This window comes from Bicyclus anynana, chromosome 8, assembly GCF_947172395.1.
Source record: "Bicyclus anynana chromosome 8, ilBicAnyn1.1, whole genome shotgun sequence".
Classification (NCBI taxonomy): Eukaryota; Metazoa; Arthropoda; class Insecta; order Lepidoptera; family Nymphalidae; genus Bicyclus; species Bicyclus anynana.
Genome location: NC_069090.1, coordinates 7,369,275 through 7,657,632, shown reverse-complemented (window position 1 = coordinate 7,657,632; position 288,358 = coordinate 7,369,275). Strand labels below are relative to the sequence as shown.

Sequence of the window (288,358 nt, the reverse complement as noted above, 5' to 3'; positions counted from 1 at the left end):
AAAGTACTAATAATAAAATAATAAATTATAAAATAGTCGGGACCTCATTCTAAGTATCCTATAATGGTCCCGACTGATTTCAAATTGCTTAAAAAAAAGGAGTCCGACAGCATTAAAAAAAAATTATGCAGTCGTGTTTCTAAGCTAACGCATAGCTTTCAGTTTGTATAAAAGGCGCACACGTCTGTTAGTATTAAATAAGCGCGAGGCGTGCTCTTTTGGATTTTCTAAACTATTTAGCTACACCTACGCATCATTGATTTTGTTTTTCATTTTATTTATTTAAACAGGACACCAACAGGTTACAATAAAATCTTATAATAAAATATAAAGAAATATATAAGTTACGGCAATTATTGCAGACCCACTTATTGGTTGTCACATTGGATAATTATTTATTATTATTTACTAACGGACGTGCGCAAATGCATTACAGTAAAAATCAGTTTTTCATAAATCCTGAATAAAAAGTAGCCTATATGTTGCTTACCTCCTCCTAACCTCCTCTATTTAACAGTTAAAATCCCGTTAAAATCTGTTCAGCCATTACAGAGATTAGCCTGGACAAACAGAGAGATATACAGAACATCAAAAATTAAATAAATACTTGATTGTGTTTTGGTATCTTGTAAATTAAGAATTTTGACGGCCATCGTGGTGCAGTTCGTTTGGTTTCCTTAATTGATTCAGGTCTTGCTGGTGCAAGGCTTCGTCCGTGGCTAGTTACCACCCTACCGGCAAAGACGTACCACCAAGTGATTTAGCGTACCGGTACGAAGTCGTGTAGAAACCCAAAGGGAAGTGGACTTTTATCCTACTCCTAACAAATTAGCCCGCCTGAGATTGTAGTCAAGGGCTAATTGTAAATAATAATGAAAAAAACGATATGCACTTGAGAAAATACACTTATCTTAAAATCACTGAAAGACATTTCAATTTTATTTATATGTATTAATTAGATAGAGCTTTGATACTTAATAGTGGATTAAGAGTTATTTAAGGACAAGGCAATTGAAAGAGTAAGGAATAACGGATGTGGTACACCAATTTGTCTTTGAACTTACAATTTATATTACCTACCTATTTCATAATTTTGATCATTACTACAAATAGCTTTAGCGTTTTGTGTTGTGTGATTCATTTTGATAATGGTAATTTGGTAGGTCCATATCGAATACAATTGAAAGAGGAACGAATACTGCTTGATGATTACATGAAAATTTACCATATTTTGACGGATGCTTCCGGGGATGTTATAATGTTGCTATTACTTATTGACATCACCGTTTCTCTGTTGACGACTATGTATCACCTAGCCTGGGTCATAATCAATTTAAGTAAGTAAAATAAAATATGCAGTTCTTTTGTTAATAAAAACTACAGCTGTAACTTGTAATTCTTTTGCAGGTAAATTTAATTCATTGGATTTTACTCTACTACTACTGTCCCAGGTATTATTTCTGATATTTCACACCATTCGGATTATTATTCTAATAGAACCTTGTCACCAATGGCAACAAGAGGTATGTACAACATGAAATAATGTTATTTAGTGTAAGGTCATTATTTTCATCACTAACGAATAGACGCCTATTGTTAGACATACGTCCCCTGTCTCGAGATGTAAGCAAAAGGCGAATAGTTAACTTATATGACAGATAACACCTATCGACATCATCATCGTCAATATCAACATCATAACATTGTGTCTAGGGGGGCATATTGAATTCTGATGGCTTATTAATTATACACAGGGCCGTTTATAATGATATAATTATAAAATTCGTTTGGTCATTATTTCAGATAAAAAGGACTGCAATATTGTTGAGTCGTATTTTGTGCCAGAAGTCTAATTTTAGTCTCAAGAATAAAGAATGGTACAGTTTCATTGAAGATATCTCAACATCATTAACTCCGACGGTTTCACCTTTAGGAGTATTTGTATTTGGAAGACCTCTATTAGGCTCGGTACAGTCACATTCTTAATAAATATATTACAGTTATCCTAATATATAAAATATAAATAAATCTGTACTAATATTACAACAGTAATAACTATAGGACCGATTTGAAAAGTTAGTTCACTAATGGAAACTACATTATCAGGACTAAGGACTACATAGGCTATATGAATATCCCCGAACTCCGACAGGAATGGGAACTACATAGGTGATACAGTGGGGTTTTGCTTATAAACTAATATTCTAAAGAGATAAGATTTCTTGTATGGTAGTTGAAACTACTTAACCAATTTTAAAAATTCTTTAACCAACCTTCGTGTTACCACAGAAAACATATGGTGTTACGGTGGATGACGGATCCATCCTAATACTGTTTTAAAATGTCGCGTCAGTTTTTCAGTATGAACGTCGTCGGGAGTGGTTATCGGAACGTAGGGGGAGTTGGTATTTTGAAGATAATTTCTTCTAAATATTTTGTTAACGTATTCCACACGTCAATAGTCGTAATATCAACGTCCATTCTGATTGAAAGCAGGAAAAAAGTATGAACATTTGTGAGTGTGGATGGACACGTTTGCGATGTGAATTCACGCAGCCTTCACCCTTTTATATGATTGTTGAATTACACTTGTAACGTCGCAGGTCCGACCTGCCTTTTATGGATCCAGTCGAGCTTGCCTTCGCGTTACTTCTACCGGTTCAGGTGGTGGGTTGGAATCGGGCACGGGGATCCTATACTGAGGATTCAACTCTTAATAAACACAACTTAATTTAATGAATACATTCGTGTGCTACTAATATACTATTCGAATGTTGTCGTACGGCGCTACACCTTTCGCGAGGAAGGGGTTTCGAACGCGCCGTGAGCATCCGTGCCTAGACACAGTATGCATTAACGAGGTGAATAGTCTCGCCCCGTCTGTATTGGCCTGCGTCCAGGGCTGAATGACGCCATTCTTCCTCCAGGCTAGGTTTATATACTGTGTGATGATTCATCAGCAATACTTAGTCTGCGCCGGCAGCTGGCTTCGAGAATGTTCTTGGAATATGGGAGTGGTGTGGAATCCTTCCTGAGCTAGTTGTTCCTTAGATTAGAACACTTTGGATTTAGAAGTTTATTATTATGGGTGTTGAAGTATAACACTATATCTACTTTATATTTATTACAGGTATTCGGAGGAGTAGCGACGTTCTTTGTATCATCAATGCAGTTGCGTTCGAAACCAAATTAATAATTGGAGATTAAAGATCGCCGTCCAAGTATCCGCGTCATAAGTATTGGACACATCGCATTAAATTAATTTTTATTTTACGGTAGATTCGTGCTATCCGTACGATGCGGATGGACGCACTTGTATGATTGTGCGCCTTTTAATTACGATTCCTTTGATGCGATGTGTCTGATACTTACGATGTGGATATGTGGAGGCCTACCATAAACGAATTTAAGTGAAGTTATATTTTGATTATACGTCGTTTATCTGAGAAGATTATTGTACAATATGTATTATATATTTTTATATATTTATATTGTGATGAAAGGCGAGTATCTAGATAATGTTAATTATACAAAAATCTCGACGACATAAAATCACGAAATATAATAATTAATTATAGAAAAAAATATTATCTGCCCACTTGAATATACTCGCGTCATATAAAAGAGGGCGGATAATTGTGCCTCTGAGAGGTAGCAGAGTGCCTTTATTAATACACATACTTATTATAGGACTGTTGAAGTATAAATAAAAAAAAACATACATATTTCAAATTAGATGTTTAAATTAAAGTTTATTTATGTTAAATAATTATTTATATTAAAGTTTATGAATAAACACGAGAGTTTTTAGGTATAATAAATAATAAATAAATACGTGATGTCACAATTCTTAAAGTATTTTATTTGACTGACCGATTATGTGTTTCATTCCTAACTCTATAGACACAGAACGGTCTGCTAATCGTAAGGCCGACTAATCAGGAGCAAGTTCGAACAGATGACATTTTAAGATTGCAATTTAACGGTTTCACTTTCATAATATACCGAAAAATTACACGTTAAATTGTAATCAGTATGTTCAGTTCACAATATATCGACAGATTACAATATTATAAAGAATGTATTTTACAATTTATCGGTAACATATACAATGCTAGACGTCATTACTTAGTTGTAATGGTATTTCGCCGTAGATCGATACGTTGCTTCCACATAGTTGCATCTATACAAGCTATCAGATGTTATATCCATGGTATTACTTAGCCCTCTCTCCATTATGATAAGGCTAATGGAATCCTGAATGCTTATATACGTATAATTTAATGTGTTTCATTTATTATTTACAACATTGATTTACATTTGGTTTTAGATTTTATTTAGACCTGCTGTTGAACACAATATTATCAATGGACACTCCGGAGTCAGAGTCAGGCGTGGTGTCGGGTGCGACCGCCATAGTGTTGCGAGCGAGCAAGTTTGTCGGCGTCGCGCCGCTGCGGTTCACGCGCGGTTGCGGCGATGGCTACCATGTTACCATTTGTCGGACTGCGGCGATCATCTCTTCTGTAGCTCTTATTACTTTACGTTAGTTTTTGTGATTATATTATATCTATTTACAACAATACTGTACTCTACGCTTTAGAAGTACAACATCGTAGGGGCGTAATGACATTCATTAGCGATCTCTACGGACTTTTTTTGGTTAATTGCTAATTAATTTTTGGGCTGACTGGTTATGTTTTTTATTATCTACATGTTATCGAAGTAAGTGTTAAAAATATGGCGAAAATCTCATGTAGTTTTTACAAAGATTTAATTAAAAAAAAATAATTTTAACCTTTAAAACTTTGTAAAATAATTGTTACATGTAAGTTAGTAATATGTATAATAAAGTTACTAATATTTTACTATTTTTTAGACTTGACTATGGGAAGTGTAATTTTATACGGTGTTACTGTCAACGCTAGAGCAAAACGGCTTTTATACAAGTCAACTGAAACGATGATAACGTCTTTTATCATATTGGCTTTAATTGTAAGCAAAACAAGTTTGGGAGTATTTACTGGTAAACTTCGGATGCGAAGACTATTGTATATAGTCAATCAGTTACAAAAGGTATCTAGGACTTTCGTTTGTTTATTAGTAACTAGCCGACGCCCGCGACTTCGTCCGCGTGGAATTCTGTTTTTCAGAAATCCCGCAGGAACCATGGAACCGGGAAGAAGATGTAGCCTATGTGTTACTCCAGGGTATTATCTATCTTCATTTTAAATTTCAACCATATTGGTTCAGTAGTTTCGGCGTTAAACAGTAACAATCATCCAAACAAACACACATCCATACAAACTATCGAGTAAAAAAATATTACGAGGAAGTACGAGTTGGATTTATGACGGTCACCCGGATGGTACGTACCTACCTGCTGGCCTATTCACTAATTTGGTCTTTATTAACAACCTATTAAAATAAACATCAAATCAACTGAGAAACGTCATCTATCTACTGAATGATATCCACGCAGGGTCGTCAGTAGGCAACGGATGACATTTTTTACATAGAATCTCAATTTCGTATATGTCAACTAACACACGTCAAAGTTAGTGAATATTGTTTTATTTTTTTTCCTGTACGAGATTGTATCTATACTAATATTATAAAGCTGAAGAGTTTGTTTGTTTGTTTAAACTACTGGTCCGATTTGAAAAATTCCTTCATTGTTAGATAGTCCATTTATCGAGGAAGGCTATATTATCCGTATTCCTACGGGTGCGGGAACCATGCGGGTGAATCCGCGCGGCATCAGCTAGTGTACTTATATGTATTTAATTTTCTTTTTGAGATCAAGGGCCACAACTGCTGTCATTTAGACGAACCTAAACTTTGGATAGTTTGGACCAGCCTGCTGCTTTTTACAATTAGCTTTCTAGTTTTTCGCGAGTTGAACACTTTTATGGTCATTGCATTGATTGGTGATTTACCTTGTGAGTATAATATTGTTACTGAGAATCATTACAGTCTTAGGTCAGGTTTTCTTCAAATTAGAAGATCTTAGTTACTTACTTTTTAGAAGTTATTAGCTTACTACAGAAAGATTTAGAAAATACCTACTATTTTATGAAAATATATATACTACTAGACCGTGGCTTGTGTGATAGTAGATTATGAAACGTTGTATTTTATAAAACGCACTTCATTTCATATTATAGCTTAGTAATTCAGTAGTATTCAGTGAAAATTTTCTCAATTTTTGTCTTACTCCAGAACGACGAAAAACATCGTGAGGAAACTTGCATACCTGAGAATTTTCTCAATTCTCTACGTATCTGAAGTCTGCCAATTCGCATTGGGCCAGCGTGGTGGACCAGTCTTACCCCTTTCATTCTGAGATGAGACTCGAACTCAACAGTGCGCCATATATGGGTTGTTGATGTTGATACCTAAAAAAGCGTACACCTTTGCTTTCAGATGTTGTGTACCTTTGGTCTTCTAAAGTTATTGAGCACAGCATAATTGATTTTCTGCTGTTGCAGCATATGACTCTAATCTATAACTGCTATACTACGACGAAAGCTCTCAACACACGTCTAAATGAACATTTCTTACATCCAAATCGTAAGATAATCGAATAACGTCTATTGGTTACCCGACGAAGAAGAGAAAGGGAAGGAAATTAGAAAATAGTCGGGACCCATTAAATAGTATAATGTAGACTAAAAATATTCTATTCAGTATTAGTCCCGACTGTTTTCAAATGGCTTTTTACACTTTTGCCTACAACTTGTTTTTTTTCTTTTTAGATTATATACATATTTTGTGCAGTCAGATTTTTCATTCCTTTCGTTTATTTATTTTATTAATTTTTATACATTTTCACAAGTAATTCTTTAATCAATACACATATAAATAAAATAGAAGTGCCTGTCTCTTATTTCAAGATAACTGTGTTTTCACAAGTGCTTATATTTATTTATACAATGTATCGAAGTTTGCTTTTTTTTAATTTTTGTCTGTCTGGCTGCCGTTCTGTGTATCGGAGCCAGGGTCTAGCTACCGCTTTATCAGCCGTATCAATGATACGGGGCCCCGGATTACAGGGGTCCCTTATGTATGAAAGCACAAATCAGTAAAATGTAATCCACAATCACACTGAATCTGGTGCTTTCCGGAAACAAAATTGCCTTTTTTTTTTTCTAGAGTTTCACTCCAGAAATGACAAAAGTAAAAAAGCAATCTCTTTTTCCCCAGGTTAAGCGAGAACCCAAAAGTTGGAAACATCCTATATAGGTTAAAAGTCACTGTCACATTTATTTTAAGCAAAGCATTCTTGTTTTGTTTGTGGTATCATTTAGCCTTCATTTGGGCGTTTTCTGTTCTGTGATTTTGATAATATTAACTTGGCAGGTCCATGTCGAATACAATTGAAAGAGGAACAATTACTGCTTGAAGATTACATGAAAATTTACCATATTTTAACAGATGTTATCGGAGATGCTATAATGTTGCTGTTACTTATTGACATCACTGTCTCTCTGTTGATGACAATGTATCACCTCGCCTGGGTTTTGGTCAATTTAAGTAGGTACAATAAAATGTGCAGTTCTTTTGCTATTATTATTTACCAAGTAATGGAATATCTATGCCTTATTATAACCTAACCTAACCTAAGATTATCTCACTTAGGTCATCATCTTAACCATCATTTACCTTAACCCACTTAAAGCAGGTCAGCAAAATATGTCAATCTCATCCATTCGCTTCTATCATTTGTCAACTTATCATCTAAGCCTTTTACACCACAAAGTCCTCCACATCTGGCGGACGGTGGTTTAAATATAAAACTTCTAAACTTTCTACGCTTCTTTTCAATCCTCGCCTTGCTTGATGTATAACAAATTAATTTAATTAGACTTTGTGGTGCAACATACAGCCAACCATCTTTTCTTTAGCCTTCCTCTCCTCTTGTGTCTTTCCATTTGCAATTTTTATATTCGCCTGGTAATATGACTTTCATAACTCCGCAATACATGCCTTTATCAAGTTAACCGTTTACTCCTTAACGTTTCTGTCACTGCCGCCACTTTCAGACCTGTTTTAAATATTAATTCCATAATTTATTCATTCTTGTCACACAACATACGTGCGCGCCGTGGGCATTCGCCCCCTGAACACAAAATACGCTAACGAGGAGGATTGGATTCTCAATATATTTTTTTACTAATCTAATTTACTTCCCAGAAATTTTCTTCACATTTATAGCCCATTATACAACATCACGGAGTACTCCTTCATGTACGTTTTGTAAGTCAACAAAAACCATGTGGCCGATTTTGTGTGCGTCCCTGTATTTCTCAAGTAGTTGTCGCAGTGATCAAATCGCATTCGTTGTACGCTGTCCTGACATGAAGCCAAATTGATTTTGAGTAATCTCTCTCCCCTCCTTCATTCTCCTTTCTATGACTCTATAATTTCTATATCTACTAATATAAAAACAACAGCTATAACTTGTAATTTTTTGGCAGGTGAATTTAATTCATTGTATTTGAATCTATTTAGCCAAGGACTATTTCTGATGTATCACATCATTCGGATTATAATTCTTGTAGAACCTTGTCATCAATGGCAACAAGAGGTATGTTGACAACGACATGAAATAATTTCATTTTGTGTAAGGTCATTATTATCATCACCAACTAATAAACGGCCACTGCTAGACAAAGGCAAACTCGTTGCAGTTTCTTAATTTGTGAAATAATAAATAGACTTTATCGTAAAGGGAGGGACACATTAGAGGGAGCTTCAAGGTCGCAGAAATAGCTGAAAAGGCAAAAGAGTCCAGGCTGAGATGGTACTTTCATGTGATGCGAAGACCAGATGACCATATCGTAAAAAGTGCCTCTCCATGGATACTACGAAGCGTGGGAAAGGGAGACCACCAACAAAGTGGTTAAAGAAGGTCCGTAAGGACCTGAATGTTAAGGGCCTGACAAACGATGACGCAAAGGAGCGTACAAAATGGCGCCGCATGATTGGGAAAGTTGACCCCGTATAAACGGGACAAGGCGAGGCCGAAGAAGAAGAAACTGTCGTAAAGCTAAAGTGGCAATGGCAATGAGCATTGGGTGTGATCCCCGATTAGATGGAACGTCGACGTCAAAGAGGTCGCATAGAGCTGCTCGATTCAGACGTCTCGAGACCGTGGTATATGTTCCCACAGGAGTTACCGACATTTCTTACCATGATGTGAGAATCCAAATACCATGGTCTTCTTGAATCTATCAGATATCTTGAAATCACAGACAGACACTTCAATTTTATTTATATGTATATTGATGATAAAGTTAATTCATTTGGTCGTTATTTCAGATGAAAAGGACTGCAATATTGTTGAGTCGTATTTTGTGCCAGACATCTAACTTCAGTCTCAAGAATAAAGAGTGGTACAGTTTCGTTGAAGATATCTCAACATCTTTAACTCCGACGGTTTCACCTTTAGGAGTATTTGTATTTGGAAGACCTCTATTAGGCTCGGTACAGTCACATTCTTAAAACATTTTACATCTATATGAACAAACTATGAACTTTTGTGAGTGTGGATGGACACGTTCGTTCGCTGTGAATTCAGGCCGCCTTCACCCTTGTAGGTATAAGTATAACACAATGGGTGTTGAAGTGTTTGTTACACTACGGGTGAAAATTATAACACTATGGGTGTTGAAGTACAATACTATGGGTGTTGAAGTATAATACTATAAGTGTATAACAAACACTATATGTACCTTATATTTCTTACAGGTATTTGGAGGAGTTGCGACGTTTTTTGTGTCATCAATGCAGTTACGATTAAAACAAAACTAACAGTTGGAAATTAAAGATAAGCGGCCACATATCCGTGTCATAAGTATTGGACATTTCTCATTATTAATTTCACTGTAGATTCGTACGGTAGAATAATAATTAATTATAGAAAAATTATATGAATATACATATTTAATATTATCAAATTAAAATACTTGTGTAGGTATTTCTTGTTTTTTTTATTATGGCAACTGTAAAAAATTAGAAAAATATAAAATAACACGACTCATTCACGATTTTTGTTATAATAATTACACAAAACAATATTTTTAACCTTTTACGTTTGACCTAGTACGGTTAAAGTAGAAACAACAAAAAGGTGATATTAACAATACAGTTAATTTCTAGATAATTGCACTTCTTATTCTAATAACTGTAACATAATTAATGTCGTATATAGAAATACTCGTAAATACATAATAAAATATTTACAAATGCTTTTATACAAAATAATTTAAACATAATAAATTATATTTATATATTTAATTTATTATTTTAAAATGTAACATTTAATATTTCGTGACTGGAAACATAAAATCCTAAATAGAAAATGTCTGTAATAAACTAAATATTTCAAAGAATTGTATTCGTGTCTTTTACTATATCAATATCACATTTACTGCTACATAATTATATGTTATTCACCATATTTTTACAATCTACTGTTATTGATAACCTTTATAATATTTTGTATTTGCATTATAACTCAGAAACCAAAAAGTTTACTAACAAAAATGGAGATAAAATCAACAAAATAATGTTTTGAAGTTCATAACTAGCATCACCCGACGAAACCGATGTTGTTTATTGATCTCAAATAAATTAAATTCAGATGGAGTGTTACTTGTTACTAAAGGAGACCAACCACTTTTAATACATTACTAGGCCCCCAGTCTAATTCACTAACGAACGCTAAATTACGTTGCTAATACGAAATTGTAGGTATGTAGGTAGGTAGGGATAGGGTAGGGGTAAGGTAGGGGTAGTTGAAAGATTACATCGAGTTTCACACGAACGAAATCGCGGGCATCCGCCCGCTAGTTAAAGTATAATATTACCTAATCAGACTGGTTCAATTTCATTTTGATAGACAGTTGCCTAACCAAGATAACATGAGCAAGTATCTACATTATAAAATGCATAAAACACAGTTTAAGAAATGTTAACAACTGTGTTATTCTAATTTATTTCTGTGATTTTGATTTAATATAAAATCAGGGATTTTTCGTTATTTATTTTTTCCTGTAACGTGCTAGGCCCAAAATGGTCGGTTTCCTTAGTCACTGTTGCTAAAATTAAACGTCCAACATTTATTGTTCTTGTCCAAGTTCCTGTAGATGGAGTTTCTCTTCTTCCTCCTGTTGCAACAACTCTCGTTCAGCGGCGATCCTCGCGTGTTGTTCGGCTATCACCCTGAAGAGTTGTGCGTGCTTCGCTGCAGCCGCTTTAACTGCTTCTGATTGCCTGGGTACTGATGTTTCTGCAATTAAAAATAATTCAGCTCAGTTATAGTTTTTAGAAAATATTCAGACTTCGTCCGCCCTTAGAGCTCCTTAATCCAGCTCTCTCGCAAAATTGGTTCTTAGAGGACGTCTACTAAACTACTTCGTTGCCAAATATCATTGTCTACGTCAAGTGGTTTTCGAGATTTTGTGATCTTTCACATTTATATATTAAGATGTAGTAACGGTAGCGTGAATCTTTTTCCTGTAGGATTAGCTTTGAGATACGTCAGGCTGTATCTCTGTGCTAAACATCGAGTTCGATTTAGTTCTGTTTCAAAACTTGTGAGGCCAGATCGTTGTTAAATTTGCTCTTGCTACAAATATAGTTAAGTACAGTAGACAACTATGACCATGATGGCATTGGGAAATAGCAAGGTTCAAAGGTCCTTACGCTAAGTATAATTGGGAATAAACTGTAAAACTATCAATTTTTCTAATATCACGAAGGTCTCAATCACAGGCTTTCAATATATTCCGGAGATATAAATAAAGTAACTAAAGCGACTTTGTTTAAGATTCAAAAGTGCAAAATTATAGTGAAGGATATAAATAAGGTAAAGCTGAATAATACAGAGTAGGAGACGCTAGGGAATAAGTTAAACATGCAACATGAAATTAAAATGATATTATATGAAATTACAGATGTATCGACATTTCAAATGTGCTATATCTGAAAAATAGTATGAAGATGGTGAATCAACAAACTATCCTAATAAACTATCTTTCAGTTGAAGCACATTTAAAATGTCGAGAGAAAGAGATTATACATAAAACAGAAAGACTTGCAGTTGATCAAATGTACACAATATTTTATACAAAGTATGTATGTAAAGATTTAGAAGAGAGATTTAGAGAATTTCATGACTCTTTTTGTAACAGATCAGTGGCGTAGCGTACCTTGGCAAAATTAGTTAGGTGGGTCAAATGAAGGATAAAGATTTCTTATAAAAGAAACAAAAATGCTTAAAATAAATATTACATTGACTTAACATAATATGTAGGATGTTTCCAACATAAGATTGGGCGCACCCTTAACCCGGCAAAAAACGGTTTTATTTTAACTTTTATCATTCCTGAAGTGAAAACTCTACAGTTTTTTACGGTATTTTTTTCAGGAAGCACCAGATAAAGTGAGGTTATGGATTACATTTTCTAATTTTTGCTTTCAGACATAAGCGACTCCTGAAGTCTTGGGACACCTTATCATTAATACGGCTGATATGGCGGTAGCTAGGCTTCTGTAACAGATTATTGTTGATGGAACTAAGAAACTTTAGATTTATAAATCTTTTGAATATCTCACCGTCTGGGAACGGGTGTTGGGCATGCTCTTCAGCGATCTTGGCGTACAATTGGAAGTGTCTGTCCTTTGCTGCGGCTACTGATTCAGAATCCGCCGGGTGTTCTGGTGGCACGTCACTCAGCACCGGGTGGAATCCTTCCTTATCAGCCACATAGTCTACCGTGCGAACTTTGTGACGAGGATCCACGTAGGAGAAGGTTCCTGAAATTGATTAATTGTTTATGGAGATGTTAAGGAGTTTTTTGATATTAGCAGGGAAATTTGATTGAGACCGAGCAGGGTTTTTAGGATACTTGGGATGAGTAGTGCAAGTGCATAACCTTGTTAACCAAAATATGATACAACTATTTGCTCAGTATCCGATATAATAGTACCATAAAAATGTAACTCAAATAGTGATTAGCACAATATTTTCATTATTCATCATCATCATATCAGCCGATGGACGTCCAATTCATGAAGGACACAGGCCTTTTGTAGGGACTTTTAAACATCACGATCCTGAGCTGCCTGCATCCAGCGAATCCCTGCGACTCGCTTGATGTCGTTGTTTCACCTAGTGAGGCGTCGACAAACACTGTGCTTTCTAGAGTGGAGTCGCCTTTCCAGCAAGCAGAACAGACAAAGTTTTCCTATTACTTATTCTAGTTGAAAGTGGGCACTACACTGGGCTTCTTAAAGGAACCTTCCTTTGTGTCCACATCGATGGATTTCAGTTTTAATTCTGAACGTATTTATAACCAGCTATACCAGCTGAGTTGTTCGTTACTTTTGAAACTCAACTTTCTTGGTTACAATTTTTGGGTAGGTATTTGAGGCAAGACAAACTTGTCCTGTACCTCCTATGGTACCCTTACACGGAACTGGAGACCAGCTGTAACCAAGTGTTTAAGATTATCTTTCTACAAACATTAACTCTCCGACAACCAACAAAATGTATGGGAATGACAGATCCAATCGACAACTTGATCACGTGACCTGTCGATAGTGAATGTCATTGCTATACATTTTTAATTTTCGAAGCGTTAGCGTTTGTAGAAAGAAAATCGTGCCACATGATTACAGGCCCTGGCTTGGGAGTAGTGAGGCTTTGTTTGCAAAAAAAAATCTTGAGGATCTTTTATTGAAAAACTTGACTTTTTACCTTTAGATTAAATCAAAGGCCAATAATGCCAATTTCCATGTTTCCATTTCCCACTCCTCTTCTATAACAGATTTTTCGTGACTTTCATATTCCAATATGAAGCTTAGAAGGTACGTACCTCTAACAACTCCGCTGCCGTCACTGACCTCCGCATGCTGTCGGTCAGCGTGCCCGGGGTACCTGCCAGCAGTGTAGGAGAAGGCGTAGGGTCTCGGTGGCGGAGGCTCCGTGCTGATCTCCTCGAGGTGGGCGACGTCGCAGCTGGAGAGCGCCGCGCTCGATATGATGAGCAGCACCTGGACCAGCATCTGGAAATGAGAAACGGGAGATTTACAGTTTCGTGGTCAAACATAAACTAGCGGACGCCCGCGACTTCGTCCGACCTTAGACCTCTTTAATCCGGCCTTTACGCAAAATCCGTTTTAAGTGAATACGTACTAACTATAAACTACCTCCCTGCCGAATTTCAGCTTTGTACATCAAGCGGTTTTCGAGATTTTATGATGACCTTTCACATTTATATATTAAGATTATTATCTATCTTTATATGTATAGGAATATCTCTGCGTTCAACTACTTCATGGGTCCAGTGATTAGTCCATATGGTTTTGGATCATGAGGGGTTCTATTCCTGGGTAATTTTATAAGATACTGAGTTTATTTCTTCTAAGAAATGTTAAATTCACAGTTCAGAGTTGAGAAGTTGGAAGTGCCTTCCCCCGTGTCTCGGAGAACACTATAAGTCGCCAATCTTGGTCACCATCAATAACTTCAAGTACGCCCCCCTAGTCAAGTAGCGTCAATTCCTTTCTACGATCGCTAACGCTTCGAAAACTAGAAAAATGTATGGGATGACAGATCTTGATCACGTGACCTGTCGATAGCAAATGTGATTCCCATACATCTTTCTAGTTTTCGAAGCGTTAGCGATCGTAGAAAGAGAAACGACGTGCCACTTGGCTATTGGGGCTGGTCGTTAATTAATTTAACATTATCAACCAGGTTCGCCAACCCGCGTTGGAGCTGCTTCCCCCCTTTCTATTAGGAGGGAGGCCTGCCTTGCAGTGGGTCATTAACGTAGGCTGAATAACATATACATAGGCTGAATTATTATTAACTTAGTTCTAAACTAAATATGTGCAGTTTTAAAAATGTTGACTACAATGCTATTTCATAATGTACTTCCTCAAAGTAACGCCTGGTCCTACGCAATCTTCGTTTATTTAAATCGCATCAATTGAATATAGAAATCGGACAGTTTTCCACAATACTAAAACTTGATTACTATAAGATATTTTTAGTAGGTGTCGTCGTATTGAGAAAGACAATTAATTTGTTTGTTTCTTTTTAATTGAGCAACATTAACCGCAAGTCTATAGTAAAGAACAGCCTAATTTAATAATAAAAGATGTTACAAGATGCCTCATTAAGCGAGATCAAAGGAATGTAGATGGAGGTGCTTCAAACTTGTTCGCACGACCTTTGTGGTGTTGCGTCACACGCATTGCCATGGGCACGCGTTTTGACTACGCAGGACATGATATTATTCTAACCCAAAGCGTTATAGCTTGTCTAGATCGATGATGACACTCTCATGATATGCGGGCGACGGGGGAAAGACTGCGCGAGTGTGAAATCGTGCGTGCGGGGAAGTGAGGTGCATCATCATCATTATCATATCAGCCGATGGACGTCCACTGCAGGACATAGGCCTTTTGTAGGGACTTCCAAACATCACAATACTGAGCCACCTGCATCCAGCGAATCCCTGTGACTCGCTTGATGTCGTCAGTCCACCTGGTGGGCATCATTCGTGGGTTTTTCATTCATCGCTACACGCTCCCCGGCTCGCGCGTACCATAAGGAGTGAAGAACGAATTGACCAAGCTATAGCTTTAGCATTCTATGTTCTATGAACAATTTTCATTAAAATTCTCTTTAAGGAGTTGGAAAGTTCTGAAAGATCGGAAAGAACAGCAGCCTATTTTAATAGACCACTACAGGGTCAGACTTCACTCCACTGTCCGTCACTGTCCGAACTGTGATAGTTAGAGAGTTACAATTTACATAGATCTTGCCACTATAACAAAAAATACTAAAAAACAGATTAAAATAAATATTTGAGGGGGCTCCCAGACAACAAACGAGTCTTTTTGTCGTATTTATAGACAATGTTACGGAACCTTTCGTGCACTAGTCAAAGTGTTTTGAGTGTTCACACACAGCCGATTGAGATTTTCTTAATTGGTCCAGTTCTGGCTGGTGGGAGGCTTCGGCCGTGGCTAGTTACCACCTTACCGACAAAGACGTACCGCCAAGCGATTTAGCGTTCCGTTACAATGTCGTGTAGAAACCGAAAGGGGTGTGGATTTTCATTCTACTCCTAACAAGTTAGCCCGATTGCATCTTAGATTGCATCATAACTACCATCAGGTAAGATTGTAATCAAGAGCTAACTTGTAAAGAATAAAAAAAAACTAAGGTTATTGTGTTATTAAATATACAGCTGTTTTGGATTCTCAGTTTCTCAGACTTCATGGTCACACTTATTTCAATGTAATCAATAAGTTCAAACGGATAAGTTCACGACTATAAAGTAATTACTGATTTATCTCCGGATTTGAAATAAGAACCATACTATTATTTATACCTATGGCGTTGTAATAAACTTTAACAGACATTAACAATTATTTAAATTGGTATGTGCGAGTAATCAATATGAAGCCTTGGATTGCTTTGATACCAAAGTACCAAAACAGTTGCTTATTTTTTTTTTATTTGGCATGCAAGCATCGGCGTTGACTACCGTTACCGGTAAAGACGAACCACCTAGTGATTTAGCGTTCTGTTGAATAAAAAAAATAATTCTTACTTTAAGACAATGGTGTAGCTACACAGAAGCCGAGGCTCAAGCTCAGAGGGTCCTCAAATCCTTACCAAAAAGTCGAGATTGAACTGAAAATTTCGAAAACGAAAAAGAGCTGATGATAAAGTAGCTTAGCATGTTATGTATTTGTAATAAGTATATTTAATATTTTTGGTTGATAAAACCTAACCAGTTTAGATAGTAATGAGGCTTCATTTTTACATTTGCACCAGGGCCCTTGGTTACCTAGCTACGCCACTGCTTTTAATATTTTTTTTATTGCAATCACTTTTCGATAGACACAGGTCTCCTCTCTCACTGGAGACAGGTATACCTACTTAAGTTTGTAAGTAAAGTCTATATAATAAACTTATATAACCCCTATTTTTGCGTCGGGGGCTAAGACGGTGATGTTGCGCCAATTTGCAACCATTATTTATCGAAAATCCCTGGGTTTTTGTGAATCCCAAAATCCTGGGTTCAGAAAAAAGATCCGGGGTTGAATTCCTCGTTAATAACAAATAAATCAAGTAAATTTTAACAAACACAGAGTTCAGGGTTTGTAGGAGACCTTTATGATTTATTTGTGTATCACGAACCATTGCAACTCTCCTGGATAGGAGACTGAGGTTGTTATTCAAGTTTGTAAGTAAAGTAGAAGACTTCTTTATTTATTTTGTTGTTTATTCACCATTGTTGACGTAGATATAAAACTGCGCATCCGTGTGTTTATCGGTATTATTTATTGCCCGGTTTTGCCTCGTTCTGACATCATTACATTATTCAGTTTGCTTGCGACGCCACAGAAGATCACGATTTGATTATTTTTTAATAATTATACTTTAAGATGTAAACAAGATTGTCTTAAAACAAATCAAGTTGGTACACGTATCTATATTTAACCGACTTCAAAAAGGAGGAGGTTTGTTGTCACCCTGAACAGTCAATTTCTGTCTGTTTTTTTTTCTTTTTTGTATACATACGTGGACAGAAATTACTCGAAGACGCTTGAACCAATTTGAATAATTCTTTTTTTGTTTGAAAATGGATACTCTGGCAGGTAATCGTGTCAGGATCTAATGATGGGATGGGATCAGGATCTGAAGAAAGGGAACCTTTCAAAAATCGCAAGGGCAACTACAGTGTTTTTTAATTTGTTCATTATGCAGTTTAAAGCAATACAATTTAATAAAGGTCTGTAGTTGATCTGATGATAGAATCGACGCATAGACGAGAGAACTCTTCAACGGTTTACAGTAGCTACCTTGTAATTGGGCTTGATTAATTTGTATTGATGAGATCTTTCCATTTAGTCATTAGAGGTCTGATGATGAATACGAGGGACAGGTGATGGAACTCTTTGACGTTTTACAGTAACTACTTTGTAATTCAGCTTGATTATTTGTATTGATGAGGACTTTGCATCTAGGTAGGTTTTGACTGTTATTAGGAGTCTGGTGATGAAGACCAGAAGGCCTACCATTATTTACTAATAGTGACGTGATAGCCTAATGGACAATTGACAGTTTTCGATTTGGAGGGCGTAGATTCGAATCTGGTCCGGGGCATTCACCTCAAACTTTTCAGTTATGTGCATATTGAGAAATTAAATATCACGTGTCTGACACGTTGAAGAAATAACATCGTAAGGAAACCTGCATACCTGACAATATTCTTAGTTCTCTACGTGTGTGAAGCCACTCACTTTACCCAGCGTGGTGGACTAAGACCTAACTCCTCTCATTCTAAGAGGAGACTCGTGCTCAACAGCTAGCCAAATATGATGAATAGAAAACGAAGTGTTTGTGAGTGTTAAAGGCAATATTTCTTCGTACTCACACGTGAACAGGGCTACGCGGGTGAAGCCATGGGGCGTCTGCTAGTCATAGATCATCATCCTTATCAACCCATATTCAGTTCACTGCTGAGCTCGAGTCTCCTCTCAGAATGAGATTGGTTAGGCCAATAGTCTACCAGGCTGGGCCAGTGTGGATTGGCAGACTTCACACACGTCTCTGGTATACAGGTTTCCTCACGATGTTTTTCCTTCACCGTTTGAAACACGTGATATTTAATTTCTTAAAATGCACACAACTGAAAAGTTGGAGGTGCATGTTCCGGACCGAATTCGAATCGGAGGGTCATATCCACTGGGCTATCACGGCTCATTAGCTCACTCATAGATAAGAACATTTAATTACATCAAACGTTTGAATGAAGCAACGCGAGCGCAATTTTGTCTACCATTTCAATTTCCAAAGTGCGAAAGTACACAATTTGACATAACAATCTGGTTGTGCTCAAACGCTCACCTTGACCGGCCACTGTCACTTTCCTCAGCTACTCTTGACCGACTTCGAGTGTGGATTCGGTTACGAATTGCTCCACTTTTTATGCGACAATGGGCAATGGCGCCAAGAAGGAAGGGCAATAAGGAGATTAAGGTTACACGAGATTATCCATATCTTCATTCCGTAATAAAGGCTGTCCATCTAATTTTTTTTTTTTTAATTCTTTACAAGTTAGCCCTTGACTACAATCTCACCTGATGGTAAGTGATGATGCAGTCTAAGATGGAAACGGGCTAACTTGTTCGGTGGAGGATGAAAATCCACACCCCTTTCGGTTTCTACACGGCATCGTACCGGAACGCTACATCGTTTGACGGTACGTCTTTGCCGGTAGGGTGATAACTAGCCACGGCCGAAGCCTCCCACCAGCCAGACCTGAACCAATTAAGAAAATCTCAAAATGCCCAGCCGGGGATCGAACCCAGGACCTCCGTTTTGTAAATCCACCGCGCGTACCACTGCGCCACGGAGGCCGTCAAAAGTCAATCAATTATTGCTGGACGGAGTAGCAGAGCCATCTATTGGTAAGAACCGTATGGTTCAGTTATTTTCAAGTCTAAATGAAATACATTAAAAAGAATATCAGCTTATAGTCAAACACAACAATTTTGTTAAAACGAAACACATTTTTCGGAAATTCATACCATTGAGACTGCAATTGTTTGAAGAAGATTACAATTAAGACTAACAATATCTTACAAAACATTCGCTAAATGGTTATAAAATATCTTTTATAATGTCGAGCATTGCTTTTACAATCATTACAGCTTTAAGTAGGTATTGAGTAACTTACAAAGATTACAATTGAATTTATGATGCAATAATTATATCAACGGAAGAATCTGGTATAGTCTTGAACAAAACATCTTTCTAGTTAGTAGGTAGGTACCAGTTGTATTGTAGTGTATTCAGTTAACTATTATAAGTCGTTTTAATCAAAGGTCCTATAACGAAAAGCTTCGACTGAACAGTTTTTAATGGGACTTTCACTGGAAGATAGAGGAGGTTATTGTGCAACATAATAGGCTACTTTTTATCTCGTAAAATTTATGGTCCCCGCGAGATTTGTAAACAAATGCCTGTTATTTACCATAGATTAAAAAAATATTACAGAAACGATCAACAATTTGTAGGATCACCTAAAAGGAATGCGACACCTATTATTCTGCCCACGGCTAAGCATCATTCATTATTCTATTTCGAGCCATCTGGCATATTTCGCTGTTTGGGAGTTTAATTACGGGAAATCAACTTGCAATCAAATAAGGTATGAGCCTTATATGGCATTCATGAAAAGGTTGATTCATGAAATTGGCCAATTTGGTCTTCATTATGAACCTATTAAAATAAACATCCAATCAACTGAGAACTATCATCTACTGTATGATATCCACGAAAGGTTATAAGTAGGTACCGGATGACATTTGTTACATCGAATCTCAATTTCATCTCTCTCTCTTCTCTCATTAAGTCAACTAACATACGTCAAAGTTAGTGAATTAGCCTGCAGGCTGAAGTATGTAGCTATGTTAAGTGTCCTAAAATGTCGTGTGTGATAATGTATCTAATGAGATGAGCTAGTCCTATATGTCCATTTGTCCAGGGTCCTACAACGTCCAGTATACCTCTATAGGTGCCTTTTCGTGGGGATACACTCACGTAATGGGCATGATGAGGTTTGAATATATTCATTTTTATTATATAATTGGGTAAATAAGGTCAATGTTAACTAATTTATACATAAAAAGCAAACATTGTTTTTTTTTTTTTTTTTTATTCTTTACAAGTTAGCCCTTGACTACAATCACACCTGATGGTAAGTGATGATGCAGTCTAAGATAAAAGCGGGCTAACTTGTCAAGGAGGAGGATGAAAATCCACACCCCTTTCGGTTTCTACACGGCATCGTACCGGAACGCTAAATCGCTTAGCGACTGACTGACTGACTGAATATTTGCAAAATAAAATTGATTAAAAAAATTTATTACCGTAATTAGATGAATATTCATACAGTTTTAGTTTCCTTACATTAAATCCGACATTTTTTTAATAAACAAACAATAGATATAAACGCACAACTAACAAAGATATTAGCAATTTTGTTTGAACGCCCATACAAATCTAACGATTATTATGTACCTACAACGTCATTAATTCGTACCATTTTGTATCGTTTTTCAGGGATCCGTAGCAGTGCCGCAAATCTGACCCTTTAAATCCCTGTAGCTCCGAAGGTAATGATCGTAGATACCCTGTTATTTTTACACTACTTTTACTACTTTTTAGGTACTCTTAATTTATATACAACTAGCGGACGCCCGCGACTTCGTCCGCGTAAATTTCTATGTCAACTTTACTACTACCCCTACCCTACCCTACCCCTACCCCTACCCTACCACTACCCCAACCCTACCCTACCCAACCCCTACACCTACCCTACCCCTACCCCTACCCTACCCCTACCTTACCTACACCCTACCCCCATCCTACTCCTACCCTCCCCGTACCCTATCCCTTTCGTACCCCTATCTCACGCCTATCCTACCCCTACCCTACCACTTCCCTATCCTACCCGTACCTCTACCCTACCACTACCCTACCTCTACCCCTACCCTACCACTACCCTAAACCCGGCCCTAAACCTACCCTACCCCTACACTACTCCTACGCTTACCTACCCTACCCTACCCTGTAACTTCTCTATCTTACTCCTACCCTTAGCGAAATCGGTCCAGTCCTTCGAGAGTGGTGGTATGACCAAGAGAAGTAGAGACTTCTATGCTAATAATATAAAGAGGTAGAATTCGTGTGGTTGTAGGAGGTAATCTATGGATCTACTGGACCGATTTGGAAAATTGTTTTACCAATAGAAAGCTACGTTATTTGCGAGTGTCATAGGCTATGTTTAATCCCCATATTCACACGGGAACGGGAACTACGTAAATGAAAGCGCCGGGCGTCATATAGCGGAATTTCTGCGTCTTTTAGAAATTTTGTATTATCTCCGAAACTATTTAAGTAATTAACATACTGTAAAGGGCAAATCTTATCTCCATAATATCCTTGTGATTATTAAATAATTTATTTTAATAAGGATTAAAGTTTAGTTGTATAAATAATGACGTAAACCTAAGTATATAAAATTAATAATTTTTAAAACACAAAAGGTACTGTATCTGCTAATATATAGAAGATAGATATATGGTGTCGCGGACTTTTTTGTAGAACTTTTAAAGATACATAAATTCTCTATACATTAATTTCAATTTTACACAATAGTTAAGGCAGCGCATGCGAATAAGTCTGTTTAAGAGGATTTTCAGTCCGACCTGTATGACAAAAACTGTGATAACTCGGCTAATATATACGATGCCAATATAAAATATAGCCTATAGCACTCCCCGATAATGTAGCATTCTACTGGTGAAAGAATTTTTAAAATCGGACCAGTAGTTCCGAAGATTACCCCATTTAAAAAATGTGACAAACTTACAAACTTACAAACTTTACCTCTTTATAATATTAGTATAGATTTATAAAACTGTCATCATCCATAATGTGATAACTGAATTTTAGGCTGACGATAACTTCATTACTTTTGGTTGTATGTTTCTTGGGTCTGGCTGAAACGACGCGACAGTATATTTTTTTTAATTTTACGCAATTTTTTTGATATACTTTTTAAGAAAGCAACATAAGCAGGGTTATGTGATCAACTAATAATTGTCATAGATTATCTACATTATTTATGTAACAATACAATGCTGCCATTGTATCTTTTACATTATAAGAGATTCTAGGAAAAGATTTGGCCTTTTAGGAACTGACGGCAAAAATTCTACACAATTAACAGTTTTGTAAAAGTTTAGCTTGAAGAAATAACAGCTCTTTGTATGAGAAGAACTTTTATAAAGAGCTGTTATTTCTTCGATAAATTCTCATTAAAAAATCTCTCCCTAGAGTTGAAAAGTTGGTGAAGTTACATTACAGAATAGTACTTTTGAATTTAAGGTATGTAATTAGTTCTGGAGGGTGTAGGTTTGAATCCGGTCTGGGGCATGCACATCCGACTTTTTAATTATGTGCATTATAAGAAATTAAATATCACTTGTCTCAAACGGTGAAGGAAACATATCGTTAGGAAACCTGAGATTTTTTTCAATTCTCTACGTGTGTGAAGTCTGCCAATCCGCATTGGGCCAGCTTGGACTAATGGCCTAACACCTCCCATTCTGAGAGGAGACTCGTGCTCAGCAGTGAGCCGAAGTTGATAATTATGAATTAGTTCCTATACTATGTGCGATGTAACATGGTGCGGGTGACAGTTGCCCTATAACTATAATAGTTACTATTATCGTGAATCGCGGCAAACTTTCAAGAGTGAAACGGACTGTCACCCGCACCATGCATGCATGTAAGCGGGTATACAAAGTAGTACTAACGCCTTTTGACAGCTTATTTACGGAAGACGTAACTTATCCGCCTACTGTGTATGTAAGTACAATAATGGGATGAATCATATCGAGGAACTCTTGACTTATCTACATGTCACAATTTAACTATTTGTCCTTCACAGGCAACTATGGTACAACCATATAAAATTAGGAAGTTTATAATCAAGGGCCACGTGGCGCAGTGGGTAGTGACCCTCCTTTCTGCGTCCGCGGCCGTTGGTTCGATTCCCACAACTGGAATATATTGTCTGTGATGAGCACGGGTATTTCTTGTGTCTGGGTGTATTTATACAAATTATATTCATATTTAGGTATAACTAGTATCATCATCATCATCTCCTTACCCTTATCCCACTTAAGTGGGGTCGGAAAAATATGTCAATCTTTTCCATTCGTCTCTATTACTCGTCAACTCATCATCCACTCCTTTTACACACATGTCCTCTTTCACACAATCCAACCATCTCTTCTTTGGCCTTCCTCTCCTCTTATGACCTTCCACTAGCACATTCAACATTTTTCTAGTAATATGACTTTCCTCCCTACGCATTACATGTCTATACCAAGCTAACCTTCTACTCCTCAATATTTCTGTCACTGGCGCCACTTTCAGACTTCCTCATATATACTCATTCCTTATTTTATCTATTCTTGTCACACCACACATCCATCTCAACATACGCATTTCGTTCACATGCATTCGTTTACTATCCGTCTAATATATAAAATATAATTGATAATATAATTGATAATGATAAAATCTAAATACTCATAACACAGGCTATACTTACTTACTTCGGGCACAGAAAACATATTTACAGTAGTGTTTAGTCTACACTGCTCGTAATATTATAAAACTGAAGAGTTTGTTTGTTTGTTTACCCGAAAATGGGTACCCAAATAAAACAACTATAATAATATCAACCTACAAAAAATATTTATTATTTTAGAATTAAGTTTTGTTAATTTAAGTTAGTTTATCCTTTTTAATTGTTTGTATTGTAGGGTCGAGTATATGGACTAAACAAATGATAAGTGTCAGTTATTGTATTGCTAGTTTAATTAAGAATATCCAATTTTTCATCATGACATTATCATACTAATAGCCAAAGCAAAAAAAATTAAAAAAAAAACACAAAAGTCAATACTTCACAGTGCCTAATCTAATATAGATCAATGTAAGAATCAAATGAAAGCAAACATCACAATGTACACAAGTAGTGTTGCGCCACGGCGTTGCCTCACACATTACTCAACGTCACGGCTCACAACACATTTTCACATCACTACCTAACTGCATGCACTATGAAAGATCGCTTTATAGACGTCCTTGAGTTTGGGCTAATTGTGGTGCATCATCTTCAAACACGTGTCATTGTTATGAATTAGGTACTTTAGTCACAGAAAACATATGCCATAGTTTACTCTCGTCATTTATAGTAGTGATTGTCATTATCTATATCTTCTATTTGTATCTGTACATAAAATAAATCTGTAGAAAGGTCAATTCTGTATATGAAATATATTCTGTTGTGTATGTTCGTTTTAGAAACAAAATCTACTCGACGCGATTTTTATGAAACTTGGTACAATTATTCTTTATATACTCCTGGGCAGGTTATAGTATAGTTTTCATCACGCTACGATCAATAGGAGCACAGAAATGAAGGGAAATGTTTGGAAATCGGGAGAAGTTACTCCATTTTTACATCGATACGGACGAAGTCGCGGACGTCCGCTAGTCTATACAAAAAATATAAAGAGGTAAAGTTTGTGATGAGCCGTGATAGCCAAGTGCCTACGATTCCGAAGGGTGTGGGTTCGAATCCGGTCTGGGGCATGCACCTCAAACTTTTCAGTTGTTGCATTTTAAGAAATTAAATATCTCGTGTCTCAAACAGTGAAGGAAAAAACATCGTGAGGAAACCTGCATACTAGAGAATTTTCTTAATTCTCTTCGTGTGTGAAGTGTAAGTCTGCCAATCCGCAGTGGGCCAGCGTGGTGGACTATTGGCCTAACCCCTCTCATTTTGTGAGGAGATTCGAGCTCAGCAGTGAGTTGAATATGTGTTGATAATGAATTAATTAAAGGTCATAAAACCTTTTGTAGTTAATACGCATTGTATCGAATATCGGCTTTGGTTATTTTGACACAATTTCCTGTGACCTCGGCCGGAGTATCTAATGTCTTGGTCAGATTATGAGAATAACCCCCAAGTGGCAGTCATTTTAATTATAATACCGCTTCTCAATGTCAAGTTCTCATGTTTCAGAAGCATTAAAATTTATGTTCAATCATATGAACCGAAAGAGGTATTGATATTCGGTTGGCTGAATATTTACCGTATTTATTAGGTAATACATTCTCCTTTACGTAAAATACGACTTCATAATTATAGTTAACGCGAAGCTAAAAAAATTTAGTATTTAGTCAGAACTTTATACAGATATTGTGACACCTACTTGTTTTTCTCTTATCAGTTTATAAAGCAGTCGGGTTTTTGTTTTTATAATAATTTAAATTATTCTTTTGTAACAACGAAGAATAGCACCAAGGGGGAGGGCACAGGGGAAAATTGCTTGAGGAATTAAGTTATTGTAATCCGGCATTGGTCTTGGGTTCGAACTTCGAACGTAGGCCGGTTGTGGTTTTTGTTTCTTCAGAGAAATTCACAGTAAAGTTTATGGGTGGTTTTTTTTCAGTTGGTATAGGTATATACTAATATTATTAAGCTGAAGAGTTTGTTTGTTTATTTGAACCCGCTAATTTCAGGAACTACTGGTTCGATTAAAAAAAAATCAGTTTTTGAATTTCTAATTTCAGTGTTAGATAGCCCATTTATCGAGGGAGGCTACAGGCTATATATTATCCTCGTATTCCTACGGGAACGGGAACCACACGGGTGAAACCGCGCGGCGTCAGCTAGTAGAAATATATAAATTATCAAGCATTTCGCACGCGTTCAATTAAAGGTATCCGGCAGTTTTTCTATTCAGTTAAAAATTTACCGCAAATTATGTGTATTACACACCTAAACATAATTAAGTAAACAATTCGTCACTAGGTATTTATTTAGTTACGAAAGCGGTATTTCTTGTGGCTTGAACTTTGAATACTTTCTGTCTGTAGCAAGCGATGCATTTAGCTTATTTAAATACGCTTTTTGTGAATCTACAAACGTTGAAATACTTTGTAAACTTCTATCTTCTATAGATTTTCACTAACCCAGGTCCAATTTGGAATCTAATCATTGATAAACCTCATTTTATGAAAGTTGAAAATCTGTCAGCCAATGTTTTTAAGTACTTCACACTTTATTTGTACACCACAAAACAAAAAAACATACATTATGACGAACAAATATGAAGTGGGATATAAAAAGGTAGAAATTTTACAATAATTTAAAACTGCTAATATAAATTAACTACCTACAGCTATTATATTAACTACTAATATTATAAAAATAAAAAAGTAAATATACTAAATTTAAACTATATCTAAAGACTCAGGTCCAATTTTGTTTTCGTTATTACATAATTTACGACGACAATGTTGTTTTCGACTAATGCTTTTCAAAAAATCTATAGTTCTGGGAATTGATTATAACAGTTGTTAATACGAGTATTTTGTTAGATTTGTTTTTTGTGATTTTCACGGATATGTCGTATTTGAAATGGCGTTAAAATAATTTAATTAGAACGTGCAATACCTATTACTGAAACTAGTATTAATTTTTATTTTATTTGTTATTCTACAAAGTACGTACATATTGAAATTAACTTGTGCACTGGCTATTGTAAACTAAATACAGCTACTTGAAAAAAAAACTACACGAATATGTAAAAGCAACATTTGAAAACACTAAATAAAGATTTAATTAAGTCCCAATTGAAATATTTACATTTAATTTACAAGAATTTGTTTATTTAAATTTTACAAAGGCCTTTGTCTCAATATTTTGATATTTTTTTACACGTTTCGTAGTTTGAATTCCCAAATGAATGTAATTCTAGCTCGCATCTATGTATTAGGTATTACGTAATATTATAAAACCTTTTGTGTCTCAGCCAACTCTGATGTAGCCAAAAACGTGTTCTGATTTTTGAAGAGCACGCAAATAGAATATCCTTAATACTATCAGACGACCGCAACTTCATTCGCGTGGACAACATTTTTTCTTATCAAACGATAAGCAGGGTTATTATGCAACTCGGTGTACCATTCAAATAATCAGTCACTACATCGTTTTTCATCATATTTTCGTAATTGTGATCATCTAATTGATTATGAAACACGGCTAAAACTTACGTGATATTAGGTCGGAGTATGCCCGACTAGTTTCGAATCCATACGGGGCCCTTAGTCAAGAGCTGGTTCTTGCAATCAATTATTATGAATAACACTCACGATAGTTTAAATTCTAAAAAAAATGTGATCATCTAACATAGTTATATCGACGAAATGATCTCGACTACGTCATTTTACATCATACAGCAGTGATTTTTTTGTTATACGATCATCTAACATGATTATTCCAACGATATTACGTAAATAACCGTTTTTCGTTGAAATAGTTTGATTACTTGCTACTACCACTTCTACATTACTGCTACTTTACGGAAACTGAAGATAAAGTCATTTCATTTAAAATACGATGTTAGATGATTGCATAAAAGAAAATATGATGAAAAACGTTGTAGTAATATTAAGACAGTTTCACCTGATGTTATGTGACGATGCAGTCATAATATGGTAGGCGTCCACACATCCGCATCGTACGTATCGGACGCATCGCATCAAATGGATTTTTAACTTTACGGTAGATAAAATCCGTTCGATATGGATCAGTGGACGCACTTGTATGACTTTTTATGCAAAGAATACTAAAATCCATTTGATGATATACGTCTGATACGTACGATGGGGACCTGTAGGCGTTACCTACCTGTACCTACGTTAAGGTATAGATAGAATAAGCTCGCTTACTTGAAAGAGGTACAGGTTTATTCTTACCATACCTCTGACGGTTTCTACGCGGCATCGTACCGGTACGGTAATCGCTTAGCAGCACTTTGCCGGTAGTGTGGTGACTAGCCACGGCCGATGTCTATCATCAGACCAGGGCTTGTAGCCATGTGGCACGTCGCTTCTCTTTTTACAAACGCTAACGCTTCGAAACTAACAAAATGTATGGGATTGACAGATCCGATCGATAACATGACCACGTGGCCTGTCGATAATAAATGACAATTCCATATTTTTTTTAATTTATGAAGCGTTAGCGTAGAAAGATCATCGACGTGCCACATGATTTCAGGCCCAGAAGTGAGCCAATTTACAAAATATAAAATTTTATCCGGGCTGGGAATCAAACCCAGTACTTACCTTCCCTATCTGAAAGACCTCGTGTTACATGTTCAGAGCGGACTCAATGTTTGGCGCATACTATACATCAATTGTAGATTATTATTAAACGAAGTTTGCAAAATGACCTTAACGAATGATAGTGAATACTTTACGTTAATATGTATGGAAGGTTATTAGCAGTAAAATTAAATCCTGCTATACATTTTATGTACTCGTATTCATAGCTTCATACTTGTTTTATAAAGACTACACAAAAATTATGAGAGAGACGTAATAGCCCAGTGGAGTGAATGCCTTCTTTTCGTAGGACGTAGGTTCGAATCCGATCAGGGGCATGCACCTCTAACCTTTCAGTTATGTGCATTTCTTAAGAAATTACATATCACGTGTCTTAAACAGTTAATGAAAAACATCGTGAGGAAACCTGCATACCTGAGAATTTTCTTAATTCTCTACAAGTGTGAAGTCTGCCAATTCACTTTAGGCCAGCGTGGTGGACTAAGGTTTGTGACAAACTCAAAACTACCGAACGCAGATTCGGTTTTCATAAAAAAGTAGTCTAATTCATGAGGAAGGCTTATGTAAGTAATAATTTGTAAAGATTTAATAAAAATCAGTTGGAATATGACGATATTTGTTTCTTTGAAGTTAGTAGGGTCCAAAGGTTTATCTCTCAGTATGGTCACAGAATACAAGTATATGGTATAAATATAGATATACTATAGGTATTCTGACGGCCTCCATGGTGCAGTTTTATACGCAGTGGACGTACAAGACGGAGGTCCTGGGTTCGATCCCCAGCTGGACCGATTGAGGTTTTCTTAATTGGTCTAGGTTTGGCTGGTGGAAGGCTTTGGCCGTAGCTAATTACCACCATACCGACAAAGACATACCGCCAAGCGATATAGCGTTCTGGTACGATTTCTTGTAGAAACCGAAAAGGGTTTGCATCCTCCTCCTAAGTTAGCCCGCTTCCATCTTAGATTGCATCATCACTTAACATCAAGTGAGATTGTAGTCAAGGGCTAACTTGTAAAGAAATAAAAAAAAATGGTACTTAGATAACGGTTTAATCGTCGTCATCAACCCATATTCGGCTCACTGCTGAGCTCGAGTCTCCTCTCAGAATGAGAGGGGTTAGGCCAATAGTCCACCACGCTGGCCCAATGCGGATTGGCAGACTTCACACACGCAGAGAATTAAGGTAATTCTCTGGTATGCAGGTTTCCTCACGATGTTTTCCTTCACCGATTGAGACACGTGATATTTAATTTCTTAAACTGACTGACTCTTGACTTTCAGCTGCAAATTGTAACATGAAGGTCATTGCAACAAAGCCTTCAAAATGTAATTGAAAAATGTTTATCAATAAATCGGTATTCTAGTATGATTGCCAACAACATCTATTAGGCACTTCAATTCAAGTATATCTCAGCAACTTTCATCTGGGCCAAATCGGTGCCAGAAGGTTTATTAACCCGTGCCAGGTGCTTGTTAGTTGAGATCTAGACAATTTTGTTGCAGAATCATATCTGCTACTTAAATTATATTTGTCTACGACTTTATAGTGGCTTTTAACTCTTAAGTAGGTTTTTTTTATTCTTTACAAGTTAGTAGGTAGGAAAGAATTAAAGTAAATTCGTAGATTTGTATAACCAAAAAAAATTTAAAAAAAATTTCTTTTATTTCCGCCAGCGTACAATGACTGATCCTGGGCTCCATACAATTTTGGACCATCTTCTTTAGAAAATAAAAAAAAAAATTAAAACTTGATCTCTGCCGTTGTTAGATATTATTTAATGTTTAAAGTAAGATCCCGCCACTAAACGCGGTCGCGTCGTTATCGTCGCGTCCGAAAGCCGCAGGCTCCATTGATAACGTTTTTCGTGTTTTAAAAATTAATTTAAAAATATGAAAGAAATACTGACACTTGAAATAATAACCGTCGGCATATTTTTTTAAGAGTGTCGGCCATCAGACAAAAAGACAATCAAGTAAAAACCAAGTAGATATTTTCTTCCATTTTAAGTACGGAACTCAAAAATGTTGCAAGAAGCTGTTGAATACTAGTGTCCACAGACATAAGAATTTAGAAATGCCTATGCCACTGTGGTATTATGTTAGTCAATAATAACGTGTTTATGACGTTAGGTGGAAGAAATAAAATCGCTGTTCAGTGGATGACCTTCAATGTGAACCGGAATCAAATGTTAAGGAGAGTCTAAAATACAGAGAATTTGTTAGCATAAAAGTTATATCATCATTTTATTAATAAAATTAAAACTAGAAACACTAGAATAGGGGTGATGACATTTTTTTAAATTGTATATAAATTAAGAGTATGCTAATAGTAAAGCAATTTTGTAAAAGTAACAGGGTATCTGCGATCATTACTTTCGGAGCTACAGGGATTTAAAGGGTCAGATTTGCGGCGCTGGCGCGGATCCCTGAAAAACGCCCCATACAAAATGATACGAATTAATGACGTCGTAGGTACATAATGATCGCTAGATTTGTATGGGCGTTAAAAAAAACTACTAATGTCTTTGTTATTTGTGCGTTTATGTTTAAAGTTCATATATTAATAATGTCACATCTAATGTAAGGAAGCTAAAACTCTATGAATTTTCATCAAATTACGATTAAAGATTTTAAATAGTTTTGAAGTTTATTTTGGAAAATTACTCAAATTAGTTTTAGAAAATTAGGTGGAGTATTTACAATTTGCGTTTTATACATTAATTACGGGGCACCCTGTATAAGCGGTAATTTATTTCAGCATAGTATGAAATTATAAATTAAACATAAAAACTAATTATAATTGTATGTAAAGAATTATTAGAATTACTGTGTTTAAGATTATATGATAAGTAACTGCAATTTTTATAAGCAGTACTTTAATTTAACTTATTATGGCAAAACTTAAGTTGTTTGCATCCGAAACTATTAACATAGTAAGTTAGTTGGTAAAGCATAGATTCTAACAGATTAAGATCACGCGCGTTATAAAATATTGAGTAACAGTGTTATGGATTATATTTGCCAACTCTTACGTTTTTAATCAGAATTTATTATACATTTTGATTAACATGAACTAATCGCATATTATAGAAATGAATTTTATATTATTTAACACAATAATAATAGAGAATGTTTAGTTCTCTAAAACTATCAAAGAATATTATTAACGTAGGAAAAATTGGCATGTTTATTTCTGGAATAATTTAGCTTTAGTAAAACATAAGCAGTGAGTAATACTTGTTTAGTAAATAAGAGAGTAAATAAATCAAATTTTAAATTCATCTACAAGGAATACAAAATGAATCCAGTACTCTTGAATTACGGAGCGACATTATAAGTCTGCGACAGTCTCCAGTGAATTAAGATTTTAAAGAATCACATTCACACAATATTATTTAACAAATGGATTAAAAAAAGAAAACTCCCCGAGGGTTAAGCTTAACAAGCGCGGAATTTTGACAGCTATAGTTAGGAAATTAAGATCTCTAGTTTTCGCAATTTTCGATAAAAACAACGCAAACTTTAGCAAAAACAAACCGTGTTTAAGATCTAGCAACTTTATACAAAGTAATTGCCATACTATTATATATATTTTTATTTAATGATAACGATATAAAATAAAACTAAATGTTTCGGTTGTGTTGGTGAAAAATAAAAAAAAACTTACCTTTTAAATCCGAAGACAGTAACCGCGGGTGAGCGTCACTTCTAACTGAAGGTAAACCGGTCATGAACGAGTGAACGTTGTTGAAAAATAATACGAACGAAAGAGTGAATGTATTGACCTATTCGAATGATTTGTTTATATATTTAGATCTTGTTTATCGAGTTATTAGATGATTGTGACGTCACATACGGGTATATTGTGACCGTCTTATAAAATACAATCATCTTTAGTTTTCGAAATAGAGGTACATATGAGCAGCCGGATTCGTGTTCGTGACTAACCTATATTGAAAACTACTAAACGGATTTTGATGCGGTTTTTATCATTAGTTATTAGCGCCTCTTTTCGTCAGTATCTGCTTTCCAAACCAATAGTAGAATTACTACTACTCAACAAACAAATTACTGTACACTAAAATGTATACTAAGATTATAAAGCTGAAGAGTTTGTTTGTTTGTTTTTTTCTTTGTTTGATTGAACACGCTAATCTCAGGAACTATTGGTCCGATTTGAAAAATTCTTTCAGTGTTAGATAGCCCATTTATCGAGGAAAGCTATAGGCTATATATTATTCCCGTGTTCCTACGAGAACGGAAACCACGCGGGTGAAACCGCGCGACGTCAGCTTATTACCTATATTCTGAGTCCCATAAGTGTTGAAATATACGTTTTTGTTGCATAGATGAATGGATATATTTAAAAATTCTTTTACAAAAGACTCAAGCCAATTCAGATTGAAATCCATTGAATTTGTAAAAAATTTTTTTACAAATTCAATGGATTTCAATCTGAATTGGCTTGAGTCGGAATGTATATTGTTTTAATTCAACTCGATACCTCCATTCGTTACCGAGTTAAAGGGTCTTGAGAGATAGACGGACAGACAGACAACAAAGTGAACTAAAGGGTTGTGTTTTTTCCTTTGGAGGATTTTGGACTATTATATTGACATATGGTCCTTATGATCAAATATTGACTCATCCGCAAGAGGTACTTTTTGCTATTATATTTTATCAGTAGTGAATTTCTTTACTTACTGTTGAAACCAAATATCGAATCGTCTCTCTTCTCAAATGTCAGTCCGGCCTGGCTAATTTAAGATCGGTTAACTTAATAAAAATATGTATAAATGAGAACAATAAATCCGGAAAAGTCATACTCACCCATCGAGGGTTCCGTACAAATCATTCTTCATCTATACAAATATTCTAGAGAGATTAACTTTGTGATATTGTTGGGGATAACTTCTGGGTCTATTTAACCGATATAAAAAAATATTTTGCCCCTAGAGAACCAAGTTCTTCAAGAGTGTCATATATTTTATGTTTGTATTCTCACGGGAACGGGAACTACACGGTTGAAACCGCGGGGCGTCGGCTAATCACAAATCAAAATAAATCGATTAATTTTTTGACAGTTGTTTGTTAGGCAGCGTAGACACCGTCACGCTGCCAGTCACGTTAGTGATTTTGTGCAATGATGTTTTGTGTTCAATTCAAAATCAATTATTTAATGGGGCATGGAACACATGTTGGGCAGGGAAGGTGACTGTTGATGCATTCTAAAGAGATCCCTTAAACCTAGTCTCAAGGTCACAAGTCCTGGGACCTGCTCGAGATGTTTCCTCTATCACACTTTGCAGTGTCAAAATAAACATCGGACAGGGAACGTGAGTGTCAATGCAATGAAAGATACTTTTAAACCTACACCCAAAGTCACATTGTCACAGATCCTGCTACCCGTCGCGTTATAAACCTGATCCTTGAGGATAATTTCCGTTTTTACCTTTTGAGGTACGAAACCTTAAGCTCTAACCCTAAGTAAGCGTAACGTGTGTAATATATAGCTAGTTAGATCGATAGCTCGAGCAAATATTAAAAAAAAAGTAAAATTAAAAAAGCCTTTTATCTTCTTTATATCGTGCAAATATTCTTAAAAAAAATATTTTTCCATGATGTAACTGCAAATCACAGTGAGTTTGTTTTGTAACATCTGGCTTTTTTTAATCAATAGGAATCTCAGTAATTATATGCGAACCATTCCTTAATAACAGCTACATAAATAATGGCTGTGATTTTTAATTATTATCATATTTTAGTACCTAAAGTACTCGTTTAATCAATAGATTGTTAATTACTTTAATCAACGTTGGTATCGCTGTGAAGTGTAAGAAAGTGGCTCATCAAATGTTTTAGGGCAAGCGCAGACCTAATCCTAGGAAGAGCCGTGATAGCCCAGTGGATATGACCTCTGCCTCCGATTCTGGAGGATGTGGGTTTGAATTCGGTCTGGGGCATGCACCTCCAACTTTTCAGTTTTGTGCATTTTAAGAAGTTAAATATCACGTGTTTCAATCGGTGAAGAAAAACATCGTGAGAAAACCTGCATACTAGAGAATTTTCTTAATTCTCTGCGTGTGTGAAGTCTGCCAATCCGCATTGGGCCAGCGTGGTGGACTATCGGCCTAACCCCTCTCATTCTGAGAGGAGACTCGAGCTCAGCAGTGAGCCGAATATGAGCTGATGACGACGACAGACCTAATTTATTAATTACGTCACACGTAAGTGAATGGATACTGACTAGTCACAAGGGGTAGGAGAAACTCTAAGTTGCGAAAAAGGTTATATTTAAAATCTTATATTCGCGTTAGAAATGTGAACGAAAATTATTTTGAGATTTCACCGCCAGAATTCATCTTCTAGGACAACTCAGTTCCTCGGACGAATTTTTGTAACAAACGTACCTATTAATCATTATTTTATAGTTGTAAAATTTCAATTATTTTATTTATTGTGATTTCTACTTACATGATATTGGCCATTAACCAAATAATAAACAAAATGTAAAACGAAAATACCATGTTATATGTCTAATAATACAACCTTAATCTTATTTCTATAATATTGAAAGGATTCAGAGCGAGTTTATACAAAAAATGTACATCAGTGGATTAAGTTCGCGTTGGCCCTAACTTTTTTTAATTTTTGAATATTCCGGTTGTGTGTGCCACTTGCAGTTCAGCCTATCGAAACTCATTTTTGTTGTGTTTTCGTGTGTTGACGGACGTGGATACTGTGACTGTTGTGGTAACAATTTTCGGATTAATTAAACATTGTGAGTATATAGTCTTACATTCTATTTAGTATTTATTACATTCTAGGTATACTAGTTTGAAGTGGAATAGTGACCACAAGAACATAAAAGGAAGAATACCCTCACTTAAACATCAAAATTAAAAGTAACTTTATCTTATTTCTTGCAGTTCTTACGTAAGTTTTAAAACAAAAAATACTACCTACTTAGAATCGATGCTAAATGATATATATTTTTACTGTGATGATACTAAACCTACCTACCTATGGCATAGGATGTTTTCTTATTGACTGCCTCCTTGCCTCTATATCACGATCTCCGAGTTTTCTTTCTTCTAAGTGTTTCTCAGTAAAAGTTTTCAGCCCAGTATGATGGGGGACGGGGGAAAAGTCTGCGCGGGTGTGAAATCGTATGTGCGGGGAAATAAGGTGCATCAGTCGTGGGTTTTTCATTCATCGCTACAAGCCCCCCGGCCCGCGCGGCCCATCGGGAGTGTTACGAACAAAGTTGCCAAGCTATAATATTAACATCTGATAGTGATCGTTACACGATTTAAATGTTATTATCCTAAGTTCACCGACCCGCATTAAAGAAGCGTGGTGGGTTCATCGAGTAGTCAAGAAGTAGTAAAGTTGACATCGAAATTTACGCGGACGAAGTCGCGGGCGTCCGTTAGTTATACTAATAATATTGATGTAGAAAAGTATCTGTGTATTTGAATTTCTGTGTTGTCAATTTCATAAATATATTAAAAAGTAGTTAATTGTCAATTAGTAGCCTGTGTTTATTCTTTCAAGTGTTATTTTCTCAAAAAAGCAAAACTACCCACCTAACCTAGTTATGATATATAATATTAGAGGTACAGTTTGTCAGGTTGTGATATTGTAGGGGGTAATCTCTGGAGGTACTAAGCCGATTTTGAAAATTTTTTTGTAAAGAAAGCTACGTTATTTGTAAATATTATAAGCTACATGTTATCTCCGTATTCCCATGGGAATGGGAACTAAACAAGTGATACCGCACGATGTCTGCTATATGTATAACAAAATTGTTTTGATGGTAACGTGTATCTTTTGAACAGTTTTGTAGTAACTTTCACCTCAATTAATCTCGGTTGTTCTTATAGATAACTGGTTTAAAGTAACGGTACATTAGATACAATATATAATATGGAGTTATGGAGATGTGCACATCACAGATGTGCTTAAGCATCATATGAATTTTAACATATATTCCTCATGTCTCGCTGAGTCTTTCGAGTAGTTCCCATTCCTTTGGGCATAGGTACGGGGATAAAATTAGACTATGATACTCACAAATAACGTGGCTTTCTTTTGGTAAAAGAATTTTCAAAATCGATTTAGTAGATCCAGAGATCCTACAACCTTACAAACTCGCAAACTTTACCTCTTTTTATTGTAAGTACATATAGGTTAGGTAGATTTTCTCTAAAGAAAATAACATTTCATCGAAGAAACAGCAGCTGATAGGTAATTGACAATTATAATTAACAACTTTTTAACAATTTACAATTGAAATTATTATTTTTTATTTATGACATTAACAAATCTACACTTCTTCTTCATTCTTTTTATTCTTAGTCTTAATTTATTTTAAATTAATTTATGTGAAAATCGCAATATGTTTTTTGTAGATAGTAAATAAATTACTCTTCGCTCACCTACATACCTGATTTAGAAGAATTTTCAAAAATTCAAAGTTATTCCTTAGAACACCACAAACTTTACCTCTATATGATATTAGTACATATTACATTGTTATTTTTAGTGATAACGCCGCTTTTACACCATTGTTTAATGTCCTTACATTTCTGTTATTGTTATGATCTAAAGAGTTGCCGGAACAAACAAACAAACATACAATAATTTCAATATATATTTTTTAATTTTGAAATATTTAAGTACCGTATGTAAAGATACGTATTATTAGTGTGATAATTGTTAATAATATAAATAGAACAATTATCACACTAATATTATAAAGGCGAAAGTTTGTATGTGTGTGTGTGTATGTTTGTTCCTCATTTGCGCTGCAGCTACTGAAGCGATTTGGCTGAAATTTGGAATAGAAATATATTTTACTCTGAATTAACAAATACTTTTTCCCGACAAAATCCATGGTTGCGGCGGAATTTCGAAACACTCAATTCCACGCGGACAAAGTCGCGGGCATCCGCTAGTCTCTACATAATTATAATGCTTCGAGCACATGATTTATTACCTATTATTGTATATGTTCAAAGGTTTTTACACCTCATAAAAAGTGATATTTCCATACATTGTGATTACCTATAGATAAACTACTCTAATTATAGATAACGTTTATTTTATTTTTGTAATAAATGAAGACAAGACAGCAAAAATGTTGTTGTCCACAAAAAATGGACAAGTGCGATTCGGATTCAATCACCAAGGGTTCAATACAAAGAATATAACGTGAAAACTCGAATAAATACTCGTAATTAAAAATCTGTTTAAGCTGCCACTTGTACATGTTTTCTTTGCTTGAGCCAAAAAAGCCCTTTCATACGATATCCCACATTAAAAATTTAAGCCGCTGTTTCTTCTATAAGAACACTGTTTTTAATGATTTATTCGCAAATCTACTTATAGTTTTTAGGTTATCTCTATATACTTGTGGTATCTATCTACGCATAATATCACTTATTTATTTATTTATTTATTTATTATCATCATAACTTAAAACTAGCCTTACAGGTATCACCTAATTCGCTAGCTTAGTACTATATTATAAATTTAAAACTTAATTCTATTTACCTATATACATTACAATTAATATTACCTACTTAGTATAACAAATACACCACTCAGCAATCCTTGTGAGTTCACTCAGAGTACAAGAGAAGATGTCGATGTTTTCAGCTACGACGTTCAGAGTGCGAAGTGCGCACGTCAGCGGAGCTTTTTTGGCTAAAATAGTACGTCCGCTCGGTACCACCAGCAACTGAGGCTTGCGTCTCCGCGACACGTAACGGTCCGGGACGTTTAGGCTCACCTGTACTAGTACCTCCGCATTATACACCTTTCCTCTTAAAAGTTTAAACTTATATTATTATCTACTTGCCAAATTGAAATATGGTTTCTAGTTGCTGTACGTTTCGTTTACGAGATAAAGAGTATTGACAGACAGACAAAAAGACGGACAACAAATTGATTCCACAAAGGTTTTTTTTATTTTTAGGTACGGAACTCTAATTACCTAAAAACCCGCTAAATCAATTTAGATTGTAGACGTTTTTATGATTTCTTAAATTAACTTACGCTTGTCTGACTTTATACTTCTTATTTTTTTCTGTTGTAAAGTACCACATTGGTAGGTACTTCATAAGATTACGATCTAGCCTATTTATGTGATTACTCTTCGTAATTGAAGTTTTTTTTAGAATTTAAACTATCGTGAGTGTTATTCATATTAATTGATTATGAAACACGGCTAAAACTCACGTGATATTACGTCGGAGTATGCCCGACTAGTTTCGAACCCATCCAAACTCTTGTTGTTTGGATCGTGCCGCGATGCAAGAACCAGCTCATGACTAAGGGCCCCGTATGGGTTCGAAACTAGTCGGGCATACTCCGACGTAATATCACGTGAGTTTTAGCCGTGTTTCATAATCAATTAATATGTAATTGAAGTTGTTTTGAAATTATTTTATTACAATTTTCCAGAGAAATCATAACAACATGGTGGCGTCAATAGAAGAAGAGTATACGAAGACGGGTATCAAACCCTCTGACGTCACCGCACTACGAGAGTGGCTCAAGACTCAGCCTCATCTCCCAGAAAAGTATATCACGGGTATGTTAACCATAACTAGCTACGCTGTCCATAGCTGGTCTTATAGATCTTACCAAATCAAAAAAAAAAAATCAAAATCGGACTATCTACTCAGTAAAAATTTACACGTGTTCATCCATAAAAAAATATATATACGTCAAATTGTTAACCATATTTCCGTTTTTCGTCGGTTGAAAATGCGGTTCTGTGGACCTCTACCTAAAGTTACCATTTGTATTCTTTCTCAATGTAAAAATATGTACATACATAGATAAAGGTTAGGTCTTGGTAGGGACTACCTATTTTTTTGAAACTGAAGGAGTTTCACTTCAGTTTTACATACCAACTCGTCTGTAAAACGCTTGTCTATACGTTATCAACCCATAGTCGGCTCACTGCTGAGCTCGAGTCTCCTCTCAGAATGAGCGGGGTTAGGCCAATAGTCCACCACGCTGGCCCAATGCGGATTGGCAGACTTCACACACGCAGAGAATTAAGAAATTCTCTGGCGTGCAGCTTTTCCTTCACGATGTTTTCCTTCACCGTTTGAGACACGTGTTAATTAATTTTTTAAAATGCACACAATTGAAAGGTTGGAGGTGCACGCCCCGGACCGGATTCGAACCCACACCCTCCGGAATTGGAGGCAGAGGTCATATCCACTGGGCTATCACGTCTCTTGCTTGTCTATACACCTTATAAATTCAAAGCTTTTGACGGCCTCCGTGGCGCAGTGGTATGCGCGGTGGATTTACAAGACGGAGGTTCAGAGTTCGATCCCCGGCTGAGCCGATTGAGATTTCCTTAATTGGTCTAGGTCTGGCTGGTGGGAGGCTTCCGCCGTGGCTAGTTACCACCCTACCGGCAAAGACGTACCGCCAAGCGATTTAGCGTTCCGGTACGATGCCGTGTAGAAACCGAAAGGGGTGTGGATTTTCATCCTCCTCCTAACAAGTTAGCCCGCTTCCATCTTAGATTGCATCATAACTTACCATCAGGTGAGATTGTAGTCAAGGGCTAACTTGTAAAGAATAAAAAAAAAAGCTAAATAGTCTTCCGTCCGTAGTCCGTTTACTGGGTTGTGCCACACATCGCAGGATATTGTTCAAGAACAAATTGTGTTGTGTGGCATAATTCACTAATAAAGCTTTTTTCTTTCTTTCTTTTTCTTCTTTTTCTTTCTTCCGAAAGTTTGTGGACAACAATATTTTCTTGAAGTTTTATACTTATTTGTTTTAATTCCAGACTTAGATTTGCTGCTAGCCTATCACTGTTGCTACAAAAGCTCAGCAGTCACAAAACAGGTGTTAGATTTGAATTTCACCCTTCGCACGCTGTTCGCCAATTTGTTTCACAACCGAGTGGTTGACGACTCTATACTCAAGTCTTTGGATGTTGTGTGAGTAAAGGAAATCATCATTTTAATCAATTAAAGCCTAGGCCGCACGGTTAAACCACTGTGGTTTTTAATCGCGTGAATTTGTGTCCCTAGAAAACTAATAAGAGCGGCCGCATCTGCGGTTTTTTCCCGCGACTGATTTTAACCACTTGACTCCTAAATGGACGACCGGTCGCCCATCGTATCCGTTACGTGACATGTAAAAAAATATAAAGTAAACTAAGGGCAATAGGCGAGCACAGTATCATGTTCCGCGCGATAGAGGAATATAAAGATTTTTTAAATGGCTCATAACGGTAGATTAAAACCGCATTCCCTGACTGTTGGCTTCTTCAACGCAGACGGGCTTTTCGATAAAATACTCGCGGGCAGCGAATGGTTAAAAACGTGATTTGCTACAAAATTCTCGCGAGTAAAAACCGCGGCATTTGTAATCTATAGAACTTAGTTGACGCGCACGCACTGGCGTTAACCGCGGGCGGCTTTTGTCAATATTCGGTAGATCGTCTTGCAGAGCAGAGCGTTGGCGAGCAATTTCAACCATTTCATCCAATGTTTAAAACGAACCAGAATATGAAAGTTTATCTCAAAAAATCATCGTGGAAGTACAGAAAATACCAGCTTTATTGCGTCAATATAGCGATAGAAATATCAAAATTTTGGGACCAAGTGTTTTAATACGTAGTAAATAATTGGATGATACTGTCTACCTACCTAGAAATCTATCTCAAACTGCGGGACATTTCGCGATTTGGACCATGGTGGGTCTAAGCCCTTATAAGGAGAGAACTCTTTAGTGGCTCGGTAAAATTGACTGAAAATAATAATAATAATCATCAAAACGCGGAATTACCTAATACGTTCGCGTCAAAGTTTTGGTTTTTACAAATCCTTTGGGAACCATTTTCTGTGATGGCAAAATATACGAACGGGTTGTATTTATACGGTTTTTTTCCTTACGTCATCAACCCATTTTCGGCTCACTGATGAGCTCGAGTTTCCTCTCAGAATGAGAGGGGTAAGGAAAATAGTCCACCACGCTGGCCCAATGCGGATTGGCAGACTTCACATACGCAGAGAATTGAGATAATTCTCTGGTATGCAGATTTCCTCACGATGTTCCTTCATCGATTGAGACACGTGATATTTAATTTCTTAAAATGCACACAACTAAAAAGTAGGAGGTGCGTGCCCCAGACCGGATTCGAACCCACACCCTCAGGAATCGGAGGCAGAGGTCATATCCACTGCTCTATCACGGCTCCTTTTTTTTCCTTACATGGCGAAAATGCAAAACAATAATGGCGGACTGAAAGCCAAATAAAAATAAATATAATAATAAATAATACATTTTAATATAACATTTCTAAATTAAGGATAAAGAGATACACAAATACAACTTGAATATTATATTGCTGGACCAGAAAAATAAATAAAAGAATAAAAATACTAATCTAAACTAATATTATAAAGCTGAAGAGTTTGTTTGTTTGTTTGATTGATTGAACGCGCTAATCTCAGGAACTACTGGTCCGATTTGAAAAATTCTTTTAGTGTTAGATAGACCATTTATCGAGGAAGGCTATAGGCTATATTTTATCTCCGCATTCCTAAGGGAACGGGAACCACGCGGGTGAAACCGCGCGCGGTTAGCTAGTTATATAATAAAGACGTTCATACAAGAGGGCCTATGGACGTCTGTCGGATGATAATGATGATAACATTATGCAACAAAACAACAGCTTATCAACGTATAAGTGATAAATCGTAAGTATTAAAGAAGTAAATTAATATTTTTGATTACAGATGTGCATTGCCGTTGGAAACGCTATCGGTTGGAAAGAATTATAAAGTTATTTATCACGCGCTGGTTGACAACGACCTTAAAAATTTCATTTTCACCGACATTATCCGGTAAGCCGATCATTTGTTACATTCATAATGATAATAGATACCACTGATAATTGATTTAATCTCGTTATCAATGTTATGAAAGTGTAAATTAAATATAAGTAGGTAAGTATCTATAAATTTAAAAGGTCATTGTAACCTTGTCAGAGGAACACCAAGATAATTTAACAGGAGGTTATTTATTTTCATTTTTAACCATGTTCACGGATGACTAGAAGACGCTTATAATTAACCGACTTCAAAAAAGGAGGAGGTTTCTCAATTCGACCGTATATATTTTTTAGATAAATATATTTCCCGAAGCCTCCCAGCAGTCAAAAATTATTGATGTAAAATAATTAAAAAAAGTCTAATGAACCTATTGTCCGGTTTTGTTGACAAAGCTTGAAGGTATCACAGGTGACTTCGTAATCATCTTTTAGAGGTGTACAGGGTGTCCCGTAAATCTGTACGACATACTCTACAGGATGGTAGCTGACACCAAAGCCTACGAAAATAACGAAATATATGTTTAAAAAAAATACTCAAGCGTTGAATTTATACTTTTTTCAACTAATGAAACTTTGATTTTTTATTACAAAGTATTTTTATTCCTAAAAAATGACCAAATATTAAGCGTTTTTTTGTACTTTTAACTGTCACAGTGAACAAAAAAATTTACTGCGCAAAGTTGTACATATGTGCTTTTAATAAGGATTCCATATATTAGTACATTATTTTTAAAAACTTCGTCACAATGGTTACTTTCACTCCGGAATGGGTTGATTTTGACGCCGTTTTGACGACGCCGCCGTTTTGTCATTAAGGAGCCTATGACACTTAAACAATCAGAAAGAAAAGCAAATTAATTAAAAAATAATGAAAGCTATATATATATATATATATACCTATGTATAATTCCAACGATTTTCTGCAAAAACTTTATAAAGGGGAATGACCATTCCCGGCCCAGACCTTTCGTCTCCGCCCCACACTTTACATAAAACTAAAAAATACTTGATATTTTTTGTTTAATAATGAATAAATTATGTATGGGATGGTGGACATTCCCCTTTAGTATAATTCCTGTGATATTTCAGCACCGTGCTTATGCTGGTAGACGTTGCACAGTACGTAGAAGGGACGGCGCCGGGGTATATCATATTTGTTGACTTGAACCGCGTCACCCTGGGACACATCACTAAGTTGGATTTGCAGACAGTACAACAGATATTATACTTCTTGCAGGTACAATTGAGTATTTGACAATTTTCTTTTTATTGTATACTAGTGGACCCGGTCAAGCTTCGCTTTGATTTATGTGCACTTCTTCTCTATCCCTACCATACCCTACCCCTTGACTCTTAAACGTTTGTATGGGAAATATAAAAGGGTTGTTTTTATGGTTTTCCCGGCAATTATTCTGATTTTTCTCACCTTTTAAACCTTCCCTATACCTCCACGAACATTTGAAGACCAAGATAAGATAAATCCGTTCAGGCGTTCTCGAGTTTTAGCGAGACTAACGAACAGCAATTCATTTTATATATATAGACTAGCGAACGCCCGCGACTTCGACCGCGTGGTATTCAATTTTTCAAAAATCGCACGGAAACCATGGATTTAAAAAAAGAGGCCTATGTGTTAATCCAGAGTGAAATCTATTTCCATTTCAAATTTCAGATAAATCGCTTCCGTAGCCGCAGCGTAAAGGAGGAATAAACATACACACCGACTTACACACATTTATAATATTAGTGTGATATTAAAAGTATGCTAATAGTAGACCAATTTTGTAAAAGTCACAGTGTATCTGCGGTGACTACTTTCGTAGATACTGGGACGTCTTTGCGCATTCAGTTTTTCACAAATCCCGCGGGAACCAAGGATTTTTTGGAGACAAAAAATAGCCTATATAATGCTCAATATTCTCCTCTATCCGCCAATCAAACTACCATGAAATTCGGAAAAAAATATATATAGTTTGGAGTATTCATGATTATTACTAAAGTTTCCCTAAAAAAGTATGCATTTAAATAATGAAAAACCAATTTGGATCCGTATTTTTTCTGAAAGTCACGGATATACTTTTTATTTGATTTCAGGAAGCTATACTAATAAGATTAAAAGGTGTGCATTTTTTGAACGCACCGTCATTCGTTGATCGGCTGATGATGATCATACGGCCCTTCATAAAGAAGGAGTTGATGAACATGGTTTGCATTCACAGCGCCGGGTCTAACACCATAGAAAAAATTATCCCCATCGAAGCATTACCCAAAGAGTGTGGGGGAAAGTATAAGTCCTATGAAACAGCCAAAAGTAAGTGAATATTGTCTATACAAATATTATAAAGAGGCAAAGTGAGGTTGTAGGTCGCCTTTTTGCTTGAGTTATAAAAAATCGTTACAGAATATTGTTAAAGCTCTTGAATTTATTTTTTATTGAGAAAGAATAGAGAACTTAAGCTAACTTATCCTAATAACTATACAAATCATGCCCACGTGGAATGGTGGCAAGAATACTGGCTGCATTTCCGCGCTGGACAGCCAGGCTGATCCTTTGCGCAAAAAATGAGCCAGCCCTTCTGTCACCAGTCGAGGCAACTAGCCGCGGTGAAATGATTCGGTGAAATTTTTTGGCACTGCGACTCCATGGCCCAAGGGTCTCCACGGCAAAAGTCTCCAGAGGCATATTAAATATTTTAAATTATAAATATTTAAAAGAAAATTAAAACCGACTTCCAAACACAAATACCTACTTTTGATCACTTTGAGGAGGAGAATTATCAAAATCGGACTAATCTATAAAAGTTATGCGTGGTTGTATTATTAATGGACATGCAATCAATCATCCCCTGTTTTCTTACCCTTAGTATATATTTATTTAAAATTCTTTAAAAAATTGTCAAAATCGGACCACTCAGTAAAAAGTTACGCGTGTTCATACATGTAAACTTTATATTCACGTCGAATTGATAAAAAAAACATAAGCCGCTTTGTACTTGTGCCTGAATATTACTTTTCATTACAGAAGAGGCGATTGAATTGCTACTAGCAAATAAGGAGTACTTCGAAAACGAAAACAAGAAACGTGTAGTGGAGTCATTGAGGCCTGGAAAACCAAAAACTATAACGGACATCTTCGGAGGCATAGAAGGGTCTTTCAAAAAATTGGATATAGATTAACAATTTAAATAGTTTTTTATTTCATCGATCATAGATCGTTAGATGGGTCTCAAAGCGTCGTGGAATAGAGATGATGACAGTTTTTAAATTGTATATAATTTTGTAAAAGGAACAGGGTATCTGCGATCATTACTTTGGGAGCTACAGGGATTTAGAGAGTCAGATTTACGGCGCTGCCGCGGATCCCTGAAAAACGCCCCATACAAAATGGCACGAACTAATGACGTCGTAGACAATGTAACGATCGTTAGATTTGTATGTGCGTTCAAACAAAATTTCTAATATCTTTGTTATTTGTACGTTTATGTTTATAGTTCACATATTACAAAATGTCACATTTAATGTAAGGAAGCTAAATCTTTATGAATTTTCGCCTAATTACGATAAAATATTTTTAATAGATTTTGAAATTTTATAATCTCATTTATTTTGCAAATATCCAGACAATCTTTGCTTTTTATGTATAAATTAGTTAACCCGAATGTATCATAAAAATCAATATATTCAAACCTAGTCATCATCTCCATTGTCATTATTTTCGCACATTGAGTACGTCATCACTCGTAACACATTTTTATTTATTCATGTTGTGGCTTGTGTATTTACACTTCCAAAATGAACACGAAGGATATGGGATTAAAATAAAAAAAAAAATCAGTAAATATTTTTTAAGTCCATGTCCACTCACAGCATGCGTTTGTTACGTACTAAGATAAGATGTGCGTGCACGTCTTTGGGTAATGACATAAAATTGTGAGTTCTTTAGTATGGAGGGGCCCATCTAACTATTTAATATGAATATTTCTTTAAAATATTAAATTTTGTTAAAAATATTTATGGTATTAAGTTGAGGTACAGATAATCCTTATGTGTCATCCTAAAAATTAGCATACAATGCCAAAATAAGTATTAAGTTCAATGACTGTTAAAATATGATAATATGTTAAATGGATATTAAATTATCTTAATTTATATGTGTAACCCTTTTTTACTTTTACGATTATTTGTAATTTTGTAATCACATTTTTTGTCATGAAATATTTTGGATATATTACATTTTTAACGGACTTCAAAAAAGGAGAAGTTTTCTCAATTTAACTGTATATATTTTTTTACAACTTAATATTGTTATCCTCCTCCTCCGTGAGTCGTAATCCTCATGTGTGAGGGTCGTGACCACCTCCAGCTCTAATCCTTGTCCTTAGGATGTTATGCCATTTTTTCCTATCTCTGGCTACGCAAAGAGCATCGTAAACTGTGTACTGTGTCGGCCCAGCCTGGGATCGAACCCAGGACCTCCGTCTTGAAAATCCACCGCGCACACCACTGCGCCACGGAGGCCGTCAAATAGTCGTCTCATTAGCCTGTAATTAATTAATAATACGGTATTTTTTACAACGAGAGTATAATCACATCATGATTGCTGTGTTACTTAGTAATTATTAAAGTTAATTGTGACAATTTTACAACGATGCATTGTATAATGTATGTTGCATTTATGATACACTAGATGACGCCTGCGACTTCGTCCGCCCTTACCGTGAGCCCGCATTCGCACGAGAGTTTTTTTAACGGACGATAAATAAGCGTTCAAATACAACAAATGCATTTCTTAATATATTCACAACAGCGTTTTGAAATAAGACGCTTTTTTCGAGCATTGTTGCATTTTCAATTTTAGGCGTTGGAAATAAACCTTCATTTAACTTCATGCTATAATTGAACGCTTTCAACACAGAACAGACATCGCTAAAAGCTAACGCTTATTACTTTTTTATATTTGTGGCTTTTAACGTCCGTTAAAGAAACTCTCGTGCGAATGAGAGCTTAGAGATCCTTATACCGAACATATTGCGAAATCAGTCCTTAGCGGACGTCTAATTATATCAATAAACCCCCAATAAATCTGCTAATTTTATCTTTGTACGTCATGCAGTTATTTCGTTTTTATGTACCTACCTACATATGGATTTTTATGCATTTAGGTAAGATTATTTATTTACTTTTTATCATTTTTATTACTCTTTTATGACTTATAAATACAGTGGCGTTGGTAACGTGCACAAAATTTTTAACTTTACTACTACTATTTTAATGTCCTTGAAAAAATACAATGATTTATTTCGATTTGTACTGTACACAAGTTATACAAGTAAGTTACTCGTACGTATAGAATGATTATAATAAAACAATATTTTTATTTATTTATTTTATTACGACACCAACAGATTACAATTAAATACAAATACATATATTATCAAGAACTGAAATAATACAGGTATAATTGTAAATCTACTTAAAGGAAGTCACACCATGCTTATTTTAACTATTATTAATTTAACAAATAAAAGAAAAAACAAAACCAAGGAAAAAAAAAACGAATAAGAAGAATAAAAGTTATTATAAAAAATAGAAATAAAAATAATGTTTCATAAACTAAAAATATGTCTTTGTGGAACTTATTTATTAAAATATCGCTATAAATATTAATAATAATTTGTAGATCTTTACGATAAAGTTCGGTTTCTAGAGACAACGACGCATGGCGACCAAGACGCATGGCGACCACAGACAGAAAACCACCCGCGACTCACTACTTTGTATGAATTAATAAAAGCAGGTTTCATTTGGTGGCTGTCAAGACCGGATTTTAAACGGACGTTCCAGTGGCAGAACATCGATACTTATATATACAATTGAAGTGTCTGCTGTGATTTCAAACCAACTATATGCTCTCAACAGCTTTTGTTAAAATTTTGTCTGTCTGTTTGTCCAAGCTAATCTTTGGAAAGGCTTAACTGTTTTTTTTTGGGAGTTTCACTGCAAGACAAAATAGGGGATCGACCATTATATAGGTTAATTTTTATCCCAAAACAAATTAATGGTTACCGCGGGACGAAAAACATTATTTCACGTGGACGAAGTCGCAGGCGTCCGCTAGTTTTTATAAAGTTATTCACACCTGTCCGATACAAAATCAGTTGAAGAGCGTGCCATGACGCGACTGGCGACTCCATTCTGGTCAAACCCACCTACTGCGCGATTCTGTCGCAGGAGCAGTACTGCATACATCCATAATAATGGCGGCGTATTCAAACAGTGTTTATGATTTAACTTACTATATTACTATTTTTTCTTAAATTCATAAGTCGTTTTATATAAAATACATATTTGAAAGTGACCCTCTTTTTGCAATGTGAAAATTAAGTCGATATCCTAATATTATAAGAGAATAATATAAAAAGAGATATATAAAATTTATAACGTTAATATTAACAATATCATCAACTTCTTAATCCTCCAGTAACTGAATAACTACGAGTACTAATATAATACTAATTACTAGTTGCAGATAAATTGTGCGACCTATAAAAAAATTTAATAGTGTGACGTTGAGCTTGGTCGCGATCGCTGACAACAGAATGCTACTTGTCGCCAAGGGTCTGGCGACTAGCGAGTTCTTCCTGTCGCAGTCGCCATTCGCCCTGATCGAATGGTGCCTTTATCCTTCCACGCAGAAACTGTGCAACGTGTTGTTTACAAAGAGATCGTACCGTATACTTAACTAGTTTGTATAATTGATACCTCAGATATTTCCCGCTAATTTTACCTCGATTTTTTTATAGTCATAATTGATTATTATTAAACAAGCAGATTGTCCGATAAGTAGACAATCGCCTAGTTTGTTTGTTTGTGTGTGTGTGTGTGTGTGTGTGTGTGTGTGTATGTGTCTTGTGGTGCTCCGTCTCTGAGGCATTATCTGTATAGAGATAGCGGTATTTCCGGTAACTTTGTCCGGCACCGCCATTGGTTGAAATTTGTCTATATCTCTTCACGAGATTATCGTCGATATCGGTCACTGACAACAGAATTCTACTTGTTGCCAGGGGACTCGCGACCAGCGCGTTTTCCTGCCGCGGTCGCCATTCGCCCTGATCGAATGGTGCCTTTATCCTTCCACGCAGCAACTGTGCAACGTGTTGTTTACAAAGAGACCTACTTAACAATATACTAAACTAGTTTGCATAATTGATACCTTAGCTATTTCCCGCTAATTTTACCTCGATTTTTTTATAGTTATAATTGATTATTATTAAACAAGCAGATTGTCCGACTAACGATATGTAGACAATCGCCTAGTTTCTTTGTGTATGCGTGCGCGTGTGTGCGAGCGCGCGCGCGCGCGCGTGTGTGTGTGTGTGTGTCTTGTGGTACTCTGTCTCCATCAACCTGAGGCTTTATCTGTAAAGAGATAGCGGTATTTCCGGTAACTTTGTCCGGCACCGCCATTGGTTGAAATTTGTCTATATCTCTTCACGAGATTATCGTCGGTATCGTTCGCTGACAACAGAATGCTACTTGTTGCCAGGGGGCTGGCGACCAGCGCGTTTTCCTGCCGCGGTCGCCAGTCGCCCTGATAGTATGGTGCCTTTATCGTTCCACACAGCACCTACTTAACAGTTTACTTAACTAGTTTGTATAATTGATACCTCAGCTATTTCCCGCTAATTTTCCCACGACATTAATTACCTCGATTTTTTTATAGATAAAATTGATTATTGTTAACCAAGTGGACAATAGCCTATAAACAGATCCACCCTTGTTTGTTTGTGTGTGTGTGTGTGTGTGTGTGTGTGTCATACGTTTGTTAATTACACCGGCAACCCTTCCTTTAACCCTACAGACCGATGATTCTACCAAGCGACCGAGTGAAGAGAAATAGACAAAATATCGTCCAATGGCGGCGGAGTTGTTTTTGTTGTGTGGTAGTACTTTCCCGGTTGAGCACTGTCATAAAAAGGTCTATACTACTACTACTACAATAACAAAATACCTTGCATTTTCTTTTTAATTCTTCTTCTTCTTCGGACCCCAAGTCCGCTTTCCGGCACAATCTCGCCCAATCTGGCCGATGTTGGGCTTCCGACTTCTTAAGTTTATTGGCTCTATTAGTCTAGACGAGAAGTGGTTCATGAACATTTATTTATCTCGGGAACGAATGGAAATATCGAGTTAAAATTAACACCCAGGTCGACTGTACCTGGAAGCTGAAAAAAAAACAAACTTTAAAGTTAACGTTAGAAAAAGATATATATTTTTTTTTAAATTTTATTGTACAAAATACAAAAATTGTTATATAATTACGTACATAAAAAACCATCCTCATAAACTTGACGTTTTTGTGAGGACGGCGAGTTCACAATTATGTTAATTTGTTATATAAAATAAACTTACCTACACATAAGGAACACAATTAGGCACCATCTTTTATAATGCCTAAGTATGTCCCCTAGCGAAGTGCATCTGCGAACCCTCCCCTCCCGTTCAAGATGCACCCTTTACATATTTTACCAATTTTTTTTAGGTTAAATTATTATTGAACAATTTGCTAGTATCCAGTCCTGGCAAATTGTCCAATATATGTGGCACCATATAGTCTTTGGTGCTTACCATAATAATTGTTTTTTCTGGGCATTATAAACTTTTTATTGTTATGGAGCTTGCGGAGTCCGCCAATACGCTCATTTTTATTTGTATGAAGTCAAACTCTTCTTTGAGGATTGCGACGACTACTTTATTCTGCACCGGCAATATTTTACAGTAGTCGAATAGCCTTGAGTAGTCTTCATATCGGCCGTTTATGTCGCAAAAACTCATTTTATTTTGTTTTATTATATTTTATTTATTTAGGATCGAAAACAGTTGTGTACAATAATATATCTTACAAAACTTAAAGTAAATTTAAAAACAAATAGTTTACATACACAACCCACATCTCTATCCACAAGTAATTATACAAAATGTAGATGGGGCTGATAAAAATGATTTTTAAATTAAATTATCTAACAAAGTGCTTTTATACAAAGAAAAAAAAATAATGAAATAAAAAAAAAAACAAAAAAAGAAATGACACAATTACAATAAAAATTAAAATATATCGACTGGCAAAAATATGAATATATTTTCCACGTAATTTCTGTTCTTTTGGGAATAGGGTGATAAAGTAAAGCCTACTTGGTGAACATGTAAAAATTCGTACACTGCTGTAAGAGTTTCGTGTTTTAAGTTTTAACAAGAAAATAAAATTAACTGCACAACAGCGTAAAATGTAATTAAAATCGGTTCATAAGGTAGTTTTTCACGGACAGACAACATGTCACAATATTCCATATAAGGTGTTTAAGGATAATAATAATTGTTATATGTTATCTCTAACTGATGTTGGAATGCAATCCACACTATTTAACATATTTTTTTTATTATAACTCGAGTTGTTTTGTATTATTACTGTATCGCGGTGATTTTTTAATTTATTTAAAAATATTAATTAACCGACTTCAAAAACGACGAAAACTCTTTTCGACGCTTATGTTTTTTTAATGTTCTTTTTTGTTTTTGGTTCCATTTTTATGTTAAAAAGATTTTTTTTCTATCATTTATTTATGTCCTTTTTTAACATTTGAGCGCCCAAGCAACCGGCGGTCAGGGATCCAGAGTGAGGAACCTCCTCACAATACACGCCGTCTCAAGAATCAAGAGTCGGATACAGAAGGCAGTACCTTCTGTATCCGACTCTTGATCCAACAGCTAAGTGAAAGCTTCTTAAGATGTTGGTCGAAGCTTTTCGCTATAAGACCATTGACTAAAACAACTATCGGAACAATAATAGTTGACTCAACATTCCACATGGCGTTAATCTGGTGAGCAAGGTCCAAGTATTTTGATACTCTGTTAAAAATATTATTGTTATTATGATAACATTGGAAAATCAGAAGGTAGTCCCGAGCTTAACAGTTTTTAGGATTCCGTACCTCAAAGAAAAAAGGGAACCCTTTCAGGATCACTTTGTTGTTTGTCTGTTTGTCAAAATCTTGGGAACGTATCTCTTTTAGGTCTGCGGTCTCTTGAAGCTGTAAAAAATCGAACGTAATAAAGTTTTTTTTTCAATTTTTTTTTATATTCTTTAAAAGTGAGCCCTTGACTATAATCTACCTGAAGTGATGATAGAATCAAGATGGAAGTGGGCTAAATTGATAGTAGGAGGATAAAAATCCACACCCCTTTCGGTTCCTACACGACTTCGTGGGAGGCTTTGGCACAAAGACAGTACGTCTTTGTGCCAAAGCCTCCCACCAGCCAAACCTGAACCAATTAAGAAAACCTCAATCGGCCCAGCCGGGGATCAAACCCAGGACCTCCGTCTTGTAAGTCCACTGCGCATACCACTGCGCCATGGAGGCCGTCATGAGTTACGACCGTAGGGCAAGGCAATGTATACTAATATTATAAAGAGATAAAGTTTATGGTGTTCCCCAAAAATTACCCCTACAGGAATCTACTAAACTGATTTTGAAAATTCTTTTACCAATACCACGTTATAGGTGAGCACATTTTTTTGTATTCTCACGGGAACGGAAACTATGCGTGTGAAACCGCGGGATAGCTAGTATTCAATATTTGTATGGCAGATGAACTATAAACTAGAAATGGTTTCATTGGCAGAAGTTTAACAGATTATTATTCATTTGAACACGCTTACATTAGCTTCACTTGTATGTAAGAAAATCAAATCTTGGAATCCTAATTTGACCCACTTCCCGGTCTTCGATTAGAATAAAATTTTGCACACGCTCTGAGTTCTAATGACTATACATGACTAGCTAAGAAACGTCATTACAAATCCAATATGGCAGCCTCCCCAAAATAGCGGACTGGCTGTTTGAAATCCACCCCCTTGATATGGATATCAAATGAAAGAGTTTGCTGTCAGGAATATGAAAAAAATCGCGTGACCTAAATCCAATATTTGTATTTTTTTGTGTGTGCTACAAAACTAAAAAACTTGTTTTGTTAGTTTTTTGAAGTATTGAAATTTATTGTGATTGATTTATGACGTTAAATCGTTTGTAAGGAACCCTAGGTTGACGAGACCGATTTGCACTTTTCCGATGTTTTTGCTTTCTCTTCCGCCACTAAAGAAAAAATTAAACAATCAAGGACTTTAGTTGTAGCCGGAGAAACTTGAAAAAACTGGACGTTTAAATAAACAATAATAACAAATAACACCGTTTTCGATATTTGTAAAACACCTTTCATGAATTGTTAATTACTGTATAAAAATAATGTTGAAAAATTAGTACCATGTATCTTGATATACTTTTGATACTTGCCTTCTACCTGCTATCTAATAGTTTATCATATTCTGCTCTCTGTTGAGCACGAGTCTCCTCTCAGAATGTCCAATTCAAAATGTCAATAGTCCACCTCGCTGGCCCAATGCGGATTGGCAAAATTAAGGAAATTCTCAGGTATGCAGGTTTTCTCACGATGTTTTTCATTCACTGTTTGAGACAAGACAAATGATATTTAATTTCTTATACTGCACTTATCTGAAAAGTTGGAGGTGCATACCCCGGACCGGATTTGAACCTACGCCCTTCGAATCGAACGCAGAGGTCCACTGGGCATATCCACTGAGCTATCACGTCTCTTACCTAATAGTTAGTAATGTTTTTTTTTAAATTTTAATTTATATAAAAATATAAAACATGAAAATTAATCTATACTAATATAATATCTATTATCTATACTAATATAATAAAGCTGAAGAGTTTGTTTGATTGTTTGATTGAACGCGCTAATCTCAGGAACTACTGGTTCGATTTAAAAAATTCACACAGCTATAACTCACGTGATTAAACGTTGGATTATGCCTACTAGTTTCGAACCCCTACGGGGCCCTTAGTCATGAGCTGTTTCTTGCAACGCGGCACGATTAAAACTGGCCCCGTATGGGTTAGCAACTAGTCGGGCATACTCCGACGTTGAATCACGTGAGTTTTAGCCATGTATCATAACCAATTAATATCTGTATGTGACAACAAATTGTCTATATTGTCTCAAGTTGTTATAGCAAAACCACAAACAGGCTTTTTGATTTTTTTTTGTCTGTCTGTATGTTTGTCCGGGCTAATCTTTGGGTAACCGATTTTAATGAAACTTTCAATGGAATAGGGGTGGTTATTTAGCAATACATAGTCTATTTATTTTATGATTGGAAATTCCATAGATTCCGCAAGAATTGTAAAACTGAACTAGACTGAATTTCACGCGGACGAAGTCACGAGCGTCCACTAGTGTGTAATATTTTTTCTTTAAATTTAATAAGTTATATTTAACAGGTTTCATACACGTGTGAACAACATTATGTAATCGAAACAAAAAATGCTGACGCCATTAACATGTTCGCTGTGGTACGAGGTCAATTGACCTTGTACATCTAGTGTATTCAAAAGTTACGAGGTCGATGGACCACGTGCCGCACCATACAAAGTTGTAATATGCGGTCCAAAAACCTCGTACCGCACCAGAGGAAAGTACAGAAAAATAAGTGCCACAGCGAATGTGTTAATCTATACGTTATCAACCCATATACGGTTCACTGCTGAGCTCGAGTCTCCTCTCAGAATGAGAGGGGTTAGGCCAATAGTCCACCACGCTGGCCCAATGCGGATTGGCAGACTTCACACACGCAGAGAATTAAGAAATTCTCTGGTATGCAGGTTTCCTCACGATGTTTTCCTTCACCGTTTGAGACACGTGATATTTAATTTCTTTAAATGCATACAACTGAAAAGTTGGAGGTGCATGCCCCGTACCGGATTCGAACCCACACCCTCCGGAATCGGAGGCAGTGGTCATATCCACTGGGCTATCACGACTCTCAATCTATAGGTACAGTTTTATTATAAAAACTGTAACAGGTCCAATTCTGTACATTGAAATTATTTTGAAAACTTTTGTTGCTGGACATTACATTGATACTGAAGTCAATTTTTTTTTATATTTTTATCTGCCTGTCTGTCCGTGTTTTTGTTGACTGGGCATCAAGCTGAAACTAAGCTTGATGCCCTGTCAACAAACAACACTAAATGAATGCAAATAAAAATTAGGATAATTTGAGACCATAATACGCCGAAGGTTCAAGGATACTTTTTGTAAATTAAATAAGAAGAGGGTGAAATAAATGTTGAAAGTTTATATGGCAAGCCCTTGTTTTTTCTTGTTACATTTGTAATAATTGGTATGTATACTACTAGAATAATACTTAAAATAATGTAATTCAAGATTTTTCAAAATTCTAAAAGGTTTGAAGTTTTTTCAATATAAATCGTTCTTATTGTATATTTTTGTAAAATGATTAATGCACTTTTTGTTATATAGAAAAATGCGATAAAAAATTTAAATACTGATTAAAATTTTAAATCGATTTTCACATGGACGAAGTCGCGGGCTTCCGCTAGTTACCTAATTATAAAATTAATGATAGTACAAAAAAAAATCGATGCTCTTTTGTGAATAAAACTCGTGCTAAATTAATAGTGATGCATGGCTGAACAGATTTGCATGAAATTTAGTACATAATATTATAATTATTGTATATATTATAATATTATGTGCTGTGCTTTTTTGGAATATGTACCACATAACAAAACTTGAGCTTCACTAAAGGACCAGGAGTCTTAGCCATGTGACACGTTAATTCTCTCTCTATTAACGCTAACGCTTCGAAAACTAACAAAATGTATGGAAATGATAGATCCGATCGACAACTTGGTCACATGACCTGTAGATAGTGAATTTTTTTTTTAATCTTTACAAGTTAGCCCTTGATTACAATCTCACCTGATGGTAAGTGATGATGCAATCTAATATGGAAGCGGGCTAACTTGTTATGAGGAGGATGAAAATCCACACCCTTTCGGTTTCTACACGACATCGTACCGGAACGCTAAATCGCTTCTTTGTCGGTAGGGTGGTAACTAGCCACGGCAAAAGCCTCCCATCAGACAAAATGTCTTGAATGTCATTCCCATAATTTTTTTTAATTTTCGAATCGTTAGCGTTTTAAATTGTATATAAACTAATAGTAAAGCAATTTTGTAAAAGAAACAGGGTATCTGCGATCATTACTTTCGGAGCTACAGGGATTTGTAGGGTCAGATTTGTGGCACTGCCGCGGATCCCTGAAAAACGCCCCATACAAAATGGTACGATTTATTTATTTTAGGTCATAATGATCGTTAGATTTGTATGGGCGTTCAAAGAAAACATAACTAATATCTTTGGTCTTTGTGCGTTTCTGTTTATAGTTCATTTATGAAAAAAATTACATTTAATGTAAGAAATCCAAAACTGTATGAATTTTCATCTAAATACAATAAAAGATTTTAAAAAGATTTTAAATTTTTATAATCTTATTTATTTTGCAAATATTGCTTTTTAAGTATAAATTAGTTTGTTAGTTAGTTGACCTTATTTACTCGAATGTATCATAAAAATCAATATATTCAAAATCATCCCCATTGTTATTTTATTTTCTTCAAACGCTCACCGCGATAAGCTACGTCCGCGATCGCGTATATATATGCGCCATGCAAATACAACCTAAAATAGGTATCATACGTACATTCGCGAATCAACAAGGTCTCTGCTACACACGAGTCGACAACAATATTATACTAACGATCGTGGCAGTTGCCAGTCGTCGTCTGAATACTAATTTTGTGATTTCATCTTTAGTGTCTGTTTAAGTAGCGGCAAAGCGGTCATATTAATTAAAGTAAGTTATCAAGTTATCATTATTAACAAAATGTTTATTTTTAATTCAGTGTACCAAAGTACTCAAAAATCAAAACTAATTCTCTGATTAATTATTTAAAAATGATTAGGTACTTACACTAAAAAGTTCAGTTCCTGAAAAAATATAGCAACATAAACCGTATTAACATTTTTTTAATAATTTAAAAATAAAATTATATTTCTGTAATTTTTTGAGAGAGTAAGTACTTTTAAGAACTTTATTTTATAATTTTATTTAAAATTTTTAATTACCTATACTTTTTGTTGAATCATCCTACTAATATTATAAACGCGAAAGTTGGATGTTTGGATGTTTGTTACTCTTTAACGCCGCTACTACTGAAGCGATTTGGCAGAAATTTGGAATGAAAATAGATTTTACTCTGGATTGACACATAGGCTACTTTTTATCCCGAAAAAATCCATGGTTTTCCGAGATTTTCGAAAACACTGCTGAACCGAATTAGCTGAAATTTGGTATTGAGATACATTATAGCCTGGATTAGCACATAGGCTACTTTTTATCCCGGAAAAATCCATGGTACCCGAGGGATTTGTAAAAAACTAAATTCCACGCGGACTAAGTCGCGGGCGACCGACCGACCGTGAGAGTAATTACTTTTATTTTTTGTGAGAGTTTTAAACTTTTTTTTACTTTTTGTTGATTCATGTTACAATATTTAGCGCTAAAGCCAATAAGCCGCTATAGACATTTGACGTAAGGCTACAATTTTAGCAACAGTTAACAAGATATTAAAGAACAAGAGCGACTTCATCCGCTATAAAAATAGTATGTTGCTTAATAACCTCATCTATATATAATATATAACCCGTATAAACCCTGTAAAATTGGTTCAGCCGTTGCAAAGATAAGCCCGAGGGAAAAAACATACAGACAGACCGCAGACGAAATAATAAAAAAACTTTATTGTATTTTAATATCACGTAAATAACTTCATGCCGACTAAATAACAGTAAATGACTTTATAAGAACCGTGATAGCCCTGTGGATATGACCTCTGCCTCCGATTACGGAGGATGTGGGTTCGAATCCGGTCCTAGGCATGCGCCTCCAACTTTTCAGTGGTGTGCATTTTAAGAAATTAAATATCACGCGTCTTAAACGGTGAAGGAAAAACATCATGAAAAACCTGCATACCAGAGAATTTTCTTAATTCTCTGCGTGTGTAAAATCTGCCAAACAGCATTGGGCCAGCTTTGTGGACTATTGACCTAGCCCCTCTCAGGGAGGGGACTCGAGCTCAGCAGTGAGCCGAATATGGGTTGATAATGACTAAAATTAACTTTATGAAACAGCTATTTTGAAAACACAGATAATACTTTTGATTATTATTGTTTAAATAATAATAATAATCAATGAAATATGTATAAAGTCTTCAAATAAAATTAAACCTTAAACTGTTATAATATTATCTTTAAATAAGAAGATATCGAACAAAGATACCTATTATGGAGTAAAATAATCTTAATATTTATATTGCAGATAATAAATACAGTCATATTTTATGATATTTTATAACGTTTTAGCAATGTATTATGTAAGCTCTTGTAGTACCTACAATAATAATAATTAAACAAAAATATCTTATATGCAATTTAGATAAAATAATTAATTTGCAATTTGACCTTTGCCTCTGATTCCGGAGGGTGTGGGTTCTAATCCGATGCATGACGTGCTTTTCAGTTGTGTGCATTTTAAGAAATTAAATATCACGCGTCTCAAACGGCGAAGGAAAATATCGTGTGGAAACCTGCATACCTACTTGAGAATTTTCTTAATTCTCTGCGTGTGTGAAGTCTGCCAATTCGCATTGGGCCAGCGTGGTGGACTATTGGTCTAACTCCTCTCATTCTGAGAGAAGACTCGAGCTCAGCAGTGAGCCAAATATGTCAAAGTCAAAGTAAAAGTCAGGCGCGTTTGGAACCCTCGTAACTTTAATTTTAAGTTTTCGAATAATTATTATCACCATTATCAAGTAATTATCAAGTTAATTAGTTTAATATTATTACCTGACGTTTCGAAAGAGCTTGAAAACTAAGCCTATTTAAAATAAATGAATTTTGACTTTGACTTTGATGTCGTATAGAAACCGAAAGAGGTGTGGATTTTCATCCTCCACTTAACAAGTTAGTCCGCTTCCATCTTAGATTGTATCATCACTTACCATCAGGTGAGATTGTAATAAAGGGCTAATTTGTAAAGAATAAAAAAAAGTTGAGTTCAGTTCAATGTAATACATACCTAACTTACCTTATATATTAACATACCTAGTCAACGGTTTTTTCTGCGTAAACAATCTTGATAAAAAACATAACCCTTCTTGCAGTCGGGTAAAAAGGTAATTTGCCATGTCTTTTATAATATGACCAATATTCCCTTTCCCCTCCAACTAGGTCGGGACCACCACCCCTTGGTGATGAGTCTGACCGTTGAGCTTTTTTTTTTGAGGCTGAACATCTATGTTTATACTATGTAAGAATAAATATTTTACTTGTGGAAGGCATGGTTGCGTTGATGCGATAAATGCGTATAATTGAATTGATGATGATGATTGATGACCCATGACGTCTAGAATCTTAATCAATCTAACTAAGTAATAACTTAGTAGACTTAATTATTAATTATTATTAGACTGAGTTCTCTCATTTACTTATTTAGATAGCTACACTGTTTAATATTTACAATACTTAAAATAATAAAAAATACTTGTCAAACTTCCAAAAAATATCACTCCCGTTGAAGGAATTTTGAGTGTCCAAACAACCGGACCCAAAGTGAGGTAGGTCCATTTTTAAAATACACCTAATTTTTCCAAGACGCTCGGGACCCTACCCTAACTAGCCTAAACCCTACTGGAACCATAGATTAAAAAATCATTCGGGACAAACATACAGACACACAAAAATTTTGATAAAAAGTTTTTTTTTAGTATTGTGTAAATGTTTATATTTTAACCATATTATGTAAGCACTTAATAAAACGGCTGTCATGTTGAAATCACAGACAGACACTTTAATTTTAATTATATGCAATTATTGATCAAATGGCGTTCTATGTTAATAATTATGTAAATGATAATACCTATAGGTAATCTTGTTATAGACAATAACAGCATAGATAGGTCGTTTAGATTTTCAAACCTGTTTTTTATGTCACCTATACTATAACTAGCTGATTCCGCGCGGTTTCACTCGCGTGGTTCCCGTTACCGTTTGAATACGGGGATAATATATAGCCTATAGCCTTCCTCGATCAATGGGCTATCTAACACTAAAAGAATTATTTAAATCGGACCAGTAGTTCCTGAGATTAGCGCGTTCAATCAAACAAACAAACAAATACTCGCTGTGCACTGTTAACCAACAAACAAATCAGAAATTAAGGTAGAAATTGTCATGTCATTTCAAAACTTATTTATTTAAAATTATGTATTGTTTTTTATAAATTGATATTGAAAATATATTAACAATATCTAATCTTTCTAAGCTTATTACTCAAATATATTTTCAAAAAGTTAATTATAATAATTATGAGGTGTGAAATGACTAGTGATTTTAAATTGTTTTTTGTGAACAGTGCACATCGAGTATAGCTTTAGTATATAGTCTAGCAAGTTCGTTGATGACATTCCCATGATATGCGGGTGACGGAGGGGAAAGACTGCGCGGGTGTAAAATCGTGCGTGCGGGGAAGTTAGATACATCAGTTGTGGGTATTCCATTCATCGCTACACGCCCCCCGGCTCGCGCAGACCATCGGGAGTGTTACGAACGAAGTTGCCAAGCGTTGTTAATGTTGCAGTGTATAAGTTTTATATTCACTACACATATGGAATTTCCGCGTTGCTAATACAGATAGTTCTATTAAATATTTGAACGATCAATTATGTCATTTTAGCTACATTTAGCGTTTAAACTATACGTCATCCTTCTATGTAATTGCATGCGATAGCCACACAGCTCATTTTGTAATGGCTGAAAGTTTGTCTATTATGATGAATTTTGTTTTAAAGACTGACAAAGCTGATAGAAATAGTGGTTGAGACGGTACTTAACTTTAAACAGTCAAGATCCGATAAAAAAAATCCAAAGATATCGCGGTTTTTTACACAAAAGTTAGACATTTTAGTTAAAGTGTCGGAAATTTCCAAAATTTAATTTTTTTCTATTTTAACATTACAAAGACTTTGTAATCTCTGGATCTACTTAACCGATTTAAAAAAAATACTTTACCACCTAAAAATCCACGGTTTTAATGAATCTCATATGCTATATCCCCATTCCCCGTATTTGAAACCGCGGAGCGCCGGCCAGTATTGTATATCTTGACGTCTCTTTCAGGAAAATGCCATCACAAGGGATGAAGCCCATTCCATTGGAGGATGAGTACAGTAAAAACACCGGTATCACACCGGAGGACATCGCTAAACTGCGGCAGTGGTTGAAAACACAGCCACATTTACCAGAACAACACATCACAGGTATTCAATAAGGCTCTATCTCAGACATGATTTACATATAATTCACACGAGTAGTAAGTAGCACCGGTGAAGAGTTCATACAAGCCGATTCCCGCCGGGTTACCTTTAAAAATCCATGCATATATGTATAGCCTAGTGGATATGACCTCTGCCCCCGATTCCGGAGGGTGTGGGTTCGGTCTGCGGCATGCACCTTCAACTTTTCAGTTGTGTGCATTTGAATATGGGTTGATAATGATGATTCATTGTTATACTGTATGTGGATATACGAGAAACCGGAGTATGTATCACGTTATATAAATTTATTTTTCTTTAGAACGGCTTACCTTCATCTAAATTTCATCCTTTGCCACTGGTATGCCACAAAATAGCAGTAAAGGACAAAATAGTAGACATACGAGTAAAAGGTACTAGAGGACGGAAGCAAATTTCTTTGAAATGTTTTTCACAAATACCTCAGGAACCATGGATTTTCCCGGTATAAAAAGTTTATGTTTAATTCTATATCGTTTCTAATTATATTAACACATTGCTGTATTAAACCAAATACATTTTGAATTTTGGATTTTTTTAATGTATTATGAATATTAAGTATTTTAAAATCCAAAATTATCAAATAATCTGGCTGGTGGGAGGCTTTTGGCCGTGGCTAGTTACTACTCAACCGACAAAAATCTGATATTTAAAATATTAATTACAGTTACAGCATTACAAAAAACTGATTCAAGATGCATTTTTTTTAATAATTTGAGAAAAAAAAAAGAAAAAGAAATCCCTAGGGTGACCAAACCTGGTTTTTTAGTTTTTTCAAAACTATTCAAATGAGTTTTAAATAATTAGCGTTTTATTCATTAATTACGGGACACCATATATTTACTTTTATATATTTATTTGTTTATATATTAAAAATATTTATTGTATCTATTCTATAGGCACATAAAAAACAATACATCTGCATCCAAGGTTGTACAAATATAAAAACGATTTTCTAGTACATACATCCAGGTACATGTCTCTATATAATTAAATTAAATTACATGGTTAGGCTGTGTAAACCAGTAGCGCTTGTTACCATGAGTTTGTATAACTGAACGAAGCAAGGTCTCAGCATTTACTATGACGACATGACGTTTGGCTGGTGGGAGGCTTCGGCTGTGGCTAGATACCACCCTACCGGCAAAGGACACCTTAGTTATTTATTCTATGGCATATTTCAACACAATCGCTGCCTTATTTTGTTATAAATTAAAATAATGCCCGTTTTTCTTATACAAAAAAGCCTTAAGTCTAAAAAAAACAAGTTATATTTTAAGGAAATCTTACTACAATCCATTTATTTTAAAATACATGGTCAGTGGTCACAGACTAATGAAAATTTACACCGATTTTCTCGCGGACAAACTTGCGGGCGTCCACTAGATTGTAATATATCGCTGTATTATCCAAATGGAATCAAATACATACGGAAATGTACCCTAATCTAAAATTTGTCCATGAGATGTCAGTAACGTTGTGGTTTTTTGCCACGCGTGTAAGAAACAAGGATGTTATAAAACATTTACAGTAATAAACTTTTTTATACAAGTTGTTTCAACTTATATAACAATGATCACATCTAGACGAGTTAGATTTACAAATCAAAATAACATGAAAATATAAGATATAAGATAAACAAAGACAGAAAAAAAATTTGCAGACTGTTGTTAAATTTGATATTTTGAACAAACTTTTAAAATAATCTCCACAGTAATCTATACTAATATTATAAAGCTGGAGAGATTGTTTGTTTGATTGAACGCGCTAATCTCAGGAAATACTGGTCCGATTTGAAAAATTCTTTTAGTGTTAGATAGCATATTTATCGAGGAAGGCTATAGGCTATATTTTATACCCGTATTCCTTTGGAAACGAGAACCACGCGGGTGAAACCGCGCGGCATCTACTAGTCAATTTATAAAGGCCAATTTCCCACATTTTTGGCAACTAAGAAATGTCATCTACCTATTGTATGATATCCACGAAGGGTTGTCAGTACGCACCGGATTACATTTGTTATTCAATTCGTGTATTAATTTTTTTTTTTTATTGAGAAAGAATACAATAGGGAACTTAAGCTAACTTATCCTAATAACTATACAAATCATGCCCACGTGGAATGATGGCAAGAATACTGGCTGCATTTCCGCGTTGGACAGCCAGGCTGATCCTTTGCACAAAAAATGAGCCAGCCCTTCTGTCACCAGTCGAGGCAACTAGCCGCGGTGTATTAATTAACCAACATATAACGAGTACGTCCAATTTTAGTAAATTAGCCTGTAGATATACAATAAATGAACATATTATTTTAATAATCAAATTCCAATAAATAAATAATTTATAGTAGGTAGCTTTAGGTAAATATGTCATCCAAACAAAACTCGGGAAACAATTTGTAAACGTTATTATCCATACAACGGAAAAACGTTAAATTGTCGTATAATTTAGGTTCTAATTGCAACATGTACATTGTACCTACCTCAACTTGACTTGACCGCTATTAGAGGATTGCAATTTTAATGTAGTGTGACTATTACATGACATTGCATTGTGATTGTGATAGGTACCTACACTTTTTTTAAATAGTTACGTAACAAGTCGCATCCAAAACAAACTATAGACTATCATGCATGACTCGACTGACTTCAAAACTGCTTGTAAACTATGCCAACTTTACTGTTTAATTTTAAAAATCTAAAACTTGAGAACGAGACAGGAATTTTTGAAATTAAATTATTTTAAAACTAACAAAAACAACGGCTGATGAGATAAAAATTTTAATAAAAAAAATTCAACCGACTTCCAACTCAAAAATTAACCTAAACTAAAAAGCAAGAAATAACTTCTTACCTATATGCTACCTTCTGATCAGTTTGAAGGCGGTGCCAAGCCAGTGATGTTTTAATTCAAGCCGTTTAAATTACAACGTTTCTGTGCTTCCTTCAGAAACGACTTTAATTAAAACATGACACTGGATTGGCACCGCCTTCAAACTGATCAGAAGGTAGCATATAGGTAAGAAGTTATTTCTTGCTTTTTAGTTTAGGTTAATTTTTGAGTTGGAAGTCGGTTGAATTTTTTTTATTAAAATTTTTATTTTTTCATTTTTAGTGTTAGCATACCTATTGAGTGTGAACAAAAAATAATTAGCTAAAACGTTATTTTCTTATGATAAGTACCTAAGTCAATTTTATAAATACTGCCTTAACTCACATATAAAATTTCACTCCCCCTTTCGTCGTCATCAACCCATATTCGGCTCACTGCTGAGCTCGAGTCTCCTCTCAGAATGAGAGGGGTTAGGCCAATAGTCCACCACGCTGGCCTAATGCGGATTGGCAGACTTCACACACGCAGAGAATTAAGATAATTCTATGGTATGCAGGTTTCCTCACGATGTTTTCCTTCACCGATTGAGACACGTGATATTTAATTTCTTAAAATGCACACAACTGAAAAGTTGGAGGTGCATGCCCCGGACCGGATTCGAACCCACACCCTCCGGAATCGGAGGCAGAGGTCATATCCACTGGGCTATCACGGCTTCCCCCTTTACCCGCACGTAATATGAATATTCAGAAGAACGTGAAAGGTATCATAACTAATGAGAAGAGGTATTAACTGACCTCCGTCTTCATCATCAGACCCCCTATGCAGTCACAATCCTTATGGGTGGAAAGTTCTCAGTAATATAAAATTAATCTAGTCCAAATACAAGGTAGCTACTGTAAACCGTCGAGGAGTTCCCTTAACTCTCCTTTATCTTCATCACCAGACCCCTCTTACAGTCGCAACCTATCCAAGTGGAAAGTTCTCATCAATACAAAATTATCAAGTCAAAACACAAGGTAGCTACTGTGAACCGTCGAGGAGTTTCCTTAACTATCGTTCGTCTCCATCATCAGACCCTTAATACAGTCACAAGCCATCTAGGTGGAAAGTTCTCAGCAATACAAATTAATCAAGTCCAAACACAAGGTATCGACTGTGAACCGCCGAGGAGTTCCCTTATCTCTCGTTCGTCTCCATCATCAGACCCTTAAAACAGTCACAAACCATCTAGGTGGAAAGCTCTCAGCAATACAAATTAATCAAGTCCAAACACAAGGTATCGACTGTGAACCGTCGAGGAGTTCCCTTATCTCTCGTTCGTCTCCATCATCAGACCCTTAATACAATCACAAACCATCTAGGTGGAAAGTTCTCATCAATACAAATTAATCAAGCCCAAACAATAGGTGACTGCTGTAAATCCTTGACGAGTTCCATCGTCTGTGTTTCGGCTCCATCATCAGACCAACTCCAGACCTTCATAAAATTGTAGTGGCTTAAAATACCTTATGTAAACACTAACAAATGCACTAGCCGTCTCTACGATTTTCGAAAGTTCCCCTCGATTTCTCCAGGATGCCATCATCAGATCCTGACATGAAAAAAATGGGACCCTGGAATCAAACCCTTCAAAACGAAAAAAGAATTTTCAAAATCGGTCCACAAATGACGGAATTATCGCTGGACATACATAAAAAAAAAAAAAAAAAAAACATACAGCCGAACGTAGAACCTCCTCCTTTTTGGAAGTCGGTTAAATACTAAAAGACAATTAATTCGCTTTGTTCTTAAGTAATTGCTGTAAAGTTGTAGTATTTAATAAATATAGGTACCTACGAGTATGTACATCTGCTTGAATAGCTTAAATCAGTTGGCATGTTATATAATACATATTATATACCGCGCGGTTTCACCCTTTGGTTCTCGTTTCCGTAGGAATAGGGGGATAAATATCGAGCCTTCCTCGATAAATGGGCTATCTAACACTGAGATTTTTTCAAATCGGAAAATTCTTGAAATTAGCGCATTTAAGCAAACAAACTAACTCTTCAGCTTTATAATATTAATAAAGATTTTTGAACAGTTTTATTTAGCTTGTCCTGTTTGTTGGGTCAAATTTTAATTTCTTCCTAATGACTGATTGATCTGATGCCTATTTGGTACACACCTTTAATTCTGATGACAATACAATTTAACTGGTACATTTTCGTGGTAGGTATTTGTAAAATATGATGACGCCGTAGAAGAAGGTGTGAGAGGATTACCAGCAAAATGTCTCTATAACTTGCTTAACCTTGACCTCTCTAGATCTGCAGTAAGTTCTATAATAGAACGGGTATCCAAAACTGATCTAATAGGATCTTACCAAATTTGGTTTGGCAGAGAGAACAACACGAGCAGAGAACACTCCCCGTTAATCGATTGTCAAGGAATTCTTTAATCCTACGTCCTTTGCTCACAAGTCCAGGACTATGCCCGGAGTTTTTCTCTCTGCTATGCGATGGACCCGGCACCTACACGGTGAATCCACCGTTTTACCAGGTTTTTAAATTATTGATTTTTTTTTATATAAACCTCCTTAGAAACTTCTAACAAACCGTTGCTTGAAGGCTAGTCACAGCCAAATTGTGTGTCGATCTTAAGTATGTCAGCAAGATCTGAAATGACACACACACACTTTCTTCATGGCAAATTGGCAACCCTTTGCCAGAGACCCTCTTTAAGTGTGTTTTTCGAGGGTTGCCGCGAAGCTAAGCGTCTGGCTGTTGAAAATATGATTTCTCAAATCATTTCTACTAATATTACAAAGGACCTTGAATAAGTTCTCGCTGTTCTGTATGTAATGCTATTCTATGCATTACGAGAAATAGGTGCAATGAATTTCGGACCGTAGTGTCTCTCTCTCTCAGTCCTACTGTATGTAACCGTTTTCTTTCTTATGAATTACTGCTTCAATGACAGGTTTCTTGCATCATATTCTAAATAGTATTGAAAAGTGGATACAGTACGACAATTAATTACAGAAAATCACGAAGTCAAGCCCGGATTTGTGTTAATATGGTCAGCAAAACCAAGTATCCATGTTTTGAAGCTTCTACTCTACATTATATGGGATCAGCAGGGTGTTATTTATTACGAGCTGCTCAGCATAACTGAACAGAATATTACGAGAGATCATTAACAACTTTAATTGTCACTTAAGACCATCACTAAAATAAAGACGGTATTGAAGCATAAACATGGCAAAGTGATTTTATCACATGACAACGATAGGCCAAATGTCGCCTTACCAGCAAGAAGCTAACTAAAAACGACAAAATGGGGAAGTTCTACCCCAGCCACAACATTCACCGGACATCTCTCTTTCCAATGAAGTACATATTCCGGTTCATGACATATGACCTGGCGAAACAGTGCCCCGATTCATATGAAGATACCCAAAAATGGGTTTATTCGTAGAAACGCTCATATGATGAATGGGTTTCTGGACCAGAAATTCATATACCGCTCGAGAGATAAGAGACAGTGCATTCTATTAACTTCAGTGTGGTTTAAGGTCCTATTATATAGAATTGTTCGTTTGCATCGACTAGGCTCCGAAACAACTAAACCGATTAGAACAAATCTTTCACTGTTGGGAATCTACACTATCCCCTGTATCCCCCTATCTAATTTTTAATTACACACATAATAGGTAATCCGGGGACCCCATGACATTGATAGGGCTGATAGCACGATCGCTATGCCCCTGTTTGAACCTTTAGCGCTATTCTGCAACGATGTTTTTCTCTATAACTAAAGTATTTCCTTCTCTATAACTTAAGTAGTTCCTTTTCTCTATAACTAAAGTATCACATTTGATAGGCGAAACTTTCGAAACATAAACTGTCGAGTTATAAAAAACTGTATTACGTCATAATAGTTCTACTGAGTTTAAAATACTCACAAGTAGGTATAAGGATAAAAAATAAGTAGAAGACCTTCAAAGTTATCACTTTATCTAACAAGTTATAAAAGAATTTAGTAACGGTTTGTTTACGAGGCGAACTCTGCTAAATTAATTCTCGGCTAGGTATACCAAAAAGGTTGAAATTCATCATTTGATGGTTTTTATGGAGAACGAAATTTGAATAATTGCTCTGCCATGCCTTTTCTGTCAATACGCAGATACTCGTATTCGTATGGTTGTCTGTCTGTTTCATTATAGTTTACAACGTATGCATTTAGACGTAGTTTGTTAAAGAAAACTGTTGCGTGGGATTCTGATTCTGAAACAATTACTTGTTATTGTCGTAGGCAATCATATTAAATACTGTTAGATGTGTTACTAGCGCATGAAAAATGAATCGCTCAAAAGAAGAAATTTATAGTCAACTCAATATTCGTATTCATATTCGTTGTCAACCCATATTCGGCTCACTGCTGAGCTCGAGTCTCCTTTTAGAATGAGAGGGGTTAGGCAAATAGTCCACTACGCTGGCCCAATGCGGATTAGCAGACTTCACATACGCAGAGAACTAAGAAAATTCTCTGGTATGCAGGTTTCCTCACGATGTTATCCTTCACCGTTTGAGACACGTGATATTTAATTTCTTTAATGCACACAACTGAAAAGTTGGAGGTGCATATGCATTGGACCGAATTCGAAAACGGATTCAAACCCAAACCCCCGGAATCGGAGGTAGAAGTCATATCCACTAGTCTATCACGGCTCTGTAAAAACTATATATACATAAATATATAAGGGAATTAAAGATAAAATTGTGCATGTGTGCGTTCAGTATTATAGCCTATTATTCGGATCACTTTTTGTAGGGACGTAACCGATCTATAGTATATAATTATCATTGGTCATAGATATATGATGTCATTAGTTGAATCCACACTTTCATACTAATATTATAAATGCGGAAGTAAGTTATTTAGAAGTAGGTACATTTAATCCCGAAAAAATCCTACCTCGGGTTTTGTAAAAAACAGAATTTCAGACGGAGTCGAGGGCCTCTAGCTTGTTTTTTTTTACGCTAGTTTAGGTTTACGCTAATGAATGCCGAAACCTATGTCCTTCTGTATAATGGTAAAAATTAAACATATCTTGTTTATACTTACAGATTTGGACCTTATATTATCATTCCACTGCTGCAACCGAAGTGCCGAGCTCGCAAAACAAGTGCTGGACCTCAACATTACGCTTCGAACTCTCTTCACTAACTATTTCAAGGATAGAAAATTTGACGCTGATATTGAAAAAACTGTCAATTATGTGTAAGAATGTTTTAAACTGGTTACAAATTTTATTATTGTCTTTCTACAACTATTAACGCTTCAAAATTAAAAAATGTATGGGAATGATATTGAATGGAATGATTTAGGTTGATTGGCTCTTTCGATAACGAATGTCATTTCATTTTATATATACGCGTGAACGGCTGGACCGATTTCATTTTGTTTGATTTTGTTATTGTAAGAAGAAGGTTCTTATGACAGAAAAAAATGAAATAATTGAAGGGGTAGGGTAGGGTAGGGGTAGTTGAAAGTTTACAACGAGTTTCACGCAGACGAAGTCGCGAGCGTCCGCTAGTAATATATATAGTTTTCGAAGCGTTAGCGATTGAAGAATGATATACTATAAGTAACATGGCTATTTTACAGAACTCTGCTTGTACCTAAGTAAAAAATCAAAATAAAAATTCGTTTATTTCAAGGCTTAGTTTACAAGCATTTTTGAGACGTCAAGTTTGGCTATTTGTAAAGGCCTACTACCACCAGTTCGTACTTATAACGCAGATTCTACTGAGAAGAGCCGGCAATAAACTCAACAGTATATGCTTGTTTGTATGTTTATAAATTGAAAGAAAATAGCTTTTTATTATACCTAAATGCGTTTTATATTTCAGCTCCATGTCAATTCTACCTACGCGGACGGCCGAAGGCTACGCGATATTGTATTGCCATCTCTTGAATTACGACACGAAGCCATTTAATTTTGGACAATGTTTGAGGTAGGTTTTTTTTTGCTAATAAGTATTTCTTGGGCCCTGGTACAAAATATTTATTTACCACTGACACGAACTTGCTATATAAATACTAACTGAGAAACTCCAAGCTCGTTCTATCGCCCGTTGAGTTTCTCTGAACTTCCATAGGAGGCCCATAGTTTGCGACCAAATGTAGGACGTGGAAAATTCCCTCTCACCCGCAGGGGTGTGGGGAAACAGGTTCGGGGCTAGACCTCCCCCCCCCCCCCCCCCCCCCCGCCTGTGATTTCTATCGCCTGTCGTAAGGACGACAGGGTCCTTGGAGTGGCCTGAGTGGCTTTGGCACACCGAGAAACTCCAAGCTCAGTCTATCACCCGCTGAGTGACTCTGAGCTTCCATAGGAGGTCCATAGTTAGCGACTAAATCTAGGATATGTAATCGTAACTGGTAGACCCATGTCAAGCTTTGCTTTCATTCATCTTCAAGCAACCAATAAGCTATAAGCTATCAGCGACAAACAGAATCTTTGGCCGATACTTATTTCTTTATTGCAGGACGGTGTTTATGATTTTAGACATTTTTCAAATGGAAGAAGGTACTTGGCCGGGACTACAGCTTGTCATAGATTTTGAGGGAGTCAGCTTGGGACATATAACTAAGCTAGAGTTGCTAAACATACAGCAATTCCTTTATTACCTTCAGGTGAGAACTTAGACCATTAATAACTGGTCTAAGGGTGAGAAACAGCTAAATTAAACAAATTCTACAGGTATTCTAAATGTTACGAAATATCATCGAAATGAGGAAAATCTGAATCGTATGCAGAATTAAAAAAAACATCTTAGTTATTGAATAATTTGTGTTTATAATTCTATTTTCAGTTGCACTCGTAAAATCATTGTCAACATAAAACATGAAAATAATTCGTCAATAAGTAAATTAAAATGACATTCAGCCATACTGTCAAACGTTGTGATCAACGTTTTTTGTCTAGGTAGTAAATTATTATCAATTTCATTACATTCTGCGGTTTTATGAACGGCTCAGCTATCTATTAATTGGCAAATATGACTTTGACATAAATATAGTCTATAAAAATATAGTCGTAATAAAATGTGACAAAAAATCCTAAGAAACTTAATTAAACTTTCAGGAAGCAATCTTGGTTAAGCTAAAGGGGCTACACTTCACAAATGCGCCATCTTTTATTGACAAGCTGCTGCTCATGATGAAGCCATTCATGAAGAAGGCGCTTATGGATAGTTTGTTTATCCACACCACCGGTTCTAAGACGCTAGAAAAGTATATACCTATTGAAGCCCTGCCTAAGGAATCGGGAGGACAATACAAAACCTTCCAAGAAATCAAAGGTACCTACTAGTTTTTATGTTTACTTACTCCTAAGTTTTAAATTTCACCTTAGTCCAGTAGTTATCCTATGGGGATTTGGATCACCAGGTCGGAGAAGACGGTTACCAATCATTATCATTAGCATCTGATAGTGATCATGAACGCATTTAACATTAAAATGTTGTTAAAGAGGGCCGTTAAAATAGACTGTTATTGATAGAAACATTCCTGCAATAAGCTTATTTGCACGGAATTAAATGCTTGTGGTTAGGCCTAGGTGCAGTAGCTTAGTTTGCCTTGGAGAGGGGAGGGGAAGTACCAGATTAAGAGAGATTGTGGACTAAATTTTACTAATTTTTATATCATTGATACGGCTGATACGACGGTAGCTACGCCCCTGCCTAGGCCTCTGATCTTGACTTACCTTTCTTATTTTCTATCCACTAGATGACGTTCTAGAAAAGTTGCGGGATTACAAGGAATACTTCGAGAACGAAAACAAAAGACGTGTGACCGAATCCCTCCGACCCGGGAAGCCGAAGACGATATCAGACATATTCGGTGGTGTCGAAGGCTCGTTCAAGAAATTAGAAATCGATTGATTTATAGCATATATTCCCTACTATGACCCCTTTTGAGGTTTTCAGGGGGCAACAGAGGACCCAGAGAAGTTAATTGAGATGGTACAAGAGGGAATTTTTCAGATTGATGTTTGTAAGGTGTATTGTGTAAAGTATCCAGATGTTATAAAAGATGTCAATGGTTATAGTCACAAAGTTAGATGCAAAATTGAGTGAACATTTTTTTTTAAAGCTTAAGCGTACGTACGTAGTAAATTGCGCGTTTATTAAAGATATATTCTCGGTAACGTGTGGGCAAAATAAGTGAGATTTGGGAACCTATGATTAAAAGTAATTCCCACTTAAGTGTTTCATATAAGATAAGAAAACAATTATACAGGGTACTGGGGAGTATTTCCCATAACTTTTGGTTGACGAGTCCACATAAAGGAGCCGAACTGCATAACTAATATTGTTTTTACTAAAAAAAGATTTTTTTAATGTTTTCATACGAAGTAATTCAAATAATTCCGACTATCCATGTAACACAAGCCTCTATCTATCCTTGCATTTTAAAGTTTGGCTACATCATAATTTTAAGGATGCGTATATGCGACATACTTTAAGATCTATTTACAAAAGAAATCACTCCATAAATATTAATTTTAGAACACATGTTCTTTGAACATTTTAAATTGACTTTCGGTAAAGAAGACCCCCAGAGATGTGGGAAATACTCCCGAGCACCCTGTATAGCACTGTATAAAGCAGTGCCAATTTACATATAGGTATATAAAGGAGATGGTCCAAAATTGTATGCAGCCCAGTATCAGTCATTGTACCTTGGCGGAAATAAAAGAAAATATTTTTTTTAATATTTTTGATTATACAAATCTACGAATTTACTTGAATTCTTTCGAAATAATATTCATTCTCTCCCAAGCAATGCAACAATAATATGGATAATAATGGCGGATTGATGACGTTTTCAATGCAGTAGTCGATTTGACGTTTGCTGTCAATTGTCATGTCATAGTTGCTCTAAAGGGTGCCATCTTGATTTATCTCAAAAACTTGGGTTTTAATAAAATCCTTGTATTTTTTAATTTTAATGATACATTGTAAAAGAGTGGACCTTAAATGGACCATCTCCTTTTGCACAAAAATAATTGGATTGCGCAGCAAAGTTTGCCAATGCCAGGTCAGGTTATAGTTGTAGTCGAAATAAAACAACATTGTTTGATTAATTTTTTATTCACTACAATATGTAAAATGGATAAAAATCAAATACAGTAGAAGCTTCTTATTCACGCTTCCTTTATTCACGTTTTCACTATTCGCGGATTAAAAAATTGTGACCCAATTCCTATATTCGCGGCTAAATATTTCGTTATTCGCGGATCTGACTGTCGAAACTGACGTAAAATCTGAAAAATAAAATTTTAACTTGCAAATACCTATTGCCGAAATTGCGAAAATGTCTTTATATATTTGTTTTTTATTTTGTCAGCTAAGAACGTATCCCATAGAATCCTATATAAAATACCATTCCATATTCACGGTTTCTGTATTCGCGACACATTAAGAGAACGTATCCCCCGCGAATAATGAGCTTTTACTGTACATTACTTTATAGGTAGGTATATTGAGCTAATAGCTTAAGATGCTCTTTCGCAATGGTTAAATGCAAAAGGTGGGTACTGGGTAAGTAGATCATAATAATAATTACTTTAGATATAATTTAAAGTAAACGGGTATGTTAGAAAGATTCTCGGACAAACCAAAGAGTACATTCTGTGTCCAGTATAGTCCGTTATCGCATCCAGCGTCCAACTTTGGACCCATTAAGGGCCTTTTGGACGTTTCCCCTTTAATGTTATTTTTAATTTTCTAATGTTAACATTACAATGTTACGTATAAAATATTCAATATAAAAATAAATAATTATCATAAATATATAAAATTTTATTATTATCATATACATACATATACCCTGTATATATACACATATTACAATATGTATATTAAAATGTGAATAAAACCTGCAATACAACTTTTTGTAAATAAACCAAGTTATATATAACATTCGGTCCATTCCATAATCCTTAGAGGAAAAAATATACAATAATTTACTTAAAATTAAAAAAAAATAAACTTAGATAAATAATACGAGTAAAATAATTCTTCTAATGTTTAATTATTCATATATATTATAGAAGGTATTCACAACACATTTGTATAGAATATCATGTAGGTATACGTACCGACTGTTTGGCGTGCCTCATACCTGCGTAGATGCATTGCCTACCCTGAGGAATCCTTACGAACATTTATAATCGGAGTACGTTTAGTGCCTACTCTAGTTAAAAACATTGTGCACACAATGACATAATGCGTACATAATGTTAGCAATGAAATTAACAAAAAATACCATCAGAAACGAATTCATGTCACTTATCATTCTCACTCTTTGGCACTCTAAACTAAAGTTTGGGAAACACTGTTCCACAAAATATATAAGAATACGAAAACTTAATCCCATGCAATACAGGATTTTTATAAGATTACCTAAACTTACAAAACTTGGGATTTATTGATTTGTGTACGAATTTTTTAAAAGAAACTGATTTTCACGAAATAGTTCTTATAGCTTGGCAAATTCGTTCGTAACACTCCCGATGTCCCACGCGCACGACTTCACACCCGCGCTGTCCTTTCCCCCGTCGCTCGCATATCATGTGAGTGACATCAAAGTACTTGCCAAGCTATAGGTAAGTACGCGAGTATTTGATTTTTTTTTTTGAACATTGAATATATGGATATGAATAGGCCAATCCAAATATATATCAGATTTTTTTAATTATGAAGAGAATCTAATATACAGTCGTCATTCTAAATCCTACTATTAATTACTGACTGTATAAGGGAGTGGGAGGTTCAACTTTTTGTAAAACTTGCTTACTATTGCTACAGCATTGACTACTTGAAGTTGAAGTGTACTTTAAATAGAAGTGAAGACTACTTTACTTTGAAGAAAATTGAGGTTTAAATCTCAATCCATGTTCATAAATATGTAAGTATATAAGTAGGTATATTATCAGAATATCCTTAATATAAAATCAAAACATATTATATTAGACATACAGGTTAAACAGGTATATATCAATAATATTATTATGTTTATTTAGGTACATATACCTAATTACTTATATAACCGGTTACATGATCACGAAATTAGCATATTACCGCTAAATGTAATATATGACCATAAACCATAAAGTCTACATATATGTATATCTATGGTCTACATTTTTTTTTCTTAATACTGGGATTATTATTATATTTCCATGAGCAGATTTGCGCAATTTTCTGTAGTTTGAGCAAGGGACGCGTCCTTATATTTCATTAACCTGCAAAAAAGAATTTGCAATTAATCTAACTAGCGGGTACCCACGACTTCGACCAAGGAGGAGATTTTCTATTCGGTGCGTATGTTTTTTTTTTTGTTTGCTACCTCATAACTTCGTCACCTATAAACCAATTTTGAAAATTCTTTTTTTGTTTGAAAGAAAATTTACTTAGGTACATTTCCAGATTGACTTATTAATTTTGTGTTAAAATCAAAATAACTGAAAGAAGTCTTTGAAGTCGGTTCCATTTTTATGTTAAAAAGATTATGTACTTCAATTTGTACATATAATTCACGCCACTCTGATGATGATGATGATCTTAAAATTAACCTTACCACAAGCTTCTCGACGGGCCGTGTAATGTGAACGTTCCAGCCTCTTTTTGCCGATATTCGCGATCAATCTCTTAGTTTCAGGGAAATTGTCGATAACGTCGTTGTAATCCTTCTTGCTGATAGCATACAGTTCGGTGTCGATCAGAGCGCGCACAGTTGCAGTTCGTCTGAAATGAAATGATAGGTTTTTTTTTTTATTTTTATTCTTTACATGTTAGCCCTTGACTACAATCTCACCTGATGGTAAGTGATGATGCAGTCTAAGATGGAAGCGGGCTAACATGTTAGGAGGAGGATGAAAATCCACACCCCTTTCGGTTTCTACATGGCATCGTACCGGAACGCTAAATCGCTTGGCGGTACGTCTTTGCCGGTAGGGTGGTAACTAGCCACAGCCGAAGCCTCCCACCAGCCAGACCTGGACAAATTAAGAAAATCTTAATCTGCCCAGCCGGGGATCGAACCCAGGACCTCCGTCTTGTAAATCCACCGCGCATACCACAGCGCCACGGAGGCCGTCAAAGTAAGTAATACTAGTGGTCGCCCCCACAGTGGACCCAGAGGAGGTGAAACACATCCCATCCAAGAAACTGCTGCTGTACCTGGCAGCAACCAGTATTGGAGGGGAAATCTAGGCAGTGGCAATCACTATAGATCGGTAACGATCAACGTGATACAGGGACCTCGGGAAGATCTGCAGAGCCGTGACATCGAGAAAGAGAAGAAAAAGTGGTCGCCAAGTTGTCGAAGTTCAACCTATAATTTAAATGGCTTGGGTCTGTAGCCCACTGGCACGTCGATTCTCTTTCTACGATCCGAGCCGAATATGGGTCATATACCTTCATATACCTATGTCATCCTTAACATTGATGACATAGGTAAAAAAATCTGTTAGCTACTACTTGCTCCTGTGACAACTAACACCCTGCTCCCCTAAGTACAGTGACGTGTATTCTGTGCCTTTTTAGAAATGGAAAATATGTGTATAATATGAATACTAAACGACTGTTTCGTTAACGTACTTTCCATCTTTAACTTTGTGTTTTATTGACCCATACCATTTGGTCCTTCGAGCCGGATCGGATCGAATGTGTGAACAACGTGCCGTGTGGATCTAGAACAAAAAGGCAAAAAGACTCACGTAATGAATCCTCCTATGTGCATAACACCAATTTCGCCGAGGATGTCACCAGAAGACATGTTCTCCAAGCGTTCGCCTGTGAAGGTGACTGCCTCCAGCACTCCTTTACCAACCAAATATATCTTGTCCGCCAAAGCACCTTGGACAAAAAAGAGAGAAGAAACCACGATGACCCACGGACCAATGTCTCGCTTAAGACTACAAATAGTAATAATCACATGTTACGTATAGTATGTATTATGATCATCACATCATCATAGTTTTAGTAGTGATGATCACTCTTCTCTGAGTGTAGGTACCATATTTCAGATCAATCGGTCAATCGGTCAATCGGTCACATCGGTCAGTATAGTTACTGCTATATGTCGGTGACGCCAAAGCACGTGATTTCACCAATCTCAAAAATAGTAGATACATAGGTAATGAAATACAAGGAAAATATAAGGTTAAAGAGTTATATGTAGTAATTTTAAGATAACTCAGTCTGTTAAAACTAGGAAGCTGAAATATTTCACGGCTAAACAATTGGGGTACCTACATGTAAAGTAAGGCAATTTTTTGCCGTCTATCGCATAGTGTGTGATAGTGTGTGTATCGCTATCGATATTTTTGCAATAAAACGCTTTAAAGTGATTATTTATAGTGGAATTCATAGACGTTGCAGGAGCATCCTCAGGGGATCATTCACCCGCTGAGTGTCAAATACTGTAACAAATAGAGGTTAAATTCGACACTCAGCGGCTGAATGATCCCCTGGGGGTGCCCCTGCAACGTCCATAAATTCCACTGTAAATCTACACTACGTGTGGCCAGACACGCACTTGGCCGATTTTTTTAGAAGAGTCCCACGCGGTCCAAGTTACGAGCGTTTCAGTGGCGTAGCGTGCCTTGGGGCCTTGGCTTGATAACGGGCCCTGTATCAAAATTAGTTGGGTAATAAAGGATCTCTGTAGTCCGAGGGACCCGTATAATTGATACGGCTGATACAGCTATCGCCACTGGAGCGTTTGTTAGTTTATTAAAAAAATACCTACCTTGCAGACAAACAATATCTCCAGGAGAATAAGTTTCAGTTTGTACTTTTGACGACAAAGATGTGACCAGTAGAAAACACTGCTGATACATTCTGACCTGAAAATACATAATTAGGTATAAGTACCCACCAATATGGTTGGAGGAGGAGAGGATTCCTCGTCTCCTCCTAATATTGGTTGGCACTTCCTCACGCAATGGCGTGAAAAAGTGGTTAGGAGCACTTTTTTTTTATTCTTTACAAGTTAGCCCTTGACTGCAATCTCACCTGATGGTAAGTGATGATGCAATCTAAAATGGAAGCGGGCTAACTTGTTAGGAGGAGGATAAAAATCCACACCCCTTTCGGTTTCTACACGACATCGTACCGGAACGCTATATCGCTTGGCGGTACGTCTTTGTCGGTAACTAGCCGAAACCTCCCACCAGCCAGACCTGAATACGTTACAAAGCCTTTCTATTCACCCTCAACCGTCCAAGTATTAAGTGTGTGTATTTCCTTTTTTAATTTCCTCGGCATCATTTGAGGAATCATGTTCACAGTCACTTAGGTTCACAGCAACCCTTCTCATTATCATCACATCAGCCGATGGACGTCCACTGCAGGACGTAAACCTTTTGCAGGGACTTCACTATCCTGAGCCGCCTGCATCTAGCGAATCTTTGCGACTCACTTAATGTCGTCAGTCACTTGATCACCTCTTGAGGACGCAGAAAAGCTCGAGCTCGCTCCATCGCCCGCTGAGAGTCTTTGAGCCTTCTTATGAGGCCTATAGTTAGCGGCCAAGTCTCGCATCCGTAAGTACCTTTATTTTTGATTTTACCTTATCCAAAATAGTCTTCTTGATACATCCAAGCAATATTTCGCGCAATGATCTTGGCAAAATGTACAGTGCGAGCTTCGAGCTTGGAAAAATGATTTTGTCCTCAAGCCACGCCTGCTTGTAGCATTGAAGAACTTTCTCTCGGACTGGTTTAGGGACCTGTAATCATTACAATTAGTTAGTAATCAGTAGAAGTCGCTTCCGCTAGATATTTGCTTAGATCATGAAACGGATTTTAATGTAATTTTCAGCAATAGATAGAGTGATTCAAGGAAGGGTATGTACCTATAAAATCTACATAAGTATTATATTACAGTAAATATATCAGAGAATTAAAAACCACGGAGGCACAGCCGGACCGTACGTTACGTTACTCTCTTAACTCTTCGGCTCACTGTTAAGCACGAGTCTCCTCTCAGAATGAGAGGGGTTTAGTCCTGCTTAGTCCACCACACTTGCCAAATGCGGATTGGTAGACTTCCCACACGTAAAGAATTAAGAAAATTCTCAGGTATGCAGGTTTCTTCGCGATGTTTATCCTTCACCGTTTGATATTGTAATTAAAATGCACATAACTGAAAGTTGTAGGTGGATGCCCCGGACCGGATTCGAACCAACGCCCTCTGAATTGAAAAAAGAGGTCATATTCTCTGGGCTATCACGTCCCTCTCTTTATTATACTAGCGAACGCGCGCAACTTTGTCCGCCCTTTGACCTCCTTAATCCGGCCCTCTTGCAAAATCTGTTCTTAGCGGACACTTACTAACTACCTCCTTGCCAAATTGCATCTTTTTACGTCAAGCGGTTTTCGAGATTTCGTGATGAGACCTTTCTCATTTATACGAGAGAAAACGGCAAAAAATCACGTTTTTATGGAAAACCCCTTAAATTTTATTTGAATCTATTTTTAAATATTTGTTGTTATAGCGGTTACAGAAGATATACTTGTACTATAACAATCCAAGTCTACTGTCCACAGAGTAATTTAATATATAGGCCTACTGTCACAGTTCATGAAATACCTACTGAGGGCCTGGTGGCAATTTGATACTGTTGCTACCGCGTTAACGTAAACGCGAATTTCTGAGGAATTGAAACAGCGCCATCTAGTGGCACTGCTGCACAACTGTTTCAATTACATATAAATTCGCGTTTACGCCAACGCGATAGTAACAGTATGAACATATTGAAAACTCCCACTAGGCACACAGATCGCACTTTACAGTCTAGTGACACTGACAGACGGACGGACAGCGTAGTCATATTAATAGGATTTTAGGGTACCCTTGAGAGCCGTGATAGCCCAGTGGATATGACCTCTGCCTCCAATTCCGGAGGGTGTGGGTTCGAATCCGGTCCGGGGCATGCACCTCCAACTTTTCAGTTGTGTGTTGTGTGTATTTTAAAAAAATAAATATCACGTGTCTCAAACGGTGAAGGAAAACATCGTGAGGAAACCTGCACACCAGAAAATTTCTGAATTCTCTGCATGTGTGAAGTCTGCCAATCCGCATTGGGCCAGCGTTTTGGACTATTGGCCTAACCCCTCTCATTCTGAGAGGAGACTCGAGCTCAGCAGTGAGCCGTATATGGGTTGATAACGAAGGGTACCCTTAAAAATAGAATATAAAAAAAATAAACTTACTTTGTAATGGTACATAACGCAAGTAACTTTGGTCAGCAGCTTTTGATACTGGCGTCGCAGAGAGTAATGGCAGTTAAAATACCATGGTATATAGATGGTGCAAAGTAGGCCAATAACTCTCCTTGCAATGTATAGTGCACTCCTGTAGACAAATAACTTTAAATAGTTTAAAAAACTAAAAAGCACACTTTAAGCACGCACTAAAAGTTACAAATAGGTATTGGATTTAAGCCACGTGACTATATTTTTTCGCTTTCATTTAATATCCTCATGGAGAGTTTTTTGACGTACGTTAAAAAAGCGTTCAAATATAGTATTAAGTTAAATGAAGGTCTATTTCCAACGACCAAAATTAAATAAGTTTTAAATGCAACACTGCTCGAAAAGCGTCGTATTTAAAAACGCTGTCGTGTGAACATTAACTTGGGAATGCATTTGTTGTATTTGATTAGAGACAATGTAATTCCTGAATTGAATATATTCTTGCTAGAAAATGTTACTTTGATGGTCCGAATATAATTTTCACTACTCTTGCTCAAAAACATTGTCATATTTTACTCGTAACATACAACATATAGTACTCGTAACAGACAAGAATTAAAAAAACAAAATTACTTTAGCCCCTAGAGGCTGAAATGCTTGTTTAGCCCCGCTGTGAAGTGGTAATATGACAGTGTTTTTGAGCAAGAGTAGTGAAAATGACATTGTTAGGGTAAGAAAAAAACAAACCCACCCCTCACATTTACGGGCGCCCCCTTTATTCCATTTACGGGCGCCATCTTGAAAATATATATAGCCCTTGTCACTACCACAATTCTAACGAACTCAAAGACGCCTCATATGCCAAAAACCGTAGAGCCGTTTTGGCTGTAGGGCCAAAGAAATGGACATACATACATACGCTCGAAAAACATTACCCTCCTTTTAACGCAGTCAGGTAATAAATGGATTACTTACCATAATAAAACTGTTATAAATTCTGGCCAGGGTGGTAAAAACATTTGGAAGTTACTTAAGTCCATCGATGTCCAAAGTGGGTCTATGATTGTTATCCAAGCGATGGCAAATGTCAAAAGTCCGCTCGTTCTCCATGGGGAATCAGGGCAATCAATATCTGTCATTTTGAAACCTTACTACCAAAAATGTTGAAACTTGATTTGTCTATCTGCGAGTTACCTGCAAAAATATTATATTTAGCGATATTATATATTTAATAGGAGCAGCCGTTAGTCTTTCAGAAGTTCATCTGTACTAATATTATATAGAGGAAAGATTAGATTGTTTCTGTGTTTGTATGTAATGAATAGGCTCCGAAACTACTGAAACGATTTGAAAAATTCTAAGATAGGGGTAGGGTAGTGTAGTGGTAGAGTACGGATTCTATAGGGGTACGATAGGGTTAGGGCTGGGAAGGAGGATTCTCTAACTTGGGAAGGGGTAGGGAAGGTGTAGGATGGGAGTAGGGTAGGGGTTGAGTTGCGGTAAAGAAGGGGGTAGGGTAGGGTAGTGGTAGAGTACGGGTTGGGTAGGGGTAGGATAGGATAGGGGTAGGGCTAGGAAGAGGAAGCTTGGGTAGGGGTAGGGTATTTGTAGGGTAGGGTATGTGTAGGGTCGGTAGAATAGGGGTACGGAATGATATAATCTATTCTGTTAATAATTCGTTCACGTTTCAAGTTATCTTTTTGTAAAATGATGTGTAGGCTATTTATTATATGTATGTATATATAAAACATGCAAAAATAGTATTAACAGGAGGGGGTGATATAGGGACAAAGTCGCAGGCGTCCGCTAGTTTTATATATTGACTTTTTTTTGTCAGTACAGTCGTCGTTGTGTTGATTTTTTTTTCAACTTCATTAAGACAAATCTAACGATATCTTAATTACGTAAATCCGTTCCGCGGTTTGGAAGATATGAGGTAATAAAAACTTTTATATACCTACATACAAAATACGCGCGAAAAACATAAATAAGCCTACTTGCAGTCGTGTAATAAAAAACATAACCTTTCTTGCAGTCGGGTAATAAATTACTTACTAGTAATACATATAATACATATAATATTTAAAAAATCTTTACTCGGAACTGCAGTGGCGTGACTATACACCAAAGATATATGTATATAAAGTATGCGCCAAACATCGAGTCTACTCTGAAATCTGAACACGAGGCGTATGGTTGCGCAATGCGCGGTAAGCGAAAATATATCCCCGTCCTGTTAAAATTAGGGTTGCCAACTATAGCTAATATTAATAATATTATGTACACTATGAATGATGTCAAGGTTTGAAGATTTTAATTTTTATGAGACATTCACAAATAAGGTCAATATTAACTAATTAATATTAAAAAAACATAGATTGTCTGGACCAACCAATAAGTAAATCCAAGATATCGTAAGATAGTTATCCCTCATCATCATTCTCATCTGAATTGGGCTTTCTTTGTTTATGATATTAGCTAAACGATTTTCACGTGAATATTATTTAAACGGGTATATACAACGATAAAACGACGAAATTTTTAATGTCGATATTTCGACCCAGTTGCATGGATCGTGGTCACGACGGGACTGAAGTTGCGAGATGCGAAGTTGACATCAGCTGATAGGGGCAGAATCGATCTACCCACTTTCTTTTTTTTTGTTTTTCAACAACCTCGCGTTTTAGGCTGTTTAGACAAACCACAGTCACGACATCGCTTTTGTTATTAGGCGTTTCAATTCTAGAATTGTGCAAACCAAGAGGGCGCCGCGATCCATGCAACTGGGTCGAAATATCGACATTAAAAATCTTGTCGTTTTATCGTGGTATGTATGTACCCGTTTAAATAATAGTCATAATGAACAACCACGAGATAAGTTTAAAATCATTGATTTTCACGTGGACGAAGTCGTGGGCGTCCGCAAGTTTATAAATAGAATGTGACAAACGCGTCACGGCACGCGTCTTGACTTTACGCATGACCTGCGCGTAGCGACAGCCGCAGCTGATTTCAGAGACGTCATAAAGTTTGCATCCGACTATACGCTTTTTGACTAATAAGTGTTAAAACAGTAATACAAATCACAAACGTAATAGTATGATTCATATACTCGTACCTATTTTTGAAACGGTATTTTAAATCTATACTAATATTATAAAGAGGTAAAGTTTGTAAGTTTGTAAGTTTGTAAGTTTGTAACAATTTTTTGAAATGGGGTAATCTTCGGAACTACTGGACCGATTTTAAAAATTCTTTCACCAATAGAATGCTACGTTATCGGGGAGTGCTATAGGCTATATTTTATATTTATATCATATATAACTACTGAGATATCGCGGGTTTTCTCTTACAGGTCAGACCGAAAAACTTACTTATTCGCATGCGCTGCCTCAACCATTGCGTATAACTGAAATAAATGTATGGAGGCTTTTGGAACCTTTAAAAGTTCTACAAAAAAGTCCGCGACACCATATATCTATCTTTTATATTTTAGCAGATATAGTACCTTTAGTACTTTAATAAATTATTTAAATTTTAAACTAAGGTTTACGTCATTATTTACACAACTAAACTTAAATCCTTATCAAAATAAATTATTTAATAATAACAAAGAAATTATAGAGATAAGATTTGCCCTTTACAGTATGTTAATTAGTTATATAGTTTCGGAGATAATACAAAATTTCTGAAAGTCGCAGAAATGCCGCTATTTGACGCCCCGCGGTTTCAATTACGTGGTTCCCGTTCCCGTATGAATATGAGGACCAAACATAGCCTATGACACTCGCAAATAATGTAGCTTTCTATTGGTAAAAGAATTTTCCAAATCGGTCCAGTAGATCCAGAGATTACCCCCGACAACCACACAAACTTTACCTCTTTATAGTATTAGCATAGAAGTCGCTTGGGAAATTATAGTCTTTTTTGTCATTGCACCACGCACAAAAGGCTGGACCAATTTTGCTGAGGGTAGGGATAGGATAGAGGTAGGGAAGGGGTAGAATAGAGGTAGGGTAGGGGTAATTTAGGGAAAGTGTAGGGTAGGGTAGGGTAGGGTACGGATAAGGTAGGGGTAGTGTAGGGTAGGGGAAAGGTAGAGGTAGGGGAAGGATATGTAAGGTATAGGGTAGGGGAGGAGTAGGATAGGGGTAGGATAGGGTAAGGTAGGGTAGGGGTAGGGTACGGGTAGGGTAGGGTTATGGTAGGGGTAAGGTAGGGGTAGGGAGGGGTTAGGGTTAGCGGTAGGGTAGGAGTAAGGTAGGGGTAGGGTAGGGATAGATTAGGGGTAGGGTAGGATAGGGTATGGATAGGGTACGGGTAGGGTTAGCGGTAGGGTATTAGTAAGGTAGGGGTAGGGTAGGGTAGGGTTGGGTAGGTTTACGAGCAGGGTAAGGTAGAGGTAGAGAAGTTTACATAAATTTTTACGCGGACGAAGTCGCGGGCGTCCGCTAGTATTGTATAAAAATAAAATAAAACAAATCGGTTGTCTGTAAAGTCGGTTTACTGACGATAGTTGAACGTGACAACGTCATAAGAAAATACTACCTAATGAATTGGTTGCATTTATCAAATAAAATGTTCGTTTTTCTAAAATATAATATACTTTATTTTTTGTAAAAAAAAGTTGCCAACCCTAGAGAGAGATATATTTTATTCCTTGTAAAAAAAGTTGGCAACCCTAGAGCGAGGGAAAACGCATGACGTCATCTTTTTTCGAGTTTGCATCTGGCTTCATCAAATTATAAGACGTTGACACGAAAATTTTTGAAAATTTGTAAGGCCTATGTCATTACTCATTACCACAATATTGATGAATACAACGACACCCTATAAAATGTCAAAAATCGTCCAGCCGTTTACTAGGCTGCAGGGCGTGACAGAGAAATGAATATACATTAGGTAAAAACAATACTCTCTTTCTGACGCAGTCTGGTAAAACGCATAGTTTAACAAAGTTTGTATTTCAAATATTTTTAATTTTTTTCTTTTTAAAAATGTGAAAAAAGTGAAAATAAAGTATTGTATATAGTAATATGTTCTTATATTTTCTTTATCATCATCGTCATCATATATTCTTTAAGTGTAACCTACCTACTAAATCTTTTAGGGGTTATTTCGAAGAATACAAATTTCGCTGAAAAAATGTTGGCAACCCTATACTAGCTGCGCAGTTTGTCCTATTCATTGGGATTTCTATTTAAATTTTTAATAAGAAGCATTCTATACCTACCTATATAAGACACGAACCTAGGTGGGTGGGTTGTGGGTAATTAAGCATAGATAAATTAGTTATATACATATTTCAAAGGTCCATGAAAAAATATTTTTTCTTTATACCTACCTATTAATTACAATAAGTTACATAGACATAATAAACGCAGCCACAAAACACACACACAATCGTAATAAGTATGTACCTACCGGGTACATATTACACATAGGTAGGTATAGTAGGTAAGTACACACACAGTCGCATTGCACTTTTGCACAGTTGCAAAGAAATTGAGTAAAAAAAAAACAATTTACATTTATCAGTAATTTCATCGCATTATAGTTACACAGATAAAGATTAAATTATGCACAGTAAATCTTAAATATAAAATAATTGTTACCTTATCGAACAGCCCCTGTGTTTACAAGTTCAACAGGCAGACTAGTCTGGATCGTTACCTGCCCGGTGGACGCCGATATTTGATACGGCACGTATCACGCATGCCCAATTCCTAGATATATTGATTAAAGTGCATTCTATTTATAGCTTCGAGCAGTAATGGAAGGAATTATTGTGTAAGTACATGTACATCCTAGCTTTCATCGTTATTCGACATGATAATAAACATTGATATGTTTTTAAGATCCTACGCGTGGATGGAAAACACAAAAAAAAATATCAAGTAAACAGTTATAATATATAAAAAAATACATATTGAAAAAAATAGGCTAGATTATTTTTTTTTTTGGTTTTATAGCGTCGAATTAAAACAGGGTTCTCAACTTAGGGGTTTTCCCCTCAGATTTAGGAGGTAAATAAGTATGAAATTTTTAGGGGTATTTTCAGGGATTTTTTGACCCTTTAATATTTTTAAATTGATGATAATTTTAATATTTATTTTTTGACCTAGTGACTTAAAACGACGTATAATATGTTATTCTACAACCACTCTGTGGCAACTGGCGGCAATTTTCATCCAATAAAAAAAATAGTTAATTTTATTCAATCTCAACATGTATGATTTCAAAATATCTGAAACTTCAGATGAAGATGTAATATTTTGTCTGTATTAAATATAGACTTTTAAAACATATTACAGCCATTTCTTAATTATTATTAATTTATATTTTCTAGGGTGACAACTTAATAATTAAGGCGATTTTAGGGGTTTTTGACACAAACTTTAGGGATAAATATTTTCGAGAGTTGGTTACACTGAATTAAAATAACCGGCCAAGTGTGTGTCGGGCCACGCACGGAGTAGGATTTCTTCCCTGTACGCCGTACTTGACTCGAAACTTAGCACTTTAACCACTAAACACCTCATAGGTATTATGAGCTAATTATCTACACTTTACATGTACCTACGTACCACAAAATAGGTAAATATTTCAAGGTTTTTACGACTTCGTCGGCGTTCCGTATTTTACATAGGCACACTAAATTACATACATCTTTTTAGAATTAAAAGAATCTGGGCCTTTGAACCTTGTACTTAAGTTTTCTGTGACTAAACTATAGACGAACAGACGTACAATTTGACATGGTGAAACTACACGAGTTCCTTGTTGACTACGGAACACTAAAAATATTCGGTCCCAAAAACGTACTTTTTGACACTGTCACGGGAATTAAAAAAGGGTATTTACTTTTCGTTTTGAAAGGCATCATCATCATCAATTCAAATCAATTTCAATCTAGAAACTCATCATCATCTTTAAAGCATAAAACAAAACATTAATCTTAATGTATATCTATACAAATAATCTATATCTATACTAATAATATAAAAAGGTAAAGTTTGTAAGTTTGTAACATTCTTTGAAAGGGGTAATCTTCGGAACTACTGGTCCGATTTCAAAAATTCTTTCACCAATAGAATGCTACGTTATCGAGGAGTGCTATAGGCTATATTGTGATTGGAGTGCTATATTTTATATTGGTATCATATATATTAGCAGAGTTATCACAGTTTTTGTCATACAGGTCGGTCCGAATTTCCTCTTAAAGAGACTTAATCGCATGCGCTGCCTTAACCATTGTGTAAAATAGAAATCAATGTATGAAGGCTTTATGTACCTTTAAAAGTTTTACAAAAACCATATATTTATCTTCTATATATTAGCAGATATAGTACCTTTTATGTTTTAAAAATTATTAATTTTATATACTTAGGTTTACGTCATATAACTAAACTTAAATCTTTATCAAAATAAATTATTTAATAATCACAAGGGTAATAAAGAGATAAGATTTGCCCTTTACAGTACGTTAATTAGTTACATAGTTTCGGAGTAAATTCAAAATTTATAAAAGACGCAGAATTGCCGCTATCGTATAGCGGCATTTCCCCCGCGGTTTCAATTACGTAGTTTCCGTTCACGTGTGAATATGGGGATCAAACATAGCTTGTGACACTCGCAAATAACGTAGCTTACTATTGGTGAAAGTATTTCTAAATCGTTCTAGTAGATCCAGAGATTACCACCTACAACGACAAACAAACTTTAACTCTTTATAATATTAGCATAGAAGTCTCTTGGGAAATAGTCCTTTGGTCATCGCACCACGCTCAAAGGGCACCGACCGATTTTGTGCAAACTTCACATAAACCATCTAAAGTAAACTAAACTAAATAGACCGAACAAAGCCTAAGTATTTGGTTTTTTCTAAGTGAGCCCGTTCTTGAGTTATAAAATTAGATATTGGATAGAAGCAGGCGTTACTTTGCGGAAGTTCATCATGATTATATAATAATTTATTTATTTTGCAATCATCCGCGAAAAGTCGACGAACCCATGCGACAACGTCACCCAGGTCCGACAAAATACTCTCTACGTACGTTTCACCCCGAAACCGGAGCATCCTCAGGAGATGTTGACTCTACAACGTGCAATTGCAAAGTCAAAAGACTTTGCAATTGCACGTTTCGGGGTGAAACGTACGTAGAGAGTATTTTGTCGGACCTGGGTGACGTTGTCGCATGGGTTCGTCGACTTTTCGCGGATGATTGCAAAATAAATAAATCACTATATAATTATAAAATTAGCACAAAAAGTGGCACTGATTTTTATATTATATCCTCTCTAATCCAGCCTCTTTAATCCAGCCCTTACAGTAGTATCGCTGTAAAATGGAGTAACTTCTCCCGTTTTACCCTACTCCTACCCTACCGTACCCTATCCCTATCCTACCCCTACCCGTCATAAATGATTACTTGAAATAGAGTAACTTCTCCCATTTTCCCAACATTTCTCTTCACTGCTCTGCTCCTATTGATCGTAGCGTGATGAAAAGTATACTATAACCTGCCCAGGAGTTTGAAGAATAATTGTACCAAGTTTCGTTAAAATCCGTCGAGTAGTTTTTGTTTCTATAAAGAACATACAGACAGACAGACAAACAGACAGACAGGCAGACGAAAATTTTACTGATTGCATTTTTGGCATTTGCATTTGGTAAATGAATTTTCAAAATTGGTTCAGGATATCCAGAGGTTACCCCCTACAGTACCTACCACTTTACTTCTATAGAATAATAAATATAGATGTTAAAAAATAGGCATAACTAAATGTTTCAATTCCTGATAATGTATGTGAGTAGAAATATATTAGAGTTAGAGTTAGTTAAACTCTAGTTAGTTATAGAACTCGTCGGTATTCTTCTAACGTTGCTCTCAGTACAACACGAACGCAAGTCAGTAAAGTCAATTATAAAAAAATACATCTATGTATTTTTAAGGTATTTTCCATAGATTTATTTTCGATACAAATACTTATTTTCTGCTCTGATAATTCATCTGAGGTTTTCTATGGTAAAAAAAATTCTTTGGTCAGGTCCACAGATTAATAGATCCATGTCAGGTCCATGTCAGTTGGTTGTCACCTTCATTTGTGGTCTGTGGTTGTCACTGTCATATCATGTCATTTTCAATTTTGTTTTAGATTAGCGGTTCGTAAAATCGTAAATACTTGAATGGTTGTAAAACAAAATTGTAGTTTACTTTTATATTACAGTAATTACAATGGATTGTCGATTATATGAGTCGAAATTAGCAAACCATAAGATATTCAAAGATATTAAAGAAAGTTTAAATGATGTTGATGCTAAATTGCGCAATTTATTCGTCTACAAAGATGATGTTTTGTACGTCTGGAATTCTGTTGAAAACTGCTTGTTTTGTGTAAATTTGAATCGGCTTGAAGAACTTGATGAAAATACTTCATATCAGGTAAAATTTACAATATTCAAGATCATTTAGCTGTATTCTTCATGTACTAAGTATCTGAGGCTTAGATCTGAGGTTATGTTGTTCAGTTCAAAATAAATTCTGTAACGTAAACACATAAAAAGAAATGCCAGTATTAATTACACAATTTTTTTATTATTTATTTTTTTTACCACTACAAAGCTATGTAAGGGATTTTTTTTAATTTTTTGTGTAGTTTACTTAGTTGCTAAAAGTCAGACATGACTTCTGTTCCTTTCCATGGTATCTGTGAGGATACCAAAAAAAGAGTTAATTGTTTTCTATGATTATTGTATGATTTTATTACAGACTAGCAGATGCCACACATTCTGTTCCCATAAGAATATGGAGATAAAATTACCATCCCATTAGTGAAAGAATTTTTCAAACCAGTTCAGTAGTTTTAGTACTATTCAATGCAAACAAATAGACTAACAAATTTAACAGACAAACTACAAACAAACAATGAAATCTTTTATATTACTAATATGATTTGTATGATTTTATTACAGAAACTTCAACTGGTATGTCCACCTGCGTTTGCTGTGGAGCATGTGATCAGTAGTGAATGTGGAGGTAAACTCTGTCTGTGGGGAGGCAGAGGTGTGATGGTGGTGGAGCTGCCATCAAGATGGGGATGTGGGGGACTATTTGACTCAGGCCGACAGACAGTTTTTTGCAAGTAAGTATGAAACGACTGATTAACAGCCATAAATTTGTATGCTCTTACACCTTAATATGGCTCTGTTGCAAAATCCATTCTTAGCAGACTTCTACTAAATATAAACTACTTCTCTGCCAAATTTCATCTTGGTACACTTAGTACTACTACATATAATGGTATGGTAACTTATCTATCAGCTGGAATTGAAAATGCCTTGCATCAGAATGGAAAATGTTTTTCCCTTTTTATAATTCATTGATGATTATTATTGGATGTGTCAATCTATTAAAGTGCCCAATCAGTGAGTGAGATTCTACTGTATGAGTATTTGCATATTATTATTATAAAAAAATTGGAATGTCCTAATTATGTATAATAAAAGCCTTTATTCAGAGTTCATCTGGTTGTCCCCGAGATCAAAGGCCAAGCTTTTCCACAATTCTCAATCCCTTGCAGATTTTGCTCAGTTGCCCCCTGCCACCCGTCTTATTTCATCCACTTATCTCTGTTTGGGCCTTCTTCTTATCTTCTGCTTTGCATATTATGACTTTTATTTATTGCATGACTGTTTTGCTCTATTTTTCTTTGCCTCTGATTGTGTGGTCTGCCCACTTACATTTAAAAATTTCTTGATGGCAACAGCTACTTCCTTTGTTTTTGTATGTATTTTATTTTTTTTAATGTCCTAATTGGATTTTTTATATTATTTATTTTATTCTTACAGGAGCTACTCATTAGATGAAAAATTCCTCTATCTACAAGGGGAAATACATAGAGTGCACTGGCATCCTAAGTCTGTGACACATCTGTTGGTACTAGTCTCTGATAACACTATGAGGTAATGTACTTTTTTTAAGAATATTTGCCATATCATTTAGAATATACCGACGATATTCTATACTAACATTTTGTTTGTTCACATTGAATAAACTTTGAAATTACTGGACTAATTTGATTGAAATTAAAATCCTTTAATGGTAATGAACATGATTGATGCTGCTCCAAAAATATGGGGCCAATTCTTTGACCAATAGAAAGCTATATTTTATCTTGTATTCCTACGGGAACTAGATCTTTGCTGGTTAACCCACATGGGGTCATTGAACTTTCAGGCTTTACAATATTGGCTTAAAGACTGGTCCTAAGCTAGTGAAAGTGTTCAGTATTGGCCCAAAACCAGCCGGTGCACTGGGTCAAACAGTTCTCGAGAGTTACGGAGATGCTGCCGTGGACTTCACACCAACCCCTGACTCTGAACATCTGTTGATACTTAGTGGCAATGGAGATGTGTATATGATGCACTGTGACATTGACAATAAGAGGTATGTTTATTGTTTCATTGTTAATACCACAGATATAAGAGGTTACCAGATTTATAAAGTGCCAATTCTTTGCATTGAACCCAGCGTACCCAGGGGTGTGGCCTAAATGGTTGTTTGATATTTAGTGAAAAATGAAATATGTCAACGTTATTTTAGAATTTACATGCACGGACACGCTTGCGTTGTTCCGCACACCCGGGTGTACGCGAGCCACGCCCCATTGCTACTTCTATTGTTAAAAGCGTTAGCTTTTTGCGTTGTCTGTTCTGTGGTTAATACTGCTATGTGTGACTACCACTAACTCTGAGCATGTAATAGTAATTTTTTTTTTGTTATTTACAAGTAAGTCACTGATTACACTCTGATGGTTAGTGATGATGCAATCTAAGATGAAAGCGTGCTACTTTGCTAGGAGTTGGATGAAAATACACACCCCTTTTGGTTTCTACACAACATTGTATGGGAACACTAAAATGCTTGTCAGTATGACTTTGCAGATAGGGTGGTAACTAGCCACGTCTGAAGCCGCCCTCTAGCTGTACAGTACAGGAAGTCACACTAACTTTGAAAATAAGAGGTGAGATAGGTTTCCTCTTCTGTGGATCAAATTCAAAATTCAAAACTCATGAAATTTTAACAATGCATAACTTAATGAGATTGCTATTCTGAATTTTAAAGCATACATTTAAAAAAAATTACTTGCCTTCAGATGTTGCATCAAAAATGGTCCGCACTGGAGGAGGCCTTCACCCTCACCAAGAAATCCTCTTTTCGTTTGTTCTTGTTCCACTAGATTTTTTTTTAAATGTATTTTTAGTACATAAGTATAATTAGTATAAATTGTATTAGTATAAATATTATTTGTACACCTTACTTGTAAACTAAAAGGCTTTTTTGTTTTATTTTATTTTATTTAGACGTTGCATAAAAAGATAACTGGAATATTTAAATAAAATATTTTTAGCCTACATAAACCGAAGCTAAAGGGACCATTGGCTATGTATCCACCAGCGGATGACAACTATGGGTCCGAGTCGTGTGCTATAACTGCGCTGGGTGGAGTCGACACCCCCACGCTTGTGGTGATCGCGAGCGCCTCGGCTGTACTGTACCATTGCTTGCTACTGTCCAATGTGAGTACATTATTATTTTTACCAGACTGCAACAAGGGTTATGTATGTCAATCAATCAATCAATCAATCAATATTCATTTATTTCAAATAGACTTAGTTTACAAGCTCTTTCGAAACATCAGGTAATAATATTATACTTAAGATAATGGTTATAATAATTAGTCGAAAACTTAAAATTAAAGTTATAAGGGTTCCAAACGCGTCTTGGTCTGAGAAGAGCCCACAACAAACTCAGCCAGGTTTTACCTTTTTTAGTTTATCACCATTTAACAATAGGTGTATATGTAGCCTGTCATGTAATACATTTCATTTCCAAGCAATTTTGTCGTTTACAAGCTTATGTTTAATAAAAACTTTGAACTTATTGATAGACACGCCCGTGGTTTAATGTGGCATTTTATTATAAAAACGTAATTACCCTTAAAATAATTACTAATTTTTTGTAACCTAGTGTGGTGTGCAACAATTTTATTTTTATTTCTGACTGTCGTACGGTCAGCTTTAGCATGCTCTTGGCGTTCGAACCGTCCACATTTATTGTTGTGTAACTATTTATGAGTTATTCGGGATAGGCGGGGAGAGTGACTTGAGTAGAAAAGGGGGGTGTTAGTTAACTGTCAAAGATTTTAACTTAATTAACAAATCAAACTGTAATCAAAATAAGACCGTAGAATGGCAGAGAATGACCTTGAGTAGAGTCACGAACTTATGATTGTTGTATGTAGGGTTAATGAGCCCCTCCTTGTTCGGCATTGGTTTGAGTTGGTGGGGAGTCTGCTAAAAATAGCTAATTATCTCGTAGCGCGGCATCCTAAAGATAGGCGTCCAATGCAAAATAGGCGATGCAATGCGTCCGATACTTATGCGGCTATGTGGATGCGTACCATAAGTACTATTGTAGTGTAGTGTATTGTACTAGTAGTGAAATGTATTGTACTATTGTGAAATTGTCAGGCTACAGAGATGGATGACGACAGCCACGCCCTGTACGTTGTGGAGTCAGTGGAGCTGAACATCGTGATGGAGGAGGAGCCAACAGTGTTGCAATATGTGTGCCCCGTGCATCTGTATCTGGTAAATTACTTTATTTATATATCCGTTTTTTTTTTAATTTTAACAATGTTATAAATATGAAAATTAATACTCCACTATTAAAAATTTATAATAAAAAATCAAACCTCCCGCTCCGGGACATTTGAGTTCCCAAGCAATCAGCGGTCAGGGCTCCAGAGTGAGGAACCTCTTCACAATTGTTACGTCACATAATGGACGACAGCGTTTTTGACGTTTGGAAATTTGAAAAAAATGCAAGATTTTTAAATTAAGTTTTATGAGAAATCCTTAACTTTTATTAATATTGATATATTTCGGACCCTTATTTAATGTACTATACGAAATCAATATTGTTTATATTAGGCATACATTTGATATGAGTCAACTACTCTAATCTAGCGTAATGATAAACTTGCTACGAGGAGCTGTTGCCTCAACAATTTCAGCTTTTTCCTATCCTTGTCAAAAAGTGCTTTTTTACTGCTGATCAAAACGTCCAGAAATAAATAGTGTTCCTAAGGGAATCGCGAGTTAAAACAGTATTGATTACGATAGCATGTTCTTTTTGGTGCAGGTGAATCGCAATACGTACGCGTGCGCGCACGCGGGCGGCGTGCACACCGTCACGCTGCCCGTGCTCGAGCGGCTTAGCGAGTACGCCGCAGCTGACGAAGGTAAACATTGTCATCATCATCATTATCAACATCAGACTAACTAGATATGGATCTGCCTCGGTAAACATTACTTTTCTGTCAAATTATATGATCAACGAACTAATGCGATTTATAAAAACTGTCTCTTGTGAAAAATCGTGTTTGTCGGTCAAAGAGCTCCGTAAAAATATCTATATATAATACTAGCGGACGCCCGCGACTTCGTCCGCGTAAATTTCGATGTCAACTTTACTACTACCCCTACCCTACCCTACCCCTACCCTACCACTACCCCAACCCTACCCTACCCAACCCCTACATCTACCCTACCCCCATCCTACCCCTACCCTCCCCGTACCCTATCCCTTTCCTACCCCTATCCCACCCGTACCCCTATCTCACGCCTATCCTACCCCTACCCTACCACTTCCCTATCCTACCCGTACCTCTACCCTACCACTACCCTACCTCTACCCCTACCCTACCACGACCCTAAACCCGGCCCTAAACCTACCCTACCCCTACACTACCCCTACGCTTCCCTACCCGTACCCTACCCTATCCTATAACTTCTCTATCTTACTCCTACCCTTAGCAAAATCGGTCCAGTCCTTCGAGAGTGGTGGTATGACCAAGAGAAATAGAGACTTCTATGCTAATAATATAAAGAGGTAAAGTTCGTGTGGTTGTAGGAGGTAATCTCTGGATCTACTGGACCGATTTGGAAAATAGTTTTACCAATAGAAAGCTACGTTATTTGCGAGTGTCATAAGCTATGTTTGATCCCCATATTCACACGGGAACGGGAACTACGTAAATGAAAGCGCCGGGCGTCATATAGCGGAATTTCTGCGTCTTTTAGAAATTTTGTATTATCTCCGAAACTATTTAAGTAATTAACATACTGTAAAGGGCAAATCTTATCTCCATAATATCCTTGTGATTATTAAATAATTTATTTTAATAAGGATTAAAGTTTAGTAGTATAAATATTGACGTAAACCTAAGTATATAAAATTAATTATTTTTAAAACACAAAAGGTACTATATCTGCTAATATATAGAAGATAGATATATGGTGTCGCGGACTTTTTTGTAGAACTTTTAAAGATACATAAAGTCTCCATACATTAATTTAAATTTTACACAATAGTTAAGGCAGCGCATGCGAATAAGTCTGTTTAAGAGGATTTTCAGTCCGACCTGTATGACAAAAACTGTGATAACTCGGCTAATATATATGATACCAATATAAAATATAGCCTATAGCACTCCCCGATAATGTAGCATTCTACTGGTGAAAGAATTTTTAAAATCGGACCAGTAGTTCCGAAGATTACCCCATTTAAAAAATGTGACAAACTTACAAACTTTACCTCTTTATAATATTAGTATAGATAATATAGTCTTAAATAAAACTCAAAGGTGACTGACTGACATAGTGATCTATCAACGCTCAGCCCAAACCACTAAACGGATCGGGCTGAAATTTGGCATGCAGGTAGATGTTATGACGTAGGCATCCGCTAAGAAAGGATTTTGATCAATTCTACCCCCAAGGGGATAAAATAGGGGATGAAAGTTTGCATGAAACTTTGTCAGTTTTACGACGATTTGGCTGAAAGGAGATGGTCCATTTCAGGTCCATCTCTTGTACCCCGTATCATTAGAATTTTAAAAATAGAAGGATTTTATTAAAATCTAAATAAGTGAATAAATCTAATTAAATAAAAAGAAATAAATGAAGTTAAAACCCAAATATTTGAGTTATAACAAGATGGCGCCCGTAAAGCAACTATGACATGACAATTGACAGCAAACGTCAAATCTACTACTGCATTAAAAACGTCATCTATCCGCCATTATTATCCTTATTAGTGTTGCATTTCTTAGGAGATAATGAATATTATTTCGAAAGAAGTAAAAGGACCATCCTTTGGAATGAAAATATATTTTACTCTGGATTATCACATAGGCTACTTTTCATCTCGGAAAAATCCATGGTTCCCGCGGGATTTCTGAAAAACTGAATTCCACGCAGATGAAGTTTAGTATAAGACCAAATGTACTCCAGGTGACACCGAGTCGATCCTCCAAGCGATATGCTCCAAGCCCAGCACGGCGCGGTATCTGCTCCGCACGAGCGGCAAGGCCAGCCCAACAGTGGGCCTCGCGGTCACTCCGCCGCCGCTGCGGACCCTCCTCATACTGTGCGCCTCAGGGGAATTCATCACGAGGTACGGCATGGTTATTTGTCTTCATCATCATCATCATCATCATCATCATCATCAGCCATCATGTATCCACTGCTGGACATAGGCCTCTTTTTTTATTTCTTTATTTGTCTTAAGGAAATAATATTAATATCATTTCACATTTTTTTTTTATTCTTTACAAGTTAGCCCTTGATTACAATCTCACCTGATGGTAAGTGATGATACAATCTAAGATGGAAGCGGGCTAACTTGTTAGGAGGAGGATGAACATCCACACCCCAATCGGTTTCTACACGACATTTCACCGGAACGCTAAATCGCTTGGCGGTACGTCTTTGTCGGTAGGGTGGTAACTAGCCACAGCCGAAGCCTCCCACCAGCCAGACCTGGGCCAATTAAGAAAACCTCAATCGGCCCAGCCGGAGATCGAACCCAGGATTTCCGTCTTGTAAATCCACCGCGCATACCACTGCGCCACGGAGGCCGTCGAAAACTACATGGCAGTAATTTTTCCTTTTTAAGATTATCGAATGGTTATTTCAGCAGTGACTTTTCGTTTTTACGAACACTTTAACATGGTTATTTCAACGTTAAATATAAAGAACATCGTCAATCCAAAGCTTGCTTTTATTTATCAAATTCTACCTTCCCAGGACACTGGAGCCCTGCAACTTGGAAGACCAGCTATACAAGGAGCTCCAACTCAAAAACCCTGCGCTCGAGCAAGACGACATCAATGCTATACTAAAAGAGGTATTCCTTCATTATATCCTTAATAGCTCAATGGTAAAAAGACTCATCACTGAGTGATTGTGGGTTTGGGCCACTGTCGCCAGATTATTGTATTACCTAATTCTAATAATCTTTTTGTAGGTAAAAATATTCTTTATAAAGCTCATGGATTCACTGCTGCGGAAAATATATCAGACTTGCTGAATAAAACCCAATTAAAATTAAATAATTCAATTTAATTAAATAAAATAGTTCCATTAAGTTTATTAAACGTAATGGTTTTTATTCCAGAGACAAAAACTACCGTTCACGTCTATTATACAAGAAGTATTGGAAAGGCAAGCTTCACAGCCAATACTTAAATTAGAGAAAAAGGAGGAACCCGACCCTAAGGAATGTCTAGAGGTAATATACAAATTATTTGGGTTTTTTTTAGTTATAGTTAAAGAACCAATTGGTGCTTTAATAATCGATTTGACGTTTGCTGCCAATTGTCATGTCATAGTTCATGCTCTATGTGCGCCATCTTGTTGTAACTCAAAAACTTTGGTTTTTATTTTATTTATTTCATTATAATTAGTTAGATTTATGCACTTTAATAAATTTTAATAAAAACTTTGTATTTTTTAAATTTTAATGTTAAGGGGCACAAGAGTGGACCTGAAATGGACTTATCTTTTAGGTTAAATTTCCCACGGTTTGGGGAATTCCCCACAAATTGGCAACATTATGGTCATGTTCCAGTTACTGACACCAGCGACAGTCAGGCTGCGCAGCGAGTACATAGTGCGCCAGCAGCGAGCCGCCGACGTGTGCGCGCGGAAGATAGCCTCGCTGAAGGCCCTCAGCGGACAGTACCGGGACTGGCTCGCTGATTTGCAGGTAAAGTCCGGCCGCTCAGAAATTGCGTTTCTGACTGGTCGTGTTTTTTTTTACAAGTTAGCCTTTGACTACAATCTCACCTGATGGTAAGTGATGATGCAATCTAAGATGAAAGCAGGCTAACTTGTTAGGAGGAAGATGAAAATCCACGGTATCGGTCGTGATCGAATGGGCGATGTAACGACGGCCTCCGTGATGCAGTGGTATGCGCGGTGAATTTACAAGACGAAGTTCTTGGATTTGATCCCCGGCTGGACCGATTTTCTTAATTGGTCCAGTCTGGCTGGTGGGAGGCTTCGGCCGGTACAGCCAAGCGATTTAGCGTTCCGGTACGATGTCGTGTAGAAACCGAAAGGGGTGTGGATTTTCATTCTCCTCCTAACAAGCTAGCCCGCTTCCATCTTAGATTGCATCATCACTTACCATCAGGTGAGATTGTATTCAAGGGCTAACTTGTAAAGAATAAAAAAAACTGGCGTATAAAAGTCCGTTTATATCTACAGACACAGTGCGTCACAGACAAGTAGCGTGGCAGACACCCACAGACACCGTCTACACACTGCCGAGCAGGTAGCTAGAGACACTAAAAGTCATTTTCATGAAAGAAGTCCCCCAGACGCGGCGCTAATGCCTTAATGGCGCTCATAGGCATTTGGTAATGGCGGTATTATTGTCATTTGTTCAGATTTCATGAAAAGGACTCTACAGACATGAACCGCACAGACAAAATATTCTTTCCGCGAATACTAGCCGGGCGCGGCCCGTGTCTGTCAACGTCTGCGCGGCCGCGTTACGATAGATATAAATCACTAGCGGACGCCCGCGACTTCGTCCGCGTAAATTTCGATGTCAACTTTACTACTGCCCCTACCCTACTCTACCCCTAACCTACCACTACCCCAACCCTACCCTACCCCACCCCTACATCTACCCTACCCCTACCCTACCCTACCTTACCCCTACCTCCACCCTACCCCTACCCTACCCCAAACCTACCCCTACCTTACCTACACCCTACCCCCTTCCTACCCCTAAACTCCCCGTACCCTATCCCTTTCTTACCCCTATCCCACCCGTACCCCTATCTCACGCCTATACTACCCCTACCCTACCACTTCCCTATCCTACCCGTACCTCTACCCTACCACTACCCTACCTCTACCCCTACCCTACCACTACCCTAAACCCGGCCCTAAACCTACCCTACCCCTACACTACCCCTACGCTTCCCTACCCGTACCCTACCCTACCCTGTAACTTCTCTATCTGACTCCTACCCTTAGCAAAATCGGTCCAGTCCTTCGAGAGTGGTGGTATGACCAAGAGAAATAGAGACTTCTATGCTAATAATATAAAGAGGTAAAGTTCGTGTGGTTGTAGGAGGTAATCTCTGGATCTACTGGACCGATTTGGAAAATTGTTTTACCAATAGAAAGCTACGTTATTTGCGAGTGTCATAGGCTATGTTTGATCCCCATATTCACACGGAAACGGGAACTACGTAAATGAAAGCGCCGGGCGTCATATAGCGGAATTTCTGCGTCTTTTAGATATTTTGTATTATCTCCGAAACTATTTAAGTAATTAACATACTGTAAAGGGCAAATCTTATCTCCATAATATCCTTGTGATTATTAAATAATTTATTTTAATAAGGATTAAAGTTTAGTTGTATAAATAATGACGTAAACCTAAGTATATAAAATTAATAATTTTTAAAACACAAAAGGTACTATATCTGCTAATATATAGAAGATAGATATATGGTGTCGCGGACTTTTTAGTAGAACTTTTAAAGATGCATAAAGTTTCCATACATTAATTTCAATTTTACACAATAGTTAAGGCAGCGCATGCGAATAAGTCTGTTTAAGAGGATTTTCGGTCCGACCTGTATGACAAAAACTGTGATAACTCGGCTAATATATATGATACCTATATAAAATATAGCCTATAGCACTCCCTGATAATGTAGCATTCTACTGGTGAAAGAATTTTTAAAATCGGACCAGTAGTTCCGAAGATTACCCCATTTAAAAAATGTGACAAACTTACAAACTTACAAACTTTACCTCTTTATAATATTAGTATAGATTAACCTCTTCTAATAAAAGTATGTACAATCATGTAGAAAATTTCACTTAAAACAGGCCAATTTTGCTTTGGCAGTTTTAGAATTATTGGTAAAGCAAAATGAACCTAAAGTCCTTTAAACATAGTCCAATATTCAATAAAATCCTAAATTCAGAGCAAATTCAACCTTAAGGATTGATTTTAAGGTAAAATTTAAAATGCGACTACTTGAATTGAGTGCCAAGAACTTGTGCTTGGCACTCATTGAGTGGGACTTTTTTGGTCGCTGATTGTGCATTTAATAGGAGAACGATGATATAAATACGTTAATAAACACTGTGTAGGAAAATATTATTTTGTCTGCCACGGCACGTGTCTGGCACGATAAATGTCTGTAGATATATACGGACCTTATTAAGTTACGAAGAAGCGCCCCACTTTTTGTCAAACTTTGTCAAGCATACTTCTAGTCAAATGTGAAATTAATTTTGATTTAATAATGTGTGTGTGTGCACACATTGCTACTCTTTGCGTAGTAATAGAAAACTCACATTCTTGCAGTTTTTTTTACACACATTGAATTTTTCAATTCGGTTCAGTAGTTAGTAGTAGTAGTCGGAACCTATTCAATGCAAACAAACAAACAATCAAATCTTTCCTCTATATAATATTAGTATACATCAACGATACAGAAGCACCAAAAGAAAATTGTTTATTTTTTTACATACATTGTTTATTGTTAATTTTTGTGGTCCGTGAAAAGTACAGACTGACACAAACAAACTTACTTTATAATATTGGAATAGATTAAAATATAGATAACATTATCTGCATTTAAATTGAACGAAATTTAATTTAAATGAAAATTGGCTGTAGAAAAAGTTGTATCTTTATTTTTGTGTTTTAGAAAGAAATCGAGAATGTGCATCTCCAATCGACTTTACTTAACAATAAGCGCGCCTTGGTCGAGATATCCCAAGAAGACATGAAATACAGGTAATTAACTTACACTATTATAGAAATAAAGTAGTGGAATATTATTTAATTAAGAATTGCTATTCTATTCGTTAGGTCTTTTAAAGTATCTGCCCCTGTAGCCAATTGGCACGTCGATTCTCTTTCTACGATCGCAAATGCTTGGTCGAAATATTCGGCCGGAAGCATTATCATTACGACATCATCATCATCATCACCATCATCATCATCATCATCAGCCAATAGTCGTCCACTGCTGGACATAGGCCTCTTGCGTGGACCTCCAAGCGCAACTTTCAAACCGCCAGCATCCAGCAGCTTCCTGCTACCCGCTTGATATCCTCGGTCCACCTAGTGGGGAGTCGAGCATCACTGCGCTTTCCGCATATTATATTTACTTAATTTCATTATAAGTCTATTTTAACGGCACTATAGGTAGGTACCTGAAAAATAGCTCAATATTTCACATCCCGTACTTAGTTTGCGAACCTAGGGCCAGTGAACAAATTAACGAGTTAACCAGTGTGAGCAGACAAACATCCAAAACTAAATAAACAGTTCGTATATTATAGGATCTAACTGGCACTAGTTTTAATGGACAAACACTCGGTTTTTATACATGTAATGTATATGTATGTACATGTAATGGATACAGTTAAATTATTTAACATTCGTCTAATATACGTAAATTAGTGATGTCATAAAGGTGTTTAAAAAACTGATTATGTTGAAATTTGCATATTTTGTTTACCTACTTAATACATTGTCTTGTTGGTCGACGTTATTTTCGATAGAACCGATTCATGCGTCACTCGCCCCTTTCTATATTTTCGCATGTTTTATCTATATCTATAGCTACTTATAATAGGTCAATCTGTACATGAAATATTTCTAAAATAACTATCAGGGGGTGATTACTTAGTGATCGATGCCAAAAATGCGAGCACGGGTGGCTTGTCGCTACTGTTATATCGTTTATGTAAGCTAGGAAAAGAAATGGTCCTAGGATACTGCCTTGCGGTATTCAATTTTTATTGCATTTGTATGTCGAATTATGTAATGTCTTAATATTAGTTTCTAGTTTACTAATTTGTGTACATACAGTCCTATCATTTAGGTATGATTTTGTCCAATGAGATATTGTGATTAACCTAGTCAAACGTCTTTGTCATATCTAGAAAATAGCAGTTATTGGTACCTGTCATTTAGACTATCATTAATTTTTGATCTACTTCTGAGTTTTTTTGCTAACTCAATATTAATGGAATAAGGGTGCAAAATATGTATATCGATAATAATTAATAAAAGTTAAGAATTTTTAGATTAAAATATATAAAATAGAAAACTTAATTTTTCACGCTGTCATCTATTTTGTGACGTCAAGAAGTTACTTGATATCACTAAAAGAATAAACGTCAAACTAATAAATAACTAATAATTTTGTCAAACACTAAACTGTTCGGTTAAGGTTTAGTGTTTACGTGACATCAAGAAACTTTTAATTGTTAAAAGTAAAACGTAAAAAGATTTAATAGGCTTGTTGACGCTTTTTTTTTTAATTGGTCTTAAATAGTACATTATCGTTCTACTAGCTAGACTAAAAAAACATTTTTGCATATTTTTGTGAGACGTGATTACATGAAAATATTAGTTTTTAAATATGTTTATGACAATACGAAAACGCCTGTCGGCCATGACAGTATATATTTCAACTGTTTCATAACGTCACTATAATAAAACCCATACAAATGGAGCGTTTGACAAAAATATTAGTTAACATTTAGTTCGACGTTTAGTAAATCAGGTGTGTTAGTGACGTGACAAAATGGACGACAGCGTTTTTGACGTTTGGAAAAATTTAAAAAATACGTGATATTTAAATTAACTTTTAAAAGAAATCCTTAACTTTTATTAATTGGTATCGATATATTTCGGACCCTCATTCCATGTACTTCACGATATTAATATTGATATTAGTCAACTACCCTATTGTTATTCTATTCGATAAGTCTTTTAAAGTATCAGGTATTTTAAGTTAAGTTTTTAGTTGAGTATTTTTTTACCATTAACATCAATCTAAAATGAATAAAATGTAATATAAACAATGGAGAATATTCACTATTTTAAAATTTTCAACGTGTACTTTTTAAACGTTACTTGTTTACACTTGTAAGAATTATTTCGATACGTTAATTAGTTCTCAAGATATGGAATTTTAAAATGAGCGCGCGGCGACTAACCGCGTTCAATGTCCGTGACGTCATAGTACGACATTTGCTCGGCCGGTTTAGGCAATTTCGTGTTTCTGCCTTACCTACTGACTTACCGGCCGAGCAAATGTCAAAAACTTTTAATTGAAGTAAAACGTAAAAAGACTTAACTGTCATGTAGATGTTCAGCGGTGGTGAGGAACCTCCGCGCTGGCTGCGGCAGCTCGGGCGAGGAGCGGCGGCTGCTGGCCGAGCTGCTGCAGCATCAGAAGCGGGCCGCCGCGCTCGCCGACCACGTGCGCACGCTCAAGCTGCACAAGGAGCACAAGCAGCACGAGGTCAGAACATCTTCTTGAAAGAATATTTATCGGAGACAAGCTCAGACTAATTAGATAAAGACCTGCCTCGCAAGACATTATTTTTCTGTCAAAGTCTGATATGATCAACGATCTTATGCGATTATAAACACTGTCTCTATAGAATCGATGTTTCATAGTTTACAATCGTGTGCGTCGGTTAAAAACCTTCGTAAAAATACCTTTTTGTGTAGTTAAATGGTGTAAAAAACGAACAAAAACTGCTAGTTTAGTATAAGATATGTATGAAATCTAAGATCGTTTTCCTTAGAAAATGGCGGAAAATTTTGTTCGTGAATTTGGGTGCGATACTGGTCCTTATGTATTTAGTCTGAGGAGACAAGGTACATGTTGGGAGGAGAGGAGTTCACCAGGAAGTTGTTACTAACCAGCTGTTTTTTTTTTTTACTGTTGCTTAATTAATAGTTATACAACTTAACAGCTACATTGACCTGCAAATTACATGGTACATTATCTCGCTTTAAATATCCGAGAAACTCCCAAAAAATCCATGTTATTAGTTATAGCATACAGTTATTGCAAGTTATATTATTTTTGACAGCCTCCGTGGCGCAGTGGTATGCGCGGTGGATTTACAAGACGGAGGTCCTGGGTTCGATCCCCGGCTGGGCAGATTGAGATTTTCTTGATTTGTCCAGGTCTGGCTGGTGGGAAGCTTCGGCCGCGGCTAGTTACCACCCTACCGGCAAAGACGTACCACCAAGCGATTTAGCGTTCCGGTACGATGCCGTGTAGAAACCGAAAGCGGTGTGGATTTTCATCCTCCTCCTAACAAGTTAGCCCGCTTCCATCTTAGACTGCATCATCACTTACCATCAGGTGAGATTGTAGTCAAGGGCTAACTTGTAAAGAATAAAAAAAAGGGAGGGATTGGGAGGAGAGGAGTTCACCAGGAAGTTGTTACTAACCAGCTGTTTTTTTTTTACTGTTGCTTAATTAATAGTTGTACAATTAACCAGCTACATTGACCTGCAAATTACATGGTACATTATCTCGTTCAAAATATCCGAGAAACTCCCAAAAAATCCATGTTATTAGTTATAACATACAGTTATTACAAGATAAAATTACAAAGATATTAGTAATTTTGTTTGACCGCCCATACAAATCTAACGATCATTATGTACCTACGACGTCATTAAATCGTTAACATTTTGTATGGGGCATTTTTCAGGGATCCGTGACTGTGCCGCAAATCTGACCCTTTAAATCCATGTAGCTCCGAAAGTAATGATCGCAGATATCCTGTTACTTTTACAAAATTGCTTTACTATTAGCATACTCCTAATTAATATACAATTAAAAAAAACTGTCATCATCCTTATTGATGTGGACGGCTCGAACGCCACAAGAATACTGAAGCCGACCGCACGGCGAGCGTCTTATATCACAAACGACTTTTCATAGAAACAACTCGCGCCATCTAGCGTCGGCACGAGCGAACACGAGATAATCGAGAGTCGTCATAACCGCCTCAGACACAGCGCTTTTAGTAATGGAAGTAGCAAGGGGGACCTGCGTACACCCGGGTGTGCGGAACATCGCAAGCGTGTCCGCGCATGTACTAGCAGTCTTGTTTTGTTCTGTGAGAAAAGGAATAAATAATATTCAACTCTAAAGTAAGGGTGACATATTAAAAGGAATAAATAATATTCAACTCTAAAGTAAGGGTGACATATTTAATTTTTCACTAAATATTAAACAGTCATTTAGGCCACGCCCCTGGGTACGCTGGGTTCAATACAAAGAATTGGCACTTTATAAATCTAGTTACCTCTTATATCTGTGGTCTTAGACTATTTCTTAAAATACATTGTGTCAGAAGTATTTACATAGAAGTTTCATATGAATTACAGATGAAGAAGTGGCAAGAAGAGTACAAGAAGAAGGATACAGTGCTCGGCAAGTCACACAGCGACACCATTTGGTCCGTCCTACAACAACAGTAAGATAAACATTAAGCAATTACTATTATTCTATGTACATATTACTATCGCACTACTACTACACACTAATATTTACTATCGCAATAATATCTGCCTCATCGGTCCAGTGGTCTTCTTCTTCTTCTTTATTCTGGGCCGTTTCCGCACTTAGCCATTTGATTGGCCGTTGTGCGTGGGTCCCTCCGGTGTAGGTTCCCGCTGGATTTATTCCATCCAGCCGAGCTCGCTCCAGAAGCTTAGCAGGCCGCCCAGGTCGCCGATAGCCTCATGGAGTGTCGCTGAGGAGCCAATGTAGGTTGCTCGTTGTTCCGTTACGCCTCTGCAACTGAGCATAACGTGTAGCGGTGTCTCGTCCTCCTCCATGCAGGCTCTGCACAGAGGACTGTCTGTCATACCTAGAACGGTCCAGTGGTTTATGGCATTTATGTATATTTTGGTCACGTGAACTTGATTTCGAGATCTGGTCAGTCTATGAAATGTGAATATAGGTATTAAATATATTGTATAAATTAAATTTGATTCATATCAAATATAATTTATACAATATTAATTTCGTACTGTACATTAAATAAAGGTCCGAAATATATATATATATTATATATATAATAAAAATTAAGGATTTCTTATAAAACTTATATATTTATATAAATCAAGTATTTTTCAAATTTTCCAAACGTCAAAAACGCTGTCGTCCATTTTGTGACGTCACAATGTTACTTGATGCACTGTACACCAAACTAATTGTTAATTAATATTTTTGTCAAACACTACGTTTGTAAGGGATTTGTTATAGTGACGTCATAAAACAGTTGAAATATAGACCATCATGGCCGACAGATATTTAAAAACTAATATTTTCAAAAAAATAGCTTGGCAGCTTCGTTCGTAACACTCCTGATGGTCCGCGCGGGCCGGGGGGCGTGTTGCGATGAATTAAAAACCCACGACTGATGCACCTCTCTTCCCCGCACGCACACACCCACGCAGTCTTCCCCCCGTCGCCCGCATATCATGGGAGTGTCATCAACGAACTTGCCAGACTATAGTGGTAAATGAATTTTCAAAATTGGTTCAGTAGATCCAGAGATTACCCTCTACAATAACACGAACTTTACCTCTTTATAGTGTTAGTATACATTTTGTTTTTTTTTTCAGGACCACACAGATATCTTCATTGATAGAAGAGACAAAGTTATTGAAGGACCAACTGGGTGTAGTGTAGAAGAATATTGACTAATAATTAATTAAATAATTATCGTACTGATTGTTGATTTAGACGTAAGGAAGTAGTCACATCTAATTATTATTATTTTTCTTTTCTCAATTAATATGTAAATTGTAATTATCATTTTGTTCAAAGAGTGCCAATGATTCGAACACTTATAAGTTTATTTGATTAAAGCTACGGAAGCGAAGGAAATCATTTTGTTGAAATTAGTGTCATTAAATAGGTACACTTTCATATAAATAATAATAATAAATTAATTAAAACTGAAATGTTTTTTATTTATGTTCCTCTATTTTTTAAACATCCACTATGTTTAAAAATAAATATAATAAATTGTGTGAAAAATAATTTACTTCTGATATTAGTGCATATTATGCATATTGTAAGGCTCATAACGCAAGGGTATTATATGTAGGGACCACGTGGAATAAACGGTATAATCGATATTGTATTGTAAATAAATAATTTTTTTTTATTTTTGGTCTGCCTGTCTTTTTATTAACCGGGCATCACGCTGAAACTACTGAATGAATTCAAATGAAACTTGGCCCGATTTGAGACCATAATACGAAGAAGGCACTTTTGACGTGACAAAGTCTTATAATTCGAGGGAGCCGGCTGCACACTCGAAAAAAGATGACGTCATACGTCGTGCCCTCGCTCTAGGGTTGCCAACTTTTTTTTACAAAAAAAAAGTATATTCTGGTCTATGAAGATTATTAAACAGTATTTTAGAAAAACGAACATTTTTTTTGAAAAATGCAACCATCCCATCAGTATTTTCTTATGACGTTGTCACGTTCAACTATCGTCAGTAAACCGACCTTACAGACAACCAATTTTTTATTTTAGTTCTATGTTTGAACACACAATTCACATCACACTTCACATTACTCTAACATTATAAAGGCGAAAGTTTGTGTACACACACAAACTTTCGCCTTTATAATGTATGTTTGTATGTAAAGTATGTTTTGTTACTCTTTTATACCGCAACTACTGGATCGATTTGGCTGAAATTTGAAAATGGAGATAGATTTCACCCTAGATTAACATATAAGCTACTTTATTATCCAGAAAAATTCACAGTTCCCGTGGAATTTGTAAAATACAGAATTTCAGATGAACGAAGTCAGTCCATGAATTTTCCGAGACAAAAAGTATTGTAATAAAATCTATTTTTAACCGACTTCAAAAAGGAGGAGGTTCTCAATTCGGTCGGTATTTTTTTTTTTTTTTTATGTATGTACACCGATTACTCAAAGACGCCTGGACCGATTTCAAAAATTCTTTTTTTGTTTGAAACGGTATAGTCCCCATTTGGTCCCATTGCCATCATGACAAGATCTGATGATGGAATCCTGGAGAAATTGAGGGGAACTTTCGAAAATTATATGGGTGTCTAGTGTGTTCGTAAACTTTTCCATTTAGTACCTTTAAGAAATACAAAATTATGAAAGTTTAAAATCGATCTGATGATGGAGTCATAAAATAGACGAGGGAACTCCTCGGCGATTTACAGCAGTTACCTTGTGTTTGGGCTTGATTAATTTGTATTAATGAGAACTTTCCACATAGATAGGTTGTGACTGTCATTTAGGGGTTTGGTGATGAAGACCAAGGACAATTAAGGGAACTCCTTAACAGTTTACAGTAACTACCTTGTGTTTGGCCTTGATTAATTCGTATTGCTGAGAACTTTCTACCTAGATGAGTTGTGTCTGTTATTAGGGGTCTGATGATGAAGACCAAGGTCAATGAAGGGAACCCCTTGACGGATTACGGTAGCTACCTTGTGCTTGGGCTTGATTAATTTGTATTGCTGAGAATTTAGTACCAAGATGGGTTATGACTGTCATTAGGGGTCTGATGTATTCGTTTGAGATGAAATTTTATACTAAAAATTGAAAAATAATAAAAATTTTAATAAAAAAAATACAACCGACTTCAAAACCTAAAAACGTACCCACTAAACTAAAAAGCGAAAAATAACATCATAATATGTTCTACCTGCTGATCAGTATGAAGTCGGTGCTTAGCCGGTGTTGTCTCAATTTAAGCCATTTCTGACAGGACCACATGAAACAACACTGTCTGCAAAATCTAAATCTATAACATATGCTCACATGGCTTGAATTAATACATCACCGGCTTAGCACCGCCTTCATACTGATCAGCAGGTAGAACATATTATGATGTTATTTTTCGCTTTTTAGTTTAGTGGGTACGTTTTTAGGTTTTGAAGTCGGTTGTATTTTTTTTATTAAAATTTTTATTATCATTCCAAATTTCAGCCAAATAGGCTCGCACGCCGCAGCGTAAAGGAGGAGCAAACATACTTACACACATACACACAAACTTTCGTCTTTATTCTATTAGTGTGATAAACGTAATGTACCTATGAAATAAATAAATACATAGTCTTATATAGATATAGAATTCTCAAGTCACTATGTCATTTGTCGTATCCTTATATGTATATATAAAGGATAGGTCTGAGAATAGATCGTTTTCTATTTTTTATACCCCAGTCAACTCTTTTTTTGTGGCATTGGAAAATACAAACAGCCAAATCGTTTGCCGGGTCAGCTAATTAAATAATAGAGTTCACCTTGTAACCTTGCTCTGCTGGAATAAAATTTAAATGTATTACTAGTAGGTATATACTATTTTACGTCTATGCAAATAACGTCTCCGCTGTCACTGTTGTTGGGCTCAGACATGGCCCTAGGCAGAAGCGGTAGCGGTACATCAAAAACCGCTACCGCTTGTAGCGGTTTTTGTTGTAGGTACCAACAGGAGTTGTTGAACAGTACTGTCCTCAGTGCTTCTAAACTTCGACTGCCTGACCACCAGAGCGTAGCGACGGAGTGCAGCGGAGAAACGGACTAATGCAGACAGCATTGCAGCAGACGGTTAAATAAATACATGTTAGCAGACTGTTAAATAAATAAATATTAAATTTAATTTTTTCAAACCAGCTCCGTTTCCCCGCTCCGCTTACCGGTTTTTTATGATTTTTTAAACTAGCTCGCAAGTCCCTGTCCACTTAGGAAGAGCGGAGATTTTGTGCTATCCTATTGGTTAATATTTCTCCGTTTCTCAGCTCCGCTGCCTCGCTCCACTTCGGTGGACTGGCAGCTTTAAGGTGGTCAATGGAGTTGCACAGTACGAGTTCAGCATTATTTTTGTCTGAAAATGGGTTAACTCACTCTTCGAAGCCGTCATCTATATATCTATCTATATCTACCTACTTATAATAAAACAGTAACAGGTCCAATTTTGTACATTGAAGATATTTTTTGTTGGTTATCTATACTAGTATTATAAAACTGAAGAGTTTGTTTGTTTGAATGAATGCGCTAATCTCAGGTACTACTGGTCCGATTTGAAAATTTCAGTCTTTCAGTGATAGATAGCCCATTTCCTACGGGAACGGGAACCACGTCGTCAGCTAGTATTATTATAATCGATACTGAAGCCGCAAATATTTATTTTTGTGTCTATCTGGTCTGTCTATCCGTGATTTTGTGGATCACGCTGGAACGGCGTTTGAATGACTGAATGAATTTAAATGAGACTTGGCACGATTAAATAAAATCAGAAGGGGGTGAAATAGGGGTTGACATTTTGTACCGGAAGTCCTTAATTTTTTTTCAAGTTACATTTATATTTTACAAAATATTACTCATGATTATTATTTTACAAAATAAACATAGTAACTCAAATTTATTATGTACTAGCGGACGCCCACGACTTCGTCCGCCCTTAGACCTCTTTAACCCATTTGAGGCCAAAGAAAAATGGTCAATTATAAAAAGCAATTTTTTTTATTTACTTAATATTAGGAATACAAACAAACATAAAAAGAAGAAAAAATAAATTGAAAGTACATTTTTCAGGAATTACGGGGGTGTACCCAAATTGGCACAGTGGCCACTTACGTATAAAATTTGGCAAAGCAAGATTTTTCTATGGAGAGGTTTTTTCCCTTTTTACAACCCTTCTTCGTTTTCTATAATACATAATACAACACACTCGTTTCGTAAGGTTTTCAGGAACATATATTTAGCACCATCTAGTTGTAAACACTCGATGTTCAATGAAGAAGGGCGGGCAGTTGCTCTTTCTGAAGCCGGTTTTAGTTAAAATCTTGTAATGTTTCGTCGAAGTAGCAACTGGTCCATGAGCTCATCTTCTCTTGGATGTACATTCAAGCGCCACGCGCTAGCCACGGCTATACCAATCATGTAGCTGAACAAAAGCCACTACCATTTTTTGCCATGAATGATAATCCTGTACTATTGATATCGACTGTTCCATTTCATCCACTTTCCTTTTCGTTGATAAGTTTGAAACAAGTAAAGTATTTTTATTTTTCTAAACCTATCAACGTCAAGGGCATGGAGGAATTGGAGTTTTCTATCTGAACACCACCTCTTCAAACTGGTTACTCGGATTCTGCATAACTTTTAAAATTGTTCGGAGAAGACTTACGTCAAGCCGGATTATTTGTTTCCGATCGATGTGTACACCACTTGGTTCAACGATCTCTGTAATTCACCGTTCATTGCCGTACATCAACACCGCCTCAACGCAGGATAGAGACCACAACGCAATCCTCCCAGGGCAACCAACTGCAATATAAAACAATCCTGCGCGGCATGGCGAGCAATCGAATCTCGCGCGGGGCTGTATTGACATCCATGACTCCCCATAGGCTACAAGGTTTCAGCCCCGAAAGATGGAAGAACGTGATCGGGGGACCAAGATACCCCAGCAACCAGGGCAAGGAGGCTAAACCTCTAAGCCTCTACCATTCATCTGGGAGGAGATGACCCACTGTGTGGTTAATCGAATCCTTGTTTGTTCAACAGTTCCTTTTTGCAGCCAATGGTTTACTTTCGCTATCATCCTCAGAATTCAAAAGAACGCCAACATTTTGAACGAACATCTCGATGTCTCCTATAATGTCATTTGACAAGCTAGATGCAATAGCGTCGTCATCAAAATCGTCCTCTTTGTCGGTAACACCAGTTGGTTTTGGTGGGATTGTGGTCAAATCATACTCCAAACCATCGTCACTATCTTCGTGTATGGCATTTCGAGCCTTCTCTAAGCCACGGCGTTAGTTACTGGCGCTATAATATCGTTTGGGGTTCATCTTGATAATCTGCAAAAACTAATACTTTTAGCCGTTGTACCCAAATTGGCACACCAATATTTTACATGTAATAACACCTTATGTATATCGTTTTAGGAATTGAAAATCTGTTTATACACTTGGTTATTTATTATTTAAATGGAAATATAACTATTCACATGGAAATTTACAATGCATATAATAATAAAAATAACAAACAGGTACTTACCTCCACGAGTCGTTAGATAACAATTTTTTATCGAGTTTTATGCAAAAACACTGCACTTACATGAAATAGATCAATTTTGTATTTATTCAAAATACTTTTGACTACTCATTAAGATAAAAATATATTGTCCAACTTCAATATGTTGTCTACATACCCTCATTAACTAAGTGTACCCAAATTGGCACAGTGGTCAAGAATGGGTTAATCCAGTCCTTACAGTAGTATCGCTGTAAAAATGGAGTAACTTCTCCCGATTTCCCAACATTTCTCTTCACTGCTCTGCTCCTATTGATCGTAGCGTGATAAAAGGTATGCTATAACCTGCCCAGGAGTATGAAAAATAATTGTACCAATTTTCGTTAAAATCGGTCGAGTAGTTTTTGTTTCTATAACGAACATATAGACAGACAAAAAATTTACTGATTGCATTTTTGGCATCAATCACTTAAATAATCACCCCCTGATAGTTAGGTATTTTAGAAATAGGTATTTCATGTGCATAATTGACCTCTTTACAGATTTATCTATTATATTTTAGCCGCGTGGTTCCCGTCCCTGTAGGAAAACGGGGATAATATATAGCCTATCTAACATTGAAAGAATTTTTCAAATTGGAACAGTAGGTAGTTTCTGAGATTAGCGCGTTCAATCAAACAAACGAAACTCTTCAGCTTTATATATTAGTATAGATAAGTATAGATATAGATAAAACATGCGAAAATATTAATGAAAGGGGGTGAGTGACGCATGAATCGGTTCTGTCGATAATAACGTCGACCAACAAAACAGTGTAGGTATTAAGTAGGTATACAGAATGTGCAAATTTCAACAAAATCAGTTTTTTAAATACCTTTATGACATCACTAATTTACGTATATTAGACGAATGTTAAATAATTTAACTGTATCTATTACACATTAATAGAAATGTATAAAAACCGAGTGTTTGTCCATTGTAAATAATACTAACTGTTTTTTAGTTTCGGATGTTTGTCTACTCACACTGCTTATCTCGTTAATTTGTTCACGCTGGCCCTAGGTTCGCAAACTAAGTAACCACTGCAGGACATAGGCCTTTTGTAGGGACTTCCAAACATCACGATACTGAGCCACCTGCATCCAGCGAATCCCTGCGACTCGCTTGATGTCGTCAGTCCACCTGGTGGGGGGTCGGCCTACACTGCGCCTACTAGTGCGGAGTCGCCATTCCAGCACTTTGGGACCCCAACGTCCATCGGCTCTTCGAACTATGTGCCCCGCCCATTGCCACTTCAGCTTCGCAACTCGTTGAGCTATGTCGGTGACTTTGGTTCTTCTGCGGATTTCCTCATTTCTGATTCGATCACGCAGAGATACTCCTAACATAGCTCGTTCCATCGCCCGCTGTGTGACTCTAAGCCTTCTTATGAGGCCCATAGTTAGCGACCAAGTCTTGGAACCATAGGTCATCACTGGCAACACGCACTGTTCGAAGACTTTTGTCTTCAGGCACTGAGGAATTCCGGAAGAAAAGTAAGTACAAACGCAAACTAAGCACTGGATGTGAAATGAGCTATTTTTCAAAAAAATCTCAAGTAGGTACCTATAGTTTCGTGAAAATAGGCTTATAATGAAAATTCTACGAAATTACGTAATGAATAGTATACGGAAAGCGCAGTGTTGGTCGGCCCCCCACTAGGAGGAGGATATCAAACGGTTTGCAGGGAGCCGCTGGATGCTGGCGGCTCGAGATTGCTCTGCTTGGAAGTCAATGCAAGAGGCCTATATCCAGCAGTGGACGTCTATCGGCTGATGATGATGACGTAGTGATAATGCTTCCGACCGAATTTTTCGACCACGGCGGTCAATCTCATTTTGAGAATAACCATAAACGCAGGAGATATTTTAGTGCACAATTATTGTGCGAGGTGGTGTTCCGATACGATGTCTGTAGAAACCGAAAGGGTGTGGATTATCATCCTCCTAACAAGTTAGTCCGCTTCCATCTTAGATTGCAACATCACTTACCATTAGGTAGGAATGTAGTCAAGTGCTAACTTGTAAAGAATAAAAAACAGACGCAATGAAACTTTTCATGGCGAATAAAAAACAAATGTCAAACGTACGAAGTCACGGGTGTTAATTAGTTTGAACAAATAAATTTGATTATATTATACAGAGTTTATATATAAAGCAAACTGTTCTGCATACCTGTGCGAATGTCAATTTTCAAAGCACACCAATTTAGTTGGGCAAAGTTTAATTGACAGGTAAGATTATTTTATAGTTTCATTATTTTTATGTTTAGGTACAAACAAAACGAGCTGTGATAGCCCAGTGGATATGACCTCTGCCTCCGATTCCGGAGTGCGTAGGTTCGAATCCGGTCTGGGACATGCGACTCCAAGTTTTCAATTGTGTGCATTTTAAGAAATTAAATATCACGCGTCCCAAACGGTGAAGGAAAACATCGTGAGGTAGGTATATATATTTTCTCCTTTATCTAAAGTCTAAACCTAAAGTGTAGTGTAGGGCTTATAAAGAACTTTACATCAGGTAGGATAAGAATCGACAAGAGATAAAATGTGCAATCAAGAGTGGAGAAATAATACAAACTAGGAAGGTACTAGTGAAACTTGTATTAAGTTTTGTTCTAGAAGATATGGTGCCGACACCCAATACATCCGTCACATGTGACGGCAGAAGCGCAGTGGACGACATGAGTGGAGAGAAGATCATCATATCTGGCATGTCGGGACTCTACCCAGAGTCTCACAACGTGAAGGACTTGTCAGACATTCTGTATAATAAGGTATGTATGTTACATAGGCATTAATCCTTATTCCTAACTCATACATAGGTATTCCGTATATATTCGAACTAGCTGACGCCGCGCGGTTTTACCCGCGTGGTCCCCGCTCCCGCGAAAAGAATTTTTCAAATCGGACCAGTAGTTCCTGAGATTAGCGCGTTTAAACGCGCAAACAAACAAACAAACTCTTCAACTTTATAATATTAAGTATGGTTATAAGTTTTTTGATTGATATACTTTTACGCCTAAACCACTAAACCGATTTTATAAACTCTTTCACTAATACAAAGCTACATTATGAACAAGTAATAAAAGCCAAGTATATTTTATTAATGTCTTTCCATTGTAACGAAAAATACGCACGTGAAACCACGGAGCATATAATCTGAATCTCGGAAACTGCTACAACGATTTTCGTGAAATTGAGTATGCGGGAGTCTTAGGATAAGCGAAAACTACTCGACATATTTTCATGAAAGTTAACACAGAGTTAGATTATAATATGGAAAAACATAGACTACCTAGTATTTATCGCAGAAAACTAAAGAGGAAACATATGAGATACTATCTGCCTTCCTCATGCTAATGAGCTATCTAACACTGAGAGTTTTTCAAATCGGATTAGTAGTTCCTGAGATTAGCGCGTAGCAAACAAACAAACTCTTTATAATATTAGTATAGATGAGATATTTTACATTCATATATGAAAGTAAAGTTTAGTCGAACGCATGGTTCCTAACAATCTGATAGGAATCGGCTCGTGAGGAGCCATCGCCTCTGGTACCTACAAATTTTAGATAACTGTCAAATATTTGTCCTTAGATCAATCCAATCAACAACGAAAACCTCCGGTGGAACTTTGACCATCCCGACGTAGTGCACTACACCGGCAAAGTGCCAGGGCTGAAACTATTCGACGCTCAATTTTTCAAAGTACACTTCCGTTTGGGCAACACTATGGACGCAATGGCACGCAAGATATTAGAACAGTCATATCAAGCTATTTATGACGCCGGTGAGATTAATGTTAACCTGTTAAATAATTAAAAAAATAATCTCCAATCACAGCCCAATTTGAAGTTTGTTATAGTATATAGCACTACTAGTACTACTACTAGATAAGCGCACAATATGGGTATCAAATTCAAACGAAATTTTAATTTGATACCCATATTGTGGGGATAAAAAATTAATTCGCCATTTTGTGGTGACAGGCATCCTGGACCGATTTTCATCAATCACAAACTAGGTATATAAGTTAGGAACAATCCTGACTCATTCAACTTTCATTTAAAAAAAAAACTATTCAAATCGGTTCAACCTTGATTCGTCTGTTCGTTAGCGAGTGACACAGATTGACACCCATAAACAGACTCGTCAAACTTAAAACAACCCGTCGTTTTTATAACCGGGGCTAATAAGCCTAAATCATTTTGCATATCTATGGAAAGATATTATAAAAATAATTTCCTCTCTGCACAGGTTTATCCCCAGAAGAACTTTCTGGAAAAAAAGTCGGTGTCTACATTGGAACTTGTTTTTCTGAAAGTGAAAAGGCTTGGTTTTATTCTACAACTACTAAGACAGGTTCTGGTGTTGCAGGGTATGTACAAAAGTTTTCATGTAATCTATACATGGTCGAATTCTATACATTTATATACATTTATATGAACATGTATAACTGGTCGAATTCTATACATTTATCTGCAATTTGAGATTTTACTTATACCATTTGTAACAACAAACGTTAGTATGGCACGATGGCAATCTAGAATCTTTACTTATAATACGAATTCTGTACATTTTGTACATTGAAGATGTTTTGGAAATTTTTGTTGAAACATTATATAATCGGTACTGAAGCTAAAAATATTTGTTTTCGATTTTTTGTCTGTCTGTCTGTCTGCGTTTTTTTGTTATTCGGGCATCACGCAGAAACTACTGAATGAATTCAAATGAAACTTGGCGCAGCTTAAGACCATAATACGGAGAAGGTTATAGGATACTTTTTATTGCGAAAGTAACATGAGAAGAGGGTGAAATAAGGGTTAAAAGTTTGTATAGAAAGACCTTCATTTTTAGAGTTACAGTTTTAAAAAATTGTTCATAAATCAAAAAAAAAACACGAAATATAATGTAATTCAAAAATTTTTAAAATTCATTCCCTAAACTGGTAAAATAGGGCTTGAAAGTTTACATTGATATCCACGCTAGTTTAATATATAGTTACACTACTTCAGCAAAAATAAAAGGAAATATTAATCTTACATTGACAGATGCAGTAAGACAATGTTTGCAAACCGCATATCTTATTGGTTAAACGCCAAGGGTCCTTCTATGAGCTTTGACGAAGGCAGCTGCAGTTCCACTGAAGCCTTGAATCAAGCTTACCAGGCCATCAAATCTGGCGAGTGTGAAGCTGCTATTGTAGGAGGGTGTAATCTTTGTTTGCATCCCCAAACTACTGCCCTGTATGGAAGGTACAAAATTTATTTAGCTATATTATAAAAAGTCTTTATTCTAGTACCGTTTTACAATTTTAACTTACATTGTAACATTAATTAAAAAGAAATAATTACACTAAATACAAGTCGCCAATACGGTGTAGGCCTCCCCCAAATCTGTTTCGGGCTGTACGCATCCAGGTCGTGCCACTCGTTTGTGAGAAGACGTCGCTCCATCTCCTTTTCTGACGTCCTCTTTTTTTTCGCCCCTTGGTACCCATTCCGTCACCTTTTTGGTCCATCTATCGTTCTGCAATCTACAGATTTCCACATTAAGGATCGGATCCTTTTTATTATATCCGTCAGTTGTGTTCTTTTCCTTATGGTTTGGTGTCTTTAGCTATATTACAAGCAACGAAATATATAATGTAGATAGGTCTTATATTTTCATCATCATCATCATCATTAACGACAATTAATCGACTCACGCACGAGTCTGCTCTCAGAATAAGGGGTTAGGCCACGCTAGTCAAATGCGGATTGGCAGACTTCACATATGTACCTAGAGAATTAAGAAAATTCTCAAAGATTCCTAACGATGTTTGAGACGCGTGATATTTAATTTCTTAAAATGCACATAACTGAAAAGTTGGAGGTACTTGCCTAGGACAGGATTCAAACAGACAGGAAGGCAGAGGTCATTAAATTAAATAACCATTAGGTATTTAACGACTTTTGCAATTGTAAAAAAACTCCAGCAAATGCCATTTAATTTACTAAAAATAGGTGAATCTAACACTCTACTTTTATTTATAAAAAAAAAAACATAGAATAGATAAAGTGCATACAGTCAACAAGTTCTTTTAGCGAACTATCTTTAGCAGTCTCGAAAAATAAATTTCTTTTTTCCTCGGCATTTGAGTATCATGTCCCCATTCCTAGTTGCCAGTCAGTCGCACTTAGCTTCTGAACAACCCTTTGAAATCTGTTTAAATGTCAAACTTTAAGGGTAGAAAAAGGAAAAAATACTTTCATTTTCTAGTCTTCTTCTGTTCAGTTCTTCAGATTATAGTTAACTTTGACGAAAAAAAATCAACTAAGTACCTATAGAGTGTATTTAGTGGTGAAACCTTAAACAAACTTATTTTTTTAAAACAATATCGCTCAATCTAGCAAGAAGCCCTAAAGTAAGCGTAAGTGTATGACGGTCGATTAGTGCAGTGGGTAGTGACCCACGTCTTTTCCATCCAAGGGGTCGTGGGTTCTATTTCTCACAACTGAAAAATATTTGTGGGATGAGCTTTCAACACATTTCTCCAGTGTCTGTGCGGTTTATATATAGGGTGTCGCGTAAATAGTACAACATACTCTACATGATGATCTTCTTCTTAGAGTGCCTCCCCATTACTGAAGGTCGGCGGCTTTCTAAACTTTTCCTTGTCCATGGCTAGGCGGAAAAGTTCTACGACTGTTTTTATGCCAGTCCACTCCCTTATATTTCGTAGCCAGGACTTCTTTCTTCTTCCTACACCTCTTTTGCCTGCAATCTTGCCAATCATGATGGTTTGAAGCAAACGGTATCTTTCATGTCGCAAAATATGCCCTAGGTACGATATCTTCCGCTGCTTGATGGTCTTAACAACTATCTTAGATCCCATCAATGAAAATACTTTGAGGCTAGATGGTGATATTTTAAAAATATTTACTTATTTTAGAACCATTAAGTTGAGTGCAGACGGTAAAACTAAATCGTTTGACACTGAAGCGGCTGGGTGTGCTTATTCCGAAGCTATCAACGTTCTATTCCTACAAAAAGCTAAAGATGCTCTTAGGTAACGTATAACTAAATCATAGTATGAAATAATAATTAATTAGAGTTTAAAATATATAGAACACTGTACCTATACTTGAACAATTTTTCTTTCAGAATTTACGCTGAAGTTGTACATGTGAAATGTATATTTGCATCAAATCTGCAAGACGAAACAAAAGGTCCAAAATATGGTTTTTATAGGGAACCTGATAGCATGGCGAACTTTATGAAAACTTTCTATACAGAAGCAAATGTCTCGCCACAAGATATTGAATATGTGGAAGCATGTGGTTCTGGTAGTTATCTAATAAGCATATAATATATTAGCTGACGCCGCGCGGTTTCTCCTGGGTGGTTCCCGTTCGGGGATACGGGGATAATATGTAATATATAGCCTTTAGCCTTTCTCGATAAATGGGCTATCTAACACTGAAAAAAAATTCAAATCGGACCAGCTAGGCAAAAAAAAAAAAAAAGCTAGGCTATTCTATAACGATGTTTTTATAACTCGCTAGTGCGAGTTTCGAATTCACCTCTCTCTCTGTCTAACACAATACTACAGAATGAGAAAGATAGAGGTAAAACTCGCACTTGCACCACATCGTTACAGATGATTGAGAGATTAGCCCATGCAGTAATTCCTGAGATTAGCGCGTTCAAGGAAACAAACAAACAAACTCTTCAGCTTTATAATATTAGTATAGATTTCAAATAGTAAATATTTCGTATCTAACCCCACACACCTACCTGTGTGGGGAACGGGTCAGATAATTTAAAGAAAATTTTGTATTTAGATGAGAATTTCCATTCTAAAATCGTTATTGAGTGTGTTTCTCAGGAAAAGTATGTTTCTTTCTCTTAGATCTCTTGTTTCTTATTAGACACTTAATCTTTACTAAAATATAAAAAAATGCCGCTTAGATTTTTGTAGTAGGTAATAATATATTTTATCTTTAAGTGTATTTAATATATGAGTACAATAAATTTTATTTTCAAGCTACACCGGAGGCGGACAAAGCAGAACTAGAAACTATCCAAAAAGTTTATTGTGATAACCGAAAGAGTACACTTTTGGTAGGCAGCGTTATGTCAAATATAGGTTTCAGTGAAGCTGCATCGGGAATATCTTCTATTACGAAGGTACACAAAATCACCTTTTACAATTTATTTATAAACGTCCGCGTGAAATGCAGATTTTCACAAATTCCATGAACCATGGAGTAGCAAATATATTGCTCAATAACCTTCTCTATATTCTGTAAAAATTTAAATACGTTCAGCCGTTCCTAAGATTAGTCCGGACACAGAAAGACAGACAGACAAACATTTTTAAAAAGCTTTGTTTGCGTTTTGATTTAGTGTAAATAAACACTTGAAATCACAGACAGAAAATTCAAATTTATAAAATGCATATTGATGTTACTATAGCTAACCCTGCGAAATTTGTTTGAGGTGAACCGTCGAATCCAACTCGGCTGGGCTGCATTCGGGAAACTTCGCGACATCTTTTCGTCCGAAATTCCTCAGTGCCTGAAGACAAAAGTCTTCGAACAGTGCGTGTTGCCAGTGATGACCTATGGTTCCGAGACTTGGTCGCTAACTATGGGCCTCATAAGAAGGCTCAGAGTCACACAGCGGGCGATGGAACGAGCTATGTTAGGAGTATCTCTGCGTGATCGAATCAGAAATGAGGAGATCCGCAGAAGAACCAAAGTCACCGACATAGCTCAACGAGTTGCGAAGCTGAAGTGGCAATGGGCGGGGCACATAGTGCGAAGAGCCGATGGACGTTGGGGTCCCAAAGTGCTGGAATGGCGACCCCGCACTAGTAAGCGCAGTGTTGGCCGACCCCCCACCAGGTGGACTGACGACATCAAGCGAATCGCAGGGATTCGCTGGATGCAGTTGGCTCAGTATCGTGATGTTTGGAAGTCCCTACAAAAGGCCTATGTCCTGCAGTGGACGTCCATCGGCTGATATGATGATGATGATGGTGAACCCTGCGAAATTTGTACCACCTATTATGAAACGAACATTCAAATGCATATTTAGCAATATCGATTGTTTAGATTTTCGACTGATTTTTCATACTTTCTTTAATTTCTGTATTGAATACAAAACTTCAGAAAAAGTTAATCAAAAATTTGAAGACGTTGTCGAGTCTTAGCGAGATTAACTAACAGCATTTTATAAATATGACCAACCTATGCATGCTAACTCTCAAAGTTGTTTTTTTTAAATCAACAGGTACTTTTAGGATATTATTATGGAGAAATTGCTGGAAATTTGAATTGCGACTCACCAAGAAACGATGTAGCTGCTTTACAAGATGGTCGTATGCGCATCCTAACTGATCATCAGAGTTTTGGACGGTCGTACACTGCTGTTAATAGTCTATCCATGACAGGAGTTAACGCACATATCCTTTTAAATGGTCATTATAAAGCTAAGGTAAGATTTATTTAAGAAGAAACATATATTATCATAAAGGGAGAAAAGAGGATTTTTAGCGCGGCAGATGAACATAAGGGAGGATGTAGCTACCTATTTTGGCTACGTAATTGTTTTTGTTGAACATTCGAAGAGTATTTTTGTTTAAGGCAACTTCAGCACGTCAAACAAGAGTAAGAAGGTTAAAGATAAATCCATCTATATAGGTATCAAAGAGTGACAGGTCACTCATCAAGAAATCTCACAAATCCCTTGACGTACACAATTGAAATTTTGCAGGGAGGAAGTATATAATTAGTAGACATCCGCTACAAACGGCTTGTGAGAGGGCCAGATTAAGGAAGTCTAAGAGCGGACGAAGACTCAGGCGTCCGCTAGTAATAGATGAGCATGACGATAAGCAAACGTTATAAACTTCCACACAGCTACAAGCATGATTATATATATTTTTTATTTTGTAGGAAATAATTTCAGAATAACAAAAATATATTTTTTGACGATCTGACGAAGTAGTAAAAATTGTCTACAAAATATGTAGTTTTTTCCCCATTGCTGAAAGCGGAAATAGTGCATTTATTATTCCTGTCATATGATTTCCCAAATCTAATAGGTTCTGCGAAGCTCGAGTAAAACCACAGTTAATTCCACTACATATCAATCAGACAACATTTTTGACCAAGTAAAAAGAAAATTTTGATTATATTTTAGGACCTTAGGCGTTACAAGACAGATATTCCTCGCCTGGTGCTTGTATCTGGCAGACAAGAATCTTCCGTGAGTAAAATACTCCGGGATTTAAAATCTCGCCCTGTTGATCCCGAAGAAATAGCGCTTCTGCACAATATTCATAAGAACAGAATATCAGGTCATTTAGGAAGAGGATATGTACTTATTGGTGAGACTTTAGCAATAATTCGTAAAATTCAAATGTTATACCTACACAGAAATGAAATGTCTAGCGTATATTTAACTGACTCTTTGATTCTGACACCAGCATCACTTCGTAATAAACGAGATATCGATTCTTTTGACAGTTTTATTGGTACTACTTCGAAATGTTTAAGAAAGGGGCACCAACGGAATGGTAACATGATTTCCCGTCCTGTCTATACGTCCTATCTCAGATTTGTATGTTTTATAATCATCATGTTATATGTATTACTATTTGTATGTTCGTATTACGTGTTTATATATATTATAATAATTTATTACGTACAACACCATCACGCCTCATTCCTGTAGATATTGGCGGGAACATGTTGTTCCATTTACTACGATCCTTGCAGGTTTTTCTTGCTTCTTCCATTTTCCATCTTTATGACAATCAATATTTTAAGAAGTTCGTCGGTTTAAGGTACCCTGGTATTTACTGAGAATGTCCTAAATTTGTTCCAGGAACGTTTGCCTTGGCCTTCCCCTTCCAACATATCCATTCACACTCACCAAATTAATCCCTTTAGAGTTTAGTTATTCTCCTTTAATTGATCCCCTCTACGTGTCCAAGTCATCTAAGCAACCTTTCTCGGTTTTAGTCAACGTATTTAGTTTTTGGAATATACCTAAACCAGGAATCTTCTGTTTACCAGTAATGTAAAGAATTAAATAGCTGATTTGAGAGGTTAATTTTCAAATTTGATTTCTAGACACAAATGTAAACAACGAAACCATTTGTCTGCATGAAAAATCAAACTATTATGACGACGCTAAGCGGCCGCTGTGGTTCGTGTACAGCGGCATGGGCTCCCAGTGGGCGGGTATGGGAGAACACCTCATGAGAATTCCAATATTTGCTGCTGCTATTGAAAAGTAAGCCATTACCTATTCTACTGTTGGAAAAAAACAGGTTAATTATAGATGAGTATGAATTCCACAAATTTAGGGCTAATTAAGAGGGCTATGTTAGGAGACTCTCTGAAGGATATAATCCGGAATGAGGAAATCCTTAGGAGAACGAAATTAACCGTCGTAGCCCAAAGGATTAGCAAACTGAAGTGGCAGTGGGCGGGAAATATCTGTCGCAGAATAGATGGCCGACGTGTTCTGGAGTAGAGACTTCGTACCAGTAAGCGCAGTGTAGGACGCCCAGCCAGATGGTCCGATTACATCAAGAAGGTAGTGGGAAGTGGCTGGATGAGGAAAGCGGAGGATCGTGTATGGTGGCGCGGTCTAGGAAAGGCCTATGTCCAGACGGTTAAAAGCTGATGATGATGAGTTCCTTTACGAGATTAATCAAGAATAAAAATAAATAAATTAAAATAAATTAATTTTTATTGTTATTATTATTTCACCTTCATCTAAAATAACAGGTGTCACCGTGTCTTGGAACCTAAAGGAGTGGACATTGCGCATGTAATTACATCTCCAGACAAGACCATATTTGACAACATTCTGAATTCTTTCGTCGGAATCGCTGCAATACAAATTGGACTCACAGATGTATTGCGGGCTTCAAAAATTATTCCGGACAAAATTATCGGTAATGACAATTTTACTTTTCTTTTCTATAACTAAAATTACCTGGATGCTCAGGATTTTTATACGTTTTCCAAAATCAGCAGATACCTACTCCATATGCCTCAATCCATTTGTTTTATCCACAGGTCACAGTGTGGGTGAGCTGGGTTGCGCGTACGCAGACGGCTGCTTCACAGCCGAGGAGATGATCCTGTCTGCGTACTGTCGCGGGCTGGTCTCTGTGCAGACTCCCTTCATTCGTGGATCCATGGCTGCTGTTGGACTTGGCTACGAACAGGTAGAAAATTGCTTTAAATACCTTGCTAAATATGTGTAAAAACGTGTTTTTAGGTTAGGTTAGGTTACCATTTATTATTTAAAAAAAAAATAAAATAAAAAATGGCAGTAGATAGTGATTTTAAATAAGCAAAATAAATTGAGCCACTACATCAAATATCAGTGATTTATTCAGTAACGTTAATTTTTAACAGTAGCGGATTCTAAACATGCAGTTACATGCATATTCTACCAAAGCGTCATGGGGGCTTGTGTTGAGGATCAGATTTGGTAGAATATATATATATATTGATTATGATTTAATATATTATTATCTAAGTGTAATGTATCTTCTACTTTTCTTTTTATGTGTACACCCGTCATTATGCATTACTCCTTGTATTTATTTTCTCTTTTTTTCGATTGGTTGTCTGGAAGAGATCGCTCATTAGCGATAAGGCCGCCAATTGTACATTAGTTTTTAGGCTAATTTCTTGCCTGTTATTATTATTTTTGGTGTACAATAAAGTATATTTCATTCATTTCATTCATTCATTCAATATATGATTACATATTAGGTATATGATGATGATATGATACATGTTATTATATCATCATCATATAATATGTAATATGATCGCAGAAACGGAAAATCACTGCCAATTGATGTGATAGCTCATTTTTTGAATCACACATCAAGATACAATTACCCACTGATTTGTATTTCACTTTCTATAATTGATTATTATTTCCATACAGATGTCTAAAATGGTTCCGCCTGAAATACAAATAGCTTGCCACAATGGTCCCGAATCCTGCACAATTTCTGGTCCCGCCGATATTATGAAAGAGTTTGTGGCGCAACTTACGGCAAACGGAATATTTGCCAGGGAAGTGCCGTGCTCGAATATTGCATATCATTCGAGATACATCGCTCAAGCAGGACCGGAACTGCTAAAATATTTGAGTGAAGTGATCATGTCCCCAAAAGTTCGCAGTGACCGCTGGGTTTCAACGTCAGTGCCTCAAGACAAATGGAATGACCCCATTGCGAAATATTCATCAGCAGAATATCACACTAATAACTTACTTGTGAGTAAATATGTTTTAACATTTCTAATTGTTACGTTGTTTCTGTTTGAGCATAGATAAAACATTTATCTGCAGAGGATCTCTAAAAAAGACATTCAATAAAAGATAGACGAATGACTCGACAAATTACGATGTCAACCGATTAGAGCCACAACAGCGAGCCGCCTGCATCCAGCAAATCCCTGCGACTCGCTTGATGTCGTCAGTCCACCTGGTGGGGGGTCGACCAACACTGCGCTTTCTAGTATTTTATATCAAATTAAATAAATCAATAAATATATTGCCTACAATATTTCAGTCCAGGTTCAGGTTCAGTTTCAGACTATAATGATGTTCGGAATCCAGGACTGATTTTTCGCAGACAACCCTAACAATGTTCGCAATGAAATTTTAACGTAACTTTAATTCATGAACCTGACCAGACCTACTTTTAATCAATATCGATTTACCTGTTTCTACCTGCCTACCCAAGAGTTCTGACGGAAAAAAATATAGTCAACCAAACGTTTGCATATGCAACGGCTTCATATTTTGGGTGACTTGACTTGTTGAGTTTGTTCAGTCCATACAAACGAGTGAAAAGTTAACATGTAGATAGTATATATTTAATATACATTTTAAATATACGAAAAAACATTTCATCTAGTAGACAGGCTGGTGATGGTCGATTTATATACGGGATCTTAGAGACAATAATCATGATGTTGCCAGAATAGACGGTTAGCTGCAATACAAATGTATCTGTACATACATATATACACACATTAAATACTGAAAATGTATTGCAGAATGCAGTACTTTTTGAGGAGACGTCAAGGCTCATCCCATCAAATGCAGTGGTGGTAGAAATTGCTCCTCATGGCCTTCTGCAGGCTATTCTCAAGCGTTCTCTGCCTGGATCCTGCAAACATGTGCCTCTGACTAGACGTGGTCATCCCGACAATGCAGTTTTCTTGCTGAAAGCTCTGGGAGAGTAAGTTTTCTTTGTTATTTATTCAAATTATCATAAAATAAACCCTAGTGTTTTTTTTAATGTCTTTACGCACGCTTGATTTTAAGATGGTGAATGCGTTAAAAAAAAAAAATCGAAATGACATATCCCCGTTTTAAAAGCGCCATCTGTAGACTGTAACCATCATTATCACCCCATATTCGGCTCACTGCTGAGCTCGAGTCTCCTCTCAGAATGAAAGGGGTTAGGTCCACCACGCTGGCCGAATGTGTGAAGTGTGTTTTCCATCACCGTTTTAGACACTTGTTAGGTATACTAAACTGAATAGTTGGAGGTGCATGCACCGGCCCGGATTCGAACCCACACCCTGCGGAATCGGAGGCAGAGGTAATATCCACTGCGCTATCACGATTCATCTGTAGTAACACTGCTAAACTACGACACCACTCAAGTAAGCCATTCAATTCAAGTAAGATTTAATTTAGTCTTTAATGGTATAATTTTGAACTAGTAGGACCTTGTGAAGTAATTATTATTATTTATTACAATACAAGCCTCAATAGCTTAACGGTAAGAGCGGTTGGATTCATCACCGAGGGGTGGTGGTTCAATCCTCACCCCGTTGGCCTATTGTCGTACCCACTCCTAGCACAGTCTTTCCCGACTATTTAGAGGGGTATGAGAATATTAGTCATATTATAAAAAATATAGCAAATATTCTTTTTAAAAAAAAATATTATGATATCGTTCTTGTTTCACAGTCTCTTCACAGAAGGATACAACCCACAAGTGCAAGCCCTGTACCCGAAAGTTGAATTTCCAGTGTCGACTGGAACACCAATGTTGTCTCATTTAATTGAGTGGGCGCATTTAGAAACATGGTATGTTGACTAAAACTTTATCACTTACTAGCGACCCGCCTCGGCTTGGCACATGTGCAACGTAGATACTAATATGGCGCAGTATTTATTTTAGTATAGGCCTTTTCATAAAAGAAGTCCCCCAGAAGCGGCGCTAATGTCTTAGCACTCAAAGTGATTTGGTAATGATGGTCTTATTGTCATTTGTGTAAGACGATGTCAATTTTAATTCAGGTTTTAGCCGTGGGACTTCTTTCGTGGCGCGAAGTCTAGCTATTTATAAAATTAGTAGTTGGGTCCACTCCTTCATCGATTAAGGATGAGGCCAAACGAGCGTAATTTTGCGGGTTGTCAGTCGCGTAATTTCGGTCGCAGAAATTCACGTGTAAGTCGGAACACAAATCTTTTGGCCTTTTGGTATATTTTTCTTTACTGATAACTCTAAAACTGTCAAAGCAAAATTGGCTAGTTTTTAATAAGTGAAATTTTCTACATGATTGTGCGTCCTTTTATTATAAGAGGTCAATGCAGAAAACTCACAAAGTTACGTTCGTTTGGCCTCACCCTAAACCTGACGTTACAAATATATTATGACCGGCCAACATGCAAACTATATTTGTGAAGAATATTTCAGCATTCAAGTCGGAAACAATAATTATAATTTTAATAATAAATAATTTCAGGAGTCTACCAACATATGTATCTGAAAAAAAGAGAACTGCCGCTTCATGTATTCACGTTTTATCGTGTCACGACGACAAACATAGTTACCTAAAAGGTCATATTGTAAGAGGTTAGTAGCAATATTGCCAATTATAAAAAAAGAAAGAAGAACCGTTTATCCTAAAATTATGCCACACACGCACACCCATTCTAAAATTATGAAACACACACACACACACACACACACACAACCTTCGTCATTTTATATTAGCTGAAAGTTTGACAGCTTATGCTCCTACCATAAGTAAGTGCGGTAGCCAATTATGGAGTTTGGACCGTGTTGGATTTTGGAGGTAGCAGGTTTTGAGAAGGACCCTCAACCGTCTAAGTATAAATATATTTTTATCGGCATCCTTACCTTACCTTATCAGGCATCAGCCGATAGACATCCACTGCTGGACATGGGCCTCTTGCATGGACCTCCAAGCACAACGGTCTCGAGCCGCCAGCATCCAGCGGCTTCCTGCAATCTGCTTGATATCCTTGGTCCACCTAGTGGGGGGTCGACAAACACTGCGCTTTCCACTGCGGGGTCGCCATTCCAGCTCCTTGGAACCCCAACGTCCATCGGCTCTACGAACTATGTGGCCTGCCCATTGCCACTTCAGCTTTGTGACTCGCTGAGCTGTGTCAGTGACTTTGGTTCGTCTGAGAATCTAATCGAATCGAAATCGAATCGAATTAGGAATGAAGAGATCCTCATTCCTGATTCGATCACACAGAGAAATTTCAAGCATAGCTCGCTTTATCGGCCGCTGAGTGACTTTGAGCCTTCTAATAAGGCCCAGAGTCAGACTATGGGCCTTATTATTTATTGGCATAATATGGAGAACTGATATCCCCATTTGCCAGACACTTGGCTTCTATAAGCGCTATTGTAGTATAATGAGGCGGAAGGTTGCATTTTTCGGACATCTGCAAAGAGGGCCCCTCTACGAGTTTCCAAGGTTGATCCTAGAAGGCAAGATAGTCGGAAAAAGGGCACAAGGACGGCAGAGACGTAAATGGGTGGACGATATTAAGGAGTGGACCAAGAGTAATTACAGCCAGCTGAAAATTATGTCAAGTGATCGGAAAAGTTTTCTACATCTGACCGCCAAACTTCAGTTTGAAGAGGGCGCCTGATGATGATGATGATGCTATTGTAGTGTCCGATACCTCAACTACCTGAGCACGGCAAGACCAAAACTCAAGTAGCAAAAGCATCAAACCCACACTGTCATGTTTCTTCAGGCACAATCTTGAAAAAGGTACCAGCTCAGCATTTTGCTGCATGAACCAAGAAAATGCTATCACAGTGCTGATTTTCAGCTGTTACCTTGATCCAGATGACACCACGGATATAATTAAAATTTTTATAATTATATTCTCAAGACTTCAAGTAAATATTGTACAAATTTTAGGAATAAACTCGTATCCTGGTGCTGCTGTAATAGTAGCAGTTTGGGATACATTAGCTATGGTGCTGGGAGTTCCAAAAAAACAACTTTCGGTCCAGTTTCATGATGTTCATCTTTACTTGCAACCTGTGCTGAAAGACAATGACCACTTAAAGCTTAATGTAACTATTCAAAGAGGAAAAGGCTACTTCGAGGTAATATTTTCATAAGTAATTGGATAGAAGCAAATTTAGGGGCGTATAAAGGTTAGCAAGTAATTCAGTGGGATTTGATTTAGAAACTAGATGAACATAAATAGTATCTGATTCACCCATAATTTTTATAAAACTATTAAATTACGAAATTATTTATTTTCAAAAATACATGTTGACTTTATTTTAGGTTTTAATTAATAACAATATTATAGTTGCAACTGGTTTTATTGTACAAAAAATAACAGAAAATATAGATATGAAAGATGATATGAAACTAGTAGAAGATTTGGAGCTAAAATCAGAAGATATTTACGAATTATTAGGCGCTAGAGATTATAACTACATGTAAGTTTACAAAATGATTATAATATACTCGTACTATAATATTATAAAGCTGAAGAGTTTGTTTGGTTGTTTGTTTGAGCGCGTTAATCTCAGGAACTACTGTTCCGATTTGAAAAATTCTTTCAGTGTTAGATAGCCCATTCATCGAGGAAGGTTAAAGGCTATATATTATCCCCGTATTCCTATGAGGACGGGAACCACGTGGGTAAAACCGCGTAGCGTCAGCTAGTGATTAATAAAACTTAATAGGTATAACTATACCTATAGGTTTTGACGGCCTCCGTGGCGCAGTGGTATGCGCGGTGGATTTACAAAACGGAGGTCCTGGGTTCGATTCCCGGCTGGTCAGATTGAGATTTTCTTAATTGGTCCAGGTCTGGCTGGTGGGAGGCTTCGGCCGTGGCTAGTTACCACCCTACCGGCAAAGACGTACCGCCAAGCGATTTAGCGTTCCGGTATGATGTCGTGTAGAAACCGAAAGGAGTGTGGATTTTCATCCTCCTCCTAACAAGTTAGCCCGTTTCCATCTTAGACTGCATCATCACTTACCATCAGGTGAGATTGTAGTCAAGGGCTAACTTGTAAAGAATAAAAAAAAAAAAAATCTATAGTTATATATTTATAGTTCTGACTTTTAATGTAAAATTATATGTAAATTGTTTTTTAGGGACGAGTTCCGAAGTATTTATAATGCTAACATGTCACTTTCTAAAGCTCATCTTGTGTGGCAAAATAATTGGGTCACTCTTATCGATGGTATGATCCAACTCAATGCACTCAGATGTCCTCACGAAAGTGTTTCGCAGCCTAATTTTATAAGACAAATTGAAATTGATGTTAAAAATCATACGAGAAACCTTGCCCGATCGGTCAATCGTGTCAATGTCATATCCGCTAATGTGTGTGAAGTGACGAATACTACCAGGTATATTCGAAATTTTATTTTATTCCTAATATCCAACCATTAACGCTAAAATAAAATAATCTTTTTAACATAAAAATGGTACTGACTTCAAAGAGATATTTTAGTTATTTCGATTTTAACTCACTACTAAACCGATTTTCATATAAATAAAATAGGAACAATCTGAAAGCATACTCTTTCAAACAAAATGAAAATTTTCAAAATTGGTTAATAAATGACGATGTTATAAGGTAACAAACTTTGAAAAAAAAAAACATACCTACGCGTCGAATTGAAAACCTTCTGCTTTTTACTTTTCTTTTAAAACTACTCAGATTATTAATTAACTACTAATTGTTTAGATGTGGAGGTGTCACCATTGAAAGCATTGAATTCCGCGACATGCTGCCGACTAAAAAAGAACAGATTGGTTTAGAAATGTCTAACTTCTCCACTGTAAATAATATTATCAATGTGAGTATCTTAAAATATAATTTTAATAGTATTTTTCTATTATTATTACCCGACTACGGCGAAGCCAAAAAAGAAGGGTAATGAATTTGGCAGTCTATGTACCTATGCGTGAGCCCTTTATCCAAGTGGCACGTCGACTCTCTTTCTACGATCGCTAACGCGTCGAAAACTAGAAAAATGTATGGGAATGACAGATTTTGACGTGACTTGTCGATAGCAAATGTCATTCCCGTGCATCTGTCTAGTTTTCGAAGCGTTAGCGATCGTAGAAAGAGAATCGACGTGCCACTTGGCTAGGGGGGCTGTCAAAAGATCTGTTCTAATGGCCCGGGTGATATACTTATAGGCTATATACATTTTATCAAAATTTTGTATGACGGAACTTGAACCTCTGATTCTAACCTCGAAAAAAATTAAACTGAGATAATTATCACGGCTTTACCTTGGCAATTTTTGTACCTATGAATTATTCTATTTCTATCAGAAATATTTTCCCGTTTCTTCCTTTTCAGACACCTTTTTGCCGTACGAGGTCGGTTTAAATAGTTATATAGTTAGGGTATATGGTTTTTAAACTTTCTTTTTTTATTCTAGGTAACTTTATGGTAACTATGCTATATAACTTTATATAACTATTGATGAATACAAAAATCAATATTTTTTGAAAATCTATTAAATTTCCAAATTCGATTTACTTGCCAAAATATACTTACCGTAATTATATAAATAGTTACCAAAGTTATTAGGAAAACCTGGCATTTCTTAATCTGATGACCTCTATACCGACTCTTAAATCTTTGGATGTACCTAATAAATGATGATTTGATAAGTATATGTCTTATATTTTAGAATAATCGAGAGGGAGAATCTTTCGTACCAATTCGGGAACAAATATCGAAAGATAGTAAAATAGCGCTAGAAGTGACTGATATGAACTCGACGCAATGGATAGAAGTGGCAAAATCTAATCATCAAGGGATTCCAGTGAAAGTATGTATATGACCATCGAATTAAACCGATGTTTTGTTTCTTTGCCTTATGTGTCTAACATTTAATTTTAGGTTCATTATGCGGGCTTCAACGATGTTTACGTAAAGAAAGTATACGGAGTGGCAAAAGAAAGCAAGCATAGTAAGAAACTGATCGAATATGACTTCAGTGGTGTTACTAAAAGGTAATAAAGTATTTTAGAATTTAAACTATCGTGAGTGTTATTCATATTAATTGATTATGAAACACGGCTAAAACTCACGTGATATTAGGTCGGAGTATGCCCGACTAGTTTCGAACCCATACGGGGCCCTTAGTCATGTGCTGGTTCTTGCATAGCGGCACGATCCAAAACTATACTAATACATAATAAATACCTACATATAATAAAGTAGATACATATTAATTTAAAGTAGATAGATTTTAATTTTAAGTAGATAAATTTAAATCTTAGTATCTACCTAGATGGATATTCATTTTAAGTAGCTAGATTTAAATTTTAAGTAGGAAGGATAATAATTTTAAGTAAATAGATTTAAATTTTAAGTAGGTACCTAGATGGATATTAATTTTAAGTAGATAGATTTTAAAATTAAGTTGCAAGAAAGTGTTTAGGTAGTGGTACACATACAGGTGATGTTTTGTAATTATTTTCTTATAGTATAGGTACCAGCAGACGCCCCGAATGAATACGGGAGTAGAATATAGCATAAGACACTCACAAATAATGTGGCTTTCTATTTGTAAAATAATTTTTAAAATCGGTTGAGTAGATCCAAAGATTACCCCCTATTAGTATCGATAGTATAATAGTATAGAAGAAGTATACGATTGTCCGTTAAAATTGAATTGATTGGATTTGGATGGACTGATGAAACTAATAAGTACCCATACATAATTTATTTTAATGAAACGATTAATATAATATATATATTAATATAAAATAAATACAATTTCTTTTTCAGAAATGAGCGCGTGATGGGTATCGTGCAGGGTGAATCAATTAGCACACACATCCAAGCAAAACCTGAACTGTTGTGGCCTGTACCTGAACATTGGACTTTAGAGGAAGCAGCTACTGTTCCTCTAGCCTACTGCCTGGCGTTCTATTGTCTGGTAATTAGACATTTATTTATGTTTATTTATTTAAAATTCAAATGGATAAATACCTTTTGTATACCAGAATTTGACTACCAAAACACTTTACCCATTTAGTGACAAAACAAAGAGAGAATGTAAAAACAATTAACTTACGTCACATATTAAGTAATGTGAATAATTAATAAAGCAATTCTTGAATTCTAAAATGTAACCGCTGGTCAATTGGCAATCAGTTAAACACAATTATGCCAATTAAAATAATAATACCGGTGGTAGAATCTTTACAAATACTCAACTGACGTGTCAAAATTGCTAGTAAAATGAGCCTACTTGAAATAAATGATTTTTGGTTTTGATTTTTTGATTTTGAATAAATATACAGTACGGTTAAGATAGTTGATATATATGCTGCATATAAATACGTATACAGGGTGCTCGGGAGTACTTCCCATAACTTCAAGGTGTTGACGAGTCCACTTGTAGGAGTTGAACTGCATAACTAGCACTCGGCACTTCACTAGTTAGCTAGCTAGCTACTTCGTTATATTTATCAGTGAATAAGTTTCGCTACGTCATTAATACAAGGATGCGTATATGGGACACATTTTAAGATCTATTTACAAAAGAAATATTATTTACTCCGAAAATATTAATTTTAGAACACACGTTCACAGTAAAAGTGACACGTTCCGTGGACATATTTAATTAATTTTCCTTAATGAATATAACCAAAGTTATGGGAAATACTTCCGAGCCAACCAAACCAAAACCAAAGTTATGTTGACGGCCTCCGTGGCGCAGTGGTATGCGCGGTGGATTTACAAGACGGAGGTCCTGGGTTCGATCCCCGGCTGGGCCGATTGAGATTTTCTTAATTGGTCCAGGTCTGGCTGGTGGGAGGCTTTGGCCGTGGCTATTTACCACCCTTCCAGCAAAGACGTACCATCAGGTGAGATTGTAGTCAAGGGCTAACTTGTAAAGAATAAAAAAAATAAAGACAAATATTTTCCAGTTGTGGGAGTCGGCCGTAGATGCAGGAAGCACACAATAAGTCACGACTTACGACACACTGCGCCACGCGGCTGTCGAAATACTGTTCAAATACTGTATATGTAAATGTTTCTATTTGCAGTGCTTCAAGGCGAGGTTCTACCGTGGCAACAGTATTCTCGTGCATGGAGGCGCAGGAGCTTTGGGTCAAGCGATCATATCTATTGCACTCGCACACGACTGTGATGTTTATACTACAGTCAGCGATATTAGGAAAAAAAAGTTTTTGCTCAAATTGTTTCCAGAACTTAAAGGTAAAGTCAGTCTATATCAGTCCTATGGTTCCGAGACTTGGTCGCTAACTATGGGCCTCATAAGAAAGCTCGGAGTTGAGTCACCGAGCTCAACGGGTCGCGAAGCTAAAGTGGCAATGGGCGGGGCACATAGTTCGAAGAGCCGATGGACGTTGGGGTCCCAAGGTGCTGGAATGGCGATCCCGCACTACAAAGCGCAATGTTGGTCGACTCCACCAGGTGGACTGACGACATCAAGCGAGTCGCAGGGATTTGCTGGATGCAGGCGGCTCAGTATCGTGATGTTTGGAGATCTCTACAACAGGCCTATGTCCTGCAGTGGACGTCCATCGGCTGATATGATGATGATGATATCAGTAGGTACTAGATAGGTACACATGTCTGAGTCGCTCTGTCTTAACTAACGTCATCAACATCCAATATTATCAGCCGATGGAATGGATTTCCACTACTGGACAAAGGCCTCTTGTAAAGACTTCTAAACACCACGGTCTCGGGCCGCCAGAATCGGGGATATGTAGCCGGTAGCGGCTATCTGCAACCCGCTTCATATCCTCGATGTCCTCGGTCTATCTAGTAGGGGTGTCGACCAATACAACGGTTCTATCTAGTGCGGGGGTTGACCAATACAAGGGTTTCCGATTACCTTTTCAAACTATGTGCCATAACCTCTCCTTTGTCAGTTTGGTGTGTTGTTTTGTTTGGACAGTAACGTATTATGTATTAAAATATCCTTATTTTTTTTAGAGGAACAAATTGGTTCTTCTCGTGACAACAGTTTCAGAGATATGGTTATTAATGGTACGAATGGAGAAGGTTGTGACATTGTTATAACACCTTTAAAAGGAGATCTAAGAGACGTAAGTCCTTAAACCATTTTATTTTTTTGTGAAGTACGAGTATATTGTTATTGATGATGCTCGTGACTTCATCCGCGTGAATTTGAGATTTTACTATCCAGGAATTCTCCTTCTGTAGAAAATTTTGTAGCAAAAACCTACGTCATAATAACTATCGACGTGCTTTTTTTTTAGCAAATCTGTTTAATGATTTGAGCTGTGTTGATAGATTAGACTCAGATCCCAGTTCATTCCGGCACGGCTTATTTTCATAAAGATGAAACCTTAGGTTAGTGCTACTGCGTGTTTGTGGAGACTTGCTCTTTGACACCCAGGCAGGTACCAGAGGAGAAAGGTAACTAAAGAAAAGTGATACTTAGCTTAAAATCGCACCACTGATTTGTTTATAAATACTCAGAGGCGTAAATATCCGCTATCTTCAATATGACGTAAGTATGTATATTAAAGTGGGCGGATAATTGTGCCTCTGAGTATATAAAACCGGCATTGAAAATAATCCTTACGGCAGTTGATGCTGTCCGTCGTAAGCTGTTTTAAATGAACTTCAAAAAAAAGGTGGTGCGATTACTCGAAGACGCCTGGACCGACCGACTCCAGAGTACCATCATCAGATCGTAACATGATGACAATGAAACCACCTCAGGAGCACCATCTCATCATAAGTATAAAAAAAAACAAAAACATACAGAAACATCTCCTCTAAAGTTCATTTAAACAGCTTACGAATCATCAAAACAGCATCAACTACAGTAAGGATTATTTTTAGTGGACTTTAAAGTATCTGACGAAAGTTTTGGTCAATGTAATGTGTCTGACACTTTTGTTAATGCTTCTCTCCTGGTGACCTGCCCATGTGTCACAAAGCAAGTCTTTTCATCTATGTGAAAATAAGATACTCTAGATCTGTCAGTAACGGTAACCTTTTATACTACAGTGATATTTTTTTTATACAGCTTTAGGTAAACTCAGAAATGGTATAAAGAACGCATTACGGACATAAAGTAAACAGTAATCAAAATAAAACGTGGTGGTTATTTTAAACGTGTAAACATCTCTCGTGGAGTAGGTAATCCTTCTAGGATAACTCTGGGCTAGGCAGGGAGAATCTCTCTTTATCTTGATCAGTAAACTCCGTTGTATTTTGGTTATAATTTGACTTTGTTTGAATTTGTTTTAACATTGGTTTTTCTTATCTTTTTTAATTCATTTCTGAATTTTCCTAAAACCAGAAGTGGGATAAAGAACGCATTACTCACATAAAGTAAACAGTAACCAAAATGAAACGGGTCATTTTAAAAGTGAGTCAAACGTCGCGAGTGTTTTGTTGTGTCGCAAATAAAGTGTTCCGGTGGCGATTGATTCAACATCTCTCGTGGAGTAATCCTTCTAGGATTACTCTGGGCTAGGCAAGCAGAATCTCTCTTTGTCTTGATCAGTAAACTCCGTTGTATTTTGGTTACAGTTTGACTTGTTAATTAAATTGTCCTGACACATATCGTGAATGTGAACTTTTTGTTCTAACATTGGTTTTTCTTATCTTCTTTAATCCATTTCTGACTTTTCCTAATAATATAATAATTTCTCTCATTCTACATCAATTAGTAACTCATAACCACAAGTCCAAACTGAAGTGAGTTTTGACTTGTGGTTATGAGTTTACATACCAAATCAAAAAGTTAACTCAGAATTTCATCTATTTACAGAGTTCAATAAGGAGTTGTAAAATCAGTGGATGCGTTGTGGACACTTCGCTTATACTGGACGATGACAATTATATATTTCAAATGTATCATTTATCTGAATTTATCAGTTACAGTATGTTGCAGTTTTCCTCATTATTTGAGGCTAAAAATGTAGAAGATTTGAGAGTAAGTACTTGCAACGAAACTATTTCATTAAAATCTTATTTCATCTTTGTCAACATCGGTCAGTGACCCGCAGAACGCTCTCGTCTTACATAAGATGAAAGCAGCTTAAACGCACTCCACTGATCCAATGAAGGGCGGTCTTAAGGCAAAATTCAAAATTGTATTCCATGAGAGATTGTGTGAGTGAGGGTTGCCTCATACCCGGCTTGCTTAAAACAATAAATATTTCGGAATTGAGCTGTTCCTGGAACTCGGCTGGCTCAGTAGCTGGAGAGGGTAGTGCAGAGAGTAGTTTTAAGTAATAATAACGTCGGCAGAAGAGTCAAGTACACGTGAAATTTAATTTACATTTTTGTCCCGAGGAAAAAAATTATGAAAAATCCTATATTTATATTAATATGTGTGTTTTTTTTGAAATCGTGCATTTTATAATGTTGAACCTACTTTTGAATAACAACTGTTAATCAAACTGTTATTAAACGAGTTTAAAACTGACAATATTATTTAATAAATGACACTAATTTAGACATTGCTACGGTTCATTCATCAAATCTGGGCCCTGCAATGTATCGGTAGTTCTCCCTTGACTGATATTTTTTTTTCATGAAACCAGAAATTACAATTAATGGTGAGCGAAGGAATCGCCCGCGGTTACGTGCGACCGCTCTCTCATGTGGTGTATGCGGCGAAGAATGCTCAACGAGCGCTGCGGCTTCAAGCGAGCAGCAGACATATTGGCAGAGTGCTACTTAATTTAGAAGAGGATATACCCTACGTTCAGCACAGGTAAAATGCACTTTTCCACCTTAAAAAAAAGAAGGAGGTTCTCAATTCAACTCATGTTTTTTTAAATTTATTGTTACCTCATAACTTCGTCATTTATTACAATTTTAAAAATTCTTTTTTGTTTCGTAAAGTATACTTCCAGATTGGTCCCATTTCATTTTTATTTTCCGATTGAGTAATTTATGTTAAAATCAAAATAATTGAAATACGTCTTTGGTGTCGGTTCCATTTTCATGTTAAAAAGATTATTTATATTTGAAACAACGTCACATCGATCATCGCGTGCAAAGCCAAAATAGTAGCCAAAAATACTAAAAATTCAAAGAACTTCTAGCTCTTTACCAGACTCAGGTTCAAACTCTGGTCATCTTTGAAATGGCTCTGCTGAATACTAGCTCGATTTATTAGATTCAATAGATCATCGCCTTAGAAGGATCTTTGCTGAAGCTAATTTCGCAATTTTGCTTGCCTGTCGGTTTTTAACCAGATTTAGAGAGTGTGTACACCACAAACGCTGGCACCCTTACGTTGTATCCAGGCAACTCATACTTTAATATTATGTATATTCCTTTTTGCATCCACGTTTCTAATTTGCACGGCAAAATTTTGGTTGCTTTGAATGATAGTGTCAAAACATTACTGAATTTTATAAGTTTAAAATTTTTATAGTTAAGAAAAACCGAAAGATTTTAATAAAATTCATTTTTATGCATGTTTTCTGATATTTCTTTGTAAAACTAAAAAAATGTTTAAAACAAAAAGGGATAAATAAATATACCTAAATATATTTTTTTCACAGCAGACTATGTATCCTACTAATATTATAAACGCGAAAGTTTGTATGGATGTTTGTTACTCTTTAACGCTGCAACTACTCAACCAATTTGGCTGAAAGTTTGAATGGAAATAGATTTTACTCTGGATTAATACATAGACTACTTTTCATCCCGCAAAAATCCATGGTTCCCAAGGGATTTGTAAAAAACAGAATTTCACGTGGACGAAGTCGTGGTCGGCCGCTAGTTATAAATAGATGCGGAAGTGCGATTTTTTTATTTTAATGAGCCTACAATAATATTATTTGATGATGTCTATCATAATTCCCTTTCAGAATAAGCTGCTCATCTGATCGAATCCAAATACTACTATCAGAGGACACTGTTTTGGGAATACAATTAGCCGACAGATTAATAAAACGAGGAGCTAAAAGATTAATACTTCGTTGCTCTAAAAAGTCAAATAGTCTACTGTTTAAAGTCAGGTAGCTAATACTCGTATTAAATTACACCACACCTATTGCTTGTTTTTCCCACTTAATTTGTGTTTGTAATTTTTTTTTGGTGTAATAAAGTGTAGAAGATTAATACTTCGTTTCTCTAAAAAGTCAAATAGTCTACTGTTTAAACTCAGGTAGCTAATACTCGTATTAAATTACATCACACCTATTGCTTGTTTTTTTCCCACTTAATTATTTTTGTATTTTTTTTTTGATGAAATAAAATGTTGAAGATTCATACTAGCTACGTTGCTCTAAAAAGTCAAATAGTCTTTTGTTTAAAGTCAGGTAACTAATACTCGTAAGTATTAAGTTACACCATTTCTATTACTTGTTTTTCCACTTAATGTGTTTTGTAATATTTTTTTTTTTGTGTAATAAAATGGTGTTTTTATAATTATTATTAAGCAACATGCAATAGGCTACTAGCATCTTTTGTAAACAGTGTTTAAACTGAATTATGGAAGTATTTTAAGCTATATTTTATTTTGTACCTTCAATAATAACCGGTAAAAAATTTTAAATAAATGAAAAAATATCTAGGAAAAAATTTTTGCCGCCGAAACACAACACAAGTGACGTCATTCATATTGATAACAGCGTGATTGGCGTTTGCAGTGATGTGATTATATCACGTCACCGCAAGCGCCAATCACAAACCGATGCTTTGTAGCGAATGACGTTCCAGTTTATGATTGGCGTTTGCGGTGACGTGATAAAAATACAATTTTGTTTTATAAAAATATTACAATTACGAGATTATTATAATATTATTATAATAAAAATGTGATTAGAGTTTCTAGGCATATAAACTGCCTCTATGCAAAAAATCTTCTTAGTTTTGTACAGCAGGCGAGTAGCCTATCATTTTAACTACAAATCTTAACATTGTATTTTCAGGTCCTGGGAAGATCTAGGTGTTGAATGTGCAGTGTCATATGGAAAATGGGATGAAAACGTTGTAAATTTACTAAACGGCGAGACATCCGAAAACGTTGAAGGAATATATTGCATTCTAAATTCAGCTGAGCAAATTCAAAACAATACCAAATTCATGGAACAGTTGACTCTAGTTACACGAAAATTCAATTGGCCCATAAAGTAAATATGCGAAGTTACGTAAAAAATGGTGTGAATTTACAATTTATAAACGCTAATATGCTTGTTGTGTACTGTTTCAGGTATTTCGTTATAGTTGATGCCCGAGAACATATCAGTAAATTACAACTAACGGAACCACATGATCGACTTATAACCATCAAGTTACCGTCATTAAAAAATGTAAGAAAATCTTGAAAAATAATTTACATAATCGTTTATCTATAATTTCTTAACACATTCGCGCAGCGACACTAGACGCACGAGGTCAATTGACCTCGTCGTCGAATGCGCTAGCATCTTCAAGAGTTAGGAGATCGATGGACCTCGTAACGGACCACATAAAGTTCTAGTATGAGGTCAAAAAACCTCGTATCGCAGAAAAAAGTACACAAAAATCAGTGCCGCAGCGAACGTGTTAATTACATAAACGTATTTATTACAGGTTGAAAATAATAAACTTTCTTCAATCAACCATGCTATCGATGATATAGAGAAGGCTATATGTTACAAAGAACCCATTATAGCTACGCGTAAACAAAAATCTTTTGACGACTTGGTACAACAGTTGGCAAACTTAGCTGGTAACATATTTATCTTTTGTAACTTTCATTAATTTTACTCACCTCTAAAATATGATAAGAATAATAAAGAGCTGGATCCACCACCGCTGTTAACTGTCAATATCAAATCGAAGCTTTACGAAGCACTAGAAGCTAATCATACTCCCAATAACATTTTCATGAAAGAAAATCCAAATAATCTCAAAGGTTTTAAAATCAAATTTTATTTTAATTGGCATTCGATATTGAACTTCGAAGATACATTTCTTTTTTTTTTATTCTTTACAAGTTAGCCCTTGACTACAATCTCACCTGATGGTAAGTGATGATGCAGTCTAAGATGGAAGCGGGCTAACTTGTTAGGAGGAGGATGAAAATCCACACCCCTTTCGGTTTCTACACGGCATCGTACAGGAACGCTAAATCGCTTGGCGGTACGTCTTTGCCGGTAGGGTGGTAACTAGCCACGGCCGAAGCCTCCCACCAGCCAGACCTGGACAAATTAAGAAAATCTCAATCTGCCCAGCCGGGGATCGAACCCAGGCCCTCCGTTTTGTAAATCCGCCGCGCATACCACTGCGCCACGGAGGCCGTCAAAACATATGAGAATTATTTTAAATATCTATACCTAGTACCTACCTAATTGCAATATTGGTTTATAATAGCCCAAAAAGGCACCTACGTGAACGAAACAACGATCTTAGATGTTCTGGACTAATAAATAATAATTAATTAACAGGTTTAAAAAATGCAAAAATGTTTTACATTGAAAAGCGAAAAATAACATCGCACCCTTTTTGTGTTTTTGAAGAAAATTGTATTGTACCTACTAGGTACAATAAATACTTTCTTAGATGAGATCTTAACATATTTGTAAAATTGTTGATTAGATTTTCCAATACTTGATGGCACGATACAAGATGTAACACTTGAAGAACTGGGAATGGATCTATCGAAATGTCAAATTATTAGAGCTTATTTACGAGATGTTTATAATATTTTATTCGACGCAAGCAATATACCATCGTTAACTGTAAATATGTAAGTATCATGTAGCAAACTTTATTATGCCTATACGTGTATAAATAAGTCGTAGTTATATAATGTCTGTGTGGGCATACCTCCGGCTTCCACGCGAATGGATCAAGGGCCAATCAACTGATCCGAGTTGGCAGCCGTGCATTCGTAATACGGCGCTACACCGCGAAACGAAAGCCTTTAAAGAATTGGTTAGATAGGCAATGAATATTTGTCGCGAGTTGACATGGGTTGGTTGACCCCAGCTGACGGGCGATATGAATGTGTAGTGTGTCTAGTGTAGGTCGAGAATTGTGTGTTCTATGTATTCACCCGTCTGCAGGCCACCGCAATCCGCTTCTAGCACTATGCACTTCAATGTACAGCATAATTTTATCGTCCACTACCGCGGCAAAGGTAAAGGTAAGTTAAGTTCGCGGCGTCAACAATCTGGTTATTTCAACGAAATAAACGTTGAAATAACATAACGTACAACTGACGTGTTAAAATTTTAATATGGACCTGAATCATCTTGCAGGATATGGGAGTTAGCAGGTAATGAAAAAAAAGAAGTACTTACTGAAACTGAAAATTTGAAAACTATCTTGTCCCACATTGATCAGGATGAACTCCTAGCTACAACAGAAATGGTATTTTTACCAACACTCAGTACAAACTCGGCCACGGTAAGCAATTCTTGGATCATAGAAAAGTAAATAATTATATTTCTAAGTGAAAACATTACCGCTAGCATAACAGCGTCTCCATGCAATCCGCTTGATGTTGTCAGTCCAACTAACTACTGTATACGGACTGACATAGTGGCGCTTTCATACAAACACTTCAACACTTGGATGTACCTACCAGTAGTTGACCTGGCATATGCCTGCAAAGACCACAGCACAGCCCAAATTTCCATCGAATCGAAGGCTTTCTTACAGTCCACAAATGCTAAGCAAAGCGGCTGTTTATACTCTTTATTCTTCTGTATAACCTGTAGCAGCGTATGGATTTGTGGTCTACGGTAATAAAGCCGTTTCGGAAACCGTCTCATTCGGATGGCTGGAAGTCGTTAAACCTACGAGCGAAACAATTCGAGATGTCTCTCAAAAACAACTTAAAGATGTAGACGTGATTTAACAGCGAGACGGCGGATGGGCCATTTATGGGTCATGGTCATGATGGCGAATTCTGTCTTCAGCAAGGTCATATCATTTTTTTTTGTAGAACAAAACTATCATGCTCGTGTGCCAAAATTGAACAATAGGTGAATAAATTTAATTGTTGGTTTTTCATCCGTTTTCAGGAGTTCTACTGTGATTCCATCGTCTCCTGGTGTCTTGTTGTTTGAGACCCATACTAATCTCGTAGGTATAGGCGGACGTTCGGGCTATCTTCGATAGTGTCGTGTCAATTTGGCTCTAGAATCTTTGACCAATTTGTCAACAGACTTATATATATAGATGTTGTAGTAATAAGTACCGTAAAATTTCTCGAAATTACTAAGGTATAAAACTATATGAAATGTTTCAGAGAGCTGATGAATTTGACGTAGGCAAAAAATACCTGTGCATAGTACCAGGAGTAGAAGGGCTACACTTGCGATTCCGTGAACTATGCGAGAGGCTGAAGTTACCTGCACTAGTGTTACAGCCAAATATTGATAAGCCTCACGAGAGTATACAAGAAATAGCAAAAAGATACGCAGAGGTTAGTACCTTAAATAATAAATCTATAAAATTATACACACGTCACGAAATATCAAACATCGCTTGACGAACAAAGATGAAATTTTGGCTTCGGAAAGAAAGGATAAAGGAGGTCTAAGGGCGGACGAAGTCGCGAGCATCCGATAGTAGTATACACAGTTACTATACTAGTTATAGTTCATTATCATCAGTTATTTGTTGTTCTTATTGTAGTTTCCCTTTTCTTCTAGATTCTTTTGAAAAAGACTAAATTAAAGAAAAACTTTTATCTTCTCGGATATGAAAGCGGAGTTTTGGTAGCCTTAGAAATGGCAGCGATTCTCGAAGATAGTGGTAAGTTAAAATACCTAACTGCTTGAGAAAATTAGTAATGTTTTTAAGGTAATCGGTAAAAATGGAATATTTCATTTACAGGATTAACTGGCACAATATATTGCATCGGCGGTGCACCGAAAGAAGTTCTCGATATGTTTGACAAAAGTCTATCTAAATTCAAAACAGAAGAATCACTGCAGGTAGCTTTAGCCAATCACATGTTCCAGTTATTCGTTAACGACAATGAAGGATTACCAGCAGAGGATCTGGAAAATGAGCTAAATAACATCTCTACTTGGAATGAGAAAGTGTCGTTTTGTGGACAGAAACTGCTGGGGCGTATCAATCATTCTATTCAGTACGCGCAAGAATATATTAAAGCGGGATACGAAAGAATAAGACAAGTGAGGCGTTATCATTTAGAACCACGTCCACTTCGCTCCCTCCTCATTTCAATTCGGCCTTGGTCATCTGAATCTAATAATGTCAACACCTCGCCTTTACAAGGTCACTCGCAACAAGACATTGTCGAGTACCAGTTGCAAGTACCTCTAGCGCATGCAACTCAAGACATTCGCTGCGCCGCCATTGTGAACCGTCATTTGGACAAAGAAATTCTAGAAGAATTCGACAAGAAAAATTTGTGCGAAACTTATCCTATGTTTGTTGATTCGTTAAGTACTTCTGTTAACACAACTAATTGAATTTAAAATTCCGTACAGTACTATGCAAAGTTTATGACGTATCGTTAATACGTCATAAAGTTTGCATCCGACTATACAATGTTTATATATTTAGGTTATTATTGAAAATAATGAAAAAATATACAGGGATATTGATTGAGCATGTTTTTTTTTATTTGTTAATGTTTAAAAAAAGCTTAACACAATTCTTTCTTTCTTTCTTAATACCAAATTAAACGTAGTGCCCTTCAACGTAATGTTTGCATCCGACTATATCACTACATACTCGTACCCATTGACGTAGAATGATAACAAATGGACTTGGTAGCCCAAGAATTCTATAATTCTCTGATACAACGTCAAAAAAAAATAAAAATCGAATAGAAGTACCTAAAAAAGTCCAATAAAACACCTGAAATTCAATGTAGTTTTAAGTAGTCTAATGACTTCTAAAAACTAATTATTTTCTCCCTTATTTTCGAAACTACTGAGTCTAAAATTATTGGCAACTTCGTTCGTAACACTCCCGATGCGGGAGCGGGCCGGGGGGCGTGTAGCGATGAATGAAAAACCAACGACTGACGCACCTCGCTTCCCCGCACGCACGATTTCATACCCGCGCAGTCTTTCCCCCCGTCGCCCGCATATCATTAGAGTGTCTTCAACGAACTTGCCAGACTATAGTAGCATCTGGTATCGATATGGCAAAGAACTGCTCGTAAACATGGAATAGTAATAACCTATCAACATCTAGATGACTTGGGATACATGAAACAAAACAATATAAATAAAACCATACATAGACTTTATTTTGTACATAACATCATACATCTTTAGAGCTTAAATAGAATATGGCGTAGATACTTAGTATTAGTATTAGTATTATTACTATGCTAAAGCCAAACTCTCTGTGCAATGTTTATCAACAAACAAATTAAAAATTAATATACTAAATTACTTAATAAACCTAATAAATTAAATTGCCTTGATCCTAAATTAATAACAATAAAGGAGATGGTCCATTTTTGGTCCACTCTTGTACCCCGTACCTTTAAAATTTCAAAAATACAAGGATCCTATTAAAATTTATTAAAGTGAATGTAATTAAATAAAAAGAAATAAATAAAGTTTTTGAGATAAATCAAGATGGCGCCCATAAAGCAACTATGACGTGACAGTTGACAGCAAACGTCAAATCGATTACTGCATTGAAAACGTCATCAATCCGGTATTACTACCCTTAATATATATTGTTGCATTTCTTGGGAGATAATGAAAATTATTTCGAAAGAATTAAAGTGAATCCGTAGATTTGTATAATCAAAAATAGTTGAAAAAAATATTTTCTTTTATTTCCGCCAGGGTACAATGACTGATCCTGGGCTTTATACAATTTTGGACCATCTCCTTTGATTAAGCCTATAACAAATAAATATAGTTAATATATTTTGAGTAAAATTTTATAAAAAAAAATACAATAAGTGAGTACATAATTGAAATTAAATTAGGTATGAAATGACATTTCTTTTCTACCTTCATTATAAATGTGTTTATTACACCTCGAGTGTGGCTTTAGTATAGTTACTATATTTATATACAACCAGTGGCGCGCACAAGGTTTTTAACTAGGGTAGTAACACTATAGATACATATAAATTGTAATAAATGGAAATTGTTTTTACAACACAGACACTGAGTCATCAGGGTAGGCAATGCATTTTCGCTACTATGAAATTCACGCCACTGAATACACCTATAAGGCCTCATTCGCACGAGAGTTAAAAAAGCGATGCGTTAAAACCCAGCGTTTGCGAGCGTAGAGTATGGTATGAAGTAGAAAATAACGTTGTGTGGTATTAGAAATATAGGTCTATTTCCAACACCACGATTACTCAAAACTGAAAATGCAACGCAGCTCTATAAAAAAAGCTGTTTTTAAAACGTTGACGCGTGAACATATACTAGGGAATGCGTTCGTTTGTTTAAATTTGAACGCTTTTTTAACGTCCGTTAAAAAAACTCTCGTGCGAATGAAGGCTAACTCTCGCCAAACTTGTGGTTCCCTAAAAATGAAGGGTATGGCTGCGCAGTGAACATGATGATAAACTGCCAAGATCACCACTTACATGCCTAACGTGTGTTTCATTGAGCTCATACGCCCGCTAGGTGTGCACCGGCCCTAACATCATTACATCACTGCACGGCGGACTTAGGGCGTAGACGGGACGTCAACGGGACGTAGTGTCGCATAACACGCATAGGCGTATATAGCGGGTGGGCTAGAATGGTCCAGTAACCACTCTAGAACTAGGCTATCGATTTAAAATTCTATGATGGACGCCAAAATACAAAATATACAAAGAATAGTCAATAAAATCAGTCGACCCGTTTCAGAGGCCAGCGTCCACAGACATTGTAAACGACATTTCTATAATAGTAGGGGAGCCCGGGATGCTAAATTTGCAGTTACTCGAGCGTCATTGAGACCGATTACATTTGGTAGATTAAATTATAGGAAGAATAAATGGTTATTTACTTTTTCCGCTTTTAGCGGTGGAAAAAAAAACTACAGACTTTAAAAACAATTTTTATTACTTTGGCTTACTGAAATTGTAAGAAAATTTTTGCGATTAATTAGGAGATTATTTCCTTAAAAATAAGTAAAAAAATAATCGCACTCGTACCTTGAGCACTAAAATATAAGGGTTTAATTTTGTAACTTTGAAACCCTCCCATTCCATTACGTTACGCTCAAATCGTCAGATTTTCGAAATGTGCAGTTTTTAGCTATCAACTCACTTACCTTATCTTAATCTGATATGCTGATTGAGTTTTTATAAAGTTAGTTTTTTTTTTGGTTGCCCTAAACGTACCCACCAATATTAAGGGCTCATACTCGGTGGAGGTACTCGACGAAGTGTAAGGTATAGTCCCTTATGTTTATCTGCCGCGCTCGAGTAACTGCAAAAATCCCCTCTTCGGCTCCTCTACTATAATGAGTGTCAACTCTGTTCAGCGGTAAGTAGCTGGCTCCTTAAGGGCCCACCCTAGGAAATAATCCTAGATACGCCAATAATAATACGTCACATTAATATTAAACGATATTTCCATATCTCGTCGTCCCGTCCCGTCCCGTCCGCGCGTCGCTGTCACTTTCGCACAAAACGATATTTCCAAAACGTCCCGCCCGTAAACACGCAACGTATGCTACGACCTTAAATTGGTAATAAGGTAACGTCAACCGCATAAAGACAGAAGTGTGATGCTCACACAAACAGGTAGTTATCACAGCTACATGGAGTCGTGGACTTCTTTGACCAACTCCGCGAGCTCGCCCGCGCCGTAGCCTAGCAACTGTCGCAGATCACACACGTATTTGTATACGAACCTGAAATAAAAAAAGTATGTGAAGCAAAGATTTATACTATTAGATATGTCACTAACGCGTAGAAACTAAGGCGAACTCAACATTGTAAAATTTCAACAAAATTGCAGTTGATCTAAAATTTCAACATAAAATAATTACATATGTTGAAAACGGGAAACTCGAAATAAAAACTTTTGTTTGTTATTAACTGTTATAAACAAGATCTTACCAAATATGTATGTAAAAAGAGGTCCAAGAAAAACTATATTTTTAGAATAGATAAATGAACTTTTTTCTTTCAATTCTAACGATTATTGGCAGATTTATTTTTTCTCGGCTGGTGTATACAAAAACTATAATCACAGACACAGGGTATAGACACAGGCTTCTTTCATAAGTAATCTGATTTCTTTAAATACACAATAAAAAAATATGTATGCAATGCAAGACACCAAGCACATCAAACAATACACCAAGCACGCAATGCAAGAGACCAAGCACATAATACAATATACCCAGGGGCGTAGCTTCCCGGGCTACAGGGGCCCCTTAATTGTGAAAGCAAAAATTAGTATTATTTATTTTTATTTTTTATTTTTTTTATTTATTTTGTACCAATATTAGTAACACACAAAAGTAAAAAGAAAAACAGTGGACAAGGAAACACTTATCTCTATAAGAGATCTCTGCCAGTGACCCTTGGCAGTGGGAGAGATTTTAAACAAAAGAAATGGATAGGTAAAACAGAAAAAAAGTGAGGAAACATATTATACTTAATACATAAATAATAAAAGTAAATAATATTAAATACATTAAAAATAACACTAATAAATAAATTAAAATAAATATATAAATTATAACAGTACATATCAATACTATATATAAATAATAACTAAATAAACACATATATACATACATATAATATAACGATCTATGATGATAAAGAAAGATAGTGTTCATGAAGTCGATGTTTGAAGGTATCAACTGATGGGTTTTTTTAACCACACTAATTTAAACCACAATCACACTTAATTTGATGCTTCCTGGAGAAAAAAATCAAGCTATTTTCGGAATTTGGCGCTCGTCTATTGGGACCCCAACTAACTTTGATACGGGGCCCCTCCTACGCCACAGAATACACCAAGCACGGTAGACATACATACCTTTTTCCCGCAACTTTGGATATCATGTCCCCGTCGTAATAGTACCGGAGGGCCCTGGATAGCTTCTCATAGTTCATCGCTGGTTTGTGTTTCCTCTTTCCCCACAACCGGGCCACTCTCTCCGGTTCCAGAAGTTTGAACTCTCCGTCTGTGCCTAAATCATCGTATGAGTATCATAAATCCGTAATCCATCTAAATATATAAAAATGAAATCTCAAAAACCGATTGACGCACAAAGTTGAAATTAAAACCCCGTATCATTAAAATTTAAAAAATAAAAGGAGTTAATTAAAATTTAAATAAGTGAATAAATCTAACTAAATAAAAAGAAATAAATAAAATTAAAACCCAAGTTTTCGAAATAAATCAATATGGCGCCCATAAATCATCTATGACATGACAATTGACAGCAAACGTCAAATCGATTATTGCATTGAAAACGTCATCAATCCGCTAATATTACCCATATTAGTGTTGCATTTCTTGGGATAGAATGAATATTATTTCGAAAGAATTAAAGTAAATTCGTAGATTTGTATAATCAAAAATAGTTAAAAAATATATTTTCTTTTATTTCCACCAGGGTACAATGACTAATCCTGGGCTCCATACAATTTTGGACCATCTCCTTTGGCAGGGAGGTACATCATAGTTACTAGACGTCCGCTAGAACGGATGTTGCAACAGACCCGCCAGGTCATCAGACATAAACTAGCGGACGCCCGCAACTTCATTCGCGTAAAATTCAGTTTTTTACAAATCCTTGAATTAATTTGCAAATATTCTTTTAAAATAGGACGAGTGCGAGTCGGACTTACCCACCGAGGGTTCCGTTGAGCATATCAAGCCCTTTAATATGATATACCTACTACTAGTCGCTTCAATTTGAAATTCTTCTTCAGTTTTGAGATTTTTTTCATAGTACTTGAGGTCTATAACGATGTTACTTGCCAAATTCATAGTTCTAGGTCAACGGGAAGTAGTTATGATTCCCTTGAGAGTGTCAATATATGCGTTTATGATGGTTAAAAGATTGTACACAACTTCAAGGGACCGTAGACTTGAGTACACGGTTTAATTTTCAACTTAATACCTCAACGAAATCCCGAAATAAAGTGACTTAACAGTCGGACAACAAAGTGATCATATAGAAGGGCTTCGTTTTTCGAATCGAGGTGCAGAACCCTAAAACACACACACGTTAAGACAGAAACCCACCATGCCACCTGATGACGTCGAAGTACTCGGCGCTGGTGAGCAGTTCCAGCAGGAACTGCCAAAGTTGTATCTGGCCGTTGTTGCCGTTGCGCGACGTGTAGTACTGACCGCCTTCGTCATCCGACGACTGGCGGATTATCAACTGGAAAAGACAATTTTATTTGTAGTAGGAGAGCTGACGGGAGAATTTTTGGATTCACTCCAGCGCGGCAAATGAACGTCAGAGAGTATACCTTGCAGTGGCGTGCACGTGTTTTGTTAATGCTTATCCAATGCAAATTTACACAGTTTAGTTAAATTGTCTTACTAGTGCATACCCTGATCAACAGCCTTATGCACGCCACTGATACCTTGCACGTTGTTGAGTAAGTACCTCCACCAATAGCGACTCATACCAAATTTAATAAACAATATTAATTTCGTATAGTACATGGAATAAACGTCCGATGTACATCGATATTAATTTATTTATGTTAAGGATTTCTTAGAAAACTTAATTTAAAAATTATTTTTTTTTCAAAAGTCAAAAACGCTGTCGTCCATTTTGTGACATTTTTTTTTTTTTAATTTATTTGGGTTAACAAACAGTAAACGATAAGATTACAATTCAAAAAAATTACTGACATTAAAACTAAATCGTCAACCTACACCGTTAACCACAGATTAATTAATATACAACAAAAGTGAAATATCGAAAGTGAAGTGACATTGAATGATTAAGCTACTTTTACATTAGATTCTTAAATTTTTTGTGACAATTGTTTTTTGAAAATGTTACGATGATATGTGATGTCATTAGAGGACTAAACGTCAAACTAGGGAATGTTCGGGTTTACGTGACGTCATGTCACAGACAAAATATAGACCATCATGGCTAATTTTTATCCTCTAAAGCCTCCTTTGCGGTACGGAACCAGGAACTCTAAAAATAATTAATTTCAATAAGTCTACTTACTTTGGGCTTCTTTTTGATAGCAGACTGTGGCAAGTCCAGTTCCTCTTTCATGACAGGTTCTTCGCTTTGTATTACTGCTAAAATATTTTATAGTTATTAGTCCTTACAATTCAATATTCAAAGCGGATTTTTAAATCAAATTTTAGCGGACTCAGAAATGATTACAAAAATAAGAAAACTAATGTGGAACAAAGGTTATGATTCACAACATTTGTCAGGACAACTTAATTAACAGATCAAACTGTAAATAAAATAAGACCCTAGAATGGCAGAGAATGACCTTGAGTGAAGTCACGCTCTTGTGAACGTTGTGTGTAGGGTTAAAAGTACGGTACCTTTGATTGTTAACAAACACTCCCCTTTTCCACTCAAGTCACTCTCCCCGCCTATCCCACGTAACCCCTAGAATTACACAACAAGAGATGTGGACGACTCGAACGCCACGAGCACACTGAAGCCGTCCGTACCGCAAGTCGTTGCATCGTTATATGGCAGGCCTTTGTTGTGCACACCACTGAATGAAAGCCAAACATACCTCATTAATCATTATATGAAGGCTAAAGGTTTGAGCCATGATAGCCCAGTGGATATGACCTCTGCCTCAGATTACGGAGGGTGTGGGTTCGAATCCGGTCCCTAGCATGCGCTTCCAACTTTCCAGTTGTGTGCATTTTAAGAAATTAAATATCACGTGTCTCAAACGGTGAAGGAAAAACATCGTGAGGAAACCTGCATACCAGAGAATTTTCTTAATTCTATATCGATTTGAAGAAAAGATATACCTATAGGTAATACTTATTATAGATATCAATATAGATTTAATTTTTCATTTTTAATACAAACCTATGAATTTGCATTTTCGCAACAGTTCAAAATGTGTCCAAAACAAATCTCCCGGATCTGACGGTACTTTTTGTCTGTGGAGGAAAAAATATATTTGAAAATTAGATAGTATTATTTATATATCTTTTAAATAAATATAAAAATGAATTCCTAATTTCCTTTGCCACGGCACAGAATACATAAGTGGCCACGGCTCCATGCTACGGTATCAATTTCGTTATTTTTTTTTTATTTTGTTTGTTATTGCCAGGAGAACCTTGTTATAAAATTAAAAATGAAAAAAGTTGCCAAAAAAGAAAGGTTTTGATTCGACGCTCAAATCGTTAGATTTTCTAAATACACACTTTTTAGCTATTAACTTACCTACCTTATCCTTATCTGACATGATGCTGGTTAGATAGGCGCCAAAGGTCTACAATATACGAGTAAGTAGGTATATCGTGAAGAGAAATAGAGAAAATGTCGCCCAATTGCGAGTCCCACCTTTTTCGTCCCAACTTAATGAAGGAGATAGCGGTATTTCCAGTTGCGCCGCTATTGGTTGAAAGGAGATGGTCCATTTCAGATCCACTTTTGTACCCCGTATCATTAAATTTTAAAAAATACAAGGATCTTATTAAAATTTATTAAAGTGAATAAATGTAACTAAATAAAAAGAAATAAATAAAATTAAAAACCAAGATTTTGAGTTATATCAAGATGGCGCCCTTAGAGCAACTATGACACGACAATCGACAGCAAAAGTCAAATCGATTAACTGCATTGAAAACGTAATCAATCCGCCATTACCCTTAATAGTGTTGCTTGGTAATGAATATTATTTCGAAAGAATTAAAGTAAATTCGTAGATTTGTATAATCAAAAATAGTTAAAAATATATTTTCTTTTATTTCTGCTAGGGTACAATGACTGGACCTGGGCTCCATACAATTTTGGAGCATCTCCTTTGTCTATGTCTCTTCACGATATATGTCATTTTTGACCTGTTTTTGCCAATGTTGACTCACTTGAAGTCGATGTTGTTGATGGCGCAGAGCTCCACGCCGCTGATGTTCCAGTCGGACAGCTTGATGCCGGTGAGGTTGAACTGGCGCACCGCCCACTGGATCCACAGCTTCACGTGCTGCACCGACCTGTGCCAATGGTCATTTGATTCAATTACCCGACTGCGACAGAAAGGTCTTCATCGTCCACTGCAGAACATCGGTGGACTAGATAGGGACTTCCAAACATCACGATCCTGAACCACCTGCATCCAGCGAATCCCTGCGACTCGCTTGGGGACTGACGACACCAAGCCTATATTATGTATGACATCAACCAACACTGTACTTTCTAGTGCGATGTCACCATTCCAGCACTTTGGGTCCCTAACGTCAATCGGCTCATTAAACTTTGTTCCCCACCCTGAAGCTATGACGATGACTTGAAACTGTCGAACTTCGTTATCAACCCATATACGGCTCACTGCTGAGCTCGAGTCTCCTCTCAGAATGAGAGGGGTTAGGCCAATAGTCCACCTCGCTGGCCCAATGCGGATTGGCAGACTTCACACACGCAGAGAATTAAGAAATTCTCCGGTGTGCAGGTTTCCTCACGATGATTTCCTTCACCGCTTGAGACACGTGATATTTAATTTCTTAAAATGCACACAACTGAAAAGTTGTAGGTGCATGCCCCGGAACGGATTCGAACCCACACTCTCTGAAATCGGAGGCAGAGGTCATATCCACTGGGCTATCACGGTTATTGTGAAACTCTTGAACTTTCTTATCAGGCTCATAGTTAGCGACTAAGTCTCGGAAACATAGATAGATCATCACCAAAGAAGGGTAATGTTTTATGAAATATATCGTCTAAAGGTACGACTAGGTGATGTTGCACCCATGCGTTGGAGAGCTGTCGATCCCAGGCATTATCATGATCTCACCCATGCATACCAGCAGCATTAAAACAGACTAGTTGTTTAAGCTTCATATCTCCTCCCCGGCAAAAGGCGTTTGGGAAATTTCGCAACATCTTTTAATGTGGCAAGCGCTGTGCTGGTCGATCCTGGTATAGAGTAGACTGACATTATGATTGTCGCTGGATGTGGCGTGTTTAGGAATTTGGGAGTCCCTGCAAAAGGCCTATACTCTATAGAGGACGTCTGTCGATAGTGATCAAGCCTACACTAGTTTGAGGGATGACATGAAATAATTATATGGAACTGGATGTAAACAATTTGTGGCCTTGTTTGAAATAACACAACAATACAATAGTGTTAAGATTTTTTCTTTGTCAGTGCAGCAGTGGACAGCTACAATGACTTGTTGATTAGAGTATCAGGTTCTTACCACAGAGCAGGGTCGTCAGGTATTCTGGCTCGGCTGTTGTCGTTTCTGAAGTTGGAGTCCACCACCCATTTGACGGCGGCCGCGTGAGGAATATCTTGCACCGTATCCACCTCTATTGCCTGTGGCTCTGGCAGAATTTCTTCCACTTCTGTTTTTGAGAATAATTTGCTATACCAAAGTCAAATACCTAATCTATACCAGTTGATCATAAGTTGGTGGGCTTTTCAAGGTCATTAATCATTAAGATTGTTTCTTTTCAAGTATATTATTATAAAACTAGCGGACACGGTCCAGCTTAGCTTTGACTCATTCCCTACCCCTAACCTCTTCTACTCCCACCCTACACCTACCCTACCCTACCCTACTCCCATCCTACACCTACTCTACCCTACCCCTACCTACCCAAGCTACCCCTACAGATGTCCTACCCTACCCCTACTTAACCCTATCCTACTCTTCCCCTACCGACCCCTACATTAACGTCAATCAATGGTTATGCCTTCCTGGAACTTTTTCACTAACAGTTGAACTTTATGGTATGGTATTAAAGTTCAAATTGATATGTAGGTATTATTACGAATCGTTTGTATGTGAGTATAGAAAAATATGTTAGGGTAAGAATTGGTCAAGCCGTTTCAGAGGAGTATAGGAACGAACATTGCGACATAGCTTCCATAGTCTGTTTGTGGAACGCAAATATGTGAATGTCATGTTGTTGTGAGGAGTGCATATGTGTGTGTACATTCATATGACCAACTAAAAAAACTAATCTAAACTAATATTATAATCTTTGATCTCAAAAAGTACTTAAAAATAAATTCTTTCACCATTACAAAGCTACATCTTCACAGAGTAATATAGGGTATATTTTATCCCCGTGTTCCCATGGGAACGAGAACTCCATGAATACCATACTCCATCAATATGTACATAGTTCAATAAAAAGTCATACGCTCTTCCTCCTGAGGTAGTTGGAGCAGTTCCTCGTCAGGCTTCAGCACATCCATGATGTTGATCTTCTTCTGTGACGCTCGGATCTGAATGTTGACCTGCACCACTCCAGACCCTCGGATACATTGCTCCACCAACGTCTTATGGTTTTCGAGCTAGAATAGCATTAGATACAGCTATATTATCATTATTATAACTCTTTGAAGTTGTTATTATAAACCTTAATTTATTATTTTTTTTAATATTTATTAAATATGAAATATAATATAAAAAAAATTATAAAACACCAGCCCTACCATTTGATTGCTCAAAACAGGCCAGTGTCATGTTAATATTTCTCCTTAGCGCATTGCTGTCTTGTTGTTACTTGAAAAAAAATTAGTATATCATTTACCATCTTAGCATCCTGAAGCCAGAAAGTATACTCTGATAAGTCAGTATTGAGCCTCCTCTCAAGCATGGCACGGAGACGGGAAAGCCTTGTCCTTATGTCCATCAGTTGAACTATTACTTCTTCTGAAAATTTCAAAAAAAGCTTGGAAATTATGTGTGTATGCAATTTTTCTTTTAACAACATATTATGAATGAAAGACGGGGCCAAGGGAAAGGTTCAAGCCTCCCCTATTTATTCGTCCAACTCATCAATGTTTTTTATATCAAATTTGGCATGGATTTCTAAAGATGATCAATATTCCTGTTTATTTTTTTTTATTCTTTACAAGTTAGCCCTTGACTACAATTTTACCTGATAATAAGTGATGATGCAATAGAAGATGTAACCGGGCAACTTGTTAGGAGGAGAATCAAAATCCACACCCTGTTTGGTTTCTACACGACATCATACCAGAACACTAAATTGCTTAGTGGTATGTCTTTGCCAGTAGGGTGGTAACTAGCCACGGCCAAAGCCCTCTACCAGCCAGATCTGCACCAATTAAGAAAACATCAATCGGCTCAGCGGCGGAACCAAACCTAGGACCTCTGTCCTCCTGTTACATACAATGTGTTTTGTCAAAATATATATTTCTTAGCTCTACATATATTCTCACAAGCATTAAGTCCCTGTTCCTTGAAGTTGGTAAAATAATATTTGAGGCCATCACTGGTATATCAGGATCCAGCAATTAAAAAAAACAATTGAAATACAAACTATAATACAGAGTGTTGGTTTAACTTATTACCGCTGGAATCAGTGCTTTGCATGGTATCATCATCGTCCGGAGCATCAGTAAACACAGTAAGCGGTGCACCCAGTATCTCAGTGCCAGTTTGCATCAACCCTGGAAAATTAATACATAAACTGTAACATAAAAATTAATACATAAACAGTAACCTTGAGCAAAATGATCAAGATCATACATACCTAAGTCATCTATAAACTTCATTTCATTTAAAGGTACAACAGTTTCTACACCTTTAATGTTGGTAAAGTAGAGGTCATGAGTAAGTGAGTTTAAAGTTTCGTGCATTATTTTAGAAGTACCTTTTAAAATTAACCAACGAAATTTAGGAGAAAAACAGAGCAAATAAAATACTTGACTACAAAAATATGTTAATATTCAACAAGAAATCTTATTCCTTACCTAAATCGGATTCGGTCACATATTGTGGTATTAGCGAAAGCGGATCCGAAGTTTCCGCGCATTCAGCGTCAACAAATGTACTATCGCCAGTTTCCATTTTAATACTTCTAACATTAAGCAAATCATTTAAGTCCGCCACTTCCATTGGGGACAGTGATATAACACCCACTGCACAAGACTTCTAAAAATGTCGGTGATCTATTGAAAGTATTTTTATTTTAAGCCCGAAAATATTGTTTAAAAACTTTAGAATATTATTTGAAATTTTTTAGGAAAAGGAAATGCAAGCAAAGCCACTTCCGCGTGCGCCAAAACGAGATATCATAGACAATAAATAATTGACGTCAAACGTTTCAAAATTGATAAGCATTTCCTTTCTTAGTGTTGTCTCTTGGATTCATCGATTCAGTGCCGACTCGAATCGAAACGATTTTGAATCATGTTTTATCAACTCACGACTTTTAGCAACATTTATGGCCATAATCGAGATCGAACAATTTTTGGGCGGGAAATCCAAAAATTGTTTGTACTCGACTAAAATACTAAAGTAGTCCGAATTAGGCCTAATAGGCCGTACAGACTACAATAATAGTTTAGTCGAGTACGATCGATTTTTGGATTTACCTCCCAAAAATCGTTCGTACTCAATTAAATTACTAAAGTACCTCGTCCAAACTAGTTCATAACGTCTAACGCCATTTTTAATGCCGGTGAAAACTAACGCGTTAAATCGTGGCTACAATAGAGTTTAACGCCTTAATTCACGGTGTTTCCCGTTAGTGTGGCTGCAGAATCAAAAAACGACAGTTTTTTTCTAGAGAAAGTGCGACACAAGTCTTTGATCAAGTAAGTATATAATCTTTGATTGGTTTTATTATCTATAGTCAATGTCTCTGTCACAGATTAAAAATATAAGCTGTCGTGTAAACTATCGTTGGCGAAATGTCAAATCCAAATGTCAAATCAAATCAAATTATCAAAATCTTGCTTCATGGTGGACTTTCTAGTTTATTTAATAATATTTTTAACCAAATAAATCACATTTACAGAGTGCAATGTTATTCAAGGGACACATCAACGTTACATAGCTTTAGCTTTATAGGAAACAAAAATAGTTTCACATAGTCTCACTTCACTTAGTTTTATTCGGTTTTTGTTACAATTTTAAAGCCAAAAAAATGGATGAAACTCTGTTTCTTGTTTTGTTGTCGGTTGTTATGTTAGTGGGATCCTATGTGGCTGGAAGTATTCCTCTGAACGTGAACATGTCTGAGGTAAGACGCGGCATTATTCTTCAATGTGTCGAAAATATAATATAACAGCTGTGTTGTTAAATTAGTGATGTAAACAATTTCACAATTATTTGCATAAGAAATTCACGAAACAAGTCACTCTATTGTAGAGCAGTTTGGAAACCGCAAATTTTATATAATTCAATTTTTATGTTACAATAAATATTTAACAACTGTAACTTTTATCTTTGGTCTTCTTTTAGAAAACTTGTTTTAATCAAGATACAATTAATACTAAGGCTTGGGTACAGGTAATGTAAGTAGTAGGTGTCTATACTAATATTGGAAAGAGAAAAGATTTGTTAGTTTGTTTGATTGGAGTTAGGTTAAGGAGTTGATTAAGCTCTGAAACTACTGAACCAATTAAAAAAAATATTTCACCAATTGAAAGCTATATTGTCAGCAAGTGACATATGCTTTATTTTATCTTAGTTCCCACAGAAATGGGGAACATCTGTAAAACTTTGGGGTGTCTGTTAGATAATTATATTTCTAACTAACATTTTTTAATCTTGTGATGTTTGGAAACAAATTTAAGAAGTAAACTAGGAGGAATGCAGTGCTGAGATAATAATCCTCATATAGCATAAGCATTACAACCTATTTATTGTTTTCATATAATAAATTTGTCTTAATTTATGAGTTGAGGTTGTAAGGGGGTAATCTCTGGTTTTACTAAACTGATCTTGAATATTTTTGCCATTTTATTTGTGTCATAGGCTATATTTTATTCCCATATTCCTGCAGGAATGGGAATTGCACAGGAAAATTTAATAAATTGATTACAATAATATAAATATATATTTTTTTAAAGAATATTTGCCATATTTTTTAAATATGACCAATATTCCCATTTTTCTCAAACTAGTCAGGAAAGACTGTATTAGAAGTGGTTACGACAATAATCAAGCAGGGATCAAACCACCTGGTGATGAGTTCAACCACACATACTGTTGAGTTATTGAGGCTCTGCTGTTGATTTGAATTGATTCGCTAATGATGATTATCACATTGTAGGACAAGCTTCTCAAGGTTACAGTATTTGGTGCTGGTCTCCTGGTTGGCACAGCATTGGCAGTGATCATACCTGAAGGTGTGAGGTCCCTGTTCGAAGAGAGAACAGTGCTGGTCACGAAGGACTACACTCCTGAACCTAAAGGCATAGATGACTTGCATTCAGTCATCGGGATATCTTTAGTTTTGGGTAAGGAATTCTTTTTAATTTTTTGAATCTATTTTATTAACAGTTCTATACCCGTAAGCCTAAGATGCGCATTTGGCTGATGGAAGGCTTCGACCGTGGCCAGTTACCATCCTATCGACAAAGACGTACCACCAAGAGATTTAGCATTCCAGTATGATGTCGTGTAGAAACCGAAAGGGGGTGTGTATTTTCATTCTCCTCCAAACAAGTTAGCTTCCATCTTAGATTGCATCATCAGTTACCATCAGGTGGGATTGTAGTCAAGAGCTAACTTGTAAAGAATAAAAAAAAAATGGTGAAATCAAAAATATTGCTCTCTCTTTTAATGCAATGGGACAAAGATAAATGTTCATTAATTTTTAAAGCTTAATTAATAAGGTATTAATAATAATAATTTAGATTTATGGATCTAATAATAAATGATAAAAAGTTCAATTAAAGATACTTAAGTTAAAGTAAAGATAAAATAAAAAAAAATTACACAATATTTCTATCAAGCATTGATTATGATTTTTATCTCTACACATATGTAGCTATTACAAAAGTATGAAATCAAAGTATTGAGTGATAAGGCATGTGTGAAATTTTGTAAGATTTCATACTGTGTAGCAAATATTGTTTTTTTTTTCTCTTGAAATAATACTGCATTTTTACATGTTACATATGAGGTTTTGTTTTTTTAAATGCTGACTTACATTGTTTCCACTCTTGATACCCTAGCTAGATCTAAGGTATCCAGCGATGACACCTTGTTGGTACCATTTGTTTAACAATTCTAAGGTTCATATGTACAAGCAGTCACCTAGGGTGATGCTTAACAAGCGTAATTTTGTGAGTTGTCAGTCACGTAATTTAGGTCGCGTGTAAGTCATAAAACAACTCTTTTTGCGACGCTGTGTGGCAGGAAGTGGAGTTTTGCATGAAACCGAATGCAGGAGAAATTACAGCGACTGACAGCTCACAAAATTACGCTCGTTTGGTCACACCCTTAGGGTGATGCCAGAGGTGATGCTTTTGGACAGCTGCAAAATATTTTGGTCTGTCATAAGTGATCATAAACATATGAAAGAATAGGATGTAAATTTCATTGAATAAAGTTCCAAGTTTCCATCTAGGTAAAAGATTAAGTCTAACTATACATAGGTACCTACTTAATGAGTTGGTTTTTTGAACATGAGAACATGCTCGGTATCCTTCTAACCTTATCAAATAAACCCCAAAGTTCAACCTACAATTCCCCTACAATCTCATTAAACCAAATTTATTATTTAATTATTAATGTAATTTGTATGAATGACATTAATAATTAAATACTATTTTATTTATTAAATTATGAATACTGCATTGATTTGGTAGTAAGATACGAAAATTTGCGTCTCAGTGTGGTGATAATAATACATATAGACATTTTTAATTTGGTTGAAATAATTAAACTTCCAACATATTTTCCTTATTGATATATTTAATACGTTTTCCTGGTTACACCTGTTCTCTTGATCTTAACTTTGCCAATATCGCGATTTGACATTTTATTTTACGATTATTTTTTATTTTATTTGATGATATTGAATCCCTACTGCCGGAAAGTTATAATGTAGTAAACCCAAACATTAACTACTTCTTTGATTCAGCTATTATCGTATGGTTTCATATCACGAGCCTTTGTTTCTTTTAAGTAATTTTCATTTAAAATTCTCGGCCCAGAGTTTTCTTGTGTTCAGTTACATCTATCAGTGACCAGTCGCTCGACTATAAACTGGATTTTTCATAGTATATAATGTTTATCAGCCTGGAGTTGGTGGTTTTAAAGCTCATCAGGCACATCAGAGTGCCTAGGAGAATATGTTAAGCTGTTAGTCCTGGAAATTAAATCTGATAATGATCATTATTTTATTTTACATTGTCACTTTAAGTCCGCCAATTGTTGGCGAAAACATTGGAGCAGCGTGGTGAGTCTAAAGGTAGCCGTTTTTGGCGACCGTGACGCGCGACCGCGACCTGCGACCGCGCGACCCACTGCTTAGTATGAATTTATATGGAGCACTAGACAAAGTCCGAGACCGCGACGCGCTACCACTTTTGTTTAGTGTCGTAGTGGTCGCGCTGTCGCCAAGAACGACCCATTTCTCCTAACAGGAGTGCCTGTATAGGCCTGTTAAAAATTGGTTTAATATAATAAATAAAAACTTTAATAGATATCTAAATTTATGTAAGTAAGATAGTTATGTGTACGTTTCCAGGTTTTGTGTTCATGCTAATAGTGGACCAGATGTCCTCCCGTTACAACGACACCGGCAACCCGACTGAAAAGAACATCACAGCCACCGTGGGCTTGGTGGTGCATGCCGCTGGTAAGGAATAGATTGTTTTTCTGTTTCTCTATTTATATATTCAGTATCGATTATATAATGCCCCCCGACAAAAATTTTCAAAATATCTTCAATGTACAGAATGTACAAAATGTATAGAATTCGTATTATAAGTATAGATTCAAAATGGCGCTAGTAGTACTCTATGCCACGGTAACGTTTGTTGTTACAAAGTATAAGTAAAATCTCAAATTGTGAATAAATGTATAGAATTCGACCAGTTTTATTATAAGTACTTACCTATAGATAGATGTCACCGTAAAATTGTAAATACGGTTGTCGAAAGATTGTGAACGGCCACATACTGTTTACAATTTAACATGTTGTTATTCCGTAGATTGTAAGGAAGAACATACAAATAAAAAAAATAAAAAATACCTAACCTAACCTAACCATTGGTTTCTGAGCTACTCAAGGTCCTTGGGAGTATGTAGCTAACGATTTATAAAAAGGTAAAATTTGTGAGGTTGTAGGATGGTAATCTCTGGATCTACTGAAACGATTCTGATATCTTTTACCAATAGAAAGCCAGGTTAGTTGTGAGTGCCATCTTTTATCCTTGCATTCTCACGGGAAAGGGAACTACGCGGGTAAAACCGTGAGGCGTCTGCTAGTGTTTCATATTATATCTACTCCTAGACACAGGACGCGATAGATAGAGATTTTTATTATATCCGCGCTATCTGAACAGTATCAGCGAATTGCGCTGTGGTGTTTAGCTGATAACACCGACAACCCATTACTCATTAGGCATGTATATTGTACCATGTTGTTGACAAGGTTTACTACTTTGGACCTAACATACATACATACATACGTACAAGTAGATCCTAGATTAGATAACGCAGTGCGAACTGTATTTCGACCAGTAATGCGTTTGGTAGTGGTTTTAGTTTAACTTTCAAGAAATCACTCACAGACCACATTTTTGACTTTTTGACAGCCTCCCTGGCGCATTGGTATGCACGGGTTACAAGACGCAGGTTCTGGGCTCGATCCCCGACTGGGCCGATTGTGATTTTCTTAACTGGCTTCGGCCGTTGCTAGTTAGCGGCAAAAGATTCACCGCCAAGCGATTTAACGTTCCGTTACGATATCCTGTAGAAACCAAAAGGGTGGCGATTTTCATCCTCCTCCTGACAAGTTACCTTAAATTTTAGATTGCATCATCACTTATATATGACGCTAGTGTTGTTATGGCGAGTAATAATCTCCGGTTTACAGTGTTTCTTCATCGTATTAGGTCCTCAGCCGTTTGGACGGCATTGTAGAAGGTTTACTGGCGCCTATCACTTTCAATCAATTGATCTGATCTGATTGGGTTGAAGATCTGCCTCGTGATCTTTTTGAACATTCACCAATATTCAATACTAGCTGACGCCACTCGGTTTCTCCCACGTGGTTCCCGTTCCCGCGGGAATACGGGGATATTATATAGCCTATAGCTTCCCTCGATAAATGGGCTATATAACACTAAAAAAAAATTTCTAATCGGACCAATATTTCCTGAGATTAGCGCGTTCAAACAAACAAACTCTTCAGCTTTATAATATTAGTATAGATGTTATATTCTATGTTTCAGCGGACGGTATCGCGCTTGGTGCTGCCGCGACCACATCGCACGCGGACGTCGAAATAATAGTGTTCCTAGCAATCATGTTGCACAAAGCGCCTGCCGCCTTCGGGCTTGTCACATTCCTGATGCACGCCGGACTGGAAAGGTGAGAGCATGGGACAGCAAAGTCTTTCTAGTGGTTATATCGCAGAAATAATAGCGTTCCTAGCTATCATTTTGCACAAATTATAGCGTTTCTAACCATCATACTGCAAAAATAAAACGAAATACGAAATACGAAAGCATTCCAAAAGATTATGCTACACAAGTAATAGCGTTCCTAGCTACCACTTAGCACAAATAATAGCGTTCCTATAGCTACCTACCATTTTGCACAAATAATAGCATTCCTAGCGATCATGTTGCACAAATAATAGCGTTCCTATAGCTAGCTACCATTTTGCACAAATAATAACGTTCCTAGCGATCATGTTGCACAAATAATAGCGTTCCTAGCGATTATGTTGCACAAGTAATAGCGTTCATAGCGATTATGTTGCACAAATAATAGCGTTCTTAGCGATTATGTTGCACAAATACTAGCGTTACTAGCGATTATGTTGCACAAATAATAGCGTTCATAGCGATCATGTTGCACAAATCATAGCGTTCATAGCGATCATGTTGCACAAATAATAGCGTTCATAGCGATCATGTTACACAAATAATAGCGTTCATAGCGATCATGTTGCACAAATAATAGCGTTCATAGCGATCATGTTACACAAATAATAGCGTTCATAGCGATCATGTTGCACAAATAATAGCTTTCTTTTCCTAATGATTATGTTGCACAGATGATAGAGTTCCTTTCGATCATGCTGCACAAATAATGGCGTTAATTTCCTAACGAGCATGTTGCATAAATTATAGCGTTCCTAACGGTCACCTCGTTTTGGGTGTTAGCGAAACAAACGAACAGCAATTCCTGTTTATACTTATGTTCTCCTCATTTTCTTCAGAAACCGGATACGAAAGCATCTGCTGATCTTCTCATGCGCCGCGCCGATGCTCGCGCTGCTCACGTACTTCGGCATCGGCAACGAAAGCAAACAGACGTTGAGCGACTTCAACGCTACTGGTAAGGATTTTTTATTTTATACCTGACATAAACAATTATGTTTAACCGACTTCAAATAAAGGAGAAGATTTTCAATTCGACGCATATGTATTTTTTTTATGTTTCTTACCTCGTCATTTATTAACCAATTTTTAGAATTTAGTGTTAAAATCAAAATAACTGAAATACGTATTTGAAGCCGGTTCCATTTTTATCAACAGATAGAACATAATAATATTAAGTTTTTATTTTTCGCTTTTTAGTAGTACTTACGGGTACGTTTTTACTTTTAGGTTATGAAGTCAGTTGTATTTTGACGTGACAACGTCATATAATTCGATGAAGCCGGCTGCACACTCGAAAAAAGATGACGTCGTGCGTCGTTCCCTCGCTCTAGGGTTGTCAACTTTTTTTAACAAGAAATAAAAAATTCTGGTCTATGAAGATTAATAAACAGATTATTTTTAGATTATATCTTAGAAAAAAAAAACATTTTCTTTTGAAAAATGCAACCATTCCATAAGTATTTTCTTATGACGTTGTCACGTTCAACTATCGTCAGTACCGACTTTACAGACAACCGTTTTTTTTTTATATATTAAAATTTGTATTATCTTTCCAGGTATTGCCATGTTATTTTCAGCGGGTACATTTTTGTATGTGGCAACAGTACACATACTGCCCGAACTAACACACCCGCACTCTCACTCACACACACATACACTGCTGCCGACACAAGATGGCGTATCCCCTAAGAAAGGTTTCGCCGGATTACAATTGTGTGAAGTTATCATTTTAACTGTCGGTGCTATGCTACCCGTTCTATTGACTATGGGACATGAACACTAGTATTCCTTTTTTTATGTGCATTTTTCCTATCATATTCAATTTGATGAGATATAAATGAGCGAGCGTTTTGCTTTTTGGGGTTGAAAATTGTGAATGTTATGCTCAAATACTGAAATATCAATCTATATCTCTCTTGAAGTTTTATTATGCCAATTTTTCATTGAGTGACGTTTGATGGGATGCGTCCACATATCCGCATATGTGGACGCCTGCAGTTACTAATTACGTATACTTTAAAGCCACGATCAAAATAAAGGAGGTTAAAATGTGACGTTTGAATCATCGAGTACACAAAGGAGATGGTCCATTTCAGGTCCAATCTTGTACCCCGTATCATTAAAATTTAAAAAAAACAAAAATATTATTAAAATTTACATATGTGAATAAATTTAACTAAACAATAAGAAATCTACTGCGTTGTTAACGTCATCAATCCGCCATTAATACCCATATTAGTGTTGCATTTCTTGGGAGAGAATGAATATTATTACGAAAGAATTAAAGTAAATTCGTAGATATGTGTAATTGAAAGTAGTTAAAAAATTTATTTTATTTTATTACTGTTTAAATGTTTAATAATGCAATTAAATATTATAAGGACGTTTCAGTATTCGAGCATTATATAGCGACGAAGCAACGCGATGTTTGACAGCTATATATTCCTATAAAAGAGATTCTGCACTCATCAATGGGACATTTAGATGATAAATTAAAAATTATAGCAATATAAAGAATTTATATTTATAAAAATATAAAATAATTTGAATAATTATATTTTTAAACGCAGCCTATATGCGTTTATTTTTTATTTAGTTTTGATGGATCTGCTAGAACATTGGTATTTTTTTAGTTACTTATTAGAAATTAATATTATAGACATAATGTTTTTTTGATTTTGTAGGGATCTCTAGATCTACTGAATGACATTCTTTAGAAAATTTTTACATAATCTAGTTGCATTGATACTTTTGATGACAAATTTCAACATGCATATTTTTATTACAGAAAATATCTTTTACAAATTTTAAGCGTTCTATATTTTTTATATGGCTACAACACGCTATGAAGGTCTTTTTGACGTTTGTGACGCAATACGATCAAATTCAAATAGTGATCAAGTTTTCACGACACTGAACGGATAGCATTTTATTTTTATATATAAAATGTCAACCTTTTTTAAACGCGTAGGAAACGAAATGTATTTGAAAAGAAAATTTGCTACTCTTAACCTGAATGCAGACAAAAGATTTTATTAGACTTTTTATATTTTTAGACAATCTTCCAAACCATACTAAAGATGTGTACCTACTGTTTTTCCAGTTCTCTAAATCGAAGGTTTATTGGTGTGAACGAAATTTCGAAAGGTAGGTTTTTATTGTGATTTTGTATTTGCGATACAGTACATTGCCAATTAAAAATACTGAACTTACATAGATGGTCAAAATAAAAATAAATAACTGTATATGGTTTTTATTGTGCCTTGTGCATTGTGTGTGTATATATGTAAAAGTATATACACATGAACTATTTCATTTACATTATATTCTGTCATAATGGCCTTCATACGCAGCGTGTTGTGTAGATAGTTATATAATTCTTTGTTGATTTGCAGACCTTATTTTTGTTCCATAAAATGTATATAAACAAATACATTATGTAAATTACAATTTATGATTATGTGTTGTGTATGTGCGATGTATATTTTATAATGTAATCTGCATAATAAAGTGTTATGTGTATATAATGGACGTAGCAATAAATTCTTGGAAAGTGATAGCACAACTTGTGTTAAGGCGATGCCCCATTAGTGCGTTGCATTCCATTGTGACGTCGCAACGTCAATGCTACATCGTTTTCCATATATGTACTTTAAATGACATGCAACATTAAAGTGGTGCGTCGTCGGAGCGACGTTTCAAGTGTTCCACTTGTTTCGATACATTGTTAAGACTGCTTCGTACCATTGCGCTAATGAGGTATCTCCCTTATTAGATTTAAGTACCTTTAAGTGCGTATTCACTCTGACTAACGGTCGCGGTGGCGGACACGGTCTCGAAATATCTAAAGGGTCGCACGACCCACTGCTTAGTATTAATTTATATGGGGCACTGGAGAACAAATTCTGAGACCGTGTCGCGGTCGCCATGAACCGAAGTCTACCTTTACATTTCGGAATGCTACCTACAAAACGAACGTGCGGTGGAAGTAGCGGTCAAACTAGCGGTTGTCACATGCGCCGCGCTCTGTTAAATCATACTTGTGATATTGTTTGTGCGTGTTTACCTCAAAGTAACTAACCATAGGAAACACTGCTGAATGCCTATATACCTAGCATGTGTCAACTACACATTATCTCGTAAAGTGAAAGACAATTATTGTCGACCAATAGCGGTCTAGCTGAAATATCGCTGACTCGTTCGCTCCAACATAAACAACGAAAGAGATAGTGATATTTTCAATTGCACCACTATTGGTCGATATTTGACTGCCTATCATATCGAGATATATAGCGGTGCGGACTTCTTAGGACTACTAGCGGTCACGAGCAACACGAGTTCGCCGCGTCCACCGCGCCCGCGTCTACGTGAACATGCATTCATTTTAGATTAATTTACTTTATATAGACATTTTACACGGAGACTTTTTTTACTGTTATGCTCGCTGCACACGTAACGTGTTTTATATCGGACGGGGCGGGACGACATGTTTTGGAAAATGCATACTCTATGGGCACGGACGGTACGTCTTGTAATAACACCACGTCCCGTCGTCGCTCCATTCATGTCCTAACCCCGCTCTGTATGCAGCGACCTTTAGGTTTACCTGACATCTCAATACATTCATACATTGTCTAGTGTCCCCTCTTCACGTTGGTCAATATCTATGGTGCCCGCACATCAAGATAGCCAGCGTGTTGGTCAACTTGAAGAGTGGGCATATGACGGAATGGACGCAAGGTGTCATTTTCAGTTACTTTTATGCGAACTACAAACCTTCAGTTTTACCTTTAACTTTACTCTACACTTACAGTTTCTAAATTTCAATCAAAACCACTAGATAATTGTACAATTCTCAGTTCTTTCAATTAAGTCTATGTAGGTACATTAATATATTTTATAGAAAAAAAGTTATGAATATTATAATTTTTAAAAACTTTAAACGCTCATATCTAGATTTTAGAGTGAATGGCTTTCGCACTAAGGAGACGATTTGTGAATGTGCTGAGGTGACAGGTAAAATGTAATATTATTTTCGTATAAGTATTAAGAATTCCGATTGTTGTAAGATAACATTATTAGGGTACAGACAGTGGCGTAACTGGCAGAAAAAATTACAACTTAACAATTGACTAATCTGCGTTTTTTGGAACGAAGTTCCTTATCGTGCGTTGCGAAAGAGAGAAAAAATTAAGACTAAATGTTGTAACGATACTTTTTGTTGGGTATGCAAGCCAGTTATTTTCGTTTCGTCTTTCTATTTCGCATTGAACAGTGGTGTCGCGACGATTATTTTTGTTGAGTGTATACAGGTTTTTTGTACATAATGAATTTTAAAAAATAATGACAACTTAGTTCCATCCGGGTGTAGTTTATTTTTTATTTCTCGATTATTCTCGATTTTATTATTACCCAATAAATTCGGCACTGACCTCTGATGGTAGTTACGCCACTGACCGCAGACATAAGGTATTTTTGAACAATCATTATTATTATTTTTTTATAGAAAATGTTGCTTACTTAATATAGGTACCTAAATAGAAGTGAAAATATAAAAAGATTTATTACTCACTTGCTAAGAAAGTATTTGTATAAAATGACATGTAAAAACAAGTTTTTTCTAGCCGAATGGGAATTATTAAAAAAAAGCAACTACTGAGTTTCGCTGCTGCTCTTGGTAGAATCAGCCCCTGTAGCCAAGTGGCACGTCGATTCTCTTTCTACGATCGCAAACGCTTCGAAAACTAGAAAAATGTATGGGAATGACAGATCTTGATCACGTGACCTGTCGATAGCAAATGTCATTCGAAGCGTTTGCGATCGTAGAAAGAGAATCGACGTGCTGCTTCGCTACAGGGGCTGGTTTCGGAATCGCTGTAACAAATCTTCCAGTCATAGCTTGACTCTGTTAACGTTTTATATAAAGGTAGGAAAAATGAAATACAGATGTATTAGTTTTTATTGAAATAAAAAAATGTGATCCTATGTGAGATTTAATGTAAGTTTTAAGTTTATTATATGAATATTTGGATGACAATTTATTTCAACCGACTTCAAAAAAAAAATTGATCCCAGTTAATTTTCATGAAATACGGTTTAGTAATTTTTGGTTAAAGTCAAAATAACTAGCCAACCCTAGCCAAGTGGCACGTCGATTCTCTTTCTACGATCGCTAACGCTTCGAAAACTAGAAAGATGTATAGGAATGACATTTGCTATCGACAGGTCACATGATCATGATCTGTCATTCCCATACATTTTTCTAGTTTTCGAAGCGTTAGCGATCGTAGAAAGAGAATCGACGTGCTATTTGGCTAGGGGGGCTGAAATGCGTCTTTCAAGTCGGTTCCATTTGTATGTTAAAAAGATTATTTTGCAATGGGATTTGAAGTACCTATTATACCTAGCTATTTGAAAGGAGCTATTCATACATGTATGTACATAATAAATATATGTATATATAAATATGCTTTATATAATTATGTAGAAATGTGTACATATTAAAATAATATTATCTTCATAATATAGGAGTATAGACATATTCTATTTATAAATATTTTTGAATTGTTTTGTTATAGTTTTGTTTTACAATTCTAACTCAATTTGTTATTTTGTATTTCTTCAGTTCACTTTTATTATTTTTTAGTAATTTAAGTTTGGGTATGGGTTTTTTTTAAATACACTTTTAACTATGAATAGCTCTGCAACTTGTTCTGTTGACTTTTGTTCATAAATAAACAGCTTTTAGTATTTCTTTCTTTTATTTACCGTTAAACAATGGGGATGATGACCAGGTTTGAATATATTGATTTTTATGATACATTCGGGTAAATAAGGTCAATGTTAACTGATTTATACATAAAAAGCAAAGATTTTCTGGATATTTGCAAAATAAATAAGATTATAAAATTTCAAAATCTATTGAATTTTTTTTATCGTAATTAGATGAAAATTCATACAGTTTTAGCTTCCTTACATTAAATGTGACATTTTTCAATAAATGAACTATAAACATAAACGCACAAATAACAAAGATATTAGTAATTTTGTTTGAACGCCCATACAAACCTAACGATCAGCGAGCCAACGACGTCACAAATCGTGCCATTTTGTATAGGGCGTTTTTCAGGGATCCGCGGCAGTGCCGCAAATCTGACCCTTTAAATCCCTGTAGCTCCGAAAGTAATGATCACAGCTGATACTCTGTTACTTTTACAAAATTGCTTTGCTATTAGTATACTCTTAATTAATATACAATTTAAAAAACTGTCATCATCCCTATTACAAGAAACCTTTGAAATTATATAGCAGAGCACTAATCCATATCAATATTATAAATGTATAAAATTTATAAATATATAAACTACTTTTGACGGCCTCCGTGGCGCAGTGGTATGCGCGATAGATTTACAAGACGGAGGTCCTGGGTTCGATCCCCGGCTGGGCCGATTGAGGTTTAGTCATGTAGAAACCGAAAAGGGTGTGGATTTTTATCCCACTCCCAACAAGTTAGCCCGATTCCATCTTAGATTGCATCATCACTTACCATCTCAGACCAATTATACCTGTATTGCACTCATAATCACAAACAAAATTGTCTGTCATTTTCTGAGGAAAAGGAGCTTAGATTTGGTATATATCTTATACTAAACTAGAAGTTTTTGCCCATTTTTTACGCAATTCTATTACACAAAAAGGTATTTTTACGGAGCTCTTTAACCGACGAACATGATTATAACTATTTAACATTGATTCTATAGAGACAGCTCTTATAATCGCATTAGATCGTTGATCATATACTTTGGCAGAAAAGTATCGTCTAGCAAGTCAGGTCCTATACAATAATTGGTCTGAGCTTACCATCAGGTGAGATTGTAGTCAAGGGTTAATTTGTAGAGAATAAAAAAAACTGATGAACCACGGTTCCCGTGGGATTTGGAAGATACAGAATTTCACGAGAACGGAGTCGCGGGCGTCCGCTAGTCTAAACTAATACATAATATTTATTACTTATATTCAGGTAAGATTTGATTTTATGTTTGTTTGTTATGATCTAAGTCTAAAACTAGTAAGACCTTATAGACCGTACCGAAAAATTCGAAAAGCTATATTTTCACCTAGTGACAAATACACGATTTCATTCAATTCCAGTCTATGTAACGTTAACAAACAACATAAATCGAACTTAAATAGCTTGTGAAATAATAAAATGCAATCCCAAGTTTTTGAGATTTACGTGATAGCGCACTTCAGTTATTGACACTAATATAATTTTACTGAATTATAAAGGAATTCTTAGATTTGAATAATGATAGTGATAGTTCAGTGGATATGACCTCTGCATTCGATTCGGAGGGCGTTGGTTCGAATCCGGTCCGAGGCTTAACTTTTCAGTTATGTGAATTTTGCATTTTTAAGAAACTAAATATCTTCAACTGGTGAAGGAAAAACACCGCGAGAGGGTGATTAGTGATCGATACTGATGCCAAAAATGCATTCAGTAAAATTTTTGTCTGTCTGTATGTTCGTTATAGAAACAAAAACTACTAGACGGATTTTAACGAAACTTGGTACAATTGTTCTTCATACTCCTGGGCAGGTTATAGTATAGTTTTCATCACGCTACGATCAATAGGAGCAGAGCTGTGAAGGGAAATGTTAGGAAAACGGGAAAAGTTACTCAAAGTGTGCAGCCTTAATGAGTAGGGTAGGGGTAGAGGTAGTTCAAAGTTTACATCTAGTTTCACGCTGACAAAGTCGCGGGCGTCCGCTAGTTAAAAAATAAATAGCGAATAATCCAGTATTTCATCTATACTAATATAATAAAGCTGAAGAGTTTGTTTGTTTGTTTGTTTGATTGAACGCGCTAATCTCTGGAACTACTGGTCCGATTTGAAAAATTATTTCAGTGTTAGATAGCCCATTTATAGAGGAAGGCTATAGGCTATATATTATCCCTGTATTCCTACGGGAACGGGAACCACGCGGGTGAAACCGCGCGACGTCAGCTAGTGTTAAATAAAATTCAATTTTTTTTTTAAGTTTTAAGTGTGTGTTTTTCTTGCTGGCTCATAGCTGATAATTAATTTAGGTACTTGATTTTTTTTATTTTTTATACGAGTGCCTACAATACGAACTTCCAATACTACACACTATATTATTTTACTAAGTACCTACTACCTACGTCTTTTCTTAATTCTTACTCCTGACATGACCTCAGACCTGACCCAAACCCGAAGTAAATATGTTCTTTGCTTCTTAGTATCGTAAACGCTATGCTGCGTTTAGAATACTTCCCAAAAATATTCTTAATATGGTGATTTGATTGATTAATAAACAATCATATTTCCTTATATACATTTAATGTAGCACAACGCTAGCGCGCCCCTAACCACAACTAACGCCATCTAGTGTGATGTGTGTAAATGAAATAATACTGCTCGAAATATTATGAAAAATTTAATTTTGTACTAATTAACTAACCATACAAAAGTATGCATAATTTCAATGAAAATGTATGTACAGAAATTCATTTATTAAATTATAATTACCATATCGTAAAAACCTTTAATAATACATTTGAAATCTCTAAAATAGGTAAATCTAAAATAATACTACCTAATATATACCTACCTATACCTAATACAAAATACAAATTTTCATTGAGCAAGTCTGTAAGGCTTAGTTCGGACTACTTTAGCAGTTTATTCGAGTAGCGTACTAGACTACTTGCTACCGCCCAAAAATCGTTCGTACTCGACTAAAATACTAATGTAGTTCGAACTAGGGATTCATTTTGATAAATATTGATGTGAAATAGGTACCTACTACCTACCTACTTGAATTATTATATCTACTATTAGTTTTAGTTTTCATAAGTAATCAGATACCACGACTATTGGTGTAATGAGTTTATGAGTTGTAACATCAATGAAACAATGTGACGTTAAAGGGTTTATTCATTTACCATTATAAAGCCACTATCGGTTTATAGGTGCATATTTAATGGGCTATGGACAATAGGAGCGTAAATAAAGTGCGGCAAAAGTGGGAAAATAAATTTCCTTTTGAAAGTTTCCGTTGCGTTAACTGCATAGACGGTTAAAATTACGGATTACGACAGCATAGCTATAAGATACCTATACCTATTATCTGTCTTATAATTTTTTTAACCGACTTCCAAAAAGGAAGAGGTCCTACGTTCGCCTGTATGTATGTTTTAAGGTATCAGTTCTAAAATTATGCATCAATCAATCAATCAATCAATTTATTTCTTTGCAGATACATGCATTATTTATACAGGTGGTCGGTAGATGTAGATGGTAAATGTATCTTGCCAATGTGGCATGCAAATTATTTATTAAGTATTTAATGATTAAAATGACAATTTCACCATTTAAAATTTACATCTTATTTGCGAAGGTGTTTTTATTAACATATTTGGATAAGAATTAATACTAATCCAAATAAGCACAGTATTCGTGACAAGTATTTAATTTTGAACAAAATCGATCTTGCATTATTTGCTTTTTAATGAAATATCACAGTTTTAAAATAATGCTCAAACACTTTATGTGTACCTAGTTCCTACTGTTTACCAACAAACAAATTAGAAATGAAGGTAATAAACGCATGTCATTTCATAACTTATTTAATTTAAAATATTTATTGTTTTAATATAAAATGTTATTAAAAAGACTGGGTTCTGGGTTATTAATAAAGTTTATTGTCGTTAATTTAAGAACAAGTTAATTATAATTATGAGTGAAATGACTACCAATTTTTGACGGCCTCCGTGGCGCAGTGGTATGCGCGGTGGATTTACAAGACGGAGGTCCTGGGTTCGATCCCCGGCTGGGCAGATTGAGATTTTCTTAATTTGTCCAGGTCTGGCTGGTGGGAGGCTTCGGCCGTGGCTAGTTACCACCCTACCGGCAAAGACGTACCGCCAAGCGATTTAGCGTTCCGGTACGATGCCGTGTAGAAACCGAAAGGTGTGTGGATTTTCATACTCCTCCTAACAAGTTAGCCCGCTTCCATCTTAGACTGCATCATCACTTACCATCAGGTGAGATTGTAGTCAAGGGCTAACTTGTAAAGAATAAAAAAAAAAAAAACCAATTTATACCCTCATCACAGAAAACATAATATGTACAAGTACTCACTTTTTTGTTTGTTGGTAAACAGTACACATTAAGTAAGGTTGAAGTATAGGAGTGCGGCAGACCGTCGATAGTCGATAGGTCTGACTTCTGCCGAAGAAGTCGCAGTTGTCGGCTAGTCTATATACTTTTAGCAGAGTCAGAAGTGGATTACAGAAATAAGAAACTAATCGAACAAAAGTTTATATTCACAACTTTTGTCAGGACGACTTAAATAACAACTGTAACCAAAATAAGACCCTAGAATGGCAGAGAATGATCTTGAGTGGAATCACGCACTTGTGAACTTTGTGTGTAGGGTTAAGTTACCTTGACAGTTAACCAACACTCCCTTTTTCCACTCAAGTCCCTCTCCCCGTCTATCCCAAGTAACCCATAAAGAATTACACAACAAGAAATGTGGACAGCTGGAACGCCACGAGTATACTGAAGCCGACAGTACGACGAGCGCCTTATATCGGAAGTCGTTCCCGCCAACCGATAGGTACCCCTCTCTAACTCCCACTCTTTAGGGTCATATCCCTCTCAGATTATTATTTACTACAATACATACATACTCATTTTTAAAATTAAACTACCTAAATTAACAATATTTATTGAACTATAATCCGAACACAATCCACATCAAGCCCTTTAATAATAAATAACCTAAGAAAATTACTAAACATAAAGCAGCCGTTTTCACGAACTGGTGCAAGTAGAACAATCTGAAAAAAAAAGCTCAGATAAGTTGGTAAAGAGTAATATTAGAAGGGATGAAACCACCCTACGGGCAAAAACGAATCGCTAAAACTTGGGATAGGGATAGGCTAGGGGTGGCTATGATAGGGTCATAGGGGTAGGGTTATAGGTAATAAAAGACTGAAGTTCATTGACTAATGAGTGTAAACTGTATAGATATATATAGTTTGTCTGATTTTGAAGTCCGTTCGTCTTTATATGCCTAGATGGTGATTACGTCAGCAGTAGTTGTTTAAATTATTTACCAAATGAGAATACCTAATTGATTTCAAGAATATAATGTAAAATATTTAAATAAAATTCATTTATTTCAATTAGGCTTAGTTTACAAGCACTTTTGAAAGGTCAGGATTATGTCATAATTTATTCGAATCTAATGATGGTAATAATAGTCGAAGTCGAGTCGGTTCCAAAGCGCCTTGGTCCAAGAAGAGCCTACAACAAACTCAGCGAAGGTTTATTTTTTTTTGTATACCAGTACTGCTCTATTAGTAGATAGTCATCTATACAACAGTCAAGGGCTAATCTGTCTTTACATACAAAAAATAAATCTACCTGTTCCATTTTTTCTTTGCTTCAGGCAATGTGGACAAATCATCCTTGATCAAGTATACTCGCAATCCTGAAAAAAAAGTTAGGTATAATAAAAGATTGACTTAAAGTTAAAACAAGAATTAAGCACAACTGCACAAAATATATCATAGTCTTCATAACTAGATGGGGTCCGCATTCCAACATAAACTGCTCTGCTCGATCTTCGTCATCTTATTTTATGATTTTATTGCTTCTCAGGTCGGCGTTCATAATCTCAAGCTATTTTTGAACCTCGGAATTTAGATCCAGGAAAGGCGATGTGCAATGCACAAACCTCAAAATTGCTTCAAAACGACGTTGCATTACAGGTGCAGTAACTCGGAATTCACTAACCGATTTAGAAAAAAAAAACCACGTTATTGGCGAGTGTCGTAGTACTTATCGTTTTTTTATTTATTTAGATCACCAATAAAATCTTATGTAAATGGAGCTAAATCTATACTAGCTAAAGAGTTTGTTTGTTTGATTGAACGCGCTAATCTCAGGAACTATTGATCCGATTTAAAAAGTTCTTTTAGTGTTAGATAGCCCATTTATCGAGGAAGGCTATAGGTGAAACCGCGTGGCGTCAGCTAGTTGACTTATAAAGTAGGGTGAAACTGTAGAGAGGTAATTTCTGTACATGAAATATATTTCCAAAATTACTATCAGTGATCGATAGGTACTGATATCAAAAATGCAATCAGCAAATTTTTTATCTGTCTGTCTGTTTGTATCGACGGATTTTAATGAAATTTATTCTTCATATTCCTGGGCAGGATAAAGTATACTTTCATGACGCTACGATCAATAGGAGCAGAGCAATGGAGGAAAATGTTGGAAAAACGGGGGAAGTTACTCCATTTTTAACCGACTTCAAAAAGGAGGAGGTTCTCAATTCGGTCGGTATTTTTTTTTTTTTTTATGTATGTACACCGATTACTCAAAGACGCCTGGACCGATTTCAAAAATTCTTTTTTTGTTTAAAACGGTATAGTCCCCATTTGGTACCATTGCCATCATGTCAAGATCTGATGATGGAATCCTGGAGAAATTGAGGGGAACTTTCGAAAATTATATCGGTGTCTAGTGTGTTCGTATACTTTTCCATTTAGTACTTTTAAGCACTACAATTTTATGAAGGTTTAAAATCGATCTGATGATGGAGCCATAAAACAGACGAGGGAACTCCTCGGCGATTCACAGCAGTTACCTTGTGTTTGGGCTTGATTAATTTGTATTAATGAGAACTTTCCACATAGATAGGTTGTGACTGTCATTTAGGGGTTTGGTGATGAAGACCAAGGACAATTAAGGGAACTCCTTAACAGTTTACAGTAACTACCTTGTGTTTGGCCTTGATTAATTTGTATTGCTGAGAATTTTGTACCAAGATGGGTTGTAACTGTCATTAGGGGTCTGATGTATAAGTTTGAGATGAAATTTTACACTAAAAATTGAAAAATAATAAAAATTTTAATAAAAAAATACAACCGACTTCAAAACCTAAAAACGTACCCACTAAACTAAAAAGTGAAAAATAACATCATAATATGTTCTACCTGCTGATCAGTATGAAGGCGGTGCTTAGCCGGTGTTGTCTTAATTTAAGCCATTTCTGACAGGACCACATGGAACAACACTGTCTGCAAAATCTAAATCTATAAGATATTCTCACATGGCTTGAATTCATACATCACCGGCTTAGCACCGCCTTCATACTGATCAGCAGGTAGAACATATTATGATGTTATTTTTCACTTTTTAGTTTAGTGGGTACGTTTTTAGGTTTTGAAGTCGGTTGTATTTTTTTATTAAAATTTTTTACAGCTTACTGTAAGGGCTGGATTAAAGAGGTCTAAGGGCGGACGAACTCGCGGGCGTCCGTTAGTATTATATAATTTTACATAAACGTAGCCACATCATGCACAAAGGTTAGATCAAGGATAGGTCATACATTTAGAATTAAGAGTTGAAATAATAGATTGTCTATTGATTGACTTCATTCAATTCCCTCGGGAACGGAAGTCTCTACGTAGATGAAACTGTCAGACGTTTTAAAGAACACAGAACAGCGGAACTGCGAGGACTCAGTCTACGAGTATTTGGCGATTGATTGACTTTATTCAATTCCCTCGGGAACGGAATCTATGTAGATGAAAGTGTCGGACGTTTTATAGAACAGTGGAACTGCGTGGACCATTTGACTCACCTACTAAGAAGGTCTCCGTCATATATTCCCAGGACATGTCGCCGATGTTGAAGGGGAACACCGTCTGGTCAGCACTGGAGAGAGATCGCCACATGTTCTGGACGCCGTCGTCATTGAACCTCCAGTCTTGTGTCGAGAAGTAAAACAGAATGTTCGCCATTTTTGTCAGCTTCTTGTAGAATTTTAACATTCTGTAAGTTACATAGAATACTTTAAAAAATATTGAAGTGTCTGTCTGTTATATCAAGATACCTAACTGTGCTTTCTCAAGTTCCTAGGTACTTTATATTTTAAATGATACTAAAAGTAAAACACGGCCGAACTATCGAGTCTGTCTCCGTCTGAACTAATTTTTGGAACAGCTGAACCAATTATACTGGGACTTTCACTTGTAGATGCGTCCGTTACGATGCGGAGCAGTGTAAGCCTGCCAAAAGAAAGAATTTTGAGGAGAGAGGAGGGGAAGATTAAAGACCTTCTTAATCTTCCCCTCTAGCTAGTATGAGGGTGGATGAGGTCGCGGGTATCGGCTAATATTAGTATATTAGGTAGATACATATGTAATTTGATTACTTACGCCCGTCTTCTTCCCATCAAGGCACAGAAGGTATCGATGAACAGTGCTGGCAAGTAGTGCAAGAAGAAGTTGTACACCAGGAACAGATAGTAGTTATTGGTGGGGTTTAGGCCGTAGTACCTAAGAATAAAGAAAAAATTATAAAAAAAAATTACGTCCGGGACTTAAGTATATAATGGTCTTCTTCTTCCTGTAGTGCCTCCTTGACTAGCGAGCGCAGTTAGCTGCGATTGGACTACCTTATCTTTTGCGAGGCGAAGCTACGACTTTTTGCGGCGACCACCACTTTATATTACCTGCAACTTTTCCCATCATGATGAACTGTAGGAGTTATCATATCTCTCGTACCTTAGTACATGCCCTAGATATGCGATTGTAAAAGTTCACGCTTTTGGTAAACACGTCGCTTCCACTTTGGTGAATAATAGAAGGGAATGGAAGAGATTGACATATTTTGCCCACAAAAAACGCTTAAGCTAACTCTATGATACCTATGCCTTCTTAAAAATGAGCAAATCAAAAAAATTACCAAACAGCTTTCATGGTTGGTGTCTGTATTCCGAACCTCCTGTTGTATTCAATGAAGTCTCCCCAACGGATAGGGGTCTGGGCACCGGAGACGAAGTTGTATATCGGTATGTCCGACGTTTGACTGAAAAAAATTACAATTTATACTTAAAACAGGAGTACAGTAAAAATTGCTAATGTGTTACAATTTTGTAATGTTTGCAATAGTCTAAGAGACAGTGATAGCCGGATATTCGTTATTTTGTAAAAGTTGAAAGACGGAACTGTAATAAAAAAAGTTATTCTTACTTTCAAATAACTTTCGAGTTAGTTAGTACGTATTGCATTTCATAATAAAAAAACATATTTCCTATCACGTATTCCATGGATACAGCTTTTGAAATGGCAATCACGCAAGTTCACTGGCATTATTTTCAACTATTTTATTTGGAAACTAGAAGTATTAAAGTTTGTCAGTTGTTCATGTGATCATGTCACTAAATAAAAACAGTAAACAATTATGAAATACTAGATGACGTCCGCGTCCGCGTTTTGTGAATGAAATTCTTCATTCACAAAACCCGCGGGAGCCATGGACTTTTCCAGGTTAAAATGTTTTGCTCCAAGGTCTAATTTATCTCTATAGTCAATTTCATCTAAATCGGTTCAGTGGCTTAGCAGTGAAAAGGTAACAGACAGACTTACTTTCCCATTTATAATATTAGTAGGTATAGATGACCCATGTAATATGAAATATGGCTTTAGGGATGTAGCAGGTTCGAAAGGTAAAATTTCGACACGACTAAATTATAACTTTGTACCTATTTACATCCAGTCTTTCTGCCATACCTATTCAGTTAGATTAAACTTACTTTTCTTTATATTTCATGGCAGTATGGTATGCGGAAGCTATGATGGCATTCACGCAGAGGTCCACGGGTACCATGTCAGCCACCTTGTTTACGTCCAAGAACATGGTGCGAAGGACCTGGAAAAGTATAGAGAACTATAGACACTAGATGAATATTAAGATTTGGAGCATAGACGCACCATGTTGCTGCATTTTTGTTGCAATATGGATTCGCGGACGAATGATAGTAATATTTCAGTGAGTAACAATCATTATCTGATGATAATGATAATGATAGCGACCGGCTTGCTTGCTCTCCGAGGACCCCAGGCTGAGAAATGTAATTGAAAAGAAAAAACCGTCCAAGTGCGTATCGGGCCACGCACAGTGTAGAGTTCCGTACATTAAGTTAGCAGTTAAATCGCTTCTGTAATGCACAAAAATACCGATAATGTTACCCCCACCATGGGATAGACGATAAAAAATTCACCATCAGTTTGTATGTGGGGACGGAACCCCAAACAAATTAGTTTTACCACTTTACAGACGTTAATATACATACCCATACCAAATTTTGCTTTCTAGTTTTAACAGACTTTAACTTATCTTACTGACAACTTTATGTTTTTAATTAACAACAGAATAGTATGCAATTTTCGATTTCCAATTTCGTTTTTTAAGTTGGTCGACTATTACTCTTTAAATAGCAATTGATACTTAGTTGTTTACGTACTAAAGACTAAAGAGTATACCAACTTAAAAAAACGTATACTCGGAGCAATAAAATGTTAATTTAATCTACGGAACCCTGCTTGGCCGGTACTTATTTTTTGTTGGCCTGACCCGGGTATTGAACCCTGGACCTGGATTGTCCGTAGTCGAACCAGCTTACCGTGGGACCAATGAGGCAGTCAATTGTTTTGTTCGATAACTAAATGTATACAATACTTACCCCGGTACCAATGCCGACCACCAACCCTGTGGGCCCGTAGACACTGTCGGTCCAGCCTCTCACAGGTTCATCGTACGTTGACACGACTGTAAAAAAAATATTTATGTTTTATGACGTCATGTTTGATACTAGTAGTAGTAGGTACAATAAACATCTAATCTATTAGTTTGAGACAAGTACAAAAGTTTATAAATTTCTGCATTTTATTGTTAAATTATCACAGTTTACGATACTACGAGTAAAAATTCTCGACTTTGGTGTATGCAATTTTATACAAATCTAAATAATAAGCATATTTTTAACGGTAACTTAGCAGTTTGAATTCTCAAAATATTTGAAAACTTTAGAAAGTACTATATTAAATTTTCAAATAGGTAATATTTCACATTTTCAAAATTTGGAATGCCATTCCGTTTGTGTTTCCTGACACTCATAATTTAGACACCTTCAAAGCAAATAATATGCATCTCCTAGGTAAGCACCACTCCAACTTCCATCAGGCTTAATTGTAGTCAAGCGCAAGACGTATATACTTACCAATTGAAGGTCGAACGATAGAAATGGGCAATCCTTCTCCATAAATCCTGACAGCCTCCTCCGCGATCGCTTTCGTGAAGCAATACGTGTTTGGTCTATTACCCAGGATGCTAGAAAAGCGAAGAATTTTAAAATTAACACTTCAGCTTCCCTTCGCAACACACACAACGAACACCAGTTCAATTCCCACCGGACCGTCCAATCGAAACCGTCAGATTGACGAGGTCTCTGAAATCTCGGGGAGTAATCACCCTCAACTTCCCAAGGCAATGGAGTCGCAGTTTCAAAAATTTCTCCGTTGCCCCGACTGGTGACAGAAGAGCTGGCTCATTTTTTGCGCAACGGATAAGTCTGGCTGTACAACGTGGCAAAGACACATCCACATACAGCCAATATCCTTGCTACCACACCACGTGGTGTATGATAAATTAGCTTAAAGAAATTTCTTTCTTTAAGTTCCTTGTTACTCTGAATACATTTAAAAAAATGTAAAATTAAATGTGCTTTGTCGCAAACTTACGTTGGTAAAACATTTTCTAGTATGTTGTCGTCAAGTTGAGATACTGCTTCCAAAGCTTCTACTGACATCGGTGGTTCATAAAACCTAAAAAAGTTAAAAAAGAAATTAATATGATAAATGAAACTCATTTTTTATACAGGCCTGCGAAAATTCTCATCTCATGATATGATATTATATTTATTGGACAGAGTACCAGCAATATCCGGACATAATAGGTACCTCATTTTATCTGCTGTAGGCGGTCCCTTGCATGAATGTACGCGACTCACTACACAAAGGGAGAAGTGGCGAATGCTCGTGAGGTGTATTACATCTACCTCCAACACGTCCTAAAGACCACGACCGCTCTGTCAAGAGCGCAGCGACAAAGAAGAAGAAGATTTTATGAAGGTCTATGAAGGAGAGAGAATATAAAGGAGACCTTTAGCAGAACTTTCGTAGACCTTCATACCACAGAATGTAGAAAATGCTACCCCAGCTGACGTCTTCACCTCTATGTAGAGATAGTGTGATGAAAATTGATTGCGAAAAAGACGAAGGCGCATTCGGCGTATCCGCATAACAGTCATATATGGGTAGTACGGTAAACAATTACGGAGTTTGGCTTTGAAAGATCCAGACCCTCTACCGTCCAAATATAATGCATATTTTTTTTTATTATTTGGCAAAATATTAGAAATCATACCCCCATCCCCAGTCGCCAGTCGTTTATATTCGCGGCAACTCTTCTCAAAACACCGTTAAAGCTTTTTTAAGATAAACGGTCTCGAGCGAAGGGTTGCTACGAAACTCTACAACTTCCAGCTGAGAATTTAACTGAGAAACTCTGCATCCCAGGCTAACTGAAATAACTGAAAATTTCTTAGAAGAAAGAAATGCTCAGTAGGTATCTCATAGTTTGCCGTAGAATCAAAACCCAGGACCTGGTGATCCAAAGCGACATAGGCTAGCCAATAAGGCAATTTTGTTTACTGCTATTGAAAATACAATCTAAGTACTAAGTAGTCTGAATCATAAAATACTTACTTCTCTTCAATATATGGCAAATGCGTATTCGAGAATGCGGTCGATACGTGCGTTATAGCCTTCAGATTTCTACATTCCTTGGCCAGCTTTAGCACTTCCTTGGTACCTCGGACGTTGATACCAGTTGCTATTGACAGTTTCTCATCGAACTTCACCGTGGCCGCTGAGTTGATTATAATTGTCACCTTAAACCATAAAGATTAACGCTATATGCTTATAATTATTCTAATCAATGACTACCCGTGTTATGTACCCATTTACATATTTTACTTTATGAATAAATTAGAAAAACGACTAATGATTATGTATTTGCGTTTGAGACTGTGGTGTCCCTTGATTCATCGATGACTAAAACATTTATCAGGCGTCTGACAAATTTATCCGTGCGTCAGGTGACCCAAGAGCTGGCACATGTTTGACCCAAAGGTCGTATTTGATACCCTGCCCTTTGGGTCAACAAGTATTTGGAGCCTCACTAGCACCAATAGATGAATGAAGTACTAGATTAAACTACTGCTGTATGGCTATGCTGTGAAGTATTAGATTAAAAGGTCGGTAATTTCGAACATAGTTGTTTTTACTACTAAATAATTTTCATCATTATCAACCTATTATTAACGGCCTACAGAGCCTTTATTAAGAGAGGGAATATGAAGCTTAGACCCACCATACTACAATGTGGGTTAGCTGGCTATCTTACTAAATAAATGGACTAAAATACCTTTGACGTGAGCATTTTTCTGTCCTCATCACTAAGACCGATTCCAGGCATCTCCATGTCTCCCACAATAGGCACTACCTTGTGTATTCCTTTCGGATTTTCTTCATGAGCTCTGTGAAACAACTGGAAAAACAGATACACAAGATATAGTACAATTTTGTCTATAACCTCCACCGAGGGGCTAGATTAAAGCTTCTGATTTGCAGTAACACTATCAATTATCTCATCAAGAATTTGACTATTGAGTAGACAATTAAACTAAGAACGAAGTGAAAATTTGCAGTTATTACCTCTTAATACTAAGAGCCGTGATAGCCCAATGGATATAACTTCTGCCTCCGATTCCGGAGGGTGTGGGTTCGAATCCGGTCCGGGGCATGCACCTCCAACTTTCCAGTTGTGTGCATTTTAAGAAATTAAATATCACGTGTCTCAATCGGTGAAGGAAAACATCGTGAGGAAACCTGCATACCAGAGAATTATCTTAATTCTCTGCGTGTGTGAAGTCTGCCAATCTGAGAGGAGTCTCTCTCTCATTCTGAGAGGAGACTCGAGCTCAGCAGTGAGCCGAATATGGGTTGATGACGACGACGACGAAATTAAATATCATGTGTCTAAAACGGTGAAGGAAAAACATCGCGAGGAAACCTGCATACCTAAGAAATTTCTCAATTCTCTACGTGTGTGAAATCTGCCAATCCGCATTGGACGTGGAGGACTAACCCCTCTCATTCTGAGAGGAGACTCGTTCTCATCAGTGAGCCGAATATGGGTTGATAATGTATACTTACAAATTCATCAAGCATATCATGGAGTCTTCGTACGGGATCCTTCCCCCTCTTCGGTCTCACCAGAACGTATAAAGTGTCAATATCACCACATGACCTCAACAGCTTTTCAATTAATACTAAAACAAGTGAGAAAGATATTGTGAAAACTTGCCTCGAGAAGGTGCACCTGATAGTAAGTCAGAACATAGAACGCTAAAGATAGATAGTATAGAGAGAGTTAATTATCTTAGCATTCCATGTATTAACCGTGCGAGTGTCGGGTCCTTTATGCTAGACAGAAAATCTCCGAGCAGTAGTGCAGAGTTAAGAAATTACTTTAAAACCGCTCAATACTCCACTTCTTATATTGGGATTTTTGCCTTTGTTCATATAAAAAATGTAGACATCTATACTAATATTATAAAGAGAAAAGATTTGATTGTTGTTTGTTTGCATTATAGGCTCTGAAACTACTGAACCGATTTGAAAAATTCTTTCACTGTTGGAATCTACAATATCCCCGACCTGCTATAGGCTATATTTTATGCCCGTATTCCTACGGGAACGCGAACCACGCGGGTAAAATCACGCAGCTTCTGCTAGTCTTCTTATAAAATGAAAAAAATAAACACGAACAACAAACGGTATTTAATACTAAAATGATATGGAAAATATAAAAAAAAAGTGTTTCAAATCTGCAACTTATTAGTCTATTACCGAAATGATCTCCAATTAATATTTAAGTTATCAAAAATTCACTCATTCATAACAAAATCGTTTAAAAAATTGTGTTATTGTTACTTATTGTTTCTTAGGTGTGACGTCACAATTTAAAAAATATGATTCCGGCCAGGATCGAACTGGCGGCCTTCTGCGTGTAAAGCAGATGTGATAACCACTACACCACGGAACCCGTTGATGTGTGTGTTAAAAATTTGATAAAGGAAAAAACAAAATATTTTGACCTTATTTATGTGATCTAATTTTTATAACTGGTAAAGCCAGATAGAAGCCGGATTTATATTTGTCTAACGTGTCGTGTCGTGACGCATCAAAACAGAATCGGTATCATAAATTTTGTATGGCAAAGATTACAGTTACATATCGTGATGGCTTCTGATGTGTCGTGTCGCATACAAAATATATGATACCGATTCTGTTCTGATGGGTCACGACACGACACGTCAGACAAATATAATTCCGCCTTTAAGTATATGTATCTATAATCTATTCATCGAGTTTACACAGAAATCTATCAACACAATTATGCCTCTCTGTCCGAGAGTTACATATTTGTTCTTAATATTAATATCTTAATATAAATCATAATATTCTTATTCCATCCAGGGCAAGATATAGGGAAAACGGAGTGTGGATAGGAAGAAAAACATCCTGACTGAGAAAGCCATCGTCAGCGGATCAACAAAAGCACTCGATCACTGTTCAGAGCTGAGATAAGATACTGTTACTGCTTATTTCGAGCTTACTCAAGAATCAAGTCTTGCTACTCAGATATGCTACTTGCTGCGCGGGCGGAAGGGGGCGTGCTTTTAGCGCGTCTGAACAGGTTTGCTTATTGAGTATGCTAGTCGATCAGCATTGTTATTCTGTATTCTCTTCACCTTCATCTCTCCCTGTCTAACACGATACTATAGACAGAGAGCGATAGATACAAATTAGCATGTGTAATTGGAATGTTTGAGAATGCTTATTCAGGAGCATACTTAAAAATAGCATGCTTATTGCTAGCAAATGTAAACTGATGATAAGCATGCTCGTATGGAGCGTTTTTAGCATGCTATTTTAGAGCATGTACAAACATGTAACAGTACCTTTATGTCTAAAATTCAAGTTGCCAAATTGTTCACCTTCATTAAAAACGGCACTTGAATAAAATCCTACTTTCCGTTTGAAGATAAAAGGTAGTTGTCTCCAAGCATGTTTTCAACTTTGAGATCCAATTTGAACACATAAATAACTTTTTAAATACAGGTTTGATATTCTTGGTTAGAATTTTTTCTTTTTCTGATTGTAATTACTATCGGGGTCATCTTATAGCGCCCGAGGGCAGAAGCAGAAGTAATGGGAGGAACGACTCTTTAACAACGCCTCCTCTGAGACTCGTATATGGCTTCGGATTTTGAAGTTCTGGGATCGAGTTTTGGGTCCGTTCACCTTTCCTTCTTATAAGAAACTAGCTGACGCCGCGCGATTTCACCCGCGTGGTTCCCGTTCCCGTAGGAATATGGGGAGAATATATAGCCTATAGCCTTCTTCAATAAATGGGCTATATAAAACTGAAAGAATTTTTCAAATCGGACCAGTAGTTCCTGAGATTAGCGCGTTCAATCAAACAAACAAACAAACTCTTCAGCTTTATAATATTAGGATAGATTCCTAGTTTTCAACCCGGAGCATACCACTGCGCCACGGAGGCCGTCAAAGCTATATTAGTGTGGTGGCTAAAAGCTAAAAGTTCAGCCTATGGTCCTACCATAGGAAATACGTTGGCCATTTATAGAGTTTGGACTGTGGTGCTTATATGGTATACTGTAGCAGAGGTTTTGAGGTATTTCTGTTTATTACAGGCTCTAAAATGAAACAACGTTAGATTGATATAGTCATTTATTTTTACACTAAACAGTCACCTTGAATAAATAATACATTTATTACAGAGTACTAGAGGCATTAGAGCAGCACCTTCTCTATAACGCGACTCGCCTTCAAGCTTATCCTGCCATCTGTGGGGGAAAACACAAATTAAAACAGATCGACATATTTGGCAATCCGAACCAAAAAGCTTATAAAACCGAAAAACAAGCAAAAACACACCTATCCATGCCATGCTTACCTTGAGCTGATGCTGTGGCATTAAATTTAACGGGCTCCTCAATTCCTCGGAAAATTATAGCAAATACATCGTGTCATGAGCTTATATTATATACTAGCGGACGCCCGCAACTTCGTCCGCCCTTAGACCTCTTTAATCCAGCCCTTACAGTAGTATCGCTGTAAAAATGGAGTAACTTCTCCCGTTTTCCCAACATTTCCCTTCACTGCTGTGCTCCTATTGATCGTAGCGGGATGAAAAGTATACTATAACCTGCCCAGGAGTATGAAGAATAATTGTACCAAGTTTCGTTAAAATTCAGTTTTAGTTTTTGTTTCTATAACAAACATACAGACAGACAGACAGACAGACAGACAAAGATTTTACTGATTGCATTTTTGGCACCAGTATCGATCACTAATCACCCCCTGATAGTAATTTTGGAAATATATTTCCTGTACAGAATTGACCTCTCTACAGATTTATTATAGCTATTAATATACCTAATATAAGAACTAGCAGAAGCCTGCGACTCCGTTCGACTTTTTATCCCAGTCTGTCTGTCCTCTCCAAGTGAACTTTTTTCAAGGAATATTTTCCGTAAAATAGGTAGGTATTTTTACGAAAACGGCATCAACACGAGTGAACCTCAAGCACAGCTAATTACGAGTAATTGACAGATATTTTCCAAAAACAATAAGGTTTTATACCTACAAGGAAAATCTAACATTGTTTATAATCTTCCAATATATAATAACACCATATGACCCCGGTAAAAAACATCTATTATATTAATTGACGCATAGGAGCTAATAATACAGCAAGCATAAAAAAGCGACATACGAAAATAACACACACTTAAGCACTTACCTCAGATATAAAAAAAAATGGATTAAAAAAACAACTCAGACACGAAAAAAACACACCATGCAATCACTCGAAGCTTGAACCAAACATACGCACATCAAATTCACAAAAAAAAATATTAAGGTCAATGTACTATCAAACGTTCGTGACCTCTGTGTCGCAGTTGCAAACGACTTGCTATACAACCGTGAGGTCTTCAATTCGATGCTTATTCAATTATAGAATTTATATTTTTTTATATTGGTTTCATTGTGATACCTACGGAACTCTACTTTGTGTAGATAACCCGCATCAAGGTATTACATGTACCTTGTACAATTTCATATTTGCTGACGCTAACATATAGCCTACAAATATAACTAATGCCAAAAAATTTAACCGAATAATTTCACCGCGGCTAGTTGCCTCCACTGGTGACAGAAGGGCTGGCTCATTTTTTGCGCAAATGATCAGCTTTTCTGTCCAGCGCGGAAATACAGCCAGTATTATTGCCACCATTCCACGTGGACATAATTTGTATAGTTATTAGGATATGTTAGCTTCAGTTCCTTATTGTATTCTTTCTCAATAAAAAAAAACTAAGGGCAACGTTAAAATCCGCAATCCATTTGTGCAGTTATCGAACGTGTGTACGAAAAGGAGACTTTTTTTGGCCCAGCATGTCGCAGAAAACAAATAAATTATGAAAATATGGGGGGTTGAATTTTAAAAAATTTGAATCACATTATATTTTGAATCACCATAACAAATTTTTAAATCTGTAACTTTAAAAATGAAGGACTTTCCATACAAACTTTCAACCCCTATTTCACCCCTTCCTTATTTTAAACCGTGCAAAATTTCGTTTGAATTCATTCAGTAGTTTCAGCGTGATGCCCCAATAACAAAAAAAACACGGACAGACAGACAAAAAATCGATATATATCGATATATCTATATCTATATATCTATATCTAGATAAATAGATATAGATTGGGCCCCATAAATGTATTAAAAATGGTTTTTGGACCAACTATTGTTGACGTTCGATAAACTGCACAAACCGTCTGCGCAGCAGGTTGCGATTGTGCTGTTTTATCGAAGCTGTGGACAGGCATTGCCAATAATAATTAAAGCACCTTATTCGTAAGTGAAGTGAAGGAATGTGTTCAGTGGAAGTTCCCACATAACTAGATTTTCTGGTCTAAGAAATGAAGTACCTATGTTTTCAAAGAATTTACTTGTTAGACTTCATTCAAGATTGTGGGACAAGAAAATGAATACTTTTTTTTTATTCTTGACAAGTTAGCCCTTGACTACAATCTCACCTGATGGTAAGTGATGATGTAGTCTAAGATGGAAGCGGGCTAACTTGTTAGGAGGATACTTAAATAACTAATGTTTTCGTTTATTTGTAATGAATTGTAGAAATAAAAATTTGGTATACGTAACTATGTAGGTATATAAATAATTAAATTACATACACATTGAATTATTTAGGCCTATGTTAATTTCCTAACACCTACCACTGATTATGAGATCAGATTACGCTGAGCTAAGATATTTTGGATCTGACATTGAATTTGTCGTAAAGTTTGAATCGGAAGGTCATTACAAATAATATACTAGCCAAATAAACGACTATATGCAAATAAATACTACGCAGCATGTTATTAGGATCAAGATAAACTCTGTTGATATAAATCATAAAACCGATCCACAAAGCAATCAAAAGTACCTACTACTAAGTTAACAAGGTTATAGAACGAACGAATTTATGTATGGAGTAGTACAGTAAGAATCGCATCATTAAAATTCTTTAAACAAAAAAAACACAAAGCAGTCAAATAACACGTTAATCTTCAGAACGCTTAGAAACTTTACCGTTAGTTCACCTCTGATTGAACCTTTGCGTCAATAAGTCTTAATAAATCTTAAAGTCACTGCAAAAAAATCTCAATCACCGTACCCAAAACTTCGCAACAAAGACACTTTAAAACTCAAAAAAACACACACATATTTCAAGCTAATATAGAACCTTACCTTCAAGCTCCATTCGTTGGTCCTTGAGTTAATTATAAATATATAACAAGGCGCCGTGGAGCCTTGATAGCCCAGTGGATATGACCTCTGCTTCCGGGTTCGAATCCAGGTCGGAGCATGCAACTTTTCAGTTGAGTGCATTTTAAGAAATTAAATATCACGTGTCTCAAACGATCAAAGTAAAACATCGTGAGGAAACCTGCATACCAGAAAATTTTCTTAATTCTCTGCATGTGTGATGTGTCTGCCAATCCACATTGGGCCAGCGTGGTGGACTATTGGCCCCTCTCATTCTGAGAGGAAACTCGAGCTCAGCAGTGAGCCGAATATGGGTTGAAATGATGATGATTATAAAATAACAAGAAAGTTTCACAGCAAGAAAAAACACTCACCTTTACCCAAAAACCCGGTACCACCCGTCAAAAACACACACTGATCCTTGTAAAACCTCTGAATGTCGGTTCTAGCAGCTTTACCCTTAGTTAGCCTCTGTTTCTCTGCCTCCTTCGCATCTACCAGATCCTCCTGAGCGTAGTAGTCGTCCAGCTGGTTGGCCGAGACGAACTCGTGGTCTTCGGAGTAGTCGAGGATTGGCGCCGTCGCGTTCATGGCTTGGTTGTCTTCGGACGAGTGGACCTTGTTTTCTAAATCCTGTACAAAAAAATTTACATTAAGTTTTGAAACCTTCAAAATGCATGCATGCCTTTTGTTAGCATGACGACGACGTTCAAATGAATCATTATAAAAAGGAAGAAACTGATTATTTACGAGTACGTTCGGATTGACTATACCCCATTCTATTCTATTATGAAGGCGAAAGTTTGTACGAATGTTTATTACTCTTTCACGTAAAATCTATTAAATGAATTTGGCAGACAATTGACAATTTATATCGTGATTAAACTAATTTTATACATAGGCATCTGGCTTCCACGGTATTTCCAAATAAAATGTATGAAAACTACAGGAAATATGCCTTTAGCGGCGTTTTGTGGTTGTGGCCGGTGCCCCGTGTGTGGGAGCCTTAACTTTATGTTAATCGTATTCATATAGATTTTCACAAATGACTTTACTACAGTCGACTAAAGGTTCAGCTCAATTTATCAAAGCCCGTTTTTAATAAGCTCTTATTTTTTCAATACAACTTTTTTGTCCGTGAACCGATTTAAAAAAAACAATAGTAAAAACTGCAATCAACTTCGGTCAGGCGTTTTTGAGTTTAGCGTATGCAAACAAAAATATAAGAGAACAAACAGATATAGAGATTAAAATTCTAAAAACTAATTTTTTGGATTTAATACTATTTCATGTCTCGTATTACCATTGAATCTAAAATAGGAAACCTAAATATAAATTGATTTTTTTTTTAATATTTTATGTATTAACATAGTTCGTTTACGATTTTATTATATGTATGGATTACATTGGAGTAACGTAGTTAAGTTGCAAAATAAACCATGCGGTTTATTTAGATTTAATAACGACCTTGGCCTTTATGTTTATATAACGCCTTGGAGAATAACTCGCCTCGGTTCCGGTCGTTATCACTCAATTAAACTTGACAGCAACGTGATGAGTGTAATAGAGCATACCCCATTTCTTTTGAGATACATTTTTCGTAAATGCATATACATAGCTTACACCGCGCGGTTTCACTAGCGTGGTTCCAGTTCCCGTAGGAATACGGGGATAATATATAATAGCTTATATCCTTCCTCAATAAATGGGCTATCTAACACTGAAAGAATTTTTCAAATCGGACCAGTAGTTACTGAGATTTGCGCATTCAAACAAACAAACAATCTCAAAATAATATTAGAATAGATATAATAACTAAGCCCTCTTCGCACGAGGGACAAATGCATTCCCAAGTTCACACGACAGCTTTTTTAAAACATGAGGCCTTTTTTCGAGCAGTGTTGCATATTAAATTTTGGGGGTTGGATATAGATCTTCATTTAACTTCATACTATATTTGAACGCTTTTTTAACGTCCGTTAAAAAAACTTTCGTGCGAATGAGGGGTAACGGATGAAGCCAAGCTTCATCACCAATTCGCATTGAACAACTGTATCAAATTAACTGTACACAGTTCAAATAAAGAATTATAATTAATTAAGTGCAAAAATGGCCGATCTAAAAAACATTGTACAACTTTGCCTATAAACACTACGCAAAGAATGTAAGGAACACCTCCTACAAGGGTGAAAATGCAGAGCTGCTCTGCTCTCTAACAAAAGAACTCTTTATAGTGTTTACTGACACATTCAATCGAGTTTTCTGTTCACACACATATTGATTACTGAGCACAAAGAAACACCATGTATTTCGGGATTCCCCATCATACCTTGCTATAATCAAGAGCCTTCCAGTTATTCATATTATTATTTCAAGTCTACACGAGACTTATTAGACAATCCCGACCAAGTACGATTTTGACTTGTGCACCGACGGTTCCGTACAGTACAACATAATCAATGAAAACATCAAAAATTGATAAATAACGAAAAAAATATATAGTGTAAAAGTTAAGTCAAATTACAGATTTCTATATTAATTGCCTTTGACCTAAGCCACGGACAGGCGAATACAAGTAAGTTTTATGTGGACTACGAAACCCTAAGAATCGGCTAAGTGCGAGTCGGACGCACGTATGAAGGTTTCCGCACCAGTTTCTAAAAAACTGCTGTTTGTTGTATAGGAAATATTTATTTTATTGCGTTTTATTTAGTATTTATTGATAAAGCGGCAACATAAATACATTATCTGTAAAAATTTCAACTATATGTATCAGTAACCAATTCATCAGATGCCTGGTGATCGAACAGATGCTCAGCGGAGTCTAAGCATTAGGGTCCTGTTTTATTCTATGAGTACGGAACCCTAAAGAGGATCTTGACAGGTAGACACAGACAGACTGACTGGCAACAAAGCAATCCCATTAATGTTCAGTTTTATTTTTAATTATCGGACGAAATGAAACAGAACTCTAAAAAATGCTTATTACGATCAATTGGCCTTCGGATGGTCACTCACAGTCGCAATCGGAATCAAGATGTGAATCAAAACCTGTATCAGGTTTCCGCGAGTATTTTTAAGTTAAACAAACAACCTTTAAGATAGGTAATATCGGGCAAGACTAAATTAGTCCACGTTAAAAAAGAACAAGTAGGTTGGTATAGTTTCCGGGTAGATTCCTTTAAGAATAGTAAATTTAATTAATTATACCAACTGCCAACGCCATTACAATCTATACTAACCTGGACTGTTTGCGTGTTTGTATACTATTTGTTTGTTTAAATGCGCAAGTCTCCGAAAATGTTTGAACCTGTCAGCTTAAAAAAATCTTTTTATATGAGAGTGTAGTTATATGTGTATATACATACCTATAAATGCGAAATGTCATTCATCACGAAATCTCGAAAACCAAAGATGTACGAAGATGAATTTTGGCATAGTAGTAGGTACCCGGTAGGATCGGATTTTGCGATAGGGCCGAATTAAGGAATTTTGGCATAGTAGTAGGTAACCGGAAGGATCGGATTTTGCGATAGGGCCGAATTAAGAAGGTCTAAGGGTGGACAACGTCGCGGGGATTCCCTTGTACTCGTATATACGATAGGATACGAATATGTTTTTTAATTTAGCCTTTAGTGGTATTTTTATATTTTTTTATTAAGAATTTTTTAAGCATTGTTAATAAGCTATCATGTCATGTCATTTATGAACATGTGCTAAACAACTTTCAGCCTTCATTTAAATTAAAGTAAGTATGTCAGGCTTCTGTACTACTAGGAATATCTTATTGAAGCTCAGACCAATCATTGTATAGGACCTGCCTCGCAAGACGTTACTTTTCTGTCAAAGTATATGATCAACGATCTAATGCGATTATAAAATCTATCTCTATAGAATCAATGTTAAATAGTTTGTTTGACGGCCTCCGTGGCGCAGTGGTATGCGCGGTGGATTTACAAAACGGAGGTCCTGGGTTCGATCCCCGGCTGGGCAGATTGAGATTTTCTTAATTTGTCCAGGTCTGGCTGGTGGGAGGCTTCGGCCGTGGCTAGTTACCACCCTACCGGCAAAGACGTACCGCCAAGCGATTTAGCGTTCCGGTACGATGCCGTGTAGAAACCGAAAGGGGTGTGGATTTTCATCCTCCTCCTAACAAGTTAGCCCGCTTCCATCTTAGACTGCATCATCACTTACCATCAGGTGAGATTGTAGTCAAGGGCTAACTTGTAAAGAATAAAAAAAAATAAAAAAAAAAAAGTTCTAATCGTGTTAATCGGTTAAAGAGCTCCGTAAAAATACCTTTTTATGTAATTGAATTATGTAAAAAACGGGAAAAAACTTCTAATTTAGTATAAAATATATACCAAATCTAAGCTCGTTTTCTTCAGAAAATGACAGACAATTTTGTTCGTGACTATGAGTGCGATACAGGTCCTTCTATAATTGGTCTGAGTATTGAAGCATTGCAAATTGCATTATTATTACTTTATATTACACTAGTGGATGCCCGCGACTTCGTCCGCGTGAAAATCGGTGTAATTTAAACCCCTATTTCATATATTGATTATCAAGTAATTCACTTTGATAAGGATTTAAGTTTAGTTGTATAAATAATGACGTAAACGTTAGTAGGTATATGATTTAAATAATTTATTAAATTACAAAACGTACTATATCTGCTGATATATAGAATATAGATATATGGTGTCGCGGACTTTTTTGTAGAACTTTTAATGATACAGAAAGCTCCCATACATTGATTTAAATTATACGCAATGGTTAAGGCAGCAAATAAGTCTGTAAGAGGAGTTTCAGTTCGACCTGTAAAACTGCGTTCGAGAAAAACTGTGATAACTCAGTAATTATATACGATACAAATATAAAATATAGCCTATAGCACTCTCCGATATTTTTTTTAATTGGTCCAGTAGTCCCAAAAATAACCCCTTACAAAGAATTTTTACAAACTTACAAACTTTACCTCTTTATAATATTAGTATAGATTACATCATTATTTGCACTCGAAAGAAAGATATCTTAGGTGCAATAATTATACTAGCATTCGTGCATAATGTGTTTAGGTTACCTACTCATGAATTATTTACTCAAGTATTTCAAGCTATTCACTGTCTTTGACGTATGTTAGTTGACATATAATATAAGAAATTATTATTCTATGTAACAAATGTCCTCCTGTTCCTACTGACAACCCTTCGTGGGTATCATACAGATGACATTTCTAAGTTGATTTGATTTTTAATTTAATTGGTAATTAAGACCAAATTAGTGAACAGGCTAGCTCGGACAGACGACAGTTATCAATATATATAAATAAAATGACAGTGTCTGTCTGTGTTTAAACTTCAAAATAATTGTAATTTTTCAAGTGCGGCTACAAATCATAATCAAGTTTTATAAAATTTTGGTATGTCTATCTGTCTGTTTTTCCTTATTTTTATTGAGTGAAAAAATGAATTTCCACGCACACGAAGTCGCTGGCGTCCGCTAGTTGATACATAAGAGAACAAATATTTACTTATTGCAAATCTCTTTAACGCATACGGATTGTTTATTTTAAACATACTTCACCTGATCACACCTGGTACCTACCAGTTTATTTTTTTAACAAACTGCCTCGTCAGTCAAAATTTATTGTGGCAAAAGTTTTTTTTTTTTTATTCTTTACAAGTTACCCTTGACTACAATCTCACCTGATGGTAAGTGATGATGCAGTTTAAGATGGAAGCGAGCTAACTTGTTAGGAGGAGGATAAAAATCCACACCCCTTTCGGTTTCTACACGGCATCGTACCGGAACGCTAATCGCTTGGCGGTACGTCTTTGCCGGTAGGGTGGTAACTAGCCACGGCCAAAGCCTCCCGCCAGCCAGACCTGGACCAATTAAGAAAACCTCAATCGGTCCGGCCGGGGATCGAACCCAGGACCTCCGTCTTGTAAGTCCACTGCGCATACCACTGCGCCACGGAGGCCATCCGTTTTTGTTAAATTAATTAAATTAATTGTGGCAAAATTCACTTATTCTGTAGCAGAATTATTTTACCTCTGCGTTTAAGTACAGGATTAGATATTGGTCCGGTACATTCAGAGAAAATTGACTGTGACAGACAGACATTCGGATGTGAGCGAGAGATATTAAAAGGGTTCCGTTTTTGTACATACTCATACGTACGTTTGGAAGTTAAAAAAAACAGTATTTTTGGTGTATGCAGGCAAAATTTATCTTAGCCCGGAGCGGCGACATTGCTGGATCAGGCCCTTATTACAGCTCAAAGTTGGGAAGTTGGGAATACCCCCATGCCTTGATGAGAACGTTTAGCCGTCGGCTCCGGTCCACTTAATTGTACTACTACGCTATTATCTACTCCTCTGAATGACAAGGCTTATCCTTTTTCATCATCATCATCATCATCTTCATATCAGCCGATGGATGTCCACTGCAGGACATAGCCCTTTTGTAGGGACTTCCAAACATCACGATACTGAGCCACCTGCATCCAGCGAATCCCTGCGACTCGCTTGATGTCGTCAGTCCACCTGGTGGTCTACCAACACTGCGCTTTTTATTCTTTTTATGTACTTAAATATAAATAATTTATAAAGTAAAATATTTATTTTTGCACAATACGCTGGTGCTATTACCTCACTTATAAACTCGACAAAACATCAGCCCTTAAACTTGTCATTCAAGAATCTTTATACTTATTTGTATAATTGATCAATTAAGTTTTATGATTTTTTTTAATTATTTATTTCGAGCCGTTAGGAATCAGTCGGGATGATAGAGAGACCTGATGGATTGTCGCTGGTTCCCTAAGAAATGGGGCGGGCCCTAATGTGGGACGCTACATGCGTCGACACATTAGCACCTTGTCATATCAGGGAGACAGAATCAAGACCGGGAGCCGCAGCAGAAAAAGCTGAAACCGGTAAGTGGCTCAAGTATGCCTCTCTGACAGAGAGTTACATATTTGTACCTTTTGCCGTGGAGACCCTTGGGCCATGGAGTCGCAGTGCCAAAAAAATTTTCCGTACCATTTCACCGCGGCTTGTTGCCTCGACTGGTGACAGAAGGGCTGGCTCATTTTTTGCGCAAAGGATCAGCCTGGCTGTCCAGCGCGGAAATGCAGCCAGTATTCTTGCCACCATTCCACGTGGGCATGATTTGTATAGTTATTAGGATAAGTTAGCTTAAGTTCCTTATTGTATTCTTTCTCAATATAAAAAAAAAAAATTTAAAGATACCAGAAGAACTTTGAAATACATGAATGACATAAATCACGTCAACTGAAGTGAGGAAATGTTGATAAATTGAATACTTTTTGTGTTTCGCACGATACAAATATAGAGATATCGTCAGTTCATCGCAGTAGAAGCGACATTTCAAGTTGGGACTTTTATTTATTTTCATCTACTTGATGACCTCTGCAGATAGAGGAACCAGGAAGAATATGGTTAATGGTTATATTTCGTTAAAATATATTACAAGATTTCTTCTTTAAGTAATTAATAAAACAAGAAATATTACCTGCGTGTGTTACTTTATTACGTAATAAAATATTAAAAGTCGAAATGGGTAAATTAACTCACTGGAGTTTTAATAATTTTATTTTATATGAATTTTCTTCCGCATAAAAAAAATTAAATCCATATTCACATAAACGTCTATATTACATTATTAACTATCGCATTTTTAAAAGAATTAATAATGATTTTGAAGTCACGGGTTTCCTAGTTTGAGATCCAGCCCCCCTAGCCAAATAGCACGTCGATTCTCTTTCTACGATCGCTAACGCTTCGAAAACTAGAAAGATGTATGCGAATGACATTTGCTATCGACAGGTCACGTGATTGAGATCTGTCATTTTCGTAACGCTCGCGTCACCCATTCACCAGCACTCTCTAAATCAAGCGTGCGTAAAGGAGTTTAACTTTAATAACGTTTTGCTAATTGTAATAATTGTATATGGTCATGATATACTATTTTAAACTCCTCATGATGAGCCCTTCAATTTGATACCCATATTGTAGTGTTCAAAAAAAAAAATCCATCTCGAGCGTCTCACATTCGTTTTGGTTTTTTGTAACTTCACCTATCTAAATATACTCAGGTTACTAAGACTTTAATTATGTAAATACGTTCAGCGGTTTGGAAGATATAAGGTACCTAATAAAGAATATTACATATCTACGTACAGGAGACGCGAAAAACATAACCCTTCTCTCTAACTCAGTCGGGTAAAAAGTGACTTACTTGTAAGTTCTCCTGCAATTCCTTGCTCAGTTGCCTGACGTCATTCAGCTCTTTTAATTGTTTCTCTGTGGCCTTCCCGAACACTTCTATATTGTCTACTTTCCCGATATTCCTCTGTCCTTCTATCCATTGTGTCATCTTGTCTTTTGTTAGCTCTGTGCGAGCTAGTGGTGACTCGTCTAGGCAGAAATTCATTTTCTGTGGACAAAAAAAATATTCATTAAATAATTTCAGCCACGGCGACTAATATCAACTTCTTAAATAGTTAAATATTAAATATATAAAAGCGAAAGGTCACATACAAAGATGAAATTTATCATTATAGTTAGTAGACGTTCGCTAAGAACAGATTTTGCGACAGGGACGGACTAAAGGGGTTTAAGGGCGGACGAAGTCGTGGGCGCCCGTTAGTATTAATAGTATTAACACGTTCGCTGCGGCACTGATATTTCAGTACTTTCCTCTCTTACTAAAACTTCATGTGATGTGGTACGAGATCGATCGACCTCGTAACTCTTGAAGACGCTAAGTGTACGAGGTCAATTAACCCCGTACCGCAGCAAACGTGTTAAGTACGCAAGGATGTGCTAAGAGTAAGACACTGGTGGACTCTACTCTCTCACTCTCATAGTCACAGCTACACAACAAGAGATTTTGACTTTAACTTATTTTGATAGAGGTTTAAAAACCCGCGATTCCGCGAAATTCGTGAAAAAAAAAAGAATTTCACGTTGACGGAGTTCCAAGCATTCGCTACATATGTAGATGCTTGATTAAAACAAGTTATTTTTATTTTGAAGATATTCTGGTTACACCTTAAAATTAATTTTCCTCAGAAATTAAACCACGAGAATTATATTTTATACCTTCTTATTGCCTACTTATATTTAGATATAGAAATTATTATTAATAATAATAATAATTATCAGTAGGATTATTTGTACCTGGCTTTGTTGTAGCAAATTATTAGTGAGTAATATACGATATATTTTTCATGTCTCATATTACTCACTATTTTCCGTATCGTATCGTTCCGTATTTCTACGGGACCGAAAGTGAGGTTCTGTGTTTGTTACGCTTTCACTCCTAAACTAATAAACCAATTGAAATATTTGTATCAGTGGAAAGTTACATTAGCAGTGAGTGACATATAAATGAATTGAAATTTTAATAAATAACAAAAATAATCTTTTAGCGCCCTTGTTATTTTTGTTCATCATGATGCGCTGCTGTAAGTCCCTCAGTTGGACCATGTTGTCTGGGGAGAGGTCACCAAGCATATGACATTAGCATATGACATTCCAATTCCAACGGGAACGGAAACTACGCGAGTGAAACCGCGGGGCATACTTGTAGTAGACACTGTTAAGACTATAATCGCCATAAACTTGCGAGTCTATTAAATTTATTTTATTATTAAATCGACGCCAGTAACATATAAGCAATAAGACCGCCTTTACACATACTTGTTTTCTATGTTTTCTTTTGTTTTCTTTGTTATTGTTTTTGTTTTGTGCAACAAAGTATAAATAAATAAAATAAAAGCAACTTAATAAGTATATGTTATTTTTGTTCTGTTTAATTTTATTAAAGCACCTGTAACCAGTAAGTCATCACATAACAAAAGCATGTCAATAAAAAAAAATCAGACAAGTGCGAATCGAACTCGGCAATCGAGGGTTCCGTACACAAAAAAATCATCTAAATTGATTTGATTAACCTCGATGATTCTCTACGTCTTCACGAGATAAAGCGTTTCACAGAGAGACAGATGGACAGACAAACGGGCAATAAAGCGAGCAAATATCCTTTAAGTGTTTCGTTATTTTCCTTTTGAGGCACGGCACCTTAAATGGTATCAATTATAATAAACTAGCGGACGCCCGCGACTTCGTTCGCGTGGAATTTAGTTTTTAAAAACAAACCCGTGGGAACCATGGATTTTTCCAGGATGAAGAATAGCCTATGTGCTAATCCAGAGTAAAATCTATTACCATTCCAAATTTCAGCCAAATCGCTTCAGTAGCCGCAGCGTAAAAGAGGAACAAACATAGTTTACACACTTACACACAAACTTTCGCCTTTATAACATTAGTGTGATAGTTTGATTAGTGTGACAGTGTGATTAGTGTGATAATGTGATTAGTGTGATAGTGTGATTAGTGTGATAGTGTGATTAGTGTGATAGTGTGATTAGTGTGATAGTGTGATTAGTGTGATAATTAGATAATAATAGACAATAATTTTAATTAATACTTAGATCTATAAAAAATTTTAAATAATGACATGTAACTTTACAGAAGTGAAAATCTGCGAAAGTAAATAGGTATGGTTTGGATGAAATTTGGCAAGCATTCTATAGGAAAGGGTGTATCCAGGATTCAATGGATACTTTTTATGCCGATTATCTCTTTTTGTGTTTATTATTTACTAAAGTAATAATTTATTTCTTTTTTAGTACCTAGTTCTTTAGTTACAAACAATATTTGATTGGTTGTTTTGCTTCATTAACCGACTTCAAAAATGGAGGAGATTCTCAATCCATCGGATTTTTGTTTTTATATGGTACTTAATTATATTTCCGTAATAAAAAAGAATTCAACGCGCGCAAATTCGCATACGTCATCAGTAAATAAAGTTATTTACTGCGATTTAAAAAACTAAATACGAAAACGCGTCTAAACAGTTTTAGTTTAGTTTTCTTATTCAGCATTTTACATCATATTATTGTAAGAACGTGCTTGAAGTGGAATCAGCAAAGTGGAACATTGTACAACAAACAATCGAAATTTTTGCATATAGGTATTATGTAAATCATTATAAGCCTATTGTAATGACCCGCTACAGGACTTGGCCTCCTTATAGGAGAGGGGATATGGAGCTTAGACCCACCACGCTGCTTCGATGCGGGTCGGCGAGCTTGGTAATAATGTTAAATTAATTAATGACGGACTCCGTGGCGCAGAAGTATGTGCGTAGGATTTACAAGAGGTCCTGGGTTCGATTCCCGGTTCGGCCGATTGAGGTTTTGTTAATTGGTCCAGGTCTGGCTGGTGGGAGGCTTCGGCCGTGGCTAGTTACCACCCTACCGACAAAGATTTAGTGCCAAGCGATTTAGCGTTCCGATACGATGTCGTGTAAAAATGGAAAGGGGTGTGGATTTTCATCCGCCTCCTAACAAGTTAGCCCGCTTCCATCTTAGATTGCATCATCACAGGTGAGATTGTAATCAAGGGCTGACTTGTAATGAATAAAAAAAAACATAATTAAAAGTCCTGACTCCGTTGCCTGAACTATAATGTGACGCACCCTGATTCTGCCAGTTTACATATACGTATCTACACACTTCACGCCGATACGCACACAGATGCACATATTATTTATTATGAAGACCGACCGACAGTAATTTCCTATAACTGGCAATACACTTTACACTCATAAAGATACTCGACGCCATTATAGAGCTTTAGTTGTTTGAGAACAAGACATCGTTTGCCTAATTCCTTCTATTATTGTTATATCTATCTCTATGTTCTGGAAGATACAAGGGTTTAGCAATAATACGAACTGCAGCAGAAAGATTCTAATCAAAAATTACAAAATCGAAGGAAATATCCGCCCAATTAACAATTTTTACTTTAATAACCTCGAATGATACGGAAATCTGCATTATCTTTAATTTATAATAGTCTTACGTAACGTTAGGGTTGTCAATCAAAACTCTTCAACAAAAACCTTAATGCCAATATCAGAGAGGAGACAATTCAAGGATTTTTCACTAATCCTATAAAGATATTACGCCATGAATTACTCATAATGAGATTGTTGAAATGTACTACTTGTAGAGCTCTAGAGCCGTGATAGCCCAGTGGATATGACCTCTGCCTCCGATTCCGGAGGGTGTGGGTTCGAATCCGGTCCGGGGCATGCACCTCCAACTTTTCAGTTGTGTGCATTTTAAGAAATTAAATATCACGTGTCTCAAACGGTGAAGGAAAACATCGTGAGGAAATCTGCACACCAGAAAATTTCTTAATTCTCTGTGTGTGTGAAGTCTGCTAATCCGCATTGGGCCAGCGTGGTGGACTATTGGCCTAACCCCTCTCATTCTGAGAGGAGACTCGAGCTCAGCAGTGAGCCGTATATGGGTTGATAACGACGACTACTTGTCGTAGGCGGGTTTGGTTTCTGGTTCGTTGTTTTGGTCAAGTAAGATAAAATAAAGAATGTCCTTCCAAATGTACTTTCCAGGCCACCTACAACGTGAATATCTTCAAGTCAAGAGTGAATAGGGACCTCCTGTATTAGCCAAGCGCGTTCCATCTTAAGCTGTATCTTCACTATCAGGAGTGATCACATCAGCGTTGCCAGACTTTTCTTTAGCCCAGTCGGGATTTAAAAACTTTTTGAGTGAAATAAGCGTCGTAAAAAAACGAAAGTTCGAATATTTATCTTTTTATTTGAGTTCAAATTACGTTAACGTGACAATAGATAGTAAGAATAGAATAGAAAAATATTTTTTATAAAAATATGTTTTTTTACATATTGTTAAATTGTTTAGTATTATTCGTCTTCTGAATAAAAAAAAAGAAATCAAAATTATAAAAGTTTTATTCATTAGAAAAATAGGCGTCATACAAAGCCTGAAAAGTGAGTGTGTTAGTGTGGTGTAGTAATTATTCCCGAAAAGCAGGACTGAGCCTGTCCCGCCATACTTACATAAATAAATCGCGGTATATTTAATTTTGATTTAAAAATCGGGATGTCCTGCCTAAATCGGGACCCAACCATAACAATCGCAACAAGTTACCCACGTGACGTGTCAATAACGAATGTCACCCCCATAGATCGTAGCGTTAGCTGTAGTAAAAAGAGAATTGATATATGTAACTTGGCTATAGGTCCTGTTTTTTGAAGGGTTATCTGCTAGATTTTGTGATAAAAAAATAAACCCAGACTGAGTTTGTTGTGGGCTCTTCTCGGACCCAGGCGCATTTGGAACCCTCATAACTTTAATTTTTAGTTTTCGACCAATTAATATCACCATTATCTAATAATATTATAACCTGACGTTTCGAAAGTGCTTGTAAAGTTGTAAACTAAGCCTAATTGAAATAAATGAACTTTGACTAACATCATATTATTCAACGAACTAGTTGATCAAACGAATTACAAACGTCATCATAATCGGTCTATTACTTTAGAAGCTACGATTTTACAAACATACACAGGCAGATACATCAAAAAACACGTCGGGGGGTAATTAAAATACAATAATGTAGTACTTATCTAGTCATAAATATTATTAAATTGTAGCTTTTTATTACATACTGTTAAATTTAGCTCTTGACTGCGACCTCACCACATGATTATCATAGAATTAACATCAAATCAATAACAACCGCATTTTTCGTATACCGTAAATGCCCATTGATAACAAAAATCTTTCAAATCTCTCAAATTACTAAATCTATATATAAAAAAATGAATTGCTGTTCGTTAGTCTCGCTAAAACTCGAGAACGGCTGAACGGATTTATCTTATCTTGGTCTTCAAATGTTCGTGGAGGTATAGGGAAGGTTTAAAAGGTGAGAAAAATTAGAATAATTGCCGGGAAAACCATAAAAAACAACCCTTTTCTATTTCCCATACAAACGTTTAAGAGTCAAGGGGTAGGGTATGGTAGGGGTAGAGTAGTGAAGAGTAGGGATAGGGAAGAAGTGCACATAAGTCAAAGCGAAGCTTGACCGGGTCCACTAGTACTTAATAATTTGTCAAACAATAAAAACGAAAACTTCGCAAATTATTTAAAAAATCCTAGAGGCAACCCTAGTACACACACTCGTTTACTACATCCATCTAATTCAATGTTACATAGCGACCTCTACTTCGCTTTTATTAGATTTGCATTTTAAAATTGCTAACCAAGTCGTTTTGTTAATTTTCGCTTTATTTATTTCATAAAGAGTACCTACCTATACAAATATGCGACCCTGGTTATCTAATGTAACTAGGTAATTACAAATTGCATCAAATGTTGAAAACATGTGTGTAATATCCTAGCATAATATTTATTTTAATTACATAAAAATAAACGACTAAAATACTCATAATCATTATTATTCATATAAATAAATTTTATATAAAAGCAGCTAAACACAATACTTTCCATTAATTTCATATATTTTGGAAAATACCTAACTACGAGTAAGTATTGTAGCTACTATGTAGTACCTATTTGGTCAAGTACGGAAAATTTCTTTAAAATCTAGTACCTACAGAAAATTATATATAAATACACGCCAATACCCGGTATACATATGTCCGACAGTGACGTGTATTTTATACATGCAAAAATACACTGAGGACTCACTATGAACTTGTATTGGAGAAGGAATTTTCCATTTTATACAATCTATAGGTATGTATAAAAATAAAATACACACTTCGCTATCTAGCCACGTTAGCATTTAGCGTTGTATGTTCCGTGATCTAGCGCCAAAGTAGGTAATCGTATACTGTGATATGGGTACTAAGTTATGTGATTTTGTTTAAATTATGTTATAGACCAAGCAGCTTTCGCAGATGCGTCTATATCACTGTGCTACTTGTGTTTTAATCTATACTTACTAATATTATAAAGAGGTAAAGTTTGTAAGTTTGTAACATTCTTAGTCAGGGGTAATCTTCGGAACTACAGATGCGATTTCAAAATTTTTTCACCATTAGAATGCTACGTTATCGGGGAGTGCTATAGGCTATATTTTATATTAATATCATATATATTAGCAGAGTTATCCAAAACTCCTCTGAAACAGACTTTTCCGCATGCGCTGTCTTAACCATTGAGTAAAATTGAGGCTTTATGTACCTTTAAAAAAGTTCTACAAAAAAGTCCGCGACACCATATCTTCTATGTATTAGCAGATATAGTAACTTTTGTGTTTTAAAAATTATTAATTTTATACTTTTACAGACATATACACAGGCAGAAACATCGTAATAATCTTAATTTTGATCAGTTACCATTGAATAAATAATGAATACGACATCACGTGACCTAAGAATTACTAACAATTAGCTTGAACATTCAAAGTCAAAGTTAGTGAATTGGTCGTCTGATGTTAAGTGACGATGCAGTCTAAGATGGAAACGGACTTGGAAGAGTACGTTATTCTACCCATATGTCTGACGATTTCTTCGCATATTATTTGCCATAAAAAAGCAATAAGGCATAGAATTGTTTATGACAGCCTATCAATCATTCAGCAACTATGAAGGTGGGTATATATATAGTTATTTAAGTTTTTATTGAACTTCGGACAAGGTTTGATGGTGGAAAATATTAACCTATCGGACTTCCTTATTCTTATTTAAGTAGCGTTGTGGCCTAATATCAAAAAACTTGATTAGATTTGTTCAACTGACTTGATTGGATCCTATTATTAAAAGATATCTATAGAGTCTATAGAGTTACTACCCTAAGGCCCAGTGGCGTGCACTTCATAGATGCAGAAAAGCATTGCATACCCTAAGGACTCAATACAATTCATGTGTTGGACAATGGACCACAGAATACATAGTTGGACAAGGAATTTTCCAATTTTTACTTATAGTGCATACTAGTTAATAACCTTATGCACGCCACTGCCCTGAGCTCACATCTGAGCAGCGTATAGGGCTTATAATCCACATTCTCTCTCCTAAGGAGGCTTTGAGGTAAGGCTGTTAAAATAGGCGTATAATTTTGGTGATAACGTTAATGAAATAAAAATAAAAATAAAAATAATATATGTTTGCAAAAATATAAGGAGAAACCTATGTCTCTATGTCTGTCTGTATGTCTAAGTGAAGGAAAAACATCGAAGGAAACCTGCATACCTGAGAATTTTCTTAATTCTCTGCGTGTGTGAAGTCTGCCAATATGCATTTGGCCAGGTTGGTGGACAAAGGCTTAACCTCTCCTATTGCACCTTCCCGCTCTTTCTTCGCAAGTTCTCTCGTCAGGGGTTGCCTGGTAGAGATTACTTATAGTAATAAGGCCGCCTTTGCATGCTTAGTTTAAATTATCTTTTTAATGTTTTAATTTATAATAGTATTTTTGTCTGCAATAAAGTATTTCTTCTTCTTCTTCTTCCCTCTCATTCTGAGAGGAGACCCGAGCTCAACAGTGAGCCGAATATGGGTTGTTAATGATGATGAAACCTGATTTTTTTTTCTAAACTGGTATTGGACTCACTAATATAATACCTAATACCAGTTTGGAGAAAAAATTCAGGTTATCCTAAAAAAAGCCAACACACAACTCATCAGATTCTGTTATTAAATATCAACATTAATCTTGTATTACAAAAGCGGCGGCATTTTTAACACGCATAGATTAGCTCCACATGTAACTAACTATGTATGTAAGAAAATCTTGGAATCTTAATTTGACCCATTCATTACCCATGACCCATCTTCGATTAGGATGAAATGTTGCACTTGCTCTGAGTTCTGATGACAATAGCTAAGAAACGTCATTACAAATCCAATATGGCGGCCTCCCCAAGATGGTGGACTGGCTGTTTGAAATCCATCCCCTTGATATGGATATCTAATGAAAGGCTTTGATGTCAGGAATACGAAAAAAATAGTCACAATTTCTGTTGAATTACAGGGGATTAGCTATAGTTGTGAGTAAGAAAGGCCAATGTTAAAAGCCTTCGAATATTAATGAATGCACACCTGACCTCCACTCTCGACTGGACAGACTAGTCAAGACTGGACTATCAGACTGACTATGCTTCGAAATGAATACATTACTAGTGCAATGCCTACAAACATATAGGTATTGGCGCCGCATAAACTAATTTATTTTTATAGTAACTACGACTTCGTCTGCGTGAAGTCAGTTTTTTAGAAATCCTGTGGGAAACATGCATTTTCCCGGGATAAAAGGAATTTTATTTTTTTTATATTTTTTTTTATATTATATTTTTTTGTCTCTTCCACAGTGGTTGTCTGGAAGAGATCGCTCTTTAGCGATAAGACCGCCATTTGTACATTAGTTTCTAAGTGTTATTATAAGTTATTGTTTATTTTTGTTTTTAATGTACAATAAAGTATATTTCTTCTTTCTTCTTCTTCTTCTTATATATGTTGCTTAACGATCTCCTCTATATTCCTGAGTAAGTCCCAGTAAAATGTAACATTTGTCCAGCTAAAAATTGACCCGGATAAAAAGACAGGCTGATAGATTAACAAAATGTTAACAAATAATAAAATAACTATAACTTGAGAAAACACAGTCATTTTAAAATCACCGACAGACACCTCAATTTTATTTATATATATGTATGTGTCTTAGTCGTAAAGGGGCCCCTAAACCAAACTGCCATCAGTTGCAAGTCTGAGATCCGCTCGTGCTTGACTACCTGCCCTATGATAGTTAATCCTGGTTTACATCTGATAGTGTCAGCGCTGGACTTGATCAATGTTGTAGTTAGAGCGTAGAACTGTAGTAGTAAGTTAAATGATCGATTCGACGGAAGAGGCAGATAGCCCACCTGCTGGCCTATTCACTATATTGGTCTTTATTAACAACCTATAAAAGAAACATCAAATCAAATGAAAAATATCATCTACTGTATAATATCCACGAAGGGTTGACAGTAGGCACTGGATGACATATATTACATAGAATTTCAATATCGTATATATGAAGTAACATACGTCAAAGTTTGTGAATTAGCCTGCTGCTGTCAAACGAAAAATCTCAAAGCAACGTCGCATGGCTCAACGAAACACGCCCTAAACCATCCACGACAATCTGAGGCATGACAAGGTAATTTTTTTTTTTTCAAAATATAGTTCAACAGACGGGAATCAAACCCAAGGACTCTCGGTAAGCAAGTGCCCATTAACATGGACGTGGAAGCATTCTATTGATTATCACTTGTCATCAGCTGGTGCCGTGATCAGGTATAACCTGTTTTAATAAAAAATAATTTATACATTACGTTGGAGGTTTAGAATGCTGTCGGAAACTATAATACTAATCTTTATAGTAAAGTACCAGTCCAACGCATCGCGTCGACAAGTTTGTAGCAAACCCTATTTTAATCTATGCACTAACGAAATGAAAAACTTCGATAAAAAATTTCCAATTTTAGACGGCCTCCGTGGCGCAGTGGTATGCGCGGTGGATTTACAAAACGGAGGTCCTGGGTTCGATCCCCGGCTGGGCAGATTGAGATTTTCTTAATTTGTCCAGGTCTGGCTGGTGGGAGGCTTCGGCCGTGGCTAGTTACCACCCTACCGGCAAAGACGTACCGCCAAGTGACTTAGCGTTCCGGTATGATGCCGTGTAGAAACCGAAAGGGGTGTGGATTTTCATCCTCCTCCTAACAAGTTAGCCCGCTTCCATCTTAGACTGCATCATCACTTACCATCAGATGAGATTGCAGTCAAGGGCTAACTTGTAAAGAATAAAAAAAAAAAAAATAAAAAAAAAAAAAAAAAAAATTCCATCTATAATATTCAATTCATTTCATTTTATTATATACGAGATCTATGGTATTTATTGTCGACAATTCGGATGTCAGAGAGAAAGAACTATTTTTTATCATAATTTCATTTATCCAGTTTGTTATTTGTTTTGTGAGTACCTACTTATATGAAAAAAATAATAGTTATATTTACGTAAGTTAAATTACAGCTTTATAATAATTACTAAGGGGTGTGGATTTTCATCCTCCTCCTAACAAGTTAGCCCGCTTCCATCTTAGACTGCATCATCACTTACCATCAGGTGAGATTGTAGTCAAGGGCTAACTTGTAAAGAATAAAAAAAAATACTAAGTCTTTGAGCCAAACCGGTAGGTAGACATGATGACATGGTTGTTGACTCCAGAAGCCTAAAACCGATTTTTTCAATTAATTCTTACCTGTTAAACAAATTAGCGATATTTTGGAGTGCATCACTTAACATCAAATGGCATCGCACACAAGCGTTAATTGATTGATAATTAAAAAAAAACCAACTCGCACTTAACCGGTAGTATAACTGTTATAGGCATGATAGTAAATGCGACATTCTCAAACACAATACAGTATCCAACCGCACTATAATCTATTTAGTCATGAAGACTAAGGTCAGGAGTAACATTAACTATAAGAAGACACACCATATGATTGTACCACACACGTTGTCTGAACGTTATACTGGATGAACTGTCATACTATTTTTATCTATCTTTTCTATATACCTATCTATATCTAAACTTATAATAAAACTATAGCGTGTCAAATTCTGTACATTGAAGATATTTTGAAAATTTTTGTTGGGGGCAATTTATAATCGATACTGAAGCTAAAAATATTTTTTTCGATTTTTTGTCCGTTTGTCTGTCTGTCCGTGTTTTTTTGGTGAAACTTGACACGGTTTAAGACCGTAGTACGAAGAAGGTTATAGGATACTTTTTATTGCGAAAATAAAATAAGAAGAGGATGAAATAGGAGTTCAAAGTTTGTATGGATGGAAAGTCCTTCATTTTAGAGAAAAAAAAATTAGGGGTAGGATAGGGCCAGAGTACGGTAGGGTAGGGATAAGCTAGGGGTGGGGTATGGGTAGGGTAGGGTGTAGGGTAGGGGTGAAGTGCACATAAGTCAAATCGAAACTCGTGCGGGTCCGCTAGTTATTTATAAAAATAGTATTAGAGTACATTGTAAATAATTTAATCCGTCATATTTAACAAAAATTAGATCTTTAAAATCTTAATTACAACAGCTACAGCATTAAAAAAAACTGATTGAAGATAGAAATTTTTGAAAATTCCGAAAAAAAATTAACTGGGCAACCTATCTGCAATGTGTCACTGTATTATCTATCATTTATTTCATATATTAAATAAACTAACTACTAATATCATCATATTAAATAACAGATGGCGGTATATATTTAAATTGCCGGCTCTTAGACCATTAAAAGAATCATTATGATTGAGGATGATATACGAATTTATAAAAACACTAATAGTCTATAGACTTCACGATCTTATATTAGTAAACGAAGCATTTATTTTTTTATTACCTAGATGTCTAGATTTTCTCAAATCTCCTATTACTTAATGGTTGATTTATTATTCTGTAAAACTATCTGAGCTCAAGCGATTAAGCACGATTGGCGGTATTTCTTTCAGATAACTTATTTTAATTGGATTACTCAATTATTTTTAAGTTATTTCTTAAAATAAATGTATTTTCATAACATGGTATTCACAAGTAGGTTATAATATAAATTGAATTTCAGCATCTTAAAGGTTAGGCTTGCATTAGAAATATATATATTAATTTGTGTATGAGTGTTGTCTCTACTATGAGATGCAAGGGTTCCCAAACTTTTATAACGTTAAAATACTCACCAAATATGTATATTTTATTATATGGAACATGTAGTGAAGAGAAAAAAATATTCCTTTTATCGACCAATTTTGGTTATATTTTACCAATTTTGGCGGCGAATTTCTCTTATCTCAAGATATATCGTGCTGCGTATCTTAAGCCAACAGACCGTGGTACCTATATTAACTGTGTTATTAAATAACTTCGCCGTAATCTGGTGTCTTTTCTACGGAGCCCACTCCGCGGAACACACTTTGGGAATCACTGGAATCTGGAAGTGCATCTGTGTTCCATTTTGGGTGCCATAATGTAAACTGCATAATAAGCTATTTTCAAGACAAAATTGGAAACCAAAGCCATTCGGTCGCAAATATTATATGTATGTATTTGTAAACATAATAATGCATTTTATGGTACGTAGGTAATTAGACTAGATTTAATATTTTTATAACAAGCATAATTACCTAACAGGTGTAATAATATTAATGGGTTTTTTAGTTAAACAGTTTGCATAAAAAATTTATATACCTACCTACCTGTTATGACGTCATAACAATGTAATGGCTAAAGCACATAACTAGATTGACCGCAAGGTAACTTTAATGGAAAATTGAAGCACTAATGTGGTAACTTCAATCAAGAATTGTTTGACGAAGACGTCAGAACTGATCTGACTCAGCTAACCAACCACAACCCTACCACAACAAACTAGGGCGCAACCAGGATTCTATAGGATGCTCGTCAGTATTTCCCATACCTTTAAGGTGTTGACGAGTCTACTTATAGGAGCCGAACTGCATAATTAATATTTTTTTTAACTAAAAATACTATTTATGATATTTTATATTTATATTCAAATAATTCCAACTATCCATGTAACACACGCCTTTATCGTTTCGCCTTTACAATATTATTGTGATAATCAAATAAAAATTCATTTATTTCAATTAATATACTTAGTTTACAAGTAGGTACTTTTGAAACGTCAAGTTATGTCATAATGTAATTTAAAATAATGGTGGTAATTATAGTCGAAAACTTAAAATTAAAGTTACGAGGGTTCCAAATGATATTTGGTCCGAGAAGAGCCCACAACAAACTCAACCAAGTTTTTTTTTACTACCATATTCCAAACTTATCTAAACGTAACGTACGTACACAGTCGTATAGTGTATCATTTATATAATCACTAGCGGACACCCGCGACTTCGTCCGTGTAAACTCTATGTAAACTTTCAACCCCCGTTTTGCCCTTTACGGGGGAATTTTAAAAATTCTGGACACATTTTATAACTGTTGCTCTAAAAATTCAACCCCTGTTTCACCCCGTTCTGATTTTATTTAATAATTCATTTTTATTATAGATAAAAAGTGCCCTATAACCTTCTTCGTATTATGTTCTCAAACCGTGCCAAGTTTCATATCCATTTAGTAGTTTTTGCGTGATTCCCGGTTAACAAAAACACGGACAGACAGATAAAAAATCAAAAAAAGTATTTTTGGCTTTAGTATCGATAGTACAAAATTTTACCTGTTACGGTATTATTGTAGGTATGGAATAACACTATTTAAAGGCTTTCCTTACACAAAAGATTTTCATGCAATTTTGAACAAGACCAAATAAGATCATCTAACCAAGGGCACTCGATACGGACGTCAGACTCACGTTCCGCGATTACCATTATGGTCCTTTCGACCGGATAGACTTGTTTTGGTCCGTATTTAAATTTGTGTTAGCCAAACCCGATGATTTAGATCGTCATATAAACTCGTTTTTAATGTAGGAGGTTTACGTAGACATTTTTTTTCCGTTCACAAGTTATCACATTGACATCATGTTTGTGTTTTCCCGTTTCCCACGATATTCATAAATAAATAGTCGTACTTTAGATCTAGATCATTTGAAAACCCTCTTCCTAGATCATTAAATAAAACCATTGGTGACAACCGCGTGGTGCAGTGGGTAGTTACCCTGCTTTATGTATCGGATGTGGGTTCGATTTCCCACAATTGGAAAATATGTGTGTGGTGAACATGGGTGTTTTTCAGTGTCTGTGTATTTATTCTGTATATAAGTAGTTATATGTTTTGTATACATCATCATCATCATCATCATCATCATCATTATCAACCCATATTCGACCCTGCTGCTATGCCCTGCTATCGTTTTTCATCGTATTTTCGTAATTGAGATCATCTAACATTATTTCAGCGAAATAGTATAGACTGCGTCATTTTATAGTGGCGGTATTTTTTTGTTTTACGTTCATATAACATGATTTTTTCAACGAAATAACATAAATAACGGTTTTTAGTTAAAATAATGTTTTTGTATATTACGAGTACTGCCACTTTACGTAAAATGAAGATAATTATGTCATTTCGTTGAAAACAACATGTTAGATGATTGCATAAACGAAAATACGATGAAAAACGATATAGTAACTTATTATTTGAATGGTACTCCGAGATACATAATAACCCTGCAGCTGGTCCCTTGAAAATTGCTATCTTCCAAAGCCACCACAATCTCCATAAAATGTGATATCTAGAAAGCCACGTTATTTATGAGTGTATTTTATACCCGTATTCTCACGGGAATGGGAACTACGCGTTTGAAATCGCGGGACATCGGCTAGTAAACAATTACTTAACTTTTCAATAACTATAAATTAATGTCTATTTTAATGATGGGTGCTGATAAAGGGACCGCTGGTACTTAGAAGCCTAGTACGGCCCGGACTACAAATCCAACCCTGTACCTACTGGAACCCTCAGAGTTATCTTCTTTAGGACCTGCCTCGCTAGAAGTTACCTCTGTCAAAACTATATGATCATGATCAAACGCATCGATTCCTAAAGTGGTCCAGGTGGACCCCCAGGGGTCTACGGAAGATTCGGCTGGCGTTGACGTGACATAAAAATGGGGGTTCACGATTTGTGAGCATCCACAAAAAAATATCTGGTTTCATACCGAATGGGGAGTTTTCTAAATAAAATAATTGTGAATTTATTGCTTCTTTCTGCTGTGAGTAGATAGATATCAAAAATTAAAGTTGGCTGAAATAACTTTTTGCCTGAACAATTTTACTTTTTGTAATTCATTCTCAGCACAATCAATTAATTAACTAAGTAATCAATTCTTCTTTTTTTTTTCGTGGTGGCACAATGTTCAATGTTTATTTAGCTGCAACGAAAATTTCCATAGGTGAATCTAATCACTTTTTATGTCGAGTTTTGGATATAAATTTACCACTGGAACTAATTAAATTAAAAAGTGGTCTATAAGAAAAAAAAGTTTGGGAACCTCTGATCTTACGTGTTCATACTAACTGCGTCTATAGAACCGATGTTTCATTGTGTTAAAATTACACGTGTGTGTATTACGATTTAAATATATAGTTGTGTGTAGTGTAAGGACGCAAGATGAATTTATTGTTATTAAATATTTTCGATGTGTGACTTTACCTCGTCCCCCTCAAGAAACGACAGACAATTTTGTTGGTGAATTTGAGTCATACAAGTCCAAAAGAAGGTAATTGGTCTGAGCTGGAACCAGATGATTAAAGCCCAGTTTTTGCAAAAATTAAAAACGAGTTTTGCACAGATTAGAACCGATTTTTCGCACAAATTGATATTAGGTAATTTAACAAACAAAAAATAAAAATTATTTACAAATTCTCGTCTATCTAGTATTCTATTACTAAAATATGTTTGTCAGAGATCTACTGAACTAATTTTCATGCGGTTTCCACAATAAATAAACAAATACAAATATCTATAATAACTAGATCCTTGTTTTATAAGAACTATTGTGTAAGAAGATGATATTTTAGTAGGCTGTTATTTTTCTGTAGTATTTTTATGTTAAAAAGATTTTATTTTACTGTTTTTAGCGTGTCCTAGCATAGTGAACGAAAGCACCACATCAGTTTCGTAATATTAACATAAATTTTACACAAAATTACTAAAACAATTTTCATGAAAATTAAATGGGACCAATCTAAAAGTATACTTACTTACTCTTTCAAACAAAAAAATAATTATCAATATTTTTTGAAAAATTACGAAGTTATGTTTTTTTTTAATATAATGTTTGTTACCTCAACGAGCATTATAAAAAAAAACATACGCGTCGAATTGAGAACCTCCTCCTTTTTTATGAAGTCGGTTAAAAACAATCTTTGAATTGTAAGGCCTTACACAGGGAAGTACCTACGAGTCGGTACCCAATATAACTTATGCAAATAAATTGTTTCATTTGACTTTATAAGGCGACGGAAAGTACGTATAATATACCTAATTAGAATAAACATCCGTCCAAGAGGTTAGAAGTCATATAAAAATTTACACTCAATGGTGATTTTGTTTCACGTAACGTTGGCTTATTATGTAAGCATAATATGAAAATACCGAATAAATATATCATTGACTGTACTTTATTAACTTTTATACTAGATATTAATACTGCAATCTTCTTAATATTTATAATTGCGAATGGTCATTCGTCACGAAATCTCGAAAACCGCTAGATGTACAAAGCTGAAATTTGGCAGGGAGGTAGTTCATTGTTAGTAAGTATCCACTAAGAGCGGATTTTGCGATAGAGCCGAATTAAGGAGGTTTAAGGGCGGACGAAGACGAGATCACACAAAGGACAGTCTGCACCCTGTCATGAGTATAAATGCCAGTGTCCGGAAATACCTTAGTGACGTTAAACATGGCAATACATTTAGGAATATTCCTTGCTACATTATTTAGGATTTTCCCATTTTAATTATATTAAGCCCTGTATTACTTACTATAATGACTTGTACTATAATTACTCTTCGTAGTAAAATTATGACGTCAACTCACTCAGGTTTAATACCTGAATACTAACTTGTATTGCAACAAATTGCGATCTTTAAAAATGCATTGAGGATTGTATGTGTCAATAATAGTAAACTTTGAATGGAACCATAACTTTACTCTATCAGGTCTGATACGGATTTACATATATCTTTTCTTGTTAATAGATATACTACTATTAACGAGGAAAGATATATGTAAATACATAGTATATACTATATTGTTACGTACTATTCAGAGCAAAAAGAAAATAAGATTAGCCCGTTCAACCAAACAAACGAACTCTTTGGACACATTTGGTACTCTGTACCGACTCTTAGATCTATGGGTCCACTAGATAAAAAAAAAAATGTTTGGTTGTTTATAAAAACCAAACAAACACAGTACAAACATCATTCGCCAGCTGTCAAGTTAATACGCACGAGCGATTTGCATACCTAACCTAAATAACCAGTGTTGATTTTTTAGCTTGACCAACTAATCTATACTACTCTTCAATCAAGATACGATATTAGACGGGACTCGAATTCAAAGTTGTTAAAACAGTTATCATGGCTAAATGGGATGAAAACAAATTAATGATCTATCTAAAACCAAAACGGAGGTCACTCAATCATCGATCCTTGATCGGTCTAGCGAGTAGGTAGGTAACATTTTGTTGTGATGATTTTCCGTAAATATTTTTATAACATTCACTTGTAGGTGTATAATATAGCGATGCAATTATCATCTTATTACATAGGTGTAGTGTTCTTGTAAAGTAATCATGTAGAATTGTAGTAAACAAAGTACCTAACTGGTGTTGCACCTAATTGCGTTTTATGCTCGCTTATTAAAAAACCTTTGACATAACTAATTGTAAGTTATCAGTAAATTGCTTAGGTCTTTAAGTATCAAGTGACACCAGATCACGTTCTAATTATTATTAAAAGAATACCGTTGTCTATAAATAACACTAAAATCATCAATCACGATGATTAATAATAATAATAGGTAAATAATAGTTCTTTAATAATCTTTATGATGTGTTATGTTCATTTCCTGCCTTTCATGTGGAAAGTCCCTTGTTCGATTCCAGCTCGGTCCATTCAGCTGTAAAATATGATAGTATAATCGTTACCAGCATATTTTACGGCTGACAGGGCCAGGCATTCCTCGCTTCCCTCCCTAGGAAAGAGGATATGTACTCGTAGATCAACTTATAATAACTAGCGGATCCGGTCAAGCTTCGCTTGGACTCATTCCTTACCCTTATCCTATTCTACTCTCATCCTACATCTACCCTACCCTACCCTACTCTTACCCTACACCTACCCTACCCTACCCTTACCCTACCCGTTTATCCGGAAATCAGTTCAGCCGTTCTCGATATTTGCGCTTAGAAACCATATAAGAATGTGATTCTCAGGTGAAAAAACCTCTTCTTCATTTTGGCCCCGTGCCAAAGAAGAAGAAAAGAAGGGCGTTTAGACACGCCACACCATTGAATGTATCATAACAAATTGGAATGTAACATGTTCTTAATTAAATATTTTTTGTTGTTTACATAAGCCCATATGTATTGTGAATATCTAAGCAAAAAACCTCACGTTCCATTAATACATACCTACTAGGAAATATGTAATCAAAAGGTAATATTTGCTCCAAGGCTTTGTAAATAAATTTAATAAAAAAAAAACATTGAATTATAATCAGGTCCATCGTACGTCTCAATGGTCATACATATATAATCGTTATAAGAAAATTATGTAAATAATACGTTTGATATTTTTTTTTCCTATATTACTGTTTAGCCCTTCATTGCGGCACCTTGACGGGCCAATGATACATAATATGCCTATTAAAGTAGCTGCCGCCGCGTGGTTTCTCCCGCGTGGTTCCCGTTCCCGCATGAATACGCGGATAATATATAGTCTATAGCCTATAGCCTTCCTCGAATAATTGGCTATCTAACACTGAAAGAATTTTTCAAATCAGACCAGTACTTAATGCCTGAGATTAGCGCGATCAAAAAAAAATCGGTATATGTATAATTATATGTAACGTAAAAAACAATTCTCATTTACTGGACCTACTCATATATCAATGATTTTTATTTATTTTGTATGCAAGTCGATGTCTGTATGTTGTTGTTTTTCAATTGAAACCGCATTGCGATCAAGTTCAAGGGCCTCTTTATTCAGTTTTGTTTTTATTACTATTATTTTGTATTATTTTTTAGGTTAACCACAAATTCAAAATTTTTTTTCAAACAAGCCTTTCTATCTGAAGGCTTTTTAGGGTTCCGTAGTACACAAGGAACCCTTATACGACTAGTTTCGCCATGTAATCTGTACGCAGTTTAACTCAGATACTATTAATATAACTATATACATACTGTGCTATATAGGTATCTACTATCTATACTAATATTGTAAAGCTGAAGAGTTTGTTTGTTTGTTTGATTGAACGCGCTAATCTCAGGAAGTATTGGTCCGATTTGAAAAATTCTTTCAGTTTTAGATAGCCCATTTATTGAGGAAGGCTATAGGCTTTATATTATCCCCGTATTCCTACGGGAACGGGAACCACGCGAGTGAAACCGCGCGGCGTCAGCTAGTGAACGTATAATTTGGCAAAAGTTATAGGTACATGTTGTAAAATAAAATCTCAAAAAATATTTATTAAGGTTGGTACCTCCCGGCTCCCCTATATGATGTGGGGCGTCGTTGGATACCAAATTTAAAAATATTATGGGTTTTTTAAAACAATTTATTGATTTTTGATTTGTTTTTGAAATATTAAGGGTGTATTTGTATTATGTTAGAGCTACGAACTTGTTAAAAACACACTACTCGACTTGTGATGAAAATGATGATGATTTCTACACGACATCGTACCGGAACGCTAAATCGCTTGGTGCTAAGTCTTTACCGGGAGGTTGGTAACTAGCCATGGCCGAAGCCTCCCACCAACCAGACCTGGACCAATTAAGAATACCTTAATCGGCCCAGACGGGGATCGAACCCAGGACCTCCGTCTTGTAATCCACCGCGCATACCACTGCGCCACGGAGGTCGTCAAAAATTAAAAAGCTAAAGGTATTAATTAAAAGGTATACATAGTAGGATAAAGGTATTGGCTATATTTTGTACGTTTTACTCGTTTCTTTCCAGACTTCCTGTGAAAACCTATAAAATAGCCTCGCCTAGCGTAATATGAAAAAAAAATACTGGATGACCATCCATGCAGCAATATATTATTAATTCAGTACCTACTTTAGTATTTCTGTCGTTAACGAAGACAAAACATAAGCCGAATTTTAGCTTTTATAAATTACTAGCCGACGACCGCGCGGTTTCACCCGCGTGGTTCCCGTTCCCGTAGGAATATGGGGATAATATATAGCCCTCCTTGATAAATGGGCTATCTAACACTGAAAGAATTTTTCAAATTGGACCAGTAGTTCCTCAAACAAACAAACAAACTATTCAGCTTTATAATATTAGTATAGATGACTAAGGTCTGGTCATTACAGGCCCGAACTGTATAATATCATTTCCATAAAAAACATCTTTTCATTGTGATTTATCATAATTTAAAACAATCTTATAAACATTTAAATATTTGTATACCATTCACGTGTGTAGGTCATTAATATTTGCATCTATACTCGAAATTTACTTAGAAGTCTTATCACCAAAACAAACCCGTCTTGTCACTAAAATCACATATTTCACTTACGTTATACGTAATTTCTAAAGAACAAAGTGTCTAAATCCTTTATTATACGCGTACAGTACGAATTACACCAAAAACTACACCGAATTTACGATTTATTCACATTTATTTTCTGAAAAACAAAATCACAACGAGATTAATTTGCACAGCTTAACTACGATTACGGCAATTTGACATTTCGTAACGCTAGATTGTCTATGAAAAGCAAGGATGGGTAAATAACATCGAGCGTTAACTTATCGATAAATGATAATGAATGATTCTTTAATAATTGATATGTTGTTAGTTTAAAGATGGAAAATTGATATTTTATAATCATTTTATTTAAAAAAATAGTTTTTTAATAAAAATGTTATACAATACATATGCTCACGTTATTCTATAGCGTAAAAGATATCTTACGAATAGTAGCATTATTCAAACACTGGTATGGATAACATTATCTCAATACGATTTTTAATAAAAATCGTCAAATCAAGATTTTAACATAAACTAGCAATGTAAATTTAATTTGCAAAATGCGCGCGATCAGCTGTTTTCCAAGAGGTCAAATAGGCAGGTCACGACTAATAGGTATCTATCTATACAAAGTCACAAACAAACTGCGCGACGTTGTATTGCCGACCGCCGCCGGTGCCGAGGAAAATAATTGCTATCTCTCTCTAACCTAAGCCGCGCTTCAAAATATTGAAACTTTAGGTCCTTTCGCTAGACGCTACGCTATTTTTTCTTTAGTTCGTGTTCGGCGGTCTGTTGACAAACAAACCAAAATTCAAAAACCTTTGTGTATGTTCTATGTTATGTTAGTAGTGATTTTCTGTAACGAATACTCATACAATTGTGTCGTTTGTATTGTGTGTGTTTGTGTGTGTTGACTGAGAAGTCTTGAAATGCTTAGATCAAATCAATTCAGTACTCATGAATATTGTACCTACTATGACGACAGAACGTCTCGTAAACGAGAAACAACCTGAAGTAAGTTAATTACCTGTACCTAGTTAAAAACTTGTAAAGTATAAAAAATAGGTATTAGATAGGTAAGTGTAGCCAGCCGATTTGCTGTCGATGCGTACGTACCTACTCGTACGTACACAGTAGATTGCGGAGCGTTGTTGTCGCATTGTTAGCTGTACATTGCGTGCTCAAAATTTTCAAAATCTGAATTTTCTCATTTCCCACGTAATTGTTATTTAAAATATCGTTGTGGAAACTAAATTTAACCTCTTCACGCAGTTTTCGGTATCATGTCCCTTACACCCAGTATGTCCGTGGATACGTGCACACTTTTTTGAAGTATAAGCAAATCTTGGACGTTAGTACGTCCCCAAAAGATTAAAGAAAGAGACGGCCGCGTGGCGCAGTGGGTAGTGACCCTGCTTTTTGCATCCACGGCTGTGGGTTCGATTCCCACAACTGGAAAATATTTGTGTGATGAGCATGAGTGTCTATAAGTATTTATATGTAGTATATAATTGTATATTAATACTATAATATCAACTATCTTAGCACCCATAACACAAGCTACTCTGTATGCTTACTTTGGGGCTAGATAGTGATGTGTATTGTTTAAGTATATTTATAATAATAATAAAAAAAGATTACCCCATTTCTTAACCACGCGTACCCATAGGCATAAACCGTGCACCGTTCACCGTTTGTGACACGTGATATTTAATTTCTTAAAATGCACACAACCGACAAACGTTACTATACGTTCCCTTTTAAGATAACGTAGTATAGTAACGGATGTTTTAGTTTAGGTATTTCAGTTATAACGATACCTACTTGATATCGTTCCGATGCCCGCCGTTAACTTCTCAACCCTACTGATTGTCTTTGATTCATAGTCGGCCATTATTGTTGTGTAAAAAAGTCATCTAAGTAAATTTCGAGTATATCTATTTGCGTCTATATATTACGTAGATAGAGTAAATAACGATTTTTTTTAGTTTTAAGAGAAGTTTATGAATTAATAGTGCGTATGAAGGTTATCTATACACACATCCTAATCATATACTAATACCAGGCGTGCACTTCATAAATGCAAAAAAACACTGGCTACCCTAATAACTAAATACAAACCTGTGTTAGATCACAGAGTACAAAGTTCGATAAGGAATTTTCCAATTTTTACTCACTATCGCATACCCTAGTTGAACACCTTATTTATTTATTTATTTATTTATTTATTTACTTACACTTACAATATACATATAGAGACATACACAAATAATATATAACTAGCTCACATTGACTTATACGTACATCTATGACAAGTGCACACAACATTCACTAAAAACTAAAAAACATGTAAACAGTCTAATACCACACAAGGAACAAAATAACAGATATAACTTAACTTAAATTATTATGGGGAAGAACTCACCGACAGATGAACACCTTATACATATGAACTAGAAGTTCGGCGATATGTTTCACTAAAGGGCGATTTTTTTCTATTTATCGTCAAGTTAGCCGTTTGATTGTTAATAAGTGACGATGCAATATAAGACAGGGTTTCTCAAACTTTCGGCTCCACGAACCGAAAAAATTTGGAAATTTTAACAGGGGATATTTAAATCCTTACTAACTCATGGGGAAACCCCCACCCCCCTCCCCCAAAGAAAAAAATAATTTGAATGTTGAAGAAAATAAGGTTTTTATTTGACAAAAAGGTAACACATAAAATACCATAATGTGATGAAATAAATGTGATGGCTGTCCTTGTTATTTGTCGCAAATGGATTGAATGTTAGGAGTAACTTTGGTAAATTTTAACCTTAATTCTGTGACTAGATATCAGTTATCAAGCCACCATTACGTAAATTCTTGTCGCGAACCCCCTGCCGTCAAATGGCGAACCCCTAGGGGTTCGCGTACCCCACTTTGAGACACCTTTCTCTAAGATAACGGACGTACTATGAAACAAACTACGAAAAGCTACAAAATTTTTCAACTCGGAACCCTCAGTGAATTCTCCAGCACGACCAGTAACGACCGAAACCACCACCAAACCATACCAGAATAATTTAGAATTTTTAGAATACGACCTAGGAATTGGACCCTGAACGTTTCGGCTATAAGTTATCACTCCCAACTGAACCGTTGGGAGGTGGTGAAAATTACGGAAAGTAACAATGAAAAATTTGTAATTTTTTTTTGGTTTTTGTTTTTAAAAAATATTCTTACAATGCTATGAAAGAATTTATTTAGATTTTTTTATATATTAGGCATAAACTTACTTACTAAAATTTATTGGATTATTTAACGTAATGTGAATTATAAAATGCGAAGAACCATTGTTCTTTATTTTAAATTTCTATAAATTTATATATTATTTAATTTATATTAAATTTAGGTAAGGATTATTTAATTTTATTGCTTAGCTATTAAGAAATTAATGAACTTTCAAAATAATATTTTAAAAGAGTTATTTTAAATTATTATTTTCCTAATTTTGCTGCTGTTTTATAGTTCATTTTTTATTAAATAACTCTGCGTGTTCCTTTTTTTCTTAATTTATTAAAAAAATAATTATAAATAATTAAAAAAAAAAAACAAAAAAAACAACTCACCAATAATATTTTCTCCACTACAGCTCAATATAATACGTCTCAAAAAATATTTTGAAAAAAAAAAACAATTGTAGCCAGTTGTTTTTCTAAGCACGTCTACTCGTGCCCGCTTCCAACCACACACTAAACGGACAACCATGTAACGTTAATTAAGAATGTATTAACAATGACTTTGAAAAACAGTAATACAAATTAAATGTATTGGTCTATAAATAATACTTCCCCATCCTACCTAAGCTAAAGTGGCAGTGGGCAGGCCACATAGTTCGAAGAGCCGATGGACGTTGGGGTCCCAAGGTGCTGGAATGACGACCCCGCACCGGAAAGCGCCGTGTTGGTCGACCTCCCATTAGGTGGACCGAAGACATCAAGCGAGTTGCAGGGAGCCGCTGGATGCTGGCGGCTCGAGACCGTTTTGTTTGGAAGTCCATGCAAGAGGCCTATGTCCAGCAGTGGACGTCCATCGGCTGACAATGATGATGATGATGATGATTCTACCTACCTAGACTAATTCTTTAGCTCTTCTCTACATGCATGCAGTAATAATGAACACCGTAAAGTGGGCTGATATATAGATTATTTTGTTATTATAAAAGTATCGTGATAAATTGTGGTTATTTTATGTTTTAAGTTCCTTCTTAATTACTAATTAATTTGTTAATTTTAGTTTATTGCCTCATATACTAAAAATGACAAATTATGATTTTAGAAAGGTACATGGGGCGGCGGAAATAAAGTGGCTAACACAATTATTTAAATAACTACATATAATAAAATTGTGTAATTCAATGTAAATAATCTAATTCATTGAAGATATTTTGAAAATGGATATTGGATTATTTAATCGATACAGAAGCCAATTTTTTTTACAATTTTTCAAAATGTGATTCAAGATTCTACCCCTGAAGAGTTAAAAAGGGGTTGAAGTTTTTTTAATATTAATCGTTCATATCTTAAGTTATAAATTATGTATAAGGGTTAATGGACTATTGGTTAAGTGTAAAACAAATAAGTTATAAAAAGTTTACCCTCCATTAAAAGTTAATGTAACTTGTCATGGGGTTAAATAAGGAATAAAAACAGCTTTTAAGGTCGGTAGTAAAACATATAAATCAAGCACTGATCCTGCCTATGGGCACGAAATGTGGGGTTTCATTTTTTCTGATATAAAAGATCAAAAACTCGTAGGGGTAGGTAGGTAGAGCGTACTTGTCTATAACAAGATACCCGAGGCATATATGGACCTGCCTATGTGTTAAGTATTTAGTTTCATGTAGTACTAGCGGACGCTCGCGACTTCGTCCGCGTGGAATTTAGTTTTTCACAAATCCCTCGGGAACCATGGATTTTTCCGGGATAAAAAGTAATCTATGTGTTAATCCAGCTGTAATATATCTTAATACCAAATGTCAACTAATTCAGTTCAGTAGTTGAGGCGTGAGAGAATAACAAACATTCATATCATCAAAATAATCAGTTTTTGCAAATCTCGGGACCATGGATTTTTTCGGGATAAAAAGTGCCTATGTGTTAATCCAGAGTAAAATCTTTTTCCATTTCAAATTTCAGCTAAATCTCTTTAGTAGTAGCGGCGTTATAGAGTAACAAACATCCAAACATACATCCAAACATCCATACAAACTTTCGCATTTATAATATTAGTAGGATAGTAGGATTGAATGTCGTGCCAGCAAAGGATTCTAAGATGAACAATGACCGAAGCGAGGAGTTCGAAAAAAAATCCTGAGCGTCGCGAGGAATTCACGGGAACGAGTGCGCAACACGAAATTTTTCCTCTAACTAAGTCTAAGAAAACTCTGTAGATGTAAATTTCATACTAAATCCACCACGTTTTACCATTCAGTGGTTATGGGCTGCGGATCAGAAGATCCTGAGTTAATCCTTGTGATTATTAAATAATTTATTTTGATAAGGATTTAAGTTTAGTTTTATAAATAATGACGTAAACCTAAGTATATAAAATTAATAATTTTTAAAACATAAAAGGTACTATATCTGCTAATATATAGAAGATAGATATATAGTGTCGCGGACTTTTTTGTAGAACTTTTAAAGGTACATAAAGCCTTCATACATTGATTTTGAACTTTACAGAACGGTTAAGGCAGCGCATGCGATTAAGTCTGTTTAAGAGGAGTTTCTGTCTGACCTGTATGACAAAAACTGTGATAACTCTGCTAATATATGTGGTACCAATAAAAAGTAGCCTATATCACTCCTCGATAACGTAATACTACTACTACTACTGTAGTAGTAGTATTACGTTACTGTAGAGTACTGGTGAAAAAAAATTTTGAAATCGGATAAGTAGTTCCGAAGATTACCCCTTTCAAAGAATGTTACAAACTTACAAACATACAAACTTTACCTCATTATATTATTAGTATAGTATAGATATAGATTAATACATGCCCTTTGATACTTTGTAGTGGTTTTTAACGTAAGGAATTTTTAATTGATTTTTTTTTTGTAATACAATATTTTCCCATCTCTTTCCTGCCTCCAAACGGAAAATTTGTTCTACGAGTACATGTAAGATGTAGGTATAGTGGACTTTCAAAATTTCGTTCAAGCCCAGCTTTAAAAGTAAATAAAATTGTCAGGAAAACGTATCAAAAACGCAATCCTTGAACATCAATTTCTGAAGTCGATATAACTGCATAACAAAGGGCTTGTTTTTTCATAAGCATTTATTCCATCTCCCAAAGAGCCACAGTGCAATCTTGTACTGAATACTCATTGCTAGTTTGTACATCTGTCTGTACTACTGTAGGGTAAAGAAGGGATGCGAATATAATATATTAAATCTGATAGTGATCATGGGCGTAGCGAGGTAAGAGCAGCAGGGCAGCTGCCCCCCAAGTAGCAGATCGTATGGATACTTGAGCACCATAACTATGCGATAGAAGCAGAGCGGGATGTGGGTTGAGAACCGTTTCGTTTCGGTTGAAAACCGGCTGAAACTACAGCCGAAACTGAAGTTGAAATTCGTTTTCGGTTTAGGCCGTAAATACTCGGTTTGATCGGACAGTAAATATCAATTAGTAATATGAGATATATTCATCCTCGTCATAACAAGTTAGCCCGCTTCCGTCTAAGATTGCATCATCACTTACCATCAGGTGAGATTGTAGTCAAGGGCTAACCCGTAAAAAATAATAAAATAATAGCTGCCCCCCTCTAGATATAATTCTGGTTACGCCCATGATAGTGATAATTACAGAATCAAACATTATAACTCTAAAAGCCCGCTAATCCACAGTGGATCCGCGTGATGGACTAAGCACCATTTCCCTCTGCTTTAGAGAATGGCCTGGTAATTTTAACTAACCTGAACCTACCCAAAACAATGAAAAAAAATTCAATTAGCCGATTTTTTAATTTTAGCGAGACACGGAACGGAAATTCGTTTTATGAGTAGGTAATAAAATGTTCAGTTAAAAATATATGTCGCCGGGGAAGCTTGGCTCACTGAAGGCTCTATGGCCTCAGACCTAATAGTTGTCATGTTTGCTCTGTGGTTATTTCGAATCGACTTGTTATCTAGTGGTCTGATCATTTTGCAGTCAAAATACTGTTCCGTTTTGATTTGATTAATAATTGGTCTCTCAAGTAATGATGACAGTTGACAGCAGTAGAAAAGAAACTCTTTAGGTTCTGTGTTGAGATTTTGCTGTCGTAGTGGTCAGCAAAATCTACGTTAATTAATTTAATAAATTTAGAATCAAGTTTTCATGTAATTAGGTTTTGATTATTTACTCTTGAAGTAATTAAGATTGTAAAACGTTACCACCATAACGAACGTGGCGGCGATCGACCAATAGGAGATCACGTAACTCTCATCCAATGGCATCGCGACCCAAATGGCGCGTACGCGTGTACCGTCACTGTGTATTCACTCTAGTGAGGCATCCTGCCTCCGTCTGTCTCCGTAGTCTGCTGATTTAGTAATTCAGTTCTAATCGCGTTTTTAAGATGGAATAATCGTCTTCTACTTGTTAAGTATAGTGAAATAGTGAAGTGTTAAGTAGTGTTATTAAGAAAAGGAAAGTGATTAGTGACTTGGGCTATTAATTGTCTCAATTCTTTGTTGAGCAGCTTGAGGCGTCATGCTGCTTGTCGCGTTAGTGATTTTGTTCGATAATGTTTCGTGATGAAGTAATTATTGATCTTAAATTGTTTACTGTGGGCATGGAGAGTATGTCAGGCAGGGTTGGTGAGTGTTTACTAGTATTAAAAGGCGCCTTTAAACCACAACCTTGGTCACAAGTCCAGGGACTTGCTCGATGTACTTCCTCTACCACAACTACCAGGGTAAAATAGTAAAATTAAGAGTAGTTTATTGTGTAAGCGATTAGTGAGGTTAAGCATAGCATACCTATTGTAATTGGCAGAGCCGATGACCAAGGTTAGGTCAGCGGTTCTGTCCATATTTTTATTAATGACTCTCTACGATTTTTACGACATATACATTATTTGATGTAGCAGAATTGAAGGGCATATTTTGTACAATATTGAGTATCATCGTCAAAAACTTCTAGTTTAGTATAAGAAATGTACCAAATCTAAGCTCGTTTTTTTCAGAAAATGACAGACAATTTTGTTCGTGACTATGAGTGCGATACAGATCCTTCTATAATTGGTCTGAGACCACACCAGACTCAGAGAATAATTAAGAAAATTCTCAGGTATGCACAATACCGTCTTTACAATAAGGGCACACAGGGTCCGTGCCCAGGGCCTCCATTCTCACGGAGCCCCGAAGGACTGAAAATATCAATATCCTTCAAAATATTGACTTTAAGGATATACCTAATAGAAGATTTTGCTTAACAGAAATGCCAAAAGAAATCGTTATCGTAATCGTAACCAAACAAAAGGCAGCATTCTAAGATCATTTAAAGAATGAATGAAATGAATGAATAAATGAATGAATGAAATATACTTTATTGTACACCAAAAATAATAATTACAGGCAAGAAATTAACTTAAAAACTAATGTACAATTGGCGGCCTTATCGCTAATGAGCGATCTCTTCCAGACAACCAATCGAAAAAAAAAAGAAAATAAATACAAGGAATAATGAATAATGACGGATGTACACATAAAAAGAAAAGTAGAAGATACATTACACTTAGATAATAATATATGAAATCAAAAATAATATAAAGACATATTATATCATGCTGGATTTGATTTCCTATAGGTACTACATGGTCATACTTAGTAAAAAATGTTAGTATACTTAATTCGCTTTTTACTTTCCAATAGTGCCCCAAATTCTTTTGTGCCCAAGGGCTACAGCCTAGTTTAAGACGGCGGTGGGTATGCAGGTTTCCTCACGATGTGTTTCCTTCATCATTTGAGACACGTGATATTTAATTTCCCATCTGTCAAAAAACTTTCAACTTACTTGCCGGGATATAATAATAATAATAATAATTCTTTATTTCAGGTTATACACCCATTTAAAATACACAGATAATATACAAATAATAATTAAATAATAAATTTATAATAAAGTACATAATAATATAAATATTAATTAATTAGGTATTTACAATATATCATTTCTCTATGAAAGCAAACATTTTTTTTTCATTTCTTGTTCCTATCGCGATGCACGGTCGTCGTTATCAACCCATATACGGCTCACTGCTGAGCTCGAGTCTCCTCTCAGAATGAGAGGGTTTAGGCCAATAGTCCACCACGCTGGCCCAATGCGGATTGGCAGACTTCACACACGCAGAGAATTAAGAAATATTCTGGTGTGCAGGTTTCCTCCGATGTTTTCCTTCACCGTTTGAGACACGTGATATTTAATTTCTTAAACTGCACACAACTGAAAAGTTGGAGATGCATGCCCCGGACCGGATTCGAACCCACACCCTCCGGAATCGGAGGCAGAGGTCATATCCACTGGGCTATCACGGCTCTGCACGGTAATGCGATGCACGGTAAGCCAATACTTTAAGATAGGGTTTTCAGCAGGGCCATTATGTAACTCGGTGAATGCTTTAAAATCACAGTCACGACAACAAATGGCAGCGATTTTTCGTTTTTGCGATCATGTAAAATAGATCTTCCACCCAAATGACGTCATCTTGGATCGTTCTCTGTCACGGTCACTCGTAGGGATTTATTCAAGTTTTAGGCCCAGGGCACTCGGAACATACATAGGATTTCATTACGAGAATTCCGGATACGGACCCAAAAAGCCGCAATTCGCGATCTGACGATCGCAAAATAGATATAAACTCGTACCTACAAATCAATTAATCCGGAATGTAACTTAAAATATCAGTCTACTGCGGAATCCTCAAAATAAATCCAAGCCATTCTTTTTAATAAGTACGAAGTTAATTATGTCCTTGATATTTATTTTACAAGCCTCTAGTTTCTTTTTTGTTATTTTTTTTTTCATAACACAGATGCGAGAACTTATTTTGAGAGAAGGGTAACTTAGTAAACTGTTGTCAAGTGAATTAAATACCTACGAATCAGTGGCGTAGTGTGCATGAAGGGGTCCTGTATCAAAATTAATTTGGGGGGCAAAATGAAAGGTATATCTCTCACAAATCTCACATATCTCACAAAAGAAACAAAATTTGATGGCCGCGTGGCGCAGTAGGTAGTGACCCTGCTTTCTGCATCCACGGTCGTGGGTTCGATTCCCATGAACTGGAAAATATTTGTGTGATGAGCATGGATGTTTTCCAGTGTCTGTGCGTATTTATACATTATTTAAGTATTTATATGTAGTATATAAATGTATATGAATATTATTCTATCAACTATCTTAGTACCCATAACACAAGCTACTCTGTATGCTTACTTCGGGGCTAAATAGTGATGTGTATTGTTTAAGTATATTATATAAAAAAATGCTTGCTTCAAATAAATATAACAGTGATTTTTTAACTTAACTAGGATGTTTCTGGCTGATGGGAGGCTTCGGCCGTGGCTAGTTACCACCCTACCGACAAAGACGTACCGCCAAACGATTTAGCGTTCCGGTACGATGCCGTGTAGAAACCGAAAGGGGTGTGGATTTTTATCCTCCTCCTTACAAGTTAGCCCGCTTCCATCTAAGGCTACATCATCACTTACCATCAGGTAAGTGATGATGTAGTCTTTATGAGACTGTAGTCAAGGGCTAACTTGTAAACAGTAAAAAAAATAAACTAACCTAACCTAACTATACTTGCTATCAGGGTCATAGCTACCGCCGTATCAGCCGTATCAATGATATGGGGCCCCCGAAATGTAGGGGCCCCTTACATGTGAAACCAAAAGTTGGTAAAATGTAGGTAGTCCACAATGTCTTTTTTCCCTGGTTAAACGTGCGCCCAAAAGTTAGAAACATCCTACATAGGTCAAGTTACTATTATATTTATTTTAAGCGAGCATTTTTGTTACTTTTGTGATCTTTACCCTTCGGAGATCAGATACAGAGCGAGGCTTTTTACTTTATAAAAGAAGAGAAATGGAGTTTATACCCACCACACTGCTCCAATGGTGGTTGTCGGGATAAAGATTATTACGATATTATTATTCTCCTCTCAGAATCACAGGGTTCAGGGCCTTAGTCCACCACGCTGGCCAAATGCGGATTGGCAGACTTTACCTCATTATCAACCCATATTCGGCTCACTGCTGAGCTCGAGCCTCCTCTCAGAATGAGAGGGGTAAGGCCAATAGGCCACCACGCTGGCCCAATGCGGATTGGCTTCTTACACGCAGAGAATTAAGAAAATTCTCTGGTATGCAGGTTTCACGCAGGCTAAATTCTCTGATATGCAGGTTTCATGCAGGCAGACACGTAATATTTAATTTCATAAAACACACAAAAGTTGGAGGTGCATGCCCCGAACCGGATGCGAACCCAGACCCTTCGGAATCGGAGGCAGAGGTCATATCCACTGGGCTATCACGGCTCTAGTAATAAGTTAAATTTATAATGACGTTTATGAGGATAAACAACATAAACAACATTTTCTTCTTTTATAACTATTTTAGTACCTAAGTTATGTAACACTTTGTTTTTATAATATTATAAAAGCGAAAGTTTGTGTGTAAGTATGTTTGTTCCTCTTTTACGCTGCGGCTATTGAAGCGATTTGGCTGAAATTTGGAATGGAAATAGATTTTACTCTGGATTAACATGGCTACTTTTCATGCCGGAAAAATCCATGGCTCCCGCGGGATTTGTGAAAAATTTAATTCCACGCGGACTATGTCGAGGGCGTCCGCTAGTGTACAATAAAATAAATCATTAAAAAAAGAAAATTCTTAGGTACCGAAGTATGCAGGTTTCCTCACGATGTTTTTCCTCCACCGTGTGAGACACGTGATATTTAATTTCTTAAAGTGCACATAAAACTGAAAAGTTGGTGATGCATGCCCTGAACCGGAACCAAGGCACTCTAATTTGAAGGCAGAGGTCATATCTACTTGGCTATCACGGCTCGGAATAAAGGTGTTTAATTTTTTTTTTATTCTTTACAAGTTAGCCCTTGACTAGAATCAATCTCACCTGATGGTAAGTGATGATGCAATCTAAAATGGAAGCGGGCTAACTTGTTAGGAGTAGGATGAAAATTCACACACCTTTCGGCTTCTACACTACATCGTACCGAAACACTAAATCGCTTGGCGGTACGTCTTTGTCGGTAGGGTGGTAACTAGCCACGGCCGAAGCCTTTCACCTGCAAGACCTGGACCAATTAAGAAAACCTCAATCGGCCCAGCCGGAGATCGAACCCAGGACCTCCGTCTTGTAAATCCACCGCGCACACCACTGCGCCACGGAGGCCGTCAAAAATAATCAGAGTAGCCCGCTTCCATCAAGACTGCATCGTCAGTAAACATCAGGTCAGGTGAGCTGTGAATTCGCAGTCAGTATTGTCATGAGCCATGATAGCCCAATGGATATGACCTTTGCCTCCGATTCCGGGGGGTGTGGGTTCGAATACAATCCAATCAATCGTGTGCATTTTAAGAAATTAAATATCACGTGTCTCAAACGGTGAAGAGAAAAACATTGTGAGGAAACCTGCATACCAGAAAATTTTCTTAATTCTCTGCGTGTGTGAAGTCTGCCAATCCGCATTGGGCCTGCGTGGTGGACTATTGGCCTAACTCCTCTCTTCCCGAGAGGAGACTCGAGCTCAGCAGTGAGTCGAATATGGGTTGTTATTGATTGTCACGTAAACAATAAGTTTTAAATCTATAAGACTTATTTATATTTTAATACTAGCGGACGCACGCGACTTCGTTCGCGTGAAAGTCGTTGTAAACTTTTGACTAATACCTACCCTACCCCTACCCCTACCCTACCCATTAAGACTTGCTACGCGACGGAAGCCTAAAAAATAGAGTAACTTCTCCCGTTTTGCCAACATTTCCCTTCACTGCTCTGCTCCTATTGATCGTAGCGTGATGAAAAGTATACTATAACCTGCCCAGAAGTATGAAGAACAATTGTACCAAGTTTTGTTAAAATTCGTCGAGTGGTTTTTGTTTCTATAAAACAAAAAATTTACCGATTGCATTTTTGGCATCAGTATCGATCACCCACTGATGGTTATTTTGGAAATATATTTCATGGACAAAATTGTCTTCTCTTTATTATAAGTATAGATGTAGTGTCGGTTACAATTTATATAAAATTCGTTAGTCAATTAACAAAAACTAATAACATATTCGATTGCATTGCGAGTTGCATGAACTTCTAATAATAACTTTTCAACATAGGTCAATGTTGAATATGCATTTATGCATGTGCATTGCATCACTATCAGTAGGTACTGTATGAACTTTGAATTTCCAGTATTGTGTGGAAGGTTAGTTAAAATAATATAGAACTTAAACCCACTATGCAAGGGCAAGGAGGGTTTATTCTAACAGAGCTAGGGTAGAGCAGGGGTAGGAGTAGGGTAAGGAGACCGAGTCCGTTAGTAACATACTATAAATCGGATCAATAGTTCTTGAGAAAATGTAGCATGTAAAAACATACATACAAACTTATGGTCGAATAAAGAACCTTTTTAGATATCAATTAAAAAGCCAGAGTGACATGAAAATTAAAAACAATTCTTTTTTCCACTTATTTTATTTGAAATGGCCACTGCTGTAAAAAATATATAAACAAAATGTTGTATCTACCAATTAACATCTTTTCTTCTTAACGACTAAATTGCGGTTCACTATGAATATTCCAAAAACACAGTTTAATTTCACAGGCAATCGTGAAAAATCGATTTTTTTTTAATAAATTTAAAACGCAATATATAATTAAAAAAGTCAAGGCAAGGAACTCAGTGAGATGTTACTACCCCTAAATATACAAATTCCATAGCTTTAGCAATATGCATATTGATAAATGGACATTTTAGAATAGTGTTAATCCAATTTTTCAGACACTTAAAGCTTTGATATTATAAAAAAAAATATTTATCGAAAATTAATAATAATTGAAAATGATAGCACCTATCTGTGTGCTATTTAAGGCAATTGGAAAGTACATTAAGTAGATATTTTTAACGAACCAATAAAAGTCACATTGTATATTGTCGGCGATGGAACGAATAACGTCATTCAAGTGCGACAGTGACGTCAAGCCTAACGATTCATAAACATTACACAAGCAGTGTTAAATTATAAGTGTCAGATAAAAGAAATGAACATATAGCGCCAGTTGGATCATCCAAGGACCACCCAAGGATTGTTATAAGAATATAACGCTTTGTTTATAGATCCACTCAAGTTTGTTCGTGCGTTCCACCTTTTGATTACACTGATAGCAATAATTTAGCACCGTTATACTATTCTTCTATCTTTAACTCGTGTATGATCCAAGAGTTGTGTACTTGTTTCATAAATAATAGTGACATAGTATCTATAAATGTTGTGGATAATAAACATTTATACAACTCTAGAGGTCATAACATCTCACTATATATATTATAACAAATGGCATCTATTACTTTTGTGCTCATAAATAATATTATCTCAGGCAATTTTAATTATAATAGGCAATACTAAATTTTAAATGAAAAAGCGTTTTTATTTTCATTTTAGAAAAATCAAGGTAATTAATTAATCAACTAATTAAATACCTGTAAGTACCGATTTAAGTCAACTTTTACATCTTTTAACCATTTTAAAAACAAAATATATTTTTGGAATGTTCATAAAACACATATTATGTTTCTTCAAAAACGTAGTTTGACTCTAGAATATATTGGGAAAAAAATATTTGCACGAAAATAGCACACAAACTATGTGTTTGAAATGTTTTTTATTCACAATAATAATTATACATTTAATAAAATTTTCTTTGATTATATTACTATACTAAAAACATTAAAAAACCAAAAAAAATCTTAATTTAATGGTTCGCATAAAAAACTACGTTTTCGAAAAACTATTTTTTTCTTAAACAATCTTTACAATAATTCACAGCTTTGGTCTAAAAAGAGCGCACATTTATAAAATATAAACATTTTTTTCATCTCTCGTCATATAAATATCGTTTTTTTTACATTTAATCACAATTTTGATACGAAAAATTCGAAAAAGAAAACAACTAAAAAATATAACAAACAAAATATGCACGCTCCGTTTCGAAATATCTCTACCATCCCGCGTTTCTAATAATATCTTATAAATTACGGTAAATATATTTTTTAAACTAACAAAATTTTTCGAAAAAAAAACCGCTAGCGTTTTATCTACACGTGTGCGTAAAAAATCCCATAAAATTGTACTCGAATATAACATTTACGGCTTTTTATATCTAAAACGAAAAAAAAATGCACGAAATTCGGAAAAAAAACATACATTAACAGCACCAAAAAAAATCTTTAATCAATTTAAAGTAAAATATCGTTAAGATTCTAAAATGACTAAAACGTAAATAAGTCCAAAACACGATTTTAGTATACGTAACCTCCAAATAGAATGAAAGGTTTGTTAGTAAATAGGTATACTTCAATATAAACGTCCCCATAATAAAAAAAAATAACGATTTTAATTTAATAACATTTTAAAATGTTATTATCATGATTGTTTTACAAAACAATCAGCAAAGAAACGGAGAATTTGTCGGAATATGGCAGACTAGTCTTGAAACTATCGATGTTAATGTTGTAACATAAACTAGCTTTTCATTGAGAATTCCGGATGAGATTAAAAACTCGTCGACAAATACGAATACATGTGAATTCTTAAAATGTGCGTTTTTATTTGCATTGTTTAATTTTATAAATTAACACCAAAATAGTTGAAAATAAACCTTTTAATTCTTTTGGAGTGACGCATAGTAATCGTCGTTTTTACTACGAAATATTTTTTTTTCTATAAAGGCTCGCGCACATTTTACACAATTCGAATAGCAACGCTATTACTATATAGCTTTAGCATTAGTAAAGTAGTCTGAGAGAATGTGGTAAATTTTAAAGGGGTGTTTGAAAAAGGGTAATGATCAGCATTCGCCTCACAATGTAGTCAAAACTATTTTTGTTATTGCTAATGTAAAAATATTCGAAAATTCAATAACATGCGATAGGCGACGAGAGTGTAGGTGATAATCAATTTTTAATTGATCTCATCACCAGCAAAGTGAATTATTTTTACAGGTGAGCTGACTGAATTATATTTATCTTTTTAACCGATATCCAAAAAGGAGGAGGTTCTACGTTCGGTTGTATGTATGTTTTTAAATTTACAAAAATTGCTGTTCTCTATGAAACAAATTATCAAACGATTCATCTATGTTGAGCGCCAGGCGAGTTTAACAACTAAGTTTTTAACATTACCATACTATGAATTGTAGTGTATCAAAGGCGAATGAATCCACCCTATATGCCATTTCAATTTAACACCCCCACCAAATTTACACCCCTCAAGTAATTATTAATTACAATGACTTTATGAAAGCAATCGAATGTTTTTTCTTCATCTATTTAATATAAAATATATGGATTTATGAATCAGATACAAATTCTCTCGTCGCTATACGAGTCCTCGTATTTGCGCCTTGGCCTTATCGTGCAACATATTTTCGAAACTTTGGCAAGAATTTTTATTCTACATAATATCGAAATTAACCGAACACTGATTGTGACAAACAAAAAAAAATTACGACTTACGCTACGCTCTCATTAATAATTGCCAAGTAAATTCGATAAAATATCACTTTCCTAAACATTTTATCTTCCTCCTCCATTGCAGTTCCATCAATATCGACACAGCGGTACACATCTTCGCTTAAATATTGCAGTGATAAATGGAACCTAAATTATTCATTAGCAAAAGAGAAAACTTCCACTATTGGCTGTGTCGAAAATGATGGAGTAGAAAGATTGCGGATATATCGAAATTAATGGTAACTACAAGGTTCCATGTATAAATAGATTTGAGAATATAAAAAAAAAACGAAACTATACTATAAATCAATCTTATAAACGTAACGAAACTGCAAAGGTCTTAACCCACTACATAGGACCGCACACATTGATGTCGTAACCCCGACAAACGTACATTCAAGATAGTGTTAATATAATCCATCGATGAAAAAATATCAGCTTATGACAGCTTTGTAATAAATTCAAAAACATAATTGAATTTATCCTACGTAGTGGTCGAGACGATCATTAAAGCGTCGACCGAATAGGTACATGTGAACTGTCAAAAAGCTTTAACCATAATATCGCTCGATTTGAGTAAAGAATAAAATATGCAGTGACATCAGACAAAACCCCAAAATTGTACATTCTATAAAACTCTTCTTCTAAATCTTTTATAGTATTTCTGTGGTTGTAAATATGTATTTATGTGAATTTTGGATTAAGTTGACAGATAATCTATTTAGCAATAGTTGAGAAAAGTTACGTACAGTAGGCAATGTGGGGAATGGATGTAGAATTCATTCACAAAAAACCATATGGTGCATGACTTATTCAATAAAAAAATATGATAATAAAAATATTTTACTAGGTACCCAGTCAGTAGACGCCCATATTTAAGAAATAATAAATATTTTAAAGGCTTAGGAATAAAATCTGAAAAAAAAAAACTGCAACAAGTGAGTTCAGTCTGTGCAATACAGATATAGACTTTTCTTCTGAACAGCATAAATAAAAATTCATTTCTTATTAAAAGATATATATCTTTTAAAGAGTACTTTAATTTTTGGTGACGAAATATTGCACAGACGTGACGTCTATTTATTTATTTTTTATATCTATTTGTTTAGTAATTAGTAACCAACAACTACACCTTACTTAATTTTAGTGCTCTTTCTTATCGCGAAATTCAAGTACCGGCTATATCACGACTAGGAACTTCATGCAAATAAGTCAAATTTGGACATTCGAATAAACAGATTGTTAATAAGCTTTACGTAAAACATCCAAATTCCAGATTGCGGCAAGATGTATTAGCCATTTTATGCTTTGAAAGTGCGCACCGACTACGTAACGGTGCGGTGTCGCTTAAGTGAGCTTCAACCTTATAATTTAAATGAAACCTGCGAAGCATTTCTCATATGAAATTCAATATCCCAATAATTATGTATATGATACAATGGTATAAAAGAAAATTTAATATTGCACGTATGGTGCAATATAATATGCCAGTACTTGAAACTTCTATTACACTTTTAAAAGGTTTGTATTGTTAGTTACTAATCGCAAATAAATCTGAATTTAGATACTTTTTTTAAAACTAACCATTTAATATAAAATTAAATCAGTATTTGTCAAAGTTATGATTGCCGATATACCAAACAGACGCAATATAATGTTTAAAATACAGATTAAGAAATATTTACAATTTTAAAAATAATCAAACAAAAAAAAATATAGAAATAAATCACCAAGAGATTATCGTCGCTTAGAGAAGTAAGGTTTTAGTAGTTTTTATATTTATATAAAATAATATATTTGTATTTAATAACTTTGGAATGTCTGTCATCACTGTAGGATTCTGGATAAGTCCTGAAAAATAAAAATTAAACAAAAATAAAGTATGGGCTGGAGGGTAGTGGAATATAAATTAAAACCATAACATTAAAAAATAAGTAAACAGTTTAATTTAAGCAAAACCTTAATTTTAGCTCGTAGATCATAAAAACCGCCGGATTACCGGTGCCGGGTCGCTGTAATGAGCTAATACCCTAATAATTTCTAAAATCTTACACTCTATAATACTATAGCTTGGCAAATTCGTACGTAACACTTCCGATAAACCGCGCGGGCCAGGGGCGTGTAGCGATGAATGAAAACCCACGACTGATGCACCTCACTTCCCCGCATGCACGATTTCACACCCACGCAGTCTTTCCCCCCATCGGCTACATATCATGGGAGTGTCATCAACGAACTTGCCTAGCTATACTCGTATATACAATTTGCGTATACCTTTTAATCTAAATAAATCAACATAAATTTCTTTTGTTTCTTTGTTATTGTTTTTCTTTTGTGCAAATATATAAATAAATAAAATGTTATATCTGCGACCAGCGAAAAATATTTTATTTCGTAACCTGACAGTATGAACTTCAAATTTGTCTCATTCTCTCTCACTCTAACACGGTACTATAGATAGATAGAGAGACATAGAGACAAATTGCGGACTTCACATTGCGGAGTTACAGAATAGCGTTATTGGTAACCCCCTGTGGCATACGTCGTTAAGAGAAAAATACGACATCCACCAATAACGGCGAAGTTGGAATATCGCACTCTGTCGTCCCAACACAAAGTAAGATGAGCAATATTTTGCAACGTAAGATAGAACTATATTCTGCGAATCTTAGGCCTATTTCAGTGCTAACATGCGATAAAGTGAAGATAAATAAACAAAATATCGTCCAATGGCGTCGCTGTTTTCCCAGTCCTATCGCGCTTCCCGGAGAATAAAATGGTAACTGCCATTACACGTGTTTTAGTATTATTTTATTTTTGGGATCTATAGGTATCATCTGCTCAATTTTTTTCGTAATTATTATGCATTTAATAACGAAGTTACAAAATATTACAATAGTATTCCAAGATATAGTCACTGGCATAAAGGTATGAGAATAAAATGGTAATATAATATTACCATTCCTACTTCTTAGTACGGTAAACAGCCATACAATAGGGATGATGACAGTTTTTTAAATTGTATATAAATTAAGAGTATGCTAATAGTAAAGCAATTTTGTAAAAGTAACAGGGTATCTGCGATCATTACTTTCGGAGCTCGTCGACGTCGTAGGCAATTAATGATCGTTAGATTTGTATGGGCGTTTAAACAAAATTACTAATATCTTTGTTATTTCTGCGCTTACGTTTATAGTTCATATATTAAAAAATGTCACATTTAATGTAAGGAAGCTAAAACTGTATGAATTTTCATCTAATTACGATAAAAGATTTTTAATAGATTTTGAAATTTTATAATTTTATTTATTTTGCATATATCCAGTCAATCTTTGCTTTTTATGTATAAATGAGTTAATATTGACCTTATTTACCCGAATGTATCATAAAATCAATATATTCAAACCTAGTCATCATCCCAATTGTCTTCCGGTACTCAAAATTTCAGACTTGATTATGATAAAATCAGTTACCATTTTATTCTCGTTCAAAATCTTCCGGTCGGTGCGCGTAATTCATCATCACTTGCACTTACCGTTTTATTTTTAACTGTAGGTTTTTAACCTACAGATAAAAACAGTAAGTGCAGAGTACAATATTGGATTCCGGTTAGACTGTACGGCGAACAAAATGGTAATGGGCATTACAATATGAAATTGAAAATACAGTGACGATTTATTTTCGGTAACATTTGATTTTTTAATTTATGGCTTTTTTATTATATCTAGGCTTTTTTCAATTAAGCTTAATAAAAGCTATAAAAATTAACTTTCATTCAAGCTTTCTCACTTTTATCTAAATCTACTACTTTGTCAATAATCGCCAAAATTCGGTTTTTTATTTTTTCCTGAAAAATTAGCTTTTTGCAATTACAATTTTATCCTCCAGAACGACGCTATCTCTTTCGCACCAAATCAATGAAAGAGATAGCGGTATTTCCGGTTTTGACATTAGTTGAATTTTGTCTTCACGACAAAATATCATTGTTAGCACGTTAGCATGTTAGCACTACTAGTGTTGAAAAAGGCAACCTGTATATATAAAGGCCAAGCGCAAACCTTCCACAGAGCATTAATAGAGACTATGTTCTAATATGATTGTTTGTCACTTCCTATAAAATTACCTCATATCTCTGCAACAGCTGCGGTGCGTTGTAAGGCGCGCCCTCGCTATAGTAGAAAGGCCGTTTCATGTTTTGCCCTGAAACCAAAATAATAAATAAAAATTAATAAAATTATAATAAAACAAACTATCTTGTAAGAAATTAAATATCACATGCCACAAACGGTGAAGGAAAAACATCGCGAGGAAACCTGCGTACCTGAGAATTTTCTTAATTCTCTACGTGTGAGAAGTCTAACATTCCGTATTTGATTAGCTTGGTGGCCTATGGGCTAAACCCTCTTATTCGGAGAGGAGACTCATGCTCAGCAGTGAGCCGAATATGGGTTGGACGATGCAATCTAAGTTGGAAGCGGGCTAACTTGTTAAGAGGAGGATGAAAATCAACACCCCTTTCGGTTTCTACACAACATCGTACCGGAACGCTAAATCGTTCGGCGGTACGTCTTTGTAGGTGGGTTGGTAACTATCCACGGCCGAAGCCTCCCACCAGCCAGACCTGGACCAATTAAGAAAACCTCAATCGGCCCAGCCGGGGATCGAACCCAGGACCGTCAAAATAAAAAAAAAAAGCCTGTAATGCTTACATAGCTGCGTGTGCGCCGCCAGAGCGTTCTGCTTCGCGATCAGCAGCTCCGGGCCCGGTCGCGACAACTGGTCGTAGTAGCCGCCTGGAAACAACAATAATGTTACGGAGAACCCTATTACTACAGACATAGGGTTCATAATCGCTCGCCCATGTCGGGTTGTATACCATTTGAGATAAGAAGTTTTATTGCCTTGTTTACGTCGAATGTCGTGGAATAAACAACACGTGTAGGCGTTCCCAGAATGATCTGGAAGCGTTCTGAGTGGGTATGATATGCGACGGAGAGAACTTCGAAACGAAGTGGAGTGAACATCAAGTGTTACCAGCGATACAAGTGAGCAATAGTGAGCTTGGCTACGATTTTGGACTACGAATTGCCTACGTTTGCAGGTGATATTGGTACTTGAATTAAGGAGTGGAATAAAGTCTCATATGAGTCACCAGGTGTTTAATTCCAAATCCTCGAATCCTAATTCGTAACAATATTATCACCAATATAATTTTTCAAATTGGTTCAGTAGCCTATTCAAAATATACAAACAAACAATGAAATCTTTCCTCTTTTTAAAATACAGTTGTCTCGGCGCCCAATATGAATTCGTCCCGTTTGGCGTCGAGACACTAGGTCCGTGGGGCAGGAGCGCTCAGACTCTCCACAAGGAGATCGGCAAACGCCTCAGAGAGGCAACAGGCGACCCTCGGGCGGGCAGCTTTCTCGCGCAAAGAATTTCTATCGCAATTCAGCGCGGGAATGCTGCCTGCGTGATGGGCACCCTACCAAGGGCGGCAAATTTCGATAATTATTTCTAGGTATTAGTTTTAATTTTAATTTATTTTAATTTTGTAGTTGTAGTTATATTTCCTTATATTTTATTTTTATAATAAGTTTAGCTAATTTAAGTATTATCTTCATTAATAAATACTATTTCCTCTTCATAATATTGGTATAGATTTACTAAGTATTGTTAATTCATTTATTATGGTTGTAGAAAGAATATTGTATGCCTCTGCACTTAATTTGAAATTGTAGCACTCGTGCGGTCTATTGTGCAATTCGCCTCATTGCACAAAAATCACTCGTGCTACAATGGCAGTGAAATTTAGTTTTTCACAAATCTCTCGGGAACCATGGATTTTTCCGGAATGAAAAGTAGCCTATGTGTTAATCCAGAGTAAAATCTATTTCCATTCCAAATTTCAGCTAAATCGGCACAGTAGTTGCGCCGTTAAAGAATAACAATCATCCAAACAAACATCCATGGATGGATCAGCTTCCACCTTCACACAGGAAGTAAAACTATAAGAAAGTGTAATGTCATCAATTGTATATTATAATATTGTATGATTTTTTTTTTAAAAGAACAACTGTTGAGTTTCTTCCCGGTTTCTTCTCAGCAGAACCTACCTTCCGAACCGGTAGTAGAAATTTTACAAATAGTCAACTGACGTATCAAAAGTGCTTGTAAACTGAGCCTACTTGAAACAAACGAATTTTGAATTTTTTGAATTTAGTAGGAGTAGGATTTTATTATCACAGCCACTCGTTCTATTTTTTTATAACGCCAATTTATGAAGTATGTAGAGTTTTTATTACCTGCAACATTGCTAGGTCCATTTGTGGAGTAATATGGGCTGCCCTGGGGCTGCATCACATTTTCACGACCTGAAAATACGCATTTTTTTTATTCAATTACAAGCCCTTGACTAAAAAAAACGGACAAGTGCGAGTCGACTCGCCCAACGAGGGTTCCGTACTTTTTTTTTCGCCGATCATTATAAATAGTTCAGGTATAGAATTGCGCAGTTTTTGCCGAGTTTTTCCCGAAATAGGTATATAGACCCCTGATTTTTATACTTTTGAGAATTTTTCTTGTACTTGTGTGGGCTATAACGCCAAATTTCATAGATCAACGGGAAGTCTTTTTTTAGATCTGATTCCCTTAAATGTGTCGAAATATGTGTTTTTTACCTTTATTTATGTAAAACTTGCACAGAGAGCCGTGATAGCCCAGTGGATATGACCTCTGCCTCCAATTCCGGCACCTCCAACTTTTCAGCTTTGTGTATTTTAAGAAATTAAACATCACGTGTTTCAAACGGTGAAAGAAAACACCGTAAGGAACCTTAATTTTCGTAATTATCTGCGTGTGTGAAGTCTGCCGATCCACATTGGGCCAGCTTGGTGGACTATTGGCCTAACCCCTCTCATTCTGAGTGGAGACTCGAGCTCAGCAGTGAGCCGAATATGGGTTGGTACATCCATGTAAACTTGGAAGTTTGATTTTTTCACAACTGCATGGGACCATAGACTGGAGTGTACGGCTTAAATTTCAAGTAGATTCCTGAATTCCACACATTGCTGAAAAGGGTACAGAAAGAAGAACAGCCAACAAAGTGAACTTATGTAGGGAACCCTAATTAATAACAATGGCTCAATAAATTGACACGCGTGGATCCACCATATAGAATAAAAAGAATGTAGAAGAACAAGCTGATGATGAAGAAGAAGAACAAGCTCATGATGGAAAAGAATTTCGCAGAAAGAAAGCAGATGAAAGAAGCAGTTCGTATACAGAAGAGATACTAACTGCTATGCGACTCTGGCTCCTCCTGCTTCACTTGGTGCTGGATTTGCTCCATTAGTCTCTGTTGCTCCATTGCCCTCCTCTGGCTCTCGTACAGAGAGCCCGCGTCTGGAAATTATACATATATCTTATATATATACTTAATATTATAAAGAAGAAGAGTATGTTTGTTTGTTTGATTGAAATCGCACTAATCTTTGTTATATTTTTGTATATGTTAGCCACACTCAATGAGAGACATAGGCTTACTATAAAGGACTTTTGAAGAAAATGTGTTTGTTAAAATTCGCTAGTGTTATAATACCAGTATTACATGAAGGTAAAGTTTCTAAGGTTTTTGAAAATTCTTTTACGAACTAAAAGTCACGTTATTTGTGATAGTTATCCTACTTCCTACTAATATTATAAACGCGAAATTTGTACGAATGTATGTTTTGATGTTTGTTACTCTTTGACGCTGCAACTACTGAACCGACTTGACTGAAATTAAAAACGGAGATAGATAATACACAGGATTAACACATAGGCTACCTGTTATCACGAAAACATCCATGGCTATTTGCGGTAAAATGAATTACACGCGGACGAAGTCGCGGGCGTCCGCTAGTAAGCCGTGTTTTATACCCGTATTCCTAAGGAAACGGGAACTACGTCAAACGGCAAAGCATATGCTAGTATAAAATTACAGCATACAGTTACGGTGCAAATAAAAATTGTAATGTAAAAAGCTAGAATAAATAAAATATACACGAGTGCTATATAAAAAAAAATACAACTCAGAATATTATTATAATTATTAAATACACGCGCCGTATATTTATTCAAACTACGTAAATTTACAAAAAAGGTATTATTTATTCATAAATTTATGTTTTCCTTGTTATATTTAAACACGTTTTTGCATTGTCAGATATTATTATGTTGAAAATTTTTAACTGGACACTCAAGAGTCGTCGGCTCAAATGAAATCGCAGCCAAGTTAGTAGGACTTTCACATCAAGGGTTCTGTCAACTGTACACAACCGTAAACAATATTAGGTATTTAAATAATATATTGTAGGAAATAGTAGTCTGAGACGGATATGACGTCAGGTGGCGCGACCTGTTTACGAAAAGAGTGGGGAGTTAGAGAGGGGTATCGATCAGTTGGCGGAAACGACTGGCGATCTAAGGCACTTGTCATGGAAAGTGACTTGACTGGAAAAGGGGAGTGTTTATTAACTGTCAAAGGCGCCTTTAAACCTACACACGACGTTTAGAAGTGCATGACTCCACTCAATGTCATTCTCTGCCATTCTAGGGTCTTATTTTGGTTACAGTTAATTTTTTTTAATTAAGTTGGCCTGACAAATATTGTGATTCATAACCGTTCTTACTTTTGTAATCCACTTCTGAGTTTCCTAAAAATATTCTTAAGTAAGACAATGAGGTCCAGGGTCCGAATCCCGGATCAGGCCAACATAAAAAATACGTTATTGGGATTATTGTTATAAGAAAAATCTTAATAGTAGCCTAGAGTTGAGAAGTTGGCGGTGTTGGTACACCCCCGTGCTTCGGAGAGCACATCTGCCGTCGCATCAGACTATGAGAGTTAGGAAAAAGGGAATGCACCTGTGCTTGCGCCACACACTTGTGCACTATCATATCTCCTGCATACATGGTTAACCTTACCATGAGATCGACCGCCGTGGCCGAGAAAAAAAAAGAAGAAACGAATTCATAAACCCGGGATCGATTTCTCTTTCTAAAAAGGATTTTAAAAAGAGCATCATTGGAAACATACTCCGATTCCGCTGAAGACTTGGTGTAATAATATTTAATTCTACCAATCAATATGTAAATTAGTGAAAAGGTTTTTCTATTAAGGGGATGGAACTCTAAAATGAATCACCATAAACAAGTGTCTTTGTAATTTACTTCTTCAATATTAATTCATGTTTAGTATACTGACTCAAAATACATTTACTAGTTTAGTAACTTTAGATTTACATATTCAGAATTTACTTCTCTGCTGAGTGTTCTGTTCTAATTTAAAAGAATTAAGCAAATATAATAATATTCATATAGAAAATTTTGTTAGTATATCATGTTCAAAAATGTACATTTTTTTAATTTTATTTTTATGATAACATTAATTACAGTTGATTTTTTAAATTATGGTATTTTATATTTTTAGTAAGATGCAGTCAAATTCAAATTCGTTACATCTGTATTGTTTTTGTTCGTCCATGTCATCCGCCATATTTAATTCACTATGACGTCATATAATATCGTGGTTCAGGAATTCCACACAAAGTCGTAGGCGTCTGCTACTAAATTATAAAAAGAAAAGATTTGTTTCAATAGGCTTTGAAACTATTGGGCCGATTTGAAAAATCCTTCCATATTATCAGGAACAGGGATAAACATAGGCTGTATTTTATCTCCATATTCCCACGGGAACGGGAATTATGCATTTGAAACTGCAGGTTCTGCTAGTGAATAATAAACAAAATATATATAGGTGGAAAATTTCGTCACTCACCAATCTGCTCTTTACTCCGTTCATAAAGAAACTTCTCTTCCTCATTGCCAAAATCTATCTCCTGCTTTATGTGATTCTCATTAAAAAAATTCTGATTCTCTGTAATTCTGTGTTGCTCTTGCAAAATCTGTAAGTTGTGCTGCTGATTTCTCAATATTTCTACACTGTCTTGATAGGAAGACGGATAGCTGTATGGCTCGGGCCTATTTTGGTAGTCTTTTTCATTGAAAGTATAGACATCTGGTTTTTGGTAGCCATTTTCTATAATCTGTTTTGGGTAGTCCATCTTGTCGTAACCGTTATGGGGGGTGCACTTTCTCTCCAGAGCATATTTCTCCGCCCCTTTGTTGTACTCTTCTTCATCGTTCGTCTGCGGTATGTATTCCTCTGTGGTCTTCGAGAAGTCTTTGGGCATTTCGTATTTCTTGACGTCACTGTACTGCTGCGCGTAAGAATCATTATAGGATTTCTCAGATTCGCTGTAGCTGTTCTGTTGGTCATCCTCGTCCAGCTGTACGGGGTCGGTCTGCATTATCGCGTCCTGTTTCCTCGGCTTCTGTATTGTCTGGACTTGGTTGTGCGGAGTGCTGTGCGGAGTTGTATGCGGAGTGTTGTGCGGAGTGGTATGCGGAGTGTTGTGTGGAGTGTTGTGAATGTGTGGCGAAGTGCTGGCTTTCTGTATTGTCTGTATTTGGTTGTGCGGCGACGTGTTCGGTGCTATAGCGTTCGCTATAGAGCTCAGGGTGTGCAGTCGGTAGGCCAACTGGAAAAGATAAATCTTTTCTATATAAATGCTTTAAGCTAGTAATATTAGTTTCATAGGTTGTAATTTCTAGATCCACTGAACCGATTTTGAAAATTCATTTACCAATAGATTGGGCAAAATATACAGAAATTATGTGGCTTATTTCTGTACATTTTGCCGGTTATAGTAATTGTTATTCTTATTTTATTGACAAAAAATACATATATTTTACTAAAAAAATTGTATATTTAATAACTAGTTTGGCACATTTTTAAACGTACTCATACTGTAAACAAACTCAGCATTAAAGGCTTTTTATTTATTATTTTATATAAAACTAGCCGACGCCCGCGACTTCGTCCGCGTGAAACTACGTCCCTAGCCTACCCCCTACCTCTACCCTACTCCTACCTACCCCTACCCTACTTTTCTGGTTGATTTTTTACACCTTGTGTCCGAAAAACCCAAATATCTTTCGGAACACTATTTTTTTTCCAAAAAAAAATTTAGCCTATGTTACTTGCGGATAATGTAGCTTTAGAATGGTGAAAGAATTTTTAAAATCTGTCCAGTAGTTTTTGAGCCTATTCATTACAATCAATCAAACAAACAAACAAACAAACAAACAAACATACAAACAAACAAAATTTTCCTCTTTATAATATTTTATATAAAATTATCCCATGGCTCGCATTCTAGACCGGGCTAGGGCGCCTAGTATTAATTAACTTATTCAAACTTACATGATTGTCTTGCTGCTCCGACGTTAGGACCTCTGTGGGTGTCAATGGCAAAGGCAACGGTGTCTGGCTCAAATTTGACCACTTTTCTGTTTTACAGCTGAAATTATAACATACTATATTGAGATAATAACTAACAACAAATAAATTAAACATGTGACAATGTGCACATTGAAGAAGAAATAACATTAAAGGATCTGTCTAATTTAGCTAACATTTATTTAGTTGACTGTGTTTTGAATGAAATTAAGTAAGTACTAAATATCTTCAAAGGAAGAATAACAGAATAGGCCGGGATCCGTGGAGCATTTTCACAATTGATTACTATTTTAAGTTAAGTTGTACAACTATTAATTAAGCAACAGTAAAAAAAACATCTGGTTAGTAACAACTTTTGTTGATGTTATTAGAAGTTGTTACTAACCAACTGTTTTCTTTACTGTTACTTAATTAATAGTGATACAACTGAACAGCCACAGTGTCCTACAAATTGTGTGGTATACTTACCTGCCGACGCTTAAAAATTTTGTTACCCGGTAACCCAATTAGCTACCAGAATCAAGAATTTTCGTAAATAAAAAAGTTGAGCGTCTCATCAAGTTGAAGCTACTCACGGAAAATTAACTTGATAGTTGATAGTAATCAATTGTAAAAATGCTCCACGGATCCCGGACAATATAAAAACCAAATTTTTGAAATACGAGTACTTTCTGTATGGACCATCTATGACGATTTTTATAATAGTTAGGTTATCTGCTAGCTAGAGTTAAAAAAAATAATACCTTATAGATAGATCGTCTTTTTTGCTCTCCTTGTATTTGACTGTGCGGCTCTTCCTGATTACCATCACTGTGCCATCGGGGTTCAGTTTAGGGAGATTCTGTGATGGGATCGCGTCCTTTGACAGAGTCTTCCATTGACCTGGTAACAATTTAAGGTTATTGAACAAAAAGTATTTATACCTACAACATATTGATCTAATAATGAAATTAATTTAAAGCATGAACTCACAGACTTATGTTTAACTAGATACTGGATTATTATTTCCCGCGGTGCAATTTCACATTGGTTCGTATTCTAGTTGTTTAATAAATGATATTAATAATGCTAAAAAAAGGCGATAAATGCTAGTTACTATTGGAAATTGTTTACTTTTGCATATCACTACATGATTCTTATAAAATATATACCAATATTATAAAGCTGAAAAGTTAGTTTCTTTGTTTGTTTGCTTGAACGCGCAAATTTCAGAAACTACTGGTCCGATTTGAAAAATTCTTCCAATGTTAGATAGCCCATTTATCGAGAAGGCTATAGGTTATATATTATTCCCGTATTCCTATGGGAACGGGAACCACGCGGATGAAACCGCGCGGCGTCAGATGGTCGTGGGATATAAAGGCCACTGCCAAGCAACGGTTTACAAAAAGAACAAGTAAAAAATTAACACCAATAACATAATTAATATTCAAGAAAAAAAAAACGGTGTCTAGCTAAATATAAATCTGTGTAAATAAATATATAAAAGTAAAACCATGTGGATGACGCTGCCGCGTCATGGAAAACAACGAGTTGAAAATATGAACATTTGATTCTTAATTAAATCTTCTTAATTAATATATCAACCTGCGTCTATGCGTTACAGTGTACCGCCTATAGAATATATAAAGCAATATTTATTTATTAAACGGTTATATTTTGGTGATACCTACATTTAAAACAAAGAATTAATAAATTACTCGACTGCGTGAAAAATTGATAATTTTGATAATATTGGAACTGGGAAAACAAGCTTTATCAGTTGTAGATTCTTCGGAATCCAGTTCTAGGGAATAAATTTTAATGATATACTTATACCCATAATCGGATCACCGTTAAGCACGAGTCTCCTCTCAGGATGAGAGGGGTTAAGCTAATAGCCCTCCACTCTGGCCCAATGCTGATTGGCAGACTTTACACACGTAGAAAAATAAGAAAACTCTAAGATATGCAAGTTTCCTCACGATATACCTTCACCGTTTAAGACACGTAAAATTTAATTGCACTTAACTAAAAATTCGGAGGTGCATGCCCCGGACCGTATTCGAACCTACGCCCTCCGATTCATAGGTAGAGGTCATATGCTCCACTAAAATATTTATCCGTTAAAAATTACCACTAATGATTTTTAACTTCATTACTTTACTTTTTGTTACTATATTAAGAAGATATAGATTTACCCCGTTTTTCTTTCTAAAAACGCATCCTGGTGACCCTGCTAGAGTTTGGCTAATGAAAGTAAAGACTGAAAACGCTCGCCACATTAAGAAAATATCGGAGTAAATTCTCAAAATTATAGTGCAAATATTGGAATAATGTATTCACAAACAAAAAAATAATTTAAACACAAAATGAAATGAAATAAACACAATATAAAAACGCACGTTTTTTTAATTCGTTTAAAAGATTTTTTAAATTTGGCGGGCGATTTCAATGTCTACTTTCATTAGCCAAACTCTACAGCCCCTATATGAGGTCTACAGCAAATACAGAGGTCTACAGAATGAAAAAGGGGTGGTAACATAATATATAATTAACCCTTGAACATAATTCAGTCCGTAGCCTGTTATGTGTCAAATATCCAAAGTTTATCTGTTTCCTGTTTATCAAGCGTGAATCAATTTTATGTTTAACATAAACAATTACAAATGTAACAGGGTTTTCCCAATATGAAATTGAACGCAGAGCAAGTAATTTTCCTCTGACCATGTCATGATCTCTGTAACGTTCTTTTCCCTGTTTTTTTTTTTGGTATATTTTTATCATGAATTGTATATTTGGTGTATAAGACCTCAACAGCGGACTTGGCCAAACGCAAAATGGTAGTTTCTAAATAATTACAAGTTGATTATGATGTACTTATAACTTATACTACGAGTATATATAGTTTTTATTCTTTACAAGTTAGCCCTTAACTGCAATGTAGAAACCGAAAGAAGTGTGTGTGGATTTCATCCTACTCCTATGAGTGATAATGCAATCTAAGATGAAAGCGGGCTAACTTGTTAAGAGGAGGATGAATATCCACACCCCTTTCGGCTTCTACACGACATCGTACCGGAACTCTAAATCGCTTGGCGGTACGTCTTTGTCGGTCGTGTGGTAACTAGCCACGGCCGAAGCCTCCCAGCAGCCCGATCTGGACCAATTAAGGAAAACCCAATCGGCCCAGCCGGGGATCGAACCCAGGACCTTCGTCTCGTAATCAACCGCGCATACCACTGCGCCACACTGGAGGCCGTCAAAAACTATACTAACTATAATATACAGGGTGTCCCGTAAATAGTGCGACATATTCTACAGGGTGATAGCTGACATCAAGGCCTACTAAAATAACGTAAGTATATAAGTATAAAGTATAATTTATGACTATTAGTACGATAAAAAAAATACTGATTCAAGTTTCTGCAAATCTGAACAAAGAACATAGTTATGTAATCTTGTGTTTATTATTTATTTTAAAATCACAATCATCATCATATTATTTGATAATCTTTGACTTTGCAATGATCAATATCAGATGTTAATGATAATGATAATGACCGTGACTGACGAGTGCTGACTGACGAATCGCTTTAAGCTCAGACCAATTACTGAATTATAGAACCTGTCTCGGTAGACGTTACTTTTCGATCAAAGTATATGTGATCAACGATCTAATGAGATTCTAAAAACTGTCTATATAATATCGATGTTTCATAGTTGCAATCGTGTCCGTCGGTTAAAGATTTTTGTATAAATATATTTTTGTGTAGTTGAATACTCTAAAAAACGGACAAAAACCAATAGTCTATTATAAGATAAGCCTCAGTAGCTCAACGGTAAGAGCGGTCAGACTCATCACTGAGGAGTGTTGATTCGATCCCCGCCCCGTTGGTCTATTGTCGTACCCACTCCTAACAGTCTTCCCCGACTAATTGGAGGGGAATGGAAATATTAGTCATATTAAAAAAAAGATATGGCAAATATTCTTTTAAGAAGATTAAAAAAAAGATATATACCAAATCTACGCTTGTTATCCACAGAAAATGAAAGATTATTTTGTTCTTGAATTTGGGTGCGATACTGGTCCATCTATAATTGGTCTGAGGCTTTAACAGTGGAATTCATAGACGTCGTAGGGGCACCCCCAGGAGATCATTCAACCACCGAGTGTCAAATTCTCAAACAAATACAGGTTAAATTCGACACTCTGCAGCTCCTGGGGTGCCCCTACAACGTCTATGAATTCTAGTGTAAGAGTGACATAAGACTGTATTTTATCACCGTACTATCACGGGAAGGAAGTACGCGATGAAACCGCGGGGCGTCTGCTAGAATAGAACTATAGACAAAAGTTTTGTTTAGCTTAACATTGGACTATCACACGGAAAATTTGAACTTTGAAGATATTGGTAGATCATATTCCGGATAAAAAGTGTTACTTCGCGAGAAAACAGATTTTTTTAATTTTATTTATTAAATAACATTAAATTATTGTTTTTCTGTAAAGTCGTCTTTATGCTTTTTGTGTAATTCATTGAAGTTTGTAATATATTGCGGTAAAAGTTTCAATTTGGATTTGTCCCCAGACAACCCTTTGGGAAAGTGTAGTTTTTCGAAGAGAAGGGAAGAGTTGCCATGAAGTTAAATGATGATTTACCGTTCCTAATTCCAATGAAGTACCAGTAAGTATGACCGTAGGACCGATCCTAATTCCAATTAAGTTCCAGTAAGTATGGTAAGAAATGAGGATATCTGTAGAACCACGTCACATAGCTCTAGTCGCGAAGTTGAAGTGGCAATAGGCAGGGCACATAGTACAAAGAGCCGATGGACGTTAGAGCTCAAGGTGCCGGATTGGCGGCCCCGCACCGGAAAGCGCAGTGTTGGTCGACCCCCCACTAGGTGGACCGAGGACATCAAGCGGGTTGCAGGGAGCCGCTGGATGCTGGCGGCCCGTGATGTTTGGATGTCTAAAGAGGCCTATGTCCAGCAGTGGACGTCCATCGGCTGTTAATGATGATGATGAAGTATTGTATCTACGATAGTTGCCTACCGTACTTACGTACGTATGGTAGTTTAATGGGCCAGCTTTTATGAAATTAGGATTCATATTTCTTTCGTTCTAAGAATAAATGGGACCACTTTGAGTGATGTTATTTATCTTGTCAGCGCATCAATGTAAGTAATTGCTGTAAGCTATAAACTATCACACTGATCGTTCGTAAGTTTGATAATATTATAGAGGTCAGTTTTTATCACGGAAAAAATATTTTTACGCGGAATAACAGAAATTTGGTGGCGACAATTTAGTTTTCCTGTTTGTGTAAGTAATTGTTGTAAGCTCTCTAATAGAACCAAAGCGTGGTTTTTTTATTCTATGACAAATTAGCCCTTGACAGCTATCACACCTGATGTCAAGTGACGACGCAGTTAACGATGTAAGCGAGCTTTCAGAAGCTCAGAATACAGTAAACTCCAGAAGGTGTGATCGCGCATAGAAATTACACCAAAGAAGAGTTATTACAACGGCTTGTAATTACTCTTTTTTGGTGTAATTTCACGAACAAGCGATTACTCTCTCTTTGTATGAGATGTGAGCCGTGCTATACAGGTACAATTTTTGGACACAATGCGTGCTTTATAATGACGGCTAAACGTAGGTTCTCGTATTTCAGTATTCTGAGCTTACAAGTACCAGATTATTCAACCCATACCTCTGACCAGCGGCGTGCACAAGGTTTCTAACAAGAGTATGCACTCTACATTTGAATAGTAGAAAATGGAATATGCCGCCTCCAATACAGGTTCCTCGGAGTAAGCAGTGCACTTTTGCATCTACGCTGTGCACGCTGCCTTTGATGGTTTCTGGGCGGCATCGTACCGGAACGTTTAAGCCCCGTATTCTGACGGAAACGGGAACAAGGATACTACTCTACGGCTACTAGGTAAATAAGCTGAATTTCACAGCTGGAGACCTGTACGTGCTCCCGCAGAAGCATACTCGTACGTAAGTTGCCCCGTACCGGACAAGTTTCCTTATTACAGACAGCCCGTATTTGTCACCCGTACAACTATGAAATCAGAGTAAGGTAATTCGCATAACGCCATTACTTCATTTCGTAAAATAATAACAACAATCGTTGAATTCAAGCCGCCATTCAACTTTTATTATTAAGGCCGGATTGTATGACTATATTAGTCACATGCAAAAATCATTATTAGCTCTCTGACAGTAACATCCGATCATTTGCAAATTAATTTTTTATTTTTGTTTCGTAACACAAAATGTCGGTCTATTAAGGAATGTGTTTCTTTTTTGCTCCGAGAATATAATAAAAATGGTGATTCAGTCCGGAAACGCGGGTGTATCTCGAACTATAACCGCCTCTTCACACTGTCGTTTCTCCGGCGTAAGCATTTGCCGAATTTACGTAAAGACGTGTATAGCTTGGCAACTTCGTTCGTAACAAGCCCGATGTTGCACGCCGCCGGGGGACGTGTAGCGATGGATGAAAAACCCACGACTGATCACGTCACTTCTCCGCACGCACGATTTGATTTCACAGCCGCGCAGTCTTTCCCCCTGTCGCCCGCATATCATGGGAGTGTTATCAAACGAACTTGCCAGACTATAGTAGTAGAGCACATTGAGTTACACATGTAATGTGTACTAGAGAAGACACCACTCATCACTATTGTTGCGTTCAAATGCGGCTATATCGCCGCACTTAATACATTCTAGTTAGCTTAGTATGTTGAGCGATAGGCGTTTTGGAAACCAGAAAATAATACATACTAATATTATAACTGCAAAGGCAAATCTGTCAAGTCTGTCAGACCTTTTCACGGCTAAACCACTAAATAGATTTGGATGGGATGAAATTGATGAGATGAGATATAAAAATGCGTCATTGACGGAAAAATGTATGGTTTCTAAAAAACGAACGCAGTCGCTGACGTCCGCTACTATAGATAGTTTAAGTAGGCTTTACCTCTTTTATTGAAAAACCATATTCAATCAGATTGCGATGGTTTTGGCTTGAAACAGCTTCTCTAGTACGTAGTACATACAATTCAATGGTAGAGCAGACGCTGCAGAAATTCGACGTTAGCGCAACGGCTAGCAGGAGTGCTGGTAGACATTTTAAATTTTTAGGTAGGTGTAAAGGCAAAAGTCAACTTTTCAGTTATGTGCATTTTAAGAAATGGTGAAGGAAGACATCATGAGGAAATCTGAGAATTTACTTAATTCTCTTGTGTGTGTGAAGTCTGCCAACCTGCATTGGGCCAGTGTGGTAGACTATTAGCCTAACCTCTCGCATTGTGAGAGGAAACTCATGCTCAATGGTGAGCCGAGTCATTGTCAATAATGAAGATTTGAGGCAGGTTAAAATCTTGTGCTGCACCTATTTTTCTTTTGTATAGTACATAAAAAGAAAAAGAAAAAGACATTACAACATTTTAAATCTTACAGTTGGAAGATATACATAATATAAATAGAGAAAAGAAAGTATAGATAAGATAATACAGAACATTATCACTTATGTAATGCGAGATTTGTCAAAATCCAAACTTAATGTTTATATAGAAATCTTAGTGTTATATTGTATACTGAATCTGATTAGATAATATGAAACATTTTGTTAGCTACTAAACATAATCTTATCCTGCCCTTTTTTGACATAAATAAACAGAATGACCATTGAGTAGCAAAACTTCTCTGAAGATTAAATAAGTCATAAGCAACATAACATTGTTATACATTTCTAGTAGCATAATTAATGATTTTAAACGGAATTTGTGGTAGTTCGACAACAGCGACAACCCCACTAAAAAATTAACTAATTTGTTTGTTTGTTTGTTAAACTTTCACACGTAACAGTCCAGGATTTGATGAGCATTTCTACAATTGATCAACTTTAATGAGACGCTGCGTGGTACGTTATCTTGTTCCTACGCTCAGAAGTCTTTATTACCTAGTCAACCTGTTAGCTACCAGAATTACTTAAGAATTTTCATAGATAAAAATTTTGAGTGTCTCATCAAGATGTAGCTAATCACGAAAAATTTACTTGACCGTAATCAATTGTAAAAATGCTCTCCGGATCCTGGACCAAAATACTATGCTGATTTAAAAATTCATCCTTGGATTGCAACAAAAAGTTGCTGTGAAATGCAAATTTCAAAATGTCAAGGGTAGAAATAATCTACCCTCATCTTTTTTTTGTAGCAACTTTTCAATATCTAAATATGTATATAACAAAGGTGACTGACTGACATAGTGATCTATCAACGCACAGCCCAAACCACTGGATGGATCTGGCTGAAATTTGGCATGTCGGTAAATGATACGTAGGCATCCGTTAAGAAAGGATTTTGATCAATTCTTCAAAAGTTTATGTCAATTTTAAACAGATTGGGCTGAGACTTTGCATGCATAAAGCTACTACGACGTAGGCATCCCCTAAGAAAGGATTTTGATAAATTCCACCCCTAAGGGGATAAAATAGGGGATGAAAGTTTGTATAGAAAGTTTTTTTGTAGAGTTATAATTTTTAAAATTTGTTTATAAGTCATGAAAAAAAAATTTGAAACATGTCATTCAAGAATTTTTAAAATTCAACCCCTAAAGTGATGAAATAGGGGTGGAAATCAATGTAAACTTTCAGTTTACATTGATTTCCACGCGGACGAAGTCGCCAGCATCCCCTAGTTGGCAATATAAAACCTCATTGTTTAATTTTGGTATGGCACAGCAGCTTTTTGTGACACATCTAGTTAATAAACATAGGCATTATCTATGCTACCCAATGTCACACAAAACTGCAAACAAGAAAGTCCTGCACAATGCAAGTCGAAACATGTCTCGTCTGTTGTTGTGGTGAGTGTTGAGTCAACTACTGTTTCAAGGTCTCATGCATCAACAGCAAATATGTACTTTACAAGGTTGACCGGGTAGGCCATGCCCATCCTAGAATGGACCTGTGCCTACCCTTGGATTCTGGGCTACTGATACACAATTCTATTATGATACTAGATTTGATAATAGATTTGATACTACATTTGATACTATATTTGATGTCCAGGGCCAGACCTACCCTATAAAATAATCCTAGGTATGCCAATGATCAACAGCAATTGACTAAGAAAGCTAAGAGTCTTACAGATATCATATCAGAATATCCTTATTTGGATCTGTATCTATGGATATACTTTTTAATTAATTAAATAGAAAAAATCTGCAACATCATACATATAACCCATTATATGTATGATGATGCAGATTAACTCGACACCTGGCTAACAAACACAACCATACAAATACAGTACAAACATCATTTGAGCCAGGTGTCAAGTTAATCGGCAAGAGCTGTACTACCGATAACTATAATAATATGATTTGTTCATTCTAATAACAAAGCTATTTATGCTGTAAGACATTTTAAACATAATAGTTACTTAAATTCCTCTTTTAAAAAGACAATTAAAACAGGGGAATTTCTGTATAATATTATTTCTGTATTCTATTACAATACACACACTTAATAAATATTATTACTTATGTAATTTATAATACATAACTGTTAGAAATGTGTCATTTTTATAATTTACTATTACCAGATGTTTTATCCTGTGCATGACTAAACAAAGATCATTCTGTGTAAACCGGGCACCAGTAGACCTTTAACCTTTGTAATCTGGCAACAAGTTAATCACTAAAAAACCTTGTATCAAAAGAAATGAAATTGTTTTTACAATAATTATTCAATCAAATTTCCTTATGATTTTACATGTTTGTAGGTTCAATAGAAATTTTAAATTATGTTAATTAGCCTAGTTTACAAAATTTTGCTTTAAAAAAAATACAATTAAATATGTTAATCTACCTTCCTAAAACCTAAAAATGTTAACAGTTTTTTTTATCATGTCACATTTTTTTCCTGCAGTCGAATTTTCTTTTTAACTACCTAACATGATGATAACAGTTTATTGTTTATTTGTTTGTTTCAAACAAAAATTAACTTGTTTCGGATTGATTGAAAATGTGGAGCGATAGATAGGGTAAAAAAAAATTTGTTATAGCTGATTGTTTTTGTTATATATCTGTGGACAGTTTATAATTAAAAAAAAAGGGAAGACCCATTGTAAATTCTTCAAAAAGTACATATCTTCATCATTTTGGAATTTTTTGTGCCAATCAATATAAAAACTTGGATACCTCATGTGTTTTGTTAAAGCTGTAGATCTTACTCCAGTAGTCATCAGGGGAAAATGGTTTCCTTCAATTTGGTTTAACAATTTAATGTTGATTATGAAAAAAAATTGTGAAGGCGCATTGCAAAAGCTGTATATATATGCCCAAATATCTATACAATTATGAAAATTTTTAAGTTTGTAACACTTTATCTGTTTATGAAACATCTGTTTGGAAGTCATTCAAAATGGTTGTGGATTTTTTTTTGGGAAATGAAAAAAAAAATTTTTTACTGATTTATTGGAAAATTCAAAAATGATGGGAGTAGACATGTCATTAAAGATTCATTTTCTACACCAACTTTATTTTTAGATCCACAACATTTCTATATGAAAGCGATATTGAGAGCTTAGACCCACAAAATTTTTATACAAAAGCCAATTTGGGAGCTTAGACCCACAACAATTCTATATGAAAGCATGATTAGGAGCTTAGACCTACAGTATTCCTATACGAAAGCAGGATTGGGAGCATAGACCTACAACATTTCTATATGAAAACGAGATTAGGAGACCCTCAACATTGACTGCCTCTTTGGTTACCTTTACATGTAGCAACAGATTGTGAGATCCTGGGACAGGATATAAAATACTAAGTTTCTTTCTTCTAAGAATCAAGTTAATGATTAAACCACTGCATTGAGATTGCAAGGCTTTGGATGAATATCTACAGGCAAAAAGTTGGTCTAATAATTTTAATAACCCATTATAGGACTGGCCCACCCTCCCTATCGGAGAAGATATGGATGGATGGAGCTTAGACTCATTATTCTGCACCAACGCAGGTTGGCAGGCTCTGAACATAGAACATGTCTGAAGGGTATATATCCATGTAATTACAGGCACATGAGACTTAACACAGTCATCCTCAGGTTGAGCGTCAAAGGGCAGCCAATCGGAAGAAGTATTTCTAAAAATTGGTTTTAGAGTAAGTGTTACAATGGATTACACACCATTGCCTTTCTTAGTTCATACTATCTTCTATCTAAATTTATGCATCATCCTCATCATTGGCGGCTGATGGGTATCTACTGCTGAAAATAGAGCTTCAGTTTCAAGGACTTCCTAGCAACTTATGCCTAGCTTCATGTAATTGTAAAGCCTGCCATCCAACAATGGAGCAGTGTGGTGGGTTTACACTCCATATCCTCTCTCCTATAACAAGGGTGATCTGGCCAATTAGTGACCCTTATTATAATCTGATAATGAATAAAGTAAATCGCTGAAACTACTAAATTTCTTATGGTTTTCACAAGTAGATTAAGTTTTAATTAGAGTAACATGTATGCTTTACTTATAATTTTGTATTGATTTTATGGAATTTGGTATAAAAACAAAGAAACAGACAAAGCTGAGGGCACAGCTATGATACTAATGGCATTTTATAGAATAATAGAATTTGGACTCATTTGTATAATACCCATTAGCATAATGCTAATTTAATAAATATGTTGACAATAGTCAGTCAAAGTAATTTTACATTTATTTTTACTAGAAATAATTTTAAAGTTATTTATTTACAGATGGAATCCTAAAACATCCTCTTTGACAGCTGTACTTGGTGTTTATAAACAATTCATCTTGTTTCATTTGTTTACATGAACAAGTGTTACGATTTTAGAGGAAAATCAAGTTTTTTTTTGCTTCTTGTGCATAATTTAACCAGCAACACACATACAGGAAAAGTTAACTTGAACAATGATGAAACTTTTGCATATTTTTTCCCAACAAAAACGCGCAATTTGACGAAAATTTATTCGACAAATAAAAAATAGGTCTTCTGAATGTCAAACGTACAAGATATAAAGGGCATTGCCGAAGTTTTTTATGCGATTATATGCAAAATCCGGTCTCTCATATATTTCCGGCGCTGTTTTCCCTGACGCAAAAAATCGCGTAACGTCAACCATGACTCATCAGAGAGTGAAAACTTATGATAAATTCTAAAGTATACTACCCAGACATGGAAAATCCCGAATACCTTTATTCTTACCCATTGTTGTGGCATTGTAATCCGCTTGGGTGAAGTGAAGGCTACACACTTTAGAGTATTTTGTGTACGGTTTCCCGCGTTTCAGAATACTATTCCACTTATCAGCCATTGGTACGTCGCGAGGGAAACGATGGAACTTTACGTTTTTAGTCTTGCCGGCTAGCGAAGTGCATTGTGGTACAGTACAATAATAACCCATCTTTTTAGTCAAATTCGCATCCACCTTTGTTTTGATCACTCACGGCAACCGCGAAGTTATCTCTAAACACAACACTGTTACATAGGACTGTGAAATTATTTGCAGAGATCGCTATCACGTTTGCAAAAATTAGAATCATCACACCGCAGCCTTGAAATATTTGACATGTATTCGCCTTTTTTCCCTTCCCCACTTCACACTTTTTCAGAAAAATGGCCACTCGAGCAACAAAACAAAGACAAAGTAGAATTTAATACACGCAGATTAAAAATATTCTAATAGGCATTTAAGGGAGTAGACAGAGAAAGTCGACGGAATATTTCTGTTTACGCCTCGACTTAGTGCTATTGACAGAGCAGCTGGCTAATTTTTTGCGCAAAGGCTGTCCATCTTTTCATGATCCTTTGTATCTTTCCTTTCTTTCTTTGTTTGTTTCTTGTACCGACTCGTAAATCTATGGTTTGTTTACACTTTTGACATTTTGTGTATTGTTCTGGAATATGATTTTTAAAGCGATAATACATAAAGATTTTAATCGATATCTAGCACTACGGTCATTGAATCGATATTTTTTCGATTATACACTATACAGTCAATCTCTAAATACGTCAAAGTGACGGGACAGTGACAATGACAATCGCCAGTTTGCTCAATGTATTATACTACTCTATGAGTTTGCTGTTCGCTGTCGCCGTTGTTGTTCGCGGAAATATTGGATAAAAATTTAGCATTAATTTACTAATTATTTAGCCATATAGACAATTATAATATTTATTATTTTATTCATAAAGACTTATTTGGATTCGATTTAATTTCAATTAAACTTTAAAAAATTAACATGAGGCGGCGAGCAGGAGTGGGAGCAATACAAAAACAAAGATTGGAGCAGGAAAAGTATAGAGAGAAGGGTTCCGAGATCCAGGAGAACCAATTCCAGCAGATGTCCAAACAGCTGGAGGTTTTTAGAGACAACTTGGAGGAGTTCGCGTCTAAACACAAGAGTGAGATTAAAAAAAATGCGCAGTTTCGGCGGCAGTTTCAAGAAATGTGCGCCGCTATTGGAGTCGACCCTCTGGCATCAGGCAAAGGGTTTTGGTCAGTTTTAGGTAATTTCTATTATAGATTCTAGACTATATAGTGTCTGGTAGAACTTTGTCTATCGACATTTATTTTTTCACTCTGATTGTTGGGACTGTGAGGTGTAACATATATTTTAAGAATATAATATGTACTGTTAATAGCTGTGATTTGTCTTGTTTAGGTTTTGAGCCCTGTAATTTCTCTTTATGTCTATATTTGTGTTGTGTCATCAAGTGGCAGAGAGTAATACCTTGGGACATGTGGCCAGGATATAGGCTTAGGGGCCCCTTGACGACACATAGAGACGAATATCTTAGCATTCCATGGATTCACCGTACAGGTGCTGGGTCCATCGTGTGGTAGAGAAAAACACCAAGCAAAGTCCAGAACTTGTGACTACTGGATGTAGGGTTAAGGTATTCCTTGACAATCAATTAACACTCCCCTCCTGCACTCGTGTTGTTCTCCCTGCCTAGCCAAATTTGGTAAGATCCTATTAGAGCAGCTTTGGATACCCGTTATATTATAGAACTAGCTGCAGTTCTAGAGAGCCCAAGGTCTTTAAGTTAAGAGATAAGTTAGTTGTTAAGTTATAGAGAGATTTTTCTTTTTGACGAAGTTAATTTGTCTTTAATTTGTAGTCAATCCTTTTTGGGCTCTAGTTACTGAAAGGCTTATAGCTTTATGTATAATTTGATTTAAAGTACTTAATCATGACAACATGAGTAACAACCCCTATCCAGAATCCCCTATTGCCTTACCACAGGTATTGCAGGAATTTATATAAAGATAGCAAACTGGACTTTGTCGTAAAATATTTACATTACAATTTGTGTTGTTTTTTTTAGGCATTGGTGACTTTTACTACGAACTAGGAGTGCAGATTGTTGAAGTGTGTTTAGCGACTAATTACAAAAATGGTGGGCTTATTACCCTAGAGGAGTTACGGACAAGGCTCATAGCAGCAAGGGGCAAAGCTAAGAAGCACCAAGAAATCACTAATGAGGACCTCTTAGCTGCTGTTAAGAAACTAAGAATATTTGGAAATGGGTATGCTTAAAGATTTAATATAAATAAATATTCAAGGTTATATCAGCACCTCAACAATAGATGAATGAGAATGTTAAAATCACACTTCTTCATTTTGTGCCTAAGAATACAGTGTAGATTTATATTTTTCAATTTTACATTAGGTATGTGTGTCTCACAATGCCTTCTCAGCACACACACACATGTACCTACTTCACCTCATTCTAACTTGAACAAATCTTCTGTATTTTCATGTTCTTCATCTCTCTTGCTTTGATTCTCAAAATTATAATTGACGCAGGTTCACAGTAGTTCCAATAGGCAAAGGAAAGTGGCTTGTGCAATCAGTTCCAGGAGAGTTGAACTTGGATCAAACACTAGTACTGCAGAAGGCAAGCTCATTGGGAACTGCCTGGGTATCCACAAGCATACTTACTCAGGATTTAAGGTATGAAATTAATAACTTGAATTTTTTGATGTGATAGTGGGTTGTCTTATAAATCAATTAATGTTAATGACACACAAATAAGCCCAACTTGATTGTCACATTCTCTCTAAGCGTGTGTGTAAGTGAGAGCACAGAATAAGCAATACAGCAATTTTTTTTTATCTATACTAATACTACTAAACTGAACTACTGGTCCGATTTGAACAATTCTTTAAGTTTCAGATAGCCCATTAATCGAGGAAGGCTATATGCTATATTATCCCCCTATTCCTACGGGAACGGAAATATATGTAATATGTATTATATTTAGCTTACAACTGTGCCTTCCTTTGCAAACATGAATTTTTAAATTGATTTATAACTAGACAAACAACTACAAGTTTATTTTTCTTTTTTTTTGTTTGTGAATCTGTAATTTTTTACTGGATAAAACCTTATGTCTTTTTGTATACCATACAATGTCTATGCCATATATGCCATGCCAATGATATAAAAGTCTATGATAAATTGAGATTTAAGTGTACAATGTACATAACATTATGCCAAATTATGCAAGTCTAATAGTCCTACTGAGATATGTTTATATAAAAATTCTTTCACTGTTTCCTCCTCTCCTTATTCCTACGGGAACTGAAACTACAATGGGTCAAATCACAAGGTTCTGCTAGTAATGAATATTTAAAGTAATCACTAATTAAAATTTCACGAAAGGCCTTTTATATTATTTATATACAATTGTTTTCAGCTGGAATGATACTAGAGCAGAAAATGCTCTGAACCACATGGTAAAGGAAGGGCTTGCATGGGTTGATAATCAAGATCCTAAAGAAACCCTTTATTGGTTCCCCAGTATGTTTGCAGAGTGTGTCTCAGCATCATGAGAGGCAGATGGTCTCCACACTCAAATATCTTCTTGGAACTAATAATACAACTTTTAATGATTTTTACATTCTTTCTAATACAACATTTTCTATACTTCTGGCCAATGCATCATTTACAATAAGATATGTTGTAAATACAAGTACAATTTTTTTATATTATTTAAATAATGAAATATCAAGAAATTGTTAATAATAATATATTTTATTTTAAGTTGTAAATAAATGTTAATTACATTACTTAAATGATTTAATTTAATATTGCACAATACAATTGAAATACATAATATTTACATTATGAGAACATGTGACATTATATTGTGATAGATAAATGTCAATCAGTGGCGAGGCGACCGGAAATATAGCTATCTCTTTCATTGTGTTGCGACGAAAGACTCTGCCGCTATTGGTCGACATTATTCTATTTCTCTCCACGAGATATGTTGTTGGTCTCATGCTAGGTCTACCTAATGGTTAGACATATCAAGTTATTATATTGTTTCATGTAAACAAAAATCTTTAGATTTTGCATGCCTTTTTCCCTGCATGACAAATACAGGTAAAGGTTTAGTCAAAGTGGACTCAAAAGATATAATAGATGGACCTAAATGTACTTTTAAGTTGATTTCAAACTACATATATATATTTTTTATTATACTTACTCATAAATTAGTTGTCTGTTCTAATGATATATTTTATAGATGGCGATTCCAAAAATGTCGTTTGGTAAGGACTTTTAAATTTTAGTGTTTCGCTTTATTGGAAAACACTGCTAAAATCAATGTACAGTTTTACAAAAACGATGTAATTTGATGATTTATCATTTTTAATATTTAAATTGTATAAAAACTCCTTCTCATTTAATCATATAAAAATTACCTATAAGAACTTAATAATAACGATTCTCTACCCAGAGTTTTCGTGGTTTGATGAACTACTAATGACAGACATGTTTAATTGATTCCTGAGGTCCCTATTTTCTTTATCTAAATGATCTAATTTCTTCTTTAGTTTCTCCGTCATATCCACATAGGATTCCTTCCATCTGAAAATAAATATTTTTTTTACTCTCATACATAAACTTGTTAGGTACATTAATTATTTTAATTCTTACTTTTTGTTTAGTTCCATTTGGTTTTCTAAATGTTTATTTAGTTCCATTAGTTCCTCTTCTTTTGTGGACACCATTCTGAAATAAATCCCTTAATTTTACATACCTTTATCCATTAATTGAACTTTGTGCGTATTGATTGAGATACATACTTTTGGCTTAATTCAGTCCTGGATGATAACATAGATTGTAACTTGCCTATCATTTCATGAGTTTCATTTAATGATTTTTGCAGATGATCTACTTGCAGTCTAAAACAGAAATTTCAACATACTAATAGGTATACGATATTTTAATATATACTGGAAGGAACCGTTTAAAAACAAAAAATCAAAATAAAGTTATAAAATAATAGGCTGCTTTCTCCTTTTAGAACACCACAAAGAGAATAGTTATATAAGATTTGTTAGTTCACACTAATATTTAGAGCTACAAGTACTTAACGGTTTTGTCTTGTTGAATGTTTATAATGTAATGATCAAAGAAATGTCACCAGCAGAAGCCGTATGCTACTCCAGCTATAGGTACAGAATACAGATTATGGCGTGTAAGAATATACAAGAATGCTCTTACTTCATTTCGTCAATTTGTGTCTTCAGTAGTTGCTCTTCCCAGTCGCGTCGTTTCCTGTCCCTTGTGTGCTCATCTTGAATCCTCTGTATATCCATTGTTAGGCATTGTTTCTCACATACTAACTGTATGTTGCGACGTTCCGATGACACCTATAACATAGATATTTTTAATACAAGTAAATAAATAAATCGGATCTTAAAAAGGCTTTCGACTGTATACCTCCTAGATATTTCGTAATTTTGATATAATACTAATTCAAAATCGTTTACGTATTTTTACAGCCAAATGTAGGAAATAGAGATTGACATTAGTAGGTAGTAGGTATAATATATAGGGTTCTGCAGGGTTGGATCTTGGGGTGAATTTTGTTTAATTACCAGTTCATGATACATAGCCTCAAGTCTTTGCTCAGCTAGTGCCAATTTAGGATCTTTGGCTTTTAAGTCGTTTTGTTGCTGTTTTACATAACTTTCATTAGTTGTTTGTAGAATTTTAATTTCCCTGCAAATAAACAATTATGAGTTGTTATCTGTTATGTTATCTCATTTCAATCATATTTTGCTAACACGAAATGTTTTATAGAATTTTGTTAATTTCAGCAAAATTAGCTATAGTGATTTTTCTCCCTTTTCCTTTGTTATATAGCTTACATTACACAATACCTAATTGTTATTAAAAATAAACTTAATAAATCATTACCTTAAAGCTTTGTTTAATAAGAGTCCCTTTTCAACTAGTTCCCCATCAAGATTTCTAATATGCGTAAGCATATCAGAAACCTTTTCGTTGTAATTATCTTTAACTTCTTTTATTTCTCTCCTATAACTATCTTCTACGTCACGTTGGACATTCGCTAAAGTTTGTCTTAGCGTTGATAATTCAGCTGAAACGTATTTTTTGTTGATATTCATCTAATAATGTAATTCAAATTCAGTCTGTCAATTCATAGTTGAAAACTTAAAATTTAAAGTTACGAGGGTTCCAAATTTGCCTTGGTATAATATTTTATAAAGACGGTAAACTCATACATGTACAGTGCGAATAGGGATAGAGGGACAATCAAACAGAAATCGAAACATTTTACATTCATCGTTGCAATAAATACTAATATACCTGTAACTTCTGCAATTTTCTTGTAAGCTTCGTTCTTTTGCGCTGACACTAAATCGAAGAGTTGCAATGCTTCTGCAACCTGTAATAATTTTTGTGTCATAATTATAATCATTCGTGATTGCTTCTAAATATTTAATGTGGATTATGGCTGTACCTTTGATTTAGCTTCTGCTTCCTTTTTAACTCTGTCAACACATTCTTTTTGACATAATAGAAGCTGAGATTTAATGTCTTCACGGCTTTTTAATTCCGAAGATAAATTTATTTTGTGTTCTTCTAGAGATTTTTTTACTTCCGCTATTTCTTCTTCTAATTCTTTACCTCTCTCTTTATATGAAGCAATATCTTTAACTTTGCTTTTTAATTCAGCTTCTAATGTATTATAATCACTGTGTACTCGTTTATATTTCGATTCCAACTCTATATAATCGGATAGAGCTGTCTCTAACTTAAGTTCTAAGTCTCTTTTCACATCTGTTGCTTTCTGAATAAATGAATCGAACATAATTGCAAATTTTATTAATAATATTAATTAATAAATTAAGTTTTTATAAATTTCATTAAATTAAAAGAAATTAAAATTCATTATACCTGGTTTCCTCGATTGTCGTCGTATATTTGATAAGTTTTCAATTCTATATCTAACGCATCAATGGTTTTCTGTGAAGTCTGCCATAGAACGTGGAGAGAATCTCTTTCCTGTTAAGCAATATGTAATTGTATTAGAGTTTTCTAAGATATGATGATGAAATATAAAATAACCCTACGCAATTAGGGCACTTCTTAAGTGAACTTCTAAATTTGGTTATCGTGTTACCTAATACAAATTACATATAACAGTCCATACCAATTTTATTTTGTCTTCTTAACTTAGTATTGATATAGTTTACCTTTATACGTAACCTTACCTTATTACGTACGTACGTAAATAGGAGAACTATTTACGTACAATGCTTTATTTCCACATAACATCGTAACGGTATGCTAACTCGTTCTGCGTTAAGTCAATGCCGGTAAACTTTTGCTAACTAACCATGGCCCAAGTACGTAAACCCAGACAGGAAATATGAAACCATAAATAGACCCCAGCACAAAAAACTATAGGCCTAGGATTCGTCATCGTATTTCGTGACGAGAAAATGTTGTCCGAAACTGTCGCACTCTGTTTCGCCGCATCGCAACGAAACAGAGCGATTTTCTTTAGAGCGGTCGACATTCGAAGCTATTGATAGACAACATGTGCCTCTCGTCACGAATAGACCTCGCAAGACAAATCTTATGAAGAAGATATAGATCAGCGGCGGCGGTGTCAGGAGATCAGGAGACCCAAACACATCTCTTTCGTCCAAAATTAATGAAAGTTACAACGTAATTTCCGATTGCGCCGCTATTGGTTCACATTTGTCTATTTCCCTTCATGATATATGTCGTTGGTCGCATGTTAAGCCTACAGATGTCTTGTAGCACACATCCTCGACCTAGTCTAGGACATTGAAAATTCAGTTATAGCTATTATAGTCAGATGCAATCTTTTTAACGTTTCCGAACATCGTGTGTTAAGCTGTGCAATACAAGATTTTAGGTGACCACGGTTACGCAGTGGGGCGGCGAGAGATCATCACGCGGACTTCCACCCACCCGAAGTCGCCTCGCGCGTCTTGATTCTTTTATGACCTGTGCGTAGGGTAACTGCACCCTATTTCGGAGACTTCATAAAGATTGCTGAAAGATACCTTGGTAAGCAAAGCCACTTGTCTCCGGAGCTCTTCAAGCTCCTGACTATTGCTGTTCTCGTGAGCCGTTTGCGCAAAGTGGAGCTTTTCCTTTAGCAGTGCTCCCACTTGCTGTGACAACTTCTGGTTGTCGGCTATCAATGTCTTTATCTCTTGCTCTACTACTGTCTGATTTTGCTGTAGAAATTCAAATCGTATTAAAACTTTCATAATTATCAGCATATTTTCTCAGCTCTGTAGACCAGGCCTATAAAAGTTTGTTGTAGACTTTATGCTTAAACCCACGACCCTGCTTCAAATGCGGGTTGGTGGACTCTGGTTCTGTGAAACTATGATGATGACCAGAAATGACGGCATGGCGTGCTCTCCGTGGCACGGGGGTTTTTAGAAAAAGCTCAATATTTTAAAGCCTAACCGAACCCAGGACCTCAAGATCTGATACTACAGTACAGACTACCCACTGGGCTGGACTGGAGACACATTATATTACTGAGAAAATTAGATTTACCTACCTATTTATCAGTTTGGTGACTCGTAATAATAGGTAGGTACCCTCGAAGACTAACCAGCTTATCGATAGGTGGTTAAAGTCTGAAGATAATGGTGTTACACCCTCGTGCCTGGGAAAAGCACGTTAGGCCGTCGGTCCATGCCATTGATGAGACTTACCCTATAAAATTGTACTTCATTTAATAATGCTTCTAAGTTGGTATTGTCTGTTGAATCCATTATGTTACAGATGAGATTGCATTATGTTATATGTTATTAGTATAGGATAATGATTTACAATATCCCAAAGAGTAAAATAATATATCAATATCCTCACCACATGGTAGTTTTGTTTACATTTCGCGCTCCTATGTGTTGATGGTTGCGTAGCAACAAAAGGACATGACCTACTATCAAAAAAGGAACGTTCTAAAACACTTTAAAATAATATTAGATATAGTTACCCTTAGTGAAATTAATTTGTAATTATTTCTCTTTATAGTTAGTAGAAACACTGGCGGAATCTCTTACTTACCGCTTATCATACAAAATGCTAAGAACGTAATATCCTTTTGCAAAAAGCTTACTCTAATGAAGGTAGGTAGATCTTTTGGATAGTAGAGTTGTTAATATAAACAGACAAGAAATATTTTTAATGTAACAGATCCATCGAATCCAAATTAGAAATCGAAAATATTATTGTTTTCTATTTCTTTATATGTGAACCAAAGAATATATCTATATTTAAAAGCAAAGCAAGTGAAGTTTCTGAACGGTGTGATATCATCGATTTGTCAAATGTCAAAGTCACAAAGTGACACTGACATATGGTGTGATTATGGAAAATCAGTGCGTGAAAATTCAAAATAAACTCTAAATATTTTCTTTAGAATTTATATATATTCTTTAAAATGTAAAAAATAAGAATTTGAAGCAATCATAGGCTTTATTGTGACTTAGGCGACAATGTCAAGGTAAGTAACATACTTCACAAGATATCATTTCATTTTTATAATGTAATGAAATAGTTACAGCTGAAATACTTTGTATTTATGTGTTTTAGCCTACATTTTGATATCAGAGAGGACCAGTGGCCGTTAGTTTATGACGAAAAGTATAATGTGTCCTTCTGCGGCTTTGAGAAGTTTCATATATTTGATGCAAAGAAATGGCGTAACATAATACAGGTACATTTTATAGTTCTTGTTGCTGACGATCATAGAAAATAAAAAAAATATCATTACTATAGACTAATATAAAAAAAACTTAAATAAAATTCACGTATCACAGTTTTTTAAGAAGATTTTCATGATTTCTTACATGTTTCTCTTTACAGTACTTACCTCGTTTACCAAGAGAATATTCATGATTTTTTACATTTATATTGACAGTATCTCATTGAGGCAAACTTCATAACTCAAGAATGTTTGGTCAAGCCACTTGAAGCCAAGGAAAGCGAGCTGTTACTGGTCCATACTAAGAAGTATCTTAGGTCACTTAAAGTGGGTACATTTTTTTTTTAAACCAGAAGGGAATGCCCAACACCAGCACTGGCTTACCCTCACCACCTGTCAATTTATGTATTTATAAAAAATCTTGATTACTTAACACTTTCGCTGCGTCACTGATTTTTCTGCACTTTGCGGTACAAGGTTTTTTGAACTCATACTAAAACTTTATGTAGTTCGGTACGAGGTCCATCGACCTCGTAACTTTTGAACAGGCTAGACGTACAAGGTCTGACCTCGTACCGCAGTGAATGTGTTAATAATGTAATCATTACTTCAAAAAAAAAAGTTATGTTAAAAGTCATGACATTTTTAATTCATCTTCAATTTGTCTCCAAGCAATAAAAAGGTTGACCATACAGCCTGACATTTACGACATTTTTTGAAGACTTATGATTAGTTTGTTTGTTTGTTTCTTATTTGTTAAGCTTATTGGTAATGGATAAAAAATACAGCTTCAAATGTTAGTTTGGTACACAGGCAAACTTTTTGAGCAAGAAGAGTGATAAAGAATGTTTTTTTCTGTAAGAAACATACTTTTATTAAGCCAGTTATTTAACCAAATCCTTATTTATACATTATAAATTATCATCTCATATACTTCTATACAGGCATTCACCCTTTTAATTTTTTTCTCTCTTCTTCCTGTGACTTCCCAAAACCAGTCTCTGGACCATAATCTAATCAAATGACTTATAAGCATTAGTATGTTAGTATGCTGATTGTCATTTAATCTTCTTTGAATATCTTCCAGTGGAGTGGCAGAGTAGCTATGATTGCTGAGGTGCCGGTAGTTGCTTGCATTCCAAATATACTTGTGCAACGTGCATATTTGAAGCCTATGAGGTCAGTGTATACAGCATATTTGAAGCCTATGAGGTCAGTGTATACAGCATATTTAAAGCCTATGAGGTCAGTGTATACAGCATATTTGAAGCCTATGAGGTCAGTGTATACAGCATATTTGAAGCCTATGAGGTCAGTGTATACAGCATATTTGAAGCCTATGAGGTCAGTGTATACAGCATAAAATGTTATAAAAACTCTAACCAAATTGAAAATTTTAAATGATTGGAAATCTAATTTAAATTTTCAAAGATATTTCTTTGTTATTAACCCACTTAATAAAACATACTAGCCCTAGTATATTGATGTGTTGACTATACAGGGTGTTTCAAAGTATTTTTTTTTTTTTTTATTCTTTACAAGTTAAGTCTTTACACTTGACCGCAATCTCACCTGATGGTAAGTGATGATGCAATCTATGATGATGGAAGCCGGCTAACTTATTAGGTGTACGATGAAAATCCCTACCCATTTTGGTTTCTAAACGACATCATACGGGAACGCTTAAGCGCTTAGTGGTATATCTTTGCCTGTAGGTTGGTAACTAGTCACGGCCGAAGTATCCCACCAGCCAGACCTAGACCAATTAAGAAAACCTCAATTGGCCCAGCCGGGGATCGAACCCAGGATCACCGTCTTGTAGTAACTCCACGCACACTACAGCGCCATGGAGGCTGTCAAAATTTCCCATAACTTCAAACTTTTGACAAGTTCACTTATAGAAGCTAACATAACTGATATTTTTTTAACTGAAAAATACTTTTCATGTTTTTATACAAATACTTCTGACTATCCATGTAACACACGCCTTTATCTATCCTTGCATTTTAAAAGACGCAATTGTATTGGTAAGACTGTTGTTATCAATGAGATATTGCAACTGGCTCTCCATACTTAACTAGTTTATTTTTGATATAAGGGACACAATATAAGATCTATTTACAAAAGAAATGTTTTTTACTCCTAAAATATTTATTTTAGAACACACTTGTTATGTTCCTTAGACATTTCTAATTAATTTTATAGAATAGAACCCTAGATTATGGGAAATACTCGGGAGTATTTCCCAAATCTACGCATCCTGTATATCAATCAGTTAACTTTTATGACTAAAAAAATTTAAATAATAAATATGTAACGATTGAACAGGTTACAGACAGGAGGTTCAGTGTTAGCCGGCAAGTTAGCTCTGGACCGAGGTTGGGCTATCAACGTAGGTGGAGGGTTCCACCACTGCAGTGCCGGCCGGGGTGGTGGTTTCTGTCCCTATGCTGATATTACACTACTCATCAAGAACCTGGTCATACATTGCAACGTGCAGAACACTATGATTGTCGATTTGGATGCTCATCAAGTAAGTTCAAGGTCCCAAACACAGATTAAAGAATAATAGGCAGATAGAGCGCACGGAACATGACAGTGTCGTAGCCGTTCCAAATACAAAATTCAAAACTGAATACATTCTCGAGTAAGTGCAACACAAAGAGTCATCAGTGATATTCAATATTATTCAAGATAAATGGTGTCTTATATTTTTGAATATTTTAAAAAGTGTTCAGAAAAACTAAAGAAATAAGAGTTTTTTGTTTGTTGGTAATTATTGATTAAAATATTAATTTATGTAATTGTTCTTAGTATTAAATTTTGAAATACAAATTATGATAAAAGTTTGTCTAGGAGAAACTTTGCTTGTGAAGATACATTCTAGATCATTGTTTATTCTGTGGTCCCAAATTAACATGTACTTTTTAAGTTAGGGGCCGTTCACGTATTACGTAAGCAAATTTATTACAATTATTTAAACCCCCCCCCCCCCCCCATACCGCTTGTTAGCAAAAGTAAGCAAAGCAATTTGCTTCTTGTTTACCTTTTTTTTTTATTCTTTACAAGTTAGCCCTTGTACAATCTTACCTGATGGTAAGTGATGATGCAATCTAAGATGGAAACGGGCTAACTTGTTAGGAGAAGGATGAAATCCACACTCCTTTCGGTTTCTACACGACATCGTACTGGAACGCTAAATCGCTTGGCGGTACGTCTTTGTTGGTAGGGTGGTAACTAGCCACGGCCGAAGCCTCCCACCAGCCAAAAATAAATTAATTGAGTAGGGTATTTAAGACCATTTAAAAAAAATGCTAACTAGCCTATTGGTGTTGCATCTTCAGGGCAATGGTTACCAGCGCGACTTCCTCGGCGTACCGGAGGTGTACATCATGGATATGTACAACCGGCACATCTACCCGCGCGACGAGGAGGCCAAGCGCGCCATCCGCCGCAAGGTGGAGCTCGGCAATCGCGTCGAGGACCTGGAGTACATGCTCAAACTGAGAAAGTGAGTCTTACCAACACTGTGCATTAACACGTTCACAGCAGTACGAGGTCAATTGACCTTGTACATCAAGTGCCTCCAAGAGTTACGAGGTCAATGGACCTCGTACCGCCTCAAATAAAGTTTTAGTATGAGGTCAAAAAACCTTGTACCGCACCAGAGGAAAGTATAGAATTTTTCTATACTTTCCTACAGTGCCAAAGCGATGTATTTATTATTTTATTCTTTACAAGTTAGCCCTTGACTACAATCTCACCTGATGGTAAGTGATGATGCAATCTAACATAGAAGCGGGCTAAATTGTTAGAGTAGGATGGAAATTCAAGTTCCAGGATATTGGGACCCCAACATCCATTTATATGCTCTTCTGATTATACATATACCCTGACTATCGTCACTTTAGATTTGCAACTCGTGGACCTATGTAAATAACTTTGGTTCAAAAATTCAAAATTCATTTATTTCAAGTAGGCTCAGTTGACAAGCACTTTTGAAACATCAGTTGACTATTTGTAAAGATTCTACCACCGGTTCGAAAGGCAGGTTCTGCTGAGAAAAGACAGCAAGAAACTCAACAGTTGCTCTTTTTAAAAAAAAAACATACAGTATTATAACGCCATGATGGACCTGCCAATGCATAGCTTTAACCAAAAAACAAAAAAAAAACATTTACTTAGTCGAGGTTATTACACCATTGATGAGTTCCTTAATGATAAAGATGCTTGGAGGCCGTTGGATCAGCTTCCACCTTCACACAGGAAGTAAAACTATAAGAAATTGTAATGTTGTCATCAATTATAAATTATAATATTGTATGTTTTTTTTTAAAAGAGCAACTGTTGAGTTCCTAACTGGTTTCCTCGCAGCAGAACCTGCCTTCCGAATCGGTGGTAGAATCTTTACTGACGTATCAAAAGTGCTTGTAAACTGAGCCTACTTGAAATAAATGAATTTTGAATTTTTTGAATTTTGAGGTACTCATAGGTTCTTCTGCAGATCGCCTCATATCTGTTTACAATACACAGCAATACCATGGGCATAGCTTGAGCTAAATAAATTTTAAATAATAAAATAAAGATCAGATTTATACAATTTATTAACAGTTTTGAATAACAATTAATTTTTTATATGTATGTTATTCAACAGGAATTTAAAAGCAGCTCTGCAGGAGTTCAAGCCAGACATATTGGTGTACAATGCTGGCACTGATATACTGGACTCTGACCCTCTGGGGCACATGAGGATCAGTGAAATTGTAAGTTTATATTGTCAGTGTCAATGACCTTGTCAGTGTCGATGACCTGATCCTACAAACTGGTTGTGCTGTGGTTCCCCTCAGGGGCCTGGGTTTGATTCCTAGGTTGGATCAGTTTAGGATTATATATATAGCTCAGGTCTGGTGACTTTACCTACCAGCAAAGTCGTACCGCTAAGCTATTTAGCGTTCCGGTATGGTGACGCCTGTAAACCGTCAGAGGTATAGAATTAACTTGTGCCTCTTCCAAGTAAGCCCGCTTCTAGTGGAAGTCCCATTAAAATTGGTTCAGCTCAACCAGATATTAATTAGACAAACAAACTGACAAAGATTTTTAAAAAAATTAATAAGTTTTTGTTTTAGTTCGGTTTTCAGACCAACACTTCAATTTCTTTTATACGCATTTGTTGTTCTTAAACTTTAATGTCGATTTAAGATTATTTAAATTGACTGTAAATTAATTAAGTTTAAGATTATTTAGTTCTAGCATTCAAGTGCTATTTTATAGCTGTTTTTTTTTCAGGGTATAATCAAACGTGACGAATTCGTATTCGAGATTTGCAAAGAGCAACAGATCCCCGTAGTGATGCTCACAAGTGGTGGCTATCTACGGAAAACAGCTAAAATCATCGCAGATTCCATAATGAACCTAAAAAACAAAGGTTTGATCGGGTACAAATACACGAAGTGATCCATTTGGGTACACACGATTTTACATTCCGCATATAGTTGGATGCAATCCGTTGATTGTCCGTCCGGACGGATTTGATGTTCGGAAACGTCAAATCCGTCCGGAATGACGTTTCCGAACATCGTGCGTTAAGCTGCGAATTACAATTTATGTATCACACGCACAGAATAGAGAATTATCTAGAATGAGTCTTTACAAGCCACGCGGTAAAGTCGGTGAAACCCATAAAAAATCAAACGTCACGCGTGCGTCTTCTTGACATCCGCATATTGTTGCTATCTGGTATGGAATTAAGTGAACTTATAATTTGGGAGTTAAAAGAGGAAATCTCGTGGTACTGACCTTGATTTGACCTGCAACTTCATGTATGTCAGCTGATCGTCACAGGTCTGGAAGGCACCTTCGATAGTCCAGAGAAACAATTCTCTAATTCACGCAGGACATATAATAATTAATAGTATTTTAAATGATTTAGAAATAGTTAATTAGCGCGAGTCGTCTTATGCGTGGATAACACTGCGGCGTACATTGATCGACTGAATTAATCGATTGTCTTGCGTTGCAGGTTGTAATTGTCTCTTTCTCCCATGAGAATAAGGGATGGAGAGGGAAGGAGACAAATATATTTGTGTATAAATGAACGGCGTTAACACTATCTACATGAATTGTATTTGGAATGGTTGCTTCTCCGTCATGTTCCGTGCGCTCTATCTGTATCTGCCAATTATTCTTTAATCTGTGGTCACACGTTACGAAGGGGCGCGACAGCAGGGCCCGCGCAACTCCCTCCCACCCGAAGTCGTCTCACGCGGCTTGATTTTAGCGAACTTTATATATAACCTGCGCGTAAAGACACCTGCGGCTTATTTGGGGGACGTCATTAAGATTGCGTCCGACTATACATAACTTATAACTGGGAAGCCGAAGTAGGTGATTTTTGGATACACTCGAGCGCATCATATAAGCATATAGGAAGAACGTTTCATGCTGTTGAGTACTTCCACCAAGTATGAGCAATCAATATTGGTGGGTATGCTTAGGGTAACCAAAAAAAAAAACTTTAGAAAAGAAATACTCAGATTAGGGTAAGGTGGGTTAGTTTATTACTTATTTAAAGCTAAAAAGTGTGCATTTCTAAAATATGACTATTTGAGCGTAGGGCTCATCATCATCATCATCATTATATCAGCCGATGGACGTCCACTGCAGGACATAGGCCTTTTGTAGAGACTTCCAAACATCACGATACTGAGAAGCCTGCATCCAGGGAATCCCTGCAACTCGCTTGATGTCATCAGTCTACCTGTTGGGTGGTCTACTAACACTGCGCTTTGTAGTGCGGGGTCGCCATTCTAGCACCTTAGGACCCCAACGTCCATTGGCTCTTTGAACTGTGTGCCCCGCCCATTGCCAATTCAGCTTCGCGACTCGTTGAGTTATGTCGGTGACTTTGGTTCTGGTGAGCGTAGGTAACCACTTCATATTCATTGATATGGGATAAGTAAGTCGAATAAGACTATTCTATATCTTTGCATTTATTCTTCCTATCATCTTATCCAAATGCAATAAGACCCCGCGACACTCGAGTATTGCACACCTTTAGCATCATGGGCTCTCAAACCTACCTTTTTTTATTATAATTAGTACATAACTATTTATTTTGTCCACTATGGGACAGGCAAGGATTGTGCAGGCATATATTTTTTTGTTAATGTCTAGACATGTATTTTTTATTTTTTAATTACAGCCAGAATCTAGTCAGTAATGAATTAAATTTTTTATACTTATAGCCTGACCAGAAAAATAAAAATACCTATGTTGCGGAATTAAAAGGAACTAATTTATTCTATTAGTATTGTAGACAGAGAACCGTCTATTATCTATGATTAGCAAATTCAGCTAAAATTACTTGTAGCGTCCCCAATCCAGGTTTTTGTAAATTTCTGGTTAGGCTATACATATTCAGGGGATAATATTGTGTTTTTTAACATTGTTTTTAATGTTATCATATATTTTTAAATTACTGTTATAAAATTTGTCTTAAGTCTTTTTTTTTTGTTATAACTATGGTTCGTAGCGTTAGGAGTTGATATAGGCTTCCAATTGTAATAAAATTACAACATATATTAGCAACTGTAATGATCTCTATTTTGTTTAATTCTTGGTGCCAAAATACTGTGTATTTCATAAGACAGGATATAGTATGAGATCCAGCATAAGAAATGTATACTCCCATCTGTTATTTATTTGGGATTAGAAATAAATGATAGAAAATATGTACATTGACACACTGCCAAATAGGTTGCCTAGTAAAATTTTGGTCGGATAAGTATTTAATGATTGTTTTTTTATTAAATCTTAATCTACTTCCCTCATTGGTTAAATAAAAAAAAATCGTACACTAGTAAATACAATATACCCAACAGAATTGATTAAGTAAATGTGCCTGCTTTCACACTGCGACTGTAGGGTTGCCAGATGTGATTAATTGAGTAAGAGTGATTTCAGACTATCGTATTTTTTTGCGCGTATACGGTTATTTCAGCATACGCGCTTAACTGTATTAAGTTGCCTTTGATTTAGTTGAATTTAACTAGGCAACCTATTAACAATGTGTCACTGTGAATATTATCTTTCATTTATTTATTATCAGTAATAAATAATAGAAGAGGGTATATATTTCTAATGTCGGATCTTAGACCAATAGGGGAATTAAGTTTAAGAGTGTGCACAAAAAACATTTTCTTATATCTTTCGTTCTCATGGTAGTAGATATTTAACTTATTGTTCTTAAACAAACACCTAATTAAGTAAATTGATAGGTATTATTATTATCAAATTATTTCAAATTATCATAATATTCAATGTAAAATAAACTTATGAAGTGCTTTTTTAATGAAAGTATATTTTAACATACAAATATCTAGTTGTACCTATATATTATTGTGATATTGTGCCCAAGGAATAAAATTCCACAAATAAATCTTATTTATTCTCAAACATTTGTTTTACTCCATGACTAATATAAGTACGGTAGTTTTACTATGAATACCCAATTAATATTACCTACAGATGTTTGGATATGGTTCTATCAGGTACTTGTACCGACTCGTCCATCTATGGTTCTATCTCATAAACATGTGCCAAACTTTTATTATTTTCTGAAGGTGCAACCATAGATTTACGAGTCGGTATAATGGGTGCAACACACTGAACTGCGCAGATTTTATAACCTGCTGGCATAGATCTAATATGATAGCCCTTTGGAATGTGTTTTTGTACACTGCGTTTCTGTATGCCTCGTTTTCAGTATTCATAGTATGCTATGAATACTGAAAACGAGGCATACTATACCTACAGAAAGAAATCTAAGTAATGTTTATAATTTTACAAACATTAGAATTATGCTTTTTATAAAACAAAGATTAGACTTAAACTATCGTTAGTAAGTCGTCTATTTTTTTTATTGTCCTTGAATTCAAACAAACCGTATTATTTTACTATTTGGGCACGCGTAATTACACTAAATATTAAATCCATTGAATTGCTTTGTCTCGTTTCTCTAAAGAGTCCACACTTAGGCGGATATGGATAAGCCTAAGCCAATATAACTTTATAATGTGCTTTTTTACAACTATGTATGTATGTTGATCTATGAACATAAAACAATAGATTGATTTTCCCGCCAAACCTCAGATCTATTACATTCTTTGTCTACGTTGCCAACAAAAAAAAAACAAATCGTCGAGAGTATCAACGACAATAGAGACGCCAGTCGCCATTCCCTATGGCCAGAACCAACAGAACCCTGTCCACTAGAAGCTCGTTTTAAAAAAATATTTCATTGTTTTTTTTTTTCTTCAATTTGACAGCGTAATGTCGGCGCTTGTTTGGTGTTTATTTTTGTAATTTACATACGATTTTATGAAATAATATTAATACAAGAGCTATGTGAAATATAAGTGTTCTGGATATTAAAGATTACTAAAATCAAAATGCCGTATTACTGCACTGTACCGCGTTGTACATCCATGGCGGGGAAGGCAAAAAATGTATCATTTCACCAGTTCCCGAGGGATGAGGATCTTGCGAGACTTTGGAATAATGTGTTAAAAAGGGGAAAGCCTTACACTAAGTATTCGAAAGTATGCAGTTTACATTTCACACCGGATGACTACACTATGACTAGCGGACAAAAAAACAAAGGTAAACAAAACAAAAATAACACGCGTCCCTGTTCGATAAATATCTCAAGTTATTGTTATTTATAACTTGTGTTACGTAAAAATAAGCGCTGAAAGCCTAATTATGTTTTCGGTGCTTTTATACAACTATGTATGCATGTTAATTATTGTAACTTTAGTCACAAAAAGCCCACATCTAATTTCGTGTTTCTAAACTCGAAAATCAGTCCTAGATTTGGGTAAAACAAACAGGTTACTTTTTTTTTATAAAATAACACATTATATTTAAAAGAAATTAACTTCCAATTAATCTAGCTGCTACTGAGAATTTCTTAGAAAGAAGGAAACTCAATATTTTCATAATCCAACCCAGAATGAAAATCTGAAGTTACACAGGTAACCAATAGGGTAGTTAGCAATGGTATGCACTTTATAGATTCAAAAGTACACTGCCTACCCTTAAGACTCAGTATGAAGCTGTATTTGTAAAAGGAACTTTTCATTTTGTGTTATTTGTATATATTAAGTAGTGCCTACCCAACCCAAATAAAAAAATTGTGCATGCCATGATTAGTTGATTAATACTGTCGCCAAAGAAGTAGTCCAATCTGAATGACTTTGACAGTACAGTGTACAAAAACAGTTATATATTATGTTATTTTAACATCATGCTGCTTCAATGCAAGTTTCCCCAATAATAATAGTGTTTTATGTTTCGCTAGGACAATGGAGAACTCTGAGAAAAGATGCTATACCTTCGCAAAACTTACCAGCTGATTCCCCCGGACCACACACTGGAAGATGTTCCTCATGGACGCCCCCTCCAGCTATGATGGATGCCAGGGTTAGTGCTAGCTGTTACAATACTACTAATGTCATTAACTTATACTATATACTAACTAAGAAATGTTTGCATATACTTTTTGATTGGTTTTACAATGAATATAGGCCTATTTTAATGACCCACTAATGGGCCAAGCCTCCCTCCTTGTAGGAGAGAGGATATGAAGCTGCCAGCCCACCACACTGTTCTAATGCAGCTTGGCGGGTTTAGGTTGATAATGTTAAATTCATTAACAACAACTATCAGATGTTCATAGAAAATGATGGGACTAATGGCTTAATGCGCTCTCAGAGGTATGGGTTGTAAACCTAATCTGTAAACTCAATAAATCTGTCAAGCCTGTATCTTGTCTTTTAAAGCACAAAAAGAAAGTACAAATAGTTAAAAAAATTGGGGTTAGTTTGTTATGCCACTGCTCAACATACAAATACACTTATTTAGCAGTTTTATTTCTTCATTTTGAACTTTTTATAATGAAGAATTAAATTTCATTAAAATTTTTATAAATCACTGCAGTAGATCTATGCATATGATAAAACAAAGATGACATGATAAACTCAAAAACTGCTGAAAAGATTATTATGCAGATTTCAATAACAGTTTTTTTTTATTATTATTTTATTACAAAAAGTGTTACATAGTTAGGTACATAAATAGCCATCCTCATAAACTTGACTGATTTCTACATCTGTTTATCTGCTCATGCTAGAGTATAAGCCTGCAGATGAGTTATGTAAAATTATTAGCAATTTGTACCCTCATTTTTAATTTGTTTGTTGATAAAAATTGCCCAGTGAGTTTTGCTTCAGTAAACTCATCAAGCGCAGTTTAAAAGAGACAAATTCAATAATGATAATCCATTGCTGTCTAACTAAAAGCTTTCATATTATCACAGGTCTGTATACTGTGGGATGAGTAGTAATTTACTGAAACATTCACAGATGCATCAGCAGATGGCCCAAGCCATATATGTTCAAACTATGCTGGCGATGCAGGCAGCTGGTGTAACTGCTATTGGACCTGGTAAGAATATTCTTCTTTATTGTACTAGTTAGCTAGTATTGTTGGAATTATTTTTTTAAAGTTCTTATTTCTGACTACAAGGCTAGACCTCTCCTAAGGGGCTTATGGGAGACCTCCTCCACCGACCTTCAACCCACCATTTGTAACAATTTCCATCAGAATGTTATTGATAATGAGCAGGACCTGACAGTGTAACATGCCTTCAGAAATACTACTCACTGCTCAGGCTGGATCTGAGAATTTTTCTGATATATATGTATTTCAAAGCCCAACCCTGAATTCTAACCTGAGACCTCATGATCCATAACCACAATATGATGTTGATGGACTATAACATAAGGTATATATCCAAAGAAGAAACATATTGTGCTAATGTTTGGGCAGTAATTTAATTTAATTTATGCTATTGCATACAAAACAGGTTGTATAACATCAATATTTGGTTGCCTTTCTAGATCCATTATCATCGCCTTCACGAGCAGCAGAAGAAACTGATATGTCCCATTCCCCACCAATTCTGAATACTCAAATTGAACACATTCTATCAGAAAACTTGCACCAGAATTTCACAAACACTTCACAAACTGTCAACCGTGAAGTACCGTTTTGTCAAACTCAAAATGAAGTACCTCGAGATACAGTGACATATAAATGCACACTGTGCTCAAGGTGTTTCAAAGATCCAGACGTTTTCATTCTACACAAAAGGATACATGCTAAAGACGATGCTGGCAACACTGACGAAATGTTACGCGCGAACCCCATTTTAGCCAATCTGCTCAACTCTGACAGACAACAAACTGTTAAAGATGAACAAACTAATTTAGATTCCAAAAATGTTAAGAGCATTGAGAGCCAAATCATGACTGCCTTGGCAGCTAATATGGCGAACTATTTGCGCAATCTGTCAACAATTATGACACATGGCAACACTACAGAATCTATGGACAATCAATACGAAAATGGTACATCAGATTTTCAAGATGACAACTCATCCAACTGTGATAGCAAAGACTTAAATGAATCCTCAGACTCAAATTTAGTTATAGATGAAGATGCTTCCTAAATCTTAATAGGGGTTTTTATTTCCTATATTTGGAAGGGGTCATATTTAACTCGACTGAAAAAAAAAATAGATAATCTACCCACCTTTAGTAATAGAGTATGATGTATATTTTTCTACTTAACTATAAACTACTTTTGTATTGAAAAAAAATCTACTACTTGTAGATTAATAGACTGAGTAAAATTGGACTTAAATTTTAATTGTAACGATTTTAGATATGAATAGTATGAATCCTTTAACTAAAATGCAGAAAGAGTGATTTTTGATGCATGTTTCTATATTTTCTGGGTTTAAGAAATATAGACAGATTTATGCTACTAACTATAAATTAATTTAAGACCAATTTTGATTATAATTTAATGCAATAAAAAGACTGTACATACCTTCAATTGGTAGCCCACCGTATTGTCACCGTTCTCCTACTTTTGGAACGGAACTTTTAATTAATAAGATTTTATTTTTAGCATGTAGGAACCTAGTGCCTTAGATGCCTGTAGATGATATTTAGTTTATCAGATAATGACAGCACAGTATTTCAGATATATTTTGTACTAGATTTTATTAGGCCGATAGCTTAATACGCGTAGTTTCGTTTTTTGTGAAACACTGGCACGAAGAATACAGTTTATACGACTCTCGCGTGTTCTTTGTAATAGTTAGTTTGTCTTCAATATTCACAACTGCGTAACAGACAAAGTAAACCTATGAAAATGTCACACAATCAAATGAATTGTATATTTGGACTGGATGTCGAATGTATATTTCATTGTATAGATTATTCAGTGATTACATACACATCACAATGTTTGCTGTATATTTTTAATAATGGCAATACATGATTTCTTGTCTTTGGTAGGGGAATTTTATTCGGCGACGCCAACAACATGACCTAATTAAGCAATCTATTGCTAGTTTTATAATATAAATCTCTGTTCCACAGCAGCTTAGGTGGCATTTTCTTTTGTTTATAAATTTAACGTAATTGTATATGTACTCGTAAAACGAAAACCAACTACAATACTTAGTACTTCGGACTACTTTAGTATTTTAGTCGAGTGGGTACGAACAATTTTTGGATTTACCGCCCAAAAATAGTCCGAACTAGGCATTAGCATCTTGATTTATTTCAGCCCTTGCGCTTTATGTAATTTTGTTGCGCCTAGTTTAATTAGTCTATAGGCAACGATATTTTATATTATAGATATGTTACGTCCCTACATAATCGCCGCAAAAAGTTACCCGAATTTAGCTACTCTAGTGAGCACCCATTTTGTGTTTACTTAGATTATATATTTAACTATATATAATAGTTTTTACACTTCCTGAACATACAACTCGACATTGTAGACAATATTTAGGTATTAATTTTGTTTAAATAACGTTCGTTTTTTAATAAGCGACTGAATGAAATTAAGATAATTATACACATTTGTCCGCCACACTTTTGATGCGCTAGTTAGTGCCCTATCTCATTATAAAATATCGTTGTCTATAGGGCCAATTTTGCCCAGAACGAATTTTATATCCACATAGTAAGTGAAAAATATAAAAGTTGTTGTTTATTTTGTCATTTTGGTTCGATAGAAATATGGAAGGAATTCAATACACTATTCGGGTCACGTATGCTAATCTCAAGTCGCCTTTTCAAAAAAATGCTCATATATTGGTGGCTATTTAACTTTAATTTTTTTTACTCCATTACATTTATTTTTCGTAACGCATTACGTGACTTGAACTGCAAATTAATTTATTAAATTATGATTAATTAATTAAAAACTCCATCTGACTGTTGGATCAGAGTAAGCAATAATAAAAAAATCAATAGATATTTGTATAGGTAGCATGTTTTCCATAGGAAATCCGCTTTTTTTATTTTTACAGAGCCGTGATAGCCCAGTGGATATGACCTCTGCCTCCGATTCCGGAGTGTGTGGGTTCGAATCCGGTCTAGGGCATGAACCTCTAACTTTTCAGTTGTGTGCATTTTAAGAAATTAAATATCACGTGTCTCAAACGGTGAAGGAAAACATAGTGAGGAAACCTGCACACCAGAGAATTTCTTAATTCTCTGCGTGTGTGAAGTCTGCCAATCCGCATTGGGCCAGCGTGGTGGACTATTGGCCTAAACCCTTTCATTCTGAGAGGAGACTCGAGCTCAGCAGTGAGCCGTATATGGGTTGATAACGACGACGAACCTACCTACCTAACAGTTTCATGATACTATATTGATACATTGATAACGTATTTATGTAGATACTTATAATATTTCGAAAAAAATATCCTCTTGTATTTGTAGGTTTGTTGTGCCTATTTGTGATATATATTTGTGTTTTTGGAAGAGAATGAAAAATATTATGTGAATGATATAATTGTTGAATATTGATTTTAATACTCAGTGGCGTAAACTACATGGATGCAATAATGCACTGCCTACCCTTAAGACTCATTACGATCCTGGGGCCTTAGCCATGTGACACGTCGATTCCCTTTCTACAAACGCAAACGCTCCGAAAGCTAACAAAATGTATGGGAATGACAGATCCGATCGATAACTTGATTACGTGACCTGTCGACAATGAATGTCATTCCCATACATTTTTAATTTTTTTAATTTTGTAGAAAGATAATCGACGTGCCACATGGCTACAAGCCTAAGATCTATTCTCTCCATTTTATATAATTTGTAGTATAGTGCATACTCTAATTAAAAATCTTGTGCACGCCTACCTTGTATTTGTGAGTATTCTAATTTTGATTAACTCTTTAGTAATCACTTTAGTACCTGTTTGCGATATTATTTTCCAATGTGATTTTGTGTATTATTAAAAATGATATTTCTAAGTAATTTTTTACATGATTAGGTACAAATGCAAACTTTGTGACGTTTCGGAACGTCGTGTGTGAAGGTGCTCAATGCAAATTTTAAATATCAGCGGTTCAGCGGGAAAAACGTAGCGACGCAGCGGCAAGTCATTACTATGTGCACGCCCCTTTCGACTCGCCCAACAATTTTATACTATTAGATATGTTAAGTGCCTACAAAATCACCGCAAAAAGTGATCCTAATTTTGCTACTAGTTTTCTTACTTTATATGTATATTTATGTATAATATATAGTTTTAACACGTTTGCGACTAAATGAAATTAAGACAATTAGCCACCTGTGTTCGCCTCAATTTGGACGCGCCAGTGACATGTCTAAATAGTATAAAATCTTTGCACCCGCTGTCGCCTCACGCGTCTTGAGTTTAGCGAACTTTATGCAGGTACCTGGAAATAAGGAATTTCCTGAAATTACCTGCGCGTAGCAACCTCACAGCCAATTTCCGAGAAGTAATATAGTTTGCATCGGACTTTACTTGAAAAAAAAAGCTCCGACGCACGAATGGAGTTTACTCTTATAGATCGATTGTCTAAATATGTGTATGTTGCTCCGCAGCATACACTATGTATGTCTCAATAAACACGTCTAAAAAGTGAAAGGTGCGCAGACGAGGAGCAGCAGGCCGCGGCGTGCGCGCCCGTCAACAACGTGCACATGCGTGCGGGCGCGCCTGTTGACGGTAGCGCACGGTGAAAGGTGCGCACAAAAAAACGTAACGCTGTCATTCATTCATCGAATGTTACTGGTCATATTTTTTTTCATACTGGGGCTATATATGAATAATCGATTCTTAAGGAGTAAACTCCAATAATAGTATTTAATTAACAAGCTATGTAATAGAACCATTTACATTGTGTTAACTGAAACACATTACTGTGTCATTGGAGATTATTTTGTCCTCAAAATAATTCCCTAGAGGTAGTTCTGATGTGAAGTAATGTATACCTATTCAATGTATTCAGTATTTAGTATATTATTTTGAAAAAACTGTTTTTTTTTTTGTGTATCTTACACTTTTATACATTTTTGTTGTAAAAATGTAAGTTTATAAAGAAACAATAAGGTGAATGGGGGATATCAAAGTGAATATTTAGGCACGATTAATTGCTATTATCAGTAAACAATTGATGAAAAATTTATAAAATATGAAGTTTTGGGGAAAATCCGGATTTTACACATTTTGAACCCCCACTCGCTTAGTATGAATATTGATCTCTACAACTTTGTAAAACATTTCATAATAATATAGAATAAACTTTGTCTAATGCTGTTTTATTTGTTTTCCTTTTGTTAAGTTACATGTGCTATTTACTAATCTCTCCATACTCGATATGCATACTGTTTACAAACACAATTAGATATGAAGGTAGAAATTGCACGTCATTTCATAACTTATCTATCTGTTGTTTTTTTTTATAAAT

At 35.9% G+C, this 288,358-nt stretch overlaps 13 protein-coding genes, 1 long non-coding RNA gene and 2 other non-coding genes across 24 annotated transcripts in view; 8 read left to right on the top strand and 8 right to left on the bottom strand.

The window, feature by feature from the left end:
• LOC112054889 (uncharacterized) overlaps positions 1 to 4,359 on the top strand; it is an 11,306-nt gene extending 6,947 nt beyond the window's left edge. Inside the window, exons 8-11 of the mRNA XM_052883258.1 lie at positions 1,164 to 1,337; positions 1,408 to 1,523; positions 1,804 to 1,968; positions 3,131 to 4,359. Coding sequence (XP_052739218.1) covers positions 1,164 to 1,337; positions 1,408 to 1,523; positions 1,804 to 1,968; positions 3,131 to 3,193 — 518 coding nt within the window. The 3' untranslated portion in view covers positions 3,194 to 4,359. The remainder of the gene's footprint in view (positions 1 to 1,163; positions 1,338 to 1,407; positions 1,524 to 1,803; positions 1,969 to 3,130) is intronic.
• A 5,612-nt stretch (positions 4,360 to 9,971) lies between these two features.
• LOC112054885 (cuticle protein 16.8-like) lies at positions 9,972 to 32,649 on the bottom strand. The gene is made up of 4 exons (XM_024094819.2): positions 32,496 to 32,649; positions 13,887 to 14,076; positions 12,625 to 12,825; positions 9,972 to 11,296 (listed from the first exon to the last, which is right to left on the bottom strand). The coding sequence occupies exons 2-4, from the start codon at positions 14,074 to 14,076 to the stop codon at positions 11,127 to 11,129; spliced, it is 561 nt and encodes a 186-aa protein (XP_023950587.1). The 5' UTR covers positions 32,496 to 32,649; the 3' UTR covers positions 9,972 to 11,126.
• A 2,819-nt stretch (positions 32,650 to 35,468) lies between these two features.
• Positions 35,469 to 46,856, top strand: LOC112047980 (clavesin-1). The gene is made up of 7 exons (XM_024085307.2): positions 35,469 to 35,609; positions 39,299 to 39,428; positions 40,653 to 40,806; positions 42,613 to 42,720; positions 43,797 to 43,944; positions 44,802 to 45,018; positions 45,730 to 46,856. The coding sequence occupies exons 2-7, from the start codon at positions 39,314 to 39,316 to the stop codon at positions 45,882 to 45,884; spliced, it is 897 nt and encodes a 298-aa protein (XP_023941075.1). The 5' UTR covers positions 35,469 to 35,609; positions 39,299 to 39,313; the 3' UTR covers positions 45,885 to 46,856.
• Positions 46,857 to 46,995: 139 nt separating this feature from the next.
• On the bottom strand, positions 46,996 to 52,922 carry LOC128198339 (uncharacterized). The gene is made up of 3 exons (XR_008251070.1): positions 51,120 to 52,922; positions 50,719 to 50,932; positions 46,996 to 47,248 (listed from the first exon to the last, which is right to left on the bottom strand). It is a non-coding gene; the product is annotated as an uncharacterized LOC128198339 (long non-coding RNA).
• A 4,410-nt stretch (positions 52,923 to 57,332) lies between these two features.
• LOC112047979 (clavesin-1) lies at positions 57,333 to 74,749 on the top strand. Its single transcript, XM_052883257.1, has 7 exons — positions 57,333 to 57,507; positions 61,890 to 62,029; positions 70,009 to 70,162; positions 70,795 to 70,899; positions 71,431 to 71,578; positions 72,030 to 72,246; positions 72,674 to 74,749. The coding sequence occupies exons 2-7, from the start codon at positions 61,894 to 61,896 to the stop codon at positions 72,826 to 72,828; spliced, it is 915 nt and encodes a 304-aa protein (XP_052739217.1). The 5' UTR covers positions 57,333 to 57,507; positions 61,890 to 61,893; the 3' UTR covers positions 72,829 to 74,749.
• LOC112047736 (cyclic nucleotide-gated channel rod photoreceptor subunit alpha) lies at positions 74,022 to 87,061 on the bottom strand. Its single transcript, XM_024084951.2, has 8 exons — positions 86,771 to 87,061; positions 82,131 to 82,349; positions 81,174 to 81,315; positions 79,529 to 79,687; positions 78,707 to 78,803; positions 77,673 to 77,811; positions 76,532 to 76,698; positions 74,022 to 76,196 (listed from the first exon to the last, which is right to left on the bottom strand). The coding sequence occupies exons 2-8, from the start codon at positions 82,292 to 82,294 to the stop codon at positions 76,192 to 76,194; spliced, it is 873 nt and encodes a 290-aa protein (XP_023940719.1). The 5' UTR covers positions 82,295 to 82,349; positions 86,771 to 87,061; the 3' UTR covers positions 74,022 to 76,191.
• Positions 87,062 to 90,304: 3,243 nt separating this feature from the next.
• On the top strand, positions 90,305 to 108,352 carry LOC112047748 (nucleoporin 88). 2 transcript variants are annotated; one of them, XM_052883255.1, is made up of 15 exons: positions 90,305 to 90,601; positions 91,132 to 91,301; positions 92,008 to 92,121; positions 92,396 to 92,605; positions 93,570 to 93,738; positions 94,693 to 94,812; positions 95,366 to 95,465; positions 97,519 to 97,681; positions 98,314 to 98,413; positions 98,684 to 98,797; positions 99,137 to 99,274; positions 102,255 to 102,343; positions 104,714 to 104,870; positions 106,766 to 106,854; positions 108,011 to 108,352. In XM_052883255.1, the coding sequence occupies exons 1-15, from the start codon at positions 90,395 to 90,397 to the stop codon at positions 108,075 to 108,077; spliced, it is 2,007 nt and encodes a 668-aa protein (XP_052739215.1). In that variant the 5' UTR covers positions 90,305 to 90,394; the 3' UTR covers positions 108,078 to 108,352. The 2 variants fall into 2 exon arrangements, with proteins under 2 accessions (XP_052739215.1, XP_052739216.1); XM_052883256.1 differs by lacking the exon at positions 90,305 to 90,601 and adding an exon at positions 90,711 to 90,785.
• A 7,722-nt stretch (positions 108,353 to 116,074) lies between these two features.
• Positions 116,075 to 146,358, top strand: LOC112047759 (fatty acid synthase). Its single transcript, XM_052883253.1, has 36 exons — positions 116,075 to 116,245; positions 117,068 to 117,260; positions 117,728 to 117,848; positions 118,522 to 118,725; positions 120,405 to 120,521; positions 120,617 to 120,798; positions 121,500 to 121,642; positions 122,750 to 122,953; positions 123,662 to 123,848; positions 124,597 to 124,759; positions 125,260 to 125,429; positions 125,554 to 125,705; positions 126,443 to 126,775; positions 127,564 to 127,748; positions 128,489 to 128,608; positions 129,271 to 129,380; positions 130,714 to 130,904; positions 131,092 to 131,249; positions 131,917 to 132,174; positions 132,516 to 132,627; positions 133,477 to 133,617; positions 133,689 to 133,801; positions 134,583 to 134,733; positions 135,851 to 136,022; positions 136,770 to 136,882; positions 138,586 to 138,750; positions 139,364 to 139,536; positions 140,648 to 140,797; positions 141,713 to 141,913; positions 141,994 to 142,093; positions 142,356 to 142,494; positions 143,364 to 143,514; positions 144,029 to 144,176; positions 145,024 to 145,200; positions 145,430 to 145,532; positions 145,614 to 146,358. Exons 1-36 carry the CDS (start codon positions 116,096 to 116,098, stop codon positions 146,216 to 146,218), a joined length of 6,255 nt encoding a protein of 2,084 aa, XP_052739213.1. The 5' UTR covers positions 116,075 to 116,095; the 3' UTR covers positions 146,219 to 146,358.
• A 627-nt stretch (positions 146,359 to 146,985) lies between these two features.
• Positions 146,986 to 158,949, bottom strand: LOC112047758 (DNA-binding protein Ets97D). 2 transcript variants are annotated; one of them, XM_024084987.2, is made up of 11 exons: positions 158,614 to 158,949; positions 158,212 to 158,310; positions 157,425 to 157,546; positions 157,032 to 157,185; positions 156,080 to 156,227; positions 154,751 to 154,876; positions 153,744 to 153,817; positions 152,901 to 152,974; positions 151,946 to 152,087; positions 150,728 to 150,881; positions 146,986 to 149,585 (listed from the first exon to the last, which is right to left on the bottom strand). In XM_024084987.2, the coding sequence occupies exons 1-11, from the start codon at positions 158,756 to 158,758 to the stop codon at positions 149,489 to 149,491; spliced, it is 1,335 nt and encodes a 444-aa protein (XP_023940755.1). In that variant the 5' UTR covers positions 158,759 to 158,949; the 3' UTR covers positions 146,986 to 149,488. The 2 variants fall into 2 exon arrangements, with proteins under 2 accessions (XP_023940755.1, XP_023940754.1); XM_024084986.2 differs by having other exon boundaries at positions 152,901 to 152,977; positions 158,614 to 158,948.
• A 620-nt stretch (positions 158,950 to 159,569) lies between these two features.
• Positions 159,570 to 169,112, top strand: LOC112047739 (zinc transporter ZIP9). Its single transcript, XM_024084955.2, has 6 exons — positions 159,570 to 159,887; positions 160,923 to 161,109; positions 163,350 to 163,460; positions 165,061 to 165,199; positions 166,056 to 166,174; positions 166,776 to 169,112. The coding sequence occupies exons 1-6, from the start codon at positions 159,792 to 159,794 to the stop codon at positions 167,000 to 167,002; spliced, it is 879 nt and encodes a 292-aa protein (XP_023940723.2). The 5' UTR covers positions 159,570 to 159,791; the 3' UTR covers positions 167,003 to 169,112.
• Positions 169,113 to 174,665: 5,553 nt separating this feature from the next.
• LOC112047735 (fatty acyl-CoA reductase wat) lies at positions 174,666 to 225,063 on the bottom strand. The gene is made up of 15 exons (XM_024084950.2): positions 224,906 to 225,063; positions 200,376 to 200,573; positions 192,479 to 192,737; positions 186,389 to 186,504; positions 185,598 to 185,720; positions 184,877 to 185,061; positions 183,851 to 183,934; positions 183,331 to 183,440; positions 182,794 to 182,879; positions 181,864 to 181,979; positions 181,014 to 181,136; positions 180,485 to 180,604; positions 179,908 to 180,098; positions 177,678 to 177,744; positions 174,666 to 177,088 (listed from the first exon to the last, which is right to left on the bottom strand). Exons 2-15 carry the CDS (start codon positions 200,568 to 200,570, stop codon positions 176,983 to 176,985), a joined length of 1,881 nt encoding a protein of 626 aa, XP_023940718.1. The 5' UTR covers positions 200,571 to 200,573; positions 224,906 to 225,063; the 3' UTR covers positions 174,666 to 176,982.
• Positions 187,208 to 187,280, bottom strand: Trnav-uac (transfer RNA valine (anticodon UAC)). The gene has a single exon. It is a non-coding gene; the product is annotated as a tRNA-Val (tRNA).
• Positions 225,064 to 235,022: 9,959 nt separating the features above from the next.
• LOC112047731 (GATA zinc finger domain-containing protein 10) lies at positions 235,023 to 262,314 on the bottom strand. 2 transcript variants are annotated; one of them, XM_024084945.2, is made up of 9 exons: positions 261,643 to 262,314; positions 250,166 to 250,304; positions 249,387 to 249,483; positions 247,899 to 248,661; positions 245,378 to 245,482; positions 244,384 to 244,452; positions 242,788 to 242,871; positions 242,202 to 242,278; positions 235,023 to 239,929 (listed from the first exon to the last, which is right to left on the bottom strand). In XM_024084945.2, the coding sequence occupies exons 1-9, from the start codon at positions 261,851 to 261,853 to the stop codon at positions 239,906 to 239,908; spliced, it is 1,569 nt and encodes a 522-aa protein (XP_023940713.1). In that variant the 5' UTR covers positions 261,854 to 262,314; the 3' UTR covers positions 235,023 to 239,905. The 2 variants fall into 2 exon arrangements, with proteins under 2 accessions (XP_023940713.1, XP_023940714.1); XM_024084946.2 differs by having other exon boundaries at positions 261,655 to 262,276.
• Positions 262,315 to 262,509: 195 nt separating this feature from the next.
• Positions 262,510 to 265,528, top strand: LOC112047757 (vacuolar-sorting protein SNF8). The gene is made up of 4 exons (XM_024084985.2): positions 262,510 to 262,959; positions 263,782 to 263,983; positions 264,264 to 264,410; positions 265,156 to 265,528. Exons 1-4 carry the CDS (start codon positions 262,692 to 262,694, stop codon positions 265,289 to 265,291), a joined length of 753 nt encoding a protein of 250 aa, XP_023940753.2. The 5' UTR covers positions 262,510 to 262,691; the 3' UTR covers positions 265,292 to 265,528.
• Positions 265,474 to 285,672, bottom strand: LOC112047753 (centrosomal protein of 128 kDa). 6 transcript variants are annotated; one of them, XM_052883282.1, is made up of 13 exons: positions 284,437 to 285,672; positions 281,891 to 281,986; positions 274,839 to 274,967; positions 269,819 to 269,995; positions 268,677 to 268,784; positions 268,240 to 268,569; positions 268,086 to 268,164; positions 267,672 to 267,855; positions 267,350 to 267,473; positions 266,973 to 267,121; positions 266,552 to 266,650; positions 266,403 to 266,477; positions 265,474 to 266,333 (listed from the first exon to the last, which is right to left on the bottom strand). In XM_052883282.1, the coding sequence occupies exons 2-13, from the start codon at positions 281,930 to 281,932 to the stop codon at positions 266,195 to 266,197; spliced, it is 1,635 nt and encodes a 544-aa protein (XP_052739242.1). In that variant the 5' UTR covers positions 281,933 to 281,986; positions 284,437 to 285,672; the 3' UTR covers positions 265,474 to 266,194. The 6 variants fall into 6 exon arrangements, with proteins under 6 accessions (XP_052739242.1, XP_052739241.1, XP_052739243.1 ...); XM_052883281.1 differs by having other exon boundaries at positions 281,891 to 281,975; XM_052883283.1 differs by lacking the exon at positions 274,839 to 274,967.
• LOC112047755 (uncharacterized) lies at positions 271,267 to 271,657 on the top strand. The gene is made up of 3 exons (XR_008251075.1): positions 271,267 to 271,281; positions 271,371 to 271,494; positions 271,644 to 271,657. It is a non-coding gene; the product is annotated as an uncharacterized LOC112047755 (transcript).
• Positions 285,673 to 288,358: the final 2,686 nt, after the last annotated feature.

Excerpts from the sequence above, each read along its gene's own strand:
- LOC112047759 (XM_052883253.1), top strand. The coding sequence starts at position 116,096 with ATGGTGCCGACACCCAATACATCCGTCACATGTGACGGCAGAAGCGCA. Across the intron at positions 117,261-117,727 it reads TCAAGCTATTTATGACGCCG|GTTTATCCCCAGAAGAACTT; the intron begins GTGAGATTAATG and ends CTCTCTGCACAG. Across the intron at positions 143,515-144,028 it reads CCATCGTTAACTGTAAATAT|GATATGGGAGTTAGCAGGTA; the intron begins GTAAGTATCATG and ends ATCATCTTGCAG.
- LOC112047735 (XM_024084950.2), bottom strand. The coding sequence starts at position 200,570 with ATGAATTTCTGCCTAGACGAGTCACCACTAGCTCGCACAGAGCTAACA. Across the intron at positions 192,738-200,375 it reads AATTGCAGGAGAACTTACAA|GATTTAGAAAACAAGGTCCA; the intron begins GTAAGTCACTTT and ends TTTTTTGTACAG. Across the intron at positions 177,089-177,677 it reads GCAAAGAAAAAATGGAACAG|ATTGTTCTACTTGCACCAGT; the intron begins GTAGATTTATTT and ends TTTTTTTTTCAG.
- LOC112047739 (XM_024084955.2), top strand. The coding sequence starts at position 159,792 with ATGGATGAAACTCTGTTTCTTGTTTTGTTGTCGGTTGTTATGTTAGTG. Across the intron at positions 163,461-165,060 it reads CTTGGTGGTGCATGCCGCTG|CGGACGGTATCGCGCTTGGT; the intron begins GTAAGGAATAGA and ends TCTATGTTTCAG. Across the intron at positions 165,200-166,055 it reads ATGCACGCCGGACTGGAAAG|AAACCGGATACGAAAGCATC; the intron begins GTGAGAGCATGG and ends CATTTTCTTCAG.
- LOC112047753 (XM_052883282.1), bottom strand. The coding sequence starts at position 281,932 with ATGAGGAACATCTTCCAGTGTGTGGTCCGGGGGAATCAGCTG. Across the intron at positions 267,856-268,085 it reads GAAAATTGCAGAAGTTACAG|CTGAATTATCAACGCTAAGA; the intron begins GTATATTAGTAT and ends AATACGTTTCAG. Across the intron at positions 266,478-266,551 it reads AGGACTGAATTAAGCCAAAA|AATGGTGTCCACAAAAGAAG; the intron begins GTATGTATCTCA and ends GATTTATTTCAG.
- LOC112047748 (XM_052883255.1), top strand. The coding sequence starts at position 90,395 with ATGGATTGTCGATTATATGAGTCGAAATTAGCAAACCATAAGATATTC. Across the intron at positions 92,122-92,395 it reads GTCTCTGATAACACTATGAG|GCTTTACAATATTGGCTTAA; the intron begins GTAATGTACTTT and ends TTGAACTTTCAG. Across the intron at positions 104,871-106,765 it reads AGGAGCACAAGCAGCACGAG|ATGAAGAAGTGGCAAGAAGA; the intron begins GTCAGAACATCT and ends TATGAATTACAG.
- LOC112047757 (XM_024084985.2), top strand. The coding sequence starts at position 262,692 with ATGAGGCGGCGAGCAGGAGTGGGAGCAATACAAAAACAAAGATTGGAG. Across the intron at positions 263,984-264,263 it reads CTAAGAATATTTGGAAATGG|GTTCACAGTAGTTCCAATAG; the intron begins GTATGCTTAAAG and ends TAATTGACGCAG. Across the intron at positions 264,411-265,155 it reads ATACTTACTCAGGATTTAAG|CTGGAATGATACTAGAGCAG; the intron begins GTATGAAATTAA and ends AATTGTTTTCAG.
- LOC112047731 (XM_024084945.2), bottom strand. The coding sequence starts at position 261,853 with ATGGGTTATTATTGTACTGTACCACAATGCACTTCGCTAGCCGGCAAG. Across the intron at positions 250,305-261,642 it reads AACAATGGGTAAGAATAAAG|GTCAATGGAAGACTCTGTCA; the intron begins GTATTCGGGATT and ends AATTGTTACCAG. Across the intron at positions 239,930-242,201 it reads AGCTGTTGCAGAGATATGAG|GACTTATCCAGAATCCTACA; the intron begins GTAATTTTATAG and ends TTTATTTTTCAG.
- LOC112047736 (XM_024084951.2), bottom strand. The coding sequence starts at position 82,294 with ATGACAGATATTGATTGCCCTGATTCCCCATGGAGAACGAGCGGACTT. Across the intron at positions 81,316-82,130 it reads TTTATAACAGTTTTATTATG|GAGTGCACTATACATTGCAA; the intron begins GTAAGTAATCCA and ends ATTTGTCTACAG. Across the intron at positions 77,812-78,706 it reads AGATATTGTTTGTCTGCAAG|GTGCTTTGGCGGACAAGATA; the intron begins GTAGGTATTTTT and ends TTTTTGTCCAAG.
- LOC112047980 (XM_024085307.2), top strand. The coding sequence starts at position 39,314 with ATGGTGGCGTCAATAGAAGAAGAGTATACGAAGACGGGTATCAAACCC. Across the intron at positions 40,807-42,612 it reads CTCAAGTCTTTGGATGTTGT|ATGTGCATTGCCGTTGGAAA; the intron begins GTGAGTAAAGGA and ends TTTTGATTACAG. Across the intron at positions 45,019-45,729 it reads GTCCTATGAAACAGCCAAAA|AAGAGGCGATTGAATTGCTA; the intron begins GTAAGTGAATAT and ends TTTTCATTACAG.
- LOC112047979 (XM_052883257.1), top strand. The coding sequence starts at position 61,894 with ATGCCATCACAAGGGATGAAGCCCATTCCATTGGAGGATGAGTACAGT. Across the intron at positions 70,163-70,794 it reads GAAAAAACTGTCAATTATGT|CTCCATGTCAATTCTACCTA; the intron begins GTAAGAATGTTT and ends TTTATATTTCAG. Across the intron at positions 71,579-72,029 it reads AATTCCTTTATTACCTTCAG|GAAGCAATCTTGGTTAAGCT; the intron begins GTGAGAACTTAG and ends TTAAACTTTCAG.
- LOC112054885 (XM_024094819.2), bottom strand. The coding sequence starts at position 14,076 with ATGCTGGTCCAGGTGCTGCTCATCATATCGAGCGCGGCGCTCTCCAGC. Across the intron at positions 12,826-13,886 it reads CGGCAGCGGAGTTGTTAGAG|GAACCTTCTCCTACGTGGAT; the intron begins GTACGTACCTTC and ends AATCAATTTCAG. Across the intron at positions 11,297-12,624 it reads CCAACACCCGTTCCCAGACG|AAACATCAGTACCCAGGCAA; the intron begins GTGAGATATTCA and ends TTTTAATTGCAG.
- LOC112047758 (XM_024084986.2), bottom strand. The coding sequence starts at position 158,758 with ATGGAAGTGGCGGACTTAAATGATTTGCTTAATGTTAGAAGTATTAAA. Across the intron at positions 157,547-158,211 it reads GCAAAGCACTGATTCCAGCG|AAGAAGTAATAGTTCAACTG; the intron begins GTAATAAGTTAA and ends TGAAATTTTCAG. Across the intron at positions 157,186-157,424 it reads GGCTTCAGGATGCTAAGATG|CTCGAAAACCATAAGACGTT; the intron begins GTAAATGATATA and ends ATGCTATTCTAG.